At 48.2% G+C, this 288,358-nt stretch overlaps 1 protein-coding gene across 3 annotated transcripts; it reads right to left on the bottom strand.

The window, feature by feature from the left end:
- Positions 1 to 61,862: 61,862 nt before the first annotated feature.
- On the bottom strand, positions 61,863 to 267,430 carry HEATR6 (HEAT repeat containing 6). 3 transcript variants are annotated; one of them, XM_063954808.1, is made up of 21 exons: positions 266,737 to 267,430; positions 257,606 to 257,692; positions 190,898 to 191,005; positions 167,163 to 167,303; positions 165,017 to 165,132; positions 139,435 to 139,549; positions 136,939 to 137,040; positions 129,509 to 129,646; positions 127,749 to 128,032; positions 99,587 to 99,764; positions 98,027 to 98,233; positions 89,192 to 89,291; positions 84,832 to 85,094; positions 83,725 to 83,847; positions 83,464 to 83,550; positions 82,481 to 82,615; positions 67,496 to 67,618; positions 66,170 to 66,294; positions 65,976 to 66,072; positions 63,899 to 64,103; positions 61,863 to 62,897 (listed from the first exon to the last, which is right to left on the bottom strand). In XM_063954808.1, the coding sequence occupies exons 1-21, from the start codon at positions 266,998 to 267,000 to the stop codon at positions 62,362 to 62,364; spliced, it is 3,534 nt and encodes a 1,177-aa protein (XP_063810878.1). In that variant the 5' UTR covers positions 267,001 to 267,430; the 3' UTR covers positions 61,863 to 62,361. The 3 variants fall into 3 exon arrangements, with proteins under 3 accessions (XP_063810878.1, XP_063810876.1, XP_063810877.1); XM_063954806.1 differs by having other exon boundaries at positions 84,733 to 85,094; positions 266,737 to 267,429; XM_063954807.1 differs by lacking the exon at positions 257,606 to 257,692 and having other exon boundaries at positions 84,733 to 85,094; positions 266,737 to 267,428.
- Between the last annotated feature and the right edge of the window lie 20,928 nt (positions 267,431 to 288,358).

Here is a 288,358-nt window from a genome sequence, read left to right as displayed (position 1 = left end):
ATGTCAGCAAGTATGGTAAGTTTAAAACTTATTGGACAAAGAGATTCCTCTTTGCATGCTGGGAGGGCTCAGACAAAGGTTGGAGGGTAGTGTTTGGTGTCCAGCTGTGGGGTATTGAAGGGGTGTTGTGCCTATGATAGTTGGGAGGGATTCGCATATTCCTACGCATAGTTAAACGCAGAAGTAGAAAATAAGATTAATTGTATTCCGAATAAATTACACATAAGTGCAGAGTAGGTGAATGGAATTCAGTAATTTCTTTCCCACAGACTGAATACAATAGCCTTATTTACACTAAGCTTTGAGATTCTATGAAGAGGGCTTACACCTTTGTTTATGAATAGAACCAGGTTTCTCTCCAGAATAATGAATGCTGAGTAGTCAATTGTCTCAACTGAAGGTGGGGTAAACAAAGCCCAGAGACAGAGTTTGTTTGGAAGATCCAAAACAATAGCTTTCCTCAATATAATCAGACAAAGAGGAATTTAGAATACTAACAAGTCCTAGCCATCGCCCACTTCTTGAACTAACCAATGATCCCAGGTGCAGTACATGTCCCACGCCCTAACCAATGGAAAGAGAGCCCACAGAATCTATTGTAGTATATCTTGAGTTAGTAAATAAATATAGCTTGCAATAGGCTTGGTTACACAAGACTCTCCACAAGGTTTTCATCACTGATTAACTGAGAGCTGGATTTCCAGATAGCGCAGGCAATTCATTCCCACGTGTGTAAGTTTTTCTCTGTGACCAACTTAATCTCTGTCTGTATTTGCCATACTCTCTCTCTCTCTCTCTCTGTTGTTAGCGATTGTGCCACTATTGTATATTTACGTATAGTTATCCTGTTTAGGTATTAATGTTAGTTTTGTAGTGTATAAGCTGTACTGTGTATTCTTTGCATTGAACGTCTCTCTCTTAAAGGTTTTGGAACCTTACAAGGTATTGTGTGTTTATCATTACATTGCTAAGGGTATTCGGAGCGTCTCAATCGCTCAAGCAGCTTTTATATTAACAAGGTTAAGAAGCGTTATATCATTACAGTATTTCAGTATTAAGGTTTACAGTATAAGTATATCCCTTCAGTGTGTTGCTAACAAGGTTTACTGAGTGTCATCCCGTGAGCGTCTGCGCCGCTCGTGTTCCACACGTGGGCACAGCGTCCGCTACGCTAGTAACGTAGCATTACGGTAGTCGGCCGCCTATAGCGTGCTCGATACCCAGCGTAAGCCGCGAGCGAACGTGCCGCTCGTGCGTCTCGACCACGGCCTAGCGTCTGCTACACTAAGTGCGTACCATTACGGTACCCCGTACGCCCATTGCGTACTGAGTTTCTTACCAATATATAGTGAATGTTATAAGATAAATAATTAGCTTTATCAATTGGGGCCTCGTCCTTCCTCCACATATCCGCTCTAGCGAAACTAAGCAGACTTTATCTGTCAGCAAAGGGCAGGAAGGTAGTATCCCTTCGTATCCGTTTTGGTGGTTGGGGATACGGTAGTGCTGACTAGATAAGCGTCTGCATCGCTACGTTGTAGAAGTGCTGGTGGAATCCGGAACCGGAAGGTAAGAACAGTACGCTATTGTGTTTTTTTTTTTAAATTGTTTCATTTCTGTTTGGTACACATTGCATACGCAACACAAGCACACACCTGCATTTTTCATTTGTGTATTTTCACATCTCGCCTTCCTGTTTGCCATTTATCATTGATAACGTGCTGAGAAAGATTTGTTGCTATTGGTAGTTAAAAGTAAAATTAATACGTAAGGAAGTAATTTGTAAAACACGCACACGGCTTTGCCTACGATACAAGGAAGTTCTGTGTGGTGCTCGGTAAATGATTACAGTTAAAAATCATTTGCATTGATAGAAACGTGTTACTTGTGTTACTGTGGACGTGTCTGGCCTGTGTACACTTGTCCCTAACAAAGGGCGGGACAAGCGTACGTGACGCAAGGGCTTACGTAGCGTATATTACGCAACGGAGCGTATGGGTACGCCCACATAATACAAATCACACGATAGTATTGTTTTAGTAGGCGATACGGAAGCAACGCGATCATAGCGCAAGTTAATCTCAGTGTCCAAAAATTTAAAATCCTTCTCTAGTTGCAACTCCTCTGGGACTAGACTGCGATACTGAATGAAAGGGATTTCTGTACAGAAACGAAAGTAAAGAGTATATGAGGTGAAAGAGTGTGTGCATATATATATAAGTTTCTCATTTTGGTTGAAACCTAGAAATCGAGTTCTCGTAGAGGTACATCCGTGAAAGTGACAGCGCGGTGGCTTGGGAGGCATCCCTTGTTAAAGTATCGAAATAAGAGCATTAGAGTATAGCAGATTAGGAGGTCTACTGTACACAAACCAGGAGGTCACGGACCAGGAGGTCCAGAGAGACAGACCAGGAGGTCTAGGTACAGCAGACTAGGAAGTCCGCTATAGATAGAGTATACCCATATAGGCCATTAAGCTCTGGCTGAAGGAATTCGCAGCCGTAATTTTCGATTCCGTTGGTCGTTCCGCACATAAGATTAGTTGCTTATGTGCAGTACGATTGTACCGCATGTAATTGTGTGCATTAGTTTGTAACTTGACCCAGTACCGTTTGCGTACGCTAGAGGGGTCATAAACGCTATTTGTACATTCTAACGTGATTTGTGTAATTTTTTTATTTTAAGGGAGGTTTGCTGGTCACTCAGGAACTCTCCAGCAACTGATATTTACTGGGAAGGGTAAGTGCTCTTCGGATCACACCCACACGTTCCAGTAAATAGAGGTTCAGGTCGCAGGGGCCCTAGGTTGAGTACGCCAGCGCTAAGGCAGTGTGTGGGCGTATTGGTCGACATGGGCGAGTGTGTGAAGGTACTCGGTAAACTTTCACCGTCGGCCTACCCCGGACATCTTGGTTTTTGTAAGGGTTCGCTGAAGACCCTGATTTTGAAGGTCAGAGGTAGTGAAAGCAACTCCTACAAAGATGGGGGCCAGTTGTTCAGGTAGGGGGCGATCAACCCTGGTTCAGGTTGATTTAGTAAACCGGCCCATAAGGTCGGCAAGGTATATAACGTGTGATACAGACCAAGAAGTCCAAGATGAATCACACACAAAGGTTTTCAATGAATGGGAAAGAATGACTGTGCATGACGGGTAGGCAGTTTTAGTCCCAAGGTGTTACAAAATTTAAAGAAAAGGATATGTCTAATTAAGTCCGCGAAGAGGCGGATCCAACATTATGATTGTTTACAGTTATGGCAACGGGAAAGTGAAATACAAGGAGGATTAGCTTACACAGCTGACTCTCACTTTGGTAAGAAAAATATGGCAACAAGAAAGAAAGTGGTTACAGAGAATGGCACACTGGTATATGATAATTGTGCACTTAGCAACTGTATTATTGATGATAAGAATAATTGTAACAAATGTAACAATGATAAAAGTAAAACTGTTAAATGTACAACTGTTAACCCGTGCAAGTTGCACCCCATGTTAAACTTCCCTCAGGATTACAAGCAAGAAAGTGAGCCCAGCACGATGTCGGCACCTTTTCCAGCAGCCATCATACAAGACATCCAGGTGGACGCGACCCAATCGGTAAAGGCAGTAGTCAAACCCCCTAACGGAGGGTCAGGTGAGGTCGTGTCCACAGGTACGTACGGTGTTCTATATCACGCACAAACAAATGTATCTCATATTGTAGAACCAACACAAGATGATGTGGTTGAATTTAATCCTGTCAGGGTGATCACAGTCCCCAATGGGAAGACTGACACTCAGGGAATCATTCCCGCCAGGGACAGTGCAATGCGCCGTCCCTGGTCCCGGACAGAATTAGGAGCAATTATGTCTGAATTCCCTGATCCTAGGAAAGATCTAGTTGCATGTTAAAGGTTTATTAAAGAACTAGGAAACTCCACAGAACCCACCAACAAAGGTTGGCGGACAGTGCTGAGGGCATGTTTGCCCTCCAGTGTTGACCCTGCGAAATTTATTACTGATTGTAAATTAGACACAGAAGTACCTCGTACGGAGGAACACAATCAGGAATGTATTAAGCAGATCAACCGACAGTTAGGAGTATATTTCCCAGCCGTTGTCGAGTGGAACAAAATCTTCTCCATAAGACAAAGTGAGGGGGAAAGTACTTCTAATTATTTCAATCGAGCACTGCGAGTAATGGCTAGAGATACTGGGATCACGGACATTGAGAAAAATGCACAGCATAGAGATATAGCGGTTAAGGTATTAATGGATGGTTTAAAGGAAGTGTTGAGAACAAAGGTACAAACCTCTCTACCTAACTGGAGAGGTATCTCGTGGCTGTTTTGAGAGAGTCTGCTATTGACCATGAATGGAACATCAAAAGACACCTGGAGTCACAGGGCAGTAAGCAAATGACAATCAGTAGACAAGCCCTGACAACGAAGCCAGACCAGCTTAAGCCCCAAACCCCTGTGAGAAATTCAAATGTGATAGTTTGTTATCATTGTCACAAAGAGGGACATTTTGCAAGAGATTGTAGATCAAGAAATATACAAAAGTCATATCAACCCCCTAGACAACGACATGACCATGATATCCAAAGAAACAGGGAAGCACAGGGAGGTAAGAAGCCTCAGATCCCTGTGGGTAAGTCAAAGGTGATAAGATGTTATAATTGCCAGAAGGAAGGTCATTTTGCACAAAATTGTAGGTTTTGAAGATACACACAAGGTAGATAAACCCCCTAGACAAAAACATGAGCAAAGTCATGATACACGAAATTGTAATCAGGAATCACCTAGGAAGAAGTTTGGGCCGCACCTGTAATTTGCAGTCAGGAAAGTTGATCATTAGGACTGGTAGTAAGCCTGAGGTTACAGGTAAGGATATTGGGAGGTCAGTTCCTTGTAGACACAGGAACGGCCGGGTAAACTTTGTAATTTATCTGTAAATGTTTCTTTTTCCCCATCTCTGACGTTCATCGGCAGAACTCAAACATCACATAGCTACTTGGTCTTTGCAGAAGTCTACCTAACCCCAGTGTGACCTACCGACATCGGTGTGTCCTGGCCAGGCACAAAAGGGTGGAGTGTGGAAATACTGGTGGGAGAGACTGCGCAAAGATACCAATGGATGTGATGGTGTGACAGCCTGATGGTGAACGGAAGATCTGACGATGTTATTTTTGTTTGTTGTTTTATGTAACATATATATGAATTGTTCTCTCTCTCGTTTTTTTTTCTTTCTTTTGTCTCTTCTCTCTCATGTTCTCATGCTTTACAGATGGTATGTCACACATCAGTTAGACAAATGGTAATGCAAGATTTTTGCTCCTTACAGAAAGATCGCAGATTTGGAAGGAATATTGTATCACCGGAATGTTCGTTTGGAAGATTGAGAGACAGCACCTTTAAGATGACAACAGAGCAAGAGAACTGCATCTGTAGGCATTGTGACAATATAGTTGAGGATGGGTGCATCAAGAAATGTCAGTCCAGTTTTAATGTCCACATGGACCGGCATCCATTGAGTGACTATCACTCCTTAGTGGGCAAAGTGTTAAACCAGACAGACTGTTGGGTATGCTCTCAAGTACCTCAAGGTCATAGCAAATCAGGACTAGTACCATTCCCTTTAACTGTAGGAGAGGTACTTGAGTTAAGTGGTGGGAGGCCGGTGGACAAGAGGTTTAATATCTCTAGTCCTCCTAGTTTGAAGCTCCACCAATATCATGTGGATAGGTCCTTAGTATGCTTTAACATTTCCAATCCCCGAAAGCCGGGAAATTGGGAAGTGTCATGGAGTAATCAAACCATGACATTTTCACATAGAGCCGATAGAATGCCCATAGATTCAAAGCTTATACGCCAGATAGCCGACAGTGGAAAATTTTTCCGGTATAGATATACTCTAGGAAGTAGAACCATGCGAGTTGGAGAAGTATCACCAGGATACTGTGCACATATCGTACAACCAGATACGTGTACTAGATGGGAGAATTAGGGTTAGGAGGTTTCACATGGAAAGTTTGTAACATGGTTATGTCATACTCCGTCCCATATGTTCTCCCCGATGATGCATATTTCATATGCGGGAGGAAGGCGTATAAGTGGCTTGCCCCAAACTCAGAGGGATTGTGTTACATTGGAAAAGTACTGCCTGAAGTAATGACTGTATCCCATATCAAAATGAAGGACATTCACCGCGGTGCCCAAGCTCCTTATACTCACACTCATTACGAGCACGTCGTTAAAAGGCACCTGATAGAAAGGACAGAGCATCCAGCCTCTGATTTGATCCATGAATCCACCGGGATTCAATTCCTACTCGCGTTAGATATCACTCGTACCGCCAGAGGAGTGATAAATTATAGATATATATCTGCGCTAGCAAACTTGTTAGACAATATCACCGAAATGTATGACGACACGTTCAGGTATACTGGGAGAGAGTTACAAGCCTACAAAACATAGCTGGTTCAGCATAGGATGATTCTCAATTATCTCACAGCAGTGACAGGCGGGTATTGTGTCACCCTAGCAACTCAGTATGGTGTAAAGTGCTGCACGTACATTACAAACAGCACTGAGGACCCGGTCGAGGTCATAGACCAAAAGATAGATGACATTTTACAATTAAAGTGGGAGTTCCGAAGGAGGCACAATCTCACACTCGCTGCTGTGAGTAATGAGCTGACCGGTTGGGTGTCATGGTTGAACCCACGAAATTGGTTCTCTGGTTTAGGAGAATGGGCTCAAGGTATTATAATGGATGTAGGGAAATTTCTCTTGTGTATTCTGGGAGTCGTCATATTGGTTGGTCTGATATTTAGATGCGTTCGGACTTTAACGAAGTGTAAGGGTAGTACCAGAGTGATGAGTCTGAGGAGCGAGGACACTGTAATAACAACAACTAATTTGATTTATGACCCAACGATGTGATGAAAATGTGATTCCACGGTCCGTTTCTTTCACCCGTTTCTCCTTTGTTTTCCTCCAAGGCACAAAGGCATCCACTTGGAAGAAGAATTTGACAACCTCTTTTATACAGACCATTGATGAACTGTGTCACAGACACCCAATACTTTTAGTGACTTTAACTATCTACGGCAAACCCAGTACTTTAGAGACTGTAATTTTATGGACACTGGAACAGCTTTTGTTCGCCATTTACAACAATAGCACCGAGAGACATCAGACAACATGTACATCAAGACAAGACATCAGACAAGACCTCAATCGGCGACTGTCTATTAAAACTCACATAGTTTTACGACTGCATTTATAACGATTGTTTCTTATCTTCATCTCTACAACCTCCAGGTAGTATCTCACATAGTCGACAGGTGATTCTCACATATTAGCATCCACATATTCTCCCCCTTCATGTATCATCAACTAATGTGCACCCCATTTGTTGCAACCAAAAGCCGAAAAGAGCTCGGTAGAGTTTGACAGCCCATCCACAGACCCTTAATACGGGATAAGAAGGATTCAAATGTATACTTCGCAATACCTCGAAGCTTGATTTAGAACACGTACGGCACGATGATACATGACCCCTCAGACATGGATTCATACACACATGCTTTTACTATCTCACTATGTCATATCTTTCCCACCTTCTCCTCTCCTCCCTTTACCCAATCATAAAAAGGTATTTACATGATGACATATATTTTTCTGTTTTGTTTAGGAAGTTATTGGTGACTGCCAAAGGCTGGACTGTCAGAGTCGAAAAATATCATGATTCACCATTGCTTGTACTAACCCCAATGCACGTGCGCGCTGCTCGTGCACGGACTCCCCTGTGCGTACGCATCCCCCCAGGTTGCGTAAGGGACGCTCGGACGTCGCCTGCGCATGGAGATGGGTATTTACGGCGGTGTTTGTGTGTGACTAGCGAGCGACTCAATCGCTACATATTTAACCAATATAATGCGTTTTATAGTTAATATTCCCCTTAACAATGTCAGCAAGTATGGTAAGTTTAAAACTTCTTGGACAGAGAGATTCCTCTTTGCATGCTGGGAGGGCTCAGACAAAGGTTGGAGGGTAGTGTTTGGTGTCCAGCTGTGGGGTATTGAAGGGGTGTTGTGCCTATGATAGTTGGGAGGGATTCGCATATTCCTACGCATAGTTAAACGCAGAAGTAGAAAATAAGATTAATTGTATTCCGAATAAATTACACATAAGTGCAGAGTAGGTGAATGGAATTCAGTCATTTCTTTCCCACAGACTGAATACAATAGCCTTATTTACACTAAGCTTTGAGATTCTATGAAGAGGGCTTACACCTTTGTTTATGAATAGAGCCAGGTTTCTCTCCAGAATAATGGCCCTCATTCCGAGTCGTTCGCTCGGTATTTTTCATCGCATCGCAGTGAAATTCCGCTTAGTACGCATGCGCAATATTCGCACTGCGACTGCGCCAAGTAATTTTACAATGGAGATAGTATTTTTACTCACGGCTTTTTCATCGCTCCGGCGATCGTAGTGTGATTGACAGGAAATGGGTGTTACTGGGCGAAAACACTGCGTTTTCGGGGCGTGTGGATAAAAACGCTACCGTTTCCGGAAAAAACGCAGGAGTGGCCGGAGAAACGGGGGAGTGTCTGGGCGAACGCTGGGTGTGTTTATGACGTCAAACCAGGAACGACAAGCACTGAACTGATCGCAGATGCCGAGTAAGTCTGAAGCTACTCTGAAACTGCTAAGTAGTTTGTAATCGCAATATTGCGAATACATCGGTCGCAATTTTAAGAAGCTAAGATACACTCCCAATAGGCGTAGGCTTAGCCTGAGCAACTCTGCTAAATTCGCCTTGCGAGCGATCAACTCGGAATGAGGGCCAATGAGTGCTGAGTAGTCAATTGTCTCAACTGAAGGTGGGGTAAACAAAGCCCAGAGACAGAGTTTGTTTGGAAGATCCAAAACAATAGCTTTCCTCAATATAATCAGACAAAGAGGAATTTAGAATACTAACAAGTCCTAGCCATCGCCCACTTCTTGAACTAACCAATGATCCCAGGTGCAGTACATGTCCCATGCCCTAACCAATGGAAAGAGAGCCCACAGAATCTATTGTAGTATATCTTGAGTTAGTAAATAAATATAGCTTGCAATAGGCTTGGTTACACAAGACTCTCCACAAGGTTTTCATCACTGATTAACTGAGAGCTGGATTTCCAGATAGCGCAGGCGATTCATTCCCACGTGTGTAAGTTTTTCTCTGTGACCAACTTAATCTCTGTCTGTATTTGCCATACTCTCTCTCTCTGTTATTGTTAGCGATTGTGCCACTATTGTATATTTACATATAGCTATCCTGTTTAGGTATTAACGTTAGTTTTGTAGTGTATAAGCTGTACTGTGTATTCTTTGCATTGAACGTCTCTCTCTTAAAGGTTTTGGAACCTTACAAGGTATTGTGTGTTTATCATTACATTTCTAAGGGTATTCGGAGCGTCTCAATCGCTCAAGCAGCTTTTATATTAACAAGGTTAAGAAGCGTTATATCATTACAGTATTTCAGTATTAAGGTTTACAGTATAAGTATATCCCTTCAGTGTGTTGCTAACAAGGTTTACTGAGTGTCATCCCGTGAGCGTCTGCGCCGCTCGTGTTCCACTCGTGGGCACAGAGTCCGCTACGCTAGTAACGTAGCATTACGGTAGTCGGCCGCCTATAGCGTGCTCGATACCCAGCGTAAGCCGTGAGCGAATGTGCCGCTCGCGCGTCTCGACCACGGCCTAGCGTCTGCTACACTAAGTGCGTACCATTACGGTACCCCGTACGCCCATTGCGTACTGAGTTTCTTACCAATATATAGTGAATGTTATAAGATAAATAATTAGCTTTATCAACTTGTAGCCCCAAGAACTGTATTTGTCAAAGTGGATTTAACTTACTTTTCTCCCAGTTTATTATCAAATCGTAAGACTGACTGCATCGCATCATATCCAAGCAGGTAAAACCTGCCATGGATTGCATGAACAAGTTGTTGAACACACTAAACTGTTTTACTTAACACATCTCCTACCAGATCTCTGAGACTGCTCCAATATTGAAATTAACTAGCTCAGATTATAAGTACTACTTCTGATTGCACTTTTTGAGAAAGGAGAGGTAGTCAAAGTTGTTCAACTGTGAGCTAGCTGTAACAGACTAGCTGTGGTTCACTCACCAGAGGCCCTGACTTCATCAGATATGCAGATCACATTGCAGTTCTTCGGATTGGAAAAGCTGTAGTGCAAAAAAAAAAAGAAAAAAAAAAAAAGAGTACCCTCTATGAGGAAAGATGGTGGAAATGGAGCATGCATAGTAGGAGAGGGATTCACCCTACCAGTGATCTTGTGGCACTAATGCCAAGGGATGCCAACCTCTGAACTACGGTAGACTTGTTTTATATCTGAAAAAAGAACTTTGAGGAACACCACCTAAATCTTAAGGTGCATACACACAGTGAGATTTTGACTATCTTCGAAATTTTGACTTTGCGATTTCCCCTGAACTCCCCAGAGCCCTGAACCACCTATACTGACTACCTTCACTTAAGATTTTGACCACACTATGTATTAAATATAACACAATATAGTCAAGCTTGACTTGCCCGCACAGTCTATCTTTTCTTGCGATATTGACCCCCACGGGAGCATGCATCAGTATAGCAAGCTGAGTACACACGGTACGATTTGCACTAACTTTCCTTACGATTTTGACTATATAGTCAAAATAGTAAGGTTACATCACGTATGTGTACCTTTACAATCTTATATTTGAACAAAATTTAAATCTTTACTAAAAGTAACACCACCCTTTCAAAACATATGGGATGATTCTGAGATGGAAGCAAAGTAAAAACAAGCAAGTAACTTTGCACTTGGACAAACCATGGGGGTAATTCCAAGTTGATCGCAGCAGGAATTTTTTTTAGCAGTTGGGCAAAACCATGTGCACTGCAGGGGAGGCAGATATAACATGTGCAGAGAGAGTTAGATTTGGGTGTGGTGTGTTCAATCTGCAATCTAATTTGCAGTGTAAAAATAAAGCAGCCAGTATTTACCCTGCACAGAAATAAAATAACCCACCCAAATCTAACTCTCTGCACATGTTATATCTGCCTCCCCTGCAGTGCACATGGTTTTGCCCAACTGCTAAAAAATTTCCTGCTGCGATCAACTTGGAATTACCCCCCATGTTGCAATGCAGGATGTGCAAATATACCGTACTGTGCAAAAGTTTTAGGCATGTGTGGAAAAAATGTTGCAAAGTACAAATGCTTTCAAAAATAGAAGTGTTAATCGTTTATTTTTATCAATTAACAAAATGCAAAGTAAATGTTGAGTAATGTAAATCAAAACAATATTTTTTTTCTTCCAATAAATGTTTATTGATTTCTAAAGTAATAACAAATTATAGAATACTGCATATATAGTTCAATTGTTAGTACATCCGATAGGTATAAGCAATGACAGTAAACATAGTTAACATGGCCAGCTGTATATAAACTCTGTGATCAGGGCAGTACCTCGGATTCTAGGTCAAATCAGGCCTCTCTAGGATAAAGCTGTCGCAACAAAACAATTCTTAACACTAAAACAAATAAAGAAGAAGGGACAGAGAAGAGTATAGGGTGGAAGAAAAGGAGATTCAAGAAGAGGAAGGGGGGGGGGGGGAGGGGTAGACAGTGTGGACTTTCCAGGTCCGGTCAGATCAGGGATCTGACATAACAACCTCTATCTCCAATTATCAATGAGAAAATAGTGGGGAATCAGAGGCAGAAGGCAAGGCGAAGGGCCTAGGTCAATGCATCAATGTCGAGTAAGCTTGTGAGGACTTAAATTCCAGCCAAGGGGACCAAGTAGTCGTGAATCTTCGATTTGTCTCCGGTGTCACCCGCAACTCCTCCATAGACATGTACCAATCTACACTGGCAACCCATTCCCTCATAGTAGGAGGTTCAATAGATCGCCAGCGAACCGGAATAACCGCTTTGGCTGCGCTATTAAGAAACTTTAGTAAAGAGTTTTTGTATGTCGACAGGGGCCATGAAACAGTTGAAAAGCCAGAAGGCAGGCTCAGAGGGAACCTCCGAACCCACTATCAATTTTGAGGTTGCAATAATTTTATCCAAAAAGGGACAAAGTATGGAGCAATCCCACCAGATATGCATCGGGGAACCCGATTGAGTATTACATCTCCAACACGTATCTGGTACATTGGGGAACATTTTAGCCAATGTTTGGGGACATCTGTACCATCGAGATAAAACTTTAACATGCGTCTCGAGGACTGAGTAACTAGAGGAACTGACAAAGGTGGCTTGGAAACTCTTCTCCCAGTCCTCCTCTGACAAATCTATCTGCATGTCATGGCCCCAGTCCCTGGCATACTTAGGGAGATCTGGGAATTTGTTCACAATCAAAAGTCTATAACATTTTGATAGGAAGTGCAGTGGGCGAGTTGGTTCCAGGCATAAATTCTCGAAAACTGTTAATGGTCTAATCAGGCTTGGGCGAACAGTACTCCCCAGGGCAAAGTGTTTCAGTTGAAGGTACTTCCAAATCTCCGAAGGCGAGAGATTCCACTTAGATTGCATTAAGGGGAAGGGGATCATCTCTCCACGCTCCACCAGCTGGCCAACACGCATCACCCCCTCCAGTTTCCATGAATCAAATCCCCTGCCCGAGACCGCCGGCGGAAAATCTGGATTATAAAACAGTGGGGTCAGGGGAGAGTATTTAGATGAAATATAAGGGAGAGCCCTAAGTCTACTCCAGCGTAAAAGTGTAGGGCCAATAGTAGGATGATCTATGTGCGGTATCTTTGAGCACCAAGGGTAGTACGCAATGGGGACAGGTAGCGCTGCTTCCTCGATATGGACCCACTGTTTTGTGTCGTGTGGGCGAGACCATTCCAAGACTCTATGGAGAACAATAGCCTCATAGTACAATGTGAACTGCGGTAGCTGAAGGCCTCCCTTATGTTTAGAACGGAAAAGAATGGCGTGTTGAAAGCGGGGCCATTTGTCCCCCCATACAAAGTCCCTAACCAAGTTATGTAGATCTCTGAACCAAGTTTTGGGAATGGAAACTGGGAGCGCCTGGAGGAGATAGAGGACTCTCGGTAAGACGTTAATTTTAATGACACTGAGCCTCCCCAATCAGGATAACCTCCTGTTACTCCAGTCCCGGAACTCGGAACGAAGTGAGATAAGTAATTTTTTGAAGTTTTCCTCAAAAAGACGTGATAAATCTTTATGTAGGGTGACCCCCTAGTATTTAAAGCTAGAGGGATGCCAGTGAAAGGGGAAAGATTGTTTGAGGCCATCAAGAGCCTGGGAGTGCATAGATACAGTCACTGCCACTAACTTGGAGAGGTTAATCTTAAAATTTGACAGGGAGCCATATCTATCAAGTTCGGACATCAGATTGGGAACAGAAACCACCGGGTTCGATATAATAGCTAGCAGATCGTCCGCGAACAGCACAAGTTTGTACTCTTTGCCCCCACCCCAAGCCCCGAGATGTTCGGATTTAGCTTAATGGAACTCACCAAGGCCTCCATGCAAAGGACGAAGATGAGGGGCGAGAGAGGGCATCCCTGTCTAGTGCCGTTCCTAATCAGCACTGGGCGGGACAGGTTTCCATTAATTTTGATCCTTGCAGTTGGGAAATTATACAGCGCCAGGATGCGGTTCAAGCTGACAGGCCCCAGCCCCAAGTGATGCAGGACCCCCTCCATGAACATCCAATCAACTCGATCGAATGCCTTCTCGGCATCAGTAGAGAGCACTACTATGGAGTTATGGCTACGCGCAGCTAAGTGCATCAATCAATAATTTTAGTCGTATTATCACGGGCCTTCCTCCCAGGTACGAAACTCACCTGATCCGAGTGCACAATATTGGGGAGTAGTAGCTTCAATCTGTTTGCTATAAGTTTAGCAAACAACTTGATGTCTGTGTTGAGGAGGGAGATCGGGCGGTAACTGGCACATTGAGCCGTGTCTTTCCCTTCCTTCGGTATAACCGTGATGAAGGCCTCTAGTGATTGAGGTGAGACGCCCCGATTATCGGAGACCTCGTTGAACGCCAAAAACATTTTAGGCAAGAGAGAGTCTTTAAAAAATGTATAGTATGAGATGGTATAACCATTGGGGCCCGGACTCTTCCCAGAAGGAGCCTCCTTAAGAGCTTGTTCCAGTTCCGAGAGAGAGAAGGGGGAATCTAGCCAAGCGCTATCGTCTTCTGATATTCTAGGGAGTCCCGCGTCACGGAGGTATCCCGCCACCAATTCCCGGGTAGCCGATAATGACCCTGGGGTTCCAGGTTCCTGAAGATTATATAATTCAATGTAATAAGAGTGGAAAGCCTCTGCTATATCCTTGGTGAGGGTGCGGCGGGTCCCCGCTGCGTCCTTTACCGACTGGATGAACAGAGTGGCTCTCTGCGCGCGTAGCGCCCTAGCCAGAAGCTTCCCCGGTTTGTTACCTCATTGATAAAAACGATTTCTGCAAAGCCTATAATCCCTTTTGATGTCCGAAAATAACAGAGTATTGAGAGCTGCTCTCGTCTCGGTCAGTGCGTTCAGCACTGGTAAAGAGGGGCCCGCCTTATGTGATGTCTCTAAATCAGCCGCTGGAGTAAAGCATTCTTTTCCCCCAGTCTTTCCTTTTTCAGTATAGAACCTAGCTGGATAAGCTTTCCCCGCAAAACACACTTGTGGGCTTCCCACACCGTGACCCGGGAGACATCCGGCGTTGCGTTAGTGAGAAAATATTTTTCGATTGTCTCAAGTATCTAAGGTTGAAACCTCGAATCCATTAAAAGTTGTTCGTTCAATCGCCAGATACATTGTTTGGAGTGTGGGTGGGACGTCTCCAGGGTCAGGGCGATCGGAGCATGATCCGACCAGGTGATCAAGCCTATGTCAGTTTCCTTGACTAGGTGCAGAAATCTGTGGGGCAAGAGAAAGTAATCTAACCTAGAGTAGGTGTCGTGGGGTCTGGAGTAGAACGTGTAGTCCCTGTCCCTGGGGTGTTGGAGCCTCCATGTGTCAGCCAACTGATGATCATGGAGAGAGCGGCGCACTCTACGGTGCGATGCCAGAGAGGGTCTAGCTGGTGTCCCGGATATGTCCACCTCCGGCTGGAGAGTCCAATTAAGATCACCTCCAATAACTGGAATGCCCGTAACCAAGGGAGTAATACGATTAAGAACCTTCACCAGGAAACTAGGTTGTGATTGGTTGGGGATGTTATATGTTAATGAACGTATAGAGCTGATCAAACAGTTTACATTTCACCAGGAGTGTCCTGCCCTCCTCTAAAGACACGGATGTGATTTCCCGAAAAGGCAAGCGTTTGGACAGCAAAATAGCAACACACAAAGACTTGCCCTTGCTGTTATTGTTATAAAAGGAGTGTGGGTAATTACGGTCTTTAAGAACCGGGGCCGCTCCCACTTTGAAATGCGTTTCCTGTAAAAAGGCAACATCAGCCCAAAATGCGAAAAGGTCCCTAAGAACCCTGGAGCGTTTCTCCAGGACATTAAGGCCCTTCACATTAAGGGAAACCAATTTTACTGTCGTCGCCTTGGGGTCAACCGCCATCATCTAGATACCAGGGTGAAATGCCGAGTCCGGCAAGTAGGACAGAACGACTCCAGAAACGGAAGACCACACATCGGGGGATGGGAGAGAAAAGAGAGAAAGGATGAAACAGAAGCAGGAGATATATAAGGAGGGAAGTTCAAAGAACCTAACTCAAGCTAAAAAAAAACAGCAAATGAAATCAGGTACTTAGAAGAAGAATACACTACCGCCTCTCGGGAGCTCGGACGCGTTAGTCGCGTCGGAGACTGAGAATACTCGGGCGGTGCAGGGGTGAACTGGGGGTCAGTGCCGGTCCCAGCCCCAACAGGAATGTTGCTATCACAACCAGACATATAACTAACAGTCCGGTCACACAACTTATAGAACACTTTAGAAAAACATCATATAGCCAAAAACAATTTCCTCCAACCCAGGCTGGTCAGATGGGTATCCGTCGAGTCAAGTACGATCCCGATACTTCGATCACATCCCCAGAGGGAGTATGAACCATGGAGCAAGGAAATCCCTCGAATCGGCAAGAAACCTTTTAAACTAAATAAGGGACTCTCAGAATAACGAAAGTAAATGTTCTGAATCATGTGGAATCATGTGGAGACCCTCATTTCTTCATTGACTGTGCAGGGGAGCGTTGTACTCTAGGGGGTTTCGGGTTACTGTGAACAAGGTGCCAGTCATTATCAGGGTGAGAGAGTTCCGGGAGAACACCGCATGTCAGGGGCTCCAGCCAGTCAGGGAGAGAGATCTGCGGTACACCCAGGGCTTGGCAGAAAAGGGGCAAGTCGGAGAGGTCCTTAAAGGAGTGCAGTTTCCCGATTTGCGAGACCTGGAGTCCGAAAGGAAAACCCCATCTATATCTAATACCCAACTTCCGGAGCTCCGCGGTGAGCGGGTGTAGAGCTCTTCGCTTTTGAAGGGTCGACCATGATAGGTCCTGAAAGATCTGAATCCTATGAGATGCAGTCTCTATCACATCCATGCGGTGGGTCTTGCGGAGGATCTCCTCCTTCTCTGTGTAGTAATGTAGGCGGCAGATGATGTCGCGGGGGTGGTCAGTCGGTGTACCCCTGGGTCTCAGGGCTCGGTGGGCCCTATCGAACTCGATGACTGAGGCAGGATCGCGACCCAGGAGTTCGTTGAATACCGTTGTAAGAAAGTCAATAAGACAATCAGGCGTGATGTCTTCCAAGACCCCCCGGATCCTCAAGTTATTTCTCCTTCCGCGGTTATCAAAATCTTCTACACGGTCTTGGAGCTGTTGAAGGCACGATGCCTGCTTAAGAACTGTGGCTCTAAGAGCGTTGTGTGCCGCTGCCGTGTCTGAAGAGAAGCCTTCCAACGAAGACAGACGGGAACCGATATGCGTTATTTCTGCCTGAACCACTGCGTTCTCTGAGCGGACAGTTTCTCTGACCCTACCCTCCAGATGCTCAAAGTCTTGCTTCGTTGGGAAGGCCTGAAGAAGGTTCAGAATTTGTGAGAGGCTTCCCAGGTCCATCGTGGTATGTGGGTCTGCCACTTGAGAACCCCCTCGAGAGGCCGAATCTGAGGTCGGCGAGAGACGTGGGGTTGAAGGCAAAGAGGCTTCCAGCGCAGGGGTGGAGCCCTGGGGAAGGAGAAATTGTCTCATACCGGCCGAAGTCGGAGTATCCATTGCACGCGTCGGGGTGATCTTTTGCGACTTCCTTCCTCTCCCTTGCGATCCTTTCTTACCTCTCACCATGAGGCACCTTAGGTACTGCAGTAGAACATCAGGACTAGTGTTGTGTGATTAGAGCAACATCCCGTCAGGGCCAGCGCCCACACGCCACCCCAGAATCTAGGTGGCTAGCCGGGCATCAGTGTGGAAGTAAACTTGCAGAAAAGAAACAGTGAGCTTGCATAGCCACAGGATGTCGACACAGCAATACACTTTATGAGCGAGTGGTAAAATAACAAAAAGCACAAAAATCCAGGCTCCACTGTTTCACTAGTATGGCAGCAGAGTGGTTCGGTGGGGAGCTGGACATGGGGGCAATCGTGAGGCGGGTAAAGGCGGCCGCAGCACTCAGACCGGACCACAGGTCTATTGAAATACGGGAAGGAGAGATGTACAGGTTGCCTGTAAGAGAGCCGTGGGCAAGCAATGTCAGGAGAGAAAATCGCAGGAGGCTCTGTGCAATCCCACTTCAGAGGCTGCTCTGTCCTGAGGGGAATGAGGATGTCGCCAGTCACAAGATGGCCGCTGCCTTGTCGCCAGGTCGAGCCTCCCCACAGACTATCCAGCCCGCATCCGCCACTAGACAGGAGTATTCAGCCCAGGAAGGGGTGAGGGTCAGGGTCCTGGAGTTCAGGGGAGCTGCACTGTGCATGCCCCGGGGCACGGGCACCGAGCAGCGCCAACCGCAAGATGGCCACTGCCCGCCCGCCACACGCGTCCCCGCCGTTACCTCAAGCAAGTCCCGCTGTCCTCGGCCTCCGGGAGAAATCGCTGCTCGTCAAGTGCCAGCCGTGGGGATCGGCGCCCAGATCGAGGGTCCGCGGTGCAGGCGGGTCCAGCGGCGAACGTCTCCAGCAGCTCTCCTCCTTGCGGAGGTCCCGGCTCCCGTGTCGGAGGTAGGCCGCAATCCGCAGGGGGCAACGCCGGTCCCCCCCGATTCCGCAGCACTAACCCTCCAACGCAGGGCAGTTCAGCTGGCCCAGGCAGGTACAATTATGGCCAGCAGTCAGGTTATAACCCACTTTTAGGAAGGTGCAGGCCGGAGCTCCACTGATCCACAGCCTTCCTTGATGCCGGCCAAGCCACGCCCCAAATCAAAACAATATTTGATGTGACCACCCTTTGCCTTCAAAACAGCATCAACTCTTCTAGTTACACTTGCATGCAGTTTTTGAAGGAACGTGGCAGGGAGGTTGTTCCAAACATCTTGGAGAACTAACCAGGAATAATCTGTGGATGTAGGCTTTCTCAAATCCTTCGGTCTCTTCATGTAATCCCAGACAGACTCGATGTTGAGATGGGTTGGGATTGAAATGCCGGCGGTCAGAATACCGACCGCAGCATCCCGATGTGGAGAATCCAGACAGTGAAAGGTAAGTATAATCACCTTCCCCCAATGAACCCCTAACCCTCCATTACAACAGCCTAAACCTAACCCCCCATCCCCCGCAGCCTAACCCTAATCCCCCCCCCAATGGTGCTTAAACCTAAACCTCCATCCACAGCAGCCTATCCCTCCCCAGGTTTGCCTAAAACAACCCCCCAGTTGAAATCACAGCTCTATGGGGGCCATATCATCACTTCCAGGACTCCTTGTTCTTCTTTACACTAAAGATACAGCCAGTGTAATTGAGAACTATGTTTGGAGTCATTGTCCTGCTGAAGAATAAATTTGGAGCCAATAAGATGCCTCCCTGATGGTAATGCATGAAGCACAAAGAAATAGGCAAAGTTGAAAACCATAGATGCAGTGGTCGGACAAGGAAACTTAGTGCATCAGATGAAAGGCACATCATACTTAGTTCCCTTCAAAATCGGAAGATATCCAGCAGTGTCATCAGTTCAGAAATGGCAGAAACCAGTGGGACCCATGTATACCCATCTACTGTTCGGAGAAGTCTGGCCAAAAAGCCATACCTGTGACGTGAAAATAAGGCCAAGCAACTCAACTATGTACAAAAAATTGTATTTTAATACCTACTGGTAAATCCTTTTCTCTTAGTCCGTAGAGGATGCTGGGGATGCTTCAAGAACCATGAGGTATAGACGGAATCCGCAGGAGACGTGGGCACACTATAAGACTTTGAATGGGTGTGAACTGGCTCCTCCCTCTATGCCCCTCCTCCAGACTCCAGTTATAGGAACTGTGCCCAGGGAGACGGACATTTCGAGGAAAAGGATTTATTTATTTTAAACTAAGGTGAGATACATACCAGCTCACACCACTAACACGCCGTACAACATGGCATTCAACAACAACGCATGCAACGGCATGACCAACAACAGTCACAGATTGACTGAACTCAACGCAACACGAGCGTAACAATAACCAAACTGCAGATACAGCCCACACTGGGACGGGCGCCCAGCATCCTCTACGGACTAAGAGAAAAGGATTTACCGGTAGGTATTAACATCCTATTTTCTCATACGTTCTAGAGGATGCTGGGGACATTTCAAGAACCATGGGGTTTATACCAAAGCTCTAGAACGGGCGGGAGAGTGCGGATGACTCTGCAGCACCGATTGACCAAACAAGAGGTCCTCCTCAGCCAGGGTATCAAACTTGTAAAACTTCGCAATGGTGTTTGAACCCGACCAAGTAGCAGCTCGGCAAAGTTGTAACGCCGAGACTCCCCGGGCAGCCGCCCAGGATGAGCCCATTTTTCTGGTAGACTGGGCTTTCACCGATTTCGGTAACGGCAATCCTGCCGTAGAATGAGCCTGCTGAATCGTATTACAAATCCAGCACGCAATAGTCTGCTTAGAAGCAGGGCCCCAATCTTGTTGGGAGCCCACAGGATAAACAGAGCCTCTGTTTTCCTAATCTGCGCCGTTCTGGCGACATAGATCTTCAAAGCTCTGACCACATCGAGAGACTCTGACTCCGCCAAGGCGTCAGTAGCCACTGGCACCACAATTGGCTGGTTCACATGAAATGATGAAACCACTTTTGGCAGAAATTGCTGATGAGTTCTCAACTCCGCTCTATCAGCATGGAAAATCAAATATGGGCTTTTGTGAGACAAAGCCGCCAACTCAGACACTCGCCTTGCAGACGCCAAAGCCAACAACATGACCACTTTCCAAGTAAGGAATTTTAACCACATTAAGGTCCCATGGTGCCACTGGGGGCACAAAGGGAGGTTGGATATGCAGCACGCCTTTTACAAAGGTCTGAACTTCTGGAAGGGAGGCCAATTCTTTTTGCAAAAAGATCGACAAGACTGAAATCTGTACTTTAATAGAGCCTAGGTTTAGGCCCGCATCCACACCTGCTTGTAGGAAATGGAGCAAACGCCCCAGGTGAAATTCTTCCGTAGCAGCCTTCTTGGATTCACACTAAGACATATTTTCTCCAAATACAGTGGTAATGCTTTGCTGTTACCTCTTTTCTAGCCTGAAGAAGTGTAGGAATGACTTCACTGGGAATACCCTTTCGGGCTAGGATTTGGCGTTCAACTGCCACGCCGTCAAACGCAGCGATGGTAAGTCCTGATACACGCACGGCCCCTGTTGTAACAGGTCCTCCCGAAGAGGAAGAGGCCAGGGATCTTCTATGAGCAACTCCTGAAGATCTGGATACCAGGCCCTTTTTGGCCAATCCGGAACAATGAGGATCGCCTGAACCCTTGTTCTTCTTATAATTTTTATCACCTTTGGAATGAGTGGAATGGAGGTAACACATATACCGACAAACACCCACGGTGTCACTAGGGCGTCCACCGCTATCGCTTGAGGGTCCCTTGACCTGGAACAATATCTCTGAAGTTTCTTGTTGAGGCGGGACGCCATCATGTCCACTTGAGGAACTCCCCAACGACTTGTCACTTCTGCAAAGACCTCTTGATGAAGACCCCACTCTCCTGGATGGAGATCGTGTCTGCTGAGGAAGTCTGCTTCCCAGTTGTCCACTCCTGGAATGAAGACCGCTGACAGAGCGCTGGCATGTCTTTCCGCCCAGCGAAGAATCTTCGTGGCCTCGGCCATCGCCGCTCTGCTCTTTGTTCCGCCTTAGCGATTTATGTACGCCACTGCTGTCACATTGTCTGACTGAATCAAGACCGGCAGACCTCGAAGAAGATGTTCTGCTTGCAGTATGCCATGAAGATGGCTCTTAATTCCAGAATGTTTATGTGTAGACAAGCTTCCTGGCTTGACCACTTTCCCTGAAAGTTTCCTCCCTGGGGCGTGGCCTGACTGCTGAGAGCAACGGATACGTTTGTCCTGAGCTCCACTTCCCAAGAGGTCTAAATACCCTTATTTTCCCTACCTCAGCCCATAAAGTACCCCTACTTACAGCCTTCCCCTGTACCATCCAGTGGGGTGCCCGGACAGCGGCTGCGGAGTCGGGGAGCAACTTATAGGAGCTCCTGCAGACTGTGGCCTGTCCGCTCCCTCCAGACCGGGGCCTCGATTTTGGGCTGGATGCGGCGCGACTCCCTGGCGTCCCGCACGCAGCGGATAACACGTCCTGGCCGGCCACCGCGAGCCCCACTTACCGCAGGGCCCGCCAGACTTGCCACACCGGCCCCCACCGCTGCCTCCGCTCACCCGCTCTGCCGGCGCTGGGCGCCTCTTCCACTGCACGGATCGTCCGGCGGCCATCTTGGAGAGTGGCAGGCGCCCACAGCACGTTACACACCGCTGCCTGCGCAGCTGAGACAACTGCCCTGCTCTCTCTCCACGCTGCGGGACCCGCTCTGCCTGCCGCACTACTCATTAGTGGACCCCGCAGGACGTTTCCCGGGCTCTATAAACCTCCACTGGGCTGGTGAGTGGGTATTAGCTGTGACTTGCTCCCATTCTCCCACTGCTGACTGTTTCTGTGCCCTGTGCTCCGTTCTCTCCCTCACCAATTCTCTACTCTCCCCCACACTGGCCTGGCACATACCCCCTGTGGCCCATTACCTGAGAGCTGCTTTGTTGCCTGGAGGCACCAGGCCTATACAATAGGGCACCACTACTGTCTGCCAGGTGTACTGTGTCACTCAGTGTGGCTGAAGACTTACTTCTACTCCTATTTCACCCACAGTATATTATTGGGAGCGTACGCAGGAGACGCCTCACCTGATCGATTAGCTCTCAAGGCCCTGGCCGACATACCGATGGGTGTTCGCCGCAGCTGATTAGGGGTACTGTCGTGTGCTTCTCCGAGTAATGCTGCTCACCTGTGTACTCCATTTCTATACTTCAGTGGCTAGTTCCTCATTTCATGTGCTCTCTTCAACTCGCATGATGATGTTTTTCCTTTAACTCACGAGATGACCTGACCTGAACAAGGGCCCAACTGCACGTCTGTTACTAATGCCGACTGCTTCCATTGCAATTATCTTCATGATACCGTAACTGCCATTCTATTAAGGGAAGCCCAATAATATCTGTCTCACCCTGCAAAATTTTTGACTTTTTGCTCTGGTGTATGGTCTTTTGCACGGTATGCCACAGAAGCGCCGGAAGGCCCCTGCTCCATCCAAACCCAGTATCATTAGGGCGTGGGAAAAAGCCGGTTCTCTCCCGAAACAACTGCCTGTGGAAGAAGGTACTCTGACCATGGCCGGCGTATCTTCTGCTGATCCCCCTCTTTCAGCTAATGATGTGATCTCTATAGTTACCAAAACGATACAATCAGAGATGAGGTCAGCCCTTGCAGATTTTAAATCGGAAGAAAAAAATGTGTGCGAGTGCGCTGTCAATGGCAGCCAGTAAGGGGGAGGTCAGCCCCCAAGTAAATAGACAATAATAAAGAAAATGTGAACTGGCGCCGGCTGTAAAACCAAATAGGGACGATAGATTTTTTTAAAATTGAAAGATCACATAATTTTTAATATACATTAAAAAGAAATACTAAAAAATCACATAAACACACTTTCTTAATATAGTCCTAGATCAGGAAAAAAGTGGGTGATTTTGATTGGGGCCACTTGGATCGCAATAACAATAACTGGTATGCACACTCTCCGGTTAGGGCTCGCTCCTCAATATACTTTTTGGTTCACTTTAGATGTAAGTATTTACCCAGTCCTTAAGGAAACTGTCCCCATGGATCTCAGTATTGCTGATGAGGATCCAAATAGCAGCAGGGGTGATTCCAGGTTCCAGTGGGCTAAAGAGTGTCCAAATAGAGGCAGAGAGTCCAATCAGTACCGGGGAATTCAGATAGATCCAGTATTGGTGGTCCGTATCCTTAGCTCAACGCGTTTCGCTGGTCTAGCGTCTGCCAGCTTCCTCAGGAGCATGTATCACCCAGGTTGCCCTTTGAGATTTATATACTATCTTCATTAGCTGGGAGTGGGGCCACCTGATTCATATCACAATACAATCTATAAAACGTCCCATTGAAATCATGCAAATTTTATCCAGAAGGCAATCCTATTAAATAATATGCACAATGAAGGATTTGTATCCAAAAACGAGTGTTTTAAATACCTGTTTAATATGTATTTAATGTGTAATACATGGTGACACTTCCTGGTCACGTGACCGCAGCAAACCACATGATTCGGATGGCCTATCAGTCTTAAGTATTATTTTGAGTTCCTTGTTTATTCCGATCACGTGATCGCTTCTGGTCACGTGATCGGCGTCATATCGTTCATCATAGCCGCATCACAGAACTCCCCCGTCATGTGACTGCGCGTCACCTGGTCCAAAACGGACCTATCATGTCGCGCTCGTTGTACATTGCCAGCGGCGCTGCCTTCCACAGACTCTTTTTTGCGTTCCAGAACCGGCTCGAACCCAGGAAGTGTCATTCTGTTATACAGATATCAATTCATTATTATGATAAAAGTCCATATGATAAAAGTGTATCATATGGACTTTTATCATAATAATGAATAAGGATAAAGTACGTAATTCTCCCTGCTCTACCACTATCTCTATCTTCATCATTATGCATATGTCTGAACTATGCTTATTCTATTTTCAATGTTAGAGGTGATTAATTGTGGACAGTTTTTAATATATATATATATTTTAAAATCAAAACACGATAACATTATTATGACATTGATATCTGTATAACAGAATGACACTTCCTGGGTTCGAGCCGGTTCTGGAACGCAAAAAAGAGTCTGTGGAACGCAGCGCCGCTGGCAATGTACAACGAGCGCGACATGATAGGTCCGTTTTGGACCAGGTGACGCGCAGTCACATGACGGGGTGTTCTGTGATGTGGCTATGATGAACGATATGACGCCGATCACGTGACCAGAAGCGATCACGTGATCGGAATAAACAAGGAACTCGAAATAATACTTAATACTGATAGGCCATCCGAATCATGTGGTTTGCTGCGGTCACGTGACCAGGAAGTGTCACCATGTATTACACATTAAATACATATTAAACAGGTATTTAAAACACTCGTTTTTGGATACAAATCCTTCATTGTGCATATTATTTAATAGGATTGCCTTCTGGATAAAATTTGCATGATTTCAATGGGACGTTTTATAGATTGTATTGTGATATGAATCAGGTGGCCCCACTCCCAGCTAATGAAGATAGTATATAAATCTCAAAGGGCAACCTGGGTGATACATGCTTCTGAGGAAGCTGGCAGACGCTAGACCAGCGAAACGCGTTGACCTAAGGATACGGACCACCAATACTGGATCTATCTGAATTCCCCGGTACTGATTGGACTCTCTGCCTCTATTTGGACACTCTTTAGCCCACTGGAACCTGGAATCACCCCTGCTGCTATTTGGATCCTCATCAGAAATACTGAGATCCATGGGGACAGTTTCCTTAAGGACTGGGTAAATACTTACATCTAAAGTGAACCAAAAAGTATATTGAGGAGTGAGCCCTAACCGGAGAGTGTGCATACCAGTTATTGTTATTGCGATCCAAGTGGCCCCAATCAAAATCACCCACTTTTTTCCTGATCTAGGACTATATTAAGAAAGTGTGTTTATGTGATTTTTTTAGTATTTCTTTTTAATGTATATTAAAGATTTTAAATCGGAACTTGCTGACCTTGGTTCCAGAACGGACACTCTCGAACAGAAGGTAGATGAAATCTGTCAATATCAGAGCGTGATGGACCAAGAATTTACGGATCTACGGGCTGACTTGGAATCATACAAATACCATCTCGAGGACATTGAATGGTCTTCTACTCTGGGTCTCAACTCCAACTTTTTCAGGATTTGGCCCCGTCGACACTTAAGAAACGGAGAGATCTACTGAATGTCACCAAGACTTTGAGAACCCACTCTATCAAATATAAGTGGGGCTTCCCCTTTCAATTATTGGTTACCAGAAATGTTACGATTCACGCTGTTAAGACTCTAGCCCAAGGTTATGACCTTCTGAAGTTGTTTGGTCTCCTAGAAGACGTTCCAGAAATATGCCGACAACAATCTGTTTCATCACATAGACCCGTGGCACCGTCCCGGCACTGGTCCACGGCTTAATTGTATTTGTTCTGTTGTTATGGAAAGTTATGCTTTACATTTTATTAATGTTAATTCTCTATGCACTTTTGACGCTCCCTAGTCATGTGTTTGATATTTGCTCTTTAGACAGCTCTGATGCTTTTTTTTTATTTTTTATTGATACAAGTTAGGCTCCCCTAATGGAGCACTATTACCCCTACATTGAATGATAATTCTTTCTCTTCTATTGATTCCAGTTGCGCCAGCTCCCTGCTCTTGTTCTCTCTCTCATTACTATTGGTTATGGGGAAGTGTCTGCTCAACTGCACCTAACTGTCACACTTGCTCTTCTCTATTTCGATATTGTTTATTCTTTCAGTCCTGTCTTTTTTGGCTGTCAAATATATGCATAGGACTCACTTTTTTTTATTTTTTTATTATGTTTTCACCCGTTCTTATTTCATGCGTTATTGTGTCAATGCATGCCCTTTTTCTCCCTTGGGTCATCTCGTTCTCGTTGTTACCTAGTATGTTCACTATACTTCATCTGCTGCAAATTTTGTTGTTCTTATTCACCCATGTCTCCAGATGGATGTGTCTTAGCGACACTCTTTCCACCCTGGACCTGTCTCCACTATAGGAGTAGGTCGCCTTCTCTCTTCTCTAGTTCTTACTTCCTTTCTCATTATCTTTAACCCCCTTCTTGGTCTCCTTCCCTGCTCTTCCCGCCAGTCGAGGTGTAGATCCTGTTTACTACTGAGCTCATTTTCTTTTGATCCACCATGAAGTTGACAGTTTTGACTCTTAACGTAAACGGCCTCAACTCCCCAACCAAAAGAGCTATGGCCATTCAATATTTCCATAGACGTAACTCTAATATTATTATGTTGCAAGAGACCCATCTTAAAACACCCCATCCTTCCCTCACGACCAAACAATATCCCACGGTCTTTCACTCCTCAATGAACGCTAAACGTCGAGGCACTGCGATACTAATCCATCATAATACACCTATCACTATACATGATTCTATTTCTGATGCACTGGGCCGCTTCCTTATCCTCACGGGTACGTACAAACAAGCCCCAATTATATTAGCCTCAGTTTATGCCCCTAATGGCCAACAAGGTTCTCTCTACGCTATCTTCTTTAATCGACTTGCCCAAATACCCCGGGGATTCACCATTTATAGGAGGGGATTTCAATACTATCGTAGACCCCAAACTGGATAGATCTCACTCCTCTGATACTCCCCCCAGGCACGCCAAGACATCTAAGACGCTTCTGTCACGACTAGCTCTCCACGACCTATATGATGCTTGGAGAATACAATACCCCGCTGCGAGAGGGTTCACGCACTACTCTCCCCCCCATGACCTGCACACTCGCATGGATTATTTTTTTGTAGATCGTGCTACATCCCAAACTCTTCTCGGCGCTCAGGTCCTCCCTATCCCGTGGTCAGATCATTTAGCTATCGAATTGGAAATTTCTTCTCATATGGGTCCTCGCCCCGCTCGCCACTGGTGACTTAATGAATCCCTCCTCTTGAAACAATCCAATATTGAGGCTATTAACACAGCTCTCACGGATTTCTTTACCCTCAACACCACCCCTGGTATCCTCCCACCCACCCTATGGGAAGCTTATAAGGCTACTTTTCGGGGTACCCTTATCAGTTTAGCAGCTGCATCTAAGAAAGTAGAGATGGCACGTATATTAGAGCTTGAAAAGACACTAGCCTCCTTAACGGATCTTCACCATAAGCACCCTAAAAGATGCACTTATTTAAAGATTTTCGCTGTTAAGGGGCAATTGTCGCAAATTTTGTCTAAAAGGCAGCGCAGACTCTTTTGTGGGTTCGACAAAAAGTCTGACAAAGCTGACAAAGTTGAAAAGTCTTTTTTTTTAATGAAAAGTCTGACAAAGCTGACACCATCTTAGCCCGCAAGCTTCGCGCTAAACGCACTCGCAACCGTATCCTTACGCTGAAATGTCTTGACGGCACTGCTACTCACGATCCTCAAGTAATGACTAGGCAATTCCGTCAGTTCTTTGAATCGCTCTACAATCTTTCACATAGCCCTTCTACCTCGCTCCCAGATCTCACCTCTCTTACCCATTACCTGAATTCCTGCTCTTTGCCCACGTTATCCATGACTCAGCTTCAAACCCTTAATGCAGCGATCACTGACGAGGAGATTAGGATAGCTATTAAATAGCTACGCCGCTCTGCAGCACCAGGCCCTTATGGCTTCACCGCCCTTTACTACAAAAAATTTACAGACTCGCTGCTCCCTATGCTTCGCCCCCTTTTCAACTCATTACTGGAGGGCAGTTCGCTTGATGATGCCACCACCAGGGCCAACATTATAATTATCCCTAAACCACAGAGAGACCCTCTAGAGATAGGCAACTACAGGCCTATCTCTCTTCTAAACGTTGATTTAAAACTCTTTGCTAAGATTCTTGCCATGCGTTTAACCCCTATACTGGCGTCCTTGGTCCATCCGGATCAGGTGGGCTTCATCCCCAACAGACAAGCTTCCGATAATACGAGGCGTCTGATCAATCTTATTCATGTAGCGACAACCCGCTCGCTGTCGACCCTGGTGGTGGCGCTCGATGCTGAAAAAGCCTTTGACAGGGTTGCCTGGCCGTTTTTGACTCAAACCCTATGTCATATGGGATTTCGAGTCGCTTTTCTCAATTGTATTAATTCTCTCTATCATAACCCCTCCGCCTCCGTATTGGTAAATGGCCTCTCCTCCGAGCCCTTCCAAATTAAGAACGGTACCTGACAGGGTTGTCCCCTTTCTCCTCTGTTGTTTGCCCTTGTCATGGAGCCTCTCGCAGCGAGGATTAGACTTAATGACAATATCACGGGCATAAAGGTGGGACACTCGGACCATAAGATAGCACTATACGCGGACGATGTAATACTGACATTGACCAATCCTACTGTCTCCCTTCCGACCTTGTTCGCTGAAGCTCGCACTTACGGCTTTCACTCAAATTATAACATCAACACAGATAAAATAGAATTTTTAGATATCAATATCCCACACTCAGATCTAACACTGCTTTAAACTGACTTTCCTTTTCGGTGGCAACCCGAAAAACTCGAATATTTGGGGGTGTATCTAACGAAATCATATCCCAGGTTATACGCTGCCAATTTCCCGAGGTTGCTGGCCTCTATCAAATCGGACCTATCAACTTGGGACAAACAATATATATCACGGTTCGGTCGCACAGCGGCGGTTAAAATGAACGTTTTACCCCGCTTATTATACCTGTGGCAGACGCTACCAATTCATATCCCCACCTCAATTCTTAAGAACTTACAGCGAGACATATCAAATTTTATATGGGCAACCAAGAAACCAAGAGTTAAGATGCGAATACTGCAAAAACATCAATCCTCAGTGGGAGTAGGCATACCTGATCTTATTAAATACTATCGAGCTACCCATTTAGCCTCTTGTATTCATTGGCATGCCCCTCCAAACCAGAAAGTTTGGACACACATTGAAGCCCACACATTGTCGGTCTATTCCCCTTCTACCCTCTTATGGTGCTCCCGCGCACATCGTCCACCAACTTCCTCCTTTCTTCCTACGATACGGTTCACACTATCCACTTGGGATTTCTGTACACGTTTCTACATACTTCGCTCGCTTCATCCCCTTCTGGTCCCATTATGGAACAACCCTGCTTTCATTCATGGTATGGACCACTGTCAATTCCCACTGTGGACTGCCCATAATATTTTGTTCCCTCTGGATATAGCTCCCCTACACACTTTTCCGGACTTTGCTAACATACAATCTTTAATCTCCCCCACAAAGTCTTCTACCAATTTTTACAAATCCGTCATTTTTACCACTCACTTAACCGTCCCTCTCCGGGCACACCCCTTGCACCTACTTCAGCTATTGAATCCCTTTGTCGTTCACACCACTTATCTAAAGGCCTCATTTCGTCAATTTATCAAATTTTACTATCTTACAATCAACCCACTAAGGAAACTCATGAACTGGCCTGGGAGAATGACACGGGGGAGGTTCTTACTCCCAACGAATGGTCTCAAATTAAACTAGCAATATCGAAATGTTCAATCTCAGTGCGCATTAAAGAAAATGCTTATAACCTGTATACTCGCTGGTACCTAGTTCCGACCCGACTCCGTGTAATTTTCCCTGATGCCTCGGATCTCTGTTGGCGACAATGTGGCCAGAAGGGGTCTTTATTACACATTTGGTGGACGTGCCCTAGTATAAGCCAATATTGGCAGGAAATACACAAATTAATTAAAAATATCACTGACTTTGATATGCCCTCTTCACCTTTTTACTCTCTTTTAGCTAGACCGATCCCCAACCTTCCGCGACCCACACACAAATTGATTAATCATATACTTAACACCGCTAAATGTCAAATTGCAGCACATTAGAAATCTACCGCCCCCCCTCCCCTCCCTGCTACCATTAATGCCATATGGTCGACTTACAGATTGGAGCGAATCTCCCCCCCCCCCCAACTACTTTTATCTTACCGCTACATCTCTGACTCCGTTATTCCTAACCCTCGTCCTCCCTCCCCCTTTCTTCTTCTTCCCCCTTTTCTCTTTCTCTCCCTCTTTATACCCTTTCTACCCCCTTGTCTCTCTCTTTACATATTCCTTAAAGTTCTGTGTATTTTCTCTCACATTCTGTTACACATTGTTCAGAATGTTGACTAGTATATTCTTCTTCAAATAGACAAAATGTTATGTTTTATTACAGTACTATGATATGTTACACCTTTACTGATTTTTGATGATGTCTACTGGACCTCAAACTCAGTTTAAAGTTTACAATTGCTAACAATGTCTTGCTTGAGGTTCTCTAATAAGTCTACTGTTTATCCCACTTGATGTAACCTAATTCTGCATTACCTAATAAAATATTATTTAAAAAAAATAAGAAAGGAGACTTCCGGTGGGCGGAGCATCGAGATGGCCGCGTTTTAGTCCTCTCTCCGTCTCCCCTGTACAGAATCATCCACCATCCTTCCTTAAAACGGCTAATTAACAAAAATAATTCATACAGAGAGCCGTGGGAGGACTGGCTGTACGCAACAAGCCATATATCGGGGACAGCGGAGAAATATTTCCACCGGAATCTAGCCCACACAGTCGGGGCCTCTACGTGCCTCGTGGCGAGGAACAGCCATTGTTCAATGTGACTCTGAGCTGCCTTACGGGAGACTCTGGTTAAATATCGGGGAAAGCAGCGGAATCCTGTGACTACCTCCCGTTCAATAGCGGAGCCGAGTGAGCAGTGACCGGGACCTGGTTGGTTGGCGCGGTCTGGCGGGCACTGCCTGAGACGACTGCCCTTGGAGCCCACTCCCCGTAACTATAGTGGCGGCTATATGACCTACTACTGTCGGGCGGAGAGAGGGGACGGAGGATCACTCACCCCTGCATAAGACCTCAGAGACGCGTCGGATGAATGCCTCCTATTCCCCCGTATGAAGATAACGCAGTAGCGCTCCGGTAACAACGGGCATACCCCCCAGGAACACAGCTTTGCCCGGCTACCCGCTGAACTTACCTGCTGGTGTAGTGTGTGAAGTGCTGGCAGGGCTGCCTGCTGAACTGTTGATTGTGTCAACTGGGACTGATCGGCGTGCTGCCCACCCCTGCTGGTGCCCGGACCTCGGATGTGTTTCTGCCGCTGAGGACCCGGGAGATGACTTGTAGATGGATGGTGAGCCTGCAATCAATGCCAAACATCGAACCCTAGTTGCGGTGGACTCAGACCTCTATGCGAGGATCTCCTGTCTTGGCAATTAAGAATTCAGCCCTAAGAAGACGGATCCCACCTTTACTGCAGAGTCTCTCCTTAATCTTCTCTGCCCATCACTCATCCATCGGAACCCTCGATACCAGAATCGGTGACGGACGGAGCGATACTGCCTCTAATAACCACGTATTGATTAATCTGGTATTAATTACCCATCTCTCCCTTTCACTTTCTCTCTATTTCTAGCCCTCTTCTCTTCTATACTTCTGCTATATATTCTCATCTCCACTCTATACCTCAAGCCAGAACACAACCTGCTTTTACCCAAGGAGCTTATGGCTTAGTGTGACTGTAAAACTACTGTATATAATAATTATATTATTGCAAATATTTCCGAGACCCACTACAGCTCACTGTTCCATAAATTAATACTACGTCACTCAACCTTGTTACAGAAAGCAAACACTGCCATTTGGTGGTGTTCAGTCATAAAAGCCAGCATTATCCATCTACTCTGGCATGTATTAGAAAACATACTGTGATTGGTGATTGTGAGGAGGTTGTTTCCAAATAATTTATCATAACAAAGGTTAAAGTGGTGACAAACGCCTTTGACTAAAATTCTGCACTTAGTGACATATTCATATACTATATTGTTTCATATCTATACTTGTTTTGGTTACTGTTAATTTGTGAAGCAGTCATTACTGTAATTTCTAGTCATATGTGCTATATGCTATTCTCCCACTACGATAAATAGCACTGATCACAGAGGACAGACGTTACCATCGTATGTCGCTTAACTCTCCGCAAAAGTGACGTGGTTTATGGATAAATAATATACCCCACATTACTGGTATTTAATACAAATTACGCTGATTCTAGGATCATAATCCTCTATACACTACATCTACTTCCAATTATATATTGGTATAAGTCTCATTGGATATTGTTTTAGAGGTTTATTCCCCCCCTCACCCTTTTCCCTCCCCCTCCCTCTCCCCCCCCCCCCTTTTTTTTTTCCATTGGTTTTAAATCTTGCAGAACTGCTGCTGAATAACTGTGTTGCTATAAATGACCCACAGGTACTGATCCTGATAATTTGCGTACAATCCAATAAGTGCAGACTAATTTTTACAGATTCAGTGATTGAATTTAATCTTGATTCTAGATATATTTATAGTTATGTAGCTGCCTCAAAGATCTACATCCATAGGTGGTACAGAATCTCTAGCTAATCTGGTTATTGTCCCGTAGTATGGACAAGTTTGTAGACAAATATCCAACTGATACTATGGTCAGGAACGGGAAATCTCAATCCAAAACCCCTTCTGTTAGGGAAAAGGTAAATACACCCCAACCCAACCGCTCACCTCCCTCAGCCTCTCAAGATCTTTCCTCCTCACCCAACTCTGGAGAAAAAGTTGGATACAATCCAAACAAGTTTGAATACGGTCCTGTCCCATTTAGAATCACATACCAAACGATTAGTGGAAGTGGAACAACGTGTTAGTACGGCAGAGGATGCTATTGTATCTCTGCAAAATTCTGATGATTCCCACTATCAACAAATAGCTTTCCTGACCTCAAAGATTGATGAACTTGAAAACAGAGATAGGCGGAGCAATCTCAGATTTATAGGAATCCCAGAATCAATATCGGGTTCAGATCTTTTTGATTTACTCAGTGTTGATATAATTCAAATCCTTAATGTTCCTAGTACCTCGGGAACAGTGATTATTGAAAGGGCGCATCGAATTGGCCCTGATAGAGGTCCCCCCTCATCCCAAATACGCCCCCGTCCTGTTATTGCCAAATTTCTTAATTTTAGAGATAAAGAGAACATACTCATGGCGTACAGGAAAAAACGCACTCTTGAAGTACGAAACTTTAAAGTGCTGATATTTCAGGACTTTTCGGCCTCTGTGGCTCAGAGGAGAAAAGAATTCACCCCAATATGCAAACATTTGTTCACTGAGAATGTTAAATTCGCCCTTCTTTACCCAGCTAAACTGCGGGTCTTCACTGATGGGAGGACCCTTACTTTTGATAATCCTGACCAAGCTAGAGATCACCTAAAGATTCCATTGCAAGGTTCCTCTAAAAATCCACCTCCAAATGGATGAATCGATGGATTACCATCTTGGCTATTTATGCTTTACCCGGGTCTCCTGGCAAAATAGTAGTTTCTTACCCTCTTTGTGAAGGAGGGGTTGGTCTATTATTAATAAGTTGTCGGAATTATTGCAGTAGTTACATGCTTACTATTTTTATGATGCATTACAGTATGTTCATGTGTTATTTTTGGTGCTCTTTATTTTCTTTCTTATCTTCTTCTTTTTCCCTTTCTCCCATTCTCCTGAATCGCCTGTGGCCCCTTTCCATTCTCCCCATGCAGTTACCATCTTCAACTTACATTCAGAACGCCGGTCTCACTCGCTGGGATGTGACGGGCACCCTAATCAAAGATACACCGTTTACATTCTCCTTTGGTAGGTGTGGAATTGGATGACGGACCATGCTGACATTTCCAATTTAGCCCCCCAACTATCATCGACTTCTATCCGGTTTCTGTCATGGAATGTAGCTGGATTGAATTCCATATGCAAACGACGACGGGTATTATCTCATCTCAAACGATTAACCCCTGATATCACTTTATTACAGGAGACGCACTGGCTGCGTGGTCCCCATACGACCCTTAAAGCAACATGGATTCAGGAATGTGTCTCAGCCTCTTTCGATAAAAAGAAACGTGGTGTGGCGATTTTATTTAGTAAACATCTTCAATATACTATTGATAATGTAGTGGCTGATAGGGAGGGGCGGTTTTTGCTGGTACATCTTTCAGTTCATGGTGAGAAATTTACTATTTTAAATATTTATGCTCCCAACACGTCTAATTTAACCTTTTTTAAAAAACTATCAAATCTTCTTATGAAATATGATAACCCTAATCTAATAATTGGTGGCGATTTTAATTGCTTACATAATCCCCTATTGGATCACTCCGCCCATGCCTCCCCCATCCCTTCCAATCGTGTAAGTGGGATTGATTTTCTCTGTTCCAACCATGATGTGGTTGATCAATGGAGACTGCATAATCCTTCTTGCAAGGACTTCACATTTCATTCTAAGGTTCATGATGTATTTACCAGAATAGACTATATACTAGTAGCGGATACTCTATTCCAGCGAGTCTGTAATACTATAATAGATCCTATCATTATATCGGATCATGCCCCCATACTTTTTGACCTAACTAGACATACTCCTTGGCATTCCTCACGCTTTTGGCGCTTCCCATCTTTCCTCTCCCAGAATGACGATTTTCAATTGTATTTGAAAACCAAGTGGAGGGAATATGTAGACGATAACTTAGAACATTGGAACGATCCTGTTTTATTCTGGGAGGCCTCAAAGGTGGTGATGAGAGGGCACGTGATATCTTACATAGCCAAACGTAACCAGACCCACAGGGAGACATTACTTTCTTTGAAAAATAGACTGAAGGAAGCTTACCGTCACTATTTGCGATTTTCAACAGCAGATAATAAATCTAATTATTTACATCATAAACAAATTTTGGAATCTTTCCTTTTAAAGGAGGCTCAAATCAAATTGGATTATTCTAAAAATACTTATTACCGCTGGGGAGGTAAATCGGGAAAAATTTTGGCTTACATGGCAAGTCAACAACGGAAGAAACAATTCATTATAAAAATCCTAGATCCAAACTCTAATGTAATGGCTGCTAAACCTGCTGACATTAACAATATATTTCATTCATATTTTACTTCTCTTTATGAAGATGCACCAGTCGACCCCCTTTTGTCAGACTCCTTTTTTAAAGAAGCCAACTTACCATATTTAACAGCCCAACAGAAAGAATTCCTTTCTAGTGACATAACAGAGGAAGATGTTAGGTTTGCCATTGATAGCCTACATCTCAACAAGTCACCGGGTCCTGACGGATTTAATGGGAACTATTATAAGATACTAAAAGATGATATTATTCCTTCCCTGACTCATGTTTTCAAACAGATTCAGGAGGGAAAACTTAATTATCCTACATTTAATGATTCCTATACCATATTATTATTAAAACCCAATAAAAATCCTGATTTAGTAGCCTCATATAGACCCATTACTCTCCTGAATCAGGATTACAAAATTCTTTCTAAAATTCTGGCTTTTCGCTTGCAAACAATCCTTCCTTCTCTCCTGACATCCCACCAATCTGGATTTACTCATGGCAGGAACATGGTTCGCAATGTCCGCATGGCAATAGCGGCTTTATATTCTTCAACAACTCAAGGCCACTCCACTAATATATTGTTGAGTTTAGATGCCGAAAAAGCTTTTGATAAAGTTTTATGGCCACATTTATATGCTATATTACAACAACGAGGGTTTGGTTCTTCCTTTATTAATCTACTCAAATATCTATATAGCTCCCCCAAGACAAAATTATTAATCAATGGACTTTTAGGTGATCCTATTCAAATGTTTAGGGGAACTCGACAGGGATGCCCTTTATCCCCCTTACTTTTCAATCTTGCATTAGATCCTTTGTTAAGAGTTCTCCAATCCTGGCCCCTTTTCCGAGGTATGTCCTATGACAATACAGAAATCAAGATAGCTGCTTTTGCAGATGACCTTCTCCTGTTTATCTCTAATCCACACGAATGTTTAATGCCCCTTCTCTCTAAACTAGAAGATTTTGGTAGGATATCAGGTTTTACCATAAATCACTCCAAATCTACCATCATGGCCCTAAGCGCTTCCTTTCGTAGAAATACATTATCGGTTGGTGATCTGAAATGGGCAGATGCTTACATCTCTTACTTAGGGATTTGCCTCCCTAGAAATATTTATGATTTATATACCATTAATATTAAAAGTACTATTGATACAGTCCTTAAAGAATTGGACGGGTGGCAACATTTAAAGCTATCTTTTCTAGGAAGAGCCAACCTTATAAAGATAATTACCTTCCCGAAGCTGCTGTATCCTATTCAGGTTCTACCACTCGTGTTTACCAAGACGGATCTTAAACGAATTGATGCAGCTTTCAGACAATTTATTTGGAAAAAAAATGAAACCTCGCCTTAGTCTCCGATTGCTACAAAGAACTAAATCAGAAGGAGGTATTAATTTTCCAAATATGGAAATCTATAATTATGCTGCTGTATGCAGGCATATTCAGGATTGGATCTCACATTCTGAATTATATTCCGATTATTTAGTAGAACAGTCCTTCCTAACCAATATAGACTTAGTTTGTTTTTTACACCTCCATAAATCTGACGTCCCAGCAGGAGTACTAGACAACCCTCTCTTAATGTCAGCATGGTCAGTTTGGCATACAATTCGTAATAAATGGAGACTTAACGCCTCGTACTCTTTGTTTCTTCCTTGGCTTGGCAATGTAAACTTTCAACATGGTTTGGCATCTGGCCCCTTTTCTTTGTGGGCCCAACAGGGGCTTACCACAATTCATCAGCTTACTGATACAACCATACAACGTACTCTTACTTTTTCTCAGGCTCAATCTAAATTTTCTTTCTTAAAAATTCACAATTTAGCCTTTTTGCAAGCACAGCATTATGTTTCTAAAGTGACCTCTTATCTTTCTCCCATGGACTGGAGGAACCAGTTGGATATCTCCCTTCGATCTACATCTAACACTAAAGGAGCTATTTCAAGGTTCTATAAAATATTGCGGACACCATATTATGAAGGCCACTACGATACAGGCATCACCAGATGGCAGAGACACTTTCCTGATCTTAGTGAAGCAATCATTCTAAAAGCGCTTTTATATTCCAATCGTACCCTTCCAACCATTATGTACCAGGAAATGTTTTTTAAAATCGTTTATAGGGGATACCTATCACCTTCTCGTTGTCAGTTGGTGGGGATGTCTTCCACTTCGACATGTCCAAAATGCACTCGACCTGAAGCTACTCTTTTTCACTGTCTGTGGGATTGTACTTATATCAAAAAATTCTGGCTTCAAATAAAACAATTCGCTATTTCAGATTTGGTTAATGTTCTACCATTGTCCCCTGAATGGGCCGTTTTTGGCATATTGACAACCACTTCTAGAATATCTCCGGGTTGTCGCAAGCTACTGTTGATTTTATCAGCTGTGGCAAAAAAATGTATTTTACAACAATGGATACATCCATCTCCTCCCTCCTTACAAATGTTTAAAGATAAACTTTTTCATGTATTCAAAATGGATTGGATGGAAACTTCATTACATAAAGAACAACGCATAGAGAATTTTTTTGAGATTTGGGAATCTTTTATTGACACTTTAAACATTTCAACAAAAACTCAAATTCATAATTGTTTTCGTACAACTCTATGGTATGAAACTGCAGTATTTCTATCTGAACCTCCCATCCGATTGAGTTAACATCCATTTCCTTAGTGCCCATTCCCCCCCTACCCCCCCCTTTTTTTTTTTTACGGGGCTACAGGCGATCCCTTTCCCACCTTCCTCTCTTTACATCATACATACGTTCATTTGTCGTTTCCTACTCTTCTATTCCTTCTCCTCTTCTCTCTTCTTTCTCTCTACTCTTTCTCCTTGGAAGACTAAATTCTCCTTTACTCTTCTTTTCTTGATCGATTACAAAAGGTTTTGACTTTATATTTTGGATACGACAATTTGTATTACAATCATTTTCTACTGTATTGTTCTCTTAAGTATTATCCCACTTAATGCTTTGTTGGCATTGTATTGAAAATGTTTTCAAGGAAAAAATTTAAAATAAAAACATTTTGGGAAAAAAAGAAAAAAGAAAAAAAAGAAAGTTTCTTCCCTGTGTGACTGCTCCCCAGCCTCGGAGGCTTGCATCTGTGGTCACCAGGATCCAATCCTGAATCCCGAACCTGCTTCTCTCCAGAAGGTGAGAACTGTGCAGCCACCACAGAAGGGAAATTCTTGTCCTGGGAGAATTATTTTCCGGTGCATGTCCAGGTGAGACCCGGACCACTGGTCCAGCAGGTTCCATTGAAACACCCTGGCATGGAACCTGCCATTCGGAATGTCCTCGTAGGCCGCCCCCATCTTCCCCAGCAACCGAGTGCAGTGAAGAACTGACACCTTTGCCGGTTTCAGAATCTGTTTTACCATGTTCTGTATTTCCAGAGCTTTTCCCACTGGAAGAAAAACTCTCTGCAATTCTGTATCCACAATCATACCCAGGAACGACAGCCGTGTCGTTGGATCTAACTGTGATTTTGGCAAATTTAGGAGCCAACCGTGTTGTTGCAGAATGGTCAGTGAAAGGCCAACATTCCTCAACAATTGCTCCATGGACCTCTCCTTTATGAGGAGATCGTCCAAGTACGGGATAATTGTGATTCCCTGCTTGCGCAGGAGAACCATCATTTCCGCCATTACTTTGGTGAAAATCCTCGGAGCCGTGGACAGACCAAACGACAACGTCTGAAATTGGTAATGACAATCCTGCACAGCAAATCTCAGGTAAGCCTGATGTGGAGGATATATGGGGACATGTAAGTAGGCATCTTTTATGTCGACCGACACCATAAAATCCCCCTCCTCCAGACTGGAGATCACTGCTCGTAGAGACTCCATCTTGAACTTGATTTTTTTCAGAAAGAAATTGAGGGATTTTAGGTTTAGAATCGGTCTGACTGAGCCATCCGGCTTCGGGACCACGAACAGGCTCGAATAAAAACCTTCCCCCTGTTGAGACGGGGGTACCATGACAATCACTTGATTTTGACACAACTTTAGTATTGCAGCGCTTACTATCTCCCTTTCTGGAAGAGAAGCTGGCAAGGCCGATTTGAAAAATCGGTGAGGGGGCACGTCTTGAAACTCTAACTTGTACCCCTGGGTTACTATGTCTATTATCCAAGGATCCAGGTCCGAGTGCACCCAGACCTGACTGAAGAGTTTGAGACGTGCCCCCACTGGTATGGACTCCCGCAGAGGAGCCCCAGCGTCATGCGGTGGATTTGGTAGAAGCCGGAGAGGATTTCTGCTCTTGGGAACTTGCCACAGCCTGTGACCTTTTTCCCCTTCCTCTCCCCCTCGCAGCAAGGAAGGAGGACCCTCGTCCTTTTTTGAATTTATTGGCCAGAAAGGACTGCATCTGATAGTGAGGCGATTTCTTCTGCTGTGCAGGAACATAAGGTAAAAATGAAGACTTACCCCCGGTGGCCGTAGACACCAGGTCAGTGAGGCCGTCACCAAACAAGACCTTACCGTAAACGGTACAGACTCCATCGCCTTCTTCGAGTCAGCATCAGCATTCCATTGATGAATCCACAATGCTCTCCTTGCTGAGACTGCCATGGCATTGGCCCTTGATCCCAAAAGGCCAATATCCCTTACAGCTTCTTTTAAATATGCTGCAGCGTCCCTGATGTGACCCAAAGTCAAAAGCACGCTATATCTGTCTAGGGTATCTACCTCAGATGACAAGTTATCTGCCCACTTTTCAATAGCGCTACTCACCCATGCCGAGGCAACGGCAGGCCTGAGTAGCGAACCCGTAGTGACATAAATGGATTTTAGGGTATTTTCCTGCTTACGATCCGCAGGATCCTTTAGGGCTGCTGTGTCAGGGGACGGAAGCGCCACCTTTTTGGATAGACACGATAATGCTTTGTCTACCGTGGGGATTGACTCCCACCTTTCCCTGTCCCCAGAGGGGAACGGATATGCCACTGGAATTCTTTTAGAAACATGTATCTTTTTGTCAGGATTTTCCCAAGTTCAAAAACTGCGTTCAGTTCATGAGAGGGAGGAAACGTTACCTCAGGTTTCTTTCCTTTATACATACAGACCCTAGTATCAGGAACAGCAGTGTCCCAGTGATATGTAATATGTCTTTTATCGCCACAATCATGTACTGAATACTCTTAGCCAGTTTTGGATGTAATCTGGCATCACTATAGTCGACACTGGAATCAGAGTCTGTGTCGGTATCTGTATCGGCTATCTGGGTAAATGCACGTTTCTGTGACCCCGAAGGGGTCTGGGCCTGTGACAAAGCATCTTCCATGAATTTCCTCCATGTCTGGTTCTTAGACTCAGATTTATCAAATCTCTTAGTCAACTTAGTCACATTTGCGTTTAAAACACTCAACATATTCACCCAATCATCCGTCGGCGGTGCCGACACGGTCACACTCACAGTATTTTCTGTCCCCACTCCAGCCTCCTCCTGGGAAGAGCATTCAGCCTCAGACATGTCAACACACACGTACCGACACCCACAACCAGACTGGGGCTATAGGAGACAGACCCACAATAAAGCCTGCAAGAGAGACACAGAGAGTTCTGCCAGCTCACACCCAGCGCCTATCCCGGTACTGAGGCCAGTAAAATGACTGCCCAGACCTGTTAGCGCTTTATATATATATATATATATACACAAATCAGCACCAAATTATTTGTGCCTCCCTCCCCCCCGTTTTGCACCCTGTTACTTGTACAGCAGTGTGGAGGGCAGGGCCAGCGTCTCTGCAGCTTGTGAGAGAAAATGGCGATGGTCAGAGTTGTGTGGGCTAAGCCCCGCCCACTACATGGTGTGCTTCAGTCCCGCTTAAAAATGTTTATACTGGCGGGGGTCCCTTAACTAGTGCCCGGGACACTGTTATAACTCATGCCAGTCTGATTTGAGGTGTTCATGCTGCCCAGGGCACCCCCCCCTGCAGTGCTGTGTGTGTGGGAGCATGGCGCGCAGCGCAGCCGCTGCGTGGTACCTCTTCTGCCGTCACTGAAGCCTTCTGATCTTCTCATACTCACCCAGCTTCTATCTTCTGGCTTTGTGAGGGGGGTGACGGCGCGGCTTCGGGAACAAGCAGCTAGGTGTACCGTAGTGATCAAACCCTCTGGAGCTAATGGTGTCCAGTAGCCTAAGAAGCAGAGCCCTTGAACTCTTAAGAAGTAGGTCTGCTTCTCTCCTCTCAGTCCCACGATGCAGGGAGCCTGTAACCAGCAGGTCTCCCTGAAAATAACAAACCTAATAAAGTCTTTTTCAGAGAAACTCTGGAGAGCTCCTCAGTGTGCATCCAGTCTCACTAGGCACAGAATCTAACTAGAGTCTGGAGAAGGGGCATAGAGGGAGGAGCCAGTTCACACCCATTCAAAGTCTTAAAGTATGCCCATGTCTCCTGCTGATCCCGTCTATACCCCATTGGTTCTTGAAGCATCCCCAGCATCCTCTAGGACGTATGAGAAACAGGAAATGGGGGTGTAGAAAAAAAGAAGAATTTACTTACCGATAATTCTATTTCTCGTAGTCCGTAGTGGATGCTGGGGACTCCGTCAGGACCATGGGGATTAGCGGCTCCGCAGGAGACAGGGCACAAAAGTAAAAGCTTTAGGATCAGGTGGTGTGCACTGGCTCCTCCCCCTATGACCCTCCTCCAAGCCTCAGTTAGGATACTGTGCCCGGACGAGCGTACACAATAAGGAAGGATTTTGAATCCCGGGTAAGACTCATACCAGCCACACCAATCACACTGTACAACCTGTGATCTGAACCCAGTTAACAGCATGATAACAACGGAGCCTCTGAAAAGATGGCTCACAACAATAATAACCCGATTTTTGTAACAATAACTATGTACAAGTATTGCAGACAATCCGCACTTGGGATGGGCGCCCAGCATCCACTACGGACTACGAGAAATAGAATTATCGGTAAGTAAATTCTTATTTTCTCTGACGTCCTAAGTGGATGCTGGGGACTCCGTCAGGACCATGGGGATTATACCAAAGCTCCCAAACGGGCGGGAGAGTGCGGATGACTCTGCAGCACCGAATGAGAGAACTCCAGGTCCTCCTCAGTCAGGGTGTGCCCCTGACCAAGTATCAGCTCGGCAAAGTTGTAAAGCCGAGACCCCTCGGGCAGCCGCCCAAGATGAGCCCACCTTCCTTGTGGAATGGGCATTTACATATTTTGGCTGTGGCAGGCCTGCCACAGAAATGTGCAAGCTGAATTGTACTACACATCCAACTAGCAATCGTCTGCTTAGAAGCAAGAGCACCCAGTTTGTTGGGTGCATACAGGATAACAGCAAGTCAGTTTTCCGGACTCCAGCCGTCCTGGAAACTATATTTTCAGGGCCCTGACAACATCTAGCAACTTGGAGTCCTCCAAGTCCCTAGTAGCCGCAGGTACCACAATAAGCTGGTTCGGGTGAAACATTGACACCACCTTAGGGAGAAACTGGGGATGAGTCCGCAGCTCTGCCCCGTCCGAATGGACAATCAGATATGGGCTTTTTTGAGACAAACGCCGCCAATTCTGACACTCGCCTGGCCGAGGCCAGGGCCAACAGCATGGTCACTTTCCCTGTGAGATATTTCAAATCCACAGATTTGAGCGGTTTAAACCAATGTGATTTTAGGAATCCCAGAACTACGTTGAGATCCCACAGTGCCACTGGAGGCACAAAAGGGGGTTGTATATGCAGTACTCCCTTGACAAACTTCTGGACTTCAGGAACTGAAGCCAATTCTTTCTGGAAGAAAATCGACAGGGCCGAAATTTGAACCTTAATGGACCCCAATTTGAGGCCAATAGACACTCCTGTTTGCAGGAAATGCAGGAAACGACCGAGATGAATTTTCTTCATGGGGCCTTCCTGGCCTCACACCACGCAACATATTTTCGCCACATGTGGTGATAATGTTGTGCGGTCACCTCCTTCCTGGCTTTGACCAGGGTAGGAATGACCTCTTCCGGAATGCCTTTTTCCCTTAGGATCCGGCGTTCAACCGCCATGCCGTCAAACGCAGCCGCGGTAAGTCTTGGAACAGACATGGTACTTGCTGAAGCAAGTCCCTTCTTAGCGGCAGAGGCCATGAGTCCTCTGTGAGCATTTCTTGAAGTTCCGGGTACCAAGTCCTTCTTGGCCAATCCGGAGCCACGAGTATAGTTCTTACTCCTCTACGTCTTATAATTCTCAATACCTTGGGTATGAGAAGCAGAGGAGGGAAGACATACACCGACTGGTACACCCACGGTGTTACCAGAACGTCCACAGCTATTGCCTGAGGGTCTTTTGACCTGGCGCAATACTTGTCCAGTTTTTTGTTCAGGCGGGACGCCATCATGACCACCTTTGGTCTTTTCCAACGGTTCACAATCATGTGGAAGACTTCCCGATGAAGTCCCCACTCTCCCGGGTGGAGGTTGTGCCTGCTGAGGAAGTCTGCTTCCCAGTTGTCCACTCCCGGAATGAACACTGCTGACAGTGCTATCACATGATTTTCCGCCCAGCGAAAAATCCTTGCAGTTTCTGCCATTGCCCTCCTGCTTCTTGTGCCGCCCTGTCTGTTTACGTGGGCGACTGCCGTGATGTTGTCCCACTGGATCAATACCGGCTGACCTTGAAGCAGAGGTCTTGCTAAGCTTAGAGCATTGTAAATTGCCCTTAGCTCCAGTATATTTATGTGGAGAAAAATCTCCAGACTTGATCACACTCCCTGGAAATTTTTTCCCTGTGTGACTGCTCCCCAGCCTCTCAGGCTGGCCTCCGTGGTCACCAGCATCCAATCCTGAATGCCGAATCTGCGGCCCTCTAGAAGATGAGCACTCTGTAACCACCACAGGAGAGACACCCTTGTCCTTGGAGATAGGGTTATCCGCTGATGCATCTGAAAATGCGATCCGGACCATTTGTCCAGCAGATCCCACTGGAAAGTTCTTGCGTGGAATCTGCCGAATGGAATCGCTTCGTAATAAGCCACCATTTTTCCCAGGACTCTTGTGCAATGATGTACTGACACTTTTCCTGGTTTTAGGAGGTTCCTGACTAGCTCGGATAACTCCCTGGCTTTCTCCTCCGGGAGAAACACCTTTTTCTGGACTGTGTCCAGAACCATCCCTAGGAACAGCAGACATGTCGTCGGAAACGGCTGCGATTTTGGATATTTAGAATCCACCCGTGCTGTCGTAGAACTACTTGAGATAGTGCTACTCCGACTTCCAACTGTTCTCTGGACCTTGCCCTTATCAGGAGATCGTCCAAGTAAGGGATAATTAAGACGCCTTTTCTTTGAAGAAGAATCATCATTTCGGCCATTACTTTGGTAAAGACCCGGGGTGCCGTGGACAATCCAAACGGCAGCGTCTGAAACTGATAGTGACAGTTCCGTACCACGAACCTGAGGTACCCTTGGTGAGAAGGGCAATTTGGGACATGGAGGTAAGCATCCTTGATGTCCAGGGACACCATATAGTCCCCTTCTTCCTGGTTCGCTATCACTGCTCTGAGTGACTCCATCTTGATTTGAACCTTTGTATGTAAGTGTTCAAAGATTTCCCATTTAGAATAGGTCTCACCGAGCCGTCTGGCTTCAGTACCACAATATAGTGTGGAATAATACCCCTTTCCTTGTTGTAGGAGGGGTACTTTGATTATCACCTGCTGGGAATACAGCTTGTGAATTGTTTCCAATACTGCCTCCCTGTCTGAGGAAGACGTTGGTAAAGCAGACATCAGGAGCCTGCGAGGGGGAGACGTCTCGAATTTCCAGTCTGTACCCCTGGGATACTACTTGTAGGATCCAGGGGTCCACTTGCGAGTGAGCCCACTACGCGCTGAAACTCTTGAGACGACCCCCCACCGCACTTGAGTCCGCTTGTACGGCCCCAGCGTCATGCTGAGGACTTGGCAGAAGCTGTGGAGGGCTTCTGTTCCTGGGAATGGGCTGCCTGCTGCAGTCTTCTTCCCTTTCCTCTATCCCTGGGCAGATATGACTGGCCTTTTGCCCGCTTGCCCTTATGGGGACGAAAGGACTGAGGCTGAAAAGACGGTGTCTTTTCTTGCTGAGATGTGATTTGGGGTAAAAAAGGTGGATTTTCCAGCTGTTGCCGAGGCCACCAGGTCCGATGGACCGACCCCAAATAACTCCTCCCCTTGATACGGCAATACTTCCATGTGCCGTTTGGAATCTGCATCACCTGACCACTGTCGTGTCCATAACATCTTCTGGCAGATATGGACATCGCACTTACTCTTGATGCCAGAGTGCAAATATCCCTCTGTGCATCTCGCATATATAGAAATGCATCCTTTATAGTCAATAAAATACTGTCCCTGTCAAGGGTATCAATATTTTCAGTCAGGGAATCCGACCAAGCCACCCCAGCGCTGCACATCCAGGCTGAGGCGATCGCTGGTCGCAGTATAACACCAGTATGTGTGTATATACCTTTTTAGGATATTTTCCAGCCTCTCAGCTGGCTCCTTGAGGGCGGCCCTATCTGGAGACGGTACCGCCACTTGTTTTGATAAGCGTGTGAGCGCCTTATCCACCCTAAAGGGTGTTTCCCAACGCGCCCTAACTTCTGGCGGGAAAGGGTATACCGCCAATAATTTTCTATCGGGGGAAACCCACGCATCATCACACACTTCATTTAATTTATCTGATTCAGGAAAAACTACAGGTAGTTTTTTCACACCCCACATAATACCCTTCTTGTGGTACTTGTAGTATCAGAAATATGTAACACCTCCTTCATTGCCCTTAACATGTAACGTGTGGCCCTAAAGGAAAATACGTTTGTTTCTTCACCGTCGACACTGGAGTCAGTGTCCGTGTCTACCGACTGAGGTAATGAGCGTTTTACAGCCCCTGACGGTGTTTGAGACGCCTGGACAGGTACTAATTTGTTTGCCGGCCGTCTCATGTCGTCAACCGACCTTGCAGCGTGTTGACATTATCACGTAATTCCTTAAATAAGCCATCCATTCCGGTGTCGACTCCCTAGAGAGTGACATCACCATTTCAGGCAATTGCTCCGCCTCCTCACCAACATCGTCCTCATACATGTCGGCACACACGTACCGACACACAGCACACACACAGGGAATGCTCTGATAGAGGACAGGACCCCACTAGCCCTTTGGGGAGACAGAGGGAGAGTTTGCCAGCACACACCAAAAACGCTATAATTATACAGGGACAACCTTTATATAAGTGTTTTTCCCTTATAGCATTTTAATATATATATACATATCGCCAAATAAGTGCCCCCCCTCTCTGTGCAGTGCAGGGGAGAGCCTGGGAGCCTTCCCACCAGCATTTCTGTGAGGGAAAATGGCGCTGTGTGCTGAGGAGAATAGGCCCCGCCCCCTTTTTGGCGGGCTTCTTCTCCCGTTTTTCTGAGACCTGGCAGGGGTTAAATACATCCATATAGCCCCCAGGGGCTATATGTGATGTATTTTTAGCCAGAATAAGGTACTATCATTGCTGCCCAGGGCGCCCCCCCCCAGCGCCCTGCACCCTCAGTGACCGCTGCTATGAAGTGTGCTGACAACAATGGCGCACAGCTGCAGTGCTGTGCGCTACCTTATGAAGACTGGAGAGTCTTCTGCCGCCGTTTCTGGACCTCTTCACTTTTCGGCATCTGCAAGGGGGGTCGGCGGCGCGGCTCCGGGACGAACCCCAGGGTGAGACCTGTGTTCCGACTCCCTCTGGAGCTAATGGTGTCCAGTAGCCTAAGAAGCCAATCCATCCTGCACGCAGGTGAGTTCACTTCTCTCCCCTAAGTCCCTCGTAGCAGTGAGCCTGTTGCCAGCAGGACTCACTGAAAATAAAAAACCTAACAAACTTTTACTCTAAGCAGCTCTTTAGGAGAGCCACCTAGATTGCACCCTTCTCGGCCGGGCACAAAAATCTAACTGAGGCTTGGAGGAGGGTCATAGGGGGAGGAGCCAGTGCACACCACCTGATCCTAAAGCTTTTACTTTTGTGCCCTGTCTCCTGCGGAGCCGCTAATCCCCATGGTCCTGACGGAGTCCCCAGCATCCACTTAGGACGTCAGAGAAATAAGATTTTACTTACCGGTAAATCTATTTCTCGTAGTCCGTAGTGGATGCTGGGGACTCCGTAAGGACCATGGGGAATAGACGGGCTCCGCAGGAGACAGGGCACTTTAAGAAAGAATTAGGAATACTGGTGTGCACTGGCTCCTCCCTCTATGTCCCACCTCCAGACCTCAGTTAAGGAAACTGTGCCCGGAAGAGCTGAAAGTACAAGGAAAGGATTTTGGAATCCAGGGTAAGACTCATACCAGCCACACCAATCACACCGTATAACTCGTGATAAACTTACCCAGTTAACAGTATGAACAACAACAGAGCATCAGACCAACCTGATGCAACCATAACATAACCCTTATGTAAGCAATAACTATGTACAAGCATTGCAGAAGAAGTCCGCACTTGGGACGGCGCCCAGCATCCACTACGGACTACGAGAAATAGATTTACCGGTAAGTAAAATCTTATTTTCTCTAACGTCCTAGTGGATGCTGGGGACTCCGTAAGGACCATGGGGATTATACCAAAACTCCCAAACGGGCGGGAGAGTGCGGATGACTCTGCAGCACCGATTGAGCAAACACAAGGTCCTCCTCAGCCAGGGTATCAAACTTGTAGAATTTTGCAAAAGTGTTTGAACCTGACCAAGTAGCTGCTCGGCAAAGCTGTAATGCCGAGACCCCTCGGGCAGCCGCCCAAGAAAAGCCCACCTTCCTTGTGGAATGGGCTTTTACTGATTTTGGAGGCGGCAATCCAGCCGCAGAATGAGCCTGCTGAATCGTGTTACAGATCCAGCGAGCAATAGTTTGTTTTGAAGCAGGAGCACCCAGCTTGTTGGATGCATACAGGATAAACAGCGACTCAGTTTTCCTGACTCCAGCCGTTCTGGCTACATAAACCTTCAAAGCCCTGACTACCTCTAGTAACTTGTCATCCTCCAAGTCACGAGTAGCCGCAGGCACCACAATAGGTTGGTTCAAATGAAGAGATGACACCACTTTTGGCAGAAATTGCGGACGAGTCCGTAATTCTGCCCTGTCCATCTGGAAAACCAGATAGGGGCTTTTATGTGACAAAGCCGCCAATTCTGACACACGCCTAGCCATAGCTAAGGCCAACAGCATGACCACCTTCCACGTGAGATATTTTAACTCCACGGCTTTAAGTGGCTCAAACCAGTGTGATTTCAGGAAACTCAACACCACGTTAAGATCCCGAGGTGCCACTGGTGGCACAAAAGGGGCTGAATATGCAGCACTCCCTTTACAAACGTCTGAACTTCAGGAAGAGAAGCCAGTTCCTTTTGAAAGAAAATGGATAGGGCTGAAATCTGGACCTTAATGGACCCCAATTTTAAGCCCAAAGCCACTCCCGACTGTAGGAAGTGAAGGAAACGGCCCAGCTGGAATTCCTCTGTAGGGGCATTCCTGGCCTCACACCAAGCAACATATTTTCGCCATATACGGTGATAATGCTTAGCCGTCACATCCTTCCTAGCCTTTATTAGCGTAGGAATAACCTCATCCGGAATGCCTTTTTCTGCTAGGATCCGGCGTTCAACCGCCATGCCGTCAAACGCAGCCGCGGTAAGTCTAGGAACAGACAGGGCCCCTGTTGCAACAGATCCTGTCTGAGAGGCAGAGGCCATGGGTCCTCTGTGAGCATTTCTTGCAGTTCCGGATACCAAGTCCTTCTTGGCCAATCCGGAACAATGAGTATTGTTCTCACTCTTTTTCTTACGATTCTCAGCACCTTGGGTATGAGAGGAAGAGGAGGAAACACATAAACCGACTGGAACACCCACGGTGTCACTAGTGCGTCCACAGCTATCGCCTGAGGGTCTCTTGACCTGGCGCAATACATTTGTAGCTTTTTGTTGAGGCGGGATGCCATCATGTCCACCTATGGCAGTTCCCAACGACTTGTAATCTGTGTGAAGACTTCTTGATGAAGTCCCCACTCTCCCGGGTGGAGGTTGTGCCTGCTGAGGAAGACTGCTTCCCAGTTGTCCACTCCCGGAATGAACACTGCTGACAGCGCTTTTACGTGATTCTCCGCCCCGCGAAGAATTCTGGTGGCTTCCGCCATCGCCACCCTGCTCCTTGTGCCGCCTTGGCGGTTTACATGAGCCACTGCGGTGATGTTGTCTGCCTGAATCAGCACCGGTTGGTTGCGAAGCAGAGGCTCCGCTTGACTTAGGGCGTTGTATATAGCCCTTAGTTCCAGGATATTGATGTGCAGACAAGTCTCCTGACTTGACCACAGACCCTGGAAATTTCTTCCCTGTGTGACTGCCCCCCACCCTCGGAGGCTTGCATCCGTGGTCACCAGGACCCAGTCCTGAATGCCGAACCTGCGACCCTCGATAAGGTGAGCACTCTGCAGCCACCACAGAAGAGACACCCTGGCCCTGGGGGATAGGGTGATCAGCCGCTGCATCTGAAGATGCGATCCGGACCACATGTCCAACAGATCCCACTGAAAGGTCCTCGCATGGAACCTGCCGAAGGGAATGGCTTCGTATGACGCCACCATCTTTCCCAGGACTCGCGTGCATTGATGCACCGACACCTGTTTTGGTTTTAAGAGGCCTCTGACCAGAGTCACGAGCTCCTGAGCCTTCTCCGCCGGGAGAAAAACCTTCTTCTGGTCTGTGTCCAGAATCATGCCCAGGAAGGGCAGACGCGTCGTAGGAATCAGCTGCGACTTTGGAAAATTCAGAATCCAGCCGTGCTGTTGCAACACTTCCCGAGAGTGTGCTACGCTGATCAGCAACTGCTCTCTGGACCTCGCCTTTATGAGGAGATCGTCCAAGTATGGGATAATTGTGACTCCTTGCTTTCGCAGAAGCACCATCATTTCTGCCATTACCTTGGTAAATATTCTCGGTGCCGTGGACAGACCAAACGGCAACGTCTGGAATGGGTAATGACAATCCTGTACCACAAATCTGAGGTACGCCTGATGAGGTGGATAAATGGGGACATGAAGGTATGCATCCTTTATGTCCAGAGACACCATAAAATCCCCCCCTTCCAGGCTTGCGATGACCGCTCTGAGCGATTCCATCTTGAACTTGAACCTTTTCAGGTATATGTTCAGGGATTTTAAATTCAATATGGGTCGGACCGAACCGTCCGGTTTCGGTACTACAAACATGGTCGAATAATAACCCTTTCCTTGTTGAAGGAGGGGAACCTTGACCACCACCTGCTGAAGATACAATTTGTGAATTGCAGTTAACACTGTTTCCCTCTCGTGGGGGTAAGCCGGCAGGGCCGTCGGTGAGGGGGCATCTTCTCAAAGTCTAGCTTGCATCCCTGACACACAATATCTATTGCCCAGGGATCTAACAGGGAGTGAACCCACTTGTGGCTGAACTTACGCAGGCGTGCCCCCACTGGGCCTAGCTCCGCCTGTGGAGCCCCAGCGACATGCGGTGGATTTTTGTAGAGGCCGGGGAGGACTTCTATTCCTGGGACCTAGCTGTGTTGTGCAGCTTCTTTCCTCTGCCCCCGCCTCTGGCAAGAAAGGACGCACCTCGGACTTTCTTGTTTCTTTGTTCTAAAGGCTGCATTTGATAATGTCGTGCTTTCCTAGGCTGTGCAGGAATATAAGGCAAAATATCAGAATTACCAGCTATAGCTGTGGAGACCAGGTCCGAGAACCCTTCTCCACACAATCCTCAGCCTTCCATATGCCTCTTAAGTCGGCATCATCTGTCCATTGCATATTCTACAGGACACGTCAAGCAGAAATCGACATAGCTTTGTCTCTAGGACCCAGTATACTCATGTCTCTTTGGGCATGTTTTATATATATCTCTATATATCTCTATATATACATATATATCTACATACTAGGGTCTCGATCTCTGCTGATAAGGTACCTGTCCACGCTGCCCCAGCGCTATAAACCCATGCCGACACAATCGCCGGTCTGTGCAGGATCCCTGAGAATAGCTGTCACGACAGGTTACCTTTTGGGCAAACGTGACACCCTAGGGGAAGATTCCCATCGTATCCTGGCCCTAGTGGGGAAAGGATACTGCCTGAGAATTCTTTGTGGGAAACTGCAGTCTCTTGTCTGGAGATTCCCGCTCTTTTTCCTCATGAGAGGAGGGAAATTTACCTCCGCTTTCTTCCCCTTAAACATGTGTACCCTTGTGTCAGGGACAGATGAGTCATCAGTGATATACAAATCATCTTTTATTACAATAATCATATATTGAATACTTTTCTGCCATTTTGGCTGTAACTTTGCATTATCGTAGTCGACACTGGAGTCAATCTCCGTGTCGACATCAGTGTTTATTATTTTGGATAGTGAGCATTGAGAGACACTGAAGGTCGCTGCGACAGAGGGACAGACATGGGTAGATTCCCTGTCTGTTCTCTAATCTTTTGTGCAATAAATTCACCTTAGCACTTAATTACACATATCCAACAGGTGTCGGCGTGGTCGACGGAGACATCCTCACATATTTGCTCTATCTCCTCCTTAGGGGAGCCTTTTACCTCAGACATGTCGACACACACGTACCGACACACCACACACACAGGGGATGCTCTATTTGAAGACAGTTCCCCCACAAGGCCCCTTGGAGAGACAGAGAGAGAGTATGCCAGCACACACCCCAGCGCTATATGACCCAGGAATCACACAGTAACGTAGTGTTAACCCAGTAGCTGCTGTAGATATTGTTTTTACGCCAAATTTATGTGCCCCCCCCCTCTCTTTTCACCCTCTTCTATCAAGCTTCTGCAGGGGAGAGCCTGGGGAGCTTCCTCTCAGCGGAGCTGTGGAGAGAAAATGGCGCTGGTGAGTGCTGAGGAAGAAGCCCTGCCCCCTCAGCAGCGGGCTTCTGTCCCGCGATTTTGTGTAAAATAATGGCGGGGGCTCATGCATATATACAGTGCCCAACTGTATATATGCTGCTTTTGCCAAGAGGTACCTAATTGTTGCCCAGGGTGCCCCCCTCTGCGCCCTGCACCCTACAGTGACCGGAGTGTGTGGGTTTAATGTGGGAGCAATGGCGCACAGCTGCAGTGCTGTGCGCTACCTCATATGAAGACTGAAGTCTTCTTGCTTCTCACGCCGGCTTCTGGATCTGCGAGGGGGACGGCGGCGCGGCTCTGGGATCGGACGACCAAGGGTGCGTTCCTGTGTTCGATCCCTCTGGAGCTAATGGTGTCCAGTAGCCTAAGAAGCATGACCTATCCGCAGTTAGTAGGTCTGCTTCTCTCCCCTCAGTCCCACGTAGCAGAGAGTCTGTTGCCAGCAGATCTCTCTGAAAATAAAAAATCCTAACAAAATACTTTCTTATTAGCAAGCTCAGGAGAGCTCACTAAAGTGCACCCAGCTCTGTCCGGGCACAGATTCTAACTGAGGTCTGGAGGAGGGACATAGAGGGAGGAGCCAGTGCACACCAGTATTCCTAATTCTTTCTTAAAGTGCCCTGTCTCCTGCGGAGCCAGTCTATTCCCCATGGTCCTTACAGAGTCCCCAGCATCCACTAGGACGTTAGAGAAATGGCAGCAGTTGCTCTGTACTGATGAGTCAAAATTTAAAATATTTGGCTGTAAAAGAAAGAAAGTTTGTTTGCCGAAGGGCTGGAGTGCGGTACAATGAGTGTCTGCAGGCAACAGTGAAGCATGGTGGAGATTCCTTGTAAGTTTGGGACTGCATTTCAGCAAATGGAGTTGGGGATTTGGGGGGGGGGGTCAGTCAAACCCGATCACACGCTGCCTTTTTACGCAGCCGTGCAATCGGGTCTGAACAGCACATGCGCCGCAACGCACAGACGCTTCGTTCGCCGACGACGGCCGTCGCTACGGAGCGACCGAACTAACAAAGAAAGCATTCGCAGCAGCGAACGCAAGAAGATTGACAGGAAGAGGCCGTCTGGCGGTGTCAACTCACCGTTTTCAGGGAGTGTCCAGGAAAACGCAGTCGTGCCCGGCCTTTTCTAGGGAGGGTTCCTGACGTCAGCTTCTTCCAGGATCATCGCAGCGGCTGAGTAAGTCCTGGGCTGTGCAGAAACCGTGCAGCTGACAGCACAGCAGATCGCACCCCTGCACAGCGATTACCCCCTCCCCTGTACGTGGCGATTACCTGGTCGCAGAAGTGCAAAATATAGCCTGCGTGCAACCAGGTCTGAATTAGGCCCTTGGACAGGATTAATGGTAGCCTCAATGCTGAGAAACACAGTCAGGTACTTATCCATCATGCAATACCATCAGGGAGGCGTCTGACGGCCTCCAAATGTATTCTGCAGCAGGACATACACTGTCAATAGCATTAAGAACCATCTTCAATGTAAAGAAGAACAAGGCGTCCTGGAAGTGATAATATGGCCGACACAGAGTCCTGATCGCAACATCGAGTCTGTCTGGAATTACATGAAGCGACATAAGTATTTGAGCAAGCCTACATCCACAGAATATCTGTGGTTAGTTCTCCAAGAGGTTTGGCCCAACCTCCCTGCTGAGTTCCTTCAAAAACTGTGTGCAAGTGTACTTAGAAGAATTGATGCTGTTTTGAAATCAAAGGGTGGTCACACCAAATATTGATTTTATTTCAATTCTCCTTTGTTTACTCACTTTGCATTTTGTTAATTGATAAATATTAACTCTTCTATTTTTGAAAGCATTCTTACTTTGCAGCATTTTTTCCATACCTGCCTAAAACTTTTTGCACAGTACTGTATCATGCAAGGTTACTACAAGTTGCTTTTGAATGTAGTTCACAAATCATGGACAGCTTTATTTCTAAAGATGTGCTGTCATATCTACACCTGGCGCGGATCCCACGCTATGCAAAATTTACTCAAGTCTGCATCTTAGTTTGTATATAGTGTACTAGGTACTTGAGATTTGTTTTTTTGTTGCAAAGTAATTAGTATGCAGTCACAGATCACTTGTATTGGACCCAGTTTTTGCCTTTTTTTATACAGACTGCATAATTTTTTTCACCAGTTTTGCATCTTACTTTGCCTATAGTGTACTAGATACTTAAGATTAGTTTCTGCTGCGGGGTACACTGGGCTCCACAAGGATGGACAATGGGGTGCAGAGTAGGATCTTGATCCGAGGCACCAACAGGCTCAAAGCTTTGACTGTTCCCAGAATGCACAGCACCGCCTCCTCTATAACCCCGCCTCCCTGCACAGGAGCTCAGTTTTGTAGTTGGTGCTGCAGTAAGCAGGCACTTAACAGAGGGGCTGCTCCAGGCAGCCCTAAGAAGAGCTTTTTTATGAAGAAAAAGTGAAGACTTCAAGGGCAGCAGAGACATTCAGGAGACATTCACTGCTGCAGCTCCAGCTCTCCCCAGCGGTGCTGTACACTTCCGAGCCCTGGTTGCCGGGTAACTACAGCAGGAGGCTCCGGTTTTCTTCACGTCAGGCACACACGACGGAGGCTCTCTGGGATCGCGTGGCCGCGCTTCGGGAGATGGTGAGTGGGTCCCGCTTGCGGGACCCGGTCTTTGTCGCAATCCGGCGCGGTCAGTGGGAGGCGGCCACGCGCGCTGGCGGACACTGTGGCAGTACAGGCGATCCCACTAGATCACCAGGGCATGGGCGCAGGTCAGGTTTTCTCTCTAAACCAGTTTACTAAGAGCCTGCAGTACCTGGCGGTTTTGCCAGCAGGGGGATAAGGCTTAGACCTGAAGCCCCTCCCCCAGGGTGCCATTTCCCGCAAATGTTCCCGCCCTGAAGCTGCATATCTGTCTCTCCCTCACTCCCTGTCAGTGTCTGGGCGCCATTATCCCTCAGCTTCACTGTTCCTGGGAATGCTTGGGCAAATCCTCCTATGTAAAGCCACCAGGTTATCAGTGCTGTGACTTTACATGACACTTAAGTATTCTACCTGCCTTTTCAGTCAGTGCTAGTTAAGAAAGAGTGCATTTAGTCAGGGTTTACTAGTACAATTACCCTGTGATATACATCCAGTTCTTACTGTGTAGTGTTATATCTATTGCATATATATATATATATATATATATATATATATATATATATAAAAAAGCTAGTCCAGTGCAGTATTATTGTTAGTAATAACCTCTGCATTGTACAAACTGTGACTATCTGTGTGTGCATTTGATAGCTGAGTGGTGTCCATTTCGTGTCTTTCACTCAACCTGCTATCCCTATATTCTATAACCTGAGGGGGCTTGGTGCGTCAGGTTTTATATTGATATAGGTTTTTCACAAACATATACTCTAATACGTATTTTTCTCTGTGATTTAGTCACCATATCTCTCCTGTATCTCTGCTTGTGCTGACTACACTGCGCAGGGGTTTGGGATAAGAGGTATTGTGCTGCTACCAATTGTACTGTGTTACCTGATACAGCAAGTTATATCATGTCTGCTTCTGAGGGTAACGGTTCTGGGGCTGAACACACTGCCGGTGTTGCTGACGCCACAGATCACTATGAGGAGAATATAGCAGCTGTGGGCTCTGGTTCTGGGGGCTCCTTGACCCCCAGTGGGAATATGGCAACGGAGGCACATAATGACCCACCGTGGGCCGTTTTTTCCACGCTTCTGCATACGCTAGTTCATAAACTAACACCCCCTATGGGACCCCCGATACCGGTACAACCGTATGTGGTCCCTGCAGCTAACCCGCCGTGGGCGGACGATTTATCTGCTCAATTGAAGAATTTGAACCAGTCACTGACTACTAAAAAGTCTGACCATCGCTCGCCTAAGTCCAAGGGGTCCTCTAAGCGAGCGCTCGTCTCCTCACAATCCACTGCTGTCACTGACACCTCGTCTAATGAAGACGGCACTTACACTGACCCCACAGGTTCTGACTCGGATACGGCTGATGGGGAGGGTGGTTCACATGTGGATGTTCCTGATCTTTTGGAGGCTATTAAGTTAATTCTACAGATTACGGATGATACCAAGCCATCCGTCCCTCCTAAGAAACCTGATAGGTTCAAGCGTCAGAAGGTGGTTAAACAAGTTTTATCTCACTCTGATCACCTAGTGGATATACGTCAGGAACCCTGGGAAAACCCGGGTACGAAGTTTGTGCCTCAAAAGAAGATGCTGGCTCGCTATGCCGTCGCGCCAGAGCTGTCTAAGAATTGGGAAACGCCTCCTCCAGTGGACTCACATGTGGCTAGGATGGTGGTTTCCTCAGCTCTGCCTGTCACTACCGTCACGTCTCTAAAAGAGCCTACGGATAAACGTGTGGAGGGTTGTCTGAAAGCGATTTACACCCTCACGGGTGCTGCACAAAGGCCCACTATTGCAGCTACATGGGCTGCAGAGGCTATTGAAGCATGGGCCTTGGAGTTAGAAGCTGAAATCTCCTCTGACCATACTAGACAATGCTTGTCATATATTGTCATAGCTTCTCGCTATATTAAAGAGGCGGCTTCAGATGCCGGTATCCTAGCAGCCAAGGCCTCTACCATGTCAGTCCTGGCTCGCCAGATATTGTAGCTGAGATCCTGGTCTGTGGATCTGGACTCTAGAAAAACCCTGGAGGTACTCCCTTTCAAGAGAGATATTGTTTGCGGAGGACTTAAATAAGATAGTGGCTGACTTGGCTACTGCCAAAACTGCCTGTCTGCCAAGTACCGTAAAGGTACTTGCTTTCGCCCCTTTCGTCCTTCAGGAAAAGCAAAAGGTCAGGCGTACAACAAGCAGGCCCGCACTTCCAAACCTGGTAAGCCGAAGCCAAAAAGAGCCTGGGCGGCCCGTCAGCCAGCTTCCAAGACCGATAAGCCTGCCGCATGATGGGGCGGGCCTCCCCCTGGGGGATCCCAGGGTGGGGGGCCGGCTTCTAGGGTATACCCAGGAATGGTTGAAAACCACTTCAGATGCCTGGGTACAAGAAGTCGTCACTCGAGGTTACGCCATAGCCTTCAAAAACCGACCCCCTCATCGATTTTGCCAGACAGACGTCCCGTCGGACCAGACAAAGGCAAACACTCTACATTCGGTGGTACAGACCCTCCTGGATACAGGAGTCGTAGTACAGGTGCCTCTTACGCAGAGGGGCCGGGGGTACTATTCGCCGCTGTTTCTAGTCCCGAAACCAAATGGGTCCTCCCGGTCCATTCTCAACCTCAAGGCATTGAACAGGTTTGTGAAGGTTTCCATGTTCAGTATGGAAACCCTTCGCTCTATAGTTCTAGCCTTGGAACCGGGGGACTACATGGTCTCCCTGGACATACAGGATGCTTACCTGCATATTCCTATAGCAGCGTCACATCAGCAAAACCTGAGGTTTGCTATTGGCAACCTCCATTACCAGTTTCAAGCCTTACCTTTTGGTTTAACAACGGCTCCGCGAGTCTTCACCAAAGTAATGGCGGTGATGACGGTGGTACTCCGCAGTCAAGGGGGTCAGGATACTGCCGTATCTGGACGACTTACTAATCCTGGCAAATTCCCCAGAACTTCTCCTTCGTCATCTGGATATGACGGTCCGGTTTCTACAAGCCCACGGGTGGCTCATCAACTGGAAGAAATCCTCCCTGATTCCTGCTCAGAGCATGGTGCATCTGGGAGCGCTATTGGACACTCACAACCAGAGGTTGTTCTTGTGTCAGGAGAAGGTCCTGAAGCTTCAGGACAGGATTCGTTGCTTCCTTTCTCGTCCGCAAGTGTTGATACATTCGGCGATGCAGGTGCTGGACCTCATGGTATCAGCAGTCGACATGGTGGAGTATGCTCAATTCCATTCTCGCTCCCTCCAGAGGCCGATTTTAGCCAAGTGGGACGGCCTGCCTCACCGGATCAGGTCTCAAATGACCTCATTGACTCCGGAGGTCCGTCTGTCACTGCTCTGGTGGCTCCAGGACCAACAATTGTGCAGGGGCCGTCCCTTCTGGATATCCAACTGGGTCCTGTCGACGACAGATGCCAGTCTAAGGGGTTGGGGCGCGGTGCTGAAGCAACACTCCCTTCAGGGTCAGTGGACCAAGGAGGAATCTCTCCTCTCGATCAATATTCTGGAATTGCGGGCGGTCTTCAGTGCATTGAACCTGGCCCAGCATTTAATTCAGAACCGTCCTGTTCAAGTGCAGTCGGACAACGCCACCACAGTGGCTTACATAAATCATCAAGGCGGCACTCAAAGCTGTTTGGCAATGAAGGAAGTCTCACGGATTCTACATTGGGCGGAACGCCATCTACCGGCCATATCGGCAATCTTCATTCCGGGTGTCCTGAATTGGGAAGCGGACTTTCTCAGTTGTCAGGACGTGCATGCCAGCGAGTGGGGCCTCCATCCAGAAGTGTTTCAACTCCTAGTGGAAAAGTGGGGTCTTCCAGACGTAGATCTGATGGCGTCTCGACACAATCACAAGGTTCCGGTCTTCGGAGCAAGGACAAGGGATCCTCAAGCAGCATTCGTGGATGCGCTGGTGGTGCCGTGGAGGTTTCGGCTGCCGTACGTGTTCCCTCCGGTGTCACTCCTGCACAGGGTAATTCGGAAGTTCAAGCAAGAAAGAGGAATTCTGCTTCTCATAGCTCCAGCGTGGCCCAGACGGCACTGGTTCTCAGACCTGCAGGGACTATCGTCAGAGCGTCCAATTCTACTTCCACAACGCCCAGACCTCCTCGTTCAGGGCCCGTGTGTCTACCAGGACCTAGCCTGTCTTTGACGGCGTGGCTCTTGAAGCTTCCGTCTTGAGGGCTAAGGGTTTTTCTGAAGAGGTCATTAAAACTATGTTGCGGGCCCGGAAACCGGCTTCTGCTCGGATTTACCATAGGGTCTGGCATTCCTACTTTGTTTGGTGCGCATCTAACAATTATGACGCTTCCAAGTTTAGTACAGCCAAACTTTTGGCTTTTCTGCAACAGGGCCTGGGATTTAGGCCTGCGTCTGGCCTCCCTCAAGGTTCATATTTCTGCCTTGTCGGTGTGGTTTCAGAGAAAAATTGTGACTTTACCTGATGTTCACACTTTCACTCAGGGTGTGTTGCGTATCCAACCTCCCTATGTCCTGCCTGTGGCTCCTTGGGACTTGTCAGTGGTTTTGGAGGCGTTGCAGGAGCCTCCGTTTGAACCCCTTGGTACAGCTGACCTTAAGTGGCTTTCCCTTAAGGTGGTGTTCTTGCTGGCTACTGCCTCTGCTAGAAGAATGTCTGATTTGGGTGCCCTTTCCTGTAGTTCCCCATATCTGATTTTTCACCGTGACCGGGCGGTACTTCAGATTCGTCCCGGTTATTTACCGAAGGTGTTGTCCTCGTTTCACCTTAAATCAGGAGATTGTGGTTCCGGCCTTTGTCTCTCCTGATTTGTCTCCCAAAGAGCGGTCTTTGGATGTGGTACGGGCTCTCCGTATCTATGTGAAGAGAACTGCTTCTATTCGAAAGTCTGATTCTCTCTTTGTTTTGTTTGGATTTCACAAACGTGGCTGGCCTGCTCACAAGCAGACCCTGGACAGGTGGATTAGAATGGTGATTGCACATGCTTATGTGAAGGCTGGTCTGTCAGCTCCTGCTCACATTACGGCCCATTCTACTCGGTCTGTTGGACCTTCTTGGGCGGCCAAACGTGGTGCGACCCTTGACCAATTGTGCAAGGCGTCTACGTGGTCCTCCGGGAACACGTTCATAAGGTTCTATGCCAGTGATGGCTAACCTTGATACTCCAGCTGTTGTTGAACTACACATCATAGCATGCCCTGCATCAGTTTTAGAAAGGCCAAAAAACAAAACTGTAGCAGGGCATGCTGGGATATGTAGTTCAACAACAGCTGGAGTGTCAAGGTTAGCCATCACTGTTCTATGCCTTCGATACTGACGCTTCCCAGGATGCTTCCTTTGGACGCCGGGTTCTTGTGCCCGCTACAGTGCGTCCCCTCCCATAAGGAACTGCTTTTGGACATCCCCATTGTCCATCCTTATGGAGCCCAGTGTACCCCGCAGCAGAAAACGAGTTTTATGGTAAGAACTTACCGTTGTTAAAACGCTTTCTGCGAGGTACACTGGGCTCCACAAGGCGCCCACTCTGACGCACTTAGCTTCTTTGGGTTGGTATGGCATTAGCCGCTGACACTTCTCCTGTCATGAGAATGTGGTGTATGTGGCTACTAACCGTTGTCGTCTCTTTTCCTGCTACTGCATTGGGCTGGTTAACTAAAAACTGAGCTCCTGTGCAGAGAGGCGGGGTTATAGAGGAGGCAGCGCTGTGCATTCTGGGAACAGTCAAAGCTTTGAGCCTGTTGGTGCCTCGGATCAAGATCCTACTCTACACCCCATTGTCCATCCTTGTGGAGCCCAGTGTACCTCGCAGAAAGAGTTTTAACAATGGTAAGTTCTTACCATAAAACTCGTTTTTTTGTACCAAATAAAATAGTATTCAGTCACAAATTAAGCACAATGATGCATGGCGCGAGCCACTTTTATCGTTGCCTTTTTACCCCCGATTTTGCTTTTTCCTCAGTTTTGCTTCTTAGTTCGCTTATAGGGCCTAATTCACCTTGACATGCGGGGGGACGTCCAGCACAAGGCTAGTACGCCCCGCATGTCTGGCCCTCCCCCCGCCGCACAGGTACAAAAGCATCACACGGCGGTGATGCTTTTGCACCTGAAGAGTAGCTCCCTACCAGCTCAGCTCCTGTGCGCTGGCAGGTAGCTACCCATTGCTCTCCGGGTCACAGCCACTGTGTGTGATGTCACGCAGCCGCTGCGGCCCGCCCCCTGCACGGTCCAGGCACGCCTGCGTTGCCCAGACCGCGCCCCCAAAACGGCGGCCCAATGCCGCTGGCCTGCCACCTCCCGCCCAGCTAATGCCTCTGCCTGTTAATCCGGCAGAGGCAATCGCTGGGCAGAGATGCCGATCGCATCTCTGTCATGCGCAGTTCAGATCTGATTGTCTGCACAGTAGCGATCAGGTCTGAATTAGGCTCATAGTGTACTAGGCAATTAGGAATAGTGTTTTGAAGCAGCTAAGTCGCGAAGTGTGTGGCGCATGATAAGGGGCAATTTTTTATTGTGATAGAAGGATAATTTTATGTGGACACATCTCTACACTACAATTTAGAGGAGATTGGACATACCCCTCAGATCTAATCTCTCTGCACATTTTAAATCTCCCACAACTGCAGTGTAACACGGTTCTACCAAGGGGCATAGTTACTGACTTGCTGCTTTGTTCCTAAAGCAGCATCAAAATCTATTTACTGTAACTGCTAAAAAAAAAAAAGTAATACATTGATTGAATAGATCAACACCCACTATAAGGTAACACGGACAGTGTAATGGTTAGCATTAGTACCTCACAGTACTGAGGTCATGGGTTTCATTCCCAATATGGCCCTAACTGTGTGGAGTTTGTATATTCTCCCTGTACCTCCGTGGGTTTCCTCCCACAATCCAAAAACATGCTGGTAGATTAATTGGCTCCCAACAAAATTAACCCTAGTGTGAATGTGTGTGCGTGTACATGTAGTAGGGAATATAGATTGTAAGCCTCACTGTGGCAGGGACTGATGTGAATGGCCAAATATTCTCTGTACATAAATAACTGGTAATAAATAAACATGTTCAAAACATAGTGCATTCACAAGTAATAATATTAAGAAAATGCTCCACACAATTTATTGAATACAGTGAAGTTATAAAAGGAGAGCTTTAATAAATGTCTTGACAATTCATGAGGAAGACCAATCTAAAATCTGTTAAATTACACTAAAAAAATTCCAAAAACCAGATTCTTATGATAATCTTGTTTTGTAACAAAGGGGAAGATGTATCAAAGCTTGGAGAGAGAGAGAACTAACCAAACAGCTCCTGTAATTTGCCTATAAAGTGAAAGAAGCCGATTGGTTGGTACTTTATCTCACTCCACGGTTTGATACCTCTCCAGCCCAAATTCCATGTGTAAACTTCATAAAGTTGTACAAATTAATTGTGAAATTCACATATGAAATGTTACCTGTAAAGTGCAGCAGTTGGCTGTAATGCTGAAATGTTTAAAAACATATTCCTACAGAACATACCCCTGTATTTGTATTTCAGTATCATACATGGAGCCCGGTACATTAACGTCATTTTAGTCTATTGTCTGAGGTCTGCTAAGCTTTTATGTTTTTCTCACTACTCAGTAAAATGTCTTCTAAGAAAGCCACCTCGGGAATCACTTTTGCACCTACTGGAGCTTCCTGTATACTGCGTACTTGATCAATTGCCTTCTGAAGCATTTGATCCCTCTCTTCATGTTCTCCTTGTGTGTCATCTTTATCTACTCCCGACTCGACATACTGCAATATGTAATTCCTGATTGTGTCTCCTGTCTCCAGCAGGGTCTTCCGAATACAAGGTAGATCTCCTAGGCTTGCCATGCTCAACATGTGTATTAAAGCTTGGCAGATTTGTGCGCGTAAACTAGCACAATATTTGAATTCCAGAAAATCTTCAGTGTCCTCACTCTTTTGCAATGCCATAACCAAAGAATTCCAGATATTGCAGTATTGTTCAATAGTTCCATATTGTTCTCTTCTTGAAGGTGTGGAGAGAGCCATTGCCGATTTAATCCGGACTTTGAAATTCTTACATGACTTCACAACAGTGGTGAGAGCATTATAAGCGTCTGCAGTCCATACAGCTTTACCTAGAACACAGAGATTTATCAGTTTTCACAGTATCCGTGTGAGGTAACCTAATTATAGTTAAAAGGTACCACTAAATATTAAGTATTACCTACTTACTAAACTGTAGGTATTACCTACCCACTAAATCAGGCCTGGCCAACTGGTGGCTCTCCAGTTGTTGTTAAACTACACATCCCACAATGCACTGCCACAGTTTTAGCATTCCATATTAGCAAAACTGTGACAGGCCATCCTGGTACTTTTATTTTTTCACAACTGGAGAGCCACATGTTGGCCAGGTCTGCACTAAACCATAGGTATGATCTACATTCTACAGTATAATTGCTCACTCAGTAGAAAGTTGTCCAGGGCGACATCAGTGCATTTAAAATATGCCACCGTTTTTAGGACTATGGCAGCAGTTATTTATTTGCTACCTTTATTTTTTGTGTAAAACAACTTTTATTACTTGTAAACAGTAGGTTCAGTATGATTTCCTGATGGGCAGGATACCAGCGGTCAGAATACAGACAGTGGAATCCCGACAGCCCCCTGTAAAGTACCCTCACCCTCCCTTGTGAGTGCCTAAACCTAACCCTCCCTGGTGGTGCCTTATAATCCCTTCCCCTCTTTCTAAACGTAACCCTCCGCGCTTGATGCCTATCCCTAACCTCCCCTTCAAAGTGCCTAACTCTCCCTACCCGGTACCTAACCCTCCTGTCCCTGAACACTAACCCCCCTATCATGCCTAAACCTATCCCGCCCCCCCCCACACAAGCGCACGCGGTAGAACGCCAGTGTGTCTCGCTGGAAGGACATTAGAGATTCCAGCTGCCGGTATTTTGATGCCAGTATCCCGAGCGGTGTCGGTATCTAGGCGTCAGGCTTGTGGTGTCCTTTGGGATCCCCGCGTCAGTATTTTGACCGTCGGGATCCCGTTCAACGGGAATTTAACTGCATCCCATTACAATGGCTCACAACCCGCTAGAATAATTACATGAAGATAATCCCAGCTGCTCACCAAGAGGAAGGGCAGTGTTTTTAAACACATTTCCTAAAGCATAGCAAGCATTCCATTTCACTTTCATGGTGCCATCTCCAAGAACAGTTGCAATAAGGGCCTGAATTGAACTCTCAATGCTTTCACCAAACCTGGGTTTTACAATGTGGTATGGCTGCAAAAAGTGGAGCAGGTTTCCTAAAGCCCGAACAGCATTGCACTTCACCTGAAATAAAGATAGAAAATAAAGTATATTTATTAGCTGCTAAAAGTTGTCAAACACCATTCAAGAAGATGAAACACAAAATAGAAAAATGTTGCTTAGAAAAAAACCACCCAAAACACTGTATAATAACACAACCCCCAGCACCCATTACAATAAAATAAAACCATTTCCTAATGTTCAGATTCAAGAGTAAAAATTAAAAACATGCGTTTTATTTATTTCACATCTCCTATATAATAGCCCAGATCTGTCACTCTGTGTCTGTGTGGATAACGCTGGGCGTGGCTAGGAGCTCTCACTGGGTTAGCAGCAGGTCTATCACACCCAGTCCACAGCTGATTGGGCGACAAACGCCCTCCCACACAGGTTACATCCAATGGGAGCAGGATTAACAATGGGGCTGATGGAGCTGCAGCTCCAGGCCCACACCCCAAAATAGGCCAACTGCATCTGCAGCAACATACCCTCCAACAATTTACACATAAAAATCGTTACAAATTCGAAAAGGTGGCGTGGCCACAGGTAAAGCGTCGTGGCCACGCCCCTTTTCCTATACTTTCAATGGAAGTTTGGAGAGCCAGAAATCGGTACAGACCATAAAAAAAAAAAAAGGTACTGTACCTGGCACAAAGGTACAGCTGGAGGGTATGGATGGGGGGGGGGGTGAAACAAAAAACCTTTTACTGCAGCAACCTATGTCCTGCTGCCAGTCCGCCTGTCCCCTCCGGCATCAACAATCCCCACTCCCTAGTCGCGGCGCAGGTGTAACAAAAGCTGCTGCGCCCACCGGCTTAGATGTGTATGAAAGCGGTGCAGCGGAAGACTTTCATAGCCCACCCTGCGCCACATACTCTCTGAGCCCCGGAGCCTCCTCTGCGCATGATGTCACAGAAGTGCCTCCCCGTCACAGCCGTGCTCAGATCCCCAGAGGCCCTGACTCCGCAACACAGCACCTTGGCTGCCGGCCTGGAAGCCCAGAGATGGCTAATGTAACGGATAGAGTGAGTGATATCGCGGATGTAATGTCTGGACGCTGGATCAATGTAAAAGGTGACAGTGCTGTGCAGTGCAGTGGGTGTGCAGTGTCACTGACACTGCACAGCACTCTCACCTTTTACATTGATTCAGCGAGTCAGTCAGTTCTGCCAGCCAGTCACTATTGTTAGCACCGGTGTCCCAACGTGTCACATTACAGGGAAGTAGATGCACTAAATAAACGACAGCTCCCAGCAGCCCTTAGTGCATCTTCTTTCCTGTAATATGGCGCGCTGGGACACCAGAGCTAATAGTGACTGGCTGCTTGGCAGCTGTGCGAGTCTCCAGGAGAGCCACTGCCAAAAGGAGGACAGCAGCTTAGCTGCTTCCAGGAGGAGAAGCATAATACACCTCTCCCCCACTCGCAGTACCTCCAAGCCCCATCCATGGCACCTCCACACCCACTTTCCACCACTCGCGGTGGCTCCGGACCCCCACCCGCACCTCCCCCACCCGTGGCACCACCGCGACCGCCCCTCGCCCACCCTTGGTAGCTCCGGACCCACTCCCCCACCCACGGCACCCGCCCCTCCCCCACCCGCGGCACCCCCAGACCGCCTTCCCATCTGCACCTGCTAGGCGATTCATCAAGCCCCGCGTGTGCTGTCCACGCCATTGCAAGGGCTACGACCCCTTAACTATTGCACGCCCTTTGTCCATGCAATATTTAACCACTCACACAATTATGATTGGAGGTAATACTCCGTGCAAGGGTTAATGGGGCGTAGCCCCTTACAACTGTGTGAAGAGCGCCCGTATGGGCGCGATGAATCACCTAGTATATTATACTAATCCTTTTTGGATAATCAAATTGAAGAACAATTCGGAAGCATGTACCTTATCTTTGTCTTTGGATGCCTCTGTTGCTGACCTCAGCATTTTCAGGAGCAGCAGATCCGAGAATTCCTCCTGAAAACTCTGCCCCATAGATTCCCTGAGAGAATGGTCAGTAAAATAAAAACAATTCTTAGCCTGTTTTAGTGGTATTTTATTTTTATGGTTATTATAAATGTATATATGAGTGTACATACATATTAACGATTAATGTGTCCGTAAGATTACCCAGAGACCAGGCAGCCTTGGCCCGAACATTTGGAGATTTGTCATTAAGAGTCATCAAAATTGCATTAGCTGTGTCTGCCACAAACATGACATCCTACAACAGACAAGAGTCATCAATGTTAATTCACTAAAGACAAACAGCAATGATAAAAGAATTACAAGATGTAGCTGCTCTTATTAGCCCATGGATATAGCTCTAGCCTCAGATCCAATCAAGGCCCTAAGTGTACATTGCCTATTCTCCCTGTGTGTGTGTGGGTTTCCTCTGGGCATTCCAGTTTCCTCTCAGTGCAAAAGTCATACAGGTCGGCTAAATGACTTTTGAGAAAATGGTCTCTAATGTGTGTATTTGTGTGGAAGGCAACTTAGACTAAGTTCCTATGTGGTAAGGGTGATTACTTCATAGCCTTTGTACAGTGGTATTCAGTATGATATCCCAATGGACGGGATGCCGGCAGTCAGAATACAGACAGCGGCATCCCGACCACCAGAATCCCGACAGACCCCCAGTAAGTAGCCTAACCCTCCCTTGTGAGTGCCTAAACCTAACCCTCTCATGGTGCCTAAGTTTAACCCATCCTTCCCTGCGGCCTAACCCTAAACATCCCTTTCTAAGTGTCTAACCCGAACACTCCCTGGTACCTAAGCATAATTTTACTATCCCTGCCCCATAACCCCCCTTCTAGTGCCTGAAGCAACCCCCCCCCCCCCCCACCCTGCGCGCCACGTGGGAGGACGCGCTCTGTAAGAATGATCAGGGCTTCAACTGTCTGTATTTTGACACCAGCATTCGGGATTTAGACGCTGGGATTATGGCGTTCAGGATTCCGGCGTCTGTATTTCGACCGCCGGGATCCTGTCCATTGGGATATTTACTGCATCCCGTACAGTTCTATGTAATAGCAGGACACTATGTATGCAGCAGCATTCTATTTCGCTTGTGGAGGGGAGTCTTGACAAAGGTCTGCATCAGACCGAAACGTCACCTGACTGGTCTATCAATATGACTTCTGAGCAATAACCTCTACCCTACCTTAATGAAAAACCCTGTGTGTGGCTCATGCACTGGTAGTCACTGAGTTCTACACCCCAGTATTTAAGAACATTGATTTATGTGTAATAGTACTAGTCGTGAGCATGGTTTCCACTACTGATGAGACGTCACTTAAGTGGGGCATACACATTGCTAATATACAGCGTGCAAAGCCACAAAGCACTTTACAGTAACACCTGCTTTAGGACAGAAGAATGATTGGCACTATCCAGCTACAAGTGAAGCAAAGAGTATCACCAACCTGTCGGAGACACTGAAACAGGATATATACACCAAGTGCTCGTGCAGCTGCAGCCTTAACCAGTGGATTTTCACTGTGGTTCAGACCAAGCAACAATGTTATACAAAGTATCTGACGGTCATTCTGCAATTGTAAATATAAACATATTAAATATCACTGCTGAAATGCTTAGTAGTGTCTAGTTGCTAGTATATCTGCAAAAAAACCCGAACAAAAAACTCATGTGTTGTTTAAAATACACTAATTTAAAATATGCCAAAATAGTTTTTTTTACTCATCATATGTAATTCAACTAATGAAAACATTGCATTAAAAACATATCATTAATCCCTGTTCATGTGGCATGTCAAATCACCATTTTAAGGGGACCACCACCAAGGTAAATTTTATCTTCTGAACTTCTTACTGAATGTTTTATGATTGGCTGCCAACATTAACAGCCAATCACAAAATAGTTTCTCAGACGTCCTAGAGGATGCTGGGGACTCCGTAATGACCATGGGGTATAGACGGTCTCCGCAGGAGACATAGGCACACTATTAGACTTTGAATGGGTGTGCACTGGCTCCTCCCTCTATGCCCCTCCTCCAAACCTCAGTTAGACTTTGTGCCCAGAGGTGACTGGACACTCACTAGGGGAGCTCTACAGAGTTTCTCTAAAAGACTTTATGTTAGGTTTTTTATTTTCCGGTGAGACCTGCTGGCTACAGGCTCCCTGCAGCGTGGGAGTGAGGGGAGAGAAGTCAGACCTACTTCTTCTTAGTTTAAGGGCTCTGCTTCTTAGGCTACTGGACACCATTAGCTCCAGAGCATTCGATCACTTGGTGCGCCTAGCTGCTTGTTCCCGGAGCCGCGCCGTCACCCCCCTCACAGAAGCCAGAAGAAAGAAGCCGGGTGAGTATGAGAAGTACAGAAGACTTCAGGACGGCAGAAGACTTCAGTAACGGAGGTAACTCGCAGCGGTCATGCTGCGCTCCATGCTCCCACACACCAACAGCACTCACAGGGTGCAGGGCGCTGGGGGGGGAGCGCCCTGGGCAGCAAGTTACTAGAAGTTATTGACACTGCATACAGGCAGATTCTCTCCCTGGGCACCGTTCCGAACCCCCGCCAGACATTGCAGCGGTCACGCTGCGCGCCATGACTCCCACATGCCGGCGGTCGGTATGAGGGTGCAGGGCGCTAGGGAGGGAGCGCCCTGGGCAGCAGTATATAGATAATTTGGGGGTGTCAGTGCATCTATACAGTGTCTTAACACTGTACAGAGACCCCGTTGACATACTGAAATGTATATACTTTGCGGGCTGGAGCGCGCAGGGAGGGGGCGGAGCTTAGCCTTCTTTACAAGACACAGCGCCATTTTTCTGCTGGTCCCCGGCAAAAGTAAGGGGGCATGAGGTAGTGCTATTTAGAGGAAAATAACTATGTTTGCACAAATGGGCTGGTATACTGTGGGTTGTACATATGTGTTTATATACCTGTGTGTTCCCTGTCGGATGCCCACTATAGTTTAGTCGACATAGGTCGGTAGGTGAGTGCTCTGTCAGTTAGGCGGATCACAGTCGACTTCGCCGACTTTTCTGTGAGTTACCTGTCGGATATACCCTCTATAAGCCACTTGTGTCGACAAACACTTATGAGGTTCACTGTCGGCATCGCCGGAACCTGTTTGGTAGAGTCAACAGGCCAGTAGGGGTATGCTTGTTAAAAGAAAGCAAGATATGGGAGACACAGTAGTTTGTGGGTGACCCTGTCGGCACACACCGTTAATTCCGTGATAACTAACTTATTCCTGTATGTATACTTTTATGTATAGGTATGATACGGTTCCGTAGACTTGTAGCTCGTGCACAGCCGTGGTAGTATTTGTGAGGGAGCAATATTACTATTGAATGTATACTTCCCTCGGACCCCTCGGGGTCGCAAGAATGTTCTTCTACCTGATTACTAACGCCTACTGTCGACGAATACTAGTTTCCTGTCAACTATAATGTTTCCTGGTAGATCCTCATCTGGGGCATTCAGTACATGATCATACACATTCAGGACACGTTGAGGTCACTGGGGACCAGAAGGCTCCGGACGATCCGCTTATATGTATGAGATATATCTCTCTCTCTCATATATATATATATATATATATATATATATGTATATATATATATATATATATATATATATATATATATATATATATATATATATAGAGAGAGAGAGAGAGAGAGAGAGAGAGAGAGATGTAATTGTTTATTACATTTTATATATATATATTCATATTCGGATTTAGACTGAATGCTGAAGTAATAGTATTCCTTCTCATGTGCTGATCGCTCTGTTGATAAAGCTCTAGGTCGGCCGTGACAAGTTGGTCTCAGATCCTCGCAAGGAGTACGAACGTTTATTCTTTTCCCGCTGTGGATAGAATACTGTGACAGTCAACTCCTGGTCGCCGCGGAGTCCTGTCGTAAAGGATCATACACAGGAAGCTAAGTGATATTTTATTTCTATATTTTGGATTTATTTGCTTTGCATGCACATGGGGGAGTTTTCTGTTCGGTTAGGCATCCAATAGAATTACCCTACAGAGAGTGAGTAAGGTCTCTTATGTGGATTCTACTCTATAACATTGCAGCAGGTTGCCGCGTCTCGGCAGGAGGTGTGGCCGGGGAAATGCTGAGGTTGTCTCCGAAAGATACTAGTGGGATACCACTGATAGATCTAGCTTCGGAAGTTAGTCTCCTTCACGATGGTTGGTGACGCATTCTTTTGTGGCAGGGCTGGCCAAACCGGTCCTCGAGATCTACCAACAGTTCATGTTTTCCAGGCCTCCTGGATATCTGTAGAATTGTCAGTTAGGAATGAATGCAGCACATCTTATTAGTAATGACTACACCTGTGCACCAGTTAGGTGGTTTGGAAAATGTGAACTGTTGGTAGATCTCGAGGACTGGTTTGGCCAGCTCTGTTTTGTGGGATGCGGTCGTTTTAACCGGTTCGTTACCGCTCTTTTTTCCTTTTTGTGCAGACAATGGAAGGGGAAAGGTAAGAGTTCAGCAGCCTTGTTAGGTTCGCAGAAGCGGATGTCCTTTTTTGGTTCTACCACATCCACTACATATCGCTGAGTCTATCTGGCTGGAACTCACTTCGGTGGGAACTTGGCTACTACGTTTTAGTCGGCCTGGGAATAGACTAGGACCTGTGAGTTAATTATAGCATCCTAAGGGGGACATTCTGGCGTTACAGGTGTTTCCTCTCACTGAATTTTCTAATAGTTTCTACCGTTCCCCTCTGGAAGGGGCGGTAGTACGCAACGCCATACCTGAGGTGCGTCAGGTTCAGGGCATTGGCCTGCTGTCCCTGGTTTAAAAAAAAAAGAAAAGAAAAAAAAGAATAGAGGTTAAATGCGTTATTCTCCGCATTCAGATTACTTGGGTAAATATCCAAGATTGTCTTTGCTATTTCACCAGAGGGAGGGCAGTACGACCATTGTTAGGCTGTACTGGGACACTCTCCTATTTAAGGTGAGGTCAAGACACAAATAGTGCAAACCGTTGTTTTCTCTCGGACTGTTCTTCAACACAGGGGAAGACTGTTACTCCCAACGTCGCTGACGTCGGAGGTGGATATCAGGGTAGATACAAAACGCTTGAAATTCTCTGTGTTCCTGTGGAATGAGGTCTGAGGATCCGGACTGTTGGGCTTCATTTAAGTGCGGTTTGGGCCTTATAAATTTTCTTTCAAAAATTAATTGACAACCTTTCCGGAAGTTCGGACTTTCGTGAAAGGAGTACTGCACATCCAACCTCCAGTTGTGCACACGTTGGCACCGTGGGACCTTGACGTGGTGTTGCGTTTTCTTGTGTCACACTGTTTGGAGCCTTTGTGAAAGGTTGTGTTACAATTTCTCTTTTGGAAAGTGGTCATGATATTGGCTTTGATGTCCGCAAGGCGGGTGTCGGAAGTAGCGGGTTTGTCTTACAAGAGCCCTATTTGATCTTCCATGTGGATTGAGAGGAATTGAGAACTCGGGTAATAGTTCTGCCAAGAGTGGTTTCTGGGTTTCGCAGATATCAGCCTATTTTGATGCCGGTGGTTACTTAGGCGTTAGTTAATTCAAAGTCTCTCAGTGCAGTCAGAGCTTTGAATATTTAGGTCGCCAATTTGGCTCAGTTTGGGGAAACAGAGGCCCTGTTTGTCCAGTATGCTCCCAGCATTATTGGGGCGCCTCCGTCTATGCAGTCTGTTACATGCTGGATCTGTGATACGTTTCGGCGTGCTCGTTCTACGGCTGGATTGCCGTTACCGAAGTCGGTGGAGACCCGTTCTACTAGGAAGAGGGGCTCTTCTTGGGCGGATGCCGAGGAATCTCGGCGGTTCAACTTTGCCGTGGGGCTACTTGGTCGGGTTCAAACGCTTTTGCTATGCTCTACAAGTTTGATACCCTGGCTGATGGGGACCTTTTGTTTGCTCAATCGGTGCTGCAGAGTCGTCCGCACTCTCCCGCCCGGTCTGGAGCTTTGGTATTAACCCCATGGTCCATACAGAGTCCCCAGCATCCTCTAGGACGTCTGAGAAAATAGGATTTTGGTACCTACCGGGAAATCCTTTTCTCTTAGTCCACAGAGGATGCTGGGCGACCGTCCAAGTGCGTACTGTGTCTGCAGTTATTGGTTATGGTTACACTCTTGTGGTTTTTCTTTTCTGTCAGGCCATGGCAGGCGGTGTCTTATTATTGGTTGTGTTGACACACAGGTTGTGTTACATATTTTCTCAGCTTGTGGCTGTATATTGTTTTTCATGCCATTGGCTGGTATTCTATTGAAAGCCACGTTTTACGGTATGTTCGTGGTGTGCGCTGGTATGACACTCGCTGTGTTTACACAAATTCTTTCCTCGAAATGTCCGTCTCCTCTGGGCACAGTTTCTAACTGAGGTTTGGAGGAGGGGCATAGAGGGAGGAGCCAGTGCACACCCATTCAAAGTCTTATAGTGTGCCCATGTCTCCTGCAGAGCCAGTCTATACCCCATGGTCCTTACGGAGTCCCCAGTATCCTCTACGGACTAAGAGAAAAGGATTTACCGGTAGGTACCAAATCCTATTTTTGTCTCCATGGTGGTTGGTTATCCTTGTTTGGGGAGAGACGAAGAAGGAAGAGAAGAGGGAGGGGGTGGGCAGATAGGGCTTTCTACTAAATTGCATATTGGAATAAATAGCTTTGTTATTTTAAAATGGGCAAAAAGAAGAAAAACTACGGACTCTATTCAGGATGGATGAATCGTTTCTATCACATGCTGGGGGCCGCCCAGCTGCTGCGACCACAATGTAATTGCGATTGCGCCGCAATTACATTGTGGTCACAGCAACTGTGGATGCCCCCTGTCTGCACAGCCCGGCTGCGAAGGCAGACGACCCACCGCCATTTTGTCCATCACAGCGGTTGCGTGTGACATCACGCAGCCACCCTAAAAATGGTCCGCCAATTTTTTTTGTACTACTGTGATTCAACCTGAATGAGGGCCTAAAGCAGGGATGGGGAACCTCAGGCCCGCGAAGCCACTTGATCTGGCCCGGTCAGGCTCAGCTAACCAAGGGAGATGCTGGGCGCCCGCTGAGATTTTGTTACCACTCCTGAGCTCCGGCTTCCGGCTCAGGCAGTGTACATGTGCGGCGCTATGGGAGAGACATCATGACGTCTCTCCCATAGTTCTGTGAAGCGGGCGGCCAGGTAGAGGGCAGCGGTCCGGAAGCAGGAGCTTGGCTGGTGAGTAATGTGTTTGGGGATTTTTTTGAATGTGTGTGTGTAAGCGGCGATACTAGGGGGCACATCTAATGGGGCATAACAACTGACTGGGGTCATATATAATGGGGCATAACAACTGACTTGGGGAATATCTAATGGGGCATAGCAACTGACCGGGGGTATATCTACTGGGGCATACCAACTGACTGGTGGCATATCTAATGGGGCATAGCAACTGACTGGTGGCATATCTAATGGGGCATAACAACTGACTGGTGGCATATCTAATGGGGCATAACAAGTGACTGGGGGCATATGTACTGGGTACATACGTACTGGGGCATAACAACTGACTGGGGGCATATCTACTGGGGGCAGGCTAATTTTTAAGTTGATAATTTTTGTATGGCCCTCAAAGTATTTAATAAATATCCAAATGGCCCTTGGTAGAAAAAAGGTTCCCCACCCCTGGCCTAAAGCTAGAGCTATTCTAAAAATGTCCCTCACATTTTAACAAGCAATTTACCAGAACATGTATTCCAAAGAAAATTGCTAATGTGTGTACAGTACAGTTACTGTGCCCAGATACAAAGATATTATATACATATGGATTCCAAATAGGAGTACTAATGTGTGTACAGTTACTGTGCTCAGATACAAAGATATTATACATTTGCGTTTTAGAAATTTTTTTTCCAAAGCTACATTTTAGTTGTACAAAGCTGTGCACAAATCCTTGAAGTAACTGAGGGGCAGATTTATTAAGCCTGGTGAAGTGATAAAGTGGAAGGTGATAACGCATCAGCCAATCAGCTCCTAACTTCCATGTTACAGGCTGGGTTTGAAAAATTACCCAGTGTCTGTAATTCACAGATAAAATATCAAATGAGCAGCAAAACTCTCTGGCTGAAATGAACACGCTTATTATGTCCAATTTCCAGTTAACGCAGCTATACTTGCTCCTGATTCACATGTTATCTAATTAGAGAAAAACTTTTGCTGTCATTTTGGCTGTTAATTATGAAATCAGCTTGTACCAAAAAGAACTGCAAATACATTTTGGATGACTATAAATGTGTATTACTGGGCTTGGGGCTCTGAAAAGGTTTCAAATGGCTGATTTTTCTTTTCTTTTTTTTTTTATATATTTCTTTTATATATAACAAAAGTGAAAAAAATTATAGAACAAGATTTATTTTTCAAATAAAGCCTGTAAGCTAATTGAGTAATTTTAAGTCACTTTCAAAAATAAGATTTTACTTACCGGTAAATCTATTTCTCGTAGTCCGTAGTGGATGCTGGGAACTCCGTAAGGACCATGGGGAATAGACGGGCTCCGCAGGAGACAGGGCACTTTAAGAAAGAATTAGGATACTGGTGTGCACTGGCTCCTCCCTCTATGCCCCTCCTCCAGACCTCAGTTAAGGAAACTGTGCCCGGAAGAGCTGACAGTACAAGGAAAGGATTTTGGAATCCAGGGTAAGACTCATACCAGCCACACCGTATAACTCGTGATAAACTTACCCAGTTAACAGTATGAACAACAACAGAGCATCCGATAACCCTGATGCAACCATAACATAACCCTTATTTAAGCAATAACTATATACAAGTATTGCAGAAGAAGTCCGCACTTGGGACGGGCGCCCAGCATCCACTACGGACTACGAGAAATAGATTTACCGGTAAGTAAAATCTTATTTTCTCTAACGTCCTAGTGGATTCTGGGGACTCCGTAAGGACCATAGGGATTATACCAAAGCTCCCAAACGGGCGGGAGAGTGCGGATGACTCTGCAGCACCGAATGAGCAAGCACAAGGTCCTCCTCAGCCAGGGTATCAAACTTGTAGAACTTTGCAAAAGTGTTTGAACCTGACCAAGTAGCCGCTCGGCAAAGCTGTAATGCAGAGACCCCTCGGGCAGCCGCCCAAGAAGAGCCCACCTTCCTTGTGGAGTGGGCTTTTACCGATTTTGGAAGCAGCAATCCAGCCGCAGAATGAGCCTGCTGAATCGTGTTACAGATCCAGCGAGCAATAGTTTGCTTTGAAGCAGGAGCACCCAGCTTGTTGGATGCATACGGGATAAACAGCGACTCCGTTTTCCTGACTCTAGCCGTTCTGGCTACATAAACCTTCAAAGCCCTGACTACATCTAGTAACTCGGAATCCTCCAAGTCACGAGTAGTTACAGGCACCGCAATAGGTTGGTTCATATGAAAAGATACCACTTTTGGCAGAAATTGCGGACGAGTCCGCAATTCTGCCCTGTCCATATGGAAAACCAGATAGGGGCTTTTATGTGACAAAGCCGCCAATTCTGACACACGCCTAGCCGAAGCCAAGGCACGACCACCTTCCACGTGAGATATTTTAACTCCACGGTTTTAAGTGGCTCAAACCAGTGTGATTACAGGAAACTCAACACCACGTTAAGATCCCAAGGTGCCACTGGAGGCACAAACGGGGGCTGAATATGCAGCACTCCCTTTACAAACGTCTGAACTTCAGGAAGAGAAGCCAGTTCTTTTTGAAAGAAAATGGACAGGGCCGAAATCTGGACCTTAATGGACCCCAATTTTAGGCCCAAAGTCACTCCCGACTGTAGGAAGTGAAAGAAACGGCCCAGCTGGAATTCCTCTGTAGGGGCATTCCTGGCCTCACACCAAGCAACATATTTTCGCCATATACGGTGATAATGTTTAGCCGTCACGTCCTTCCTAGCCTTTATCAGCGTAGGAATAACCTCATCCGGAATGCCTTTTTCTGTTAGGATCCGGCGTTCAACCGCCATGCCGTCAAACGCAGCCGCAGTAAGTCTTGGAACAGACAGGGCCCCTGTTGCAACAGATCCTGTCTTAGAGGCAGAGGCCATGGGTCCTCCGTGAGCATTTCTTGCAGCTCTGGATACCAAGTCCTTCTTGGCCAATCCGGAACAATGAGTATTGTTCTCACTCCTCTTTTTCTTATGATTCTCAGCACCTTGGGTATGAGAGGAAGAGGAGGAAACACATAAACCGACTGGAACACCCACGGTGTCACTAGTGCGTCTACAGCTATCGCCTGAGGGTCTCTTGACCTGGCGCAATACCTCTGTAGCTTTTTGTTGAGGCGGGATGCCATCATGTCCACCTGTGGCAGTTCCCATCGCCTTGCAATCTGCGTGAAGACTTCCTGATGAAGTCCCCACTCTCCCGGGTGGAGGTCGTGCCTGCTGAGGAAGTCTGCTTCCCAGTTGTCCACTCCCGGAATGAACACTGCTTACAGTGCTCGTACGCGATTCTCCGCCCATCGAAGAATTCTGGTGGCTTCCGCCATCGCCACCCTGCTCCTTGTGCCGCCTTGGCGGTTTACATGAGCCACTGCGGTGATGTTGTCTGATTGAATCAGCACCGATTGGTTGCGAAGCAGGGTCTCCGCTTGACTTAGGGCGTTGTATATGGCCCTTAGTTCCAGGATATTGATGTGAAGGCAAGCCTCCTGACTTGACCACAGACCCTGGAAATTTCTTCCCTGTGTGACTGCCCCCCACCCTCGGAGGCTTGCATCCGTGGTCACCAGGACCCAGTCCTGAATGCCGAATCTGCGGCCCTCGATAAGGTGAGCACTCTGCAGCCACCACAGAAGAGACACCCGGGCCCTGGGGGATAGGGTGATCAGCCGTTGCATCTGTAGATGCGATCCGGACCACTTGTCCAACAGATCCCATTGAAAGGTCCTCGCATGGAACCTGCCGAAGGGAATGGCCTCGTATGACGCCACCATCTTTCCCAGGACTCGCGTGCAGTGATGCACCGACACCTGTTTTGGTTTTAAGAGGTCTCTGACCAGTGTCATGAGTTTCTGAGCCTTCTCCGTCGGGAGAAAAACCTACTTCTGGTCTGTGTCCAGAATCATGCCAGGAAGGGCAGACGCGTCGTAGGAATCAGCTGCGACTTTGGAATATTCAGAATCCAGCCGTGCTGTTGTAACACTTCCCGAGAGCGTGCTACGCTGATCAGCAACTGCTCTCTGGACCTCGCCTTTATGAGGAGATCGTCCAAGTATGGGATAATTGTGACTCCTTGCTTTCGCAGGAGCACCATCATTTCTGCCATTACCTTGGTAAATATTCTCGGTGCCGTGGACAGACCAAACGGCAACGTCTGGAATTGGTAATGACAATCCTGTGCCACAAATCTGAGGTACTCCTGATGAGGTGGATAAATGGGGACATGAAGGTAAGCATCCTTTATGTCCAGAGACACCATAAAATCCCCCTCCTCCAGGATTGCGATGACCGCTCTGAGCGATTCCATCTTGAACTTGAACCTTTTCAGGTATATGTTCAGGGATTTTAAATTCAATATGGGTCTGACCGAACCGTCCGGTTTCGGTACCACAAACATTGTCGAATAGTAACCCCTTCCCTGTTGAAGGAGGGGAACCTTTACCACCACCTGCTGGAGATACAATTTGTGAATTGCAGCTAACACTATTTCCCTCTCTATGGGGGAAGCTGGCAGGGCCGATTTGAGGTAACGGTGAGGGGGCATCACTTCGAATTCCAGCTTGTATCCCTGAGACACAATCTCTATAGCCCAGGGATCCACCTGTGAGTGAACCCACTTGTGGCTGAAATTTCGGAGACGCGCCCCCACCGGGCCTGGCTCCGCCTGTGGAGCCCCAGCGTCATGCGGTGGATTTAGTGGAAGCCGGGGAGGACTTCTGTTCCTGGGAACTAGCTGTATTGTGCAGCTTCTTTCCTCTACCCCTGCCTCTGGCAAGAAAGGACGCACCTCGGACTTTCTTGCCTTTTTGTGATCGAAAGGACTGCATTTGGTAATACGGTGCTTTCTTAGGTTGTGAGGGAATATATGGCAAAAAATTTGACTTTCCAGCCGTAGCTGTGGAGACCAGGTCCGAGAGACCGTCCCCAAACAATTCCTCACCCTTGTAAGGTAAAACCTCCATGTGCCTTTTTGAGTCGGCATCGCCTGTCCATTGCCGAGTCCACAGGACCCTTCTGGCAGAAATCGACATTGCATTTATTCTAGAGCCCAGTAGGCTAATGTCTCTTTGGGCATCTCTCATATATAGGACAGCGTCTTTTATATGCCCCAGGGTCAGTACTATAGTATCCTTGTCCAAGGTATCAAGTTCCTCAGATAAGGCATCTGTCCATGCTGCTACAGCACTACACATCCAGGCCGACGCAATTGCCGGCCTTAGTAGGGTACCTGAATGTGTATAAATGGACTTCAGGATACCCTCCTGCTTTCTATCCGAAACATCTTTTAGGGTGGCCGTGTCCTGTGACGGCAGGGCTACCCTCTTGGATAAGCGTGTTAAAGCTTTGTCTACCCTAGGGGAGGATTCCCAGCGTAACCTGTCCGTTGGTGGGAAAGGATACGCCATAAGCATCCGTTTGGAAATCTGCAGTTTTCTATCTGGAGATTCCCAAGCCTTTTCACATAACTCATTTAAAGGGGGAAAGGTCACCTCTTGCCTTTTTCCCCCATACATATAAACCCTCTTGTCAGGGACTGAGGTTTCCTCTGTGATGTGTAACACATCTTTCATTGCTATAATCATGTAGCGGATGGCTTTATCCATTTTAGGCTGCATCTTTGCATCATCGCCATCGACACTGGAGTCAGAATCCGTGTCGATATCTGTGTCAACAATTTGGGATAGTGGGCGCTTCTGAGACCCTGACGGCCTCTGCGCTGTAGGATCAGGCATGGGTTGAGACCCTGACTGTCCCAAGGCTTCAGCTTTATCCAACCTTTTATGCAAGGAATTAACATTATCATTTAAAACCTTCCACATATCCATCCATCGGGTGTCGGCGCCGTCGGCGTCGACCCCACATTCATTTGTACCCGCTCTGTTTCCACATAGCCTTCCTCGTCAAACATGCCGACACACCACACACACAGGGGATGCTCTATTTGAAGACAGTTCCCTCACAAGGCCTTTTGGAGAGACAGAGAGAGTATGCCAGCACACACCCCAGCGCTATATGACCCAGGAATCACACAGTAACTTAGTGTTAACCCAGTAGCTGCTGTATATACTGTTTTTGCGCCAAATTTATGTGCCCCCCCCCCCCCCCTCTCTTTTTACCCTCTTTCTACCGTGATTCTGCAGGGGAGAGCCCGGGGAGCTTCCTCTCGTGGAGCTGTGGAGAGAAAATGGCGCTGGTGAGTGCTGAGGAAGAAGCCCCGCCCCCTCAGCGGCGGGCTTCTGTCCCGCGTTTTGTGTGTAAAATAATGGCGGGGGCTCATGCATATATACAGTGCCCAACTGTATATATGCTGCTTTTTGCCAAGAGGTTCCCAATTGCTGCCCAGGGCGCCCCCCCCCCCCCCCCCCCTGCGCCCTGCACCCTACAGTGACCGGAGTGTGTGGGTTTAGTGTGGGAGCAATGGCGCACAGCTGCAGTGCTGTGCGCTACCTCATATGAAGACTGGAATCTTCTGCCGACGATTTTGAAGTCTTCTTGCTTCTCACGCCGGCATCTGTCTTCTGGCTCTGCGAGGGGGACGGCGGCGCGGCTCTGGGATCGGACGACCAAGGGTGCGTTCCTGTGTACGATCCCTCTGGAGCTAATGGTGTCCAGTAGCCTAAGAAGCAGGACCTATCTTCTAGTGAGTAGGGCTGCTTCTCTCCCCTCAGTCCCATGTAGCAGAGAGTCTGTTGCCAGCAGATCTCTCTGAAAATAAAAAATCCTAACAAAATACTTTCTTTTTAGCAAGCTCAGGAGAGCTCACTAAGGTGCACCCAGCTCGTCCAGGCACAGATTCAAACTGAGGTCTGGAGGAGGGACATAGAGGGAGGAGCCAGTGCACACCAGTATCCTAATTCTTTCTTAAAGTGCCCTGTCTCCTGCGGAGCCCGTCTATTCCCCATGGTCCTTACGGAGTCCCCAGCATCCACTAGGACGTTAGAGAAAAGGGATTACGAAAAACCCTGGAATTCCTACCTGCAATGTACACATTAGATGATCTATGCAACGATATATCATTCCTAGGTGGGTCGGAATGATATACAGGGCCTAATTCAGATTAGCGGCTACGATCAGGCACACTGACATGCGGGGAGACGCCCAGCACAAGGCTAGTCTGCCCCGCATGTCAGGCCCATCTCCCCCCGCAGAAGTACAAAAGCATTGCACAGATGCGATGCTTTTGAACTTAAGGAGTAGCTCCCGGCCAGCGCAGTTTTTGCCTGCTGGCCGGGAGCTACTCGTCGCTGTCCGGGACGCAGCGGCTGCGTGTGACGTCACGCAGCCGATGCGGCCTGCCCCCCGCACAGTCCAGCCACGCCTGTATTGGCCGTTCCGCGCCCACAAAACGGTGGCCAAATGCCGCCGTGCCGCCCCCTCCCACCTAACAACCGCCTCTGCCTGTCAATCAGGCAGATGTGATCGCTAGGCAACAACAGCCGTCGGCTGTCAGCCATGTGCCGGCGCATGCGCACTTCTGACCTGATCACTGCGCTGCCATGAACGGCAGCGTGCGATCAAGTCAGAATGACCCTCATTGTACGTATCATCTAATTTGAATGGACAATTGTGCATTCCCACTGGGCTTTGCCTTGGTCATCCCATAGACACCCTATGCATGCCCAATGGGACAATACAGGGAACGACAGCATGCACTTGAGCGCGGCCATGGAACCACATATTGTGTGGTCACATGCTATATTGTTTAGTGTGTGCAAGCGCCCAATATATTGTTCCATCGGTCATGCAGTCTGCCAGAAAACAAGTCGTCCTGATGTGTACCAGACCTTAAAAACACCTGTTTCATCAATACAAAATCCCCATATACCTGTTCCACATATTTTAACCCATTATTCTGCACTATGTAGAATATACATGTAATTATTAGCCAAATTAAGCTAATTAAAAACATCTAACTGCCTTTCAGACAAAGTGGTCGAAAACCCATCTTTAACACGGCATTTGAAGTTTTTTTCCCTGGTACCAGTCTGTACCCCCCTTCACACAAAAGAACAAATTGCTGGGTCAAGTATTTGGACCCACTCATTTGCTGGGTCAACGTGGAACCTTTTTTTGTGTGAAAAGGTCAATCTGGGTTTCAATTCCGAGGGTCGAAAGCCGTGTTGAAGTCCCGGTATTTTCGACCCGGGTTGACCCAGCAAATTTTTAGATAAAAAACTCTGAAAGGGGAATAATTATTTATTAGGGGGTGTCCCAGGGGTTCTGAACATACATATTTACATTTACCTTAAAATAGCAATTTTCCCAAACTTTACCTAAATTTCCAGCTGCTATCTGTATAGCAAAAAACCAGCGGCTGGCCGCGTTAAATCACAAATTGGGTTAACGTGGATAACTGGTAATGCCCCGAAATTGGGGTGAACTTTTTTTTTTTTTTTTGAGATGTAGGACTTGGGTGTAACATGCATGCATGGAGTGTGTTCGAGTATGCTAAATGCATCAAAGAGGATATTGCCCTAATTTTGGTGGAGTGTGGGATTATTATTTTTTATTATTGTACCGATTTTGTGACTTTTTTACTGTTCAACCTTTATATTCAGTTGGCAACATGAGAGAAGGTAATGTATATAATACAGAATGATAGAGCTGTAACCCGGTGCAGCACACAGCGGCGTATGTACTGGGCTGGGGATAGAGGCTGTTGTAGTAGCAGTCTCTCCCCGCCCTAAGTGCAGCAGTCTACAACGGGGAAGGAGGGGCAATGGACCCAGGCCCCGCCGCGCCCCTCCAACAGGCACGGGTAAAGAGTATCTGAACTCCCCTTAGCTCGGCGTCACTGACCATATTGTTCACATTGTATTAGCAATGTCATTGTGTGGGCTGTAGCCAAATGCAGATCACTTTGGCCAGGTACACACTAGGACATCTGGCAATCTTGACTATGGTCGGGAGACTTCCCTTCACCCTGGGAGATTGCTGATACACGATGTAATGAACGACGGAATACCACCTTGTTCCGTTCTTCATTACATTAAACCGAGTCACACATTATATCTTCAGAAAGGCCGTGCAACACGGCCGAGGGTACACACTAGACAAGGTAGACGATTTGTCATTCCAATATGTCAAATCGTCCCGATATTGTCCTACTGTGTACCTGACCTTACATGCCAAACACCAAATAAAACTCTGCTCATCAGTATACTTGTTTTTTTGTCAATTACAAACATTAAGATATTACTCATATCTTGGAAAACTAAAGATCATTATTTGCATATGAAATGGATATCTGCTTACTGGTAGTTTAGTGAAAGCTTCTGGCAAGACCGATGACAGAGCATCACAGGCACTTGTCTGCAGAGTAGGGTGCTGCTCATTCTGTAGGGCTCCAGGCAAAGGACCACTCAGGATCATGTTCCAAAATGCTGCAGCCTTGATTGCAGGAAAACAGTTCCGTACATATTAAATTGCTTTCTAGTCACTAATCCCTTCCGCCAAAAAGTGTTTAAATATATATATTTCTTCTCTACAGATATAAAGCCATTCATCATTGTACAAATCCAAGTTGTTTTTATGTGTTAGATATGGGTGACCGGCGGCCGGGATCCTGTCGGTCACCATACAGTTGCCAGGATCCCAGCCGCCAGAAGGCCGGCAGGGAAGCGAGTGCAACGAAGACCCTTGCGGGCTCGCCACAGATTCTATTCCCACTCTATGGGTGTCGTGGACACCCATGAGTGGGAATAGTCCATGGCCCCCTGCCGGCATTCTGGCGGCTGGGATCCCGAGCTCCGGGATGGTGACTACAGAAAGAACAACTACATGCAGATCTTGAAAATTTTGTTATTATTCCCTGCGCTCCAAAACAGGTGCTGCACTATTCTAAACGACTACCACCAATCGCGAGGAATAGAAATGTATAAAGAAAAAAGTAGAATAGGCGCTCCCTATTGGGATTCCAGCCAGGCGACAACCGCCTGATCTGCACAATACTGTCCACAAATAATCTTAAGTGAAACAGTTCCGTGACAAATAAAATCTTTTTTTTTTTTTAATTAGGAATATTCTTTTGTCCATTAAGGATCGGTCAGTAAATAAGTAAGAGAGATAGGTCACAGAACTGTACAAGAGACCATCCATCTAGTGATACTCGCATTTTAATAGGTAAGGCAGAAATATACAGCAGGTTTAATTTAGAGGTAAGCAATGCAAGAAACTGCTTTTCAGTAAAATAAAAATCTATTAAAACTGGAAAAGTAACGTCCACATGATACACTTACCTGACTGACCGTCACTCTCTCAGAAGCAGGAACCAAGGAATCAGGCTTCTGCTGCTGGACTATGCCTGTTCCCAACTCTTCTAAAAGCTTAAGTTGGAGAAACAGAAGTGGTATAATCCTTATGTATTGATTTAGCAAAGAATACTACACAGAAAATCAAGGTAGGCAAAATAAAATGTATAAGCACATCGTCAGAATTCATCTTTCCAACTTCAACTCCACATGTGTTTATGCAGAAGAAGGCTTAGTGTGTGTATTTACCTTGGCACCATGTAGCTGAATGGAGGCATCAGACTCCTGCATACACTTGCAGGCCACCTCTCCCAGCTCCATGAGGTAACTCTGCGCCATGGTGAAATATCCCTTTACAAGGCGTGCCAACACCTATATAGGAACTCAAAGAGTTAAAAAATACACATACTTTAAATATTCATAACAGTGCAATAGGTGTTATGCCATTAGGGGAGCCTTGTTGGTTCAACATATCCTATACTCCCACCAATACAGGTCCTGACAGATAAGGATAAGGAGATCACTGTGCAGCTTAAGCAGCCAAGACAAGAGGTGTGTAGTGGGGTGTAGTATGGTATGCCGGCGGCCGGGCTCCAGGCGACCAGCATACCGGCGCCGGGAGCCCGACCGCCGGCATACCGACAGCGTGGCGAGCGCAAATGAGCCCCTTGCGGGCTTGCCACGATACGTGCGCCACGCTATTTATTCTCCCTCCAGGGGGGTCGTGGAGCCCCACGAGGGAGAATATGTGTCGGTATGCCGGGTGTCGGGATTCCGGCGCCGGTATACTGTGCGCCGGAATCCCGACATTCGGCCACCAGAAGACCACCCGTGTAGTGTATGTGCCTCCTGCTTCTACTGTCAATTCTAGACATACAAAAGGTGCTAATTCTCAGTTGTGCGCACAGTGGCTGTAGTTGCAGGAAGCTTTATGCTAATACAAGAATCTGTAGGATTAATGTGCGAGTTCATACATCTGCTAGGGGTAGGCCGTGCTGCTGCAACAGTCCTAATTATACTCAGCACTTGTACTATCCCCATTATAGGTGCAAGAAATCCGTCACAAATAGGCTTCCCTTCCCCATATGCGTGACAGTTACATGTGATCGAGTTCCGTCTGACTCAGAATAAGACAAACATATGCAACAATGCTTAAATTTGCATTTGCCATACATATAGCTCCAGCAGACTTAGAGCCGGAATCAATTAACCATGGTAATTTTGTGTACAGGAAAAAGGGTGGTAGCCATACAGTACCTGCAATGCTTCTAGCCGTACAGGAGAGGGCTCATACTGAACAGTAGCTGCAGAGCTAACATCACTATCAGAATTGGAGTCTTCTCTCGGATTAATTACCAAAGAAATGCACAAACGTATTAGCCAACAGGACTCAGTATGTGACTGCTCAGCCTGTGATTGGTCAATTCTCCCTTCTGGTTCCAAAAAGGTTTCTTTTCTCCACCAATCTGGATCATTGAGTCGAGTAAGGGTGGCAGAACCACTATTGGACATCAGTGAAACAAGTGGTTGCCGCAAAAGTGTTTGCACCTCAGGTAAAGGTATCTGAGCAGATACAATAGCACCCAATAACGTAAGACTTGAGACCCGTACATTCACATCTATAAAAAAAAAAAAAATATATATATATATATTTTAGCAGGGTTAGCTTACAAAGGCCTATTCTGAAAACAAATGTTTCCTCATACTTTTTAAGATTAACAAACAGGAGTTTTGTTTTGATATTTACCACTTTTGTTATGCATTTTGGGAGCAACAAAAAAAACTACTTTATAATTTAACAATAGTTGGAGTAGTTTTAAATGATGTAATTTGCATGAAAGTTTTTGTTTATCTACAAAATTTAAAGTGGCAATTAGTTTTAAAAACCCCCAAAAACAACAACCTGGTTTTGCTTCAGAAATAATTGCCACTTTAAATCTGACCGATACCTTGCTGAAATCAAGTCAGGACCAGCAAACTGCAACCTATTACATATGGGCCAATAACATTCATTTAAAGAACACACAATATATATGCAGAGTAGAGGCAGCTATTTTGTCAGTTAAATCAATATAACAACAGAGCTTTCCATGTTTGAGTCCACATGGTTAAATCAAATTTACTAAGGAACTAATTAAGTCTCGCGCTCAAGCATATAGATCCTTAAAACCTGGACTGTAATGGCAGTGTTTGGAAAACTCTGATTTATGACATGCACAAATAACCAGAACATCCTGAACACTACTTATCAAGACCCTTACCCATGTCACAAGCTGATTTTAACCAACAACAAAGTACTTTTAAACCTAATTACTGAAATTCTGTATTTCTCTGCTTTTACAAAATAAACCTCTAAATCGGTTGTTCTCAATATCCACCATTCCCAACAAGTCCTGTTTTGAGGATGGACGGCTGTGGTAGCATGTGGGATAATTACTGACCCAGTAATATAGATTAACTCATCTGCGCATGATTAAAGAGATCCACAAAACATGACCTGCTGGTAGAACTAGAGTACTGGGTTCTTAATGAATTTTGTAGAATAATAGCTTGTAAACAATTTGAATCAATACCGTAACTAGGAATTATTAAATGGATAGGATTTATCAGAATTTATAATTGTAATAACAAATTAGCTGGTTTATTATCTTTTCATTCTGATACTCGTTGTTATACTACTGTCTGGTATCTACAACAATAGTGAAAGTAGCAATAAGAATAGGTTCAGTATGATTTACTGATGGACACAATACCGACGGTCATAATCCCGACAGCCATTGACAGACAGTCAAAATACAGACACAGTCAAAACACCTACATTCATTATGCCATGTTCAAAATGCCGACATAGAATACAGAATTTCAAAATAACGACATGAGTCTTCCAGGGGGTTGTGTGTGTGTGTGTGTGTCATGTCGACATGGACACCGTGTAAGTGTACTGTGTCCCCTCGCTGTGCTTCGGGCACACTATTATATCCCCCCTCCAGGTCCACTGGGATGGTAAAGTATGAACAACTCTGTTTTTGGGCAAAAATACCTTTAAAAACACATGCCGGCATTTTGACATGTCTGCATTTCAAACGTCGGTATTCTGACTATGTCAGCATTTTGAACATGTCTGTATAATGAATGTCGGTATTTTGACTGTCGGTCAATGGATATCAGGATTATGACAGTCGGTAAATCAACTGCTACCCATAAGTATATAGAACATGGTACCTGCCCACTGATTTCACTATAAATGCATGCAATTTATTTTTAAGGTTAGTCTCAAGCATTCAAGAGTGTCTTGTTACATCAAATACTACAAGGCAACAGCCTCTCCCATTAATATATACATATTTCTAATTCAGATAATAGCATACACACTGCAATACTAGCCCCCAGCCCTTTAATAAGTGTTTACAGTGCTGTAACTAATCATTTTAATACAATAAAAAATGATACAGAATATGCACAGATCAGCCATAACATTAAAACTACTGACAGGTGAAGTGAATAACATTGATTATCTCGTTACAATGCCACCTGTCAAGCGGAGGGAGTAAATTAGGCAGTAAGTGAACAGTCAGCTTTTGAAGTTGATGTGTTGGAAGCTGGATATATATTTTACAATTATCTGACTGTTTGGAATGAAAATACGGTAATGGAGATCAAATGACAAATTGACCATTTACTCCCAAACACTGGAAAATGGAAAAACCTGAAGTTCATACAAATTGGTTAAATCCATGATATAACAAATTCGTCTGAACGAGTTTTTGTCCGTTTTCTGGTGTTTGGGAGCAAATGGTCGATTGTCATTTGCTCTCACCCATTACCAGATTTTCATTCCAACCAGCCAGATCTGGCAGATAATCTGCCAGATAACTGTATAGAGTTTATGCCCAGTTTAAAGGCCCGTACACACTAGTCGATATAATTAATTTTGACCCTTCCTGAGCGACATTGTTTACTATAACTACAAGTGTGTACGCTGTAAATGGTGAGCAATGTGCAGCCCCGCGGGTCGTTAACGACCCCCAGTCTCGGCTGTGCATGCAATTTGGACTCATCGTCCAAAGCTGCATGCTCCAGCTGGCCGTGGCGTGATGTCACTGTGCGATATCACACAGTGTGTATGCCAATGTCGGGCGGCCCGGGCTGGGAGGGGGAGATACTAGGTGATGTCGCTCACCGAGCACATCGCCTAATGTGTACCCACCTTAAGTGTCAGAGTGACTTTGACAGGGGCCAAATTGTGATGGATAGACAAATGGGACAGAGAATCTCCAAAACAGCAGGTCTTGAGGGGCTGCAGTGATTAGTACCTACATAAAAGGTCCAAGGATGGACAATCAATGAACGAGTGACAAGGTCATAGGTGTCCAAGGCTTATTGGGGAGTGAAGGCCAGCTAGTTTGGTCTGATCCCACAAAATAGCTAATGTAGTACAAATTGATGCTAGCTATGGCAGAAAAATGTCAGAACACACAGTGCATCGCAGCTTGCTGATCCCATTCCACAGCCAAAAGCGCCTACAATTAGCACATTAGCGTCAGACCTCGACAATGGAAGAAGGTGGCCTGGTCTTATGAATCATGGCTTCTTTTACATCATGTGGATGGCCAGGTGCATGTGCGTAATTTTTCTGGAGAATAGATGGCACCAGGATGCATTACATGAAGAATGGAAGGCGGCAAGCCAGCGGAGGCAGTGTTATGCTCTGGGCAATGTTCTACTGGGAAACCTTGGGTCCTACAATTTATGTGGATGTTACTTTGACACATACCACTTACCTAAAAATTGTTACAGACCAAGTACACCCCTTCATGGCAGCGGTATTCCCTGATGGCAGTGGCCTCCCTCAGCAGGATAATGTGTCCTGCCACACAGCAAAAATTGTTCAGGAATGATCTGAGGAACATTGGAGACCAAGTCAACACCTTGAAATCTGATTGTCCAGATCTCACTCTGATCAAGCATCTGCGGGATGTGCTGGAAAAACCAAGTCCAAGCCATGGAGGCCCCACCTTGCAACTTACAGCCCTTAATGCAGGCATGTCCAAACTGCGGCCCTCCAGCTGTTGAGAAACTACACATCCCAGCATGCCCTGACACAGCTTTAGCATTCTCGGACAGCAAAACTGTGTCAGGGCATGCTGGGATATGTAGTTTCACAACAGCTGGAGGGCCGCAGTTTGGACATGCCTGCCTTAATGTGTCTGCTACTAAAGTCTTGGTGCCAAATAACAATACACTGCAGAATCCACAGGATAAATTTACTAAGGTGGGAGTTTTTTAGAACTGGGGATGTTGCCCATAGCAAAAAATCAGATTATATCTATTATCTTCTAGAAGCAACTAGATAAATGATTGGTTGTTCTGAGCAACATCCCCAGTTCTAAAAAACTCCCACCTTAGTACATTTACCACCATGACATGACTGTCCAGAACGGTTTTCGAGACATGCAGGGGACCTAAACAATATTAGGCAGGTGGTTTTAATGTTATGGCTGAGCAATGTATTATTGAAGCATCGACATCGACGCCTGCAGGAAAGCCAAACACAGGGAGAAAATGCAAACTCAGATAATGCCTTGGTCAGGAACACATCCATACAGTACCGTGCCATCTAGTAACAGCTTCAGAAGCAAGATAATAAAATAAATCAGGGTAAAAAAAATATAATAACACTCTAAGAAAATTTGTCAGAATAAAAAGCTTTACAAACCTTTATTGCGAATATAAGGTTTAATGTGGTTCCAAACTCTAGTAAGTAATCCTGCTTTCAACCGATGATAAGGTGCATTTGATACCAAATTTGCAAGGCACTATAATACAATGGGAGATGATACAATTTCAATGCATAAGCAACAACCTGATTATTATTATATTGTCAGAGTTTAAGAATGAAATGTATGCATTCCAAAACCAGAAAAGAATGTACAGAGTACTTTTCCTCTGTTGAGCGTATACTTTTTTTTACATTTTTTTATTTACAGCATTTGAGAAAAATAGTTTTAAAAAGAGGGGATGCATGACATTCTGTGTAACCCATTAAGTTTCCCAAAGTTGGGAGGATATGTATTACAGGTTGAGTATCCCTTATCCAAAATGCTTGGGACCAGAGGTATTTTGGATATGGGAATTTTCCGTATTTTGGAATAATTGCATACCATAATGAGATATCATGGTGATGGGACCTAAATCTAAGCACAGAATGCATTTATGTTTCATATACACCTTATACACACAGCCTGAAGGTAATTTTAGCCAATATTTTTAATAACTTTGTGTATTAAACAACGTGTGTGTACATTCACACAATTCATTTATGTTTCATATACACCTTATACACACAGCCTGAAGGTCATTTAATACAATATTTTTAATAACTTTGTGTATTAAACAACGTTTGTGTACATTGAGTCATCAGGAAACAAAGGTTTCACTATCTCACTCTCACTCAAAAAAGTCTGTATTTCGGAATATTTGGATATGGGATACTCAACCTGTATTGTGTCACTTATCCAGTGTATTAACATGGTGGCAACTAGAGTGGCGGACAGAAAACTGCCCACCTCCAGCAGTCCCTTCAGTGTTACCTGGTTGATGCCCTGGTATCACAATTGTCAAATTGCTTAATTCTCTGTTCCACAGTGAAAGAAATCTCAAGTCCTTGGTCCAATTCTACCTTTGTTACTCGCAATAGCGGTCATGCCTTTCAACATATGTTTTGTGACGCATTTACTAACCTTCCCATTTATTCTGGGTAAAGGACACTGGAGGCATTCATCTTAGGGGTGTATTCAATACCTGTCGGATCCTTTTCAACGGACAGGTCATTATTCAATACGAGTGTCCAAATCAGACTGTCGGATTTGTCAGCTCCCGACAACTGTACCTGATGAAGCAGACGCCGCTCAAACCTGTGCTGTCACGTCCGGCGGGCGGGTTCTCCGTGCTGCTGTTTCCTCTCCTCACCTCAGAAAAAGGGCTGCTTGCAGCCGCTACTCTCCCGTCCCCGCTCCTATCCGTCACATGCTCGCTGTCACGATGAGTCCCGCTCCTCCTTCTCATCCCCCGGTTCCAACAATGTCAATCCGACTTTTAAAAAAAAGTCAGATTAACATTGTCTGAACCGGGGCCAAAACCTGTCTGTAATCCGACAATTCACGTGGTTACCGACAAGTCAAAAATTCCCGACTTGTCGATAAAAATGGCCCGGCATTGAATAGGTCGGAACCCTTTCCGACCTAAACCTGTCTGAAACTGCAGTCTTTCCGACAAGACGGCAGTTTCCGACAGGTATTGAATACACCCCCGTGTCTCAGTTTTACTTCCCACATGGTCTCAGCTGCAGCTATATGTATATATGTGGCCCCCCTTCCACCTCCAGCATAGCATCCATGTTTTACCAATTTCCTCTACTATATAATACACACAATTCTTCAGATCAGCACATATGATTGGATTATTAGAAAGTAAAAGTGGTTATGCTGTCTGTCTAAATTTAATCAAAGGAGGGCGTGGCCTCGGCGGCAAGGGACTAGGCAGCAGGATTGAGGAGCTCCCTGGATATTAATCCTGCACAAATCCTGGGGCTCTCTTTGTGGCTTCCCCTTGGCTCCTCTCCTGTCTAGCGGCACTGGGGAGGCGGCGGGCATCGCTGGAGGACCCGTGCTGGCGCTCCCGGCTCGCGCCAGCGGCCGCCCGGACCTCGTGCTTAGGCCGCAAACAAGTCCCCGGCCTCAATTTACGGAGCTCCGCCGGGCGCGCGATCGCGCACCCGCGACGGCCACGCCAGCATGCGGCACCAGAGGAGAGCGGCACTCCACTCCTGCACCCCCAGGGCTCCACACTGGCACAATCCTGCTCCCCTGAAGGCAGGTACTGAGAGTGAAGAAGGGAGAGTCAGTGTGCCGGGTGGCCATTTTGTTTGCAGCTCCCTGTGTCCCTCATCACTGCATGGTGCAGTGTATATGAAGATAGAGTTGGGCTGGATGAATTGAGCTGGTCCCTGCTGCCCTGCCGCTGGACTATCTTACACTATCTATATATATATATATATATATATATATATATATATACATACATACATACATACATACATACATATATACACATACATACATACATACATACATACTACTGGATCCTTCTGGTCCCCCCTTCCCCCTTCAGTATTACAGCTGGATGTCCTGGTCCCTGGTGTGCTGTTGATATTGTATTCACCACCCACTGTTATACTTCTTGACACTGAATATTGGGACTTTGAGTACTGCTGGGCCTTGATACGATGGTGAGGGGCAGCCAGAGCGCGTCCGCGGCTAAATTGGAGAGGTTTGCTCGACAGCCTGCAACCCAGCCGACGCAGTCACCTCCTAAGCCCTCCCCTTCTGCCAGAATGGATCCCCCGGCCGGGGCCGACTCAGGGGTGAATGTACAGCCATCTGCCTCTTCCATCCAACAGGTCGTGGAGGCCATAGCGGCCAGCGAACAACGCCTGTCGGACAAAATGGAGAATGTGCAGTGCGATTTATCATTGCTGCGACAGGACGTCCAGCGGGTCCGGGAGAGGGTGGGCGAAACCGAGACGCGGGTCTCTAATCTGGAGGACCTCAGCAGCCCTCTGCAACGATCTGTGTCTGCAGTTACACAACAAGTCTCGACACTGCAAACTAAACTCCTGGATATGGAGGGCAGACCTTGCAGAAATAATGTGAGATTCGTGGGTCTACCTGAAAAGGAGGAGGGGGCACATCCTGAAGATTTCCTGGAGTCCTGGTTAAAAGAGGCATATGGCGCGGAATCCTGTACCTCCCATTTTCCAGTGGAGCGGGCTCACCGAGTACCCTTCCGGCCTTTGCCCCCAGGCGCCCCGCCACGAACTTTTATTGCAAAATTCCTGCACTATAAGGACCGGGACTCTGTCTTGCGCCTGGGACGCGTGAAGGGCCCCCTGCTTCGGAACAGAATCCGGGTGTCGGCTTTTCCGGACTTTGCAGCGGACGTTCAAAAAGACCGGGCCCAGTTTCTTCCCATTAAGCGACGTCTTCGTGACCTGAATCTATCCTACTCGATGCTGTTCCCCTCCAGGTTGCGTGTGGTGGCTGATGGGGAGACCAAGTTCTTCAGCTCGCCGAGGGAGGCGGCTGCCTGGTTTGACAGATAAGCTCCAGGGGTCCGCCAGCTGGCTCCAGACTGACACCGGGTCGCCCTCTTCCATGGGCCTACAGTCCGCAAGTATAAGTCCGGGGAGCTTCCTCTTGTTCAGTGGTTCTGGACTTTGCTGAAAAGTGATATAAACGTATAAGTGTTTCTGTGTTGGGGTTGTTTTTGATCTGTACGCCTAGTACAGTGTTGCCGTAGGCTTTGGGATCTCCAGGGCTAGAGTTCTGTTAGGAATATGTGTATGCCACAGTTCGGGGAGGTATACAGGGTGGGTGTTGTTCTGGGGCCGCTGTTGGCTTCTCAGCAGTTTTTTTGTTCTGTTTTTTTAGATTTCTGGTGTCTATATATTTGTCAGACAGTGAGGTGAGGTTGTACTGTTTTATGGGGTTTGGCTTGGGGACCAGGGCCTGCGGACGAAATGATTGCGGGAGTGAAGCACCGTACAGGCGGGCAGACGCCCGGATAGCATTGATGATGGTATTTCCTCTTTGCCTTCTGGTATCTAGGAGTGCTGTGTCCCTGTTGGTACATTGGCTGACATGTCTCCCTTAAAATTCTTGGCGTGGAATGTCCGGGGCATTAATAACAAAGTAAAGCGATCCTTAGTATTTAAAATTATCAAGAAATATGGCCCGGACATTATTTGCCTGAGCGAAACCCATTTGGAGGGTACTAGGCTGTTGTCGCTCCGCAGGCCTTGGGTGGGTTGGGCGTATCATTCCTCGCACTCCTCCTATTCCCGAGGGGTGTCGGTAATGATAAAGAGGACTGTACAGTTAGAGTTGATCACGGTAAATACAGATCCATATGGTAGATACGTGTTTCTAGAATGTAAATTGTATTCCCGTACTTTTTTCCTATTGTCTGTGTATGTTCCTCCCCCGTTTCGTATGATGTCCTGCAGAAGGCCGCCTCATTTGTTGCTTCCTCCCCCCACACTCCTGTCATCTGTCTGGGGGACTTCAACAATGTGTTGGATGTCTCTTTGGACAGATGGAGGACTCCTCGGGATCCAGGGGCGGTGGGCGACCCGAATTCATCTAGATCTAAGTTTGCGGATTTTCTAGATAGTATGCAGTGGGTGGATGTCTGGAGGTCCCGGTATCCTACGCTTCGGCAATACTCCTGCTTCTCTAGTACGCACGGCTCCTTCTCCAGAATCGACCTGGCCCTGGTCTCACCTGAGCTCTTACCTAGTGTAATGGATGTCCATTACGAGGCACGGGGGGTGTCTGACCACTCGCCCCTGATGCTGTCGCTGGATGGGGACTGCCAGAGGGGACAGTCGTATTGGAGGTTGCATCCGTCTTGGTTGGCCCAGATGGGCGACTGCCCGGACTTAGCGTCCATGTGGGATGGGTTTTTTGCGGATAATGTGGGCACGGCCCCAGCCCCGGTTATTTGGGATGCATTCAAGGCTTATTTACGTGGTACATTGATTGGCAAAATTGCTGCCTGCAAGGTAGCTCGTAGGGCGATGGAGAGACAGCTCGAGTCTGAGTGTAGGGACATGGAGACACGTTATCTGACCGAGGGTACCCCTGCGCTAAAGGCCTGTTGGCTGATGGCTCAGGAGGCCTGGCTGGCTCACCTTTCAGACAAAAATGCACGCTCCCTCTTGTTTAGGGCTACTAATATATATATGCAGGCGGACAGACCAGGTAGTTTGCTGGCCCATTTGGTGCATTATGACCGACCTGGGACTACGATAGCGCAGTTGCTTGGCCCTGACGGCTCCACGGTAGATAACACCCCTGACATTGCACGGATGTTCCTCCTTTACTTTAGGGGGGTTTATGATACTCAGCTGACATGCTCCATGGAGGACTTAGACCTGTTCCTGACAAATATACCCCTTTCTAAACTTTCCCCCGAGGCTAGGGCTGCTTTAGACGCGCCTTTGACTCTGGAGGAGGTGACGGCGGCGGTGGAGATGTCTCCTAGGGGCAAATCCCCGGGTAGTGACGGTATTCCCACGGAACTGTATAAACAGTACATAAAGTTCTTTGGTCCTAAGCTGCATGACATGTTTACCACTAACCGCCTTCCTCCCTCAATGTCCGAGGCTGTCCTTATAGTGCTCCCAAAACCTGGTAAGGACCCTAAACTTTTGGAATCCTACAGGCCGATCTCCCTCATCCCCACCGATGCCAAGATCCTGGTGAAAATTCTCGCGGTCCGGCTCAACTTAGTTGTTGATTCTATAATTCACCCGGATCAATCCGGCTTCATGCCCGGGAAATCCACGTCCATCAATTTGCGTAGGCTATACACTATTTTGCAGGCTCCTCATGACTTCCCCTCGGACGCGGTTGTGGTCTCATTGGCATTCGACAGCGTTGAGTGGCCCTACCTGTGGGGAGTCATGAGGAACATGGGCTTTGGCCCTAATTTTATACAATGGATCAAATTGTTATATCAAAATCCACGCGCCAGGGTCCTGGTAAACGGCTACATCTCCTCCTCCTTTCCTTTGACACGGGGCACCAGACAGGGTTGCCCCCCTCTCCTGCCTTGTTTGCCATAGCCATTGAGCCCCTGGCTTGTTTGATTAGGTCACACCCGGACATTGGGGGAATTGATACGGGTTCATGCACTGACAAAATAGCCCTTTATGTGGATGACTTGCTGTTATTCCTCCGAGACTACGTGGTGGATATGCCTACTGTGTTGCAGGTCATAGAGACCTTTGGTGGGTTTTCTGGTCTCCGCATAAACTGGTCCAAATCATTTATTATGCCCATTATGGGCTTTTCCCCCCCAAGTTCCGAGGCTATCCCTGCCGCTATGTTGGACAGACCAGTTTAAGTACCTTGGGATCCTAGTCACTAACGATCCATCAGACTTTGTGCCCTTGAACCTTGATCCTCTTGTACAGTCAGTGGTGCGCAAGTCGAGAGCTTGGTGTAAGCTTCCGCTGACAGTGACGGGCAGGGTTGGCCTCATTAAAATGGTAGTTTTGCCCAGACTACTGTATGTCCTCTTGCAGTCCAGCCTTCTTCAGGAAATTAAATAGTGTCATAACGTCCTTGATCTGGGCCAATAAAAGGCCTAGAATAAAATTAACTACCCTTACCAGACAAAAAACGGATGGCGGCTTGGCCTTGCCTCACTTCCAATTGTATTACTACGCTGCTCAGTTGTCACATATCGGTATTTGGCTCCGAGGAGGGGAGGAGGCTGGTTTATGCTGGGCGATCCTTAGGTGTTATTACCCGGATCTCTCCCCGGCGCTGGTCCTGGTGAGGATGGGGGGGAAAGTTCTTCTAGATTCTCACCTCTTATTGTCTTTCAGGCCATGAAGATATGGCTAGCTTTGAAGGGTCTGCTCGGGTATGATGGCATGGACCCAGATACTCCCCTTTGGCACTCCACATCGCTCAGTGAACTGGGGTCTCTCGAGGGTGGGAAGGTGTGGGCTCCGTATTCGATAATTTCAGTGTCTCAGCTATATAGCGATGGTTCACTGAAATCGTTTCAGCAATTAAAGGAGGAGTTTGGGCTTCCGAACTCTCACTTTTACAGATTCTTACAGCTCAGGCATGCCTTGCAGGCACAGTTCGGAGATTCTCCCCCGGCGCTCCTCCCCTTCCCCATAAAGACCTTTCTACACTCAGTGGGTCGAGTCAAGGTGATCTCCTTCACCTACTCGTACCTTCTTAAAACAATTCATGCAGACCCGCTCTCGAATCTTCGGGAGCGCTGGGAGTGTGACTTGGGCCCCATAGACGGGGAAGATTGGGAGGGTGCTCTGGGTAATTCGAGCCAGGTCACCAAATCACTGCGGTTCCAACAGATACAGCTCTTCATTTTGCACAGAACATATATGACGCCGAGCAGGCTGGCCAGATTTAGGGTCGATAGTGTTGATATTTGTCCTAAGTGCGGGGCTACCGGAGTTACCTTCTGGCACCTTACATGGGAATGTCCGTTGCTGCAGGCGTTCTGGGCTGGGGTCGGGTCGATTCTGGAACATACGGGGATATCGAGAGGCTTGCTGACTCCGAGATTTTGTATTTTGGGGGTGGGCGACCCTGACTCTGGGTCTCGGTGGGAGGGCATATATGCCCGCAGTATGTGCGCCCTTGCTAAGGTGTGTAGTGCGCGGGCGTGGATGGCTCCGCATCCCCCCACGATACCTGCATTCAAGGGTTTGGTAAATGATACTCTATTGAAAGACCGCTATGTATATATGAAATATAATGCCCTTACCAAATACGAGAAAATATGGTCTCCTTGGATCAATTCCACATACTCATCCCTTGCCCTTCGGATTTAGGAGGCACTGGCCGTAACTGTGGTGCGTTCTTTGGGCCCTGAGGCGCTGAGCCGGACCTCGCTCTCTCCTTTATCGTATTTTGTTTAATTATTTTGCTACTGTACCTCACCTCACACACTTTAAGGGGGTTTTGTTTTGGGTTAGGGGGGTTGTGGGCTATATCTGGCCTACTAGATGGGGTATTTACAATAATGGTTCGGGGGGAAATTTTTAAAATGTTAAGTATGTGGATCATGATATGTTTACGGACTTCAGAAAATATTTATTATATGGGACGGATGCTCTGGAACAGCAATACTGGGAACGTCCTTTGTATATGTGCATCCTTGGGGAGGTGTATGGTTTAAAATACTGTACAATGTCAAATGTGCTTCCCAGTGTACACTGAAATGTCTGTATCATTAATTATGTTGTTGAATAAAAACACTATTAAAAAAAAAAATGTAATCAAAGGAGATTTTAGTAAGGAACAGCTCTTATGGCTGAGGGGAATCCTATGCTGGAACAGGTGAATACAGCAAGTTACCATTGAATTTCTTGTTTTTTGGTTGGCATGGTGCCAAGAGACAGGACAACTTGATAGCAGGATGTCATGGAATTTATAGTAAAAAGGTCAAGGCTGGATGATGGTAAATCATAATCCGCTAATGGCACAGCACAATGGGTGGCATAAACTCCAATTTTAAAAAAAGGACCAGACCACGTGTTGTTAGCTCCCTGAAATAGGTGATCAGGTGGGTAAGCAATATAAAATACTTGGGGAGTTATTATCTGTGTTGATATGTAAGTGAATTGCGGCAGTGATCAGACTGAATACTGATAAGTGATACTCTTACGTAGCCTGGTAAAATCTAGTAAATGGTGACTGTAGGGAAAAGATCATTAGCGTAGCAGTGAGAGTCAAAATTCTAAAGTATAAGCTGGGTCAAAGTCTAACAGAGAGCAGGCAAATAGGTAGCATGTACAATCCTTTGGGTTTGCTCTACACAACTGTACAGAGATAAAATATAACACTGTCTAGTATATTCACTTCCCTGTGGGGCTCAAGTTCTTTTCAGTTGACATCATTTTCATACATGAATCACAGTGCTATTTACACAAATATCTACATACCTTAATTATTTGTGTTAGTGTTTGTGCTGAAGATTCAGCAGCCACTGCAAGTAGCAGACATCTATGAAGCTCCCTTATACTTGAAGCAAGGGTGACAGAAAAGGGAGTGAAGGCTCTTTTATGATCACTCACATCATCAGCAACATAGAGAAATAGTTTTGATCCATCCAATATGGCAGACAGAGCTTGTAGGGCACATGCACGCGTCTAAAAAACAACAATGTATGACTCCACAGGTAACAGCTAAAAATAAGGACATTTTAAAAAAAATATTACTTTTAAATGTTATAACCAGGGCCGTTTCAAGACAATTTGGCTCTCAGTGCAAACGCCCCCCACCACCACCCCATAGGCCCACCCCCCCATAGGCATTTTAAAAATTAAACATTTGCGCACAACAAAAGAGTGTGTGGCCTCACTGCAGTGGGTGTGGCCTTGCCGGGAAAGACTACATTATACCCCAGTTTTTGACCCTGCACTCCCAGACATTCGCCACCACAGGGGGGAAAAAAATCCAGATTCATGCACCACATTATTTGTAATTTTTCATTTGTCCTCCTTAAAGTAATGCCCCTTCTACATTATGCACCACCCCGTAACGCCACTTAAACATTATGCCACACACTGAAATGCCCCTTACACATTATGCCCCTTATAACAGTAAGTGCCTCTTGCACCACATTATGCTCCACACAGTAATGCCCCTTTTTACCATATTATGCCTCACACAGTAAGGCCCCTTGCACTATATTATGCTCCACAGTTATGTCCCTGACACCATACGCTTGCTTCACATAGTAATGCATCGGACACCATATTATGCCCCACACAGTAATGCATCGGACACCATATTATGAACCTCATCGTAATGCCCCGGACACCATATTATGCTCCACCCAGTAATGGCCCTTGCATCATGTTATGCCCCACAGAGTAATGCTCCAAAACCATATTATTCCCCACACAGTAATGCCCGACACCATATTATGCCCCACACAGCAACGCCCCTGACACCATATTATGCCCCACACAGTAACGCCCCTGGCACCATATTATGCCTCGCATAGTAATGCCCATGCTTCTTACAAATTTTGTCCCACCACCTGCTTGTTGTCAGGGGTTTCAATGAGACCATTCCATGCCACTGCTGTCGCCTCTAGTTGCAGTATCCCCCCCCCCCCCCCCCCCTGCCCACTCCCCCACCCATTTCCCATGCAGGTCAGCATCCCAGCACTTCTGGGGATGCTGGTAGCACCTGACTCTTTACCCTTGGCCTCTTGTAAATATCCCTCCCAAAATGTCCGCCTCCTCTAGCATCCTTCAGAATTGTCTCCTCTGAGGCAGCGGCCATTTTGGGAGGAACATTTTCAAGAGTACTCCATGTGGACAGGCAGACCACATGGAATACTGTGCAAACACTGGCCGCAGGCGCCTCGTGCAACTGCACAGCTCACCCGACCCTAGAAACAGCCCTGGTTATGATGAATATATGAGAGTCCTGTATGATTTTAATTTACTATTGAAATACAACAAGTTCATATTCCTTAAGACAACTCATACCTTTGGCGAATAGTCCTTAAGTACTACAGTCATCAGAGACACAGACTGTGGGCTCCCTATTCCAGGCATATCTGAAATGAAGGCTGACCAATAACCATAAAGAACTTTCTTTTCAATTGACTTTATTGTAGACAGAAAACAGCATAATGCCCCTTGTCGAACTTTGGCTTGGAAAAACCTTAAATAAAACAAGAAATATGTTAAGTAAAGCAAGAATATTAACTCCCATAAATGTTTAAGTTAATGTTTAATGTTGTGCGTGGGTTAAAAACGTTTTGGTTTAGTGCATTATGGGTGTCTTTGCTTTAGAACACTGTAGCTGAGTGTTGACTGCAGATAGAAATTATTTTAATGATCCTTTTTTATATATTTCTGTGCTTAGAATTATGCATAGCATGTTACATTGGAGTCAACTTCATAGATAAATAGCAGAAAGTTATATTATGTGTGAAAAAATACCCCGACTTTGGTGGCCCAAACTAAAATTGGATTTTTAACTCATCGTAAAATCCCTTCCTCGCAGTCCATCTGGGGTACCCCTCCTACCTTCCTCAGTCTACATTTAGCAAAGTCACCTGGAGGAAGAAAGAAAAATACTAAAACACACAATCCACAATGATAATGTGCATACAAACTGGTACAAACCAGACAAATGGAGGGGGGGGGGGGGGGGGGGGGGAGGGGGATCTAGGTGTCTCCCAGATGGACTTTGAATAAGGGATTTTACGGTAAGTAAAAAACTGAATTCCATCTGGTCAATCTGGATGGCGCAATTACTCTGGGATCTCCCGAAGCAAGCTAATCAGCGGAGGTAATATCAGAAGAAACTGCTGGCAGAATCTGACGCCCAGCATTGGCGTCACTTGCTCCAAAAGTATGGAAGCAATAAAATTTTGTAAAAAAGTGTGTACAGATGACCAGGTAGCTGCCCTGCACAACTGTTCGACAGATGCACCATGTCGCACCGCCCAGGATGCCCCAACAGAGTTGAGAGAGCTTAAATGGCGTCAGGTACCATCACATTTGATGACACACAGGCCTGACGAATGGCTGAAGTGACCCATCTAGCAATAGATGTCTTAGAGGCTGGCCATCCACGTTTTGGTGCATCTACCAATACCAACAAGGAATTTGTACGTCGAAGAGACACCGTACGTTCCAAATAAATGCGTAAAGCACGGACCACATATAAGAGAGATGATGGTAAACCATCTTCAGAGATTGAGGCCTGCTTAAATGCTGGAAGGACAATGTCCTGGCTCATGTGAAATTTGGACTCTGTCGTAAGAAAAGATGGTTTTGTGCACAAAACCACCTTATCCGAATGGAAAATAATCAGTGGAGGTTTACAAGAAGCCACCACCTCTGACACTCTTCTGGCTGAGGAAATAGCCAAAAGCAAAACAAACTTCAACATAAGGTAACATAATTCCACTGACTCAAGAGGCTCCAAAAGGAACCTTCTGTAAAGCCTCCAAGACTAAACTTAAGTCCCACGGGGAAACTGGGGGAACGTAAGAAGGTTCAATACGTAAACACCTTGGAGGAAAGTATGAACCTCCGCAATGTAAGCCAACCTCCTCTGAAAAAGGATAGATAAGGCTGATAACTGTCCCTTAAGAGATGACAAGCGAAGGCCCTTGTGATATATGAGAGTCCTGTATGATTTTAATTTACTATTGAAATACAACAAGTTCATATTCCTTAAGACAACTCATACCTTTGGCGAATAGTCCTTAAGTACTACAGTCATCAGAGACACAGACTGTGGGCTCCCTATTCCAGGCATATCTGAAATGAAGGCTGACCAATAACCATAAAGAACTTTCTTTTCAATTGACTTTATTGTAGACAGAAAACAGCATAATGCCCCTTTTCAGATCAAAAGGTAGAGCCTGGAATTGAAAGCACCAGTTCCGTACCACAAATCATAGTAAATGTTGAATATGGAGATAGGCATCCTTGATATCTATGGAAGCCAAATATTATCCTTCTTCCATGGAGCTGATCAGAGATTGTATTGACTCCATATTGAATTTTCCCAAATGAAGGAATGAATTTAACCACTTTAAGTTGAGAACTGGATGGAATGATCTGCCCGTAAACCTTTGTCTTCATGATGTACCGGAACGCTAACTATTACCACAGACTCTACCAGAGAACTGACCTTTTGGACGATGGCCCATCTCTTGACCTGATCCTGTGGGGGAGAAGTGATAAAAAATGGTCCATAACTGGACTTTCCAGATGTAGAATGTAACCTCTGGAAACAATTCTGCTCACCCATCAGTCCGGGTTGGATTGAATCCAAACATCCCAAAAGTTGAGCAAACAGGCACATACCACTTGCATGTGGACTAGAGCCCCCAACCCGTCACACAGATCTGGTGTTCTGACCGCAGAACCTGTGGCACCAGGGATAACCCCATCCTCTAAATGTTCCTCTACGAGAAACACTTTCTGTATCCTTGAAAGTCTGGAACCTAGCTCTCCCTTGTGGCTGAAAAGTCCTAAATCTGGGGGATTGATTTTTGGGGATGGAGACTGGCAGGTAAGTGCTCTTACCTCCTGTAGCCTAGGAAATAATCATTGTGAGTTCTGGACCAAACAAGAACTTGCCTTAAAAAGGCACTGCCTCTAAAGTATATTTAGACTCGGCATCCTCATTCCATGATCGGAGGCATAAAGACCTCCTGGTGGAAACTGCCAAGGCTGAAATAAAGGACTGTACCTGAATGGCATCTAATAGGGCATCTCCCACATAAGCCAAAGCCTCAGTAATACACTAAGCTGAAGTGTTAGCTGCAGAAGAGTCCCCTGACTGGACTCCCTCAACCAACTGAGCTATCCAGGGTTCAACAGCCCTAATCATCCAGGCACTAGCCAAAACAGGTCGCAAGGAGATCCCAGGTGTCGAAAAATATATATATTTAATAACAGATTTGCACTTCCTTCCTCTTTACGAGAAACAGATTGCACGGTAGGAATGACTGTAGCCCTAGCTAATCTAGTTATAGAAGCATCCACCTTGGGTGGGATCTCCCAAGGCTTAGTGTCCTCCTATTTAAAGGGATAAAGGTCCTTGAATTTCCTTGACACCTGAAATTAGGTGTCATGTTTCAGCCAGGCCTCTGTCAAAACTTCACCAAAATGGGAAAATTCTAGAAAACCAGATACCTTCTTATGCTTATAAAATGAAGCTAAACTGGTTACAGGAGTATTATCATCCTGTAATTGTAAAGTCTGATGGACTGCATCAATAAGCAGATCTATTCCTGAACTGGGTAGCAAATCCCCCTCCCAAGCAGAATTATCTTTCCATTCAGGGTCTATTTCTCCCTCTTCCTGGGACGAACCACCAGAATCTGAATTACCACCAGGTAAAAAAACAAAACAAAAAAAATAAGATTTTACTCACCGGTAAATCTATTTGTCGTAGTCCGTAGTGGATGCTGGGTACTCTGTAAGGACCATGGGGAATAGACGGACTCCGCAGGAGACTGGGCACTTCTTTAAAGAAAAGATTAGGTACTACATCTGGTGTGCACTGGCTCCTCCCTCTATGCCCCTCCTCCAGACCTCAGTTAGGGAAACTGTGCCCGGAAGAGCTGACATTACAAGGAAAGGATTTGGAATCCAGGGTAAGACTCATACCAGCCACACCAATCACACCGTACAACTCGTGATAACTTTACCCAGTTAACAGTATGAACAACAACTGAGCCTCATTAAACTGATGGCTCAGAACACAAAAACCCTATAGTTAAGCAATAACTATATACAAGTATTGCAGAATTCCGCACTTGGGACGGGCTCCCAGCATCCACTACGGACTACGAGAAATAGATTTACCGGTGAGTAAAATCTTATTTTCTCTGACGTCCTAGTGGATGCTGGGTACTCCGTAAGGACCATGGGGATTATACCAAAGCTCCCAAACGGGCGGGAGAGTGCAGATGACTCTGCAGCACCGAATGAGCAAACTCAAGGTCCTCCTCAGCCAGGGTATCAAACTTGTAGAATTTTGCAAACGTGTTTGATCCCGACCAGGTAGCAGCTCTGCAAAGTTGTAAAGCCGAGACCCCTCGGGCAGCCGCCCAAGAAGAGCCCACCTACCTCGTGGAATGGGCTTTGACTGATTTAGGATGCGGCAGTCCAGCCGCAGAATGTGCAAGTTGAATCTTGCTACAGATCCAGCGAGCAATAGTCTGCTTAGAAGCAGGAGCACCCAGCTTGTTGGGTGCATGCAGGATAAACAGCGAGTCAGTTTTTCTGACTCTAGCCGTCCTGGAAACATAGATTTTCAGGGCCCGGACTACATCCAGCAACTTGGAAGCCTCCAAGTCCCGAGTAGCCGCAGGCACCACAATAGGTTGGTTCAAATGAAACGCTGATACCACCTTAGGGAGAAATTGGGGACGAGTCCTCAATTCTGCCCTGTCCATATGGAAGATCAGATAGGGGCTTTTACATGACAAAGCCGCCAATTCTGACACACGCCTAGCCGAAGCCAAGGCCAAAAGCATGACCACTTTCCACGTGAGATATTTCAACTCCACGGTCTGAAGTGGCTCAAACCAATGTGATTTTAGGAAATCCAACACAACGTTGAGATCCCAAGGTGCCACTGGAGGCTGAATATGCAGCACTCCCTTAACAAACGTCTGAACCTCAGGCAGTGAAGCCAGTTTTTTTTTTAAAGAAAATAGACGGGGCTGAAATCTGGACTTTAATGGATCCCAATTTTAGGCCCATAGTCACTCCTGACTGTAGGAAGTGCAGAAATCGACCCAGCTGAAATTCTTCTGTTGGGGCCTTCATAGCCTCACACCAAGCAACATATTTTCGCCATATGCGGTGATAATGTTTTGCTGTCACATCCTTCCTAGCTTTTATCAGCGTAGGAATGACTTCAACCGGAATGCCCTTTTCCATCAGGATCCGGCGTTCAACCGCCATGCCGTCAAACGCAGCCGCGGTAAGTCTTGGAACAGACAGGGCCCCTGCTGTAGCAGGTCCTGTCGGAGCGGCAGAGGCCAAGGGTCCTCTGAGATCATTTCTTGTAGTTCCGTGTACCAAGTCCTTCTTGGCCAATCCGGAACGATGAGTATAGTTCTTACTCCTCTCTTTCTTATTATCCTCAGTACCTTTGGTATGAGAGGAAGAGGAGGGAACACATAAACCGACTGGTACACCCACGGTGTCACTAGAGCGTCCACAGCTATCGCCTGAGGGTCCCTTGACCTGGCGCAATATCTTTTTAGCTTTTTGTTGAGGCGGGACGCCATCATGTCCACCTGTGGCCTTTCCCAACGATTTACAATCAGCTGGAAGACTTCTGGATGAAGTCCCCACTCTCCCGGGTGGAGGTCGTGCCTGCTGAGGAAGTCTGCTTCCCAGTTGTCCACTCCCGGAATGAACACTGCTGACAGTGCTATCACGTGATAATCCGCCCATCGGAGAATCCTTGTGGCTTCTGCCATCGCCATCCTGCTTCTTGTGCCGCCCTGTCGGTTTACATGGGCGACCGCCGTGATGTTGTCTGACTGAATCAGCGCCGGCTGGTTTTGAAGCAGGGGTTTTGCCTGACTTAGGGCATTGTAAAAGGCCCTTAGTTCCAGAATATTTATGTGTAGGGAAGCCTCCTGACTCGACCATTGTCCTTGGAAGTTTCTTCCCTGAGTGACTGCCCCCCAACCTCGGAGGCTTGCATCCGTGGCCACAAGGACCCAGTCCTGTATGCCGAATCTGCGGCCCTCGAGAAGATGAGCACTCTGCAGCCACCACAGCAGAGACACCCTGGCCCTCGGGGACAGGGTGATCAGCCGATGCATCTGAAGATGCGATCCGGACCACTTGTCTAACAGATCCCACTGAAAGATCCTTGCATGGAACCTGCCGAAGGGAATTGCTTCGTAAGAAGCTACCATCTTTCCCAGGACTCGCGTGCAGTGATACACCGACACCTGTTTTGGTTTCAGGAGGTCTCTGATCAGAGATGACAACTCCTTGGCCTTCTCCTCCGGAAGAAACACCTTCTTCTGTTCTGTGTCCAGAATCATAGCCAGGAACAGCAGACGCGTCGTAGGAACCAGCTGCGACTTTGGGATATTCAGAATCCAGCCGTGCTGTTGTAGCACTTCCTGAGATAGTGCTACTCCGACCAACAACTGCTCCATGGACCTCGCCTTTATAAGGAGATCGTCCAAGTACGGGATAATTATAACTCCCTTCTTTCGAAGGAGTATCATAATTTCGGCCATTACTTTGGTAAACACCCTCGGTGCCGTGGACAGACCAAACGGCAACGTCTGGAATTGGTAATGGCAGTCCTGTACCACAAAACGGAGGTACACCTGGTGAGGTGGGTAAATGGGGACATGTAGGTAAGCATCCTTGATGTCCAGTGATACCATGTAATCCCCCTCTTCCAGGCTTGCAATAACCGCCCTGAGCGATTCCATTTTGAACTTGAACTTCCTTATATAAGTATTCAAGGATTTCAAATTTAGAATGGGTCTCACCGAACCGTCTGGTTTCGGTACCACAAACATTGTGGAATAGTAACCCTGTCCCTGTTGAAGGAGGGGAACTTTGATTATCACCTGCTGGAGGTACAGCTTGTGAATTGCCGCCAGTACTACCTCCCTGTCCTGGGGAGTAGCTGGCAAGGCTGATTTGAGGTAACGGCGAGGGGGAGACGTCTCGAACTCCAGCTTGTATCCCTGAGATACCACTTGTAGAACCCAGAGATCCACCTGTGAGCGAACCCACTGGTCGCTGAAGTTCCGGAGATGGGCCCCCACCGCACCTAGCTCCACATGTGGAGCCCCAGCGTCATGCGGTGGACTTAGTGGAAGCAGGGGAGGATTTTTGTTCCTGGGAACTGGCTGTATGGTGCAGCTTTTTCCCTCTACCCCTGCCTCTGGGCAGAAAGGACGCGCCTCTAACCCGCTTGCCTTTCTGAGGCCGAAAGGACTGTACTTGATAATACGGTGCTTTCTTAGGCTGTGAGGGAACCTGAGGTAAAAAAGTCGACTTCCCAGCTGTTGCTGTGGATACGAGGTCCGAAAGACCGTCCCCAAACAATTCCTCACCCTTATAAGGCAAAATTTCCATGTGCCTTTTAGAATCAGCATCACCTGTCCACTGCCGAGTCCATAATACTCTCCGGGCAGAAATGGACATTGCATTATTTCTAGATGCCAGCCGGCAAATGTCCCACTGTACATCTCTCATATATAAGACTACGTCTTTAATATGCTCTAGGGTTAGCAATATAGTGTCCCTGTCAAGGGAATCAATGTTATCAGACAGGGAATCAGACCACGCTGCTGCAGCACTACACATCCATGCTGAAGCAATAGCAGGTCTCAGTATAGTACCCGAGTGTGTATACACAGACTTCAGGATAGCCTCCTGCTTTCTATCTGCAGGCTCCTTTAAGGCGGCCGTATCCTGAGAAGGCAGTGCCACCTTTTTTGATAAGCGCGTGAGCGCCTTGTCCACCTTAGGGGATGTCTCCCAGCGTAACCTATCCGTTGGCGGGAAAGGGTACGCCATTAGTAACCGCTTAGAAATTACTAGTTTCTTATCTGGGGAACCCCACGCTTCTTCACACAATTCATTTAACTCATCAGATGGGGGAAAAGTCACTGGCTGCTTTTTCTCCCCAAACATAATACCCTTTTTTGTGGTAACCGGGTTAATGTCAGAAATGTGCAACACATTTTTCATTGCCGTAATCATGCATCGGATGGCCCTAGTGGATTGTACATTTGTCTCATCCTCGTCGACACTGGAGTCAGACTCTGTGTCGACATCTGTGTCTGCCATCTGAGGTAGCGGGCGTTTTTGAGCTCCTGACGGCCTCTGAGATGCCTGGGCAGGCGCGGGCTGAGATGCCGGCTGTCCCAAAGCTGCGTCATCGAACCTTTTATGCAAGGAGTTGACACTGTCGGTTAATACCTTCCACATATCCATCCACTCAGGTGTCGGCCCCGCAGGTGGCGACATCACACTTATCGGCACCTGCTCCGCCTCCACGTAAGCGTCCTCATCAAACATGTCGACACAGCCATACCGACACACCGCACACACAGGGAATGCTCTGACTGAGGACAGGACCCCACAAAGTCCTTTGGGGAGACAGAGAGAGAGTATGCCAGCACACACCAGAGCGCTATATAACAGAGGGATATACACTATACACAAAGTGAATTTTCCCCCTATAGCTGCTTATATCACAACTTGCGCCTAAATTTATGTGCCCCCCCCCTCTCTTTTTTACCCTTTCTGTAGTGTATACTGCAGGGGAGAGCCTGGGGAGCGTCCTTCCAGCCGAGCTGTGAAGAGAAAATGGCGCTGGCTGTGCTGAGGAAGATAGCCCGTCCCTTCAGCAGCGGGCTTCTCCCGCTTTTTATAATGTTAATGGAGGGGGTTTTTGCACATATACAGTGTTATACACTGTATTATGTGCTTTTTTGTGCCAAAAGGTATACTAATTGCAGCCCAGGGCGCCCCCCCCCCCCAGCGCCCTGCACCCACCAGTGACCGAAGCGTGTGGTGTGCTGTGGGAGCAATGGCGCACAGCTGCAGTGCTGTGCGCTACCTTATTGAAGACCGGAGTCTTCAGCCGCCGATTTTCTCCGGTTTCTTCCGTCTTCTGGCTCTGCAAGGGGGATGGCGGCGCGGCTCTGGGAACGGACGATCGAGGTCGGGCCCTGTGTTCGATCTCTCTGGAGCTAATGGTGTCCAGTACCCTTAGAAGCACAAGCTAGCTGCAAGCAGGTAGGTTTGCTTCTCTCCCCTAAGTCCCACGTAGCAGTGAGTCTGTTGCCAGCAGATCTCACTGAAAATAAAAAACCTAACAAATACTTTTCTTTATAGTGAACTCAGGAGAGCCCACTAAGTGCATCCAGCTCAGGCCGGGCACAGATTCTAACTGAGGTCTGGAGGAGGGGCATAGAGGGAGGAGCCAGTGCACACCAGATGTAGTACCTAATCTTTTCTTTAAAGAAGTGCCCAGTCTCCTGCGGAGCCCGTCTATTCCCCATGGTCCTTACGGAGTACCCAGCATCCACTAGGACGTCAGAGAAATAAGATTTTAAACCTACCAGTAAATCTTTTTCTCGTAGTCCGTAGAGGATGCTGGGGACTCCGTAAGGACCATGGGGATAGACGGGCTCCGCAGGAGACATGGGCACTTTAAGAAAGACTTTAGGTCTGAGTGTGCACTGGCTCCTCCCTCTATGCCCCTCCTCTAGACCTCAGTTAGAGAAACTGTGCCCAGAGGAGATGGACAGTACGAGGAAAGGATTTTTGTTAATCCAAGGGCAAGATTCATACCAGCGACACCAATCACACCGTATAACTTGTGTATCTATTAAACAGTTAACAGTATGAAAAAACAACATAGCATCAGTCCAACCTGATGAAACTATAACATAACATAACCCTTATGTAAGCAAAACTATATACAAGTCTCGCAGAAGTAGTCCGCACTTGGGACGGGCGCCCAGCATCCTCTACGGACTACAAGATAAAGATTTACCGGTAGGTTTAAAATCTTATTTTCTCTAATGTCCTAGAGGATGCTGGGGACTCCGTAAGGACCATGGGGATTATACCAAAGCTCCCAAACGGGCGGGAGAGTGCGGATGACTCTGTAGCACTGATTGAGCAAACAGGAGGTCCTCCTCAGCCAGGGTATCAAACTTATAGAACTTTGCAAAGGTGTTTGAACCCGACCAAGTAGCAGCTCGGCACAGTTGTAGTGCCGAGACCCCTTGGGCAGCCGCCCAAGGCGAGCCCACCTTCCTAGTGGAATGGGCCTTGACCGATTTTGGTAACGGCAATCCAGCCGTAGAATGCGCCTGCTGAATCGTGTTACAGATCCAGCGAGCAATAGTCTGCTTCGAAGCAGGGGCGCCAACTTTGTTGGCTGCATATAGGACAAACAGTGCTTCTGTTTTCCTGACTCTAGCCGTTCTGGCCACATAAATTTTCAAAGCCCTGACTACATCAAGGGGGACTCGAAATCCTCCAAATCTCGTGTAGCCACAGGCACCACAATAGGTTGGTTCATATGAAAAGATGACACCGCCTTCGGCAAGAATTGAGGACGGGTCTGCAATTCCGCCCTATCCATATGGAAAACCAGATATGGTCTTCTAGGAGACAAAGCCGCCAGTTCCGACACTCGCCTAGCCGAAGCCAAGGCTAATAACATGACCACCTTCCAAGTGAGATATTTTAACTCCACCGTTTGAAGTGGTTCAAACCAGTGCGACTTAAGGAAACTCAACACCACGTTAAGGTCCCAAGGCGCCACCGGAGGTATAAAAGGAGGCTGAATATGCAGCATTCCCTTCACAAAAGTCTGTACTTCTGGGAGAGAAGCCAATTAGTTTTGAAAGAAAATGTATAAGGTCGAAATCTGAACCTTAATGGAGCCTAATTTTAGGCCCAAATTCACTCCAGTCTGTAGGAAATTAAGGAAACGGCCCAGATGGAATTCTTCCATAGGAGCATTCCTGGCCTCACACCAAGAAACATATTTTCGCCATATCCGGTGATAATGTTTCGCTGTCACGTCTTTTCTAGCCTTTATCAGAGTAGGAATGACCTCATCCGGAATTCCCTTTTCCGCTAGGATCCGGCGTTCAACCGCCATGCCGTCAAACGCAGCCGCGGTAAGTCTTGGAACAGACATGGCCCCTGTTGTAACAGGTCCTGTCTTAGAGGAAGAGGCCACGGATCTTCTGTGAGCATTTCCAGCAGATCCGGATACCAGGTCCTTCGTGGCCAATCTGGAACAATGAGAATTGTTCTCACTCCTCTTTTTCTTATTATTCTCAACACCTTGGGTATGAGAGGAAGAGGAGGAAACACATAGACCGACTGGAACACCCACGGCGTCACTAGGGCGTCTACTGCTACCGCCTGAGAATCTTTTGATTTGGCGCAATGCCTCTGTAGCTTTTTATTGAGGCGGGACGCCATCATGTCTATCTGGGGCAGTCCCCACTGACTTGCAATCTGTGCAAAGACTTCCCGATAAAGTCCCCACTCCCCTGGATGCAGGTCGTGTCTGCTGAGGAAGTCTGCTTCCCAGTTGTCCACTCCCGGAATGAACACTGCTGACAATGCGCTTACATGATTTTCCGCCCAGCAAAGAATCCTGGTGGCTTCCGCCATTGCCACTCTGCTCCTTGTGCCGGCTTGGCGGTTTACATGAGCCACTGCGGTGATGTTGTCTGACTTGATCAGAACTGGTTGGTCGCGAAGTAAGTTCTCCGCTTGACGTAGGGCGTTGTATATGGCCCTCAGTTCCAGGATATTGATGTGAAGACAAGTCTCTTGACTTGTCCAAAGTCCTTGGAAGTTTCTTCCCTGTGTGACTGCTCCCCACCCTCTGAGGCTCGCGTCCGTGGTCACCAGGATCCAATCCTGAATGCCGAACCTGCGGCCTTCCAAAAGGTGAGCACTCTGCAGCCACCACAGGAGAGATACCCTGGCCCTGGGGGACAGGGTGATCAGCTGATGAATTTGTAGATGTGACCCGGACCACTTGTCCAATAGGTCCCATTGGAAAGTCCTTGCATGGAACCTGCCGAAGGGAATGGCTTCGTATGTTGCCACCATTTTTCCCAGGACTTGAGTGCAATGATGCACAGACACTTGTTTTGGCTTCAATAGGTTCTTGACTAGAGTCATGAGTTCCTAAGCTTTTTCTATCGGAAGAAAAACCCTTTTCTGGTCTGTGTTCAGAATCATGCCCAAGGAGGACAGACGAGTCGTAGGAACCAGCTGTGACTTCGGGATATTGAGAATCCAGCCGTGTTGCTGTAACACCTTCAATGAAAGTGACACGCTGTTCAGTAACTTCTCTCGTGATCTCGCTTTTATGAGGAGATTGTCCAAGTATGGGATAATTGTGAAACCCTGCTTGCGCAGGAGCACCATCATTTCTGCCATTACCTTGGTGAAAATCCTCGGGGCCGTGGAAAGCCCAAACGGCAACGTCTGAAATTGGTAATGACAATCCTGTACCGCAAATCTCAGGTACGCCTGGTGAGGTGGATAAATGGGGACATGAAGGTATGCATCCTTTATGTCCAGAGATACCATAAAATCCCCCCCTTCCAGGCTGGCGATGACCGCTCTGAGCGATTCCATCTTGAACCTGAACCGTTTTAAGTATAGGTTCAGGGATTTTAAATTCAATATGGGTCTGACCGAACCGTCCGATTTCGGAACTACAAACAGGGTTGAGTAGTATCCCTTCCCTCTCTGAAGCAGGGGAACTTCGACCACCACTTGTTGAAGGCACAATTTGTGAATAGCATTTAACACTATCTCCCTTTCTAGGGGAGAAGTCGGTAGAGCCGATTTGAAAAACCGGCGAGGAGGCACCTCTTCGAATTCCAGCTTGTATCCCTGATAAACAATTTCTATTTCCCAGGGATCCACCTGTGAGTGAACCCAGGTGTGGCGGAAAAGGCGAAGACGTGCCCCCACTGGGGCGGACTCCCTCAGCGGAGCCCCAGCGTCATGCGGTGGATTTTGCAGAGGCCGGGGAGGACTTTTGTTCCTGTGAACTAGCTGTGCAGCTTTTTACCTCTGCCCTTACCTCTGATTTACCTGCCGTAGCTGTGGATACCGGGTCCGAGAGCCCTTCCCCAAACAATTCCTCACCCTTGTAAGGTAAAACTTCCATATGTTTTTTTGAGTTGGCGTCACCTGTCCACTGCCGGGTCCAGAGGACTCGTCTAGCAGAAATTGACATAGCGTTTATTCTGGAACCCAGTAAACTAATGTCTCTTTGAGAATCCCTCATATATAAGACAGCATCCTTTATATGGCCTAGGGTCAATAAAATGGTATCCTTATCTAGGGTCTCAATTTCCACTGATAAGGATAAGCAATTGCCGGTCTGAGTAATGTACCAGAATGTGTGTAAATGGATTTCAAGGTAACCTCCTGCTTGCGGTCAGCAGGATCCTTGAGGGTAGCCGTATCTTGGGATGGCAGCGCTATCTTTTTTGACAAGCGTGTCAACGCTTTGTCCACCTTAGGGGAGGATTCCCAACGTATCCTGTCCGTTGGCGGGAAAGGATACGCCATAAGAATCCTTTTGGGAATCTGCAGTTTTTTGTCTGGAGATTCCCACGCTTTTTCACATAATTCGTTCAACTCATGTGAGGAGGGAAAAGTTACCTCAGGCTTCTTTCCCTTATACATGTGTACCCTCGTGTCAGGGACAGGGGGGTTCCTCTGTGATATGCACCACTTCTTTTATTGCAATAATCATATATCGAATACATTTAGCCACTTTTGGCTGTAACTTTGCATCATCGTAGTCGACACTGGAGTCCGAATCCGTGTCTCCTATCTGGGATAGTGGGCGCTTCTGAGACCCTGCAGAACAATTAGTGAGTGCGCTGTCAACGGCAGCCTGTATAGGGATGGTTAGTCCCAAAAGGTAAAATACAAGACAGAAAGAAATACTGGCGCCGGCTGGATCTCAAGATAAAGAACGGAAACAATTATATCAGTTAAAATATTAACCATACATTTATTAAGACAAATCTAAAAAATATATATAACATATAAAATGTCAAGAGGTTAGTCAGTGATAAGGGTTGAGAGTCTCTCAACTTATCTTAGATAATCTTCTACCTCAGACATGTCGACACACGCGTACAGACACCACACACACACAGGGAACCTCTTATCTGAAGACAGTTTCCCCACCAGGCCCTTTGGAGAGACAGAGAGAGAGTATGCCAGCACACACCCCAGCGCTATATGACCCTGGAAAAAAAACACTATATGCTTATCCAGTAGCGCTGTTTATGCTTTATATCCGCCAAAATTGAGCCCCCCCCCCCCCCCCCCCGTCTTAAAACCCCTCTATCACCGTGTATTAGCAGGGGAGAGTCCGGGGAGCTTCCTCTCAGCGCTGTGCTGTAGAGAAAAATGGCGCCGGTGAGTGCTGAGGGAGAAGCCCCGCCCCCTCTGCGGCGGGCTTCTGTCCCGCTCAAAATTCCTGAAAACTGGCGGGGGCTCTGTTATATACATGTACAGTGCCCATCTGTACATGTATATACTTATTTTGCCAATGGAGAGGTTTTATTGCTGCCCAGGGCGCCCCCCCTGCGCCCTACACCCTTACAGTGACTGCGGTGTGTGAGGTGTATGGGAGCAATGGCGCACAGCTTTACTGCTGTGCGTTACCTCAGTGAAGATCATGAAGTCTTCTGCTGCCTCTGAAGTCTTCTTTTCTTCTCATACTCACCCGGCTTCTATCTTCCGGCTCTGCGAGAAGGACGGCGGCGCGGCTCTGGGACGGACGGCGAGGGTGAGACCTGCGTACCAATCCCTCTGGAGCTAATGGTGTCCAGTAGCCTAAGAAACAGAGCCTTGAAACTCACAGAAGTAGGTCTGTTTCTCTCTCTGTTGCCAGCAGGCTCCCTGAAAATAAAAAACCTAACAAATATACTTTCTGACAGGAAGCTCAGGAGAGCTCCCTGTAGTGCACCCATCTCCTCTGGACACAGTATCAAACTGAGGTCTAGAGGAGGGGCATAGAGGGAGGAGCCAGTGCACACCCAGACCTAAAGTCTTTCTTAAAGTGCCCATGTCTCCTGCGGAGCCCGTCTATCCCCATGGTCCTTACGGAGTCCCCAGCATCCTCTAGGACGTTAGAGAAAAAGGAATGAATAGGCCGCTTTCTAGTGGCAGAGGCCCCAACAGATGCCACCATCCTATTTAAAGATGTGGCCATCCCTGGGATGTCCAAATTACGGGCCCAAGGGGGCTCTATGTATGAATCAGCTACAGTTAGTGACTGAACTGAGACTGCTTTAACATAGCAATGTCTTCTATCAAGGCCCTGGCCCAATCAGGTAAAACCAACTGTTACTTAGAACACCCAGGCAGCCCGGAGCATGCTACACATAGCGAGCCCATATCTGTACTATCCTTAGGTCATTTTTTTGTTACTATTAACACAAGTGAAAATTCTAGCCGTCTTGCCAATGGGATTTTTGTCGGGTATATCACTGTGATACAGAAAAACACAAACTGCCTAGAACCAACAGGAAATAGTGCAGACTGAAACACAATATCATTAAAATACAAGCAATTACATACTAAATGTATGGACAAATAACTGCCTAAATCCCTAGCAGGGAATAGTGCAGAGAAAATAGAGGTTATACCAGTGGTTCCCAAACTTCGGTGAGTCACGGCACCCTGGAGTGTCAGATTTTTTTTTCACGGCACCCCTAGGCCACAAGTTTCTTATTGAGAAATTTAGAAAAAAATATTAGATTAAGTAAATTATGTTTATATGTCATCCTTAGGGTCAGTTATGTGTTGAGGGACAAGATTTGCTTCTGTTTGTCCACATATTTTATAACTGGAAGCCATCAGCACTGGTTTTGCCTATTAAATTGACAATAAATAGTTTGAATTGGTCCTTGACCACCAACCTGAGGCACCCCTGCAAGTGTCCCGCGGCACCCCAGGGTGCCACGGCACACAGTTTGGGAACCACTGGGTTATACTAAACAATTTGTGGAAGGTTTGAAACAAAAAGCAACAAATCGCAGCCCTGCTTATCTGTATCTCCTTCCAACAAGCAGCCCCCAACAGTAGCTACAGTCTGAACAGGCTGTCCAGGCCTTAAAGTGTGAGGGCAGGGCTAAAAAAAAAAGCGCAAAAAAAGGCCCTAGAAGTGGGTGAAGCGAAGCTAGAAGTGGGCAGGGCAAAAGCCTCTAAATAGTCCCAAAAGTGGGCAGGGCTTAAAAATGGCACCAAAATCACCCAGTCTTAAGACCTCCTTGTTTGGGGTGAGGCTAAAAACATACCTAGAAGTGCTAGCCCTCAAAACTACTGTGGATCAGAGACCTCTGTAACATTTGTTAGAAAGTGACTCTGGAAGGCTGCAGGAATCGCTGCCGAATTGACTGACACAGAGTGCATCCAAATAGTAAGTGCTTACAGACAAACCTCTTACTTTCCATCTTTCCTGCTCCTCAGAATGTTGGTAAAAGAAACTGTGGAGCAGTTAGAGGCAGCTAGTAAAAAGAGGCTGACCCGGCCACGGCCCCATCAGTACGCCTGTGTGATAGGTATAGCAGGGAAATGGGGAATATTTGCTCATAGTGCCTTACCTTCCATCATAGATGCTTCCTCAGACTAGCCGGTGTACAGAGCCTCAGTGACTGCACAGTTTGGTGACTAACTGCAGTAGATTAGAAGAGTGGGGTTTCCGGCTCTAGCCTCTAACTGACTCTTCCTACTCTTAATGCTTGCTGCCTGTTACCACTAAGTACCCAATAAAGAAATGAAACATAAATAAATAAGGTAAACAAAAACCTAACAAAAACCTAAGCTGTTATAGCGTGCCTTTCTCCTAAGGCACTAAAACAGGACTGAGGAAGGTAGGAGGGGTTATGTAGGGGAGGGAGTCAGCTGATTGTTTAGTGCCAGACTCCGATAGGTCAGATACATAACCCAGAGTAATAGCGTCCCCCATACTGATGAAAGAGGATATTAGCTGAATAATCCTGTCATATAGAATCTAGACAAAGCTCCGGTGGGGCAGGGCCTGATGTAAATGACTGAAATGTTTTCTGTAAATTGCTGTGAAATATGCATGAGCTAAACATACATAACGGTTTATAAATAAATTCAGGTGACCCTAGTATATACATAGACTATATATGCAATCTTCGCAAATTAGACACTATGCATTGGTAATTAATAACAGATACAAACCCTACTCTCTGGTGGAGGCCTCAATACTGGATTCCAGTACCTGTATTCATCTAACATTACATTTGCCAGCTCACATCTTATCTCAGGGACTGAAGCATCTACTAATTCTGAACTACAGGCTGACAGATCTTCACCCTTTCTCCTGCTTTAAATATTTCTTTGCCATATATTTCCACTATGAAATTTAGCAGCAATCTTAAATCACTGTAATAGAACCTTCAAATGTGTAGATAGCAGACGATTCATTACTTTGTAATATTCTGAAGACAAAAATGTGCGTGTAGTACATTTTATTACCTGTAGGTGTCTGCATTTTAGTGCAATGTATGTATATTTGTTTTGTAGCAATGTGTATTTAAAACAGTATTTTTGGTGTAAGACATAAAAGGAAATTTGGAATCTACAGGATCTATGTAGCAAGCAAAAAATCTTTTACATCACGTGGAAACTAAAGCTATAATGTGGTTATAGAAGGAAAATTCTTATTTCAGATGAAAACTGCAATTAAACAACTACCCTGCCAGTGTTCCAGACAGTGTAATTACAAGGCTTTCTAAAAGTGCATACAAGCGGTGTGTGTGTGTGTGTATTCTATTATGAGAGAGAGAGAGAGAGAGAGAGAGAGAGACACAGAGAGAGAGAGACTACTCTATACTTATTCTACTTGATCTCTCAGCTGCTTTTGACACTGTGGACCATCCTCTCCTACTGCAAATTCTTCACTCCATTGGTCTGCGCGACACTGCTCTCCTCCTACCTTTCTGACCGTTCTCTCTCTGTCTCCTCTCATGACTCCACCTCCCCCTCACTTCCACTAACTGTAGGGGTACCCCAAGGTTCTGTCCTTGGTCCTCTTCTCTCCTCTCTCTATACGTCCTCACTTGGTAAGCTCATTAGTTCTTTTGGTTTCCAATATCATCTCGATGCTGATGACACCCAAATCTATCTTTCCTCTCCAGACCTCTCCCCTGCTCTCCTCACTCGTATCTCCAACTGTCTCTCTGCTACCTCTTCCTGGATGTCCCAGCGCTTTCTTAAACTTAACATGTCTAAGACCGAGCTGATCATCTTCCCTCCCTCCCGAATAACCTCACCTCCTACAATCTCATTATCTATTGATGGCACTACTATCTCCTCTAGCCCCCAAGTGCGCTGTCTTGGAGTAATCCTTGACTCCTCCCTCTCCTTCAAACCACACATTCAGCACCTCTCACAAACCTGCCATTTTCATCTAAACAATATTTCCAGGATCAGACCCTTTCTGACCCAGGATGCTTCTAAGACTCTTATCCACTCACTGGTCATCTCCAGACTACTGTAATCTGCTCCTGACTGGCATTCCTGACAAATACCTCTCTCCACTCCAATCTATCCTTAATGCTGCTGCCCAGCTCATCTTCCTCACCAAACGCACTACGTCCACCTCTCCTCTTTTACAAGACCTTCAATGGCTCCCCTTCCCTTTCAGAATCAATTTCAAGCTTTTCACACTCGCTTACAAAGCCCTCACCCACTCCTCTCCCATCTACATCTCTGACCTTATCTCTCTTTACACTCCCACCCGTCCTCTTCGCTCTGCTAATGCACGCCGACTCTCCTGCCTACGGATTACTTCCTCCCACTCCTACCTCCAAGATTTTTCACGTGCTGCACCACTTCTTTGGAATTCCCTACCTCTCCCCCTCAGACTCTCCACCTCTCTACAAAACTTCAAACGGGCTCTCAAGACCCACTTCTTCACCAAACCCAGCCAAATCTCATCCTAACCCTCTGTTCTACCATCTCTATGTACCCCATCTGTGTCACCCCTGTCTGTCTACCCCTCCCCTTTAGAATGTAAGCTCTCATGAGCAGGGCCCTCCTACCTCATGTGCTTATCCTTTCTTACTTTAATAATCTTCAACTGCACCAAATCCATCAGTCTTCTGCCACCTGATACTTATTCCAGTGTCATCTGCTGATGTAACTATGTTTATTTACCCTATACTGTCATCAACTGTAAATTGCTGTTTTCATGTTTGATTATTTGTTTATGTTCTCTGTAATTGTGCGCTGCGGAACCCTTGTGGCGCCATATAAATAAAGGATAATAATAATAATAATAATAATAATAATAATATGGGGCATGACCGGTACAAGACAAAGCAGTACAGTCTTTTCGGATACAAACCCCCCCCCCCAAAAAAAAACTGCACATGGGAATGTCACAGAGACAGAGTTAACGCCAGGGGCGTTTTAAGAGAGGAGGAGTCCCGTGTTCAGCCTCCTCCGTTCGGGCCCCCTCCTCTCTGCCCGGAGCGTTGTAGAGTCTGAGCACTAGAGGGCTCAGACTCTACTGCGCATGCACAGATCTCCGGGAAAATGGCACGGTGGCCATTTTCCCTGAGATTTCTCTACTGCGCATGTGCAGAACTCCGTGAAAATGGCCGCTGAGCCATTTTCACTGTGTTCTCACAGCGCTGCGGATGCAAGCGCTGGACTTCGGAGGGGTGAGTATTTTAAAAATGAGTGCAGTGTGCGCGGTGAAGGCCCCCTCTGGACTCAGGGGCCCGTGTGTACCACACACACTGCACCCATTATAGAAACGCCAGTGGTTAACGTACCTGCTGTCAAAAAGTAAGGAATAATTGGTTGAAAATATTCTAGCCAACATCGAGATTGTTGCTAAACAGACAGCTATGTGAGAACATCAACTAAAATGGAACAACCTAATTTCAGCAGTTAGATAGGAGGCCTATGTCACGCTCTCATTTACAGTCTCTGGTTCTCTAGTGAAGGTTATACTATGTATCATTTCCTTTATGAGTATGTCTGTTACACACCACAGGGTTTGGCTAGGTACACAATATAGGTGGTCATTCCGAGTTGTTCGCTTGCTAGCAGTTTTTAGCAGCCGTGCAAACGCTAAGCCGCCTCCCTCTGGGAGTGTATTTAAGCTTAGCGAAAGGATCGCAGAGCGGCTACAAAAAAAAAAAAAAGTGCAGTTTCAGAGTAGCTCCAGACCTACTCCTAGTTTGCGATGACTTCAGACTGTTCAGTTCCTGTTTTGACGTCACAAACACGCCCTGCGTTCTCCCAACCACGCCCGTGTTTTTCTTGGCACGCCTGCGTTTTTTCTAACACTCCCTGAAAACGGTCAGTTGACACCCAGAAACGCCCTCTTCCTGTCAATCACTCTGCGGCCAGCAGTGCGATTGAAAAGCTTCACTAGACCTTGTGTAAAACTGCATCGGCCGTTGCGAAAGTACGTCACGCGCGTGCGCATTGCGCCGCATGCGCAGAAGTGCCGGATTTTTCCTTCTTCGCTGCGCAGCGAACATTTATAGCTAGCGATCAACTCGGAATGACCCCCATAGAGTACAATATTGTGTATTAATACTTTCAAACAATCTGCATGACCATTGTACAGTGTGTATGCTCAATCTGTTGTTCACTGCACTGGACGTGCTGATTCCCCGGCCGATGTGGTGATGTGTGCGGCATGTAACGATACATTGCGAGTCGTATGATGGATCGTGTAGTGTAGTGTGTGCAGCTGTGCCATGTATCAGTACATTGTATCACTGGGCCGCACTGACATCAGGTGTACTATTATAGAACAATGTTACATTTATCTATACCTATGTATTGACGAGAACCGTCTGCTCAAACAAACCGTAAAAAAAGGGTGTTTAAAGAGCACTGCCAACAATACAAGCACACTGAGGTTAAACAAGCATTTCTATGATGGATATTAAATTGCTGGAAAAAATATCTTACAGTAATCAGCACAACATATTTCAATGTTCAGCACAGCTGAAGCTATTCCCATGTTGAGATCAATGACTGAAATTGTTGTACAATTAAAAAATACAAAGAAACAAAAAAAAAGGATTAGAAGCGATAATGGATTCTGATTTTGACTAAACAGTACTCTCATTAGTCACTGATCATTAGAGCAGGGAGATTATTCAAATAATCTGGGTCCCTTTGCTTTGCAGATGCAGGAATAATGCCTGTCATTGCTGCAATTATTCATGGCATAACCAAGTGTGTACAAAGGAAATCTGCATTCTAATAGGTTTTTAAACACACGTTATTTCTGATCATCCACTTGGCACGTACTTATGCTAAAGATGAAGATACAGAAACAACAGTACAATACACGTTTTACACTTTCCGATGAGGTGAAGAGAAAGAGCATCTATCTATGATTGGGTTTTACAAAAGAAGATATAAAGTTCTATGAAAGGAGTTTTTCAAAAAAGTCATGTTTTGTCTGATAGAAGACTTCTTATTAGTGGTCTTAAATATACTGCCCAAGAACAAATTCTCTAACCTAATTAATACAATTTAATATCAAGAAATGCATATCGAGGAATGACTAAATGTTATTGCCCAACCACTTCTAAATTTTATAGTTACATTTTTACTTTAATATATATGTTATGGTAAGAACTTACCGTTGATAACGGTATTTCTCCTAAGTCCACAGGATAACAATGGGATATGATGAAGCGACAGCGGATTTGCACCAAATCGGTCAAAGCTTTCCGGACTCCCTGCATGCAACGGGTCCGTCCATATATTCCTGCCTCCTGGCTCAGGCAAATCAGTTGTATTCCAAGGCTCAAGGCAGGAGCATTATGTAGAGCCCTAATCAGGCGATAAGAACACACATGCACACCCTTCAGTACAAGAAGAGGTTAGTGAGTAAAAGGATCCTCAAATCAGGTGCGTCAGGATGGGATCCCTGTGGATCCTGTGGACTTAGGAGAAATACCGTAATCAACGGTAAGTTCTTACCATAACGTATATTTCTCCGGCAGGGTCCACAGGTTATCCACAGGATAGCAAATTAGTGGTTGGGACGCTCCTGATTGGACAGGAGAATACTTCGCCTGAATTCAGCAGCATGAGAGGCAAAGGTATCCAATGCATAATGTCTAATGAATGTGTTAATGGAAGACCATGTGGCTGCCTTACATATCTGTTCTGCTGAAGCACCACATTGCGCTGCCCATGATGGACCTACCTTACGAGTAGAGTGAGCAGAGACATTAGCCAGAACAGGGAGATCAGCTTGAGAATATGCTTCTGAAATCATCATCCGAAGCCATCTTGCCAGTGTCTGCTTATCAGCAGGTCATCCTCTCTTGTGAAATCCGTAGAGAATGAAAAGAAAATCTGTCTTTCTGATGGCACTGGTACAATCCACATAGATCCTCAATCCACGGACCACGTCCAGCGATGCATCTCCCGCAGATAGGCCCGGTACCTGGAAAGCCGGGACTACAATTTCTTCAATTTCTACAATTTAGACACCACCTTCGGAAGATACCCAAATATAGTTCCGAGAACCGCTTTATCTGGATAAAAAAATCAGAAATGGAGAACGACATGAGAATGCCCCTAAATCTGATACTCGTCTAGCCGACGCCATAGCGAGTAGAAAAAGAACTTTAGCTGTCAAGCATTTAAGATCCACTTTACCAAGTGATTCAATGGGGCAACTTGAAGGGCTTTCAGGACTAGACTTAAGTCCCAAGGCAATGTAGGAGGAACAAAAGGAGGTTGAATGCGCAGCATTCCCTGAAAAAAAGTACGCACATGTTTTAAGTTGGCAATTTTCTTTTGGAACCATACAGTCAATGCTGAAACTTGCACTCTCAAGGAAGCCACCTTCAAACCTTTATCCATTCCTGCCTGAAGGAATGCCAAGACCCTGGAAACTCTGAAAGACTTAGGGTCCATTTTCCTTTCACTGCACCAAAATGAATATATATTTGCCAAATTCGGTGATCAATGCGAGCTGAGGAAGGTTTCCTTGCTCTGAGCATAGTTTTAATTACCTGTTGTGAGAATCCTTCAGGATAGAGGTTTCAAGAGCCACGCCATCAAAGACAGTTGATCCAGATGTCTGTGATAACAAGGACCCTGCATCAGTATATCTGGACGTTGAGGGAGCAGAAGTGGTGCATCGACATTCTCTGCAGATCTGTGAAGCTATTAGTATCACGGCACCTTTCCCTTGCTTTATCTTTCTCACCACCCTGGGTAATAGGGTGATTGGAGGAAACACATAAACCAGATGAAAGTCCCATCTTATCGACAGGGCATCCACAAAGATCGCTCTGGGATCCTTTGTTCTTGACCCGTATGCGAGAACTTTGTTGTTCATACGGGACGCCATGAGATCTATCTCTGGCAACCCCCACTTGTCTACTAGAGTCTGGAAGACCTCCGGGTGTAGAGCTCTTTCGCTTGCCTGAATGTGTCGACTGAGAAAGTCCGCTTCCCAGTTTAGGACTCCCGTAACGAACACTGCGGACAAGGCTGGATGATGATCTGCCCACTTTAGTATGTGACTTACCTCCTTCATTGCTTTTCGGCTGCGAGATCCTCCATGATGGTTGAGGTACGCTACTGCCGTCGCATTGTCCGAGTGGATCTGGACTGGTTTTCCCTGAAGAATGTCCTTTGCCTAAATAAGTGCCATGTATATGGCCCGAAGTTCCAATATACTTATTGGCAGGCAACCTTCTTCCTTGGTCCATTGCCCGTTGTCCCTGGAAACACAACCTGCCTGACACTGCTCCTCAGCCCTGGATACTGGCATCTGTCGTCAGAATTTCCCAATCTGATATCCAAAAGGGTCTCCCCTTGTCCAGATGGGATGTCTGTAGCCACCAGGCTAATAACCTTCTTACATCTATCGTAAGAACCATAGTCTGTGCTTTTATCATCTGATGCAACCCATTCCATTTGGCAAGAATCAGACGCTGCAGAGGCCTCGAGTGGAATTGTGCATACTACACCATGTTGAATGTTGACACCATCAAACCCATCACACGCATTGCTGCGTGAATGGATACCTTTTGACTGTGTAGCAAGTCCTGAATCCTTGATTGAACCTTGGATATCTTGTTCAGAGGTAACATTACTCTCTGAAGACTTGAATCCAGTACAGCCCCCAAGTGAGTCATCCGCTGTGACGGAACCAGAGACGATTTTGCCCAATTTATGAGCCATCCGTGGTTCTGCAGACACGTTATTGTCTGTTGCAGATGACATAGGAGCAATTCCTGCGATTGTGCCAGGATTAAAAGATAGTCGAGGTATGGAAAAATTCTTATCCCCTGCTGGCGCAGATAAGTTGCCATTACCACCATAATCTTGGTAAATACTCTGGAGGCTGTGGCTAACCCAAAAGGTAGGGCCTGGAACTGAAAATGCTGTTGGAGGATAGCAAACCTGAGATAGCACTGATGGGACAGTGCTATAGGAACATGTAGGTAAGCATCCTGTATATTGACGGATACCATATAATCCCCTGGCTCCATGGCCATAATGATGGAACGTAAAGTCTCCATGTGAAACCGAGGTACCCAAATGTATTTGTTCAGTACTTTGAGATGGAGAATGGGCCGAAATTACCCATTTGGCTTCTGAACTAAAAATAGGTTGGAGTAAAACCCCTGTCCTCGTTGTGCATGAGGAACTGGAATGACTACTCCTGACTGAAGCAATTTCTGAACTGCCTCTAACAAAGTCCTGGCCTTCCTCTCTACCCGAGACGGGCTGGTACAAAAAAACCTTTGAGGAGGGTGCTTCTTGAAGGCAAAAGCATAACCTATAGATTGTAAGCTTGCGAGCAGGGCCTTCCTACCTCTATGTCTGTCTGTTTTTACCCAGTTTTGTTCTATTACTGTTGTTCTAATTGAAAAGCGCAATGGAATATGCTGCGCTATATAATAAACTGTTAATAAATAACCTAGAGATACCGCTTCCTGCACCCAGGCATCTGTTGTAGACTGCTGCCAGATCTGTGCAAACTGAAGTCGGTCCCCCACCCTGGGATCCCCCAGGTGGAGGCTGCACCATCAGGCTAATGGCTTATCTGTCTTACCAACCGGTCCTCTGGTAGCCCAATGCTTTTTAGTCTTACCAGACTTCTTGTATTGGGACTGCCTGCTATCACTTTTACCTTTAGCTTTTCCTTTAGGCCGAAAAGCCGGAACTTTAGGTTTGAAATTGTATGTAAGGAAACTTTACTTTCTTGGAGTCTGATTCTGACTCCAAAATTTGACAATTCTTTACCAAAAAGACTATCTCCAGAAAAGGGCAAAGATTCCAAAACCTTCTCAGATTCTGAATCAGCTTTCCACGTACGTAGCCAAACTGCTCTACGATCAGCTATTGTTGAAGCTGATGCCCTGTAGACAATAGAACCCATATCCAATGCTGCTTCTTCCAAGAACATTTCAGCCTGTTTTATATGTGCTATATGGGATTTTTGCTCTCTAGAATCCCCCTCCAATGCATCACCCCTGACAACCACTGCCTTTGCCATCCAAGCTGAAGCCATGGCTGGCCTTATGACTGCCCCAGACAGGGAAAAAATGATTTTTAGAAAACCATCCACTCTGCTATCCGTGACATAATTTAATGATGTTGAAGGCAAAGGTAATGTAGATTATGGCACTAATCAAATCTCATGTGTATCTACTTTAGGAGCTACCTCCCTGGAAGAGGATAATTATAATTCCATTCCTTAGGAATTCTAAACTTATTGGGCGCAGCCCAAGACTCTTCCATGATTTCCAGCAGCTGATCTGACCCTGGAAACTCAGTCTTAACTGTTTTGGGACTTTGAAACACAGGTGCCTTGGTCTTTAACACAGGCTCCGCTGAATCCTCTAAGGATAGAATGGCTTTCATTGCTTTAATTTACTCAGTTATATCCACTGAGCCGAGACCTTCCTCCTCCTCTTCGTATGCCGAAGCAGAATTAATTGAGTTTTCATCCTCCGATGAATCCTCATCTGAACCATGTGTAGCCTGTGAGGATGAAGATTTACTTACCACTGGCTTATCAGACTGTTTCTTTTGAGAGGCAGCTGCTGGAAGCGATACACCACAGGTGGGAAGCTGCATGTAAGGGTTAATTGTGTAACCTATCCCTGGTACAGGAGTTGGAGGAATTATCCTTTCAGCTATACTGGATAAAGTCTGTGCAAACATAGCCCAAGGTGGATCAACCTTGTATTTTTCAAGAACCCCTGGTGAAAGCTAAAACAATCTGAACACAAACCATCCTGAACCAGATCCTGAGAGTATAACACAGCTTTGCAATACAAACATGATATGAGTGTTTGTGTTGCTGTGAGTGTATCTTCCTCACCTTTGCCGCTCTTAGACATGATAAATAATCAACACTTCCACAGTGTACTACACAATTTGTGACTGTAATCACTTTAAGCTTTTTAAAGTGACATACAATCTGACCCTACCCATGCACCAGAATAGAACAAAACTGACAGAATACAGTAAAGTCAGCAATCACACTAGCAGTCAGTCACATGTTATACATTAGTATAATAAGCAATATGAGCACATCATCAACTACAACTACATCTCAAGTATGTAGGAGAACATATTACTGAATCATGTTTAAACAGATTTACTGTATTCAGACGCATTGCGAAAGAAACAGTAAATGTATATTATCTAACTATTCATACTCAAAAAGGTAGATAGAGACTTAGGGGGTCATTCCGACCCGATCGCTCGCTGCAGTTTGTCGCAGCGCAGCGGTCGGGTCGGAACTGCGCATGCGCCGGAGTGCACCGGCACATGGCAGCTTTCCGGCGCCGCAGTGCGCCGGCACATGGCAGCTTTCGTTACCTAGCGATCGCCTCTGAGACAGAAGCGGTCGCTAGGCGGGAGGGGGCTGAACTGCGGCGTTATGCCGCCGTTTAGGGGGAGCGGTTCGGCCAACACAGGCATGGCCGGACCATTGGGAGCGACGAGCAACTCCCGCCCAGCCGAAGGAGCTGCGCTGGCCGGGAGTTACTCCTCAAATACAAAGGCATCGCCTCTGTGCGATGCTTTGTATTTGTGCAGGTGGGGGGGGGGGGGGCGGCACTGACATGCGGGGCGGACTAGCCCTGTGCTGGGCGTCCCCATGTCTGAGTTTACGATCGTAGCTGTGCTGAATTTAGCACAGCTATGATCAACTCGGAATGGCCCCCTTAGTGCTGTATTACCCATACTCAGTAGAGCGGGATACAGGTAGACTCACCTCGCTTCCATGACCGATCAATATGTTAGTGAACGTTGAGTGGATCCAGACGCTCCGTGAACACAGATGAACCAGCATTTCTGCTTGCTGTCCTCGCCTATGCTGCGACTGGGTCCCCTTCGTGTACAGCATCTGAGACGGAAGCGGGAAACAGTTCATCTCTGCGGGAGACTCAGAGGAAACGGGTCATGAATCAAGGGGAGTGGCGACCAGGAGAGCGTCTGACCCCCCACTGCTGACATCAACCCTAGGCATCGCAGCCTCATGCTATTCCTGGAGCCTATGATCCCTAAGGCCTAGCGCTGGTGCACCCGAGGTGGCAGCCGCGCAGAGACTGTTTGGTAGTCTCCTCCCAAAACAGTGCGGCTGTGTCCGTATTTCCCTTCTAAGCGGAACCGATGCCTTACCTTCTCCCCGTGCTCCGGCCACAGCCTGATCACATCTGCTGGACCTGCTAGTATATTCGACACAGACGCCTGCCGAAAAAGCACTGTACACGTGGGTAAGCGTTGTCGCAACCCGGCGGAGAGTTGTTGGAACCACTGTTTCTAAAGGTACGTATAAGACGTTGTTTAGAAAGATTGTTCAGAAAAATAGTAAGACTATAAAATTAAGAAAGCTTAGGGCTGGTAAAAACCAGCTGCCCACTGATCATGGTCCGGCTCCTGCCGCACCAAACAAAAAACTGATTTGCCTGAGCCAGGGATATATGGACGGGCCCGTTGCATGCTGGGAGTTGGGAAAGCTTTGACCGATTGGTGCAAATCCGCTGTCTCTTCATCATATCCCATTGTTATCCTGTGGATAACCTGTGGACCCTGCCAGAGAAAAGGACAAGTGTATTTTATATAGCAAAATAGATTTAAGGACTTTCTGAACTTTGGGGGGAATTCAACTGTTTGAGCCAGCAGCTGTCAGTGCCATCGCTGAAAGGAGCAATTCAATTGCTGCTCCATTCAGGCTCGAACAGCTGCTAGCACCAGCATTTCTGCTTGCTGTCCTCCCCTTCCCCTCACCCCATGCTGGCGTTCAGAAATGTGTTAAAAACTACCCGTTTGGCCTCCCAAACTGCATTTTCATGTTGTGCCCAGCACTTCAGTTAGGTTTAACCATTTTACGCAGCTTAACTCGGCACTGCAGGGGGCAATTAGTGCAAAAAATCAATGGGCGTCCAAAATAATTACATATCACCCCGCCAAAAGTTACGCGTGATATGCAATTATGGGCGCCCATTAACCAACTGGATAGCCTCCTTTGAAACTAGAAAGTTTAATAAGATTTCCACCAAAACACAGGTAAAATTCTGACCTTATTTTACTTTGCAAACCACCTTCTGCATCAGAATATTCAGAGTCACTGCTGTTCAGTTTCTTAAATCTTGAAGAAGGTGAAGCTGCGGGCTCCTTCCCATTAGTTCTGCCTATTGCTTTTTGTGGCCCTAAATAGGGACTGTAATTTGCATCTGATGCACCCATCTTCAGTTTTTCTAGTGCAGGTGTCAGTCCATCTGTCAAGTCAATCTCAGTTTCATCCTTCTTCTCTTCTTCCTGCTGGCCTCTCTTTTGTTTACCCCGGAATTTCTTCTTTTTATTCTGTATGCAATACAAAAAAGGCCACAGCATCCCATAATTACACATTATAGCACTATTATCAGTGACTGGAAGAAAATTATTTTCCCTGCCACAGCATTATTTCACAGTGGATTTTATATATTAATGCATTAGGACTACTGCAGCTCTTATAATCACAGTACAGTTAAATAAGGTAATTACCGCCAATAGTATAAAAATGTATACTTCTAGCTTTGCTTATGATCTACTAACTTATTTGTCTGTGGTAAAGTAACATAGTAACATAGTTTCTGAGGCTGAAAAAAAGACAATTTGTCCATCGAGTTCAACCTGTTAGTGTGTTAGTGGTCTCCTACACTGGATTATTACGAAGACTAGTTTTAACTGTGGTGAGTCTTTAGCCGTAAACTAAAATTCTCCGTTTTTTTATTACTATAGTACATGATTTAACCAACATAACCCTGTATATCCTTATCCATTAGGAATTTATCAAGCACATTTTTTAAAGTAGTGACCGAGTACGCCATCACTACGCTCTCAGGCAGGGAATTCCATATATGTATTGTCCTTACTGTGAAGAAACCTTTCCGTCTCTTTGTGCGAAATCTCTGTTCCTCCAACTTAAGCGGGTGTCTACGTGTCCTTTTTGATGATCTTACCAAAAAACAATTCCCCCGCTAACTCTGTGTATTGACCCCTTATACAGTATATTTGTAAATGTTAATCATGTCCCCTCTTAATCTCCTTTTTTCCAATGTAAACATGGCTAGCCTAGCAAGCATTTCCTTGTATTCTAGATTCTCCATCCCCTTTATCAATTTGATCGCTCGTCTCTGAACCTTTTCTAGCTCCAGGATATCCTTTTTGTAGTATGGGGTCCATAATTCTACACAGTATTCAAGATGTGGCCTCACTAGTGATTTATATAGGTGTAGTATAACATTCTCATCCCTTGAATCAATTCCCTGCTTAATGCATACTAATACCTTCTTTGCCTCTTTTGCTGCACTCTTACTATGGGTACTGCTGTTAAGTTTGTTATCTATGTGAATACCTACATCTTTTTCCAGTACAGAATTCTCTAGTTTCTCTTTGTTTAGTATGTTCTTAGTTTTGCTACCAAAGTGCATTACCTTACATTTTTCTATATTGAACCTCATTTTCCATTTTGAAGCCCATGCTTCCAGTTTAAATAAGTCATTCTGAGGAGACTGTGCATCCTCCACCGAATTTATAACCTTACACAATTTGGTATCATCTGCAGTAGACTGGATACATACAAACACCCATAAAAGAACTCATGAGGGTGACAAAATTGCAGATACTGCTGTTCAGCATTCAGGATAGAGTACACGGATGTTTCTTCATGAAGACACAAAACATCAGCACACAGACCAATTCCTGTTACCGGTATATGGTCAATAATGATCAGGCATAAAGCTGTATATCAGGGATTGCAGCAGCTGTCACAAAGGTCCCTCAAACAGTGGTATTTACCCAAGTTGGTCGAACAGTATTTGCATCAGTTTGCTCTGTTTTTGTAAGAGATCTCCCATCATACTGAGGTAGAGGAGCTGGATACAGAACTGAAGGCATTTCTATATTGAGTCCAGGAAGTCCATGAAACATATATTTCTAGAATTAGATAATACTAATAATTACTATAATCAGATTGATACTTTATTACTGAGGCAAAGTGCAGGATAGAGAGACTATATACTATAAAAACAAATTACTTAATACTTATCCTACAGCACCATTTTACAGAAATGAACCACCAAGAGAACATTTTTATCTCAGAAAACATTAGTCAAAATACAACAGTGCGCTCAGGTGATAATCCAATGTTCTGACAAGCAGATTACAGAAAGATTCCTAAAGTGGCTCCCTTATGCTCCCGTCACTAGTAACTGTAGTTAGTTGTAGCAAGCACACACAGCTACATAGATTAAAAAATAAGAATTTACTTACCGGTAATTCTATTTCTCGTAGTCCGTAGTGGATGCTGGGTACTCTGCAAGGACCATGGGGTATAGACGGGCTCCGCAGGAGACTGGGCACTCTTAAAAGAAAGATTAGGTACTATATCTGGTGTGCACTGGCTCCTCCCTCTATGCCCCTCCTCCAGACCTCAGTTAGGGAAACTGTGCCCGGAAGAGCTGACATTACTAGGAAAGGATTTGGAATCCAGGGTAAGACTCATACCAGCCACACCAATCACACCGTACAACTCGTGATAACTATACCCAGTTAACAGTATGAACAATAACTGAGCCTCTCTCAACAGATGGCTCATACAATAACCCTTTAGTTAAGCAATAACTATATACATGTATTGCAGAGAGTCCGCACTTGGGACGGGCTCCCAGCATCCACTACGGACTACGAGAAATAGAATTACCGGTGAGTAAATTCTTATTTTCTCTGACGTCCTAGTGGATGCTGGGTACTCCGCAAGGACCATGGGGATTATACCAAAGCTCCCAAACGGGCGGGAGAGTGCGGATGACTCTGCAGCACCGAATGAGCAAACTCAAGGTCCTCCTCAGCCAGGGTATCAAACTTGTAGAATTTTGCAAAAGTGTTTGAACCCGACCAAGTAGCAGCTCGGCAAAGTTGTAAAGCCGAGACCCCTCGGGCAGCCGCCCAAGAAGAGCCCACCTTCCTCGTAGAATGGTCTTTTACTAATTTAGGATGCGGCAGTCCAGCCGCAGAATGTGCAAGCTGAATCGTGCTACAGATCCAGCGAGCAATTGTCTGCTTTGAAGCAGGAGCACCCAGCTTGTTGGGTGCATGCAGGATAAATAGCGAGTCAGTTTTTCTGACTCTAGCCGTCCTGGAAACATAAAGTTTCAGGGCCCGGACTACGTCCAGCAACTTGGAATCCTCCAAGTCCCTAGTAGCCGCAGGCACCACAATAGGTTGGTTCAAATGAAACGATGATACCACCTTAGGGAGAAATTGGGGACGAGTCCTCCATTCTGCCCTTTCCATATGGAAGATCAGATATGGGCTTTTACATGACAAAGCCGCCAATTCTGACACACGCCTAGTCCAAGCTAAGGCCAAAAGCATGACCACTTTCCACGTGAGATTTTTTAGCTCCACGGTCTTAAGTGGCTCAAACCAGTGGGATTTTAGGAATCCAACACACGTTAAGATCCCAAGGTGCCACTGGAGGCACAAAAGGGGCTGAATATGCAGCACCCCTGTAACAACGTCCGAACTTCAGGCAGTGAAGCCAGTTCTGTTTGAGAGAAAAAGGGATAGGGCCGAAATCTTGGCCTTTATGGATCCTAATTTTAGGCCCATAGTCACTCCTGACTGTAGGAAGTGCAGGAATCGACCCCCCTGGAATTCCTCTGTAGGGCCTTCCCGGCCACACACCAAGCAACCTATTTTCGCCATATACAGTGAAAAAGTCTTGCTGTCACGTCTTTCCTAGCCTTTATCAGCGTAGGAATAACTGCATCCGGAATGCCCTTTTCCGCTAGGATCCGGCGTTCAACCGCCATGCCGTCCAACGCAGCCGCGGTAAGTCTTGGATCAGACAGGGTCCCTGTTGCAACATGTCCTGACTGAGAGGCAGAGGCTATGTGTCCTCTGAGAGCATTTCTTGCAGTTCCGGGTACCGAGTCCTTCTTGGCCAATCCGGAGCAAAGAATATTGTTCACACTCCTCCGTTTATTACAATTCTCAGCCCTTGGGTCTGAGAGGAAGAGGAGGGAATATATAGACCGACTGGAACACCCACGGTGTTACTAGTGCGACCACAGCTATCGCCTGAGAGTCCCTTGACCCAGCGTAAAACCTTTTTTATCTTTTTATTGAGGTGGGACGCCATGTAGTCCACCTGAGGCAGTTTCCATCAATTTGCAAAACTGCGTGAAGACTTCCTGATGAAGTCACCACTTTCCCGGGTGGAGGTCGTGTCCACTCCCGGAATGAACACTGCTGACAGTGCTCTTACTTGATTCGCCACCCTGCTCCTTGTGCCGCCCTGGCGGTTTACATGAGCCCCTGCGGTCTGACTGGATCAGAACCGGTTGGTCGCGAAGCAGGAACTCCGCTTGACTTAGGGCGTTGTATATGGCCCTTAGTTCCAGGATATTGATGTGAAGGCAAGTCTGTTGGCTTGACCACAAACCTTGGAATTTTCTTCCCTGTGTAACTGCCCCCCACCCTCGGAGGCTTGCATCCATGGTCACCAGGAACCAGTCCTGAATGCAGAATCTGCGGCCCTCGAGAAGGTGAGCACTCCGCAGCCACCACAGGAGAGACACCCTGCCCCTGGGGGATAGGGTGATTAACCGATGCATCTGAAGATGTGATCCGGACCACTTGTCCAGTAAATTCCATTGTCCTTGCATGGAACCAGCCGAAGGGGATGGCCTCGTATGATGCCATCATCCTTCCCAGGACTCGAGTGCAGTGATGCACTGACACCTGTTTTGGTTTTCAATGGATTCCTGACCAGTGTCATGAGCTCCTGAGCTCTCTCTATCGGGAGATAAACCCTCTTCTGGTCTGTGTCTAGGATCATGCCTAGGCGAGGCAGATGAGCTGTAGGAACCAACTGCGACTTCGGAATATATAGAATCCAGTCGTGTTGCCGTTTCACTTCCAGAGAAGGTGATACGCTGTCCAGCAACTGCTCTCTTGATCTCGCTTTTATGAGGAGATCATCCAAGTATGTGATAATAGTGACACCTTGCTTCCGCAGGAGCACCATCATATCCGCCATTACCTTGGTGAAATTGGTAATGACAATCCCGTACCGCAATTCTGAGGTACGCCTCATGAGGTGGATAAATGGGGACACGAAGGTATGCATCCCTTATGTCCCGATTCATTTCAGGCTTGCAATGACCACTCTTAGCGATTTCATCTTGAACCTGAACCTTTTCAGGTATATGTTCAGGGATTTTAATACAATATGGGTCTAACCGAACCGTCTGGTTTCGGGATTATAACATGGTCGAATAATAACACCCTCTTGTTGAAGGAGGGGACCCTTGACCACCACCTGTTGAAGATACAATTTACGAATTGCAGTTAACACTGGCTCCCTCTCTTGGGGGGAAGCCCGCCGGGTCCTCGGTGAGGGGGGCATCTTCTCACAGTCCAGCCTGTATCCCTGCGATACAATTTCTATTGCCCAGGGATCTAACAGGGAGTGAACCCACTTGTGGCTGAACTTACGAAGGCGTGTCCCCACCGGGCCTAGCTCCGCCAGTGGAGCCCCAGCGACATACGGTGGATTTTTGTAGAGGCCGGGGAGGACTTCTGTTCCTGGGGACTAGCTGTGTTGTACAGCTTCTTTCCTCTGCCCCCGGCTCTGACAAGAAAGGACGCACCTCAGACTTTCTTGTTTCTTTATTCGAAAAGCTGCATTTAATAATGTCGTGCTTTCCTAGGCTGTGCAGGAATATAAGGCAAAATATCAGAATTACCAGCTATAGCTGTGGAGACCAGGCTCGAGAACCTTTCTCCACACAATCCTCAGCCTTCCATATGCCTCTTAAGTCGGCATCATCTGTCCAATGTATATTCTACAGGACACGTCAAGCAGAAATCGACATAGCTTTTGTCTCTAGGACCCAGTATACTCATGTCCCTTTGGGCATGCTTTATAATTATATATCTATCACTTAAGACAGCATCCTAAAATATTTATATGCATACTAGGGTCTCAATCTCTGCTGATAAGGTACCTGTCCACGCTGCCACAGCGCTATAAACCCATGCCGACACAATCGCCGGTCTGGGTAGTATACTAGAATGTGCACACTATCTGCAGGATCCCTGAGAATAGCTAGTGCAAACAGGACACCCAAGGGGAAGATTCTCAACACATCCTGGCCCTAGTGGGGAAAGGATACAGCCTGAGAATTCTCTTGTGGGAAGCTGCCGTCTCTTGTCTGGAGATTCCCGCTCTTTTTCCTCATGAGAGGAGGGAAATTTACCTCAGCATTCTTCCCCTTAACATGTGTACTCTCGTGTCAGGGACAGATGAGTCATCAGTGATATGCAAATCATCTTTTATTCCAATAATCATATATTGAATATCTTTTAGCCCTCTTGGCTGTAACTTTGCATTATCGTAGTCGACAGTGGAGTTAAACTCCGTGTCGATACTTTGTTATTTTGGATAGTGAACATAGAGAGACTCTGAAGGACTCTGTGACATAGGGACAGAACAGGGTAGATTTCCTTTCTGTTCCCTAACCTTTTGTGCAATAATTTTACCTCAGCACTTACACATATCCATACAGGTGTCGGCGTTGTCGACGGAGACACCCTCCCACACACATATCCGCTCTATCACCTCCTTAGAGGAGCCTTTTACCTCAGACATGTCGACACACGCGTACAGACACACCACACACACAGGGGATGCTCTATTTGAAGACAGTTCCCCCACCAGGCCCTTTGGAGAGACAGAGAGAGAGTATGCCAGCACACACCACAACGCTATATAATACAGGGATGTACACTATACTGAGTGATTTTTCCCCTATAGCAGCTTATATACACAGTTTTTGCGCCTAAATTTATGTGCCCCCCCCCCTCTTTTTTACCCTTTGTGTACCAGGATACTGCAGGGGAGAGCCTGGGGAGTTTCCTTCCAGCTGAGCTGTGAAGAGAAAATGGCGCCGGTGTGCTGAGGAAGAAGGCCCGGCCCCCTCAGAGGCGGGCTTCTGTCCTTTTATGTACTTTAATGGCGGGGGTTAATGCACATATACAGTTTATCAGACTGTATTATGTGCTTTTCGCCAAGTAAGGTAATCTAATTGCTGCCCAGGGCGCCCCCCCCCCAGCGCCCTGCACCCATCAGTGACCGGAGTGTGTGGTGTGCTAAGGGAGCAATGGCGCACAGCTGCAGTGCTGTGCGCTACCTTAATGAAGACCGGAGTCTTCAGCCGCCGATTTTCAACTTCTCTTCGTTCTTCTGGCTCTGCAAGGGGGACGGCGGCGCGGCTCCGGGACCGGACGACCGAGGACTGGGCCTGTGTTCGATCCCTCTGGAGCTAATGGTGTCCAGTAGCCTTAGAAGCCCAAGCTAGCTGCAAGCAGGTAGGTTCGCTTCTCTCCCCTCAGTCCCACGTAGCAGTGAGTCTGTTGCCAGCAGATCTCACTGAAAATAAAAAACCTAACAAATACTTTCTTTTCTAGGAAGCTCAGGAGAGCCCCTAGGGTGCATCCAGCTCTGGCCGGGCACAGATACTAACTGCGGTCTGGAGGAGGGGCATAGAGGGAGGAGCCAGTGCACACCAGATATAGTACCTAATCTTTCTTTTAAGAGTGCCCAGTCTCCTGCGGAGCCCGTCTATACCCCATGGTCCTTGCGGAGTACCCAGCATCCACTAGGACGTCAGAGAAAAGAAAGTGTGTGTGTGTGTGTGTGTGTGTGTGTGTGTGGGGGGGCACACACACTTGGGAACTCCACCACGTGGAGCGACTACTTCAGACACCCTTCTTGGCAAGCTGTCCACAAGTTCCTGGATAACAGCAGGTGGTATATTTTGCCATTCTGCCTCAAGTACAGTAACCAACTGCAACACAGAAGAAGGTCGAGTCAGTTTAGAACGCACCATTCGCTCCATTTGTCCCAGAGGTTCTCAGCGGGGTTAAGATCCGGTCTTTAGCTGGTCAGTCCACCCAGTTTACTGAATTGTCTGTATACCAGCCCAGCATAGACCTGGAAACATGACATTGTGCAGCCTACGATGATCTCCTTCTCAAACTCCGTTAGCTCCTTCCGGCAAGCCATTTAGTTAGCAAATGGTCTAATCAGTGAACCCTCTAACTGTATTATACCTTCACAAACACATTTCTGCTGCAGGAGCACACCATTTCACTTGCGCAGGGGGCACCCAATCACTTCTGTCTACATAGTATACTTCTTTATATAAGCATGTGTGCCTCAATGTGTTCCCAACATATTTCAAAGTGCAAGCCATTTTACAGACTTTGGAAACAGAACATAGTGAGGAATGTAATAGGGTGTGAGAATCAGAAAGTGAGAGATTTTGGGAGAGTTCTCGTTGTTTTTAAGTGGCAATCATTTACATGCAAAATCAAGCTGGTTTTTGCATGCTGCGAGGCCTTGCCCTTTGCTGGGCGTCCCCCAGCATGCGATCGCAGCCAGTTGCAGTTTTGCTAAAATAGCACAACTGCAACTGAAACTGACTGAGGGCCTATATTCACTATAGAGTCTACTAGACACCGGTCAGATTAGCAAACTTGGAAGAGGTGAGGCATCCACTTGCCTGCAGCTGATTTTTGGCATTTGCTATGGACCTGCCCTTCCTTATCTGAATTCTGGTCTGTTGTCACTACTTGCATTATTCGTACTAGTATTCATCTTCCATTAATACATCTGGGGATATGTATCTTTGGTCTCCGTCTTCAGCAGCTCCTGAATAATGCATTGGAAACTTATGTCAACAGCCTGTGTATATAGGTCTCCATGTTTGGTGGTGGACTGGCCTGGTCAATTCTACTTTAGCACACAAGTGGTACATTTATCAGAGTAGACCATGTCCCCTTAATTTCAATAGGATTTGGTCTAGGTGGTGGACTTCCCTTATGCATTGGAACTGCAGCCCTCCTCCAATCTACCTTCATTGTCTGCTCGTGGGTGCTCTAGTCGGGATACAAGGAGCTAATCTACTTTTGGTTACCAGAACATTAGGTTAGAGCCCTTTTTTCCTGGTTGAGTAAAGGTTTGTTTCTCTCTACTGCGCTGGAAGAGGTATTATTTTTCATTATGTAAGCTATTTATGTATATGTACAGTATATATCCTCATTCTTGTTATATGTGCTTTGCATTTGTTTCTTGTATGGTTAGTTTTGTTTGTGTCAAAAATCAATAAACAATTAAAAAAATACTTGATTTAAAAACAATAAATATACTAGATTACCTTGAGTACAGCGAGTAGAGATCCAAGTTGATCAGTTTCCACTAATGACATTTTGCTACCATTTAAAATAGACTGTATACCTTTTAAAGCATTCTGCAGCAGCTGAAAAAGAGACCAACAAATGCTTCTAATAACTGCACAAATCCATAATAATCATTCACCTAAACCAGTAGTACCCAAACTTTTTTGAATCACGGTGCCCTAGAGTATCAGAATTTTTGACGGCAGCCCTAGGTCAAAATGTTCTTATTGAGAAGTTTAGGAAGAAATATTAAATGAAGTAAATTGTGTTTATATGTCATCCTTAGGGTCAGTTATGTGGGGAGGGACAAGATTTGCTTCTATTTGTCACATATTTTATGATTGGCAGCCGCCAGCACTGGTTTTGTCTCTTACATTTGACCATAAATAAATTCGAATTGGTCTTGGACAACCAACCCAGGGCACCCCTGCAAGTGTCCAGAGGAACCCCAGGGTGCCACACCACAAAGTTTGAGAACCACTGACCTAAACTATTTTTTTACAATAAAATTGTTACTTAATAATTGGAAAATTATGGAATTCAACATTACTAATTTTATAAAGCTATTTTGAACCTTCTGAACAGCTGTACTGCTCCCAAGACTTGTCAAAAACAAAACCTCAAAAGTTGAAGAATAGGTCCTCAAACCATTATCCTCACATATGAATGCTGAAAAATAGTGTCAAAAGAAAACTAAAATATTATCATTGTCTGCTTTATTTTAAGTAAACCATGATCTACACATGGTGGAGGCGTCCATATTGTGGGTCAAGCAAGTATGTAGCAGATCAATTTACCAGGAACTAGTGACATCAGTGAGACACTGCCTGACTTGCAGTATATTCAGGAGGTATTGGTTCAGAGTAGTGAATGGCTATGGAATGCTCACACTTCCAGAAACTAGAGTTCATTGTAAGCTCTCCCACAGAGCTCTTTTGAAGAGTTATGGATGGCTGTGCAGTATACTGGTAGAGACTCAGCACAAGACACTTCGAGGCTTAGGTAATTGAGTTGGAACCTCTGTTTGCTTTACAGGGGTAAGGGAAACATTTGATTAAAAAAGGTCCACTGAAGGCGTCCCCGTTACAGACTTGTATAATTCTTTACAATAACTAGGAGCTTTGGTGAAATGACTTTAATGCGTCATTAACCCCATTAATACTAAGTATTAATGCCAAAATTACACACACACACACACACACATTATTTATATATATATATATATATATATATATATATATTTATATTTAACCAAATTGCATTCTGAGTGAAATTAGCTCAGGTGTCTATTTAATGCCTTAACTGAAATACCACAGGCTTGGATATCAGATAGCCAAGCTTTTATAAAAGAGCATGTATAAAACATTGGGGTCCTTACTGAGATCACCCTCTTCAAAGCGCAAAGTAAAAGGATCATTGCACCAGATCTCCTATCTGTCACAGTGGGACATATGCACAATAAATCATCTACATGAGAGGAATGTCCATGGCTCACTAAAATTTTTAGCTATGGCCAGCTCGGGTCTGGGACTAAAGGTCGACACCACTTAGGTCGACAGCAACTGCTCGACACAGACAAAGTCGACATGGGAAGAGATCGACAAGAGTTTGCTGTTTTTGGTATCATTTTCGTCGTAAAGTGACGGGGAACCCCAATTGGTGCACCGTGTCCCCTCGCTCCGCTACAGCTGCGCTCGGCACAGGTTACCTTCCCAATTGTAGTCCACGTGGATCATTAAGTATGAAAAACTTTTCAAAAAATAAAAAAAATGTGGAAAAACTCATGTCGACCTTTTCCATGTCGACATTGTTCATGTCGACCGTTTGTCTGTGTCACCCTATTTCTGTTGTCGACCTAAGGTGTGTCGATCTGGAGTCAGGATACCGGCCAGCTCTACGGTAAAGACACAGAATCTGTATTGGTGGCATCCTAAGTTTGGGAAAAGGGACTAATGAAGAGCCCACGACAGTGGCAGTAAAACTAATTCAGATTTGAAACAAAAATAAATTGGTACAAAATTGTTAGTTCATGTTTTCATTTTTCTTTTTCACCTATGTTGATACATTGAAATGTGATAAAATGTAATCCTGCTAATCAGACCATTGTCTTGATGCTGCTGGTTGTATTCCATGTGCATCTTTACAGAGGGAGTACAGTATTTGGATACCTAATCCAGAGGTTCCCAAACGCAGTCCTCAAGGCACCCCAACAGTCCAGGTTTTAGGTATATCCATGGCTCAGCACAGATGGTTAAATCAAATTGACTTAGGTGCTAATTAAGTCACCTGTGGGCAAGCATGGATACATTTAAAACCAGGACCATTGGGGTGCCTTGAGGACCGAATTTGGGAACATCTGACCTAATCAATCTCTATTCTGTACTTTCTCCTTATTTATTTTTATTTTTTTGACAGATGTATATTTTCATTTCAGTGTCTATTTCTAATATAAACACGCATGCAGACTCACTTACATTGCATATTGCTATTTCATCCGTGGAATTAATTCTTGGGGTCTGAAGCATTGTAAGAAATATTTTAAAGCAGGTCACTCGGTATGGTTCATCCAAGTATGGTTGCCCGGGCACACTGGATGGAAAAGAAAACCATGACTTAGAACAAACCGTTTTCTGACCTCTGACAAACATTCTGACAATTCATTATACAAGCTAAGTTCCCATTAATTACTTTCACTTTTTCCTAATGTAAGTATAGCAAGTACGCATATAACACTCTGGTTCCAATGAACCCATTTACCTGCCAGAGATTGGGAATATTTGCGGAGTGGTGAGGTCTTTCGTTTGAAAATAGCCTGTTCTATTTCTTCCATTCACTGCAAGCAAACTTATTGGGCTGAATGGAGAGTGCTAAAGCAGGGGAGTGAAAACTCCCTCCCCCCCTCCCCTCTGGCGATGCCCCCCTGAGCACACAGCGCTTCAGCTTAGTGCTGAAGTGCTGTGTCTCCCTACCCAGCCGACTACACTGCACATGCGCGGGATCTTTCTACTCACGTGAGATCCCCTGCACAGTCCGGAGCCGGCACCCGCCACAGGCAGGCACAGCTCTGTCCCTGCTGTGAAGATAAGGCATTGACACCATGCTGCTGTCGATATATCGCTACTGACCGTTCATACATTGCCCTCATATATCGGTGTGCTATCTTATAGCTAGCAGCGCTCCTGTCACTGGGAACACGCCACTGACATCATACATGGGGAAGAAGTGGTGCGCTGATGCCACTTCCCTCCCATAACGTCAGATGATACATTTACCCACAAATAAGTTCAAATTCTTAGGGGTCTTTTTACTAAGCAGAGATAAAGTACTATATCAGCCAATCAGCTCCTAACTGCCATGTTACAGGCTGTGTTTGAAAAATGACAGAAGCCGATTGGCTAGTACATTATCTCCATCCACTACTTAGTAAATAGACCAAAGAGTTCCTTATATGTTCAACACAGAAAAATCACTCACTCCTAAGTACTGGAAATGAATATCTGTGCCATTAGACAAAGCAGTAGACAAGCAGGGCCCAGCATTAAAAGTGAGGAGAGGAGAGACAGAGCGACTGGAAAGCAGGGAAAATAGTTTCAGGGGTGGACTGGGCCACTGGGAAAACGTCCCAATTCCCGCTGGTCCTGCCCCCTCTATGCCTGGTAGAGGAAGCAGGCAAGAATTGGGGGCACGTCAGTGAGGAGGAGCGGATGCAACAACACAGTGCAGACCACCTCTCTCCAACACTTATGAAGCGCAACAACTGCAAACAGAGTACAAAATTATGAAGGGCTGCGGTCTCGATTAGCTTCCCTTTCCACAACACTGCAATAATGCACACTGAGTTGTCAGTGTCAGTCTCAGCAGATGCCGGCAGTGTGGTGGCTGGCCCTACTAACCTTGCCTTGGAGTCCCAACCTGTCAATCATAAGAAGCTCCGACCCCTATAGACTACACATATTGACTGACGAGCTGCTGTTGAATGGCTTCTCTTGGTGGGAATAGAGGTATGTTGAAGTGTGTGTGTGTGTGTGTGTGTGTGTGTGTGTGGGTGTGGGTGTGGGTGTGGGGGGGGGCGCGCAGGGGTGATAATCAGTACTGGCTGTGGAGAAGTTAATACACAGGTGCTGAGGGTTAAGGTGTTAATGGGTGTTGCAGGTGAACAGGAAGAGAGCAACTCTGATGTAAGGAGGAGGCTCGAGGAAGAGAGCAGCTCCAGTGTTACATTATAGATAGAGCCGCTCCAATATAAGGACTATGGTACGGTTCCGGTCAGTTGTTAGGAGTATAAATGGAGAATAGTCTTGTACCTTTGAAAAGGCAGATATTATACTACCACTCACAAATGATGTAGAACAAAGGTAACCTGTATAATTTTACGGTAACCTGAGCTGTTTATTGGGGGTTTGTATTAATAACTTTAATATCTAACCAGCCACTATTCATAGAAGTCTGCTTGAAATTTTGTGAATTTTTTTTTTTTTATACAAAACATCTGGTTTTGAGAACCGTACATCTAAATATTATGGTGAAGGATTATATTTGGACAGCTGTGTACCTGGTTCTTTTGTCAGGACTGTTAGTGGTATTTAGCGGTGCTGAATTCCTCGTTAGGAACAGTATAATTTAACAGGGTAGAGTATTTTGTGGACTGATTACTAGGTTTAGTATGAATTGGGGGGGGAGCAGCTGTGTGGCATAATTATTTATTGAGGACACTGATGTGTGGCATATTACTGTCTACTGACCACACACAAATGTTGTTCCCAAGGATTGGTCAATAGAATGTGGGTAAAGGTTTAGTGTAGATGGCTGAGAGCGCGTACATTGTTTTGCATTACATACATTGTTTGCATTGTTTGGATATCAGGCATTAAAAGTTTAAATAAATGTTGTATTATATTTGCATTGTGTTTTTGTGTTTCTTTTTAATGTTTGTAATGTCTGTAATGTTTAAAGCTTTAAAAAGTTGAATATAAGGAGGAAAAAATAGGATTTTTATACCTACCGGTAAATCCTGTTCGCTTAGTCCGTAGAGGATGCTGGGGTCTCAAAGGACCATGTATAGACGGGATCCGCAGGAGACATGGGCACACTATAAGACTTTGAATGGGTGTGAACTGGCTCCTCCCTCTATGCCCCTCCTCCAGACTCCAGTTAGAGAACTGTGCCCAGGGAGACGGACATTTCGAGGAAAGAATTTATTGTTTAAACACGGTGAGTGTCATACCAGCTCACACTTCGAACACGCCACAGAACGTGGCATTCAATAGAACACCAGCCAACGGCATGAAAAATAGACAGCATTATGCTGACCGAAAAAGTAACACGACCTGTGTGTAAACACGACCAACTATAACATACCGCATGCCATGGCATGAAGAACGTCAGCAACCAACTTGACTGAAAGAAACACCACATGAGTGTAACCACAACCAATAGATGCAGATCCAGTACGCACTGGGACAGGCGCCCAGCATCCTCTACTGACTAAGAGAAAAGGATTTACCGGTAGGTATTAAAATCCTATTTTCTCATACGTCCTAGAGCAGAGGTTCTCAAACTCGGTCCTCGGGAGCCCACACAGTGCATGTTTTGCAGGTCTCCTCACAGAATCGCAAGTGAAATAATTAGCTCCACCTGTGGACCTTTTAAAATGTGTCAGTGAGTAATTAATACACCTGTACACCTGCTGGGTTACCTGCAAAACATGCACTGTGTGGGCTCCCGAGGACCGAGATTGAGAACCTCTGCTCTAGTTGGTAACCCTGGGACACTATTTCCAAAACCCATGGGTCTAGGGCCGAACGAGCCCAGAATTGACTGAAGAGTTTGAGACGTGCCCCCACCGGTGCTGACTCTCTCAGAGGAGCCCCAGCGTCATGCGGTGGATTTGGCAGCAGCCGGGGAGGACTTCTGCTCTTGGGAACTTGCCACAGCCGGTGACATTTTTCCCTTTCCTCTTCCTCTAGAAGTAAGGAAGGAAGTCCCTCTGCCTTTTTTGTATTTATTGGGACGAAAGGACTGCATCTGATAGTGGTGCGTTTTCTTCTGTTGTGCAGGAACATAAGGTAAAAATGACGACTTACCCGCGGTAGCCGTAGATACCAGGTCAGTGAGGCCGTCACCAAACAAGACACCACCTTTATACGGCAGAGACTCCATACCCTTCTTAGAGTCCGCATCAGCATTCCATTGATGAATCCACAATGCTCTCCTGGCTGAGACTGCCACGGCATTGGCCCTTGATCCCAAAAGGCCAATATCCCTCACAGCTTCCTTTAGATAGGCTGCAGTGTCCCTGATATGACGCAGTGTCAAAAGAACGCTATCCCTGTCCAGGGTATCTATATCAGATGACAAGTTATCTGCCCATTTTTCAATAGCGCTACTTACCCATGCCGAAGCCACGGCAGGTCTGAGCAGCGTACCCGTAGTGACATAAATGGATTTCAAAGTATTTTCCTGCTTACGATCCGCAGGTTCCTTTAGGGCTGCCGTTTCAGGGGACGGCAGCGCCACCTTTTTGGACAGCCGTGATAAAGCTTTGTCCACAGTGGGGGGTGACTCCCACTTTTCCCTATCCCCCGAGGGGAACAGATATGCCACCGGAATTCTCTTGGTAATCTGAAACTTCTTGTCAGGATTTTCCCAGACCTGTTCAAAAAGCGTGTTCAGTTCATGAGACGGAGGAAACGTTACCTCAGGTTTATTTCCTTTAAACATACAGACCCTTGTATCAGGAACAGCAGGGTCCTCCGTGATATGTAACACGTCTTTTATCGCCACAATCATGTACTGAATGCTCTTAGCCAGTTTTGGATTTAATCTGGCATCACTATAGTCGACACTGGAGTCAGAGTCCGTGTCGGTATCTGTATCTGCTATCTGGGTAAATGAACGCTTTTGTGACCCCGAGCGGGTCTGAACCTGGGACAACACATCCTCTAAGGATTTTTTCCATGTCTGGTTTTGAGACTCAGATTTATCCAATCTTTTATTCAACCGAGCCACATTCGCATTCAAAGCACTCAGAACATTTACCCAATCAGGAGTCGGCGGTGCCGACAGGGTCACTCCCACAGCCGTTTCTTTCCCTAATCCAGTCTCCTCCTGGGAAGAGCACTCTGCCTCAGACATGTCGACACACGTGCACCGACACACATAAACACACTGGGCATATAGGGGACAGACCCACAGTAAAGCTTGTCAGAAAAACACAGAGGGAGTTTACCAGCTCACAACCCAGCGCCTATCCCGGTTCTGAACACTTTTATATAAAGTCCCAGACCTGTTAGCGCTTTATATTACATTAAATAGCACCAAACATACTGTGCTCCCCCTTTTTTGCACCCTGTTACTTGTACAGCAGCGGAAAGGAAGGCCAGCGTCTCTGCAGCTCTGTGTAGAGAAAATGGCGCTGGTGAGAGCTGTGAGGGCTAAGCCACGCCCCCTCAATGGCGCGCTTCAGCCCCGCTATTTTTTAAAATACTTATATTGGCGGGGGACCGGAATCAGTTCCTAGGCACTTAAAAACCACTTCTGCCAGGTCATATTGAGGATTTACATGCTGCCCAGGGCGCCCCCCCCCCCCCCCTGCAGTGCCGCTGTGTGTGGGAGCATGGCGCGCAGCGCGGCCGCTGTGCGGTACCTCAAAGCAGTCACTGAAGTCTTCTGATCTTCTTCTACTCACCCCTGTCTTCTGACTTCTGGCTCTGCAAGGGGGGTGACGGCGGGCTCCGGGAACGAGCATCTAGGCGTACCTAGCGTTCAGACCCTCAGGAGCTAATGGTGTCCTGTAGCCTAAGAAGCATAGCCTTGAAACTCACAGAAGTAGGTCTGCTTCTCTCCCATAAGTCCCACGATGCAGGGAGACTGTTGCCAGCAGTTCTCCCTGAAAATAATAAATCTAACATAAAAGTATCACTGGGCACAGATTCTAAACTGGAGTCTGGAGGAGGGGCATAGAGGGAGGAGCCAGTTCACACCCCTTTTAAAGTCTTAAAGTGCCCATGTCTCCTGCTGATCCCGTCTATACCCCATGGTTCTTGAAGCGTCCCCAGCATCCTCTAGGACGTATGAGAAAATAAGATTTTACTTACCGGTAAATCTATTTCTCGTAGTCCGTAGTGGATGCTGGGGACTCCGTAAAGACCATGGGGAATAGACGGGCTCCGCAGGAGAAATGGGCACTTTAAGAAAGAATTTAGATTCTGGTGTGCTCTGGCTCCTCCCTCTATGTCCCTCCTCCAGGCCTCAGTTAGAGAAACTGTGCCCGGAAGAGCTGACAGTACAAGGAAAGGATTTTGGGAATCCAGTGTAAGACTCATACCAGCCACACCAATCACACCGTATAACTTGTGATAACTTTACCCAGTTAACAGTATGAACAATCACAGAGCATCAGATAAACTCTGATGCAACAATAACATAACCCTTATTTAAGCAATAACTATATACAAGCATTGCAGAAGAAGTCCGCACTTGGGACGGGCACCCAGCATCCACTACGGACTACGAGAAATAGATTTACCGGTAAGTAAAATCTTATTTTCTCTAACGTCCTAGTGGATGCTGGGGACTCCGTAAGGACCATGGGGATTATACCAAAGCTCCCAAACGGGCGGGAGAGTGCGGATGACTCTGCAGCACCGAATGAGCAAACACAAGGTCCTCCTCAGCCAGGGTATCAAACTTCTAGAACTTTGCAAAGGTGTTTGAACCTGACCAAGTAGCCGCTCGGCAAAGCTGTAATGCCGAGACCCCTCGGGCAGCCGCCCAAGAAGAGCCCACCTTCCTTGTGGAATGGGCCTTAACTGATTTAGGCAGCGGCAAGCCAGCCGCAGAATGAGCCTGCTGAATCGTGTTACAGATCCAGCGAGCAATAGTTTGCTTTGAAGCAGGCGCCCCAAGCTTGTTGGAAGCATACAGGATAAACAAAGATTCTGTTTTCCTGACCTTAGCCGTTCTGGCTACATAAACCTTCAAAGCCCCGACTACATCCAGTGACTCGGAATCCTCCAAGTCAGTAGTAGCCACAGGCACCACAATAGGTTGGTTTATATGAAAGGATGAAACCACTTTCGGCAGAAATTGTGGGCGGTCCGCAATTCTGCTCTATCCGCATGGAAAAATAGATCAGGGCTTTTATGTGACAAAGCCGCCAATTCTGACACACGCCTAGCCGAATCCAAGGCTAATAGCATGACCACCTTCCACGTGAGATATTTTACTTCCATCGTTTTGAGTGGTTCAAACAAGTGTGATTTCAGGAAACTCAACACCACGTTAAGATCCCAAGGTGCCACTGGAGGCACAAAAGGGGGCTGAATATGCAGCACTCCCTTTACAAACGTCTGAACTTCAGGCAGAGAAGCCAGTTCTTTTTGAAAGAAAATGGATAAGACCGAAATCTGAACCTTAATGGAACCCAATTTAAGGCCCAAAGTCACTCCCGACTGTAGGAAGTGAAGGAAAAGGCCCAGCTGGAATTCCTCCGTAGGGGCATTCCTGGCCTCACACCAAGCCACATATTTTCGCCATATACGGTGATAATGTTGAGCCGTCACATCCTTCCTAGCCTCTATCAGCGTAGGAATGACCTCATCCGGAATGCCTTTTTCTGCTAGGATCCGGCGTTCAACCGCCATGCCGTCAAACGCAGCCGCGGTAAGTCTTGGAACAGACAGGGCCCCTGTTGCACAAGTCCTGTCCTAGAGGCAGAGGCCACGGGTCTTCTGTGAGCATTTCTTGCAGATCTGGATACCAAGTCCTTCTTGGCCAATCCAGAACAAAGAGTATTGTTCTCACTCCTCGTTTCCTTATGATTCTCAGCACCTTGGGTATGAGAGGAAGAGGAGGAAATACATAGACCGACGGGAACACCCACGGTGTCACCAGTGCGTCCACAGTTATCGCCTGAGGGTCTCTTGACCTGGCGCAATATCTCTGCAGCTTCTTGTTGAGGCGGGATGCCATCATGTCCACCTGTGGCAGTTCCCACCGACTTGCAATCTGCGTGAAGACTTCTTGATGAAGTCCCCACTCTCCCGGGTGGAGGTCGTGCCTGCTGAGGAAGTCTGCTTCCCAGTTGTCCACTCCCGGAATGAACACTGCTGACAGTGCGCTTACGTGATTCTCCGCCCAGCGAAGAATTCTGGTGGCTTCTACCATCGCCACCCTGCTCCTTGTGCCGCCTTGGCGGTTTACATGAGCCACTGCGGTGATGTTGTCTGACTGAATCAGAACCGGTTGGTCGCGAAGCAGGGACTCCGCTAGACGTAGGGCGTTGTATATGGCCCTTAGTTCCAGGATGTTGATGTGAAGGCAAGTCTCCTGACTTGACAACAGCCCTTGGAAATTTCTTCCCTGTGTGACTGCCCCCCACCCTCGGTGGCTTGCATCCGTGGTCACCAGGACCCAGTCCTGAATGCCGAATCTGCGACCTTCGAGAAGGTGAGCACTCTGCAGCCACCACAGGAGAGACACCATGGCCCTGGGGGATAGGGTGATTAACCGATGCATCTGAAGATGTGATCCGGACCACTTGTCCAGTAAGTCCCATTGGAAGGTCCTCGCATGGAACCTGCCGAAGGGAATGGCCTCGTATGATGCCACCATCCTTCCCAGGACTCGAGTGCAGTGATGCACTGACACCTGTTTTGGTTTTAATAGATTCCTGACCAGTGTCACGAGCTCCTGAGCTCTCTCTATCGGGAGATAAACCCTTTTCTGGTCTGTGTCTAGGATCATGCCTAGGAGAGGCAGATGAGCTGTAGGAACCAACTGCGACTTTGGAATATATAGAATCCAGCCGTGTTGCCGTTACACTTCCAGAGAAAGTGATACGCTGTTCAGCAACTGCTCTTTTGATCTCGCTTTTATGAGGAGATCGTCCAAGTACGTGATAATAGTGACACCTCGCTTCCGCAGGAGCACCCTCATTTCCGCCATTACCTTGGTGAATATTCTCGGGGCCGTGGAGAGACCAAACGGCAACGTCTGAAATTGGTAATGACAATCCCGTACCGCAATTCTGAGGTACGCCTGATGAGGTGGATAAATGGGGACATGAAGGTATGCATCCTTTATGTCCAGAGTCACCATAAAATCTCCCCCTTTCAGGCTTGCAATGACCGCTCTTAGCGATTCCATCTTGAAGTTGAACCTTTTCAGGTATATGTTCAGGGATTTTAAATTCAATATGGGTCTGACCGAACCGTCTGGTTTCGGGACTACAATATGGTCGAATAATAACCCCCTCCCTGCTGAAGGAGGGGAACCTTGACCACCACCTGTTGAAGATACAATTTGTGAATTGCAGTTAACACTGTTTCCCTCTCGTGGGGGGAAGCCGGCAGGGCCGTCGGTGAGGGGGCATCTCCTCAAAGTCCAGCTTGTATCCCTGAGACACAATATCTACTTCCCAGGGATCTAACAGGGAGTGAACCCACTTGTGGCTGAACTTACGAAGGCGTGCCCCCACCGGGCCTAGCTACGCCTGTGGAGCCCCAGCGACATGCGGTGGATTTTGTAGAGGCCGGGTAGGACTTCTGTTCCTGGGAACTAGCTGTGTTGTGCAGCTTCTTTCCTCTGCCCCCGCCTCTGGCAAGAAAGGACGCACCTCGGACTTTCTTGTTTCTTTGTTCGAAAGGCTGCATTTGATAATGTCGTGTTTTCCTAGGCTGTGCAGGAATATAAGGCAAAATATCAGAATTACCAGCTATAGCTGTGGAGACCAGGTCCGAGAACCCTTCTCCACACAATCCTCAGCCTTCCATATGCCTCTTAAGTCGGCATCATCTATCCATTGCATATTCTACAGGACACGTCAAGCAGAAATCAACATAACTTTGACTCTAGGACCCAGTAGACTCATGTCTCTTTGGGCATGTTTTATATCTATATATCTCTTAAGACAGCATCTTTAATATACACTGCTCAAAAAAATAAAGGGAACACTAAAATAACACATCCTAGATCTGAATGAATGAAATATTCTTATTAAATACTTTGTTCTTTACATAGTTGAATGTGCTGACAACAAAATCACACAAAAATTATCAATGGAAATCAAATTTATTAACCCATGGAAGTCTGGATTTGGAGTCACCCTCAAAATTAAAGTGGAAAAACACACTACAGGCTGATTAAGCTTTGATGTAATGTCCTTAAAACAAGTCAAAATGAGGCTCAGTAGTGTGTGTGGCCTCCACGTGCCTGTATGACCTCCCTACAACCCACACAAGTGGCTCAGGTAGAGCAGCTCATCCAGGATGGCACATCAATGCGAGCTGTGGCAAGAAGGTTTGCTGTGTCTGTCAGCGTAGTGTCCAGAGCATGGAGGCGCTACCAGGAGACAGGCCAGTACATCAGGAGACGTGAAGGAGGCCGTAGGAGGGCAACAACCCAGCAGCAGGACCGCTACCTCCGCCTTTGTGCAAGGAGGAACAGGAGGAGCACTGCCAGAGCCCTGCAAAATGACCTCTAGCAAGCCACAAATGTGCATGTGTCTACTCAAACGATCAGAAACAGACTCCATGAGGGTGGTATGAGGGCCCGACGTCCACAGGTGGGGGTTGTGCTTACAGCCCAACACCGTGCAGGACGTTTGGCATTTGCCAGAGAACACAAAGATTGGCAAATTCGCCACTGGCGCCCTGTGCTCTTCACAGATGAAAGCAGGTTCTCACTGAGCACATGTGAGAAGTGACAGAGTCTGGAGACGCCAAGGAAAACGTTCTGCTGCCTGCAACATCCTCCAGCAGGATCGGTTTGGCAGTGGGTCAGTAATGGTGTGGGGTGGCATTTCTTTGGGGGGCCGCACAGTCCTCCATGTGCTCGCCAGAGGTAGCCTGACTGCCATTAGGTACCGAGATGAGATCCTCAGACCCCTTGTGAGACCATATGCTAGTGCGGTTGGCCCTGGGTTCCTCCTAATGCAAGACAATGCTAGACCTCATGTGGCTAGAGTGTGTCAGCAGTTCCTGCAAGACGAAGGCATTGATGCTATGGACTGGCCCGCCCGTTCCGCAGACCTGAATCCAATTGAGCACATCTGGGACATCAAGTCTCGCTCCATCCACCAACGCTACGTTGCACCACAGACTGTCCAGGAGTTGGCGGATGCTTTAGTCCAGGTCTGGGAGGAGATCCCTCAGGAGACCATCCGCCACCTCATCAGGAGCATGCCCAGGCATTGTAGGGAGGTCATACAGGCACGTGGAGGCCACACACACTACTAAGCCTCATTTTGACTTGTTTTAAGGACATTACATCAAAGTTGGATCAGCCTGTAGTGTGTTTTTCCACTTTAATTTTGAGTGTAACTCCAAATCCAGACCTCCATGGGTTAATAAATTTGATTTCCATTGATAATTTTTGTGTGATTTTGTTGTCAGCACATTCAACTATGTAAAGAACAAAGTATTTAATAAGAATATTTCATTCATTCAGATCTAGGATGTGTTATTTTAGTGTTCCCTTTATTTTTTTGAGCAGTGTATATATCTCTATCTATCTATATCTCTCTCTATATCTATCTATCTATCTATCTCTATATATATATATATATATATATATATATATATATATATATATATATATATATACACATACATACACACACACATACATACTAGGGTCTCGATCTCTGCTGATAAGGTACCTGTCCACGCTGCCACAGCGCTATAAACCCATGCCGACACAATCGCCGGTCTGAGTAGTGTACCAGAATGTGCACGCTATCTGAAGGATCCCTGAGAATAGCTGTTACGTCAGGGCTACCTTTTGGGCAAACGTGACACCCTAGGGGAAGATTCCCATCGTATCCTGGCCCTAGTGGGGAAAGGATACTCCCTGAGAATTCTTTGTGGGAAACTGCAGTCTCTTGTCTGGAGATTCCCGCTCTTTTTCATCATGAGAGGAGGGAAATTTACCTCAGCTTTCTTCCCCTTAAACAGATGAGTCATCAGTGATATGCAAATCATCTTTTATTACAATAATCATATATTGAATACTTTGCTGCCATTTTGGCTGTAACTTTGCATTATCGTAGTCGACACTTGAGTCAGACTCCGTGTCGATATCAGTGTCTATTATTTTGGATAGTGATCATTGAGAGACTCTGAAGGTCTCTGCGACATAGGGACAGACATGGGTAGATTTCCTGTCTGTTCGCTAATCTTTTGTGCCATAAATTCACCTTAGCACTTAATTACACATATCCAAACAGGTGTCGGCGTTGTCGACGGAGACACCCTCTCACACACATATTTGCTCCATCTCCTCCTTAGGGGAGCCTTTTACCTCAGACATGTCGACACACACGTACCGACACACCACACACTCAGGGAATGCTCATCTGAAGACAATTCCCCCATAAGGCCCTTTGGAGAGACAGAGAGAGAGTATGCAAGCACACACCCCAGCGCTATTAACCCAGGAATAACACAGTAACTTAATGTTAACCCAGTAGCTGCTGTTTATATTGATTTTTGCGCCTAATTATGTGCCCCCCCTCTCTTTTTACCCTCTTCTACCGTGTAACTGCAGGGGAGAGGCTGGGGAGCTTCCTCTCAGCGGTGCTGTGGAGAAAAAACATGGCGCTGGTGAGTTCTGAGGAAGGAGCCCCGCCCCCTCGACGGCGGGCTTCTGTCCCGCTTTCATATACAATTTTTGGTGGGGGCTCATACATATATACAGTGCCCAACTGTATATATGCAAACTTTTGCCAAAGAGGTCTCTAATTGCTGCCCAGGGCGCCCCCCCCTGCGCCCTGCACCCTTACAGTGACCGGAGTATGTGGGTGTAGTGTGGGAGCAATGGCGCACAGCTGCAGTGCTGTGCGCTACCTCAGTGAAGACTGGAGTCTTCTGCCGCCGATTTCGAAGTCTTCTTGCTTCTGTCTTCCGGCTCTGCGAGGGGGACGGCGGCGCGGCTCCGGGATCGGACGACGAGGGTGAGATCCCTCTGGAGCTAATGGTGTCCAGTAGCCTAAGAAGCAGGACCTATCTGCAGAGAGTAGGGCTGCTTCTCTCCCCTCAGTCCCACGATGCAGGGAGTCTGTTGCCAGCAGAGCTCCCTGAAAATAAAAAAACCTAACAAAATACTTTCTTATAGCAAGCTCAGGAGAGCTCACTGAACAGCACCCAGCTCGTCCGGGCACAGATTCAAACTGAGGTCTGGAGGAGGGACATAGAGGGAGGAGCCAGAGCACACCAGAATCTAAATTCTTTCTTAAAGTGCCCATGTCTCCTGCGGAGCCCGTCTATTCCCCATGGTCCTTACGGAGTCCCCAGCATCCACTAGGACGTTAGAGAAAATAAGAATTTACTTACCGATAATTCTATTTCTCGGAGTCCGTAGTGGATGCTGGGGTTCCTGAAAGGACCATGGGGAATAGCGGCTCCGCAGGAGACAGGGCACAAAAAGTAAAGCTTTTCCAGATCAGGTGGTGTGCACTGGCTCCTCCCCCTATGACCCTCCTCCAGACTCCAGTTAGGTACTGTGCCCGGACGAGCGTACACAATAAGGGAGGATTTTGAATCCCGGGTAAGACTCATACCAGCCACACCAATCACACCGTACAACTTGTGATCTAAACCCAGTTAACAGTATGATAACAGAGGAGCCTCTGAAAGATGGCTCCCTAAACAATAACCCGAATTAGTTAACAATAACTATGTACAAGTATTGCAGATAATCCGCACTTGGGATGGGCGCCCAGCATCCACTACGGACTCCGAGAAATAGAATTATCGGTAAGTAAATTCTTATTTTCTCTATCGTCCTAGTGGATGCTGGGGTTCCTGAAAGGACCATGGGGATTATACCAAAGCTCCCAAACGGGCGGGAGAGTGCGGATGACTCTGCAGCACCGAATGAGAGAACTCCAGGTCCTCCTTTGCCAGGGTATCAAATTTGTAGAATTTTACAAACGTGTTCTCCCCTGACCACGTAGCTGCTCGGCAGAGTTGTAATGCCGAGACCCCTCGGGCAGCCGCCCAAGATGAGCCCACCTTCCTTGTGGAATGGGCCTTAACAGATTTAGGCTGTGGCAGGCCTGCCACAGAATGTGCAAGTTGAATTGTGTTACAAATCCAACGAGCAATCGACTGCTTAGAAGCAGGCGCACCCAACTTGTTGGGTGCATACAGTATAAACAGCGAGTCAGATTTTCTGACTCCAGCCGTCCTTGAAATGTATATTTTTAAAGCTCTGACAACGTCCAACAACTTGGAGTCCTCCAAGTCGCTTGTAGCCGCAGGCACTACAATAGGCTGGTTCAGGTGAAACGCTGATACCACCTTAGGGAGAAAATGCGGACGCGTCCGCAGCTCTGCCCTATCCGAATGGAAAATTAAATAAGGGCTTTTATAAGATAAAGCCGCCAGTTCAGATACTCTCCTGGCGGACGCCAGGGCCAGTAACATAGTCACTTTCCATGTGAGATATTTCAAATCCACATCTTTTAGTGGTTCAAACCAATGGGATTTGAGGAAATCTAAAACTACATTTAGATCCCACGGTGCCACCGGAGGCACCACAGGAGGCTGTATATGCAGTACTCCCTTTACAAAAGTCTGGACCTCAGGAACTGAGGCCAATTCTTTTTGGAAGAATATTGACAGGGCCGAAATTTGAACCTTAATAGATCCCAATTTGAGACCCATAGACAATCCTGATTGCAGGAAATGTAGGAAACGACCCAGTTGAAATTCCTCCGTCGGAGCACTCCGATCCTCGCACCACGCAACATATTTCCGCCAAATGCGGTGATAATGCTTCGCGGTGACTTCCTTTCTTGCCTTAATCAAGGTAGGAATGACTTCTTCTGGAATGCCTTTCCCTTTTAGGATCTGGCGTTCAACCGCCATGCCGTCAAACGCAGCCGCGGTAAGTCTTGGAATAGACACGGTCCCTGCTGAAGCAGGTCCTGTCTTAGAGGTAGAGGCCACGGATCGTCCGTGACCATCTCTTGAAGTTCCGGGTACCAAGACCGTCTTGGCCAATCCGGAGCCACTAGTATCGTTCTTACTCCGCTTTGCCTTATGATTCTCAATACCTTTGGTATGAGAGGCAGAGGAGGAAACACATACACCGACTGGTACACCCAAGGTGTTACCAGCGCGTCCACAGCTATTGCCTGCGGATCTCTTGACCTGGCGCAATACCTGTCCAGTTTTTTGTTGAGGCGAGACGCCATCATGTCCACCATTGGTCTTTCCCAACGGTTTATTAGCATGTGGAAAACTTCTGGATGAAGTCCCCACTCTCCCGGGTGAAGATCGTGTCTGCTGAGGAAGTCTGCTTCCCAGTTGTCCACTCCCGGGATGAACACTGCTGACAGTGCTATCACGTGATTCTCCGCCCAGCGAAGGATCCTGGCAGCTTCTGCCATTGCACTCCTGCTTCTTGTGCCGCCCTGTCTGTTTACATGGGCGACTGCCGTGATGTTGTCCGACTGGATCAACACCGGTCTTCCTTGAAGCAGAGGTTCCGCCTGGCTTAGAGCATTGTAGATTGCTCTTAGTTCCAGAATGTTTATGTGAAGAGACTTTTCCAGGCTCGACCACACTCCCTGGAAGTTTCTTCCTTGTGTGACTGCTCCCCAGCCTCTCAGGCTGGCGTCCGTGGTCACCAGGATCCAATCCTGTATGCCGAATCTGCGGCCCTCCAATAGATGAGCCCTCTGCAACCACCACAGAAGAGATACCCTTGTCCTTGGAGACAGGGTTATCCGCAGGTGCATCTGAAGATGCGACCCTGACCATTTGTCCAACAGATCCCTTTGGAAAATTCTTGCATGGAATCTGCCGAATGGAATTGCTTCGTAAGAAGCCACCATTTTTCCCAGGACTCTTGTGCATTGATGTACAGACACCTTTCCTGGTTTTAGGAGATTCCTGACCAGGTCGGATAACTCCTTGGCTTTTTCCTCGGGAAGAAAAACCTTTTTCTGAACCGTGTCCAGAATCATCCCTAGGAACAGCAGACGAGTTGTCGGCATTAATTGGGATTTTGGAATATTCAGAATCCATCCGTGCTGCTTTAGCACCTCTTGAGATATTGCTAATCCCATCTCTAGCTGTTCTCTGGACCTTGCCCTTATTAGGAGATCGTCCAAGTATGGGATAATTAATACGCCTTTTCTTCGAAGAAGAATCATCATCTCGGCCATTACCTTTGTAAAGATCCGAGGTGCCGTGGACAAACCAAACGGCAGCGTCTGAAACTGATAGTGACAGTTTTGTACAACGAACCTGAGGTACCCCTGGTGTGAGGGGTAAATTGGAACGTGGAGATACGCATCCTTGATGTCCAAGGATACCATAAAGTCCCCTTCTTCCAGGTTCGCTATCACTGCTCTGAGTGACTCCATCTTGAACTTGAACTTCTTTATGTACAGGTTCAAGGACTTCAGATTTAGAATAGGCCTTACCGAGCCATCCGGCTTCGGTACCACAAATAGAGTGGAATAATACCCCTTCCCTTGTTGTAGAAGAGGTACCTTGACTATCACCTGCTGAGAGTACAGCTTGTGAATGGCTTCCAAAACCGTCTCCCTTTCGGAAGGGGACGTTGGTAAAGCAGACTTCAGGAAACGGCGAGGTGGATCTGTCTCTAATTCCAACCTGTACCCCTGAGATATTATCTGCAGGATCCAGGGATCTACCTGCGAGTGAGCCCACTGCGCGCTGTAATTTTTGAGACGACCTCCCACCGTCCCCGAGTCCGCTTGAGAAGCCCCAGCGTCATGCTGAGGCTTTTGTAGAAGCCGGGGAGGGCTTCTGTTCCTGGGAAGGAGCTGCCTGTTGCTGTTTCTTCCCTCGACCTCTGCCTCGTGGCAGATATGAATAGCCCTTTGCTCTCTTATTTTTAAAGGAACGAAAGGGCTGCGGTTGAAAAGTCGGTGCCTTTTTCTGTTGGGGAGTGACTTGAGGTAGAAAGGTGGATTTCCCGGCTGTAGCCGTGGCCACCAAATCTGATAGACCGACTCCAAATAACTCCTCCCCTTTATACGGCAAAACTTCCATATGCCGTTTTGAATCCGCATCGCCTGTCCACTGTCGCATCCATAAAGCTCTTCTGGCCGAAATGGACATAGCACTTACCCGTGATGCCAGTGTGCAGATATCCCTCTGTGCATCACGCATATAAAGAAATGCATCCTTTATTTGTTCTAACGACAGTAAAATATTGTCCCTGTCCAGGGTATCAATATTTTCAATCAGGGACTCTGACCAAACTACCCCAGCACTGCACATCCAGGCAGACGCTATAGCTGGTCGTAGTATAACACCTGCATGTGTGTATATACTTTTTTGGATATTTTCCATCCTCCTATCTGATGGATCTTTAAGTGCGGCCGTCTCAGGAGAAGGTAACGCCACTTGTTTTGATAAGCGTGTTAGCGCCTTGTCCACCCTAGGAGGTGTTTCCCAGCGCTCCCTAACCTCTGGCGGGAAAGGGTATAATGCCAATAATTTCTTTGAAATTATCAGCTTTTTATCAGGGGCAACCCACGCTTCATCACACACGTCATTTAATTCTTCTGATTCAGGAAAAACTATAGGTAGTTTTTTCACACCCCACATAATACCCTGTTTAGTGGTACCTGTAGTATCAGCTAAATGTAACGCCTCCTTCATTGCCAAAATCATATAACGTGTGGCCCTACTGGAAAATACGGTTGATTGGTCACCGTCACCACTGGAATCAGTGCCTGTGTCTGGGTCTGTGTCGACCGACTGAGGCAAAGGGCGTTTTACAGCCCCTGACGGTGTTTGAGGCGCCTGGACAGGCACTAATTGATTGTCCGGCCGCCTCATGTCGTCAAACGACTGCTTAAGCGAGTTGACGCTATCCCGTAATTCCACAAATAAAGGCATCCATTCTGGTGTCGACCCCCTAGGAGGTGACATCCCCATATTTGGCAATTGCTCCGCCTCCACACCAATATCGTCCTCATACATGTCGACACACACGTACCGACACACAGCAGACACACAGGGAATGCTCTAAACGAAGACAGGACCCACTAGCCCTTTGGGGAGACAGAGGGAGAGTCTGCCAGCACACACCAAAAAGCGCTATATATGACAGGGATAGCCTTATAATAAGTGCTCCCTTATAGCTGCTTTATATATATCAAGATATTGCCATTAAATTTGCCCCCCCCCTCTCTGTTTTACCCTGTTTCTGTAGTGCAGTGCAGGGGAGAGACCTGGGAGCCGTCCTGACCAGCGGAACTGTGAGAGGAAATGGCGCCGTGTGCTGAGGAGATAGGCCCGCCCCTTTTTCGGCGGGCTCGTCTCCCGCTATTTTGTGAATACAGGCAGGGGTTAAATATCTCCATATAGCCTCTGGGGGCTATATGTGAGGTATTTTTAGCCTTTTAATAGGTTTTCATTTGCCTCCCAGGGCGCCCCCCCCCAGCGCCCTGCACCCTCAGTGACTGCGTGTGAAGTGTGCTGAGAGGAAAATGGCGCACAGCTGCAGTGCTGTGCGCTACCTTTAGAAGACTGCAGGAGTCTTCAGCCGCCGATTCTGGACCTCTTCTTACTTCAGCATCTGCAAGGGGGCCGGCGGCGCGGCTCCGGTGACCATCCAGGCTGTACCTGTGATCGTCCCTCTGGAGCTGATGTCCAGTAGCCAAGAAGCCAATCCATCCTGCACGCAGGTGAGTTCACTTCTTCTCCCCTCTGTCCCTCGTTGCAGTGATCCTGTTGCCAGCAGGAATCACTGTAAAATAAAAAACCTAAGCTAAACTTTCTCTAAGCAGCTCTTTATGAGAGCCACCTAGAATTGCACCCTTCTCGGCCGGGCACAAAAATCTAACTGGAGTCTGGAGGAGGGTCATAGGGGGAGGAGCCAGTGCACACCACCTGATCTGGAAAAGCTTTACTTTTTGTGCCCTGTCTCCTGCGGAGCCGCTATTCCCCATGGTCCTTTCAGGAACCCCAGCATCCACTAGGACGATAGAGAAATACTGGCTGCTTTATTTTTACACTGCAATTTAGATTTCAATTTGAATACACCCCACCCAAATCTAACTCTCTCTGCACATGTTATATCTGCCCCCCTGCAGTGCACATGGTTTTGCCCAACTGCTAACAAATTTGCTGCTGCGATCAACTTTGAATTAGGCCCAAAGTCCCGTGCATCACACACTTTAAAAAATGTTTTCCTTTTAAACTGGTCTGTTCAGAAATTGTTCTTATATGAAAACGTAATTGTTTAGTAGCAATGCATTACCCTATAACTTAATACCCCCTAAAATCTTTGTATTTTGGGGAAGTATGTAGTTTGAATTTGTGTAGCTGTCCCGTGCATCACTGAGAATCACCCAATTCCGTTGTTGGATTGTCGCAGCAGCCACACTAACTGACACATGGCACAGAGCACATCCAATTGTGGGGGTAATTCGTACCTGATCGCTGATGCGCGTTTTCGCACAGCGGGCGATCAGGTCTGAACTGCGCATGCATATGCACAGCAATGCGCAGACACGACGGTCCGCAGCGACGGGGTGCGCCGGTCAGTGACTGGATGGTGTGAGAAATCCGGCGAACGCAAGAAGATTGACAGGAAGTGGGTGTTTGTGGGTGGCAACTGATCGTTTCTAGGGAGTGTGTGGAAAAACGCAGGAGGGACCTGGCGTTTTGTGGGAGGATTCATGACGTCAGCACCGGCCCCGATCATCGCAGCGGGTGAGTAAGTCCTGGGCTGTGCAGAGACTGCACAAACTGCTGTTTGTGCAGCTCTCCAGCACATGCGATCACACACAAGCATACACAAAAAACCCTCCCCCTCTAGGCGGCGACTAACTGATCGCAGGACAGCAAAAATTGCTGCCCAGCGATCAGGTCTGAATTAGGCCCTGTGTCAGCAGCCATTTAGACTACACATAATACTGAACATGCAATGGTATGAAAGAGAATAAAGCAGGTTGCTGGGGCTGAATGAGCTTTAGAAGAGCATTGATGCTTTCAAGATCTTTACAGAAGCAGAAGGTAGTTTGGTGGGTTTCATCTCCGCTCCCTAATTAATGGCTGGGGAAAAATACAAGTACAGCAGTCCTTCATGTCCTGTTGGAGTGCGGGCCAGACTTTAGAGTAAAGCCCCCATTAAACATCTCTTCCAGAGATCACAGTGCAGCAGCAACTGACACTACCAGGGGGAAGACTGCTACATGCTGTCAGAAGTGCAGCTTTTCACCTTAATGAGACAGGAAACTGCCTCACCAAGCCCACAAACACGAACAACCTCTAGTTACAGGAGGGTGGAATACTTCAATCATTTGCTAATCTCCAATTTAGGTTTGAGATACTTTTGTCATAATTCTACAGATATTTACAACTTAGACAAGCATTAAATGTTCAGTTCTCTGATGATTCTCTGCCTATTCTCTGTCCCCGCTTAAGAAATTGGTTTACACGGTGAGCCCCCACCAACCCCCTGTAGATTGTATTCATGCTGTAGGGCAAGTCACCACTCCTATACCTGCCATCTCGGGAGGCTGATGTGGGCTCCTTCGGGATAAGTAATAGGCTATGGCTCTATAGTGTTCTCGTTTATCTCCAGCCTATGTGAGGTTTCAACAAATTCATTTTCCACCGAACATACCTCACCCCAGAACAGCTCTATAAATTTGAAGGTCACTCCTCAGATATGCCCTCAATGCTGGGCCTCTGGGGAACTTTATGGCATTTGATGTGGGAGTGTCCTACAATTGGGGTCTTCCGGACAAAGCTCATTTGTGCTGTGTTGTCCACCGAGTTACCTCTCTCGATACGGACGCCTGCTGTGTGTTCTCTGGTGATCTTAGCAGATGACGTGCTGGATAGAAACACTAGGTTATTTGTTTTCAATTTACTTGGTTTGCATAGCTTGTTCCTGGCTTGCCCTCTCGCGTCTGACCTTTAATGCCTGGAGGTCCCTGTTTAATGTTACAGCGGGACATGACAAATATACATATGTTTAATTGAAGTATGACCAAGTGTGCCACAGGTGAACATAATTTAGGTACGCTACCTATCATGTGGCCTCTGTGTGGTCGCCCACCCCCCTCCTTGATATATCCCCATGCTCTTGCCTTACTATTCTGTTCCTACCATCAGGTTCAGCTGCTGCAGAGTCTGGCCTGATATCACTAATGGGAGATTTAGTGGGTTGCTGCCTGGGATATGTCTTGTCTGAATGCCTATGTGCTGTTATTTCTGGATACTTCCACCACTTGTGTATAAAGTGTCGTCAGGGTACCCAACTGACACTTTTTGTTCCCTAGCTTGCTTTATGCTAGTTTTTCTTTTGGTTTTCTGTTTTTCTGTAGATTTGCAAAATCTTATACAAATAAAAAAATACTTAATTTAAAAAACAAACAACCCTGATTTCCTATGGCCTCATGGGAAGTAATGGGGGACGAGAAAGCTTTCAAACAAGTTTAGTTTGATATTTTGTGCCTGCTCCTGATTAGGTGCCCTCTAACATCCCAAGGTATACCAGTGTCCCCCAGATTGGACGAAAGAAACAAACATTAAAAGACCTTTCCAAAATCACTTCTAGAAGCATATCGATCTGATTATCCTTTTATTTATAAACTGCAGACATATTATGTAGTGCAGTACAGAGAACATCATGACATTACATACAAATTACATCCAATGCAGTGAAAATAAGATTTTACTCACCGGTAAATCTATTTCTCGTAGTCCGTAGTGGATGCTGGGACTCCGTAAGGGAATAGCGGCTCCGCAGGAGACTGGGCACAACTAAAGAAAGCTTTAGGACTACCTGGTGTGCACTGGCTCCTCCCACCATGACCCTCCTCCAGACCTCAGTTAGGATACTGTGCCCGGAAGAGCTGACACAATAAGGAAGGATTTTGAATCCCGGGTAAGACTCATACCAGCAACACCAATCATACCGTATAACTTGTGATACTATACCCAGTTAACAGTATGAAATATAACTGAGCCTCTCAACAGATGGCTCAACAATAACCCTTTAGTTAGGCAATAACTATATACAAGTATTGCAGACAATCCGCACTTGGGATGGGCGCCCAGCATCCACTACGAACTACGAGAAATAGATTTACCGGTGAGTAAAATCTTATTTTCTCTGACGTCCTAGTGGATGCTGGGACTCCGTAAGGACCATGGGGATTATACCAAAGCTCCCAAACGGGCGGGAGAGTGCGGATGACTCTGCAGCACCGAATGAGCAAACTCTAGGTCCTCCTCAGCCAGGGTATCAAACTTGTAGACTCTTGCAAAAGTGTTTGAACCCGACCAAGTAACAGCTCGGCAAATTTGTAAAGCCGAGACCCCTCGGGCAGCCGCACAAGAGCAGCCCACTTTCCTCGTGGAATGGACTTTTACAGATTTAGGGTGCGGCAGTCCAGCTGCAGAATGTGCAAGTTGAATCGTGCTACAGATCCAGCGAGCAATAGTCTGCTTAGAAGCAGGAGCACCTAGCTTGTTGGGTGCATACAGGATAAATAGCGAGTCAGTTTTCCTGACTCCAGCCGTCCTGGAAACATATTTTTCAGGGCCCTGACTACGTCCAGTAACTTGGAATCCTCCAAGTCCCAAGTAGCCGCAGGCACCACAATAGGTTGGTTCACATGAAAAACTGATACCACCTTAGGAAGGAATTGGGAACAAGTCCTCAATTCCGCCCTATCCATATAAAAACATTAGATAAGGGCTTTTGCATGATAAAGCCGCTAATTCTGATACACGCCTGGCCGACGCCAAGGCCAACAGCATGACCACTTTCCACGTGAGGTATTTTAGCTCCACGGATTTAAGTGGCTCAACCCAATGCGACTTCAGGAAATCCAACACCACGTTGAGATCCCACGGTGCCACTGGAGGCACAAACGGGGGCTGACTATGCAGCACTCCCTTAACAAAAGTCTGAACTTCAGGCAGTGAAGTCAGTTCTATTTTTGAAGAAAATCGATAGAGCCGAAATCTGGACCTTAATGGAACCCAATTTTAGGCCCATAGTCACCCCTGACTGTAGGAAGTGCAGAAATCGACCTAGCTGAAATTCCTCCGTTGGGGCCTTCCTTGCCTCATAGCACGCAACATGTTTCCGCCACATGCGGTGATAATGGTTTGCGTTCACTTCTTTCCTAGCTTTAATTAGCGTAGGAATAACTTCCTCCGGAATGCCCTTTTCCTTCAGGATCCGGCGTTCAACCGCCATGCCGTCAAACGCAGCCGCGGTACGTCTTGGAACAGGTCCTGTCTGAGCGGCAGAGGCCATGGGTCCTCTGAGATCATTTCTTGGAGTTCTGGGTACCAAGCTCTTCTTGGCCAATCCGGAACAATGAGTATAGTTCTTACTCCTCTCCTTCTTATTATTCTCATTACCCTGGGTATGAGAGGCAGAGAAGGGAACACATACACCGACTGGAATACCCACGGTGTTACCAGAGCGTCCACAGCTATCGCCTGAGGGTCCCTTGACCTGGCGCAATATCTTTTTAGCTTTTTGTTGAGGCGGGACGCCATCATGTCCACCTGTGGCCTTTCCCAACGGTGTACAATCATTTGGAAGACTTCTGGATGAAGTCCCCACTCTCCCGGGTGGAGTCGCCTCGAACTCCAGCTTGTATCACTGTGATACTACTTGCAGAACCTAGGGATCCACCTGTGGGCAAGCCCACTGGTCGCTGAAGTTCCCGAGACGCGCCCCCACCGCACCTGTCTCCACCTGTGGAGCCCCAACGTCATGCGGTGGACTCAGAGGAAGCGGGGGAAGATTTTTTTGATCCTGGGAACTGGCTGTCTGGTGCAGCTTTTTCCTTCTTCCCTTGTCTCTGTGCAGAAAGGAAGCGCCTTTGACCCGCTTGCTTTTCTGAAGCCGAAAGGACTGTACCTGAAAATACGGTGCTTTCTTAGGCTGTGAGGAAACCTGGAGGTAAAATTTTTTCTTACCAGCTGTTGCTGTGGATACGAGGTCCCAGAGACCATCCCCAAACAATTCCTCACCCTTATAAGGCAGAATCTCCATGTGCCTTTTAAAGTCAGCATCACCTGTCCACTGCCGGGTCTCTAATACCCTCCTGGCAGAATGGACATTGCATTAATTCTGGATGCCAGCCGGCAAATATCCCTCTGTGCATCCCTCATATATAAGACGACGTCTTTAAAATGCTCTATGCTAGCAAAATATTTTCCCTGTCTAGGGTTTATCTGACAGGGTATCAGACCATGCTGCAGCAGCACTATTCATGCTGAGGCAATTGCAGGTCTCAGTATAGTACCCGAGTGTGTATATACAGACTTCAGGATAGCCTCCTGCTTTTATCAGCAGGCTCCTTCAAAGTGGCCGTATCCTAAGACGGCAGTGCCACCTTTTTTGACAAACGTGTGAGCGCCTTATCCACCCTAGGGGATATCTCCCAACGTGACCTATCCTCTGGCGGGAAAGGGTACGCCAGCAGTAACTTTTTAGAAATTACCAGTTTCTTATCGGGGGAACCCACGCTTCTTTACACACTTCATTCACTCATCTGATGGGGGAACAAAACACTGGCTGCTTTTTCTCCCCAAACATAAAACCCCTTTTATGTGGTACTTGGGTTAATGTCAGAAATGTGTAACACATTTTTCATTGCCGAGATCATGCAACGGATGTTCCTAGTGGATTGTGTATATGTCTCAACCTCGTCGACACTGGAGTCAGACTCCGTGTCGACATCTGTGTCTGCCATCTGAGGTAACGGGCGTTTTTTTTTTTTTTTTTTTTTTAGCCCCTGATGGCCTTTGAGACGCCTGGGCAGGCGCGGGCTGAGAAGCCGGCTGTCCCACAGCTGTTACGTCATCCAGCCTTTTATGTAAGGAGTTGACATTGTCGGTTAATACCTTCCACCTATCCATCCACTCTGGTGTCGGCCCCACAGGGGGCGACATCCCATTTATCGGCCTCTGCTCCGCCTCCACGTAACCTTCCTCATCCAACATGTCGACACAGCCGTACCGACACACCGCACACACACAGGGAATGCTCTGACTGAGGACAGGACCCCACAAAGTCCTTTGGGGAGACAGAGAGAGAGTATGCCAGCACACACCAGAGCGCTATATAATGCAGGGATTAACACTATAACTGAGTGATTTTCCCCCCAATAGCTGCTTGTATACACATATTGCGCCTAAATTTGGTGCCCCCTCCTCTCTTTTTAACCCTTTGAGCCTGAAAACTACAGGGGAGAGCCTGGGGAGCTGTCTTCCAGCTGCACTGTGAAGAAAAAATGGCGCCAGTGTGCTGAGGGAGATAGCCCCGCCCCTTTTTCGGCTGACTTTTCTCCCGCTTTTTTCATGGATTCTGGCAGGGGTAATTTATCACATATATAGCCCTGGGACTATATATTGTGATGATTTGCCAGCCAAGGTGTTTATATTGCCCTCAGGGCGCCGCCCCCCCCCCCCAGCGCCCTGCACCCATCAGTGACCGGAGTGTGAGGTGTGCATGAGGAGCAATGGCGCACAGCTGCAGTGCTGTGCGCTACCTTGTTGAAGACAGAAGTCTTCTGCCGCCGATTTTCCGGAACACTTCTTGCTTCTGGCTCTGTAAGGGGGCCGGCGGCGCGGCTCCGGGACCGAACATCGAGGTCGGGTCCTGTGGTCGATCCCTCTGGAGCTAATGGTGTCCAGTAGCCTAAGAAGCCCAAGCTACCACCAGTTAGGTAGGTTCGCTTCTTCTCCCCTTAGTCCCTCGCTGCAGTGAGTCTGTTGCCAGCAGATCTCACTGTAAAATAAAAAACCTAAAATATACTTTCTTTCTAGGAGCTCAGGAGAGCCCCTAGTGTGCATCCAGCTCAGCCGGGCACAAGATTCTAACTGAGGTCTGGAGGAGGGTCATGGTGGGAGGAGCCAGTGCACACCAGGTAGTCCTAAAGCTTTCTTTAGTTGTGCCCAGTCTCCTGCGGAGCCGCTATTCCCCATGGTCCTTACGGAGTCCCAGCATCCACTTAGGACGTCAGAGAAACATAAGATAAAGAAGTAGGGCATTACACGGCCAATAAGAAATCTTGCTTACCAAAGGCATAGATTGGCCATGCTGTGAACTGCAGCTCTCAACAACTCAGGATCTGACTTGCTGGCATCACATAGCCTTACAAGGATCCCAGTCGGCCCCAGCAAATCTGGAAGATACTGATATGGAGAAATTATAAAAACTCAAGTGTTCGTCTAAATGCAGGAAACATTTATAACTTCATGCAATTAAAAACATTTTTTTTTATTTTTATACAGAAACACAGGCCAGTTTTTTTCTAAAACCTGCCACACAAAATTATTTTATGCGGATAGTGCTGCTTAGTCTGTCTGGAATGACCAGATACAGGGGTTGTGCAGTGTCCATTGTGAACAATTAAACGTCAGGCAGAGATGAATTTAATGGAGAAATAGTGAAATAAAGCCAGGGAGCTGTAAAGGGTGAATGGTAAGAACAAATGTGATATCCCTGTCAGGTATGGACACTTTGGGGGGTATCCAATTAGGGGCGATGAAACATTGGGAGCAAAATGAGTTTTTCGCAATTTTTCCCGATATTTCACCAATATTTTTTTACAGGGTATCCAATTAAATCTCCCGTAAAAAGAAATATATACCGTATTTTTCGGACCATAAGACGCACCTGACCATAAGACGCACCTAGTTTTTAGAGTAGGAAAACTGGGAAAAAAATATTCTGACCTCTAAGAGATATTTCTGTGATTTTTCAGACTCAAGAATACAGTGCAGCCTTCTGTCAGAGCCAGCATACACAGACACACACACACATCAGAGCGAGCATACACACACACACACACACACACACTGACAGTACCAGTGGTTCCCTGCGTCTCCTGAGAAGGGAGGAGGTGGGGGGGAGCGGGGGAGTCACATGACGCCGGCTCTGCTGCTGAGATGTGGCCGCTCTGCGCTCTGATGATGACGGCACAGCAGCAGCAGCAGCATCCAGGACCCGCCGCTACCCGACGGCCGCCGCTACCCGACAGTACCAGTGGTTCCCTGCTCTCCTGAGGAGGGAGGAGGTATGGGGGAGCGGGGGGAGTTACATGACGCCGGATCTGCTGCTGAGTTGTGGCCGCTCTGCTGATGACGGCGCAGCAGTAGCATCCAGGACCCGCCGCTACCCGCCAGCCTCCGCTACCCGCCGGCCGCCGCCACTACCCGCTACCCGCAAACGTCTTATTCGCTCCATAAGACGCACATACTTTTCCCCCCACATTTTTGGGGAGAAAAGGTGCGTCTTATGGTCCGAAAAATACGGTATATATTTTTAGTGCAAAAACACACAGGTTAAGTGAAACCTGTGTGATTCCGTTGCCACAGCATTTGTTAGGGTATGATAAGCCGTGGCGACCCCTCCAGTGAGTGACCCGCACCAGCTGCAGCAGCAGTCGGGGGCAGCAGGGAGGGTGCCCGCGATCTGGCACTCAGCCCCATAACCCACAGTCAATCACCAATCTTCCCCTGCTCCGGACGCCTTGGCCAGGCAGGGGTCATGTGAAGGGATAGTGGGAGCAGGAGCTGCTGGGGAGCTGTACGAGACGGGGAGCAGGAACTGCCAGGAAGCGGATGCCCAGTGAATGCAGGTGACAATCCCCGATAAACCACGTTCGTGCCAGCTTATTGGTTGTAATAGAAGAGCCCCGCAGTAATGTACCGCGTGTAATCGGATATCCCCCTTTATATTCTACAGAGGACTCTGTAGGGAAAGATACTATCTTTGATGCCTACTAAAGTCAGTAACAAAGAGTCACAAAGATAGGGACATCTTACAGAATTCTTTACTCACAAAATTTATAACATTCAAAATATCAGCAGAAAGACATTATATTATTCTTACATTTCTAATGCATAAATTCACATAGATACAGAATTTGTGTGAGCACAATTCTGGAAAGAAAAAGGAGAAAGGATGCTCACATGTGGCTGCCCTCTATGGGGGATATTGGTGGACAATGAAGAGAAGACTGCAGAACTAGGAGGAGGGGTGGTAAGGAGTGAGCACATTGGAGTTCACTTGGTGCATCATTTTACATTATAAAACACATACTAGATACACAAAAACTTATCATCTCGCCACTTATACATTAGATATTGCTTTTCAATTTGGTGTTATTAGTGGTAAAGGAAATATTCTAAACAATATCAATTCACCAAGAAATGCTTACCTTCTGGCAATTAGGCCCATTGCTGTAAACTAGTGCTGCTACTGCATGCAGAATTTCAACATGGGCCCAGGAGCTACATTGTTTCAAGGCAGAAGTAGAAAATCCAAGGAGAAAATCCAAATTCTTCTCATCAACAATAACCTGTCACCGAAGGCAAAAATCATCAAAGGCTTTATAAGATCAAACAGGCACTGCTGAATATTTATATAATTATGCATTTGATAAAAGGGGCAAAGTATTCAATTATGAATGTAGTTGGAAAAGCAGAATGGCATTTTTCATTTATTAATTTATAATTTATTAGGCATGTTCTGCATACCACAACGTTATACAAGGATTAATATATTAGTTCATAGGGACACAAATGGTAACATCAGGAGGAAGGATGGACTTAGAGCAGGCATGTCCAAACTGGCTCCAGCTGTTGTGAAACTACATATCCCAGCATGCACTGACACAGTTTTGCTGTCAGAGAATGCTAAAGCTGTGTCAGGGCATGCTGGGATGTGTAGTTTCTCAACAGCTGGAGGGCCGCAGTTTGGATATGCCTGACTTAGAGTAAAGTAAACCAGCAGTTATTCTCCTCATGTGTTGGTATGCAACTGTAATTCTGCATTTTGTGGGTCATAATTATCTAGGTCAATCTGTTTATTGTCAAGAGACCCAATTTTTCTGCAAGTCCTACTCTATCACTCAGCATTATAAACATGGCAATTGCCATCACATTAGAATTAAACGTAAGATATGCTTGCTGGTATAGAGCTCACCTGCACACTGGATGTTACAGGTGAGACAGTCACCAAGCATATCTGCTGTAAAATACCTAGGAAAACAGCTGACACAAGTTGCATTACATAAAAACTTGAGGTGCCCATACACTAGACGACCTGTAAACGATGCATTCTCGTTAACGATTTCCCTTGAACTCCCCCCGGCAGTCATGGGCAAACTATATAGTACAATACACATAAGATATATCTTATGATCTGGGAGTGGCTACATCCAGGAGCATGAAGTCGTTGACGATAGCTTCAGATCTTCCCTGCAGCAGGGAAGATCAGAAGCTCCGACCAATGACCAGCGGGACCGCGCATCGTGATCGTTCACAGACACTGAATGATCTGCACTGTTATGAACGATTTATAGTTCCGATCCGTCGGAAATGGCCAAATAGCTCATAATATCGTCTAGTGTATGGGCACCTTAACACTGGGGTGCATGAGAAGATGTGATCACAAAAAGATCAAATAAGCAAAAGGCATTGATCCACTCCACTTGCCACTCCTAGATTAAAATAGGACCTAAAACCCCATTGTTTATTACATTGCTATTAATGTGTGTGTAACAACTTAGATGTATGGGGACTATAGCTCCACCAGTAAAAGTTCTGACATAGAGTGCCAGGATTGAAATAACAGCGAGCAGCATATTTTCAGTACCAGGGCCGTAACTACGTGTGTGCCAAGTGGGCTTGGCACACAGCGCAGTTGCCCTGAGGGCGCACAGCCAGCGACATGTAATGAGTCAAATTGACTCATTACATGCCGCCTGTTCTGTGCTGTGCGCCGCCGCGCTGTGGAGGGAGAAGAGCAGCGCCGGGCAGGGGGGAAGGAGGAGGAGGGAGGGGGACTGGAGCTGCAGCAGCGCTATGTAATTGGTAGTAAGCGCCGCTGCAGCAGGGACGTGCAGTCAGGGGAGGCAGTGCCTCCCCTGTCATAATGATTAAAATAATAAAAAGAAGATATTTATAACACAGTCTGTTATAAATATCTTTTTTTATTATTTTAATAATCCCCCCCCCCCCCCCCGTGGCTGCGAGTGAGGCAGCGGGAGAGGTGCCTCCCGCTGCTAACACTAAAAGTCCGGGCAGCGGGGGGCGGGCCGCAGCAATGGGCTATGAAAGCCCATAGAAAATGAATGGGGAAGCGGCACCTATACTGGTGCCGCAATGACAGGGGCGTGCTATGAATGCACGCCCCTGTCAGTGCCCCAGATGTGATTGGCCCAGCTGATCCAGTGCTGGATCCGCTGTCCAATCACCCCCTTCCCGGCTGCAGCAGGCGCCGTGGCCTGTGTGGGCGCCCGCTGCAGCCAGCACCGCTAATATGGGAGAGACGTCATGAGTCATGATGTCTCTCCCATAGTACAGCAGAGACGAGCCGGCGGACGGAGACGGAGTTCAGCGCTGCAGGAGCGGTAAGTATGTGTGTGTGTGTTTTTTTTGATGTGTTTGTGTTGGAGGCAGCAACAGGGGCACAACAACAAGGGGCACAGCAACAGGGGCACCGCAACTGGGGGGCACAACAACAAGGGGCACAGCAACTGGGGGCACAACAACAAGGGGCACAGCAACAGGGGGGCACAGCAACAAGGGGCACAGCAACAGGGGGGCACAACTATAAAGGGCACAGCAACAGGGGCACAACTATAAGGGGCACAGCAAAAGGGGCACAACTATAAGGGGCACAGCAAATGGGGGGCACAACTACAAGGGGCACAGCAACTGGGGGCACAGCAACTGGGGGCACAACTACAAGGGACACAACTACAAGGGGCACAGCAACTGGGGGGCACAACTACAAGGGGCACAGCAACTGGGGGGGCTCAACTACAAAGGGCACAGCAACAGGGGCACAGCAACTGGAGGGCACAGCAACAAGGGGCACAACAACTGGGGGGCACAACAACAAGGGGCACAACAACAAGGGGCACAACTGTAAGGGGCACAACTATAAGGGGCACAGCAACTGGGGGGGGAACAACTACAAGGGGCACAACTACAAGGGGCACAGCAACTGGGGGGCACAACAAGGGGCACAGCAACAGGGGCACAACTATAAGGGGCACAGCAACAGGGGCAGGGCAAAAGGGGCACAACTATAAGGGGCACAACTACAAGGGGCACAGCAACTGGGGGGCACAACTACAAGGGGCACAGCAACTGGGGGCACAACTACAAGGGGCACAGCAACTGGGGGCATAACTACAAGGGGCACAACTACAAGGGGCACAGCAACTGGGGGGCACAACTACAAGGGGCACAGCAACTGGGGGGCTCAACTACAAGGGGCACAGCAACTGGGGGGCACAACTACAAGGGGCACAGCAACTGGGGGCACAATTACAGGGGTCACAGCTACTGGGGGCAAAGCTACAGGGGGCACAGCGACTGGGGGCAAAGCTACAAGGGGCACAGCGACTGGGGGAACAACTACTGGGGGCACAACTACAGGGGCCACAGCGACTGGGGGCAAAGCTACAAGGGGCACTGCTACAAGGGGCACAGCTACAACGGGCACAGCTACAGGGGTCACAACTACTGGGGGCACAGCCACAAGGGGCAAAGCTACAGGGGGCACAGCTACAAGGGGCACAGCTACAAGGGGCACAACTACAGGGGTCACAACTACTCGGGGCACTGCTACAGGGGGCAAAGCTACTAGGGGTACAGCTACTAGGCTCACAACTATTGGGGGAGCCTGCTCCATCATCCCAGTTAGCAGCAGCACTCTCCCCTGTCTGCGTCAGCGAGTGTATAATATTCATTAATTTCTCTCTCTCCTCCTGTGGATTACTTTGTTTGTAAGTATAATTTTCATTTTTACAGGTCCTGGCCCTATTGGATTCTACTGGACAAGTGGACGTGACCGGCGTGGGATGTAGGTAAGTAATCTCTCTCATTTTTACAGGAACCACCTATTGGATTCTACATGGACAAGTGGACGTGACCGGCGTGGGATGTAGGTAAGTATGTGTGAGTGTGTTTTAATAAATTTTAACTTTCACGGTGTGTGTGGTGTGTTTTTATTTGGGTATTTTTGTTGTTGTAGAACTACAGGTACCAGCGGGCCCGTTATTTCCCCGCATGCTGGCACTTGAGGTTCTCCAAGTACCAGCAAGCGACGGAGGCTTGCTGGGCCTTGTAGTTCCACAACAAAAACCAATATTCAATATTCTTTTTTATACACACTTATGGCTATCAGCCCGGCACCCACCACCCAGGGGTGCTGGGGACAGCCTCGGGCTTCACCCCTGGCCCTTGGGTGCCTGGAGGGGGGGGGGACCTCTTGATTTAAGGGGTCCCCAGTCCTCCAGGGAACCCCGGCCAGGGGTGACTAGTTGGGGGGGTAATGCCACGGCCGCAGGGACCTACATAAATGTGTCCCCCGGCTGTGGCATTATGTCCCTGGCTAGTGGAGCCCGGTGCTGGTTTTAAAAATACGGGGGACCCCTACATCTTTTGTCCCCCCATATTTTTGGAACCAGGACCGGTCTAAGAGCCCGGTGCGGGTTGTCTAAATACGGGGAACCCCTGTCCCATTTTTCCCCAGTATTTAAACAACCAGGACCGGCTCAAAGAGCCCGAGGCTGGTTATACTTAGGAAGGGGGACCTCACACATTTTTTTTTTTTTAACCCATTCAGACCCTTCTCCATTAAGTTAATGGAAGCCCTGGACAACAAAATTGCATTCATGTCCTCCTCCCACTCCCTTCCCAAACACTAATTTTTATTTTTTTTCTATAAAAATGTACAATATATCACAAGTATGATGAGCAGGCAGGCAGCGGGCATTGGCGGCATCGGACTGAGGTGCAAATTAGTGGCGGAGGGCTGGGTCAGTTGATGGTGGGCGAGTTTGTAAGCCATTGGCGGTGGCAGCAGGCATCGGTTCAGTGGCAGTAGCGGGCATTGGCTTGGCGGCGGTAGGGGTCATCGGCAGGATTCGGCGGACATTATGGCTGTAGTGCCTCACCAGCCTCTGACCTCACCGCACGCCACTGCGCTGCAGCAGTCCCCTCTCCTTCCGTATTGGCTGCCTGGCGCTGCTGTGGATGCTGGGATGTGGTTCCTCCATCCCAGCATCCACAGCAGCGCCGGGCAGCCAATACGGAAGAGGGGACTGCTGCAGCGGCGCTTACTACCAATTACATAGCGCTGCTGCGGCTCCAGTCCCCCTCCCTCATCCTCCTTCTCACCTGCCTGCACAGAGGAAGCTGCACGAGGAGCCTGTCAGCGGGGAGATGGGAAGTATCTCTCTCTCTCGGACACCATCTGGCATAATGTGTAAAAAGGGGGACTGGCTGCTGCAATGTGTAAAAAGGGGGCCTGGCTGCCGCAATGTGTAAAAAGGGGGCCTGGCTGCCGCAATGTGTAAAAAGGGGGCCTGGCTGCCGCAATGTGTAAAAAGGGGGCCTGGCTGCCGCAATGTGTAAAAAGGGGGACTGGCTGCCGCAATGTGTAAAAAGGGGGACTGGCTGCCGCAATGTGTAAAAAGGGGGACACTGGCTGCTGCAATGTGTATAAAGGGGGACACTGGCTGCTGCAATGTGTATAAAGGGGGACACCATCTGCCGTAATGTGTAAAAGGGGGACGCTGTCTGCCGTAATGTGTAAAAAGGGGGACACTGTCTGCTGTAATGTATAAAAGGGTCTCTACCTGGTGTAGTGGCGCTACTGTGCAATGTAATTTGAATAATGGAGACTACCGTGCACCGTAGTATGAATTGCTATTATTTTGTGGCCACGCCCCTTCCCCATAAAGCCACGCCTTTATGTATTTTTTGCGCGCCTATGGCGCGCACTGCCCCTGTCTTACATGGGGGGGCGCCAATGTCGTTTCTTGCACACAGCGCTAAAATGCCTAGTTACGGCACTGCTCAGTACAAATTCTGATATAGAGCGTCAGTGATTAATGTAACAAGTGAGTGGCACACCACTAGTTAAATCTCCCATACAGAACACTTGAGTGGACTATAACAATAGTGAGCGGCACAATTCTAATAATAACTCCGATACGGAGTGCGGAGGATTAATGTAACACTGTGATTCATACGGTTCCAAATAATCCTGTGATAAAGAGCACTGAGGGTTACTGTAACTACAGTGAATGGCATACAGTCTATTGTAACACCTGTGCATGGCAAACCATGTTCTAAGTCTAATACAGAGTGCCAGGGTTTAATGCAAATATAGTGAATAGTACATCTTGGATAGTGCGCACTGAGATTACGTGCCATGAAGGACACTTACAAAATGATCAACTTAGAGTTACTCAGTACTCTCTGGTAAAATACCTATTTCTATAATATATGTGAAGTTGTTGCCTAGCAGACTACCTGCATGGGGAACACTAACACAAAAATGTTGCATTTAAAATCTGAACTGTTCATCGGCATCATAGAAACTAGTGTGATGGGAAAGGACGAAGCACCTCCTTTACTGGTACGCAGTTATATTCCCGACTGTCGGGATCCCGGCGGTCAAAATCCCGACAGCCATTGAAATGCAGACGGTTGGAATCCCAACCTCTAGCCTGAAACCCCACTTAGGTGGTGGTCCACGCCACCACCCGAGGGGGAATAGAAGTCCCTACCGAGCCTAAAGCGTGACGAGCACAGCTAGCCCATGAGGGGACATGCTGAGCTCGAAGTCGGGATTCTGGCTGTCTGTATTCCTGCGTCGGTATATTCTAGTACATATGGGAAGTGGATCACCCTTATGGGGAAATACAGTTGAAATTGCGTGATCATTAACAATTTTATTACCCTGGTCGGCATACCCCCAACCTAAAGTATCAGAGCATCACATTAGTGAATCTGTTGTGAACAGTTACATTAATCACCCGCAAAGGAGCTCAGCATCTTCTAAGAAGCAATTATAATTACACTATGTAGACAAGTGACAGGACACTGACAGTAAATAGATCAATGAGATTTAATGGTGCCAGTACTCTGTAGGGCCACCACATGCAGCGATTACTGCAGACATCGTTCTTGGCAAACGCTTGATTTCCTTGCAATCAGGAAATTGCGGTGATACGACCACACTAATACCTTTTGTTTTCTTAAATTGGGCTCTAAGGATCACAAGAACTTTTGTGAATTTTCCTGATGTTGCCAGGCCGAACAGGTGACATAAACGCAAAGGCTATTCTGTTTGTTCACTGCTCACTGTATCATTACACAATGGGGGTCATTCTGACCCGATCGCACGCTGCACTTCCTTGCAGCGGTGCGATTGGGTCGGAATTGCGCACGCACGTCGCCGGGAACGAGGAAAACGGTCGCAGCAGCAACCGCAAGAAGATTGACAGGCAGAAGGTGTGTCGGGGCGTCAACTTACCATTTTCCGGGAGTTGGCCAGCGAACGCAGGCGTGTCCAGGCGTTTTGAGGGCGGATGTCTGACATCAAATCCGGGACCTGCATCACTGGATCCGTCGCAAAGGGTAAGTAGGTATAGGGCTAGTCTTGTTTTGCTTGAAACTTTTTTAGCATAGCAAGGCTGCACAAGCGATCGCTGCCCTGCTATGCTAAAATACACTCCCCCTTAGGCGGCGTCAAGTTGATCGCACGACCAGCAAAAAGTTGCTACGTGCGATTAACACGGAATGACCACCAGTGTTTCTACATGTATTGCTTATTCGCACATTTTTACCAATATAGCGCGCCCAACATGGCTGTCTCGCAAGGTGCTCTGTGTAAAATGAAAAAATGCAAGGCACTGATTATCTTTACCTTACCTAGATCCTTTGTGGGTAGGCATATAAATTTGTATAAATGAAAAGAGCACACTAGCATGTGCGGTAATATAAGTTTGAATGTTTCCATTGCAGTATGACAAAGGGTCAGTGAATACCAAAAATGTTTAAGTTAAACTGCTGGGATGGGATTTGAACACCAGTTTTTGTGTTTGCTGTGGTCTGGTTGCAGCCCACTATACTACAGACTATAGCTTCTGCATTTGCATACTTTCTCTCCCATTTCATCCTTATATTAAAATGTCTGTCATAAGGCACAAACTTAAACTTTGTATATATGTATTTTGTGTGTCCAACCTTGGATGATATTCAAAATGTGAGTTAATGGTCTAGTGAGACACTGAAAATAAAACATCTTGTGAGAATTCTCCTATTATATGAAAAATTTGAACTGGGATTTGAACCTGGGTACTTATGTTTACTGGGATTGAGCTCCAGCCCACTTATACCCCTTTCACACCGCAAATATATCCCGGGATATTGCAGAGCTGAGCTGGCTCGACCAGGGTCGAGGTGTAGTCTAAAAGCACCACTTTTGAATATCCCGGGTCGAGTAACCCTGCATTTCAACCCGATGTAAAAATAAAATTTTAAACCTACCAGTAAATCTTTTTCTCCTAGTCCGTAGAGGATGCTGGGGACTCCGTAAGGACCATGGGGAATAGACAGGCTCCGCAGGAGACATGGTCACTAAAAAATAACTTTAGGTATGGGTGTGCACTGGCTCCTCCCTCTATGCCCCTCCTCCAGACCTCAGTTAGAGAAACTGTGCCCAGAGGAGACGGGCAGTACAAGGAAAGGATTTTGGAAATCCAACGGCAAGATTCATACCAGCCACACCAATCACACCGTATAACATGGAATATACGAACCAGTCAACAGTATGAAACAAAATAGTATCAGTCCGAGACTGATCCAAACTGAAACATAACCCTTATGTAAGCAACAACTATATACAAGTCTTGCAGGATGTTGTCCGCACTGGGACGGGCGCCCAGCATCCTCTACGGACTAGGAGAAAAAGATTTACCGGTAGGTTTAAAATCTTATTTTCTCTTACGTCCTAGAGGATGCTGGGGACTCCGTAAGGACCATGGGGATTATACCAAAGCTCCCAAACGGGCGGGAGAGTGCGGATGACTCTGCAGCACCGATTGAGCAAACATGAGGTCCTCCTCAGCCAGGGTATCAAACTTATAGAATTTTGCAAAAGTGTTTGAACCCGACCAAGTCGCCGCTCGACAAAGCTGTAATGCCAAGACACCTCGGGCAGCCGCCCATGAAGAGCCCACCATCCTAGTGGAATGGGCCTTTACCAAATTTGGTAACGGCAATCCAGTCGTAGAATGAGCCTGCTGAATCGTGTTACAGATCCAGCGAGCAATAGTCTGCTTAGAAGCAGGAGCGCCAACCTTGTTGGCTGCATACAGGATAAACAGGGCCTCTGTTATCCTAACCCGAGCCGTTCTGGCCACATAAATTTTCAATGCCCTGACCACATCCAGGGACTCGGAATCCTCCACGTCCCTCGTAGCCACAGGCACCACAATAGGTTGGTTCATATGAAAAGAAGAAACCACCTTAGGCAAAAATTGAGGACGAGTCCGCAACTCCGCTCTATCCACATGGAAAATCAGATAAGGGCTTTTGTGAGACAAAACCGCCAACTCCGACACTCGCCGCGCCGAAGCCAAGGCCAATAACATGACCACTTTCCAAGTGAGATACTTCAATTCAACTGTTTGAAGAGGTTCAAACCAGTGAGACTTAAGAAACCGTAACAACACGTTAAGGTCCCATGGTGCCACCGGAGGCACAAAAGGAGGCTGGATATGCAGCACCCCTTTCACAAAAGTCTGGACTTCTGGAAGAGAAGCCAATTCCTTTTGAAAGAAAATGGATAGGGCCGAAATTTGAACCTTAATGGAGCCTAATTTTAGGCCCAAATTCACTCCAGTTTGCAGGAAGTGGAGAAAACGGCCCAGATGGAAATCTTCCGGGGGAGCATTTTAGGTTTCACACCAAGAGACATACTTCCTCCAGATACGGTGATAATGCTTTGCTGTCACCTCCTTCCTAGCCTTTATCAGAGTAGGAATGACCTCATCCGGAATGCACTTCTCCGCTAGGATCCTGCGTTCAACCGCCATGCCATCAAACGCAGTCACGGTAAGTCCTGGAACAGACAGGGCCCTTGTTGTAACAGGTCTTCCCTGAGAGGAAGAGGCCACGGATCTTCTGTGAGCATTTCCTGCAGATCCGGATACCATGCCCTTCGAGGCCAATCTGGAACAATGAGAACTGTCTGAACCCCTCTTCGTCTTATGATTCTCAGTATCTTTGAGATGAGAGGAAGAGGAGGGAACACATACACCGACTGAAACACCCACGGTGTCACCAGTGCGTCCACTGCATCCGCCTGAGGGTCCCTTGACCTGGCGCAATATCTCGGAAGTTTCTTGTTGAGGCGTGAAGCCATCATGTCTATTTGAGGCAGTCCCCACTGACTTGCAATCTCTGCGAAGACTTCCTGATGAAGTCCCCACTCTCCTGGATGTAGATCGTGTCTGCTAAGGAAGTCTGCTTCCCAGTTGTCCACTCCCGGAATGAAGACTGCTGTCAGAGCGCTTACATGACTCTCCGCCCATCGAAGAATCCTTGAGGCTTCTGCCATTGCCACTCTGCTCATTGTGCCGCCTTGGCGGTTTACACGAGTCACTGCTGTGATGTTGTCTGCCTGAATCAGAACCGGTAAACCTCGAAGTAAGGTCTCCGCTTGACAAAGGCCGTTGTAAATGGCCCTTAATTCCAGCACATTGATGTGCAGACAAGCTTCCTGGCTTGACCACAGACCCTGGAAGTTTCTTCCCTGCGTGACTGCTCCCCAACCTCGGGGGCTCGCGTCCGTGGTTACCAGAACCCAGTCCTGAATGCCGAACCTGCGACCCTCTAGAAGGTGAGCACTCTGCAGCCACCACAGGAGAGATACCCTGGCCCTGGGGGACAGGCGGATCATTTGATGAATCTGTAGATGTGACCCGGAGCACTTGTCCAGAAGGTCCCACTGAAAAGTCCTTGCATGGAACCTGCCGAATGGAATGGCCTCGTAAGGCGCCACCATTTTTCCCAGAACTCGAGTGCAGTGATGTACCGACACCCTGTCTGGCTTCAACAGGTCCCTGACCAAGCTCTGAAGTTCCTGGGCCTTTTCCATCGGGAGAAAAACCCTCTTTTGTTCCGTGTGCAGAATCATGCCTAAGAAAGGCAATCGGGTCGTTGAAACTAACTGTGACTTCGGTAGATTGAGAATCCAACCGTGCTGCTGCAACACCCTCAGGGAGAGTGAAACGCTGCCCAGCAACTGTTCTCTCGATCTCGCTTTTATCAGGAGATCGTCCAAGTATGGGATAATTGTGACACCCTGCTTGCGCAGGAGCACCATCATTTCTGCCATAAATTTGGTAAAAATCCTCGGGGCAGTGGAAAGCCCAAACGGCAACGTCTGAAATTGGTAATGACAATCCTGCACAACAAATCTCAGGAACGCCTGATGAGGTTGATATATGGGGACATGAAGGTATGCATCCTTTATGTCTAGGGACACCATATAATCTCCCCCTTCCAGGCTTGCGATGACCGCTCTGAGCGATTCCATCTTGAACTTGAACCTCTTTAAGTATAGGTTTAAGGATTTTAAATTCAGAATGGGTCTGACCAAACCGTCCGGTTTCGGGACCACAAACAGGGTTGAGTAATAGCCCATCCCCTGTTGAAGCAGGGGAACTTTGACCACCACTTGTTGAAGGCACAACTTTTGAATCGCTGCCAAAACTACCTCCCTCTCTGGGGAAGAAGCCAGCAGTGCCGATTTGAAAAACCGGCGAGGAGGCACCTCTTCGAATTCCAGCTTGTACCCCTGGGAAACAATGTCTATTGCCCAGGGATCCACCTGAGAGTGAGCTCAGATTTGGCTGAAAAGTCGAAGACGTGCCCCCAACGGAGCGGACTCCCTCAGCGGAGCCCCAGCGTCATGCGGTGGATTTAGTAGAAGCCGGGGAGGACTTCTGTTCCTGGGAACTGGCTGTAGCTGGCAGCTTTTTCCCCTTGCCCTTACCTCTGGCAAGAAAGGAAGATCCCCGAGCTCTCTTGGATTTATGCGACCGAAAGGACTGCATCTGATAATGTGGCGCTTTCTTAGGCTGTGAGGAAACATAAGGTAAAAAAGTTGATTTACTTGCAGTAGCCGTGGAAACTAGGTCCGTGAGACCTTCCCCAAACAATTCCTCACCCTTGTAAGGCAATACCTCCATATGCCGTTTCGAGTCGGCATCACCCGTCCACTGTCGGGTCCACAGTGCTCGCCTGGCAGAAATCGCCATAGCGTTCGCTCTGGAACCCAGTATGCCAACATCCCTCTGAGCCTCTCTCATATAAAGGGCCGCATCCTTAATATGGCCCAGGGTCAATAAAATAGTTTCCTTATCCATCGTATCAATATCAGCAGATAAGGTATCGGTCCACGCTATTACAGCGCTACAAACCCAAGCCGACGCTATTGCCGGCCTGAGTAATGTACCAGTATGTGTGTAAATTGACTTCAAGGTAGTCTCCTGCTTGCGATCAGCAGGATCCCTGAGGGTTGCGGTATCCTGAGACGGCAGCGCCACCTTTTTGGAAAGGCGCGTCAACGCTTTGTCCACCCTTGGGGAGGATTCCCACCGTATCCTGTCCTTGATCGGGAAAGGATACGCCATAAGAATCCTTTTGGGAATCTGCAGTTTCTTGTCTGGAGTTTCCCAAGCACTTTCAAATAACTCATTTAATTCATAAGAAGGGGGAAAAGTAACCTCGGGCTTCTTTTCTTTAAACATGTGGACCCTTGGATTAGGTACAGCGGGGTCATCTGTAATATGCAGCACATCCTTTATAGCAATAATCATATAATGAATACTCTTTGCCAATTTTGTCTGCAACCTCGCATCATCATAGTCGACACTGGATTCAGAATCCGTGTCGGTATCAGTGTCTACTACTGGAGAAAGTGGGCGTTTTTGAGACCCAGAAGGCCCCTGTGACATAGGGAAAGGCAGGGCATGACCCCCTGTACATTCCCTGGACTCTGCTTTGCCAAACGTTTCTGCAATAAATTTACATTTGCATTTAAAACATTCCACATATCCAACAAGTCATGTGTCGGCGTTGCCGACGGAGACACCACACTCATGCGCTCCACCTCATCCCTAGGAGAGCCTTCCGCTTCAGACATGCCGACACGCACTTACGACACTAAACACACTCAGGGAAATCTCTAATCTGGAGATAGATCCCCCACAAGGCCCTTTGGAGAGACAGAGAGAGAGTATGCCAGCACACACCCCGTGCCAATAACCCTGGAAAAAATTACCCAGATATAGCGCTCTTTATATTCTATATGTACTGCACCAAATATGTGCCCCCCCCCTTCTTTAAAACCCTCCGTCACCGGTGATCAGCAGGGGAGAGTCCGGGGAGCCAGCTTCTCAGCGTGTGCTGTAGAGAAAATGGCGCTGGTGAGTGCTGAGGGACAAGCTCCGCCCCCTCAGTGGCGGGCTTCGGTCCCGCTCTTTTAAACAAACTGGCGGGGATTCTCTTAAATAACACAAAATATAGTGTATACATATATAGCCAGTCCTAGAGGTAGAACATTGCTGCCTAGGGCGCCCCCCCTGCGCCCTGCACCCAACAGTGTGCGCTGTGTGTGTGAGCAATGGCGCGCAGCATTACCTCGGTGAAGCTCTGAAGTCTTCTGCCTTCCTATACTCACCCGGCTTCTATCTTCCGGCTCTGCGAGGACGACGGCGGCGCGGCTCCGGGACGAACCGCAAGGGGAGACCTGCGTTCTGACTCCCTCTGGAGCTAATGGTGTCCAGTAGCGTAAGAAGCAGGACCTAGCAGTTAAGTAGGTCTGCTTCTCTCTCCTCAGTCCCACGATTCAGGGAGCCTGTTGCCAGCAGTGCTCCCTGAAAATAAAAAACCTAACAAAATACTTTTCTTCAGGAAACTCAGGAGAGCTCCCTGTAGTGCACCCAGTCTCCTCTGGGCACAGTATCAAACTGAGGTCTGGAGGAGGGGAATAGAGGGAGGAGCCAGTGCACATCCATACCTAAAGTTCTTTTTTAGTGCCCATGTCTCCTGCGGAGCCAGTCTATTCCCCATGGTCCTTACGGAGTCCCCAGCATCCTCTAGGACGTAAGAGAAAGCAGGTTGGATCCGGGTCAATGTGCACTCTAAAGTGTCTAACCCGAGTTAGTCAACCCTCCATTCATGTAAATGTGCTGATTGGCTGTTTTTTGTGTGCCTTGATGATGTCAGCAGCCTGAGTCCTGCTACACAGGAGAGAACAGAGAGCATTAGAGCTATTAAGAATTAGGGGTGAGGCAGAGATTGCAAGGCAGCTTACTGCAGTGCATAACTCCCAACTTATTAAAAGTACAAAGAGAGACCTTGGCGCGCGCTAAGTGCACCCAAAAAGGCTGTGTGACCTATATGAAAGGGGTGTGGCCTCATGGCAGAGCCTCAATCGCGAGTGACACCCCCTGTACCGTCACTGAGGGGGCATGCCCCTTCTTCCTCTGTCACCTGTGCATGCGCACAGCATCTATCCGCCGCTGCTCTGCTAAGCAAAGCAGCAGTGACAGGAGCCTCCCAACTACCCCCCGGTATCCGTTTACATGGTCTACCATGTTATGGTCGACAGTCATTAGGTCAACCGCTATTGGTCGACATTGACATGGTCGACACGGACACATGGTCGACACGTGAAAATGGTCGACACATGAAAGGTCGACACATGAAAAGGTCGACATGAGTTTAACTTTTTTTTCTTTTGGGGAACTTTTCCATACTTTACGATCCATGTGGACTACGATTGGAACGGTAATCTGTGCCGAGCGAAGCGGTAGCGGAGCAAAGGCACCATGCGAGGGGACGCGGTGCACTAATTGGGGTTCCCAGTCACTTTACGAAAAAACGACACCAAAAAAAGTTTAAAAAACTCATGTCGACCTTTTCATCTGTCGACCATTTTCATGTGTCGACCATGTGTTTATGTCGACCATGTCAATGTCGACCAATAGTGGTCGACCTAATGACTGTCGACCATAACATGGTCGACCATTCATACCGGAACCCTACCCCCCACCCCCACCACGGGACACTGCAGCCTGAGGGTGGGACACCGGGACAGTCCCCCCAAAAATCGGGACAGTTGGGAGGTTAGTTACTGGAACAGTTACAGATGCAATTGTATATAAAAACATAGCTCTATCTGCCATGATTCCTGCAATGCTGTGAGCTGTCCCCAACCTCTCCTTTTGTCCCCTTCTGACACCCATCTTTCTGAGCCAAAAAGTGTCCATTGAAAATGACATCCATGGTGTTTTAATTGCTGACCCGGGTTGAGTTAAAAGGAGCCAACCCTGCAATAACCCGGGTTGAAAGTGTAGTGTGAAAGGGTCTGACCCGGGTCGGACCCAGGTTCAAAATACCGGGTCGGACCCGGGTTTGCGGTGTGAAAGTGGTATTAGCAGCGCTGTGATGTGTTGATGGTTTTAACTTGTGTTTAACTTTGTTCCATGCAAATCTGAAATGCTCTAAATTTTATTAGCGATGCCCGATGTATGTATGTATGTATGTATGTATGTATGTATGTATGTATGTATGTATGTATGTATGTATGTATGTAAATACATAATAAAAAAAACTTTAGACTTCTGAGGTCTTTGAATTTATATGATAACACCTGTGCTGATCACTTTTTTCAAAGCTGCCTTGTACACAGGTGTATTTTGATGGATTCTAGCAATTGGTCATATTAACCTCACACATAATACAACCTGAATATATCTTCTGAGGAAACCGTTACTATTGACAACGGAGAAACTAGTCAAGGATCACGGTCATTGTGTCTGCCGAGACTGGAGCCCTGGAGAGAACATTACACTGTGGATCACACCTGCTGCATGTAGCTCTACAAGAGCCGCGTTCTCCCTTCCCTTGCAAAGGACAGACCCACACCTCCCACTGAAACCACAGATGGAGATTGATCTGAACATGTGAAACGACAGGACTGCAATCAATAGTGGTGAGAGCTGGTGTGTGGTGAGGAGGTTGAGAGTAGCGATATCCGGATTCTGGGTCAACACCACTTAGGTCTACACCCATTAGGTCGACAACCATTGGTCAACAGCGAATAGGTTGACATGAACAAGGTCGACATGCAGGTCGACATGAGGTTTTTTTTTTTAAATTCCTTTTTTAAAACGTTTTCATACTTTACGATCCACGTGGACTACGATTGGGAACGGTAATCTGCTACACAAAATTATTACAAATATTGTATAAAATGACCTTCAGGCTATGTGTATAGAGCTGGGTACGCACTAGGCGATATGTCTTCCGATCCAGCGTATTGGACAGACACATCTAGTGTGTACCCACTACTGCGCACTTCCGCAGGTCATTTGCCAGATCATCATGTCAGGCATATTGCACGCCTGATGGGACGACCTGGTTAACAATGGGATACAGTGAGTGCGGCCGTGAACAATATATCACGCAATATTGTAGTGTGTAGGGCAGAGCCGCTAGATCGTTCATATCGCCTGTGCCGTTGGCTAGGTACACTCAGCAATAAGTGTTTACCTGGCTTAAGGTGAATATACATGGATTTTGTGTTTAGACTTGGGACCCATCCCCAAGATATCTCATTATTGCAGTGGTTCTCAAACTGTGTGCCGTGGCTCCCTGGGGTGCCTCAGGTTGGTGGTCCAGGACCAATTCAAATTATTTATGATCACTTTAATAGGCCAAACCAGTGCTGGTGACTGCCAATCACAGAATATGCGGACAAACAGAAGCAAATCTTTTCCTTCACCATATAATTCAACATAAGGATGACATATAAACACAATTTACTTCATTTAATATTTATATATAATACTCCAGTTCACCGTGATTCAAAAAATGTTTGGTATGCAAACTGCATTAGGGTATGCACATATTCCAAAACACAGAAAAATCAAATATCAGAAATATCTCTGGTCCCAAGCATTTTAGATATGGGAGACTCGCATGCACTCTACTAGAGTTTAATCACCTTATTATGCGTGTCATTCCGAGTTGATCGCACGTAGCAACTTTTCACTGCCCGTGCGATCAACTAGACGCCGCCTGAGGGAGGGGGGGGAGTGTTTTTTTGCATAGCAGGGCTGCGATCGCTTGTGCAGCTCTGCGATGCAAAAAAAAAAAAGATTTTACTTACCGATAAATCTATTTCTCATAGTCCGTAGTGGATGCTGGGGACTCCGTCAGGACCATGGGGAATAGCGGCTCCGCAGGAGACAGGGCACAAAAAGTAAGCTTTTAGGATCACATGGTGTGTACTGGCTCCTCCCCCTATGACCCTCCTCCAAGCCTCAGTTAGGTACTGTGCCCGGACGAGCGTACACAATAAGGAAGGATCTTGAATCCCGGGTAAGACTCATACCAGCCACACCAATCACACCGTACAACCTGTGATTTGAACCCAGTTAACAGTATGATAACAACGAAGGAGCCTCTGAAAAGATGGCCCACAACAATAATAACCCGATTTTTGTAACAATAATTATGTACAAGTAATGCAGACAATCCGCACTTGGGATGGGCGCCCAGCATCCACTACGGACTATGAGAAATAGATTTATCGGTAAGTAAAATCTTATTTTCTCTAACGTCCTAGTGGATGCTGGGGACTCCGTCAGGACCATGGGGATTATACCAAAGCTCCCAAACGGGCGGGAGAGTGCGGATGACTCTGCAGCACCGAATGAGAGAACTCCAGGTCCTCCTCAGCCAGGGTATCAAATTTGTAGAATTTTACAAACGTGTTCCCGCCTGACCACGTAGCTGCTCGGCAAAGTTGTAAAGCCGAGACCCCTCGGGCAGCCGCCCAAGATGAGCCCACCTTCCTTGTGGAATGGGCATTTACAGATTTTGGCTGTGGCAGGCTTGCCACAGAATGTGCAAGTTGAATTGTACTACAAATCCAACGAGCAATAGTCTGCTTAGAAGCAGGAGCACCCAGCTTTTTGGGTGCATACAATATAAACAGCAAGTCAGACTTTCTGACTCCAGCTGTCCTGGAGTTATATATATATATATATATATATATATATATATATATATATATATATATATATATATATATATATATATATATATATATATATTTCAGGGCCCTGACAACGTCTAGCAACTTGGAGTCCTCCAAGTCGCTAGTAGCCGCAGGCACCACAATAGGTTGTTTCAGGTGAAACGCTGACACCACCTTAGGAAGAAACTGGGGACGAGTCCCAGTTCTGCCCCGTCCGAATGGAAAATCAAATATGGGCTTTTGTAAGACAAAGCCGCCAATTCTGACAATCGCCTGGCCGAGGCCAGGGCCAACAGCATGGTCACTTACCATGTGAGATATTTCAAATCCACAGATTTGAGCGATTCAAACCAATATGATTTGAGGAATCCCAACACTACTTTGAGATCCCACGGTGCCACTGGAGGCACAAAAGGGGCTGTATATGCAATACTCCCTTGACAAATGTCTGGACTTCAGGAACTGAAGCCAATTCTTTCTGGAAGAAAATCTACAGGGCCGAAACTTGAACCTTAATGGACCCCAATTTGAGGCTCATAGACACTCCTGTTTTCAGGAAGTGCAGAAATCTACCTAGTTGAAATTTCTTCGTGGGGCCTTCCTGGCCTCACCCACGCAACATATTTTCACCACATGTGGTGATAACGTTGTGCGGTCACCTCCTTCCTGGCTTTGACCAGGGTAGGTATGACCTCTTCCGGAATGCCTTTTCCCTTAGAATCCGGCGTTCAACCGCCATGCCGTCAAACGCAGCCGCGGTAAGTCTTGGAACAGACATGGTACTTGCTGAAGCAAGTCCCTTCTTAGCTCCTGAGGCCATTAGTCCTCTATGAGCATCTCTTGAAGTTCCGGGTACCAAGTCCCTCTTGGCCAATCCGGAGCCACGAGTATAGTTCTTACTCCTCTACGTCTTATAATTCTCAATACCTTGGTTATGAGAAGCAGAGGAGGGAACACATACACAGACTGTTACACCCACGGTGTTACCAGGACATCCACAGCTATCGCCTGAAGGTCTCGTGACCTGGCGCAATACCTGTCCCGTTTTTTGTTCGGGCGGGACGCCATCATGTCCACCTTTGGTCTTTCCCAACGGTTCACAATCATGCGGAAAACTTCCCTATGAAGTTCCCACTCTCCCGGGTGGAGGTCGTGCCTGCTGAGGAAGTCTGCTTCCCAGTCGTCCACTCCCGGAATGAACACTGCTGACAGTGCTATCACATGATTTTCCGCCTAGCGAAAAATCCTTGCAGTTTTGCCACTGCCCTCCTGCTTCTTGTGCCGCCCTTTCTGTTTACGTGGGCGACTGCCGTGATGTTATCCCACTGGATCAATACCGGCTGACCTTGAAGCAGAGGTCTTGCTAAGTTTAGAGCATTATAAATTTGCTCTTAGCTCCAGTATATTTATGTGGAAAGAATTCTCCAGACTTGATCACACTCCCTGGAAATTTTTTCCCTGTGTGACTGCTCCCCAGCCTCTCAGGCTGGCCTCCGTGGTCACCAGCATCCAATCCTGAATGCCGAATCTACGGCCCTCTAGAAGATGAGCACTCTGTAATCACCACAGGAGAGACACCCTTGTCCTTGGATATAGGGTTATCCGCTGATGCATCTGAAGATGCGATCCGGACCATTTGTCCAGCAGATCCCACTGAAGAGTTCTTGCGTGAAATCTGCCGAATGGAATCGCTTCGTAATAAGCCACCATTTTTACCAGGACTCTTGTGCAATGATGCACTGACACTTTTCCTGGTTTTAGGAGGATCCCGATTAACTCTGATAACTCCCTGGCTTTCTCCTCTGGGAGAAACACCTTTTTCTAGACTGTGTCCAGAATCATCCCTAGGACCAGCAGACGTGTCGTCGGAACAACTGCGGTTTTGGAATATTTAGAATCCACCCGTGTTGTCGTAGAACTACTTGAGATAGTGCTACTCCGACCTCCAACTGTTCTCTGGACCTTGTTCTTATCAGGAGGTAGTCCATTTTCTTTGAAGACGAATCCTCATTTCGGTCATTACCTTGGTAAGGACCCGGGGTGCCTTGGACAATCCAACGGCATCGTCTGAAACTGATAGTGACAGTTTTGTACCACGAACCTGAGATACCCTTGGTGAGAAAGGCAAATTTTGGGACATGGAGGTAAGCATCCCTGATGTCCCGGGACACCATATAGTCCCCTTCTTCCCGGTTCGCTATCACTGCTCTGAGTGACTCCATCTGGATTTGAACCTTTGTAAGTGTTCAAATATTTCAGATTTAGAATAGGTCTCACCTAGCCTTCTGGCTTCAGTACCACAATATAGTGTGGAATAATACCCCTTTCCCTGTTGTAGGAGGGGTAATTTTATTATCACCTGCTGGGAATACAGCTTGTGAATTGTTTTCAATACTGCCTCCCTGTCGGAGGGAGACATTGGTACAGCAGACTACAGGAACCTGCGAGGGGGAAACGTCTCGACATTCCAATCTGTACCCCTTGGATACTACTTGTAGGATCCAGGGGTCCTGTACGGTCCTAGCGTCATGCTGAGAACTTGGTAGAAGCGGTGGAGGGCTTCTGTTCCTGGGAATGGGCTGCCTGCTGCAGTCTTCTTCCCTTTCCTCTATCCCTGGGCAGATATGACTCTTATAGGGACGAAAGGACTGAGGCTGAAAAGACGGTGTCTTTTTCTGCAGAGATGTGACTTAGGGTAAAAAACGGTGGATTTTCCAGCAGTTGTCGTGGCCACCAGGTCCCATGGACCGACCCCAAATAACTCCTCCCCTTTATACGGCAATACATCTTTGTGCCGTTTGGAATCTGCATCACCTGACCACTGTCGTGTCCATAAACATCTTCTTGCAGATATGGACATCGCATTTACTCTTGATGCCAGAGTGCAAATATCCCTCTGCGCATCTCGCATATATAGAAATGCATCCTTTAAATGCTCTATAGTCAATAAAATACTGTCCCTGTCAAGGGTATCAATATTTTTAGTCAGGGAATCCGACCAAGCCACCTCAGCTCTGCACATCCAGGCTGAGGCGATCGCTGGTCGCAGTATAACACCAGCATGTGTGTGTATACTTTTTAGGATATTTTCCAGCCTCCTATCAGCTGGCTCCTTAAGTACGGCCCTATCTGTAGATGGTACCGCCACTTGTTCTGATAAGCATGTGAGCGCCTTATCCACCCTAAGGGGTGTTTCCCAACGCGCCCTAACTTCTGGCGGGAAAGGGTATACCGCCAATAATTTTCTATCGGGGGAAACCCACGCATCATCACACACTTCATTTAATTTATCTGATGCAGGAAAAACTACAGGTAGTTTTTTCACATCCCACATAATACCCTTTTTTGTGGTACTTGTAGTATCAGAAATATGTAACACCTCCTTCATTGCCCTTAACGTGTGGCCCTAAAGGAAAATACGTTTGTTTCTTCACCGTCGACACTGAAATCAGTGTCCGTGTCTGGGTCTGTGTCGACCGACTGAGGTAAATGGGCGTTTTACAGCCCCTGACGGTGTTTGAGACGCCTGGACAGGTACTAATTTGATCGCCGGCCGTCTCATGTCGTCAACCGGCTTGCAGCGTGTTGACATTATCACGTAATTCCATAAATAAGCCATCCATTCCGGTGTCGACTCCCTAGAGAGTGACATCACCATTACAGGCAATTTGCTCCGCCTCCTCACCAACATTTTCCTCATACATGTCGACACGCACGTACCGACATACAGCACACACATAGGGAATGCTCTGATAGAGGACAGGACCCACTAGCCCTTTGGGGAGACAGAGGGAGAGTTTGCCAGCACACACCAAAACGCTGTAATTATACAGGGACAACCTTTATATAAGTGTTCCTCCCTTATAGCATTTAATATATATTCATATCGCCAAATCAGTGCCCCCCCTCTCTGTTTTAACCCTGTTTCTGTAGTGCAGTGCAGGGGAGAGCATGGGAGCCTTCCCACCAGCATTTCTGTGAGGGAAAATGGCGCTGTGTGCTGAGGAGAATAGGCCCCGCCCCCTTTTCGGCGGGCTTCTTCTCCAGAGTTTGTGATATCTGGCAGGGGTTAAATACATCCATATAGCCTCAAGGGCTATATGTGATGTATTTTTCGCCATACAGGTATTATACATTGCTGCCCAGGGCGCCCCCCCCCCCGCGCCCTGCACCCTCCGTGACCGCTGTGTGAAGTGTGATGACAACAATGGCGCACAGCTGCAGTGCTGTGCGCTACCTGATGAAGACTGAAAGTCTTCTGCCGCCTGGTTCCGGACCTCTTCAATCTTCAGCATCTGCAAGGGGGGTCGGCGGCGCGGCTCCGGGACGAACCCCAGGGCGAGACCTGTGTTCCGACTCCCTCTGGAGCTAATGGTGTCCAGTAGCCTAAGAAGCCAATCCATCCTGCACGCAGGTGAGTTCACTTCTCTCCCCTAAGTCCCTCGTAGCAGTGAGCCTGTTGCCAGCAGGACTCACTGAAAATAAAGAACCTAAAAACTTTTTCTAAGCAACTCTTTAAGAGAGCCACCTAGATTGCACCCTGCTCGGACGGGCACAAAAACCTAACTGAGGCTTGGAGGAGGGACATAGGGGGAGGAGCCAGTACACACCATGTGATCCTAAAAGCTTACTTTTTGTGCCCTGTCTCCTGCGGAGCCGCTATTCCCCATGGTCCTGACGGAGTCCCCAGCATCCACTAGGACGTTAGAGAAATGTGTGTGTAAAACAAGACCAGGGTAAGACTTACTTACCCTCTGCGATGAATCCAGCGTTGCAGGTGCCGGAATTGACGTCAACATCCGCCCTCCAAACGCCTCGACACGCCTGCGTTCGGATCTTCACGGCCAGAAACCAGTGTGTTGACGCCCCAGAATGCCTTCCTCCTGTCAATCTTCTTGCGGTCGCCGCTGCAACCGCTTTCTTTGCTAGCGACGTCGCTGCGGGCAACGACGCGCCTGCACAATGCGGGTGCAGCGCATGCGCAGTTCTGACTCGATTGCAGAGCTGCGACGAAGCGCTACGTGCGATCGGGTAGAAATTATCCCCTATATTCCATGCTTATCTCCCATTGTCAATTATGCACACAATTTATAAGCCAATGTAAGCAATGACATGTTCACAGCAGCACAGATATTTCAGGAGAGGAGTGTCCTAATCTTGTGGGGTCTTGTGTAAGGCAAGGTCTGCAGGTGACAGCTGCCCAAACATTGGGGCAGATGTATTAAGCCTGGAGAAGGCATATAAGTGCAAGGTGATAAATGCACCAGTCAATCAGCTCATAATGGTCAATTTACATATTGGATCAGATCACCTTGCACTTACTGCATCACTGCTTTAACACTTCTTTATGCCTTCTCCGATTGGGTGGTGCATGATCACCTTGCACTTACTGCATCACTTCTTTATGCCTTCTCCAGGCTTAAAACACCTGTCCTAGAGTGTGAAGGTGTGAATGCTATCAGTAGGACTTTACTGTCTGTCAGTTACTTAAAGGAAGCAGGCTCCCCAAATGCCTAATGATGCCTTCAGACCTGTTGCAATGTAAAATTAATTGTACATCCAACCTGTTTAATGGCGGACCATCATGGATAAACACAAAAGCTTTACCAAAGACTATGGAACAGGACTATATGAACATGGAATATTGTCTATCTTTTTTCATTGCTGCTTATCATTGATTTGTGTGCACAGGCCTGATGCAGAAGTGTATGATAATGAGATCCCATACGCAACAGATATTCAAAAATATGCTAATGCTGCATGGAAAATGGATTTAGACATCCAACTGAGATGCATGCACCGTTGGATGATAATCACCTCCATAAATATCAGCAGTACATAGTTACTGTACTAATGTCACAGAATGGTGATCATTGATTTCCGTTTCAGTATACCTTTCTGCAATTCAACTGTCAAACAGAACATGGCAGGGATAAATATAATACAGCATTATAAATCACATACATTTCAGAGTTTTAAATTGAGCTATAGGTTAGATACTGTACAAATACAGTTTCCTACCTGAAGTCTGTTCAGCAAAAAGTGTATAAGTTGGCAAACTTTACTGACGAGATGTTCTTGGCTGAGTTGAACGAGGCGACAAGCTTGAACGAGTAAGGCACAAACCTCCTGGGGTAAAAAAAATGAAAAAATGGAGTGACAGACAAAAATGAGTTAAGAATCTGTACTGTATACTGATCTATACTGTAGTATAAAAAAAAAATTGTGAAACACTAATGGATGCAGTTGATTTTTATACCTTTTGATTGGCAATCTTTTAGAGCTGAGGGTACAACTGTGAAAGTATATATATGCACATTTGATAAAGACACATAAGTCTACATTTAATTGACTCCAGCAAAACTGTACTTGAATCCTTTGCTTCCCTGCTCCTTCCAACCCACTAGGTTCAGAGGGGTGGTCTTCAGGTTGCCGAATGTCGGTATCCCGGCGCACAATATACCGGCGCTGGAATCCCGACACCCGGCATACCGACCGATATTCACCCTCGTGGGGGTCCACAACCCCCCTGGAGGGAGAACAAATAGTGTGGCGCGCGCCACCGTGCCCGCAGCGTGGTGAGCGCAGCAAACCCACAAGGGGCTCATTTGCGCTCGCCACGCTGTCGGTATGCCGGTGGTCGGGCTCCCGGCATACCATACCAAACCCGTTCAGAGTACTACAATGCAGAGAACTAGTTATTTAAAGAACAATATTCTCAAGTTATATAAAATACAATACATTCTATAAACCTACAGTTTGTTTCTATATACTGTCTTGCTTTACCGCTCTAGTCACAACTATCAGTGCCAGATTAAGGTTCATATGAGCCTGGAGCTGAAAATCAGAAAGGGGCAGGGCCTATTGTGTGCCGCTACAGGGGGTATGACAAGCGCTGCGGCAGTATGTGGTATATATAGGGGGTGTGGTCTGTGTCGTGGTTTCTCCATATTTCTGTTAGTGTTCATTCTGCATACCTAGCCACTGCAATAAATTAAATTAATAATGCAGAGATCATTACAGTGACCACCATATAATATAGAGAGCATTACAGTGGCAGCTATATAATACAGAGAACATTGAAGTGAATGATATATAATACAGTGCAAGATGCAACTCCTTTGCAAACTCCTTTGCAGATAAAATATCCACCATCCGGGCTGGAATCTCCACAGTGCCATCAAAGGAGTGCCAAACTACAAAGCCTGCCAATATAAGCTACCTGCCTTCATGGACCAGCTTTGACCCAGTGGATGTAAAGGACACTGCTGAAATTGCTCGGATTTTGCGTCCCACCACCTGTGATCTGGACCCAGCCTCAACCAAGCTTCTAATAGGTTTGTATGGATATAATTGGTCCTGTCTTTACAAAAATTGTTCAATGCTCTTTGCAGACAGGCATTTTTCCTGGACACCTAAAGGAAGCAATTGTTAGACCGCTTCTTAAAAAACATAATTTAGATCCCGACTGCATGACCAACTACAGACCGGTATCAAACCTTCCTTTCCTAGGAAAGGTTATTGAGAAAGTCGTTGCAAATCAACTGGAAACCCGCCTGACAACCCATGATATTTATGATCCATTTCAATCAGGATTCAGGAGAAGACATAGCACTGAAACAGCCCTGGTGTGTGTGTTAAATGATCTTCTGATGGCAAAAGACAGAGGTGACTGTTCAATATTAATCCTTCTCGATCTCTCGGCAGCATTTGATACCGTGGACCATGGGCTTCTGATTGAGCGACTGATACATTTCTGTGGTCTGGATGGCACAGTCCTAAGCTGGTTCAAATCATTTCTCACAGGCAGGTCACAGAGAGTATCATCTGGATTATACTCATCACCACCAGTGCCATTGCCATGTGGTGTCCCACAAGGTTCTATACTATCCCCCATGCTTTTTGCAGTATACATGCTCCCATTGGGCGAAATAATCAGGCGCCATGGCCTGGTCTACCACTGCTATGCAGATGATATACAACTGTACTTGTCCTTTGCTCCGGGCACTGATAACCCAATAGCAACCCTAAATGGCTGTCTAGCTGAACTATAGGAGTGGATGAGCGCCAGTTGGCTGCGACTGCACCCGGATAAAACAGAGGTCCTTATGATATGACCGCAACATCAAAGGACAAGACTGCAGCATAGCCATCCAACTGGACTTACACTCTGGGATTCAGAATTACAGACCAGTGATCGTGTGCGGAATCTTGGCGTTGTCCTGGATGGTAGCTTGACACTTAAACATCAGATATCAGCCACAATCAAATCCGCATTCTTTCACCTGAGGAAAATAGCCAGAATCAAGCACTTAATTCCCTCAGATGATATGCCAAAAGTCATACATGCATTTGTATCATCTCGTTTAGACTACTGTAATGCCCTCTACCTTGGTCTACCAGCAAAAGAATTGCAGCGCTTACAGCTGGTGCAAAACACAGCTGCCAGGCTATTAACCAACCAGCCCCGTTCTAGCCACATAACACCCATCCTCTACTCCCTTCACTGGCTGCCTGTAAGATGGCGAATCATCTTCAAAGATTGGCTTAGAGTTTCAAAGCATTACATGAACCTGAAACAGCTTCTGACCCCATACTGCCCCACTCGATTACTGCGATCTGTAGATGAAGTACTTTTAGCAGTACCTAGAATCTACAGTAATTCATCTGGGGGTCGAGCTTTTAGTCATGCGGCTCCGACTCTATGGAACTCACTTCCACGCACAGTGCGAGAGGCCCCAACTATAGAATCCTTCAAAAGTAGACTCAAGACTTTTCTGTTTACTCAAGCATTTCCATAATGTCCTTTTTAGTATCTTCATGCTTCTGTATTTTATGAAAATGTACTTCATTATTTTCTGTACTATATTATGCTATGTATCTGTTAAGCGCCTTGAGTCCTATTGGAGAAATGCGCTATATAAATAAAAATAAGATTTTACTCACCGGTAAATCTATTTCTCGTAGTCCGTAGTGGATGCTGGGGACTCCGTAAGGACCATGGGGAATAGACGGGCTCCGCAGGAGACTGGGCACTCTAAAGAAAGATTTAGTACTACCTGGTGTGCACTGGCTCCTCCCTCTATGCCCCTCCTCCAGACTTCAGTTAAGGAAACTGTGCCCGGAAGAGCTGACAGTACAAGGAAAGGATTTTTGGAATCCAGGGTAAGACTCATACCAGCCACACCAATCACACTGTACAACTTGTGATAACATACCCAGTTAACAGCATGAACAACAAACGAGCATCACTCAACGGATGCAACATAACATAACCCTTTAGTAAGCAATAACTATAAACACGTATTGCAGAAAGTCCGCACTTGGGACGGGCGGCCAGCATCCACTACGGACTACGAGAAATAGATTTACCGGTGAGTAAAATCTTATTTTCTCTAACGTCCTAGTAGATGCTGGGGACTCCGTAAGGACCATGGGGATTATACCAAAGCTCCCAAACGGGCGGGAGAGTGCGGGTGACTCTGCAGCACCGAATGGGCAAACACAAGGTCCTCCTCAGCCAGGGTATCAAACTTGTAGAATTTTGCAAATGTGTTTGAACCCGACCAAGTAGCAGCTCGGCAAAGCTGTAATGCCGAGACCCCTCGGGCAGCCGCCCAAGAAGAGCCCACCTTCCATGTGGAATGGGCTTTTACTGATTTTGGATGCGGCAATCCAGCCGCAGAATGAGCCTGCTGAATCGTGTTACAGATCCAGCGAGCAATAGTTTGCTTTGAAGCAGGAGCACCCAGCTTGTTGGATGCTTACAGGATAAACAGCGAGTCCGTCTTCCTGACTCCAGCCGTCCTGGTTACATAAATCTTCAAAGCCCGGACTACGTCAAGCAACTTGGAATCCTCCAAGTCACGAGTAGCCGCAGGCACCACAATAGGTTGGTTCAAATGAAAAGCTGACACCACCTTTGGCTGAAATTGCGGACGAGTCCGCAATTCTGCCCTGTCCATATGGAAAACCAGATAGGGGCTTTTACATGACAAAGCCGCCAATTCAGACGCACGCCTAGCCGAAGCTAAGGCCAACAGCATGACCACTTTCCACGTGAGATACTTTAGCTCCACGGTTTTAAGTGGCTCAAACCAGTGGGATTTCAGGTAACCGAACACCACGTTAAGATCCCAAGGTGCCACTGGTGGCACGAAAGGGGGCTGAATATGCAGCACTCCCTTAACAAACGTCTGAACCTCAGGCAGTGAAGCCAGTTCTTTTTGAAAGAAAATGGATAGGGCCGAAATCTGGACCTTTATGGACCCTAATTTTAGGCCCATAGACACTCCCGACTGTAGGAAGTGCTGGAATCGACCCAGCTGGAATTCCTCTGTAGGGGCCGTCCTGGCCTCATACCAAGCAACATATTTTCGCCATATACGGTGATAATGCTTTGCTGTCACGTCCTTCCTTTCCTTTATCAGCGTAGGAATAACTTCATCCGGAATGCCTTTTTTCGCTAGGATCCGGCGTTCAACCGCCATGCCGTCAAACGCAGCCGCGGTAAGTCTTGGAACAGACAGGGCCCTTGTTGCAGCAGGTCCTGTCTGAGGGGCAGAGGCCATGGGTCCTCTGTGAGCATTTCTTGCAGTTCCGGGTACCAAGTCCTTCTTGGCCAATTCCGGAACAATGAGTATTGTTCTCACTCCTCTTTTTCTTACAATTCTCAGCACCTTTGGTATGAGAGGAAGAGGAGGAAACACAGACCGACTTGAACACCCACGGTGTTACTAGTGCGTCCACAGCTATCGCCTGAGGGTCCCTTGACCTGGCGCAATACCTTTTTAGCTTTTTGTTGAGGCGGGACGCCATCATGTCCACCTGTGGCAGTTCCCATCGATTTGCAATCTGCGTGAAGACTTCTTGATGAAGTCCCCACTCTCCCGGGTGGAGGTCGTGCCTGCTGAGGAAGTCTGCTTCCCAGTTGTCCACTCCCGGAATGAACACTGCTGACAGTGCTTGTACGTGATTCTCCGCCCAACGAAGAATCCTGGTGGCTTCTGCCATTGCCACCCTGCTTCTTGTGCCGCCCTGGCGGTTTACATGCGCCACTGCAGTGATGTTGTCTGACTGAATCAGCACTGGTTGGTTTCGAAGCAGAGGCTCCGCTTGACTCAGGGCGTTGTATATGGCCCTTAGTTCCAGGATATTTATGTGCAGACAAGTCTCCCGACTTGACCACAGCCCTTGGAAGTTTCTTCCCTGAGTGACTGCCCCCCATCCTCGGAGGCTTGCATCCGTGGTCACCAGGACCCAGTCCTGTATGCCGAACCTGCGGCCTTCGAGGAGGTGAGCACTTTGCAGCCACCACAGAAGAGACACCCTGGCCCTGGGGGACAGGGTGATCAGCCGATGCATCTGAAGATGCGATCCGGACCACTTGTCCAACAGATCCCACTGAAAAATCATCGCATGGAACCTGCCGAAGGGAATGGCTTCGTATGAGTCCACCATCTTTCCCAGGACTCGCGTGCAGTGATGCACCGACACCTGTTTCGGTTTTAGGAGGTCTCCGACCAGAGTCACGAGCTCCTGAGCCTTCTCCGCCGGGAGAAACACCTTCTTCTGGTCTGTGTCCAGAATCATGCCCAGGAAGGGCAGACGCGTTGTAGGGATCAGCTGCGACTTTGGAATATTCAGGATCCACCCGTGTTGTTGCAACACTTCCTGAGAGTGTGCTAGGCCGATCAGCAACTGCTCCCTGGACCTCGCCTTTATGAGGAGATCGTCCAAATATGGGATAATTGTAACTCCTTGCTTTCGAAGGAGTACCATCATCTCCACCATTACCTTGGTAAATATTCTCGGTGCCGTGGACAGGCCAAACGGCAACGTCTGGAATTGGTAATGACAGTCCTGTACCACAAACCTGAGGTACTCCTGATGAGGTGGATAAATGGGGACATGCAAGTAAGCATCCTTGATGTCCAGCGACACCATAAAATCCCCCTCTTCCAGGCTTGCAATGACCGCTCTGAGCGATTCCATTTTGAACTTGAATTTCTTCAGATAAATGTTCAGGGATTTTAAATTCAAAATGGGTCTGACCGAACCGTCCGGTTTCGGCACCACAAACATTGTGGAATAGTAGCCGCTTCCCTGTTGAAGAAGGGGAACCTTCACCACCACCTGCTGGAGATATAACTTGTGAATTGCCGCCAACACTACCTCCCTTTCCATGTGAGAAGCCGGCAGGGCCGATTTTAGGTAACGGTGAGGGGGCGTCACTTCGAATTCCAGCTTGTATCCCTGAGACACAATTTGTATAGCCCAAGGATCCACCCGTGAGCGAACCCACTGGTGGCTGAAATTTCGGAGACGCGCCCCCACCGCACCTGGCTCCGCCTGTGGAGCCCCAGCGTCATGCGGTGGATTTAGTGGAGGCCGGGGAGGACTTTTGTTCCTGGGAACTAGCTGCATGGTGCAGCTTCTTTCCTCTACCCCTGCCTCTGGCAAGAAAAGATGCACCTCTGACTTTCTTGCTTTTTTGTGAACGAAAGGACTGCATTTGGTAATACGGTGCTTTCTTTGGCTGTGAGGGAACATATGGCAAAAAATTCAACTTCCCAGCCGTTGCTGTGGAAACCAGGTCCGAGAGACCGTCCCCAAACAATTCCTCACCTTTGTAAGGTAAAACCTCCATGTGTTTTTTTAGAGTCGGCATCACCAGTCCACTGCCGAGTCCACAGGACCCTTCTGGCAGAAATCGACATTGCGTTTACTCTAGAGCCCAGTAGGCAAATATCCCTCTGGGCATCCCTCATATATAAGACAGTGTCTTTGATATGTCCCAGGGTCAGTAAAATACTCTCCCTGTCCAGGGTATCTATCCCCTCAGACAGAGTATCTGTCCATGCTGCTACAGCACTACACATCCAGGCCGAAGCAATTGCTGGCCTCAGTAGAGTACCAGAATGTGTATAAACAGACTTCAGGATACCTTCCTGCTTCCTATCCGCAGGATCCTTTAGGGCGGCCGTATCCTGTGACGGCAGGGCCACCTTCTTAGATAAGCGTGTCAACGCCTTATCTACCCTAGGGGAGGATTCCCAGCGTAACCTGTCCGTTGGCGGGAAAGGGTACGCCATAAGCAATCTTTTGGAAATCAGTACTTTCCTATCAGGAGAATCCCAAGCTTTTTCACATAATTCATTTAATTCATGTGAAGGGGGAAAAGTCACTTTTTGCTTTTTCTCCCCATACATATAAACCCTCTTGTCAGGGACAGGGTTTTCCTCCGATATGTGCAATACATCCTTCATTGCTATAATCATGTAGCGGATGGCCTTAATCATTTTAGGCTGCAACTTAGCCTCATCGTCATCGACACTGGAGTCAGAATCCGTGTCGATATCTGTGTCAACAATCTGGGATAGTGGGCGCTTTTGAGACCCTGACGGCCTCTGAGCTGTACGATCAGACATGGGTTGAGACCCTGACTGTCCCAAGGCTTCAGCTTTATCCAACTTCTTATGCAAGGAGCTTACGTTATCATTTAACACCTTCCACATATCCATCCAATCAGGTGTCGGCGCCGTCGGCGGCGACCCCACATTCATCTGCACTTGTTCTGCCTCCACATATCCTTCCTCGTCAAACATGTCGACACAAACGTACCGACACACCGCACACACTCAGGGAATGCTCACTTGAGGACAGGACCCCCACAAAGGCTTTTGGGGAGACAGAGAGAGAGTATGCCAGCACACACCGCAGCGCTATATAACCCAGGGATTACACAGTAACTTAGTGTTTACCCAGTAGCTGCTGTTTATGACAATTTGCGCCTAAATTTATGTGCCCCCCCTCTCTTTTTCCCCCCATTTTTCTACCTGGATACTGCAGGGGAGAGCCTGGGGAGCTTCCTCTCAGCGGAGCTGTGGAGAGAAAATGGCGCTGGTGAGTGCTGAGGAAGAAGGCCACGCCCCCTCAGCGGCGGGCTTCTGTCCCGGGTCTGTGTAAATAAAATGGCGGGGGCTCGTACATATATACAGTGCCCGGCTGTATATATGTGTCTTTTTGCCAAGAGGTATCCTAATTGCTGCCCAGGAAGCCCCCCCCTTCGCCCTGCACCCTACAGTGACCGGAGGTTGTGGGTAGTGTGGGCGCAATGGCGCACAGCTGCAGTGCTGTGCATTACCTCATGTGAAGACAGGAGTCTTCTGCAGCCAATTTCGATGTCTTCTTGCTTCTGCCGGCTTCTGACTTCTGGCTCTGCGAGGGGGACGGCGGCGCGGCTCCGGGAACGGACGACCAAGGTTAAGATCCTGTGTTCGAACCCTCTGGAGCTAATGGTGTCCAGTAGCCTAAGAAGCGCAACCTAGCCGCAGTTAGTAGGTTTGCTTCTCTCCCCTCAGTCCCTCGTAGCAGAGAGTCTGTTGCCAGCAGAAGCTCTCTGAAAATAAAATACTTTCTTATTAGCAAGCTCAGGAGAGCTCACTAAAAGCACCCAGCTCTGGCCGGGCACAGATTCTAACTGAGGTCTGGAGGAGGGGCATAGAGGGAGGAGCCAGTGCACACCAGGTAGTACTAAATCTTTTAGAGTGCCCAGTCTCCTGTGGAGCCCGTCTACTCCCCATGGTCCTTACGGAGTCCCCAGCATCCACTAGGACGTTAGAGAAATTATTATTATATTATTATTAATACAGAGAGCAGAGCATCAGTGGCCGTTCATAAAACAGAGAGCACCGTAGTGCCCGTCATGTTATACACCAAGCATCCAAGTTACCTCCATACAATACAAAATAATATTGTAATAAGTCCCATATAAAATAGAGAACGTCAACTACCACCATAAAATACAGAAGACATTAAAGCCACTCACCATGGCCTGTGGAATGAAATAAATCAGACAGCAAGTATACCCATGGTACTGTATCTATCTATAACCAGTACTTAATGGAATTCACACTTTTCAGTGTTGGGTTCTGACATAGGCTCTGGTCAGGCACCTTACTGGAAGAATACCTGGGTAAACACAAGGCACAGTGCACCTCCCGCCTCCCTTCTCTGTTCTTTAAACCCGCCTCTGTCCGCCAGGTTCCCTTTATACTGTGTGAACCAGCGACAGTGGAAAAGATGCCCTATCCACGGCACTGCTGCAGAGTGATTATTCCTGACCATCCTTACCATTCACTCATAATAGCGCCGCAGCTCATTCCCAGCCAGCCTATCCTCCGTCACCCAGGTTACATGCTCCACCCACCCCCTGCATCCCAGCACAGTGCCATAACTAGATATTTTGGTGCCCTGTCCCAAAAGAGAATTGGTGCTAGTACTGTGCAGCGTGAGAAGCCAGACTACATACACCCCATATACTGAAGGGGGAGCACCCACATCCTGTTTCCTTAACGTATGGTCCCTCTTTGGTTGTAATATTTAGATCAGTATGAAAAAACTCCTCCATTGGCTTCTACTGGCACTTTGGGGTGGTTGTCACCGAGATGTGTGCATGTTTGTGAGAACATAAGGAAAGTTTATATAAATGTATAAACTGTTTTCCACCTATTTTTAGCTGGGATATATTTAAATCTGTTCTTGATAGCCGTGACGGACAGATGTAATATACATAAACCAGTGCTATTTTTCTAGGATAACAGTTTCAGGAACTGTGGACAGGGCAGAGGTGGAGCTACCAAAGGGACAGGGCATCAATTGGTGCATTAAAGTCTTTTTTTTTTCTTTTGAAAACACATGCCATATATACACACACTGCCCCCAGCAGTGCCAGATACACACTGCCCCCAGCAGTGCCAGATACACACTGCCCCCAGCAGTGCCAGATACACACTGCCCCCAGCATAGTGCTCACCTCCACTGCTGCTGTCACAGATTCCCATGTCGGAGGGGAAATATGGAGCCAGTTGGTGAGCCAATCAAAACTTGTGGGCCGGCAGCCAGCAGGAGCCCCGCTGCCGGTTAGCAAGCTCTGATTGGCTGACAGACGAGCAACATTTTAAATGGCCGCCAGAGACCTGGACACAGTGAGGGCCAGGAGAGATTCATGCTGCACTCTCCTCCCCTCAGACACGGAAAGCTGTGGCAGCAGCAGCGACTGCAGGACAGGCCGCAGAAAGATCTGGAACACCGGTCCTGATTATGTCATTTTAGAAAATTTTCTGACCTAAAAATAGCCCTGGATGACAAAAAAAAATAAAAAAAATAAGAATTTACTTACCGATAATTCTATTTCTCATAGTCCGTAGTGGATGCTGGGGACTCCGAAAGGACCATGGGAAATAGCGGCTCCGCAGGAGACTGGGCACAAAAGTAAAAAGCTTTAGGACTACCTGGTGTGCACTGGCTCCTCCTCCTATGACCCTCCTCCAAGCCTCAGTTAGGATACTGTGCCCGGACGAGCGTACACAATAAGGAAGGATTTTGAATCCCGGGTAAGACTCATACCAGCCACACCAATCACACTGTACAACCTGTGATCTGAACCCAGTTAACAGCATGATAACAGAGGAGCCTCTGAAAAGATGGCTCACAACAACAATAACCCGATTTTTGTAACAATAAACTATGTACAAGTATTGCAGACAATCCGCACTTGGGATGGGCGCCCAGCATCCACTACGGACTATGAGAAATAGAATTATCGGTAAGTAAATTCTTATTTTCTCTAACGTCCTAGTGGATGCTGGGGACTCCGAAAGGACCATGGGGATTATACCAAAGCTCCCAAACGGGCGGGAGAGTGCGGATGACTCTGCAGCACCGAATGAGAGAACTCCAGGTCCTCCTCAGCCAGGGTATCAAATTTGTAGAATTTTGCAAACGTATTTGCCCCTGACCAAGTAGCTGCTCGGCAAAGTTGTAAAGCCGAGACCCCTCGGGCAGCCGCCCAAGATGAGCCCACTTTCCGTGTGGAATGGGCTTTTACAGATTTTGGCTGTAACAGGCCTGCCACAGAATGTGCAAGCTGAATTGTACTACAAATCCAACGAGCAATCGTCTGCTTAGAAGCAGGGGCACCCAGCTTGTTGGGTGCATACAGGATAAACAGCGAGTCAGATTTTCTGACTCCAGCCGTCCTGGAAACATATATTTTCAGGGCCCTGACTACGTCCAGCAACTTGGAATCCTCCAAGTCCCTAGTAGCCGCAGGCACCACAATAGGCTGGTTTAAGTGAAATGCTGAAACCACCTTAGGGAGAAATTGAGGACGAGTCCTCAATTCTGCCCTGTCCGTATGAAAAATCAGGTAAGGGCTTTTATAGGATAAAGCCGCCAATTCTGATACACACCTGGCTGAAGCCAGGGCTAACAGCATTACCACTTTCCATGTGAGATATTTTAAGTCCACAGTGGTGAGTGGTTCAAACCAATGTGATTTTAGGAATCCCAAAACTACATTGAGATCCCAAGGTGCCACTGGAGGCACAAAAGGAGGCTGTATATGCAGTACCCCCTTGACAAACGTCTGAACTTCAGGAACTGAAGCTAGTTCTTTTTGGAAGAATATTGACAGGGCCGAAATTTGAACCTTAATGGACCCTAATTTGAGGCCCATAGACAGTCCTGTTTGCAGGAAATGCAGGAATCAACCCAGTTGAAATTCCTCTGTAGGGGCCTTCCTGGCCTCACACCACGCAACATATTTACGCCAAATACGGTGATAATGTTGCACAGTTACATCCTTCCTGGCTTTGATCAGGGTAGGGATAACTTCATCCGGAATGCCTTTTTCCTTCAGGATCCGGCGTTCAACCGCCATGCCGTCAAACGCAGCCGCGGTAAGTCTTGGAACAGACATGGTCCCTGCTGGAGCAGGTCCTTTCTTAGAGGTAGAGGCCACGGGTCTTCCGTGAGCATCTCTTGAATTTCCGGGTACCAAGTCCTTCTTGGCCAATCCGGAGCCACGAGTATAGTCTTTACACCTCTCCTTCTTATGATTCTCAGTACCTTGGGTATGAGAGGCAGAGGAGGGAACACATATACTGACTGGTACACTCACGGTGTTACCAGAGCGTCCACAGCTATTGCCTGAGGGTCCCTTGACCTGGCGCAATATCTGTCCAGTTTTTTTGTTGAGGCGGGACGCCATCATGTCCACCTTTGGATTTTCCCAACGGTTCACAATCATGTGGAAGACTTCTGGGTGAAGTCCCCACTCCCCCGGGTGAAGATCGTGTCTGCTGAGGAAGTCTGCTTCCCAGTTGTCCACTCCCGGAATGAACACTGCTGACAGTGCTATCACATGATTTTCCGCCCAGCGAAGAATCCTTGCAACTTCCGTCATTGCCCTCCTGCTTCTTGTGCCGCCCTGTCTGTTTACGTGGGCGACTGCCGTGATGTTGTCCGACTGGATCAACACCGGCTGACCCTGAAGCAGAGGCCTTGCCTGACTTAGGGCATTGTAAATGGCCCTTAGTTCCAGGATATTTATGTGAAGTGACGTTTCCATGCTTGACCACAAGCCCTGGAAATTTTTTCCCTGTGTGACTGCTCCCCAGCCTCTCAGGCTGGCATCCGTGGTCACCAGGACCCAATCCTGAATGCCGAATCTGCGGCCTTCTAGGAGATGAGCACTCTGTAACCACCACAGGAGAGACACCCTTGTCCTTGGAGACAGGGTTATCCGCTGATGCATTTGAAGATGCGATCCGGACCATTTGTCCAGCAGATCCCACTGAAAAGTTCTTGCGTGGAATCTGCCGAATGGAATCGCTTCGTAAGAAGCCACCATCTTTCCCAGGACCCTTGTGCATTGATGCACTGACACTTGGCCTGGTCTTAGGAGGTTCCTGACTAGGTCGGATAACTCCCTGGCTTTCTCCTCCGGGAGAAACACCTTTTTCTGTACTGTGTCCAGAATCATCCCTAGGAACAGCAGACGTGTCGTCGGAATCAGCTGCGATTTTGGAATATTTAGAATCCATCCGTGCTGTCGTAGTACTACTTGAGATAGTGCTACTCCGACCTCTAACTGTTCTCTGGACCTTGCCCTTATCAGGAGATCGTCCAAGTAAGGGATAATTAAGACGCCTTTTCTTCGAAGAAGAATCATCATTTCGGCCATTACCTTGGTAAAGACCCGGGGTGCCGTGGACAATCCAAACGGCAGCGTCTGAAACTGATAGTGACAGTTCTGTACCACAAACCTGAGGTACCCTTGGTGAGAAGGGCAAATTGGGACATGGAGGTAAGCATCCTTGATGTCCAGAGACACCATATAGTCCCCTTCTTCCAGGTTCGCTATCACTGCTCTGAGTGACTCCATCTTGAACTTGAACCTTTTTATGTAAGTGTTCAAGGATTTCAGATTTAAAATGGGTCTCACCGAGCCGTCCGGCTTCGGTACCACAAACAGCGTGGAATAATACCCCTTTCCCTGTTGTAGGAGGGGTACCTTGATTATCACCTGCTGGGAATACAGCTTGTGAATGGCTTCCAATACCGCCTCCCTGTCGGGGGGAGACGTTGGTAAAGCAGACTTCAGGAACCGGCGAGGGGGAGACGTCTCGAATTCCAATTTGTACCCCTGAGATACTACCTGCAGGATCCAGGGGTCCACTTGCGAGTGAGCCCACTGCGCGCTGAAATTCTTGAGACGGGCCCCCACCGTGCCTGAGTCCGCTTGTAAGGCCCCAGCGTCATGCTGAGGACTTGGCAGAAGCGGGGGAGGGCTTCTGTTCGTGGGAAGAGGCTGTCTGCTGCAGTCTTTTTCCCCTTCCTCTGCCCCGGGGCAGATATGAGTGGCCTTTTGCCCGCTTGCCCTTATGGGGACGAAAGGACTGAGCCTGAAAAGACGGTATCTTTTTCTGCTGAGAGGTGGCCTGGGGTAAAAAGGTGGATTTCCCAGCCGTTGCCGTGGCCACCAGGTCCGATAGACCGACCCCAAATAACTCCTCCCCTTTATACGGCAATACTTCCATATGCCGTTTGGAATCCGCATCACCTGACCACTGTCGCGTCCATAACCCTCTTCTGGCAGAAATGGACATCGCACTTACTCTTGATGCCAGAGTGCAAATATCCCTCTGTGCATCTCGCATATATAGAAATGCATCCTTTAAATGCTCTATAGTCAATAATATATTGTCCCTGTCCAGGGTATCAATATTTTCAGTCAGGGAATCCGACCAAGCCACCCCAGCACTGCACATCCAGGCTGAGGCGATTGCTGGTCGCAGTATAATACCAGTATGTGTGTATATACTTTTTAGGATATTTTCCAGCTTCCTATCAGCTGGTTCCTTGAGGGCGGCCGTATCAGGAGACGGTAACGCCACTTGTTTTGATAAGCGTGTGAGCGCCTTATCTACCCTAGGGGGTGTTTCCCAACGTGCCCTAACCTCTGGCGGGAAAGGGTATAATGCCAATAATTTTTTAGAAATTAGCAGTTTTTTATCGGGGGAAACCCACGCTTCATCACACACCTCATTTAATTCATCTGATTCAGGAAAAACTACGGGTAGTTTTTTCACACCCCACATAATACCCTTTTTTGTGGTACTTGTAGTATCAGAAATGTTCAAAACCTCCTTCATTGCCGTGATCATGTAACGTGTGGCCCTACTGGAAAATACGTTTGTTTCCTCACCGTCGACACTGGAGTCAGTGTCCGTGTCTGTATCGACCTGAGGTAACGGGCGTTTTAGAGCCCCTGACGGTGTTTGAGACGCCTGTACAGGTATCAACTGATTTGCCAGCTGTCTCATGTCGTCAACAGTCTTTTGTAAAGTGCTGACACTATCACGTAATTCTTTCCATAAGACCATCCAGTCAGGTGTCGACTCCCTAGGGGGTGACATCACTAACACAGGCAATTGCTCCGCCTCCACACCATTTTCCTCCTCATACATGTCGACACAACGTACCGACACACAGCACACACACAGGGAATGCTCTGACAGAGGACAGGACCCCACTAGCCCTTTGGGGAGACGGAGGGAGAGCTTGCCAGCACACACCAGAGCGCTATATATATATATATATATATATATATATATATATAGGGATAACCTTATATAAGTGTTTTTCCCTGATATAGCTGCTGTATATATTTATCTGCCAAATTAGTGCCCCCCCTCTCTTGTTTTACCCTGTTTCTGTAGTTCAGGACTGCAGGGGAGAGTCAGGGAGCCTTCCTCCAACGGAGCTGTGAGGAAAAAATGGCGCCAGTGTGCTGAGGAGATAGGCTCCGCCCCCTTCTCGGCGGCCTTTCTCCCGCTTTTTTATGGAAAAATTGGCAGGGGTTAAATGCATCCATATAGCCCAGGAGCTATATGTGATGTATTTTTTTGCCAAAAAAGGTGTTTTTATTGCGTCTCAGGGCGCCCCCCCCCAGCGCCCTGCACCCTCAGTGACCGGAGTGTGAAGTGTGCTGAGAGCAATGGCGCACAGCTGCGGTGCTGTGCGCTATCTTATTGAAGACAGGACGTCTTCTGCTGCCGATTTTCCGGACCTCTTCAGTCTTCTGGCTCTGTAAGGGGGCCGGCGGCGCGGCTCTGGGACCCATCCATGGCTGGGCCTGTGATCGTCCCTCTGGAGCTAATGTCCAGTAGCCTAAGAAGCCCAATCCACTCTGCACGCAGGTGAGTTCGCTTCTTCTCCCCTTAGTCCCTCGGTGCAGTGAGCCTGTTGCCAGCAGGTCTCACTGAAAATAAAAAACCTACTTTAAACTTTTACTCTAAGCAGCTCAGGAGAGCCACCTAGATTGCACCCTTCTCGTTCGGGCACAAAAATCTAACTGAGGCTTGGAGGAGGGTCATAGGGGGAGGAGCCAGTGCACACCAGGTAGTCCTAAAGCTTTTTACTTTTGTGCCCAGTCTCCTGCGGAGCCGCTATTCCCCATGGTCCTTTCGGAGACCCCAGCATCCACTAGGACGTTAGAGAAAAGAGAGAGTGGGGAGGGAAAGAGGGAAGGAGAGAGAGAGAGAGAGAGAGAGAGAGAGAGAGAGAGAGAGAGAGAGGGGGGGGGGGAGGGGGAGAGGGGAGAGAGAGGGGGGGGGAGAGGGAGAGGGGGGGAGGGAGAGAGAGAGGGAGAAGGGAGAGGGAGAGAGAGGGGGGAGAGAGGGAGAGAGAAAGAGGGGAGGGGAAGGAGAGAGAGCGAGAGAGGGGGGGAGGGAAAGAGAGGGAGGGAGAGAGCGAGCGAGAGGGGAGGGGGAGAGAGAGGAGAGGGGGAGAGAGAGGAGAGAGGGAGAGAGGGAGAGAGAGGAGAGAGAGAGAGAGAGAGAGAGAGAGAGAGGGGTAATGAGAGTGGGAGAGAGAGAAAGAGAAAGAGGGAGGGAGAGAGAGGGGGAGGGAGAGGGAGAGAAGACACAAAACACACAAACTTGCAGTGGGGGGTGTAAGTGGTGGTGGGATAAAGGAAAGGTACACTGCTCAAAAAAATAAAGAGAACACTAAAATAACACATCCTAGATCTGAATGAATGAAATATTCTTATTAAATACGTTGTTCTTTACATAGTTGAATGTGCTGACAACAAAATCACACAAAAATTATCAATGGAAATCAAATTTATTAACCCATGGAGGTCTGGATTTGGAGTCACACTCAAAATTAAAGTGGAAAAACACACTACAGGCTGATTAAGCTTTGATGTAATGTCCTTAAAACAAGTCAAAATGAGGCTCAGTAGTGTGTGTGGCCTCCACGTGCCTGTTTGACCTCCCTACAATGCCTGGGCATGCTCCTGATGAGGTGGCGGATGGTCTCCTGAGGGATCTCCTCCCAGACCTGGACTAAAGCATCCGCCAACTCCTGGACAGTCTGTTGGTGGATGGAGCGAGGCATGATGTCCCAGATGTGCTCAACTGGATTCAGGTCTGGGGAACGGGCGGGCCAGTCCATCGCATCAATGCCTTCGTCTTGCAGGAACTGCTGACACACTCCAGCCACATGAGGTCTAGCATTGTCTTGCATTAGGAGGAACCCAGGGCCAACCGCACCAGCATATGGTCTCACAAGGGGTCTGAGGATCTCATCTCGGTACCTAATGGCAGTCAGGCTACCTCTAGCGAGCACATGGAGGGCTGTGCGGCCCCCCAAAGAAATGTCACCCCACACCATTACTGACCCACTGCCAAACCAGTCATGCTGGAGGATGTTGCAGGCAGCAGAACATTCTCCTTGGCGTCTCCAGACTCTGTCATGTCTGTCACATGTGCTCAGTGAGAACCTGCTTTCATCTGTGAAGAGCACAGGGCGCCAGTGGCGAATTTGCCAATCTTGGTGTTCTCTGGCAAATGCCAAACGTCCTGCACGGTGTTGGGCTGTAAGCACAACCCCTACCTGTGGACGTCGGGCCCTCATGGAGTCTGTTTCTGATCATTTGAGTAGACACATGCACATTTGTGGCTTGCTGGAGGTCATTTTGCAGGGCTCTGGCAGTGCTCCTCCTGTTCCTCCTTGCACAAAGGCGGAGGTAGCGGTCCTGCTGCTGGGTTGTTGCCCTCCTACGGCCTCCTCCACGTCTCCTGATGTACTGGCCTGTCTCCTGGTAGCGCCTCCATGCTCTGGACACTACGCTGACAGACACAGCAAACCTTCTTGCCACAGCTCACATCGATGTGCCATCCTGGATGAGCTGCACTACCTGAGCCACTTGTGTGGGTTGTAGACTCCGTCTCATGCTAGCACTAGAGTGAAAGCAAAGCCAGCTTTCAAAAGTGACCAAAACATCAGCCAGAAAGCATAGGAGCTGAGAAGTGGTCTGTGGTCACCACCTGCAGAACAACTCCTTTATTGGGGGTGTCTTGCTAATTGCTTATAATTTCCACCTGTTGTCTACTCCATTTGCACAACAGCATGTGAAATTGATTGTCAATCAGTGTTGCTTCCTAATTGGACAGTTTGATTTCACAGAAGTGTGACTTGACTTGGAGTTACATTGTGTTAAACGTTTAAGTGTTCCCTTTATTTTTTTGAGCAGTGTATAAGCCAGTGGGGTACTCAAACTGTGTGCCTCAGGACACTTGCAGGGGTGCTTTGGATTGGTGGTCCAGAACCAATTGCCACCCTTCTCCCACATCTTCCATGGCCGTGGCTCTACGCAGCAGGCGTGGCTTACGGAAAAGGGGCTTGGCTTCACAGGAGTACCGTGATTGCAAGCCACGCCCCCATATTTCGGAACTGTGGGGGCATGGCCAGCACTCTATGAGCTGCTGGCATGCCCCCTCTCCCTCTGTCTCTCGTGAATAGACGCACATCACTGCTGCTCTGCTAAGCAGGGCAGCGAGTGAAAGGAGCCTCCCAACTGCATTCCCCCACCCCCCACACGTGACACTACGGCCCGTGGGTGGGAAAGCAGGAGTGTCCCAAAAAACAGAACTGTCCCTTGAAAATCTGGACAGTTGGGGTGTATGAAAACCCGTAATATAGATTAGGAACAGAGAAGGCTATAGGTAACATGGTACGCAATACAAATCAGTGACCCTATATACACAGAAAAAATGCATGTAAATATCTTTTCAAAAAAATTCATACAGTGTGGTTTTTTATTGATTTTTCTCATCAGAAAAAAAAAATAGCATTTTAATTACCTACTGGTAAATTATTTTCTCGTAGTCCATAAGGGATATTGGGGAGACTTAGTACGATGGGGTACAGACGGGGTCCAAAGGAGCCGGTGCACTTTCATTTTCTTCACTGGGTGTGCTGGCTCCTCCCCTCTATGACCCCTCCCACAGGCTGTTACAGGTAAAACAGTGCCCGAAGGAGAAAGGACATATACTGTATGAGAGAAGGAACATAACAATAAGGAGTGGAGAGATTTACACACCACGAACATACAACAATCAGCAACAGCTGGTAACAATAACAGCAACAGCTGAACAGGTAACCACAGAAAAGAGAACCTGCAGAAAAGTCAACACACTGAGGAGGGCGCCCAATATCCCTTATGGACTGTGAGAAAAGAATTTACCAGTAGATAATTAAAATCCTATTTTCTCTAGCATCCATAAGGGATACTGGGGAGACTTAGTACGATGGGGACGTCCCAAAGCTTCCAGAACGAGCGGGAATGTGCGGAGACTGCTGCAGCACCGCCTGCCCAAACTGGGAATCCTCTTTGGCCAGGGTATCAAACTTGTAGAACGTCACAAAAATGTTCTACACCAACCAGGTAGCAGCTCGGCACAGCTGAAAGGCAGACTCTCCTCGGGCAGCTGCCCAGGAAGAGCCCACTCTGTGGGCCTTCAGAGTCTTAGGAACAGACAAGGCTGCCAACACATAGGCCTGTTGGATAGTAAGCCTAAGTCAACGAGCAATGGACTGCTTCGAAGCAGAACAACCCTTTTTCTGCGCATCATAGAGCACAAACAAGGAATCAGGCTTTCTGATCCGAGCCGTTCGCTTGACATAGATCTTCAAGGGCTCGCATAGCATCCAATGCCTCCGGAGGAGCAGACGTGCCAGAACCACAATAGGTTGATTCAGGTGAAACGCAAAGACAACCTTCAGTACTGCTGCCTAGTCTTGAGCACCACTCTGTCTTCGTAAAAGACCAAGTATGGACTTTTACACGATAAGGCCCCCAATTCTGAGACACGCCTAGCAGAAGCCAGGGCCAGTAACATCACCGTCATCCACGTGAGGTACTTGTCTTCTACCGTCGTCAGAGGTTCAAACCAGGAGGACTGTAGAAATTCCAACACCACACTCAAATCCCAGGGTGCTGTAGGTGGCACAAAAGGAGGTTGTATGTGGAGTACCCCTTGCAAGAAGGTCTGAACTTCTGGCAACACTGCCAATTTCTCCTAAAAGAAAATTGAGAGAGCTGAAATCTGGACCTTAAATGGAACTAGACGTGAGCCCTTATCTACACCAGCCGGCAGGAAACAAACGTCCCAAGTGGAACTCTGCAGGAGGATACGTGCGTTCCTCGCACCAAGAGACATATCTTCTCCAGATATGACGACAGCTTTTTGACGTCACAGGTTTCCTGGCCTGAACCATGGTAGCAATAACCTTTTAGGAAAGGCGCTTGTGAGCTAGGATGTTCCGCTTAACCGACATGCCGTCAAATGAAGTCGCTGTAAGTCCGGGTAGATGAACGGTCCTTGTTGAAGATCACTTCTTAGTGGTAGAGGCCAAGGGTCTTCGACGGACATGTTCAGAAGATCCGCGTATCATGCCCTCCAAGGCCACTCCAGGGCAATCAGAATTGCCTGGACTCCTTGATTTCTGATTCGCTTGAGCACCCTTGGGAGCAACGGAATCGGAGGAAACAGGTAGACCAGCCAGCAAGGCCAAGGCGACGTCAGTGCATCCACTGCCCTCGCCTGAGGGTCCCTGGTACGTGAGCAATACCAGTGAAGCTTCTTGTTGAGTCGAGAAGCCATCATGTCTATCTGTGGGCGGCCTCACCGGTGGATGATCTGCTGGGACACCTGATGGTGGAGTCCCCACTCCTCCGGGTGGAGATCGTGACGACTTCTGTAAATTAAGAATCCACCCATGGTGTGACAGAAATTGGATAGTGCGATCGATATGGAGTAATAAAAGCTCCCTGGATCTCGCTTTTATCAGAAGATCCTCCAGGTAAGGGACAACATTGACCCCCTGGACCAGGAGCTGGAACATCATCTCCGCCATTACCTTTGTGAACAACCTCGGAGCCGTGGACAAGCCGAAGGGTAGTGCCTCAAACTGGTAGTGATTGTCCAGTAGGGCAAACCCTGATGAGGTGGCCAAATCTGAATATAAAGGTAGGAATCCTTGATAGCTAAGGAAACCATGAATTCCTGTTCTTCCAGGCCCGCAATCCCTGCTCTCAAGGATTCCATTTTGAACTTGAAAACCTTTAGGTAAGGGTTCAAGGACTTTAGATTCAAAATGGGCCTTACCGAACCGTCTGGCTTTGGTACCACAAACAGATTGGAGTAATAACCCCTGCCTCGTTGTGGTATTGGTACTGGAACAATGATGTCGGACTGGACCAACTTTTGGATGGCCTGTTGCAAAGTAACTTGCATATCCTCCAAAGCTGGCAAGCTTGATTTGAAAAATCATTGGGGAGGAGCACCGTCGAACTCCAGCTTGTAGCCCTGAGAAATGAGGTCCCTTACCCAAGTATTCTGGCAGGAGCTTTCCCAGATGCGGCTGAAGTGACGCAGTCAAGCTCCCACCTCGACATCTCCTCAGGGTGGGTGGGCACAGTCATGCTGAGGACTTAGTGGAAGCAGAACTGGTGCCCTGTTCCTGAGAACCGGTGGGTGCAGGTCTTTTTGACTTACCTCTGGTGCCTCTATTCGAATTAGAGGCACCTCTGGCCCTAGATCAAAATCTGAAGGATAGAAAGGACTGAACAAATGGCCCCGGGTAGGAATGCCTAGCCAGCGGGGCCCCAGAGGGGAGAAACATGGATTTCCCAGCAGTGACTTTGGAAATCCACGTACCCAACTCAACCCCAAAGAGCCATTCCCCAGAAAAGGGGAAGGATTCCACACTGCGCTTGGATTCTGCATCCGCTATCCACAGACGCAACCACAAGGCCCTGCGCGCCGACACTGCCATGGCAGAAGTCCTAGCATTAAAATTGCCCATCTCCTTGTGCGAGTCACATAGGACGCGTGCAGTGTCCTGAACGTGCTTCAGGAGAGACACCATAGTGCCCAGAGGAATATCCCCAGAGAGGCCCTCCTGAATCTGAGTAGCCGATGTATGAATGGCACGGGTCATCCAGCAACCCGCTATGACCGGCCTTTGCGATACACCTGCTGCTGTGTACATAGAATTTAGTGTAGTCTCTATTTTTCTGTCCCCATGGTCCTTTATGGTAAAGGAGCCCGGGGCAGGCAGCACCGAGAGACTGATACGTCAACCCCCGGGGGTTCTTCCCAGAATTTCCTACCTTCAGGAGCAAATGGGAAAGTGTGTAAAAATCTTTTTGACACTTAGGGCCAAATGTAATAGAGTGAGAGTTTCAGAAAGGGAGAGATTTGTTAAGGTTTTTTAGTTTTTTTTTTAAAGTGGCAATCATTTACACTGCAAAACCAGGTTGATCTTGCTGTGTAAATGAGTGCCACTTTAAAAAAACTACAAAACCTTACCAAATGAAACTCTCACTCTATTACATTTGGCCCCTGGTATTTTTTGTCTGGATTTTTCCAGGCTAATTTAAATAGGTCATCTAACTCTGCAGAATCAGGGAAAGTGACATTAGGCTTGTTTTGTGGTCCTGAGCTAGAGAGTAGGGGCTGTGTAACATCTGCCCTAGCAGCTAAATCTGCAACAGCCTGTTGCAGTAGCTGAGTTTTCTGAATATTAGCAGTGAGTTGTGATGACATATCAGACATCATAGTCTTAAGAGCCCCTAACCAGGAGGGCTCTGGACCCTCTCCCCCAGCCGCCTCACTGAGTTGTGAAGATTGGCTGCATTGTTCACATGAAACAGAATCAGATGATAAGGGAGAGAATCTGCTGTGGCAGACACTGCAGTGTTTGTGTTTACCCATGTTTACAGTAATCACAATTACATACACACAGACAATACTGATCAAGCCTGCCCTTACTGTATGTGAGAGGAGACACAGAGAGAGAGAGAGAGAGAGAGAGAGAGAGAGAGAGAGAGAGAGAGAGAGAGAGAGACTAGAACACCCCAGCTATACAGCCCCAGTGAGGCTGTCAGCTTATCATATCACAGTGAAACACTAATGATTTTTAAAGGGCCCCATACACTACAACGATATGTCTGAGGCTGAAGTCAGATGTAATTTCCCTTGAACTCTCCCGGGAGTGATTCCATACGATTTGGTACTTTTGTGCTATTTTTGCATAAGATATATTGCATGCGATTGATGAAGCCGCTATACATCGCATGCAATATATCGTACGGCATACAATTGTACCATGAGATATATCTGATGGGCTGGATAGAGGGCTACGGGGGCTGGGAGTGTCCTAAGAATGCAAGTCAAACTTCCCTGTGATACAGCACATGCGATAAATCACATGCACAAAAAAATAAGAATTTACTTACCGATAATTCTATTTCTCGTAGTCCGTAGTGGATGCTGGGGACTCCGTCAGGACCATGGGGATTAGCGGCTCCGCAGGAGACAGGGCACAAAAGTAAAAGCTTTAGGACTAGGTGGTGTGCACTGGCTCCTCCCCCTATGACCCTCCTCCAAGCCTCAGTTAGGATACTGTGCACGGACGAGCGAACACAATAAGGAAAGATTTTGAATCCCGGGTAAGACTCATACCAGCCACACCAATCACACTGTACAACTTGTGATCTGAACCCAGTTAACAGCATGATAACAGAGGAGCCTCTGAAAAGATGGTTCACAACAATAATAACCCGATTTTTGTAACAATAACTATGTACAAGTATTGCAGACAATCCGCACTTGGGATGGGCGCCCAGCATCCACTACGGACTACGAGAAATAGAATTAATCGGTAAGTAAATTCTTATTTTCTCTGACGTCCTAAGTGGATGCTGGGGACTCCGTCAGGACCATGGGGATTATACCAAAGCTCCCAAACGGGCGGGAGAGTGCGGATGACTCTGCAGCACCGAATGAGAGAACTCCAGGTCCTCCTCAGCCAGGGTATCAAATTTGTAGAATTTTGCAAACGTGTTTGCCCCTGACCACGTAGCAGCTCGGCAAAGTTGTAAAGCCGAGACCCCTCGGGCAGCCGCCCAAGATGAGCCCACCTTCCTTGTGGAATGGGCATTTACAGATTTTGGCTGTGGCAGGCCTGCCACAGAATGTGCAAGCTGAATTGTACTACAAATCCAACGAGCAATCGTCTGCTTAGAAGCAGGAGCACCCAGCTTGTTGGGTGCATACAGGATAAACAGCGAGTCAGTTTTCCTGACTCCAGCCGTCCTGGAAATAAATATTTTCAGGGCCCTGACAACGTCTAGCAACTTGGAGTCCTCCAAGTCCCTAGTAGCCGCAGGCACCACAATAGGTTGGTTCAGGTGAAACGCTGACACCACTTTAGGGAGAAACTGGGGACGAGTCCGCAGTTCTGCCCTGTCCGAATGGAAAATCAGATATGGGCTTTTGTGAGACAAAGCCGCAAATTCTTACACTCGCCTGGCCGAGGCCAGGGCCAACAGCATGGTCACGTTCCATGTGAGATATTTCAAATCCACAGATTTGAGCGGTTCAAACCAATGTGATTTGAGGAATCCCAGAACTACGTTGAGATCCCACGGTGCCACTGGAGGCACAAAAGGGGGTTGTATATGCAGTACTCCCTTGAAGAATGTCTGGACTTTAGGAACTGAAGCCAATTCTTTCTGGAAGAAAATCGACAGGGCCGAAATTTGAACCTTAATGGACCCCAATTTGAGGCCCATAGACACTCCTGTTTGCAGGAAATGCAGGAATCGACCGAGTTGAAATTCCTCCGTGGGGGCCTTCCTGGCCTCACACCACGCAACATATTTTCGCCAAATGCGGTGATAATGTTGTGCGGTCACCTCCTTCCTGGCTTTGACCAGGGTAGGTATGACCTCTTCCGGAATGCCTTTTTCCCTTAGGATCCGGCGTTCAACCGTCATGCCGTCAAACGCAGCCGCGGTAAGTCTTGGAACAGACAGGGTCCTTGCTGAAGCAAGTCCCTTCTTAACGGCAGAGGCCATGGGTCCTCTGTGAGCATCTCTTGAAGTTCCGGGTACCAAGTCCTCCTTGGCCAATCCGGAGCCACGAGTATAGTTCTTACTCCTCTCCGTCTTATAATTCTCAGTACCTTGGGTATGAGAGGAAGAGGAGGGAACACATACACTGACTGGTACACCCACGGTGTTACCAGAGCGTCCACAGCTATTGCCTGAGGGTCCCTTGACCTGGCGCAATACCTGTCCAGTTTTTTGTTGAGGCGGGACGCCATCATGTCCACCTTTGGTTTTTCCCAATGGTTCACAATCATGTGGAAGACTTCCGTGTGAAGTCCCCACTCTCCCGGGTGGAGGTCGTGCCTGCTGAGGAAGTCTGCTTCCCAGTTGTCCACTCCCGGAATGAACACTGCTGACAGTGCTATCACATGATTTTCCGCCCAGCGAAGAATCCTTGCAGCTTCTGCCATTGCCCTCCTGCTTCTTGTGCCGCCCTGTCTGTTTACGTGGGCGACTGCCGTGATGTTGTCCGACTGGATCAGCACCGGCTGACCTTGAAGCAGAGGTCTTGCTAGGCATAGAGCATTGTAAATTGCCCTTAGCTCCAGTATATTTATGTGGAGAGAAGTCTCTAGACTTGACCACGTTCCCTGGAAATTTCTTCCCTGTGTGACTGCTCCCCAGCCTCTCAGGCTGGCATCCGTGGTCACCAGGATCCAATCCTGAATGCCGAATCTGCGGCCCTCTAGTAGATGAGCACTCTGTAGCCACCACAGAAGAGACACCCTTGTCCTCGGAGACAGGGTTATCCGCTGATGCATCTGAAGATGCGATCCGGACCATTTGTCCAGCAGATCCCACTGAAAAGTTCTTGCGTGAAATCTGCCAAATGGAATCGCTTCGTAAGAAGCCACCATTTTTCCCAGGACCCTTGTGCAATGATGCACTGACACTTTTCCTGGTTTTAGGAGGTTCCTGACTAGCTCGGATAACTCCCTGGCTTTCTCTTCCGGGAGAAACACCTTTTTCTGGACTGTGTCCAGAATCATCCCTAGGAACAGCAGACGTGTCGTCGGGATCAGCTGCGATTTTGGAATATTTAGAATCCACCCGTGCTGTTGTAGCAGTACCCGAGATAGTGCTACTCCGACCTCCAACTGTTCCCTGGACTTTGCCCTTATCAGGAGATCGTCCAAGTAAGGGATAATTAAGACGCCTTTTCTTCAAAGAAGAAGAATCATTTCGGCCATTACCTTGGTAAAGACCCGGGGTGCCGTGGACAATCCAAACGGCAGCGTCTGAAACTGATAATGACAGTTCTGTACTACGAACCTGAGGTACCCCTGGTGAGAAGGGCAAATTGGGACATGAAGGTAAGCATCCTTGATGTCCAGGGACACCATATAGTCCCCTTCTTCCAGGTTCGCTATCACTGCTCTGAGTGACTCCATCTTGAATTTGAACCTTTGTATGTAAGTGTTCAAAGATTTCAGATTTAGAATAGGTCTCACCGAGCCGTCTGGCTTCGGTACCACAAATAGTGTGGAATAATACCCCTTTCCCTGTTGTAGGAGGGGTACTTTGATTATCACCTGCTGGGAATACAGCTTGTGAATTGCTTCCAATACTGCCTCCCTGTCGGAGGGAGACGTTGGTAAAGCAGACTTCAGGAACCTGCGAGGGGGAGACGTCTCGAATTCCAATCTGTACCCCTGGGATACTACCTGTAGGATCCAGGGGGTCCACTTGCGAGTGAGCCCACTGCGCGCTGAAACTCTTGAGACGACCCCCCACCGCACCTGAGTCCGCTTGTAAGGCCCCAGCGTCATGCTGAGGACTTGGCAGAAGCGGTGGAGGGCTTCTGTTCCTGGGAAGAGGCTGTCTGCTGCAGTCTTTTTCCCTTTCCTCTACCCCGGGGCAGATATGACTGGCCTTTTGCCCGCTTGCCCTTATGGGGACGAAAGGACTGAGGCTGAAAAGACGGTGTCTTTTTCTGCTGAGAGGTGAGTTGGGGTAAAAAGGTGGATTTTCCAGCTGTTGCCGTGGCCACCAGGTCCGAAAGACCGACCCCAAATAACTCCTCCCCTTTATACGGCAATACTTCCATGTGCCGTTTGGAATCCGCATCACCTGACCACTGTCGTGTCCATAAACTTCTTCTGGCAGAAATGGACATCGCACTTACTCTTGATGCCAGGGTGCAAATATCCCTCTGTGCATCACGCATATATAGAAACGCATCTTTTAAACGCTCTATAGTCAATAAAATACTGTCCCTGTCAAGGGTATCAATATTTTCAGTCAGGGACTCTGACCACGCCACCCCAGCGCTGCACATCCAGGCTGAGGCAATCGCTGGTCGCAGTATAACACCAGTATGTGTGTATATACTTTTTAGGACAATTTCCAGCTTCCTATCAACTGGCTCCTTGAGGGCGGCCGTATCAGGAGACGGTAACGCCACTTGTTTTGATAAGCGTGTGAGTGCCTTATCCACCCTAGGGGGTGTTTCCCAACGCGCCCTAACTTCTGGCGGGAAAGGGTATAATGCCAATAATTTCTTAGATATCAGCAATTTTTTATCGGGGGAGACCCACGCATCATCACACACTTCATTTAATTCTTCTGATTCAGGAAAAACTACGGGTAGTTTTTTCACACCCCACATAATACCCTTTTTTGTGGTACTTGTAGTATCAGAAATATGCAAAGCCTCCTTCATTGCCGTGATCATGTAACGTGTGGCCCTACTGGAAAATAAGAATTTACTTACCGATAATTCTATTTCTCATAGTCCGTAGTGGATGCTGGGACTCCGTCAGGACCATGGGGAATAGCGGGCTCCGCAGGAGACAGGGCACATCTAAAAAAGCTTTTAGGTCACATGGTGCGTACTGGCTCCTCCCCCTATGACCCTCCTCCAAGCCTCAGTTAGGTACTGTGCCCGGACGAGCGTACACAATAAGGAAGGATCTTGAATCCCGGGTAAGACTCATACCAGCCACACCAATCACACCGTACAACTTGTGATCTGAACCCAGTTAACAGTATGATAACACAAACGAAGTAGCCTCTGAACAGATGGCTCACAACAACAGTAATAACCCGATTTTTGTAACAATAACTATGTACAAGCATTGCAGACAATCCGCACTTGGGATGGGCGCCCAGCATCCACTACGGACTATGAGAAATAGAATTATCGGTAAGTAAATTCTTATTTTCTCTAACGTCCTAGTGGATGCTGGGACTCCGTCAGGACCATGGGGATTATACCAAAGCTCCCAAACGGGCGGGAGAGTGCGGATGACTCTGCAGCACCGAATGAGAGAACTCCAGGTCCTCTTTAGCCAGAGTATCAAATTTGTAAAATTTTACAAACGTGTTCTCCCCTGACCACGTAGCTGCTCGGCAAAGTTGTAATGCCGAGACTCCTCGGGCAGCCGCCCAGGATGAGCCCACTTTCCTTGTGGAATGGGCCTTTACAGATTTAGGCTGTGGCAGGCCTGCCACAGAATGTGCAAGTTGGATTGTACTACATATCCAACGTGCAATCGTCTGTTTAGACGCAGGAGCACCCAACTTGTTGGGTGCATACAATGTAAACAACGAGTCAGATTTTCTGACTCCAGCTGTCCTTGAAATATATATTTTTAATGCTCTGACAACGTCCAGTAACTTGGAGTCCTCCAAGTCGCTAGTAGCCGCAGGCACCACAATAGGCTGGTTCAAGTGAAATGCCGAAACCACCTTAGGGAGAAATTGAGGACGTGTCCTCAATTCTGCCCTGTCCGAATGGAATATCAGATATGGGCTTTTGTATGACAAAGCTGCCAACTCCGAAACTCTCCTGGCTGAAGCCAGGGCCAACAGCATGGTTACCTTCCATGTAAGGTATTTTAAATCTACCGATTTTAAAGGCTCAAACCAATGAGATTTGAGAAAATTTAGAACCACGTTCAAATCCCACGGTGCCACTGGAGGCACTATTGGGGGTTGTATATGTAGTACACCTTTGACAAAAGTTTGTACTTCAGGCACTGACGCCAATTCCTTCTGGAAGAAAATTGATAAGGCCGAAATTTGAACTTTAATGGACCCCAATTTGAGGCCCATAGACAATCCTGCTTGCAGGAAATGTAAGAATCGACCCAATTGAAATTCTTCCGTTGGAGCCTTCTTGGCCTCACACCACGCAACATATTTTCTCCAAATGCGGTGATAATGTTGTGCGGTCACTTCTTTCCTGGCTTTAATTAAAGTAGGAATAACTTCCTCAGGAATGCCCTTCTCTTTTAGAATCCGGCGTTCAACCGCCATGCCGTCAAACGCAGCCGCGGTAAGTCTTGGAACATACAAGGTCCCTGCTGAAGCAGATCCCTTCTTAGAGGTAGAGGCCACGGATCCTCCGTGAGCATCTCTTGAAGTTCCGGATACCAAGTTCTTCTTGGCCAGTCCGGAGCTACCAGTATTGTTCTTACTCCTCTTTTCCGTATAATTCTCAGTACCTTTGGTATGAGAGGCAGAGGAGGGAACACATACACTGACTGGTACACCCACGGTGTTACCAGAGCGTCCACAGCTATTGCCTGAGGGTCTCTTGACCTGGCGCAATACCTGTCCAATTTTTTGTTGAGGCGAGACGCCATCATGTCCACCTTTGGTTTTTCCCAACGGTTCACAATCATGTGGAAAACTTCTGGATGAAGTCCCCACTCTCCCGGGTGAAGGTCGTGTCTGCTGAGGAAATCTGCTTCCCAGTTGTCCACTCCCGGGATGAACACTGCTGACAGTGCTACGACATGATTCTCCGCCCAGCGCAGAATCCTTGCAGCTTCTGCCATTGCACTCCTGCTTCTCGAGCCGCCTTGTCGGTTTACGTGGGCGACTGCCGTGATGTTGTCGGACTGGATCAACACCGGCTGACCCTGAAGCAGCGATTTTGCCAGGCTTAGAGCATTGTAGATCGCTCTTAGCTCCAGTATATTTATGTGAAGAGACGTCTCCAGGTTTGACCACACGCCCTGGAAGTTTCTTCCCTTTGTGACTGCTCCCCAACCTCGTAGGCTGGCATCCGTAGTCACCAGGACCCAGTCCTGTATGCCGAATCTGCGGCCCACTAACAGATGGGCAGTCTGCAACCACCACAGGAGAGACAACCTTGTTCTCGGTGACAGTGTTATCCGCTGATGCATGTGCAGATGCGATCCGGACCATTTGTCCAGCAGATCCCACTGAAATGTTCGTGCATGGAATCTGCCGAATGGAATCGCTTCGTACGAAGCCACCATCTTTCCCAGGACTCTTGTGCATTGATGTACTGACACAGTTCCTGGTTTTAGGAGGTTCTTGACAAGTTCGGATAACTCCCTTGCTTTCTCTTCCGGGAGAAATACCTTTTTCTGAACCGTGTCCAGAATCATGCCCAGGAACAGCAGATGTGTTGTCGGGGTCAATTGAGATTTTGGAAGATTTAGAATCCACCCGTGTTGCTGAAGCACTACTTGTGTTAGCGCTACACCGACTTCCAGCTGTTCTCTGGACTTTGCCCTTATCAGGAGATCGTCCAAGTAAGGGATAATTAATACGCCTTTTCTTCGTAGAAGAACCATCATTTCGGTCATTACCTTGGTAAAGACCCGAGGGGCCGTGGACAACCCAAACGGCAGCGTTTGAAACTGATAATGACAGTCTTGTATCACGAACCTGAGATACCCTTGGTGTGAGGGGTAAATCGGGACATGTAGATAAGCATCTTTTATGTCCAAGGACACCATGAAGTCTCCTTCTTCCAGATTCGCTATCACTGCTCTGAGTGACTCCATCTTGAACTTGAATTTCTTTATGTACAGGTTCAAGGATTTCAGATTTAGAATAGGCCTTACCGAACCGTCCGGTTTCGGTACCACAAATAGTGTGGAATAATACCCCTTTCCCTGTTGTAGGAGGGGTACCTTGACTATCACCTGCTGAGAATACAGCTTGTGAATGGCTTCCAAAACCGACGTCCTTTCTGAGGGAGACGTTGGTAAAGCAGACTTTAGGAACCGGCGAGGGGGAGACCTTTCGAACTCCAGCATGTAACCCTGAGATACTATCTGCAGGACCCACGGGTCCACTTGTGAGTGAACCCATTGATTGCTGAAAATCTTGAGTCGACCCCCCACCTTTCCTGAGTCCGCTTGTAAAGCCCCAGCGTCATGCTGATGGCTTTGTAGAAGCCGGGGCGGGCTTCTGTTCCTGGGCAGGGGCTGCTTGCTGCCCTTTCTTACCCTTTCCTCTGCCTCGCGGCAGATAAGACTGTCCTTTTGGTCGCTTTTTATAGGAGCGAAAGGACTGCGGCTGAAAAGACGGTGTCTTTTTCTGTTGGGAGGGGGTCTGAGGTAAAAAAGTGGATTTGCCGGCAGTTGCCGTGGCCACCAGGTCCGAAAGACCGACCCCAAACAATTCCTCTCCTTTATATGGCAATACTTCCATATGCCTCTTGGAATCCGCATCACCTGACCACTGTCGCGTCCATAAACTTCTTCTGGCAGATATGGACATCGCGCTTACTCTTGATGCTAGAGTACAAACATCCCTCTGAGCATCTCGCATATAAAGGAAAGCATCCTTTAATTGCTCTAGAGTCAATAAAATACTGTCCCTATCCAGGGTATCAATATTTTCAGTCAGAGAATCCAACCACACTACCCCAGCACTGCACATCCAGGCTGAGGCTATTGCCGGTCGCAGTATAACACCAGTATGTGTGTATATACTCTTCAGTGTAGTTTCCAGCCTCCTATCTGCTGGATCCTTGAGGGCGGCCGTATCAGGAGACGGCAACGCCACTTGCTTTGATAAACGTGTGAGCGCCTTATCCACCCTAGGGGGTGTTTCCCAGCGCGCCCTAACCTCTGGTGGGAAAGGGTATAATGCCAATAACTTCTTGGAAATTAGCAGTTTTCTATCGGGGTTAACCCACGCTTCATCACACACGTCATTCAATTCCTCTGATTCTGGAAAAAATACAGGTAGTTTTTTCACCCCCCACATAATACCCCTTTTTGAGGTACCAGCAGTATCAGAGATCTGCAAAGCCTCCTTCATTGCCGTGATCATATAACGTGTGGCCCTATTGGAAAATACGTTTGTTTCTTCACCGTCGACACTAGATTCATCTGTGTCGGTACCCGTGTCGACTGACTGAGGTAAAGGACGTTTTACAGCCCCTGACGGTGTCTGAGACGCCTGAACCGGTACTAACTGGTTTGCCGGGCGTCTTATTTCGTCAACTGACTTTTGTAATGTGCTGACATTATCACGTAATTCCATAACTAAAGCCATCCATTCCGGTGTCGACTCCCTAGGGGGTGACATTACCATCATCGGCAATTGCTCTGCCTCCACACCATCATCGTCCTCATACATGTCGACACACACGTACCGACACACAGCAGCCACACAGGGAATGCTCTAATCGAAGACAGGACCCCCTAGCCCTTTGGGGAGACAGAGGGAGAGTTTGCCAGCACACACCAAAAGCGCTATAAATGTATATAAACAACCCTAGAAGGTGTTGTTTACTATATATGCGCTCTTAATATATAAATATCGCCAATTTATGCCCCCCTTCTCTTTGTTACCCTGTTTCTGTAGTGCAGTGCAGGGGGAGAGACCTGGGAGCCTTCCTCACCAGCGGAGCTGAGCAGGAAAATGGCGCTGAGTGCTGAGGAGAATAAGCTCCGCCCCTTTTTCGGCGGGCTTTTCCCCGGTTTTTAAGAAACTGGCCTGGGTTAAAATACATACATATAGCCTTAATGGCTATATGTGATGTATTTATTTTGCCACTAAAGGTAATTATATTGCTGCCCAGGGCGCCCCCAGCAGCGCCCTGCACCCTCCGTGACTGAGTCAGTGAGCCGTGTGACAACAATGGCGCACAGCTGCCGTGCTGTGCGCTACCTTCAAGAAGACTGAGGAGTCTTCTGCCGCCTGCTTTCCGGACCTCCGTTCTGCCGTCTCTTCAGCGTCTGTAAGGGGGATCGGCGGCGCGGCTCCGGGACGAACCCCAGGCTGACCTGTGTTCCGACTCCCTCTGGAGCTAAGTGTCCAGTAGCCTAAGACTCCAATCCATCCTGCACGCAGGTGAGTTGGAAATCTCTCCCCTAAGTCCCTCGATGCAGTGATCCTGTTGCCAGCAGGAATCACTGAGATTGAAACCTAAAAAAAAACTTTTCTAAACAGCTCTTTAGGAGAGCCACCTAGATTGCACCCTCTCGGACGGGCACAAAAACCTAACTGAGGCTTGGAGGAGGGTCATAGGGGGAGGAGCCAGTACGCACCATGTGACCTAAAAGCTTTTTTAGATGTGCCCTGTCTCCTGCGGAGCCCGCTATTCCCCATGGTCCTGACGGAGTCCCAGCATCCACTAGGACGTTAGAGAAAATACGTTTGTTTCTTCACCGTCGACACTGGAGTCAGTGTCCGTGTCTGTGTCTGTGTCGACCGACTGAGGTAATGGGCGCTTTAGAGCCCCTGACGGTGTTTGAGACGCCTGGACAAGCACTAACTGACTTGCCGGCTGTCTCATGACGTCAACAGTTTTTTGTAAAGTGCTGACACTATCACGTAATTCCTTAAATAAGACCATCCAGTCAGGTGTCGACTCCCTAGGGGGTGACATCACTAATACAGGCAATTGCTCCGCCTCCACACCATTTTCCTCCTCATACATGTCGACACACGCGTACCGACACACAGCACACACACAGGGAATGCTCTGATAGAGGACAGGACCCCACTAGCCCTTTGGGGAGACAGAGGGAGAGTTTGCCAGCACACACCAGAGCGCTATATATGTATAGGGACAACCTTATAAATAAGTGTTTCTCCCTTATAGCTGCTATATATGTTTTTATATGCCAAATTAGTGCCCCCCCCTCTCTTTTTTACCCTGTTTCTGTAGTGCAGGACTGCAGGGGAGAGTCAGGGAGACGTCCTTCCAGCGGAGCTGTGAGGGAAAATGGCGCTTGTGTGCTGAGGAGATAGGCTCCGCCCCCTTCACGGCGGCCTTTCTCCCGCTTTTTATGAGGTAAAATGGCAGGGGTTAAATACATCCATATAGCCCAGGAGCTATATGTGATGTATTTTTTACCATAAATAGTGTTTTCATTGCGTCTCAGGGCGCCCCCCCCCCAGCGCCCTGCACCCTCAGTGACCGGAGTGTGAAGTGTGCTGAGAGCAATGGCGCACAGCTGCAGTGCTGTGCGCTACCTTTCTTGAAGACAAGATGCCTTCTGCCGCCGATTTCTGGACCTCTTCAGTCTTCTGGCTCTGTAAGGGGGCCGGCGGCACGGCTCCGGGACCCATCCATGGCTGGGCCTGTGATCGTCCCTCTGGAGCTAATGTCCAGTAGCCAAGAAGCCCAATCCACTCTGCACGCAGGTGAGTTCGCTTCTTCTCCCCTTAGTCCCTCGATGCAGTGAGCCTGTTGCCAGCAGGACTCACTGAAAATAAAAAAACCTAAGTCTATACTTTTATTCTAAGCAGCTCAGGAGAGCTACCTAGATTGCACCCTTCTCGGCCGGGCACAAAAACCTAACTGAGGCTTGGAGGAGGGTCATAGGGGGAGGAGCCAGTGCACACCACCTAGTCCTAAAGCTTTTACTTTTGTGCCCTGTCTCCTGCGGAGCCGCTAATCCCCATGGTCCTGACGGAGTCCCCAGCATCCACTTAGGACGTCAGAGAAAACACACTTTTTTCATACGATTCCATCCAATTACGATATATCATTAGTTCAGCACCAACGACCTAGGGCATAGGTCTGCAAACTCGGTCCTCATTACCCCACACAGTGCATGTTTTGCAGGTAACCCAGCAGGTGCACAGGTGTATTAATTACTCACAGACACATTTTAAAAGGTCCGCACGTGGAGTTATTTATTTCACTTGTGATTCTGTGGGGAGACCTGCAAAACATGCACCGTGTGGGGTAATGAGTACCGAGTTTGCAGACCTATGATCGAGGGGATCCTATCAGACAGCCACGGGGACACACATCAGATTGGATACAATCTAAAACACATACGATTGTACACAATTTCATACAATATATATATATCAGACGGATATATCGGAATTGTATGAAATCGTGTACAATCGTCCTAGTGTATGGGGCCCTTTAGAGGACACCAATTGTGTACAATAGCATCTCTCCCCCTTTTGATACACCCTGTACCAGTTTTCCAGCATGTCCTGTGAGTCAGGAGGAGCTGTGTGTGCTTGCTGCTGCATTAAGCAGAGGAAGGCGCCAAAATGCAGCTGGTCCCGCTCTGAGGTAGCTCCGCTCCCCCCCCCCCCTCCCTCCAATGACACCGGAGCTACATAGATTTTTATACTAGCAATGTCTCCTATTTAGCTTAAAAACATCACACAAGTGTTAGTTTAAGCCACCGCTAGCCAGTTTACACGGGGGGGGGGGGGGGGGGGGGGCTCTAGCAGGTCCCCCCCCAGGAGGGTCCAGTATGCCACACCCGCGTTTTGACGTACCGTGAACTGGGGGACCCCCCTAGCGGGGCCCCCGATTTGTACACACCACAGACTTCACCTTCAGGCATATGTTAGGGGTGTGTGGCGTGCTGCGATTGCGACAGCTAAGGCGCAGTGCCCCGCTGAACAACCAGCCTCTCAGGACGGTGGTCCTGCAGCGGGGAAGCGTCTCTGACACCTCGCAAGGCCGGTGACCGTGTCCCCCCCTAACTCCCACAGTGCAGGTATGCTGTTGCCCAAACAGCATACCGGAAATAATAAAAGTTTAAAAGAAACTGAAGAAAACTCTCTGGAGCTGCAGAGTGTGCATCCTCTCCTGAGGGTACTTTTTACTAAAACTGCCTGTGGGAGGGGGCATAGAGGGGAGGAGCCAGCACACCCAGTGAAGAAATTTTAAGTGCACTGGCTTCTTTGGACCCCGTCTATACCCCATCGTACTAAGGTGGTCATTCAGAGTTGTTCGCTCGCTAGCAGTTTTTAGCAGCCGTGCAAACGCTATGCCGCCTCCCACTGGGAGTGTATTTTAGCTTAGCAGTGCGAACGAAAGGATCGCAGAGTGGCTACAAAATAATTTTGTGCAGTTTCAGAGTAGCTTCAGACCTACTCAGCGCTTGCGATCACTTCAGACTATTCAGTTCCTGTTTTGACGTCACAAACATGCCCTGCTTTCGCCCAGCCATGCCTGCGTTTTTTTCGAACACTCCCCGAAAACGGTCAGTTGACACCCAGAAACGCCCACTTCCTGTCACTCTGCGGCCAGCAGTGCGACTGAAAAGCTTTGCTAGACCTTGTGTGAAACTACATCGTTCGTTGCAATAGTACGACGTGCGTGCGCAGTGCGCCGCATACGCAGAAGTGACTTTTTTTGCCTAATCGCTGCGCAGCGAACGAAAGAAGCTAGCGATCAACTCGGAATGACCCCCTAAATCTCCCCAATATCCCTTATGGATGCTAGAGAAAACTTTGATTCAATTAACTACAAGCCCTGAGATATACTGTACCACTGCAATGTGGTGCTAATGCCAGCAACAACACATCAACTCTCTCCCACTACACCCCAAAATCGTGAGTTGGCCTACGAACAAAAAACTGTAATCTCATCCGTAAACCTAAGCATGCACTTACTTGCAGTTAATTGAGTTCCAAGTACAATGTCTTGCGCTAAGTACAATGAAATATAGTTGAACATTACCAATTACATCAAATGGTACTATTACTACAGCTATTAATGGAGTGGTTAGTAAATTACTGCATAGATATTGAGGAAAGGAAGTACAGTAACAAATAAAACTCCAAAATACAATTACCCTCGACATTTACATTACATAAAATGAACTGATTGTCTCATATTTTGACAATTCCAAGATTTTTTCTTATGTATATATATTTGGCGATGTCACAGAAACAAGTTTGGTGCACTGTGTAAGATAACGGCAGGACACACGTTTCTGTGACACGACATTATTACCGTACACCGCGACAAATTTGCAAAGAATTTCAGCTGCAGAAATCTGATCACACCACACACCCTGATGTTTGACCATGTTTCTGCCAGCCCCGCCATCTTACAACTGATGTTTGTACACTAGGGGCCTAATTCAGACCTGATCGCTAGGCTGCGGTTTCGTACAGCCTGCGATCAGGTCTGAACTGCGCATGCACCGCAATGCGAAGACGCATCGGTCTGCAGCGACGGGATGGTGCGAGAAAAGCAATCGCAAGGTGACTGACAGAAAGAGGCCGTTTGTGGGTGGCAACTTATTCTTAAGGAGTGTCCAGAGAAACGCAGGAGGGACCAGGCGTTTGAAGGAAGGGTTTCTTATGTCAGCTCCGGCCCCGATCATCGCACTGGAAGATTAAGTCCTGGACTGTGCAGAGACTGCATAAACTTCTGTTTGTGCAGCTCTCCTGCACATGCGATCGCACCCCTGCACAGCGATTTCCCTCTCCCCTGTAGGCGGCGACTACCTGATCGCAGGGATGCAAAAAACGCACCCTAGCAATCAAGTCTGAATTAGGCCCTATGACTGATATGAGGTGCAGTCTAAAGGCCATGATGGGAAGCAGTGCTCTGCCTGCTCTGACCTGGCAGGGAATTAGAATGAAATAGAGAACATTACATACGTGAGAGCTCTTAGTTTTAGATGTGATGATTGGTTTATGTAGCATAGTGTTCACGCTAGGCTGTTTTTATAGGGCACTGCGTCCTGCACGATTTTAAAATAGAACCTACCCTCCTGGCGGCACCCAAGTGGAACAACCTGCCCTCTTTTGTCCCCACCTGTGGACCACAGTGTCCCATGGGTGGGTAAAGCTGCAGTGTAGCAATCGCCGCCGGTGAATAGATGCTGAGTGCATGCACACGGCATTAATTCACAGTGAGGGGAGAGCTTGGGGACAGCTCAGTATATCCACTCAACTTTTTTGGAAGCATGCAGATACAACCGCGGTCGCACACATAATATAGTCATGCCGCTTATTTTAATCAGCATAAGGTGTGCAGGGCCGTAACTGGGTTGGTGCCGAGGGTGCCTCGCACATAGCACAGGTTGCACGGGGGCGGAACTGGCCACTAATGCTATGTTTATTCTGCTGGGCGCCCGTTTTAATTAGCAGTGCACCCGGCTCCTTCTGATATAAAGTGGTGTTCATAGAGTGTCACCCTATGGTAGCAGGATGGGAGCTGTACTGGCGCAGCGCTTCAGTCAGGCTCAGCAGAGAGAGCCTGTCAGCTCTGCACTAATATTATGGAGGCGCACAGCCTGGAGCACACCACTCAGGATGGATGGACGTACCTGGCTGTGACCTTCAGTACACCTCTACATCCCAGGGAGGACCCACGGGACAGGAGCAGCTTACAGGTACTCTTTATCATGTGCGCACTCCCCCCTCCACCGATCGCGAGTGCAAACAACCACCTAAAACCACGACACCCCCCACCCCCTCCACACATGATCGCAAGTGCACCCCTGCACTTATATATCTCCTTATCATTCACACACTAAGCCCCCTTCCGCCAATCGCAGGTTTCATGTCCAAGTGATATTATTTGTTTGTGGTTTGAATCTCATTCAAATAGTATTGCCCATTTGGAAGCCATCTACTGCACTTGAGCAAGCTCTGGTGACAGTACACAATGCTGTACGTACGTGCTTCCGTCTCAGCAGCAATTTCTAGTTCGAAAAAGTGAAGTTGTTAGTATACCATTTCCCGGAGCAACAAAATAAGGCAAACAAAAAATATTTTTTTCAGAAAAATGTAATTCTATGGTATTCTATATTTTTATTTTCAAAGTACAGGTACACTATGGAAATAATTAATGCCTGTGTAAAGAAGGTATATGACACATTGATTGTGAATGGCTCCACACCCTCTACCTGTCTCCCCTCATCACCCTCCCCCTTCACTCTCTCTTCTGTCTCCCACTGCTTGTCACCCACTCCCAATCACCTATCTTCTAACACCCTCTCTCTGTCACCCTCTGCCTTTTCTCATCACTTGCTCCCTCTAACTCTCCCCTGTGTCAACCACTGCCTGTCACCCACTGCCTCTCCCCAGCATCACCTACTGCCTGCCACCCACTACAGCCCCGTACACTCGGGGGAGATGTGCGCTGAGCGAGGGGTGGGGAGGCTGCTCATTTCACCCAGCGAATGAGGGATCTCTCTAGATTTGGGATGCATACCAAATCTAGAGCCGGCGATAGCGATGAGCGGGTCACACATCGATGTCGCCGGCACCCTACACATGGAGAGATGCGTCCTTAATTTCTAAGCAATCTAGTCAGATTGTACCCCCCACAACTTTCCCCAGCATCACCAACCTTCACTGCCTTCCACGTCACCTTCTCTCTGTCATCCTCTACCTCTCCCTGGCAACATCCACTGTCTCTGTCACCATTTCCTGTCACACACTGCTTCTCTGTCTCCCACTGTCTTTCCCTGTCACCCACTGCCTCTCTGTATCCCACTATCTCTCCCAGTCACCTCTCCTGTCAATCATTGCATCTCCGTCACCATTTCCTGTCACACACAGCCTGTGTCCCACTATCTCTCCCTGTCACCGCTCCTGTCACCTGCTGCATCCCCCAGCATCATCCAGTGCCCCCTCTTTCACCATTTCCTGTCACACACTGCTTCTCTGAGTCCCACGACCTCTCCCAGTCATCTCTCTTGGCATCCACTGCCACTCTCAGACATCCTCTACGTCACCCTGTCCTTGTTACCTACTGCCTCTCCCTGTCATCCACGCCCCATCACCTATCATTTAACACCCTCTCTCTGTCACCCTTTGCCTTATGTCATCACTTGCTCCCTTTCCCTAGCTCCCTCTAACTCTCCCGTCATCCATTGCCTCTCCCCAGCATCACCTACTGCCTGCCATCCACTACCTTTCCCCAGCATCACCAGCCTTCTGTCTTCCACTGCCACTCCCCGTCACCTTCTCTCCGTCATCCTCTGCCTCTCCCTGGCAACATCCACTGCTTCTCTGTCTTCCACTATCTTTCCCCGTCACCTCTTCTGTCACCCTCTTCCTGTCATCGACTGCCGCTCTATCTTCCACTCTCTCTCTGTCTCCCATTATCTCTCCCCATCACATCTGTCAATCACTGCCTCTCTCTGTCACACACTGCCTCTCTGTGTCCCACTATCTCTCCCCGTCATCCTCTATAGCACCCACTGCCTCCCTCGGCATCATCCAGTGTCTTCCCTGTTACCCATTCCTTGGCATCACCCACTGCCTCTCCCGTTCATCATTTCCTGTAACACAGTGCTTCTCTGTGTCCCATTATCTCTCCCAGTCACCTCTCCTGTCACCCACTGTCTCTCCCATTCATCCCTTTCGTCACCCACTGCCTCCCCATGTCTCTCATTCCCTGGTGTCACCCACTGCTTCCCACTATCACCCATTCCCTGGCGTCAGCAACTGCATCTCCCTGTCCTGCAGAAAAGCAGTCTGAGGTGAGGAGCTGAGCAGTGCTGTGTGTGGGAAGAGGGTCCAGGAGGTGGCAGAGAGGACTCACTCGGAGACCAGAGCCTGGGAAGAGTAGCCTAGCTGTGAATACTGAAGGGAGTGTGTGAGGACTGAGGAGGCAAAGGTTGGCATAAGTGGAGTGGGTGAGGAAGCATGATGAAAACCAGGGCATGGCTTGTCAATACAGTATGTCAATGCCTTGCAGCCATGTCCCTTGCTGAAAGACCACACCGAATTGTACTGGTACATCAGGGCCGTGCCTGGCACACAGCGAAGATGCACTGTGGGCACAGGACCACTGGCAACACCTGCATGGCCGTTCCACCGCCGCACTGTGGGGTCCGACAAGCCACCTGTCCGCCGTCACCGCATAGCTAGAGGTAGCACTGCCTGGCTATCTCTTCTCACATAGGTAGCCGGGCGGAGCTGCAGCTCCCCCTCCTCGCCATCCCGTGCTCTGGGAGAGACTCCCAGGCCACACCCAGCCCACCCACAGTGCCCTGGCGTAATGTGTGGTAGAGGCTCTACCTGGAGTAATGTGTAAAATTGGTCTCTACCTGGCGCAATGTGACAAGGGCTCTACCTGACGTAGTGTGTGACAGGGGCTCTACATGGCGTAATGTGTGGCGCTATAGCGTGGCGTTATTTGAATAATGGAGACTACTGAACAGCATAATATGAAATGGTATTATTTTGTGGCCATGCCCCTTCCCATGAAGCCACACCCCTTTATTTTTGTCACTGCCCTATTTTAAATGTGGGGGGAGCACAGATGCAGTTTCTTGCACACAGCGCTAACATGTATAGTTACGGCACTGGTGGTGTGATTTGAATGCTATGGAGGAGAATGAAATGGCTGATTTAAGAAGGAGCGATATTAATTTATTTTTTTACCTCACACTGTTCGCCACCAAATAGACCAGGCTTAGTCATGTAAAGCAGCAAGAATTTTCACTGATTTTGCTCACCACCTCAGGAGGCAGCCGCTGGCAGAAAAAAATTTGCCTCCTCCACCCATGAAGACTAACCAGAAAAATAATGAGTTTTCATAGTGCTCATCTGATACCTGAACAGTGATTTTAAATAAGTATTGGCAAAAAGAATGAAAACATGATCACCACATGGAAACTATTATCTGAAAAATAGGATTTTAATTACCTACCGGTAAATCCTTTTCTCGTAGTCCGTAGAGGATGCTGGGGTCCATATTAGTACCATGGGGTATAGACGGGTCCACCAGGAGCCATTGGCACTTTAAGAGTTTAACTGTGGTCTGGCTCCTCCCTCTATGCCCTCCTACCAGACTCAGTTTAGATAATGTGCCCGGAGGAGCTGGTCACAGCTAGGGGAGCTCTACAGAGCTTTCCTGAAAAAGATTTATTTTAGAGTTTATTTCTCTGACATCCTAGTGGATGCTGGGAACTCCGTAAGGACCAAGAGAAGGAATTACACAGATAGTGGCGAGATTCATACCAGCTCACACAACAGACAAACTGGCTAACATACCGGAAAGTTCAGCAACAGCTGAAACAGTACTGAAACAGTAAGGCAGAACTTACCTAGGAACCAGGAAGAACTGAACTATAAAACCAATGCAGGAAAACAAAGTGCTGGGCGGGCGCCCAGCATCCTCTACGGACTACGAGAAAAGGTTTTGCCTGTAGGTATTTAAGATCCTATTTTCTCTTACGTCCTAGAGGATGCTGGGGTCCATATTAGTACCATGGGGATGTACCAAAGCTCCCAGTATGGGAGGGAGAGCGCGGAGGCTCCTGCAAGACTGCTTGCCCAAACTTGAGGTCATCAGAGGCCAAGGTATCGAACTTGTAAAACTTAGCAAACGTGTTTGAACCAGACCAAGTTGCAGCTTGGCAAAGCTGTAAAGCAGACTCACCCCGGACAGCCTGCCAGGAAGAACCCACCTTACGAGTAGAGTGGGCCTTAACCGATTTCGGACACGGCAGTCCTGCCGTAGAATATGCATGCTGGATAGTGAACCTGATCCAGCGAGAAATCGACTGCTTAGAAGCAGGACACCCAATTTTCTTGGGATCGTAGAGGACAAACAGAGTCAGTTTTTCTATGACGAGCAGTCCTCTTCACATAGATCTTCAAAGCCCTCACAACATCCAAGGCCCTTGAAGCAATTGAGGAGACAGTAGCCACTGGCAACACAATAGGTTGGTTGATATGGAAAGCCGATACAACCTTAGGCAGGAACTGTGGACGAGTCCTAAGTTCCGCCCTGTCTTCATGGAAGATCAGATAGGGACTTTTACAAGACAAAGCCCCCAATTCCGACACGCGTCGGGCAGAAGCTAAGGCCAACAAAGTGACCGCCTTCCACGTGAGAAACTTGGTGTCAGCCTTTAGTAGAGGCTCAAACCAAGCTGATTGAAGGAACTGCAACACCACATACAAATCCCAGGGTGCCGTTGGCGCCACAAAGGAAGGTTGGATGTGCAGAACCCCTTTCAAAAAGGTCTGAACCTCAGGGAGGACAGCCAGCTGTTTTTGAAAGAAGATGGATAAAGCAGAGATCTGGACCTTGATGGATCCCAATCTCAAGCCCATATTCACACCTGCTTGCAGGAATAGGAGAAAACGTCCAAGTTGGAAGTCCACCGCAGGAAATTTCTTGGATTCACACCAAGAAACATATTTCTTCCAAATATGGTGGTAATGTTTAGACGTTACCCCTTTCCTAGCTTGAACCAGGGTAGGAATAACCTCACTCGGGTTACCCATACGAGCTAAGATCTGGCGTTCAACCGCCATGCCGTCAAACGTAGCCGTGGTAAGTCTTGATAGGCGAACGGCCCCTGCAGTAGCAGATCCTCTCGAGGAGGTAAGGGCCTTGGATCCTCCAGCAGAAGATCCAGCAGATCTGCATACCAAGCCCTCCTTGGCCAGTCCGGAGCAATGAGAATTGCCAGAAAATTTGTTCTTCTTACCAGCTAAAGAACCTTTGGTATCAGAGGAAGTGGAGGGAACACATACACTGACGTGAACAACCACGGTGTTACCAGTGCGTCCACCGCCACTGCCTGAGGGTCCCTTGACCTGGAACAGTACCTCCGTAGCTTCTTGTTGAGGTGGGAGGCCATCATGTCTATGTCAGGAACCCCCCACCAACAGGTTACCTCCTCAAACACCTCCGGGTGGAGGCTCCACTCTCCTGATGGAGATTATGTCTGCTGAGGAAGTCTGCTTCCCAGTTGTCTACTCCCAGAATGAAGATTGCGGACATCGCTACGGCGTGCCTTTCTGCCCAGAGGAGAATTCTTGACACCTCTGACATTGCAGCCCTGCTCTTCGTGCCGCCCTGTCGGTTTATATAGACCACTGTGGTCACGTTGTCCGACTGCACCTGAACAGCCCGATCCTGTAGAAGGTGTGCTGCTTGCCGAAGGGCATTGTACACGGCCCTTAGCTCCAGGATGTTTATTGGGAGAAGGGATTCTTGATTCAACCACCTTTCTTGGAAGGTTTCCCCCTGAGCAACTGCTCCCCAACCTCTTAGACTTGCATCTGTGGTTAGAAGGATCCAGTCCTGAACTCCGAACCTTCGGCCTTCCAGATGGTGTGGAAGTTGCAGCCACCAGAGCAGCGAAATCCTGGCTCTCGGTGACAGACGTATCCTCTGGTGCATGTGTAGGTGAGACCCCGAACACTGGTCCAAGAGATGCAGCTGAAAGGGTCGAGCATGAAACCTTCCGTACTGCAGAGCCCAGTAGGAGGCAACCATCTTCCCCAGAAGGCGGATGCACTGATGAACCGATACACGGGTAGGCTTTAAGACATCCCGGACCATTGATAGAACCACCAATGCTTTCTCCACCGGCAGAAATACCCTCTGCACTTCCGTGTCGAGGATCATTCCTAGGAAAGACAGCCTCCTTGTCGGCTCCAGATGAGACTTTGGAAGGTTCAGGATCCAACCGTGCTTCTTGAGCAGCTGTGTCGTGAGCGTCATGGATCGTAACAACCTCTCCCTGGACGATGCCTTGATCAGGAGATCGTCCAGATACGGAATTATGTTCACCCCCTGCTTGCGGAGGAGAACCATCATCTCCGCCATCACCTTGGTGAAGATCCTTGGTGCTGTGGAGACGCCAAACGGCAGCGCCTGAAACTGATAGTGATCGCGTAACAGTGCAAACCTGAGGTATGTCTGATGCGGCGGCCAAACGGGAATGTGGAGGTACGCATCCTTGATGTCGAGAGACACCAGGAACTCCCCCCTCTGTCAGTCCTGAGATGACAGCTCTCAGAGATTCCATCTTGAACTTGAACTCCTTGAGATTATGGGTTCAGAGACTAAGTTCAGAATTAGCCGTACCGAACCATCCGGTTTCGGTACCACGAAAAGGTTCGAATAATAACCTTTGTTCCACTGCTGAGTTTTGGATGGCCTCCAGAAGAATTAATCTCTGTCCGCCAGCGGAGATGGCAAGCCTGACTTGAAGAAACGGTGAGGTGGGAGATTTTGAAACTCCAGTCTGTACCCCCTGGACACAATATCCAGCACCCAGGGGTCTAGACGACACCCAGACATGGGTCTCGGCCCCACCTGACCTTCCTCCAGGCCTAGCTGTCCACAGTCATGCAGAGGACTTAGGGGTATCAGAAGCAGGCTTCTGGTTCTGGGAACCTGCAGGAGCAGGTTTCTTTCCTTTTGCACGACCGCCTCTAAAGAAGGTGTTCGAAGGCTTGTTCTTTCTAGACCTCGCGGGCCGAAAGGACTGTGACGTTGCTCATGTACAAGGCTTCTTCGTAGCCGAAGCAACTGAGGGGAGAAAAGGAGACTTACCCACAGTAGCCGTGGCAATCCACGCATCCGGCGCCTCCCCAAAGAGAGCCTGACCTGTATATGCGAGGCCCTCCACACACTTCCTGGATTCCGCGTCCGCAGACCATTGGCACAGCCAGAGACCCCTGCGAGCCGAGACGGACATGGAGGAGATCCCCGCAGCCATGGAACCCAGGTCCTTCATGGAATCTACCAGGAATTCTGCCGAATCCTGAATATTACGTAAAAACAAATCAACGTCACCTCTATCCAGCATAGCCGATTCCTCCTGTAGAGCGATTGACCACCTGGCAATAGCTTTTGCAATCCAAGCACAGGCTATAGTGGGCCGCAATATAGCCCCCAAAGCCATGTAAATGGATTTTAGCGTAGAATCCACCTTGCGATCTGCCGGGTACTTCAACGCTGTAGATCCCGAGACTGGCAGTACCACCTGTTTTGACAGCCTAGAGACAGAGGCTTCAACTATCGGCGGGGACTTTCATTTTTTCCTATCTTTCTCTGGGAAGGGAAAAGCAACCAAAACCCTCTTAGGGATTTGGAATTTCTTCTCCTGTGTTTCCCAGGCTTTTTCAAAGATAGCATTTAATTCTTTGGAAGCCGGGAAGGTGAGAGGGGGGTTTTCTATTGTCTGCGAATAAAACCTCCTCTACCTGTTCAGGAGCAGCGTCAGAAATGTGTAACACATCCCTAACAGCTTCAATCGTCAACTGCACCCCCTTAGCAAGTGACACTGTCCCCCTCAACACATCCCCGTCACCGTCTGCAGTGTCAGAATCGGTGTCCGTGTCATCCTGCATAAGACTTGCAAGTGCACGTTTGTGAGAATGTACCGCAGGAGACCCCGAGGAAGCAGTATCAGACCATACGACCATAGAGGATTGCAGAACCTGAGTGGCATGCTCAGTTCTAGCAACCCTATCAGAAATCTGAGAAATAGTCCCCCTCAGAGACTAACCATTCTGGCTTTCTAGCTGGAATATGCGCTACAACAGTGCAATCCTGATTACAGGGTATGGAGTCTTCCTGGGAAGATAAATCCTCTGCAGCATATGAAAGAGTGTCCCTAGACATGTTGCACATACACACCAAATACCCCACAAACACACAGGGTACTGGGTAGACAGAGTTTACCCCCAAGAATGGCAGAGACACATAGAGATTGGAGCCAACCCACACACAGCGCTATTATAGGTATAGGGAGACCCCAGACCAGCGCTGACTGTGTCCCTTATTAGGTGACACAGTCTTCACACAGCCTCCCCCCTTCTACAACCCCCTGTTACCGTACAGATAGCTGGAGGTGCTCTGGAGGGACCTGTTCTTCCACTGGCAGTGGGCTGCAGGCAGGAAAATAGCGCTGAACGCTGCTGGGTCCACTCTGAGAAGCTCCGCCCCCTTAATGGCCCCGTCTTCCCGCTCTGAAGATTATACTGGCCTGAGGAATTTTGGTGCTGGCTGAGATCCGCAGACCCCGACAGTCTGGATTTGGTCAGTTTTAGGGTCAGGCACCGGCTCAGGGGGCCCCTCACCGCAGTACCGCTGAGCCTCCGGGAGCGCAGTTAATACCGCGCTCCTACCCTTAAGCCGCCCTCTTCACACTGACCCCCCGCTTGTAAGGGGGGACAGTGACTCACTTGCCACACTTCAGCTCTGCAAGGGGGTGGCGGCTGGCTGACGGGGTGAGCGTTCCCGTGGCGGGGCGCGATTTGTCCCCTCTGAAGCTCAATGTCCAGTCAGAGGAGTCAGTGGCTCAAAACCCCGCAGGGCGGACACTGCTCCCCCCCCTCAGTCCCTCGATGCAGGCAGGCTGTTGCCAGCAGCCGCCTGTAAAAAAATAAATAAGAATTTACTCACCGGTAATTCTATTTCTCGTAGTCCGTAGTGGATGCTGGGAACTCCGTAAGGACCATGGGGAATAGACGGGCTCCGCAGGAGACTGGGCACTCTAAAAGAAAGATTAGGTACTATCTGGTGTGCACTGGCTCCTCCCTCTATGCCCCTCCTCCAGACCTCAGTTAGGGAAACTGTGCCCGGAAGAGCTGACATTACAAGGAAAGGAAATTTTGAATCCAGGGTAAGACTCATACCAGCCACACCAATCAACTTGTGATACCTTACCCAGTTAACAGTATGAACAACAACTGAGCCTCACTCAACGGATGGCTCATAACAATAACCCTTAGTTAAGCAATAACTATATACATGTATTGCAGAAAGTCCGCACCTGGGACGGGCGCCCAGCATCCACTACGGACTACGAGAAATAGAATTACCGGTGAATAAATTCTTATTTTCTCTGACGTCCTAGTGGATGCTGGGAACTCCGTAAGGACCATGGGGATTATACCAAAGCACCCAAACGGGCGGGAGAGTGCGGATGACTCTGCAGCACCGAATGAGCAAACACAAGGTCCTCCTCAGCCAGGGTATCAAACTTTTAGAACTTTGCAAATGTGTTTGAACCTGACCAAGTAGCCGCTCGGCAAAGCTGTAAAGCCGAGACCCCTCGGGCAGCCGCCCAAGAAGAGCCCACCTTCCTTGTGGAATGGGCTTTTACTGATTTTGGATGCGGCAATCCAGCCGCAGAATGAGCCAGCTGAATCGTGCTACAGATCCAGCGAGCAATAGTTTGCTTTGAAGCAGGAGCACCCAGCTTGTTGGGGTCATGCAAGATAAACAGCGAGTCAGTCTTCCTGACTCCAGCCGTTCTGGAAACATATATTTTCAAAGCCCTGACTACGTCCAGCAACTTGGAGTCCTCCAAGTCCCGAGTAGCCGCAGGCACCACAATAGGTTGGTTCAAATGAAACGAGGACACCACCTTTGGGAGAAATTGGGGACGAGTCCTCAATTCTGCCCTGTCCATATGGAAGATCAGAAATGGGCTTTTACATGACAAAGCCGCCAATTCCGACACACGCCTAGCCGATGCGAAGGCCAATAGTATGACCACTTTCCACGTGAGATATTTTAGCTCCACGGTCTTAAGTGGCTCAAACCAGTGGGATTTCAGGAAATCCAACACAACGTTAAGATCCCAAGATGCCACCGGTGGCACAAAATAAGAATTTACTCACCGGTAATTCTATTTCTCGTAGTCCGTAGTGGATGCTGGGACTCCGTAAGGACCATGGGGAATAGCGGCTCCGCAGGAGACTGGGCACAACTATAAAGAAAGCTTTAGACTACTGGTGTGCACTGGCTCCTCCCACTATGACCCTCCTCCAGACTTCAGTTAGGATACTGTGCCCGGAAGAGCTGACACAATAAGGAAGGATTTTGAATCCCGGGTAAGACTCATACCAGCCACACCAATCACACCGTACAACTCGTGATACAATACCCAGTTAACAGTATGATAACAACTGAGCCTCTCAACAGATGGCTCAACAATAACTATATACAAGTATTGCAGACAATCCGCACTTGGGATGGGCGCCCAGCATCCACTACGGACTACGAGAAATAGAATTACCGGTGAGTAAATTCTTATTTTCTCTGACGTCCTAAGTGGATGCTGGGGACTCCGTAAGGACCATGGGGATTATACCAGAGCTCCCAAACGGGCGGGAGAGTGCGGATGACTCTGCAGCACCGAATGGGCAAACTCTAGGTCCTCCTCAGCCAGGGTGTCAAACTTGTAGAATTTAGCAAACGTGTTTGACCCCGACCAAGTAGCTGCTCGGCAAAGTTGTAGAGCCGAGACCCCTCGGGCAGCCGCCCAAGAAGAGCCCACCTTCCTCGTGGAATGACCACTTTCCACGTGAGATACTTCAGTTCCACGGTCTTAAGTGGCTCAAACCAGTGGGATTTCAGGAAATCTAACACAACGTTAAGATCCCAGGGTGCCACTGGTGGCACAAAAGGGGGCTGAATATGCAGCACTCCCTTAACAAATGTCTGAACCTCAGGCAGTGTAGCCAGTTCTTTTTGAAAGAAAATGGATAGGGCCGAAATCTGGACCTTTATGGACCCCAATTTTAGGCCCATAGTCACCCCTGACTGTAGGAAGTGCAGGAAACGACCCAGCTGGAATTCCTCTGTAGGGGCCTTCCTGGCCTCACACCAAGCAACATATTTTCGCCATATACGGTGATAATGCTTTGCTGTCACGTCTTTCCTAGCCTTGATCAGCGTAGGAATAACTTCATCCGGAATGCCTTTTTCCGCTAGGATCCGGCGTTCAACCGCCATGCCGTCAAACGCAGACGCGGTAAGTCTTGGAACAGACAGGGCCCTTGTTGCAGCAGGTCCTGTCTGAGAGGCAGAGGCCAAGGGTCCTCTGTGCGCATTTCTTGCAGTTCCGGGTACCAAGTCCTTCTTGGCCAGTCCGGAACAATGAGTATTGTTCTTATTCCTCTCTTTCTTACTATTCTCAGTACTTTTGGTATGAGAGGAAGAGGAGGAAACACATATACCGACTGGTACACCCGCGGTGTCACTAGGGCGTCCACAGCTACCGCCTGAGGGTCCCTTGACCTGGCGCAATATCTTTTTAGCTTTTTGTTGAGGTGGGACGCCATCATGTCCACCTGTGGCAGTTCCCATCGGTTTGCAATGAGTTGGAAGACTTCTTGATGAAGTCCCCACTCTCCCGGGTGGAGGTCGTGTCTGCGGAGGAAGTCTGCTTCCCAGTTGTCCACTCCCGGAATGAACACTGCTGACAGTGCTTGCACGTGATTCTCCGCCCATCGAAGAATCTTTGTGGCTTCCGCCATTGCCATCCTGCTTCTTGTGCCGCCCTGGCGGTTTACATGGGCGACCGCCGTGATGTTGTCTGACTGAATCAGCACTAGCCGGTTTCGAAGCAGGGGCTCTGCCTGACTCAGGGCGTTGTAAATGGCCCTTAATTCCAGTATATTTATGTCTCCAGACTTGACCACAGCCCTTGGAAGTTTCTTCCCTGAGTGACTGCCCCCCATCCTCGGAGGCTTGCATCCGTGGTCACCAGGACCCAGTCCTGTATGCCGAACCAGCGGCCATCGAGAAGGTGAGCCCTCTGCAGCCACCACAGAAGAGACACCCTGGCCCTTGGGGACAGGGTGATCAGCCGATGCATCTGAAGATGCGATCCGGACCACTTGTCCAACAGATCCCACTGAAAGATCCTCGCATGGAACCTGCCGAAGGGAATGGCTTCGTATGAAGCCACCATCTTTCCCAGGGCTCGCGTGCAGTGATGCACCGATACTTGTTTTGGTTTCAGGAGGTCCCTGACCAGAGATGCTAATTCCTGGGCCTTCTCCACCGGGAGAAACACCTTCTTCTGTTCTGTGTCCAGAATCATGCCCAGGAAAAGCAGACGCGTCGTAGGAATCAGCTGCGACTTTGGAACATTCAGAATCCAGCCGTGCTGTTGCAACACTTCCTGAGAGAGTGCTACGCTGATCAACAACTGCTCCCTGGACCTCGCCTTTATGAGGAGATCGTCCAAGTACGGGATAATTATAACTCCCTTCTGCCGAAGGAGTATCATCATTTCGGCCATTACCTTGGTAAATATTCTCGGTGCCGTGGACAGGCCAAACGGCAACGTCTGGAACTGGTAATGACAGTCCTGTACCAAAAATCTGAGGTACTCCTGGTGAGGTGGGTAAATGGGGACATGCAAGTAAGCATCTTTGATGTCCAGCGACACCATAAAATCCCCCTCTTCCAGGCTTGCAATAACCGCTCTGAGCGATTCCATTTTGAACTTGAATTTCTTTATATAAGTGTTCAAGGACTTTAAATTCAGAATGGGTCTCACCGAACCGTCCGGTTTCGGTACCACAAACATTGTGGAATAGTAACCCCTGCCCTGTTGAAGGAGGGGGACCCTGACAATCACTTGCTGGAGGTACAGCTTGTGAATTGCCGCCAGCACTACCTCCCTTTCCATGGGGGAAGCTGGCAAGGCTGATTTGAGGTAACGGCGGGGGGGGGAGTCGCTTCGAATTCCAGCTTGTATCCCTGAGATACAATTTGTATAGCCCAGAAATCCACCTGTGAGCGAACCCACTGGCTGCTGAAGTTTCGGAGACGCGCCCCCACCGCACCTGGCTCCGCCTGTGGAGCCCCAACGTCATGCGGTGGACTTAGTGGAAGCAGGGGAGGACTTTTGTTCCTGGGAACTGGCTGCATGGTGCAGCTTCTTACCTCTACCCCTGCCTCTGGCAAGAAAGGATGCACCCCTGACCCTCTTGCCTTTTTGGGAACGAAAGGACTGCATTTGATAATACGGTGCTTTCTTAGGCTGTGAGGAAACCTGAGGCAAGAAAGTGGACTTTCCAGCTGTCGCTGTAGACACGAGGTCCGACAGACCGTCCCCAAACAATTCCTCACCCTTATAAGGCAAAACCTCCATGTGTTTTTTAGAATCAGCATCTCCTGTCCATTGCCGAGTCCATAAGACCCTCCTGGCAGAAATGGACATAGCATTAATTCTAGAGCCCAGCAGGCAAATGTCCCTCTGAGCATCTCGCATATATAAGACGACGTCTTTGATATGGCCCAGGGTTAGCAAAACAGTATCTCTGTCGAGGGAATCTAAGTCGTCTAACAGAGTATCTGTCCACGCTGCTACAGCACTACACATCCAGGCTGAAGCAATAACAGGTCTCAGTAGAGTACCAGAGTGTGTATACACTGACTTCAGGATCGCTTCCTGCTTTCTATCCGCAGGTTCCTTTAGGGCGGCCGTATCCTGAGACGGCAGGGCCACCTTTTTATACAAGCGTGTCAGCGCCTTGTCCACCCTAGGGGATGTTTCCCAACGTAACCTGTCCGTTGGCGGGAAAGGGTACGCCATCAGTAACCTCTTAGAAATCACTAATTTCTTATCAGGGGAACTCCACGCTTCTTCACACAATTCATTTAATTCATTAGATGGGGGAAAAGTCACTGGCTGCTTTTTCTCCCCAAACATATAAACCCTCTTGGTATTAACCGGGTTACTCTCAGAAATGTGTAATACATCCTTCATTGCAATAATCATGTATCGGATGGCCTTAGTCATTTTAGACTGTAAATGTGCCTCATCATCGTCGACACTGAAGTCGGACTCCGTGTCGACATCTGTGTCAACCATCTGAGATAGAGGGCGTTTATGAGCCCCTGACGGTTTCTGAGTCGCCTGGGCAGGCGCGGGCTGAGACCCCGGCTGTCCCAAGGCTGCAGCGTCATCAAACCTTTTATATAAGGAGTTTACATTGTCATTTAAGACCTTCCACATATCCATCCAATCAGGTGTCGGCCCCGACGGGGGCGATACGAAACTTATCTGCCCTTGCTCCGCCTCCACGTAACCTTCCTCATCAAACATGTCGACACAGCCGTACCGACACACCGCACACACACAGGGAATGCTCAGACTGAGGACAGGACCCCACAAAGTCCTTTGGGGAGACAGAGAGAGAGTTTGCCAGCACACACCACAGCGCTATGTAACACAGGGATTTTCACTGCTAATAAGTGATATACCCAATAGCTGCTTTTTTAGTATTCTTTGCGCCTAAATTTATGTGCCCCCCCTCTCTTTTTAACCCGTCTTGTACCTGGATACTGCAGGGGAGAGCCTGTGGAGCTGCTTCCAGCGGAGCTGTGAAGAAAAAATGGCGCTGGTGTGCTGAGGAAGAAGGCCCCGCCCCCTCAGTGGCGGGCTTCTGTCCCGCTTTCAGTGTAAAATAATGGCGGGGGTTTTTACATATATACAGTGCTAGACTGTATATATGTATTTTTATGCCAAAGGTACTTCAATTGCAGCCCAGGGCGCCCCCCCCCCCCCCCCAGCGCCCTGCACCCTACAGTGACCGGAGTGTGTAAGTGTGCTGGGAGCAATGGCGCACAGCTGCGGTGCTGTGCGCTACCTTAATGAAGACAGGAGTCTTCAGCCGCCGATTTCGTCATCTTCTAGCTTCTGTTCTTCTGGCTCTGCAAGGAGGACGGCGGCGCGGCTCCGGGAACGGACGATCGAGGACAGGTGCCTGTGTTCGAACCCTCTGGAGCTAATGGTGTCCAGTAGCCTAAGAAGCACAAGCTAGCTGCAAACAGGTAGGTTTGCTTCTCTCCCCTTAGTCCCACGTAGCAGTGAGTCTGTTGCCAGCAGAAGCTCACTGAAAATAAAAAACCTAATAAATACTTTCTTTACTAGTAAGCTCAGGAGAGCCCACTAGGAGCACCCAGCTCTGGCCGGGCACAGATTCTAACTGAGGTCTGGAGGAGGGGCATAGAGGGAGGAGCCAGTGCACACCAGATAGTACCTAATCTTTTCTTTAGAGTGCCCAGTCTCCTGCGGAGCCCGTCTATTCCCCATGGTCCTTACGGAGTTCCCAGCATCCACTAGGACGTCAGAGAAATAAACTCTAAAATAAAACTTTTCCAGGAAAGCTCTGTAGAGCTCCCCTAGCTGTGACCAGCTCCTCCGGGCACATTATCTAAACTGAGTCTGGTAGGAGGGCATAGAGGGAGGAGCCAGCCCACACTGTTAAACTCTTTAAGTGCCAATGGCTCCTGGTGGACCCGTCTATACCCCATGGTACTAATATGGACCCCAGCATCCTCTAGGACGTAAGAGAAAAATAAGCTTTGACAATATATATGCGAGTGTGTATATTACATAATAGATGAGAGATAGAGAGATAGAGATACACACACACTCTCAGGTTGAGTATCCCTTATCCAAAATGCTTGGGACCAGAAGTATTTTGGATATTGGATTTTTCCGTATTTTGGAATAATTGCACACCATAATGAGATGTTATGGCACCAAAGTCTAAGCACAGAATGCATTTATGTCATACTTGCCTATCTGACCCTCTCCATGAGGGAGAAAATGCTCTGTTCCTGGACTTTCCTGGTAATGTATGATTGCCATCACTTGTGGTGAAACACCTTTCTTATCACTTAACTAGCTCACCACAGGTGATGGCAATCATTCATTACCAGGAAAGTCCAGGAACAGAGCATTTTCTCCCTCATGGACAGGGTCAGGTAGGCAAGTATGATTTATGTTTCATATAGACTTTATACACAGCCTGAAGGTAATTTTAGCCAATATTTTTAATAACTTTGTGCATTAAACAAAGTGTGCATACATTCACACAATTCATTTATGTTTCATATACACCTTATGCACATAGCCTGAAGGTCATTTAATACAATATTTTGAATAACTTTGTGTATTAAACAAAGTTTGTGTACACTGAGCCATCAGAAAACAAAGGTTACTATCTCACTCAAAAAATTCCGTATTTTGGAATATTTGGATATGGGATACTCAATATTACATATACACACACACACAAACAGAGTTTTAGGCAGGTGTGGAAAAATGCTGCAAAGCAAGAAGGCTTTCAAAAATAGAAGTGTTACTAGTGACTTCCGGTGGGCAGGGCACATCGTGTGGCTGCATTTTAATATCTCTCCAGACGTGGATCACCTGAATCCGCCTCCATCTACCGCTATTACTCTACTTATGGCGATTCTGATTGTATCCTCGGATAGCTGAGGAGTGGAGGATTCCTTAGATACCTATCTCACGTCTGGAGCTTCTATATATCCCCCGGAGTCCGGCCTGTGATAGTGGCCTGTATGAGCGCCTCTCCTTTGGCGCGAAAGCTGGCGTGCCGGAGTGCTCACCCTTACTACAGTTTGCTACTCTTCCCACCCGATTTCACTGAGATCTGGAGTGGACCCGCTGACGACTACCCGACCGGGATGCGCCCCTGCCCGCGGGTTTCTATATGCCTGATGGCCTGACCCTCTCTCCCGGCTGTGAGTGATCGAGCTGGAGTGGGTGCCCCCCCTCACCGCGGGACACGCTGTGACACTCGGTCCGTCCCCATCCACTTGGCCGCTAAGGATTGCCCGGCGGGAGCCGACATCGTGACTACGGGAGACTCTGGGCCCGCTTACCTGACCCTCTCCTTTCGACTGCTGGTGGCTGACATCGGGCTGCGGGAGGTCCCGCTGTGGAGTGCCTGCCGGGCGGAGTTGCTGCGCTGCCCGGGATGGAGGGGCGCACCTGGCTGGTGTCTTCTGCCTTGGACCGCCTGTTTCTTTCCTCCCTGCGTTGGGCTTTCATCCTGCTGCGCCTGGCGGCGCTGGGCTGGGGGCCCCGTCTGGCTTCCACCGTGGTGCTCCGGCTCGCCGCTTCACCACCGATGCGGGACACGAGTGGACTCACTGCTACCCGGACGCGCTCTTTCCCTGCGAGCCGAGACAGCTGGGACACTGTGGCCTAAGGGGCGGACGTCGCCTGAAGTGATCCTGGCTGGCGGGGTTTGTTGCTGCGGAGGAGTCCTCCATCCTTACTGCAGGGATCCTTCCAGTCTACAACGTTCCCCCTGGATTTCATCTCCTGTTTACCTGGTATTTGTCATTTACCCTTACTAACAACCTTTTCCCTCCCTACCTTGTGTTTTACCCTTCCCCTCAGACCCCTTCTGCCCGCTCCCCCTTCCCTTTTTTCCTACCCCGTCCTTCCTATACCTCTGGTGGCCACAATAACTGTATCCAGCTGGGAACTTTACATAGGCTGCTTACCTTTATTTTAGTTTGCAGCTGCGAAGGGCTCACTGAGATTTTTATTTAAAGTGGGACTGACCTACTGTTGTCATATATTTGTGACTGTTATTCCATTTTTCGTTTTATTTAATTTACGTTTGTGTGTCAAAACCTGCCCCTGCTGCTCCCTCATTACTCCTGCTGGGAGGCCTCCCGTGTCATCGGTTACTACGTGGCCCCGGCTGGTACTGCCCAGACGAACCTCTCTCTCAGAAGAGGACTTTCCATCTGGCCTATTTGACTGCCGGCCACAGGCTTTAATTGCAGTATCTGACTCATAGCGCACCCTAATTTTCTCTCACTATCCGCTGATTCCTTTTGGAATTTCTTTGTGCGGTTTGTTATTTTTCATATTTTATTGAATGTTTTCTTTTATTTTTTATTTTTTCCCTGCTGAGAATCATATGTGATGTGTTATTTTGCCAGATACTCTATTCTGTATTGCTTGACATAACATTTTGTTTCTGGATACATAGTAGTTGTTTCTAGATATATGTTTTCACTCTAGTTGAGAACTGCCGTAGCTTGTTGCCGAGGCTGTTTTATGGGCTCTCATGCAGGTTGCGGTATGCTCTAAATAATGGGCTTGGCTTAGCACCTCCGCCCGAGTTTTATATGTAACTGCCTCTGTACTTCTGCCGTTGTCTACATCGGGGGAGGCACTAATTGTAGGTGACGTTGACTGTTTCATATTTCATTCTCTGGGGTATGGACAGATACCTCGACAAGAACATGCCCCCGAAACAGTCCAATACCTCTTATAAAGCAGGGAAGGGGAAAGAGCCCCTCCCTAAATCAGGCCCACCCTCCCCGGTTGGACATGGGCTGGAAATCACCTAGCTTACCTAGTGACAAAACCCCTCCCCTCACGGCTAGAGATTTATGATTTCCTCATGCCCTTGCTTGATACGCGATTTGACGACCTACAGGCCCGATTAGAAACGTGCTTGGCGCGCATAGACTCTCATGCGACGCGTCTTACTGCGTTGGAAACGAGACTGGGTGATCATATCTTTCTGTAGATCTCCCAGACTCATTGGGAATTGCTGATGATATGGAAATCCCACATCTTGAAAGAGTCCATAGGTTGGGGGCGATACAGTTTGGGGGCGATACAGGACGAGGCGCGAAAGCGCTCACGCCCGGTCATTGCTCGATACCTTGACTATAGGGCCAAAGAACAGGTTCTCACGGCTTATCATAAAACTAGAGAATTGTTAGTGAAGGGTCACAAGATCTTGATATTCCAAGATTTCTCAGCTGCAGTGGCTCAGAAAAGAAAGGAATTCTCTGAAGTTTGTTCTCATTTACACAGTAAAAATATCAGGTTTGCTCTGTTGTACCCAGCCAAACTACGGGTCACAGAGAATGGTAATCAAGTGTTTTACACAGACCCGGAGGTAGCGAGATCTCACTTTCTGACTCATAAATCCCCATCAAGGTCACCTGTTAAATAGGGTATCTGTCGGGGAGAAGCTATGGGTTGATCACGTCGGGTACTTCCGCCTCGGGCGGATGTGTGTTAGCCAATTATTGGTTTATTCTTCTTTCTACAGTTAATATAGTACTTTACTAAGAGTGTCTACTTTTATTAATTTAGTAATAACTTTGTTGGTATTTTGTGTGCGCACCACTAGACCTAGTTGGTGCCCACTATGGTTTTGGATGTTAAGAAAATGTTGGAAAAAAGAGTTATGAGTCATTATGGTTCACTATTGTTATTTCACATATTAAGTCTGTGCCATATATTCCATGTCATGCTGATGTTTATGCTGTTGAAACCGCTGATGTTCTGGCGGCCTTGGGTTGGGAGGGGGGCCGCCGCTGTCCGCTTGAGTTTATGGCTTGCCAGTCAAGTTTCTCATGGCTCTGGGGGGATTGGGTAGCCATGCCGTCTGTAGTTTCTTCCTTAGATGAGGTACTACCCCCAAAGCCGATACAATTTATTTCTTGGAATGTGGGAGGACTTAATTTCCCAGTCAAGTGACGACGTGTGGTCACGCACCTCAAACGTTTCCATCCCGATGTGATTTTCTTACAGGAAACTCACTGGCTGGCGGGTGAGGAAAATGTATTGAGCACCATGGCTTGGTCCCTGTATCGCTGCTCCCTTTCGCACAAAAGCCAGAGGGGTAGCCATACTTTTTCAGAAAAACCTTCCTGTTACTGTCCTGACAGAAATCATTGATCTCGAGGGCAGATATATTATTATGGACGTAGAACTTTTTCATACAAAATATACCCTTGTCAACTTATATGCCCCGAATGTCAATACACATACATTTATTTAGGACATTGCCCATATTCTTCTAAGTAGAACTAACTACTCCCTAATAGTAGGTGGGGATTATAACATGGTGGACGATCCTACAGTTGACAGATCACCAAGTGTGCCGAGAACCACTGATCCCCAGAGCAGATACCTATTGGCATTTCGAGACTCCTTGGACCTGTCTGACCCATGGAGATTGCTGCACCCGACTGATAAGACGCACACCCATTTATCGTTGGCACATGGAACTTTGTCTCGTATTGACAGGTTTTTCATTGCCGATGACTTAATGTCCCAGATTGCTGGGGTAGATATATCAGACATATTGATCTCAGATAATGCAACGTCACATTAGCGCTGGCTCATCCCCACATGCATTCGACAGATCGTATCTGGCGATTTCCACAATACCTGGCAAATTCGGAGGACTTTAAACTATAACTAACATATCATTGGACTAATTACGTTGATGACAACATAGAATATTGGGACAAAACCTGAAATTTTTTGGAAAGCCTCAAAGGCAGTGATGCGGGGTCATATTATTAGTTATGTCACCCGGAAAAAATAAGAAATTTACTTACCGATAATTCTATTTCTCATAGTCCGTAGTGGATGCTGGGAACTCCGTAAGGACCATGGGGAATAGCGGCTCCGCAGGAGACTGGGCACAAAAGTAAAAGCTTTAGGACTAGCTGGTGTGCACTGGCTCCTCCCCCTATGACCCTCCTCCAAGCCTCAGTTAGGATACTGTGCCCGGACGAGCGTACACAATAAGGAAGGATTTTGAATCCCGGGTAAGACTCATACCAGCCACACCAATCACACTGTACAACCTGTGATCTGAACCCAGTTAACAGCATGATAACAGAGGAGCCTCTGAAAAGATGGCTCACAACAATAATAACCCGATTTTTGTAACAATAACTATGTACAAGTATTGCAGACAATCCGCACTTGGGATGGGCGCCCAGCATCCACTACGGACTATGAGAAATAGAATTATCGGTAAGTAAATTCTTATTTTCTCTGACGTCCTAGTGGATGCTGGGAACTCCGTAAGGACCATGGGGATTATACCAAAGCTCCCAAACGGGCGGGAGAGTGCGGATGACTCTGCAGCACCGAATGAGAGAACTCCAGGTCCTCCTCAGCCAGGGTATCGAATTTGTAAAATTTAGCAAACGTGTTTGCCCCTGACCAAGTAGCTGCTCGGCAAAGTTGTAAAGCCGAGACCCCTCGGGCAGCCGCCCAAGATGAGCCCACCTTCCTTGTGGAATGGGCTTTTACAGATTTTGGCTGTGGCAGGCCTGCCACAGAATGTGCAAGCTGAATCGTACTACAAATCCAACGAGCAATCGTCTGCTTAGAAGCAGGAGCACCCAGCTTGTTGGGTGCATACAGGATAAACAGCGAGTCAGATTTTCTGACTCCAGCCGTCCTGGAACATATATTTTCAGGGCCCCGACTACGTCCAGCAACTTGGAGTCCTCCAAGTCCCTAGTAGCCGCAGGCACCACAATAGGCTGGTTCATGTGAAACGCTGAAACCACCTTAGGGAGAAGTTGAGAGCGAGTCCTCAGTTCTGCCCTGTCTGAATGAAAAATTAGGTAAGGGCTTTTATATGATAAAGCCGCCAATTCTGAGACACGCCTGGCTGAAGCCAGTGCTAACAGCATGACCACTTTCCATGTGAGATATTTTAATTCCACAGTGGTGAGTGGTTCAAACCAATGTGACTTTAGGAGACTCAACACTACATTGAGATCCCAAGGTGCCACTGGAGGCACAAAAGGAGGCTGTATATGCAGTACCCCTTTGACAAACGTCTGAACTTCAGGCACTGAAGCCAGTTCTTTTTGGAAGAATATTGACAGGGCCGAAATTTGAACCTTAATGGACCCTAATTTTAGACCCATAGATAGTCCTGTTTGCAGGAAATGCAGGAAACGACCCAGTTGAAATTCCTCTGTAGGGGCCTTCTTGGCCTCACACCACGCAACATATTTTCGCCAAATGCGGTAATAATGTTTCGCGGTTACATCCTTCCTGGCCTTGATCAGGGTAGGGATGACTTCATCTGGAATGCCTTTTTCCTTCAGGATCCGGCGTTCAACCTCCATGCCGTCAAACGCAGCCGCGGTAAGTCTTGGAACAGACAAGGTCCCTGCTGGAGCAGGTCCTTTCTTAGAGGTAGAGGCCACGGGTCCTCCGTGAGCATCTCTTGAAGTTCCGGGTACCAAGTCCTCCTTGGCCAATCCGGAGCCACGAGTATAGTTCTTACTCCTCTCCTTCTTATGATTCTCAATACTTTGGGTATGAGAGGCAGAGGAGGGAACACATACCAGAGCGTCCACCGCTATCGCCTGAGGGTCCCTTGACCTGATGCAATATCTGTCTAGTTTCTTGTTGAGGCGAGACGCCATCATGTCCACCTTTGGTTTTTCCCAACGGTTTACAATCACGTGGAAGACTTCTGGGTGAAGTCCCCACTCCCCCGGGTGGAGGTCGTGTCTGCTGAGGAAGTCTGCTTCCCAGTTGTCCACTCCCGGAATGAACACCGCTGACAGTGCTGTCACATAATTTTCCGCCCAGCGAAGAATTCTTGCAGCTTCTGCCATTGCCCTCCTGCTTCTTGTGCCGCCCTGTCTGTTTACGTGGGCGACTGCCGTGATGTTGTCCGATTGGATCAATACCGACTGACCCTGAAGCAGAGGCCTTGCTTGACTTAGGGCATTGTAAATTGCCCTTAGTTCCAGGATATTTATGTGAAGAGACGTTTCCATGCTTGACCACAAGCCCTGGAAATTTCTTCCCTGTGTGACTGCTCCCCAGCCTCTCAGGCTGGCATCCGTGGTCACCAGAATCCAGTCCTGAATGCCGAATCTGCGGCCCTCTAGAAGATGAGCACTCTGCAACCACCACAGGAGAGACACCCTTGTCCTTGGAGATAGGGTTATCCGCGGATGCATCTGAAGATGCGATCCGGACCATTTGTCCAGCAGATCCCACTGAAAAGTTCTTGCATGGAATCTTCCGAATGGAATCGCTTCGTAAGAAGCCACCATCTTTCCCAGGACCCTTGTGCATTGATGCACTGACACTTGTCCTGGTTTCAGGAGGTTCCTGACTAGCTCGGATAACTCCCTGGCCTTCTCTTCCGGGAGAAACACCTTTTTCTGGACTGTGTCCAGAATCATCCCTAGGAACAGTAGACGTGTTGTTGGAATCAGCTGCGATTTTGGAATATTTAGAATCCACCCGTGCTGACGTAGCACTACCTGAGATAGTGCTACTCCGACCTCTAACTGTTCCCTGGACCTTGCCCTTATCAGGAGATCGTCCAAGTAAGGGATAATTAAGACGCCTTTTCTTCGAAGAAGAATCATCATTTCGGCCATTACCTTGGTAAAGACCCGTGGTGCCGTGGACAATCCAAACGGCAGCATCTGAAACTGATAATGACAGTTTTGTACCTGAGGTACCCTTGGTGAGAAGGGTTCCAGGTTCGCTATCACTGCTCTGAGTGACTCCATCTTGAATTTGAACCTTTTTATGTAAGTGTTCAATGATTTCAGATTTAAAATCGGTCTCACCGAGCCGTCCGGCTTCGGTACCACAAACAGCGTGGAGTAATACCCCTTTCCCTGTTGTAGGAGGGGTACCTTGATTATCACCTGCTGGGAATACAGCTTGTGAATAGCTTCCAATACTGCCTCCTTGTCGGAGGGAGACGTTGGTAGAGCAGACTTCAGGAACCGGCGAGGGGGAGACGTCTCGAATTCCAATTTGTACCCCTGTGATACTACCTGCAGGATCCAGGGGTCCACTTGCGAGTGAGCCCACTGCGCGTTGAAATTTTTGAGACGGGCCCCCACTGTGCCTGAGTCCGCTTGTAAAGCCCCAGCGTCATGCTGAAGACTTGGCAGAAGCGGGGGAGGGCTTCTGATCCTGGGAAGAGGCTGTCTGCTGCAGTCTTTTTCCCCTTCCTCTGCCCCGGGGCAGAAATGAGTGGCCTTTTGCCCGCTTGCCCTTATGGGGACGAAAGGACTGAGTTTGAAAAGACGGTGTCTTTTTCTGCTGAGAGGTGACCTGGGGTAAAAAGGTGGATTTCCCAGCCGTCGCCGTGGCCACCAGGTCCGATAGACCGACCCCAAATAACTCCTCCCCTTTATACGGCAATACTTCCATATGCCGTTTGGAATCCGCATCACCTGACCACTGTCGTGTCCATAAACTTCTTCTGGCAGAAATGGACAGCGCACTTACTCTTGATGCCAGGGTGCAAATATCCCTCTGTGCATCTCGCATATATAGTAATGCATCCTTTAAATGCTTTATAGTCAATAATATACTGTCCCTATCCAGGGTATCAATATTTTCAGTCAGGGAATCCGACCAAGCCACTCCAGCGCTGCACATCCAGGCTGAGGCGATTGCTGGTCGTAGTATAACACCAGTATGTGTGTATATACCCTTTAGGATATTTTCCAGCTTTCTATCAGCTGGTTCCTTGAGGGCGGCCGTATCAGGAGACGGCAACGCCACTTGTTTTGATAAGCGTGTGAGCGCCTTATCTACCCTAGGGGGTGTTTCCCAACGCGCCCTAACCTCTGGCGGGAAAGGGTATAATGCCAATAATTTATTAGAAATCAGCAGTTTTTTATCGGGGGAAACCCACGCTTTGTCACACACCTCATTTAATTCATCTGATTCAGGAAAAACTATGGGTAGCTTTTTCACACCCCACATAATACCCCTTTTTGTGGTACTTGTAGTATCAGAAATGTTCAAAGCCTCCTTCATTGCCGTGATCATGTAACGTGTGGCCCTACTGGACATTACGTTTGTCTCGTCACCGTCGACGCTGGAGTCAGTATCCGTGTCTGGGTCTGTGTCGACCATCTGAGGTAACGGGCGCTTTAGAGCCCCTGACGGTGTTTGAGACGCCTGGACAGGCACTAACCGATTTGCCGGCTGTCTCATGTCGTCAACAGTTTTTTGCAAAGTGCTGACACTGTCACGTAATTCCTTCCATACGACCATCCAGTCAGGTGTCGACTCCCTAGGGGGTGACATCACTATTACAGGCAATTGCTCCGCCTCCACATAATTTTCCTCCTCATACATGTCGACACAATCGTACCGACACACAGCACACACACAGGGAATGCTCTGATAGAGGACAGGACCCCACGAGCCCTTTGGGGAGACAGAGGGAGAGTTTGCCAGCACACACCAGAGCGCTATATATATACAGGGATAACCTTATATAAGTGTTTCTCCCTTCTATAGCTGCTGTATTTGTATTATCTGCCAATTAGTGCCCCCCCTCTCTTGTTTTACCCCGATTCTGTAGCAGGACTGCAGGGGAGAGTCAGGGAGCCGTCCTTCCAGCAGAGCTGTGAGGGAAAATGGCGCTTGTGTGCTGAGGAGATAGGCTCCGCCCCCTTTTCGGCAGCCTTTTCTCCCGCTTTTTTTAGGAAAACTGGCAGGGGTTAAATGCATCCATATAGCCCAGGAGCTATATGTGATGCATTTCTTTAGCCATATAAGGTTTAAAACGGGTTTTATTGCGTCTCAGGGCGCTCCCCCCCAGCGCCCTGCACCCTCAGTGACCGGAGTGTGAAGTGTGCTGAGAGCAATGGCGCACAGCTGCAGTGCTGTGCGCTACCTTATTGAAGACAGGAACGTCTTCTGCCGCCGATTTTTCCGGACCTCTTCGCTCTTCTGGCTCTGTAAGGGGGCCGGCGGCGCGGCTCCGGGACCCATCCAAGCTGAGCCTGTGATCGTCCCTCTGGAGCTAATGTCCAGTAGCCAAGAAGCCCAATCCACTCTGCATGCAGGTGAGTTCGCTTCTTCTCCCCTTAGTCCCACGATGCAGTGAGCCTGTTGCCAGCAGGTCTCACTGAAAATAAAAAACCTATTTAAACTTTTACTCTAAGCAGCTCAGGAGAGCTACCTAGCATGCACCCTTCTCGGCCGGGCACAAAAATCTAACTGAGGCTTGGAGGAGGGTCATAGGGGGAGGAGCCAGTGCACACCAGCTAGTCCTAAAGCTTTTACTTTTGTGCCCAGTCTCCTGCGGAGCCGCTATTCCCCATGGTCCTTACGGAGTTCCCAGCATCCACTAGGACGTCAGAGAAAAAGAGATTCCAAATTGGAATACACTATGTTAAAAGCAACTTTGTCCAGAACCTTCCGAATGCATACCTCTAATCCGACAGAGACTACCCTTGATGAATACAAACAGGCTAGACGCCTACTTGAAACCTACTTAGCTACCCAAGCGAAACATTCCTTAGATTTCACCAAAAATAAATTTTATAGGTGGGGCAATAAGGCTGGTAGGTTATTGGCGGTCATTTCTAGACCCCCCCCCCAAAAAAAACGACATGTTATAACCACCATACACCACCCAAGGTCCGGCCGGGTTATCACAAAGTCTCAAGAAATAGTAGAACAATTTCAGTCATACTTTCAGTCCTTGTTTCAATCGACACAAATAGATACTGATATACAAACACAGTTGCTCACAGATGTAATATTGCCCCCCCTGACCAGAGACCAGAGAGAGGCTCTTGTGGGTCCTATCACGGCGGAGGAAATTAACATCGCCATTTCCAATTTGGCCCATGGTAAGTCCCCAGGCCCAGATGACTTGTCGGGCGATTATTACCGCATGTTGCAGGCCCAAATTGTCCCTTCATTACTGGAATTATTTCACGCAATACATGAACGGAGTTCCCCATCCCCGCTTTTTAATGAAGCTTTTATTACCCTTATCCCCAAACCTGGTAGGGACACTAATATCCTTTCCTCCTACAGACCAATTAGTCTGCTAAATGTAGACTACAAACTACTGGCCAAGATAATGGCGCCGCGGCTCCAATCCATTCTTCCTGATATTCTCACCACGACACAAATGGGTTTTGTAACTGGCAGACACGCGGTTAAGGCAATCCGCATGGCATTAGCAGCGTCCCAGTCTCCCTGCACAGACTCAAACATGCTTCTTAGCCTCGATGCCAATAAGGCTTTTGATATGGTACTATGGCCACATTTGTTTGCTGTGTTGGAGAGAAGGGGGTTTGACACGAGCTTTATTAACTATATACGATATATCTACACCGCTCCATCTGCCTCCCTATTAATTAACGGGATCAGAGGCCAACGATTCTTATTGGAAAGGGGAACCCGTCAAGGATGTCCTCTATCGCCTCTGCTATTTAACTTTGCCCTCGACCCGCTACTTAGGACATTGCAGGATTGGTCTGTTTTTAGAGGTATAAAAGTGGGTGGTCAGGAAATTAAACTTTCAGCTATCGCTGACGATATCCTTCTTTATATATCGGACCCCGAGCATTCCCTTACTCAAATTTTGGACAAGATTCAATTATTTGGCCTTATTTCTGGTTTTAGTATTAATATGGACAAATCTAAAGCCTGGTTATTGTGTGGCAATGTGACATGTCCGACTTGGGCCAGACGTTTTCCCTTACATTGGGTTTCCACATATATTATATACTTGGGTGTTAAGGTACCACGTTATATTTCAGAACTCTACACACTTAACATACATAAGGTAATACACACTGTAACCGATGATATTAAGAGATGGGAGCGTCTTCCATTGTCATATCTTGGTAGGGCTAGCCTCTTAAAAATGGTGGCTATACCACGCATACTGTACCCCTTGCAAACGCTTCCCATACTGCTGACGAAGCAAGACTCACAACAAATTAATAAACTTATTAGAACCTTCATATGGAAGGGGGGCCGAGCACGTATCGCTCTGCGCAAGCTTGCTCAACCTAAATCCAATGGGGGTATCAATTTTCCAGATGTAGTGGTTTATAATCATGCTGCTCTTCTGAGACACTTAAGGGACTGGTTGCAGAACAGCTCTATCTACACGAATACATTCCTCGAACAGTGCTTCTTACCGACTGTAGCCTTGACATGTTTCCTCCACCAGCATGATTCGGAAGTACCTGATCATATTCGGTCTAATCCTCTTCTATGGTCTACCAGGAAGATGTGGCACATACTGCGACATGACGCAAAATTGTATCCGTATCATTCCTTACACCTGCCCTTAATTAAAAACCCAGACTTCTTAGACGGCGTGGCTGACCATCCCTTCAGGGTGTGGGGGGAGGCTGGTATAACGTCAATTCGCTCCATGGAGGACCATAGTCTACTCACCTTTTCAGAAGTCTCAGCGAAGCATGATGCGATTGCTTCGTCTCCCCTCCCATTTCTACAGACGCAATTCTATGTCAGGCATGTCCTTGCACGTTTGGTGGATGGGGACTGGACCAACCCTCTGGACGGCCTCTTAACACACCCTGTACCGAGTCGTAAGGCCATTTCCATCCATTACACTTTAAGAAAAATATTAGATCACGCTACTGTGAGGGGTGGTATGTCCACATGGTTGGTTCACTTTCCTGGTCTGACCATACCAATTATGGAAAAATCGTTAGTTTATTCCCGAAAAGTCCTCCCAGCAAGCATGTACACTGAATTGTTTCTTAATGTGTATCACAATACTTACTTATCCCCATTGCGGCGCTTCCATATGGGAGCGACTGACTCACATTCCTGCCCAAAATGCCACCAGAGTGAAGCGGACACCTTTCATTGTTTGTGGACATGTCCGATTGTGCAATACTTTTGGCATCTAGTTAGGTTATTAGGTTTGCCTCTGCATATCTCCTATGTACCCTTTACCCCCGAATGGGCAGTATTGGGTATCATCGACCCTGCCCTCCGCATGCCGTCGGAATGTAGAAAACTATTGATAGCCTTAAGTGCAGCGGCGGGAAAAAGACAATATCACAGGGGTGGATAGATAGTACACCACCACAGATACCACTATTTTTAAATAAACTTCATCATATATTTAGGATGGATTGGGTGGAGGCTATTGTAGATAAAGGTAAACAAGTGGAACGTTTTTTCCACCTGTGGGAATCCTACATCTCCACTTTGCCTCTCACTACACGTCTAAACATTCATAACAGCCTTAAAAACACCACATGGTACCTGACTAGATTGGCTGCACAGGAACAACCTATATCGTTGGTCTAGGTGTGGGCAGATATGGCGGTCTCTCCCTCTGGGTCGATCATACTGTGTACAATAACATTAGCATGATAACAGACAAAAAAAAAATTAAATTAATGTTTTTATTATTCGATAAAGTAGAAGAAATTGTTGTATACTTTCTGACTTTAATGTCTATGTTATTCTACTTTGTGATATTTATACGATATGTGATTTCCATGATGTCTTAAAAAAAAAAAAAAAAAAAAAAAAAAAAAGTGTTACTAGTTTATTTTTATCAATTAACAAAATGCAAAGTGACAAGAGTAGAAAAGGAGATTTATGGTAGACTAACCATTGCTAAATCTCTTTCTGTGAAGTACACTGGATTCCACAGGGAACAACAACGGGGTGTAGAGCTGGATCTTGATCCGAGGCACCAACAAGCTAAAGCTTTGATTGTTCCCAGGATGCACTGCAACTCCTCTATAGCCCCGCCTCCAGGCACTGGAGCTCAGTTTTGTTAACCAGTTCAATGCAGTAGCAGGTAAGAGAGACGGTAGATGTTAGTCACATAGAACCACATTCTCACGACAGGAGAAGGGACTAGCGGCTAATGCCGTAAAAACCCAAAAGAAGCTAAGTGCGTCAGGGTGGGCGCCCTGTGGAATCCAGTGTACCTCGCAGAAAGAGAATTAACAATGATAAGTCTACCATAAATCTCCTTTTCTGCAGCGGGGTACACTGGTATTACACAGGGAATAACTTCAGGGATGTCCTAAAGCAGTTCCTCATGGGAGGGGATGCACTGTAGTGGGCACAAGAACCCGGCGTCCAAAAGGTAGCATCCTGGGAGGCGGAAGTATCAAAGGCATAGTACCTAATGAAAACGTTCACTGAGGACCATGTAGCCGCCTTACACAATTGTTCTGCGGACGTGTCTCGGCGGGCCGCCCAAGAAGGTCTAACACACGGAGTAGAATGGGCTTTGATAGCAGCAGGAGCTGGGAGCCCAGCCTGCGCATAGGCTTGTGCAATCTCTATTCTAATCCATCTGGCCAAAGTTTGCTTATTCGCAGGCCAGCCACGTTTGTGAAAACCAAAAAGTACAAAAAGGGAATCTGACCTCCAGATAGAGGCAGTACTTTCCACATAAATACGGAGAGCCCGTACAACATCCAAAGACCTTTCTTTGGAGGACAAACCAGAAGAGATTAAGGCCGGAACCACAATCTCCTGGTTAAGGTGAAAAGATGATACCACCTTAGGCAAATAACCTGGGCGAGTTCGAAGTACTGCCTGGTCATGGTGAATAATAAGAAAGGGTGGACGGCAGGACAAAGCGCCTAAGTCCGACACCCTCCTAGCAGAAGCAATAGCCAACAGAAACACGTCCTTAAGCGTAAGGCATTTAAGGTCCAAAGACTCATGAGGTTCAAATGGAGACTCTTGCAGGGCATTTAAGACGACAGACAGATCCCATGGAGCCACAGGAGGGACATAGGGAGGCTGAATCCGTAGAACACCTTGAGTGAAAGTGTGAATGTCAGGAAGAGACGCAATTTTTCTCTGAAACCACACTGACAAGGCAGAAATATGAACCTTGAGGGAGGCCAGACGAAGGCCCAAGTCTATGCCTTGTTGTAGAAAAGCCAAAAGTCTGGAAGTTCTAAAAGTATATGTATCATACTTCTTAGCCGCACACCATGTGAAGTAAGAAGTCCAGACCCTGTAATAAATCCAAGCCGAAGCCAGTTTACGGGCTTTCAACATAGTTTGAATAACTGCCTCAGAGAATCCTTCTGCTCTCAGAAGTGATGCTTCAAGAGCCACACCGTCAAAACCAGTCTGGCCAGGTCCGGGTTGACACAAGGGCCCTGATCGAGGAGGTCGGGGGATTGAGGAAGTGGAAGAGGACGCTCGATCAATAGACCCTGCAGGTCTGAGAACCAATACCATGTGGGCCATGCTGGAGAGACTAGAAGTAGTATTCCTCCTTCTTGCTTGAACTTCCGTATTACCCTGGGCAGGAGTGACACTGGAAGGAACATGTATGACAGCTGAAAGTTCCATGGAATTGCCAGTGCGTCCACGAATGCTGCTTGAGGATCCCTTGCTCCGAAGACCGGAACCTTGTGATTGTGTCGAGACGCCATCAGGTCTACATGTGGTAGGCCCCACTTGTCCACTAGGAGTTGAAAGACTTCGGGATTAAGACTCCTCTCCGGTGTGCACATCCTGACGACTGAGGAAGTCCGCTTCCCAGTTGAGGACCCCCGGAATGAACACTGCCGATATGGCTGGCAGACGGCGTTCCGCCCATTAGAGGATTTTTGACACTTCCATCATTGCCATGCGGCTTCAAATGCCACCTTGATGATTTATGTACGCCTGTTGGTTCTGTAGCCACCAGCTCAGTGACAGATGAACCTCCGGAGCCAAGGAGATCATTACAGATCTGATCCGATGAGGCAGGCCGTCCCATTTGCAAAGGAGTAACCTCTGCAGAGGGCGGGAATGAAATTGAGTGTACTCTACCATGTCGAAAGCAGACACCATGAAGCCTAGTACTTGCATCGCCGAGTGTATCGATACTCTCTGGCGAGAAAGGAAGCATCTGATCTTGTCCTGAAGTTTCAGGACCTTCTCCGGAGACAGAAACAGTCTTTGGTGGTGTGTGTCCAACAGCGCCCCCAGGTGCTTCATACTCCAAGCAGGGACCAGCGAGGACTTCTTCCAATTGATGAGCCACCCGTGGGCTTGAAGGAATTGGACCGACATCTCCAGTTGACTGAGGACGACATCTTGGGAGTTCGCCAGAATCAGCAAGTCGTCCAGATATGGCAGGATTCCGATTCCCTGACAACAGAGAAAAGCAGTCATCACGGCCATTACGTTGTTGAAAATCTGAGGTGCCGTGGCCAGCCTGGAATTGATAATGTAGGTTGCCAATAGCAAACCGCAGATATTGCTGATGCTAAATGGCAATAGGTATGTGCAGGTAAGCATCCTGTATGTCCAGGGATACCATGTAGTCCTCGGGTTCCATGGTCAGCACAATAGAGCGCATAGTTTCCATAAGGAATTTGGACATTCTCTCAAACTTGTTCAATGATTTGAGGTTGAGGATAAGCCAGAAAGACCCATTCGGTTTCGGAACTAGAAACAGGGTCGAATAGTATCCCCTGCCTCTCTGTGACAGATACCAGGCCAGGGCGAACTGCAGAAGTCGGCCTCCCACCCTGGGTCCCCCAGGGGGAGGCCCGCCCCATCATGCAGCAGGCTTGTCTTGTTTGGAAGCAGGCTGACAGGCAGCCCAGGATTGTTTAGATTTGGGCTTAGTGGTTTTGGAAGTACGAGCCTGTCTCAATTGCCTGAACCTATGCTTCAATTCCTTTTGCCGCACAAGAGGCAGCCATAGTGGGGTCTATGTACCGCACCTATAAGAGTGTAAATAAGACTTCAGGCATCCCTCCACACGCTTATCTATCGGTTCCTTCAGTGAGGTGACAGTGGTGACAGGCAGAGTAGAGGACACCACAAGACGGCCGACATAAGAGTCCACCGGCGGTGGAGTTTACCACTTGTTGCTCAACTTCACAGGGATAGGATAACGAGCTAGCATCTTTTTAGACAGGAAAAACTTCTTACCTTCTGACCAGGATTCCGGACATATGTCAATTAAGAGATCAGAGTGAGATAAAACTACTTTAGCAACTTTCTGATGTATAAACTTATCAGGTTTCTTAGCTGTAACAGGAGGCTCAATGTCATCATCAGTTTGGAGAATCAGCTTGATAGCCTCCACTAGGTCAGGAACATCAACCTGGGTTGCAGATTCCTCATCAGAAGCAACTGAATCAATCAGTATATTCCCCATCTTCATCGGAAGAATTATCCGAAATATTAGTGGATTGTGAGGAAGAAATGGCCCGCTTATATGACCCCTTGGCCCCAGAGGGACGAGGGATGGACTTTTGTCTAACCAAAGTCTGATTTGATTGCTGTAACTGGGTAAACAAAGTATCCGCCCATTGCGGATTAACTACAGGGAAAATATGTGGCTGCAATGGCACAGAAGGCACCACAGGGGGTGTGAGACACGTTACAAGCATAGTCAGCATATTTGAAAAAGCTGCCCAAGGTGGGTCCTGATTGGCCACAGGCGGACTGGGAGATGTATGACTCCCAGTGCCTGAACCAACAGCTAACACTTCCCCCACTGGTGAATCCATGACGACAGTACTGTAAGATGCAGGAGCGTCCGCGGATGTCCCACCCTGTGAAGCAGACATCATGTGGGATGTAGCCTTAGGATGTAATAGTACAATATAGCCAGACAAACACCAAAAAAAAAACCCAGCAAATAATCCCCTGTGTTTTGTGACAGTAAATACAGAGCACAAACAGAGGATATAAGTGGTGTGGGGTGACTGAAACACACAGTGAGAAATACAAACAGTATACCCTGTGTAGCACTATATATTATATGAGACCCTGACGCACCTAGTCCCCAAGGGTACAGAATATAGTGATAACAAACGTGTGACACACAAGAGTGGAATCCACACAGCAGCTATAGGCACACTCAGTCACAGGTACAATGCAGGAATTATCACATATAACAATAAAACTGCACTGGACTAGTAATTACATATAGATATGTATGTATGTATGTATGTATGTAAGTATGTATACAGATATAACAATGCACAGTAAACACTGGATGTATATCACAGAATACCTGTACTAAATATGCAGACAGCAGTACACTTGTTCTTAACTAACACTGTCTATAATGACATGTATAATACTTAAGTGTCTGTAAATGCACAGCACTGATTATACAGGCGGATTTACAGAGAAGCTAGTGCCCAGCAGTCCCGGAGATCAGCCCAGCTATGTAGTGGGGGGGGGGGGGGGGGGGGGGAGAGAAGAGAGAGAGAGAGAGAGAGAGAGAGAGAGAGAGAGAGAGAGAGAGAGAGAGAGAGAGAGAGAGAGAGAGAGAGAGAGAGAGAGAGAGAGAGAGATCCAGGGCGGGAACCCTAGCAGTAAATGGCGCCCGGAGCTGGGGCTACAGGTCAGCGCTTTATTTCCTCTGCTGGACTTCACCACCGGTTACTGTGGAGACTTTTGCACATGTATTTTAATAAATCCGACTTGTGCTCCTTGCCCTGGTGGATATAGTGGGATCCCTGTGCAACACAGTGTCCACGTCAGCGGCACGGTCCGTCTCCTGGGACCGCGACCGGATTGCGATTTACCTTACCTCCCTCCTTTAAGTGCAGCCACATGATCCTGGAGAATAACAGCAGTGGTGTGCCTGAATAAAAACGGTGTGTCCCCGCTGCAAGTTCCCGGGAACCAGGCCGCGAGAGTATGCAGCGCCGCTGAGGGAGGTGATGGAGCCGAAGCACAGCATGTCATAAAGACATAGAAAGTGTTCAATTTGAAGTCTTCTAAAAAAAGGTCTTTTCAGGGCTGCCTAGCGCAGCCCCACCTGTTAGTGACCTGCACTGTAGGCACCAACTTACAAACTGAGCTCCAGTGCCTGGAGGCGGGGCTATAGAGGAGGAGGTGCAGTGCATCCTGGGCACAGTCAAAGCTTTAGCCTGTTGGTGCCTTGGATCAAGATCCAACTCTACACCCCGATGTTATTCCCTGTGGAATTCCAGCGTACCCCGATGCAGAAATGTAAATTAAATCATTAGTTGGCGTGACCACCCTTTGTATGCTGTTTTGAAGGCATTTTTCTAGGTACACAAGTCAGGGATTTTGTAGGATTATAGCCAGGTATATGACTAACCAGTGATATCAAACAGGTGATAATTAGCATAAATTTTCATACGTAGGTTGAAACATTTTAATTACCTGAAACAGAAACAGCTGTGTAGGTGGCTTTTAAACTGGGTGGAGAACAGCCAAACTCTGCAACCAAGGTGAGGTTGTGGAAGACAGTTTCATGTGACAGGTCATACACAATGGCAAGACTGAGCACAGCAACAATTCAAAAGGTAGTTATACTGCATCAGCAAGTTCTCTCCCAGACAAAGATGTCAAGGTAGACTGGGTTTTCAAGATGTGCTATTCAAGCTATTTTGAAGAAGCATAAAGAAACGTTGAGGACTGAAAAAGCAGTGGCCGGTCAAGGAAACTTAGAGAATCAGATGAAAGACTCATCATGCTTACTTCACTTCAAAATCAGAACATGTCCAGCAGTGGCATCATCTCTGAACTGGCAGAAGGTAGTGGGTTCACCGAACGGTGGAGAGCGGTACAATGAGTGTCTGCAGGCAACAGTGAAGCATGGTGGAGGTTCCTTGTAAGTTTGGGGCTGCATTTCAGCAAATGAAGTTGAGGATTTAATCAGGCAAGTACTACTACTTATGCATCATGCAATACCATCAGGGAGGAGTCTTATTATTTATTTATTCTGCAGCAGAACAATGAACACAGACATACAGCCAATGCCATTAAGAACTATCTTCAGCATAAAGAACAAGGAGTCCTGGAAGTGATGATATGGCCCCCACAGAGCCCTGATCTCAACATCGAGTCTGTCTGGGATTACATGAAGAGACAGAAGGATTTGAGCAAGCCTACATCCACAGAAGATCTATGGTTAGATGTCTGGAACAACGTCCTGCCGAGTTCCTTTAAAAACTGTGTGCAAGTGTACCTAGAAGAATTGATGCTGTTTTGAAGCAAATATTGAATTAATTTAGATTTCTCTTCTGTTCACTCACTTTGCATTTTGTTAATTGACAAACTATTAATACTTCTATTTTTTTAAAGCATTCTTACTTTATAGCATTTTGCCACACCTGCCTAAACTTTTGCACAGTACTGTCCGTATACACAGAACTAAAGACTACAATATTACAGATTGTGTTTAAAATGTACAAAATGATGCAAATCATAATTTCTATCAATCAAGGCGCAATGAAACTAAGGGCTCTATTTAAGGACAAGCCATTACCCCATTTAGCACTCGCTACAGGGGTTATGAGATCTGTTCAGTATCTAGCAAACTGTGGTAAGTTTAACTTACTGTTTGTGGTTGTACCTGCTGGATGAAAGTGCAATGCGCATTACTCAATACCACGTCACTGACTGCCAGCAACACAGCAGAGGAGTCTGCATATCTTCATTGTACAGGTAAGGAAAGTTAAATACCAAAGGCATAAGCATTACTGTGATACTAAAGAAAATATGTAGCCAGTATTTAGTATTGTTGCTAAATGGAGACCTAAATGTAAAAAAAAAAAAAAAAAAAAAAAAAAAGGTGACTGATTTTTATTTTTTTTTAATTTATTTTTTGATAATCATAGTTTTTTATATATTTTTTTCCCCCCCCAATATTACATTTTTATTGCTTTTTTTAAAGACAAGAGTCAAGGGGAGGGATACAGAAAAGGGATTTAGGCTTTTAATGCAGATTTTAGAATCCTAGCGCTGTCCCAGAGTCTACAGCGCATGCGCAGATCTCCAGGAAAAAGAAACGGCGGACATTTTCCCAGTGATTGCTGCTGCACCGCAGGACTCCGGAGGGTATTAAAAATAATGGGTGCAGGGTGCACACACTGCACCCATTATAAATAGGCCAGTGGCTCTATTCATGTAGAACAGGCATTCCCAACCGCGGTCCTCAAGGCACACCAACAGTGCAGGTTTTAGTGATATCCAGGCATCAGCACATATGGTTAAATCAAGATAACTGAGGTACTAATGAAGTCACCTGTGTTCAAGCATGGATATCACTAAAACCAGGACTGTTAGTGTGCCTTGAGGACCGTGGTTGGGAAACACTGATGTAGAATATGAACTGGCTAAAGTAAATATTACTATATAGCGCATCATATCTATGCGATACATAGTAATATTGTGTAGCCTACTAGCCATTCATAAAAACGTATCTGTCCAGCAACATACTTCAATAAATGGACCCTCCGCAATCTTGGCAAACAGTGCTAACACAGACATATTGGAACGCCGATAAGTCTTCTACACACTGCACATGCATCGGCAGGGATTCAGCATGATTTATCGGCAGACGGGATGCCGGCTGTCAATATCCTGACAGCAGCATCCCACCTGCCAGAATGCCGGTAGCAGGGCGAATGGAAAGAGTCTCCTTGCAGCCTCGCTGTGCTCGACGCGATGCAAGCTTGGTGTCTCGCTGCACTCGCCACAGGATCTATTTCCACTTTATGGGTGTCGTTGACACCCACGAGTCGGAATAGTCCTAATACGCCAGGATTACAACTGGCAGCATTGACAGCTGGCGGGATTCCAGCGTCGGTATCCTGACTGCCGTGATCTCGACAGCCGGCAAAATAAACGCATTCCGCCAGCAGTGCCATGCACTCCAGTGTCTGCCCACTTCCCAGGGCGACGCAGTACACTAAGGGAAGGAGTGATGGAGGAGCAGTGGACCTAACTGCTCCTGTCCGCTCAGTGAGGGACGTTTCTTCTCATTTTACCATCTCCAGGTAGAGGAGAGACGAAATTGAAAGGAAAAGGAAACATGATGTCTCCATCATGTATTTTCATGCACACCCCTATGATGTTACAGAGCATAACGCAAGTCATAGGGGCAATGATGGGTGCTGCCGTCTACACTGAAGTGATGTCTTAACTGTCAAGGGAGGCATTTGATATGCCGGCTGTCGGGATCCAGGCGCCCACCATACCGAAGCCAGACTCCCGACAGCCAGCATACCGACAGCTATTCTCCCTCTTGGGTAGTCCACGACACCCCTGGAGGGAGAATAAATAGCCCACCGTGCCCGCAGTGAGGCAAGCGCAGCGAACCCGCAAGGGGCTATTTTGCGCTCACCCCATTGCCTGCATGCTGGCGGTCGGGATCCCGGCGCCGGCATCCCAAGCGCCGACATAACATACTACACCCACTGTCAATAGCCTTACCTCTAATTGAATCGCCCCCTTGCACTTTTACTTGTGGTTAAGACTTGTTAAGGTTAGACACTCTTTCAAACCCTGACCGTAAGAAGTTTGTGTCAAAATATTTTTACTGTTATTATAGCAAGCACCCAGCCACCCCTGCTGTACTAGGCATAGGAGAGGCAGCATGTGTTAGTATTGTACAGCGCTGTGTGCGCGGCACTCACCTCCTCTCCTATCCCCGGGGCTCCCTGCGAATAATCCTGGGAAATGAGCTGATCTAGCAACAGGTTGATTTCCGTGCGGAAAGCCTCAGTGTCGGAGGGCTGCAGACTGTTCAGCTTGCTGAGATGCCTGCGGAAGTCCCGCACAGGATCCGGCTGACTGTAGGGCTCCGGTGACACATTGGGAGCAGCAGCAGAAGCGGCCAGCGGGACCAGTCTGCCATGCGACATTTCTCCCAAGTCTTCAATACCTTCCTCGGACGCCATTTTCCGGTTTCACGGCCCGTTGTTATGACAACCAACAGTCACTTCCGAACTCGTTGAGGTCAACATTCATTGCGTCATCATTGTGCGCATTTCAACGTGCATAAAAACATATATTACGCCGTGTACAGCGGGTAAGGTTCTTCCCAGTTCTGCTGTAGGAAAACGGCGCAGGAAGGATAAACGTGTTGTTGCTGACAGCCCGTAGCTGAATGGACCCCAAAAGTTTTTTAGGCGGGACTGTACCAAATATAGAGGTCTGCACTGTGCAGGTATCCCAACAGTCAGACCTCTAAAATGTGTTTTCCAGCTGTCAGTAAAAGCACTTGGCATTGCAGGGGTATTTGTTGACAAGCGAAAAAGGGTTGATGAACAGTTTAGATGTGCTGGGTAAACACCAACAGGGAGAGGACATTTATGTTATCTGTTCATATGTTCTCTCCACACCTGGAATGATAACTAAATTGGGGGTAATTCCATTTGATCGCAGCAGGAAATTTTTTAGCAGTTGGGCAAAACCATGTGCACTGCAGGGGAGGCAGTTATAACATGTGCAGAGAGAGTTAAGGTGGGTACACACTAGTAGATAATATATCTGCAGATCAGTTGATCTGCAGATATATCTATGGACGGATCGGGCAGTGTGCTGTGCATACACACTGCCCGATCCGTCGGGACTGACGTCATGTACATGCCCGCCCAGTTCAGCTGTCAATCACCACCGGCCGCCGCAGCATGTGTACGGGTGGTCAGCCGACCGCCCCGTACACACACAGCGACGCGCCAATATATCGGCCGACGCGATACGTCTGTGAACGACGGAGTTCACAGACGTATCGGCCGTACACACTGGCCGACGGTCCCGCGATATATCTGCCGTTCAAGAGAACGGCCGATATATCGACCAGTGTGTACGGGCCTTTAGATTTGGGTGGGTTATTTTGTTTCTGTGCAGGGTAAATACTGGCTGCTTTATTTTTACACTGCAATTTAGATTGCAGATTGAACTCACCACACCCAAATCTAACTCTCTCTGCACATGTTATATCTGCCTCTCCTGCAGTGCACATGGGCCCTCATTCCGAGTTGTTCGCTCGCAAGCTGCTTTTAGCAGCTTTGCACACGCTAAGCCGCCGCCTACTGGGAGTGAATCTTAGCTTATCAAAATAGCGAACGAAAGATTCGCAATATTGCGAAAAGACTTCTCTGTGCAGTTTCTGAGTAGCTCGAGACTTACTCTTCCAGTGCGATCAGTTCAGTGCTTGTCATTCCTGGTTTGACGTCACAAACACACCCAGCGTTCGCCCAGACACTCCTCCGTTTCTCCAGCCACTCCCGCGTTTTTCCCAGAAACGGTAGCGTTTTCTCAAACACTCCCATAAAACGGCCTGTTTCCGCCCAGAAACACCCACTTCCTGTCAATCACATTACGATCACCAGAACGAAGCAAAAACCTCTTAATGCCGTGAGTAAAATACCTAACTGCATAGCAAATTTACTTGGCGCAGTCGCACTGCGGACATTGCGCATGCGCATTAGCGACTAATCGCTCCATTGCGAGAAAAATATAACGAGCGAACAACTCGGAATGACCACCATGGTTTTGCCCAACTGCTAAAAACTTTCCTGCTGCGATCAACTCAGAATTACCCCCATTATACGATCTATCATGTTAATTTGGGCCCTCATTCCGAGTCGTTCGCTCGGTAATTTTCTTCGCATCGCAGCGTTTTTCAGCTTAGTGCGCATGCGCAATGTTCGCACTGCGACTGCGCCAAGTAATTTTGCTATGAAGATAGTTTTTTTACTCACGGCTTTTTCTTCGCTCCGGCGATCATAGTGTGATTGACAGGAAATGGGTGTTACTGGGCGGAAACACGGCGTTTTATGGGCGTGTGGATAAAAACGCTACCGTTTCCGGAAAAAACGCGGGAGTGGCTGGAGAAACGGAGGAGTGTCTGGGCGAATGCTGGGTGTGTTTATGACGTCAAACCAGGAACGACAAGCACTGAACTGATCGCAGATGCCGAGTAAGTCAGAAGCTACTCTGAAACTGCTAAGTAGTTTGTAATCGCAATATTGCGAATACATCGTTCGCAATTTTAAGAAGCTAAGATTCACTCCCAGTAGGCGGCGGCTTAGCGTGTGTAACTCTGCTAAAATCGCCTTGCGAGCGAACAACTCGGAATGAGGGCCTTGGTATGTACCTTTAGTTTGAATCACGCTATCTCTGTTGTAAAAGAAAACTGGTATTGAAAGCCAGGATACCAGGGAGTTTTGTCACTGGTTTTGCATATCCTCCAACATTTGACACTAACAAACCGCTACAAATTAGGGAAAGCCGCCCCCTTTCCTATTTCAATGTAAATTTGGGGAGTCAAAAATCGGTACAAAGCCCTTTTTGGCCGTTACAGACCATTAAAAAAAAAAAAAGTTACTGTACCGGCCAGAAGTACAGTTGGAGGGTATGGTTTTGCATTGCTATGGAACAAGGCTGTGCAGTCAGAGATAGTAGAGCCTCCCCTTTCAAACTCCTGAAAGTTTATATAAGGACAATTAGAATAATACAAAGAAGATATTTATAACAAACCTCTTATTTGTTTTATGTAATCATTTTTTATAGCTAACACTTCAGAAGCTTTGTGGAGAGATCCTTGGAGCTGAAGGGAGACAAGATGAGGAAACAACAGCCCTGCCTCAGTTCTACAGTCAGACACAGCTTTGCAGAGCTGGTGGCGAGGCCACAGCATGGACAGTAAAGCTGCACAGAAAGGAAGCTAATAGAGGCATGCCTGTAAGTGTGTGGGTGGGCCTTGTGCACAGGGCCGGATCTAGGGGGGGGCGACCGCCCCCCCCTAACACAGTCATAGCCACGCCCACTTTTGAGCAGAAGAGAGCTCTCCGGGGAGAGCATGAGGCAGAACGATGTGCTGCAGCTTATACCACAGCAGCACAGAGGAGCCAGGAGAGCAAGGGTTACAGAGCATTTGCCCCTCACTTGCTGGTGTGTGGGTACTAGGGCTAATAAATACAATTACCCCATAGCACAATCACATGTACATAGAACAATCACAAAGCTCTATCTCAGTCTCACTCAAAAAGTTCAGTCAGAATTGAGAGAGGAGGAGTTAGGATTGCAGATGGGAGGAGTTGAGACTGTAGAGGGAGGAGTCAAGATTAAACAGTAAACCGCCCCCCCTAAAGAAAAGTCTAGATCCGTCCCTGCTTGTGCACTGATGGACAATTGCGGCCCGTGCTCATATTTCCACCGGCCCACAGCCTCTGTGAAAGCTATATCAGGGGCGTGGCCTGGCGTCTGAAAGCTAGAGAGTCGTGTCTCTGCTGAGCTCCTACAAGGACTACCCATAAACAGCTAAAGCAGACATCTTCTCCCTGCTAAGTCCACTCTACTGCTCATCTGATATTGAGGAGACCGGAGGGAACTGAGCAGCGGAGCCGAGGAGTGTATAAACAGTGATCGCACTGAGACGGAAAAAAAAGTGGGTCCCAGGGACCCCTCACTTTTAAAAATTGGGGTCATACCTATCCTTTTCTGGGTCCCATTAGAATGAAGGTTCTTATTAATCTTATTACTGTTTCAAATATAAAAACACAGACTTGATTTGGACATTACAAAAGTGTAGCAGAAGGGGGGGAAGTGACAATGCTGCTGGGATGTGTAGCATACAGGACACTGCAGCAGAGCTGTAAATAGACATTTTGGTGCCCTTGTGGCAGAAAGTGAATTGGTGCTCCCCCTCCCACATTGTAAAGCATGGACAGTGTGCGCAGAAGGAGCGCAGCAAAAATGTAGGGGCGTGGCCACAATAGTGCCAATTCACATTACACCACACAGTAGTGACGCTTATACACACTGCACCAGGTAGAGCGCGTTCTACACATTGCACCAGGTAGAGCACTTATACACACTGCAGCCACCTCCTCAGACCCCCCCAGACACAGTGATCGCAGGTGTCAGTGGAGGTGGGGTCTACAGTGATCATCTGTGTCAGCGAGGGAAGGGGGTGCCCACAGTAATCACAGGTGTCAGTGGGGATGCCTAGAGGAGGAGTGATGACTGACATGTAGTGCAGCAGCTCTGGTCTTCCTTCTGCTCTGGTGTTGCAGCGATGGCCACTGACAGGGTCAGTCCATCTAAGCCCAGTGTGACAGATGTAGGAGCCTGCTCACATCTAAAAACCCACCCCCCAGCACATACAAAGCAACCAGCTCTCACCTCTCCCCCCACACAACACATACACAGTCACCGGCGCTCACGCCCCACATTCCCCGCAGCACATACACACCTGACTTCCCATGCTGGAACAGCACATACACTCACCAGCGCCCCTTCTCCCCGCAGCACATATAGTCTCCAGCGCAACTTCCCCCCTCCCCGCACATAGTCACCAGTGCAATCCCCCCCTGCACATACAGTTACGAGCACAATCCCTTCCGCACATACAGTCACCAGTGCAATCCCCCCTGCACATACAGTTATCAGCACAATCCCTCCCGCACATACAGTTACCAGCGCAATACCCCCCGCACAGTTACCAGCGCAATCCCCCCCGCACATACAGTTACCAGCGCAAACCCCCCGCACATACAGTTACCAGCGCAATCCCCCCGCACATACAGTTACCAGCGCAATCCCCCCCGCACATACAGTTACCAGCGCAATCCCCCCCGCACATACAGTCACCAGCACAATCCCCCCCCCCCCGCACATACAGTTACCAGCGCAATCCCCACCCGCACATACACTTACCAGCGCAATCCCCCCCGCACATACAGTTACCAGCGCAATCCCCCCCGCACATACAGTTACCAGCGCAATCCCCCCCGCACATACAGTTACCAGCGCAATCCCCACCCGCACATTTAGTTACCAGCGCAATCCCCCCCAGCACATACAGTTACCAGCGCAATCCCCCCCAGCACATACAGTTACCAGCGCAATCCCCCCGCACATAGTTACCTGCGCAATCCCCCCCGCACATAGTTACCAGCGCAATCCCCCCCGCACATACAGTTACCAGCGCAAACCCCCCGCACATACACTTACCAGCGCAATCCCCCCCGCACATACAGTTACCAGCGCAAGCCCCCCGCACATAGTTACCAGCGCAATCCCCCCGCACATACAGTTACCAGCGCAATCCCCACCCGCACATTCAGTTACCAGCGCAATCCCCCCCGCACATAGTTACCAGCGCAATCCCCCCCCGCACATACAGTTACCAGCGCAAACCCCCTGCACATACACTTACCAGCGCAATCCCCCCCGCACATACAGTTACCAGCGCAATCCCCCCCGCACGTACAGTTACCAGCGCAATCACCCACTCACATGCAGGTACCAGCGCAATCCCCCCCCGCACATACAGTTACCAGAGCAAACCCCCCCACACATACAGTTACCAGCGCAATCCCCCCCGCACATACAGTTACCAGCGCAATCCCCCCCGCACATAGTTACCAGCGCAATCCCCCCCGCACATACAGTTACCAGCGCAATCCCCCCCCAGCACGTACATTTACCAGCGCAATCCCCCCCGCACATACAGTTACCAGCGCAATCCCCCCCGCACGTACAGTTACCAGCGCAATCACCCACTCACATGCAGGTACCAGCGCAATCCCCCCCCGCACATACAGTTACCAGAGCAAACCCCCCCACACATACAGTTACCAGAGCAATTCCCCCCGCACATACAGTTACCAGCGCAATCCCCCCCGCACATACAGTTACCAGCGCGCAATCCCCCCCCGCACATACAGTTACCAGAGCAATCCCTCCCGCACATACAGTTACCAGAGCAATCCCTCCCGCACATACAGTTACCAGCGCAATCACCCACTCACATGCAGGTACCAGCGCAATCCCCCCCCCGCACATACAGTTACCAGAGCAATCCCCCCCACACATACAGTTACCAGAGCAATTCCCCCCGCACATACAGTTACCAGCGCAATCCCCCCCGCACATACAGTTACCAGCGCGCAATCCCCCCCGCACTTACAGTTACCAGAGCAATCCCTCCCGCACATACAGTTACCAGCGCAATCACCCACTCACATGCAGTTACCAGCGCAATCCCCCCCCCGCACATACAGTTACCAGAGCAATCCCCCCCGCACATAGTTACCAGCGCAATCCCCCCCGCACATAGTTACCAGCGCAAACCCCCCCGGACATACAGTTACCAGCGCAATCCCCCCCCCGCACATACAGTTACCAGCGCAATCCCCCCCGCACATACAGTTACCAGCGCAATCCCCCCGCACATACAGTTACCAGCGCAATCCCCCCGCACATAGTTACCAGCGCAATCCCCCCCACACATACTGTTACCAGCGCAATCCCCCCCGCACATAGTTACCAGCGCAATCTCCCCCTCCGCACATACAGTTACTAGCGCAATCCCCCCCGCAAATACAGTTACCAGCGCAATCCCCCCCGCACATACAGTTACCAGCGCAATCCCCCCGCACATACAGTTACCAGCGCAATCCCCCCCTGCACATACAGTTACCAGCGCAATCCCCCCGCACATAGTTACCAGCGCAATCCCCCCCCACACATACCGTTACCAGCGCAATCCCCACCCGCACATACACTTACCAGCGCAATCCCCCCCGCACATACAGTTACCAGCGCAATCCCCCCCGCACATACAGTTACCAGCGCAATCCCCCCCGCACATACAGTTACCAGCGCAATCCCCACCCGCACATTTAGTTACCAGCGCAATCCCCCCCAGCACATACAGTTACCAGCGCAATCCCCCCCAGCACATACAGTTACCAGCGCAATCCCCCCGCACATAGTTACCTGCGCAATCCCCCCCGCACATAGTTACCAGCGCAATCCCCCCCGCACATACAGTTACCAGCGCAAACCCCCCGCACATACACTTACCAGCGCAATCCCCCCCGCACATACAGTTACCAGCGCAATCCCCCCCCGCACATAGTTACCAGCGCAATCCCCCCGCACATACAGTTACCAGCGCAATCCCCCCCGCACATACAGTTACCAGCACAATCCCCCCCGCACATACAGTTACCAGCGCAATCCCCACCCGCACATTCAGTTACCAGCGCAATCCCCCCCGCACATAGTTACCAGCGCAATCCCCCCCCGCACATACAGTTACCAGCGCAAACCCCCTGCACATACACTTACCAGCGCAATCCCCCCCGCACATACAGTTACCAGCGCAATCCCCCCCGCCCATACAGTTACCAGCGCAATCCCCCCCGCACATACAGTTACCAGCGCAATCCCCCCCGCACATAGTTACCAGCGCAATCCCCCCCGCACATACAGTTACCAGCGCAACCCCCCCCCCAGCACGTACATTTACCAGCGCAATCCCCCCCGCACATACAGTTACCAGCGCAATCCCCCCCGCACGTACAGTTACCAGCGCAATCACCCACTCACATGCAGGTACCAGCGCAATCCCCCCCCGCACATACAGTTACCAGAGCAAACCCCCCCACACATACAGTTACCAGCGCAATCCCCCCCCGCACATACAGTTACCAGCGCAATCCCCCCCGCACATAGTTACCAGCGCAATCCCCCCCGCACATACAGTTACCAGCGCAATCCCCCCCCAGCACGTACATTTACCAGCGCAATCCCCCCCGCACATACAGTTACCAGCGCAATCCCCCCCGCACGTACAGTTACCAGCGCAATCACCCACTCACATGCAGGTACCAGCGCAATCCCCCCCCGCACATACAGTTACCAGAGCAAACCCCCCCACACATACAGTTACCAGAGCAATTCCCCCCGCACATACAGTTACCAGCGCAATCCCCCCCGCACATACAGTTACCAGCGCGCAATCCCCCCCGCACATACAGTCACCAGAGCAATCCCTCCCGCACATACAGTTACCAGAGCAATCCCTCCCGCACATACAGTTACCAGCGCAATCACCCACTCACATGCAGGTACCAGCGCAATCCCCCCCCCCCGCACATACAGTTACCAGAGCAATCCCCCCCACACATACAGTTACCAGAGCAATTCCCCCCGCACATACAGTTACCAGCGCAATCCCCCCGCACATACAGTTACCAGCGCGCAATCCCCCCCGCACTTACAGTTACCAGAGCAATCCCTCCCGCACATACAGTTACCAGCGCAATCACCCACTCACATGCAGTTACCAGCGCAATCCCCCCCCCGCACATACAGTTACCAGAGCAATCCCCCCCGCACATAGTTACCAGCGCAATCCCCCCCGCACATAGTTACCAGCGCAAACCCCCCCGGACATACAGTTACCAGCGCAATCCCCCCCCCGCACATACAGTTACCAGCGCAATCCCCCCCGCACATACAGTTACCAGCGCAATCCCCCCGCACATACAGTTACCAGCGCAATCCCCCCGCACATAGTTACCAGCGCAATCCCCCCCACACATACTGTTACCAGCGCAATCCCCCCCGCACATAGTTACCAGCGCAATCTCCCCCTCCGCACATACAGTTACTAGCGCAATCCCCCCCGCAAATACAGTTACCAGCGCAATCCCCCCCGCACATACAGTTACCAGCGCAATCCCCCCGCACATACAGTTACCAGCGCAATCCCCCCCTGCACATACAGTTACCAGCGCAATCCCCCCGCACATAGTTACCAGCGCAATCCCCCCCCACACATACCGTTACCAGCGCAATCCCCCCCAGCACATACAGTTACCAGCACAATCCCCCCCGCACATACAGTTACCAGCGCAATCCCCCCCGCACATAGTTACCAGCGCAATCCCCCCCACACATACCGTTACTAGCGCAATCCCCCCCAGCACATACAGTTACCAGCGCAATCCCCCCCGCACATACAGTTACCAGCGCAATCCCCCCCGCACGTACAGTTACCAGCACAATCACCCACTCACATGCAGTTACCAGCGCAATCCCCCCCCCCGCGCATACGGTTACCAGAGCAATCCCCCCCCCCCCCGCACATACAGTTACCAGAGCAATTCCCCCCTCACATACAGTTACCAGCGCAATCCCTCCCGCACATACAGTTACCAGCGCAATCCCCCACGCACATACAGTTACCAGCGCAATCCCCCCCCCGCACATACAGTTACCAGAGCAATCCTCCCCGCACATAGTTACCAGCGCAATCCCCCCCCCGCACATACAGTTACCAGCGCAATCCCTCACGCACATACAATTACCAGCGCAATCACCCACTCACAGTTACCAGCGCAATCCCCCCCGCACATACAGTTACCAGCGCAATCCCCCCCGCACATACAGTTACCAGCGCAATCCCCCCCGCACATAAAGTTACCAGCGCAATCCCCCCCCGCACATACAGTTACCAGCGCAATCCCCCCCGCACATACAGTTACCAGCGCAATCACCCACTCACATGCAGTTACCAGCGCAATCCCCCCCCGCACATACAGTTACCAGAGCAATCCCCCCCACACATACAGTTACCAGAGCAATTCCCCCCGCACATACAGTTACCAGCGCAATCCCCCCCGCACATACAGTTACCAGCGCAATCCCCCCCGCACATACAGTTACCAGAGCAATCCCTCCCGCACATACAGTTACCAGCCCAATCACCCACTCACATGCAGTTACCAGCGCAAACCCCCCCGCACATACAGTTACCAGCGCAATCCCCCCCCGCACATACAGTTACCAGCGCAATCCCCCCCCCGCACATACAGTTACCAGCGCAATCCCCCCCCGCATATACAGTTACCAGCGCAATCCCCCCGCACATACAGTTACCAGCGCAATCTCCCCCCGCACATACAGTTACCAGCGCAATCCCCCCGCACATAGTTACCAGCGCAATCCCCCACACACATACCGTTACCAGCGCAATCCCCCCCGCACATACAGTTACCAGCGCAATCTTCCCCCCCTCCCTCCGCACATACAGCTACTAGCGCAATCCCCCCCCCGCACATACAGTTACTAGCGCAATCCCCCCTGCAAATACAGATACTAGCGCAATCCCCCCTGCACATACAATTGCCAGCGCAATCCCCCCCACACATACCGTTACCAGCGCAATCCCCCCCGCACATACAGTTACCAGCGCAATCCCCCCCGCACGTACAGTTACCAGCACAATCACCCACTCACATGCAGTTACCAGCGCAATCCCCCCCCGCACATACAGTTACCAGAGCAATCCCGCCCCCCCACACATACAGTTACCAGAGCAATTCCCCCCTCACATACAGTTACCAGCGCAATCCCTCCTGCACATACAGTTACCAGCGCAATCCCCCCCGCACATACAGTTACCAGCGCAATCCCCCCCGCACATACAGTTACCAGAGCAATCCTCCCCGCACATAGTTACAAGCGCAATCCCCCCCCGCACATACAGTTACCAGCGCAATCACCCACTCACATGCAGGTACCAGCGCAATCCCCCCCGCACATACAGTTACCAGAGCAATCCCCCCCACACATACAGTTACCAGAGCAATTCCCCCCGCACATACAGTTACCAGCGCAATCCCCCCCGCACATACAGTTACCAGCGCGCAATCCCCCCCGCACATACAGTTACCAGAGCAATCCCTCCCGCACATACAGTTACCAGCGCAATCACCCACTCACATGCAGTTACCAGCGCAATCCCCCCCCGCACATACAGTTACCAGAGCAATCCCCCCCGCACATAGTTACCGGCGCAATCCCCCCCGCACATAGTTACCAGCGCAAACCCCCCCGGACATACAGTTACCAGCGCAATCCCCCCCCCCGCACATACAGTTACCAGCGCAATCCCCCCCGCACATACAGTTACCAGCGCAATCCCCCCGCACATACAGTTACCAGCGCAATCCCCCCGCACATAGTTACCAGCGCAATCCCCCCCACACATACTGTTACCAGCGCAATCCCCCCCGCACATAGTTACCAGCGCAATCTCCCCCTCCGCACATACAGTTACTAGCGCAATCCCCCCCGCAAATACAGTTACCAGCGCAATCCCCCCCGCACATACAGTTACCAGCGCAATCCCCCCGCACATACAGTTACCAGCGCAATCCCCCCCTGCACATACAGTTACCAGCGCAATCCCCCCGCACATACAGTTACCAGCGCAATCCCCCCCTGCACATACAGTTACCAGCGCAATCCCCCCGCACATAGTTACCAGCGCAATCCCCCCCCCCACACATACCGTTACCAGCGCAATCCCCCCCAGCACATACAGTTACCAGCACAATCCCCCCCGCACATACAGTTACCAGCGCAATCCCCCCCGCACATAGTTACCAGCGCAATCCCCCCCACACATACCGTTACTAGCGCAATCCCCCCCAGCACATACAGTTACCAGCGCAATCCCCCCCGCACATACAGTTACCAGCGCAATCCCCCCCGCACGTACAGTTACCAGCACAATCACCCACTCACATGCAGTTACCAGCGCAATACCCCCCCCCGCACATACAGTTACCAGAGCAATCCCCCCCCCCCGCACATACAGTTACCAGAGCAATTCCCCCCTCACATACAGTTACCAGCGCAATCCCTCCCGCACATACAGTTACCAGCGCAATCCCCCCCGCACATACAGTTACCAGCGCAATCCCCCCCCGCACATACAGTTACCAGAGCAATCCTCCCCGCACATAGTTACCAGCGCAGTCCCCCCCCCGCACATACAGTTACCAGCGCAATCCCTCACGCACATACAATTACCAGCGCAATCACCCACTCACAGTTACCAGCGCAATCCCCCCCGCACATACAGTTACCAGCGCAATCCCCCCCGCACATACAGTTACCAGCGCAATCCCCCCCGCACATAAAGTTACCAGCGCAATCCCCCCCCGCACATACAGTTACCAGCGCAATCCCCCCCGCACATACAGTTACCAGCGCAATCACCCACTCACATGCAGTTACCAGCGCAATCCCCCCCCCGCACATACAGTTACCAGAGCAATCCCCCCCACACATACAGTTACCAGAGCAATTCCCCCCGCACATACAGTTACCAGCGCAATCCCCCCCGCACATACAGTTACCAGCGCAATCCCCCCCGCACATACAGTTACCAGAGCAATCCCTCCCGCACATACAGTTACCAGCCCAATCACCCACTCACATGCAGTTACCAGCGCAAACCCCCCCGCACATACAGTTACCAGCGCAATCCCCCCCCGCACATACAGTTACCAGCGCAATCCCCCCCCCCCCGCACATACAGTTACCAGCGCAATCCCCCCCCGCACATACAGTTACCAGCGCAATCCCCCCGCACATACAGTTACCAGCGCAATCTCCCCCCGCACATACAGTTACCAGCGCAATCCCCCCGCACATAGTTACCAGCGCAATCCCCCACACACATACCGTTACCAGCGCAATCCCCCCCGCACATACAGTTACCAGCGCAATCTTCCCCCCCTCCGTCCGCACATACAGCTACTAGCGCAATCCCCCCCCCGCACATACAGTTACTAGCGCAATCCCCCCTGCAAATACAGTTACCAGCGCAATCCCCCCTGCACATACAATTGCCAGCGCAATCCCCCCCACACATACCGTTACCAGCGCAATCCCCCCCGCACATACAGTTACCAGCGCAATCCCCCCCGCACGTACAGTTACCAGCACAATCACCCACTCACATGCAGTTACCAGCGCAATCCCCCCCCGCACATACAGTTACCAGAGCAATCCCGCCCCCCCGCACATACAGTTACCAGAGCAATTCCCCCCTCACATACAGTTACCAGCGCAATCCCTCCTGCACATACAGTTACCAGCGCAATCCCCCCCGCACATACAGTTACCAGCGCAATCCCCCCCGCACATACAGTTACCAGAGCAATCCTCCCCGCACATAGTTACAAGCGCAATCCCCCCCCGCACATACAGTTACCAGCGCAATCACCCACTCACATACAGTTACCAGAGCAATCCCCCCCACACATACAGTTACCAGAGCAATTCCCCCCGCACATACAGTTACCAGCGCAATCCCCCCCGCACATACAGTTACCAGCGCGCAATCCCCCCCGCACATACAGTTACCAGAGCAATCCCTCCCGCACATACAGTTACCAGCGCAATCACCCACTCACATGCAGTTACCAGCGCAATCCCCCCCCCGCACATACAGTTACCAGAGCAATCCCCCCCGCACATAGTTACCAGCGCAATCCCCCCCGCACATAGTTACCAGCGCAAACCCCCCCGGACATACAGTTACCAGCGCAATCCCCCCCCCCGCACATACAGTTACCAGCGCAATCCCCCCCGCACATACAGTTACCAGCGCAATCCCCCCGCACATACAGTTACCAGCGCAATCCCCCCGCACATAGTTACCAGCGCAATCCCCCCCACACATACTGTTACCAGCGCAATCCCCCCCGCACATAGTTACCAGCGCAATCTCCCCCTCCGCACATACAGTTACTAGCGCAATCCCCCCCGCAAATACAGTTACCAGCGCAATCCCCCCCGCACATACAGTTACCAGCGCAATCCCCCCGCACATACAGTTACCAGCGCAATCCCCCCCCGCACATACAGTTACCAGCGCAATCCCCCCCGCACATACAGTTACCAGAGCAATCCTCCCCGCACATAGTTACAAGCGCAATCCCCCCCCGCACATACAGTTACCAGCGCAATCACCCACTCACATGCAGGTACCAGCGCAATCCCCCCCGCACATACAGTTACCAGAGCAATCCCCCCCACACATACAGTTACCAGAGCAATTCCCCCCGCACATACAGTTACCAGCGCAATCCCCCCCGCACATACAGTTACCAGCGCGCAATCCCCCCCGCACATACAGTTACCAGAGCAATCCCTCCCGCACATACAGTTACCAGCGCAATCACCCACTCACATGCAGTTACCAGCGCAATCCCCCCCCCGCACATACAGTTACCAGAGCAATCCCCCCCGCACATAGTTACCAGCGCAATCCCCCCGCACATAGTTACCAGCGCAAACCCCCCCGGACATACAGTTACCAGCGCAATCCCCCCCCGCACATACAGTTACCAGCGCAATCCCCCCCGCACATACAGTTACCAGCGCAATCCCCCCGCACATACAGTTACCAGCGCAATCCCCCCGCACATAGTTACCAGCGCAATCCCCCCCACACATACTGTTACCAGCGCAATCCCCCCCGCACATAGTTACCAGCGCAATCTCCCCCTCCGCACATACAGTTACTAGCGCAATCCCCCCCGCAAATACAGTTACCAGCGCAATCCCCCCCGCACATACAGTTACCAGCGCAATCCCCCCGCACATACAGTTACCAGCGCAATCCCCCCCTGCACATACAGTTACCAGCGCAATCCCCCCGCACATAGTTACCAGCGCAATCCCCCCCCACACATACCGTTACCAGCGCAATCCCCCCCAGCACATACAGTTACCAGCACAATCCCCCCCGCACATACAGTTACCAGCGCAATCCCCCCCGCACATAGTTACCAGCGCAATCCCCCCCACACATACCGTTACTAGCGCAATCCCCCCCCAGCACATACAGTTACCAGCGCAATCCCCCCCGCACATACAGTTACCAGCGCAATCCCCCCCGCACGTACAGTTACCAGCACAATCACCCACTCACATGCAGTTACCAGCGCAATCCCCCCCCCCCGCACATAGTTACCAGAGCAATCCCCCCCCCCGCACATACAGTTACCAGAGCAATTCCCCCCTCACATACAGTTACCAGCGCAATCCCTCCCGCACATACAGTTACCAGCGCAATCCCCCCCGCACATACAGTTACCAGCGCAATCCCCCCCCGCACATACAGTTACCAGAGCAATCCTCCCCGCACATAGTTACCAGCGCAATCCCCCCCCCGCACATACAGTTACCAGCGCAATCCCTCACGCACATACAATTACCAGCGCAATCACCCACTAACAGTTACCAGCGCAATCCCCCCCGCACATACAGTTACCAGCGCAATCCCCCCCGCACATACAGTTACCAGCGCAATCCCCCCCGCACATAAAGTTACCAGCGCAATCCCCCCCCCGCACATACAGTTACCAGCGCAATCCCCCCCGCACATACAGTTACCAGCGCAATCACCCACTCACATGCAGTTACCAGCGTAATCCCCCCCCGCACATACAGTTACCAGAGCAATCCCCCCCACACATACAGTTACCAGAGCAATTCCCCCCGCACATACAGTTACCAGCGCAATCCCCCCCGCACATACAGTTACCAGCCCAATCACCCACTCACATGCAGTTACCAGCGCAAACCCCCCCGCACATACAGTTACCAGCGCAATCCCCCCCCCGCACATACAGTTACCAGCGCAATCCCCCCCCCGCACATACAGTTACCAGCGCAATCCCCCCCCGCACATACAGTTACCAGCGCAATCCCCCCGCACATACAGTTACCAGCGCAATCTCCCCCCGCACATACAGTTACCAGCGCAATCCCCCCGCACATAGTTACCAGCGCAATCCCCCACACACATACCGTTACCAGCGCAATCCCCCCCGCACATACAGTTACCAGCGCAATCTTCCCCCCCTCCCTCCGCACATACAGCTACTAGCGCAATCCCCCCCCCCGCACATACAGTTACTAGCGCAATCCCCCCTGCAAATACAGTTACCAGCGCAATCCCCCCTGCACATACAATTGCCAGCGCAATCCCCCCCACACATACCGTTACCAGCGCAATCCCCCCCGCACATACAGTTACCAGCGCAATCCCCCCCGCACGTACAGTTACCAGCACAATCACCCACTCACATGCAGTTACCAGCGCAATCCCCCCCCCGCACATACAGTTACCAGAGCAATCCCGCCCCCCCGCACATACAGTTACCAGAGCAATTCCCCCCTCACATACAGTTACCAGCGCAATCCCTCCTGCACATACAGTTACCAGCGCAATCCCCCCCGCACATACAGTTACCAGCGCAATCCCCCCCGCACATAGTTACCAGAGCAATCCCCCCCGCACATACAGTTACCAGCGCAATCCCCCCCGCACATACAGTTACCAGCGCAATCACCCACTCACATGCAGTTACCAGCGCAATCCCCCCCCGCACATACAGTTACCAGAGCAATCCCCCCCACACATGCAGTTACCAGAGCAATTCCCCCCGCACATACAGTTACCAGCGCAATCCCCCCCGCACATACAGTTACCAGCGCAATCCCCCCCTGCACATACAGTTACCAGCGCAATCCCCCCGCACATAGTTACCAGCGCAATCCCCCCCCACACATACCGTTACCAGCGCAATCCCCCCCAGCACATACAGTTACCAGCACAATCCCCCCCGCACATACAGTTACCAGCGCAATCCCCCCCGCACATAGTTACCAGCGCAATCCCCCCCACACATACCGTTACTAGCGCAATCCCCCCCAGCACATACAGTTACCAGCGCGCAATCCCCCCCGCACATACAGTTACCAGAGCAATCCCTCCCGCACATACAGTTACCAGCGCAATCACCCACTCACATGCAGTTACCAGCGCAATCCCCCCCCGCACATACAGTTACCAGAGCAATCCCCCCCGCACATAGTTACCGGCGCAATCCCCCCCGCACATAGTTACCAGCGCAAACCCCCCCGGACATACAGTTACCAGCGCAATCCCCCCCCCCGCACATACAGTTACCAGCGCAATCCCCCCCGCACATACAGTTACCAGCGCAATCCCCCTGCACATACAGTTACCAGCGCAATCCCCCCGCACATAGTTACCAGCGCAATCCCCCCCACACATACTGTTACCAGCGCAATCCCCCCCGCACATAGTTACCAGCGCAATCTCCCCCTCCGCACATACAGTTACTAGCGCAATCCCCCCCGCAAATACAGTTACCAGCGCAATCCCCCCCGCACATACAGTTACCAGCGCAATCCCCCCGCACATACAGTTACCAGCGCAATCCCCCCCTGCACATACAGTTACCAGCGCAATCCCCCCGCACATACAGTTACCAGCGCAATCCCCCCCTGCACATACAGTTACCAGCGCAATCCCCCCGCACATAGTTACCAGCGCAATCCCCCCCCCACACATACCGTTACCAGCGCAATCCCCCCCAGCACATACAGTTACCAGCACAATCCCCCCGCACATACAGTTACCAGCGCAATCCCCCCCCGCACATAGTTACCAGCGCAATCCCCCCCACACATACCGTTACTAGCGCAATCCCCCCCAGCACATACAGTTACCAGCGCAATCCCCCCCGCACATACAGTTACCAGCGCAATCCCCCCCGCACGTACAGTTACCAGCACAATCACCCACTCACATGCAGTTACCAGCGCAATCCCCCCCCCCCGCACATACAGTTACCAGAGCAATCCCCCCCCCCCCCGCACATACAGTTACCAGAGCAATTCCCCCCTCACATACAGTTACCAGCGCAATCCCTCCCGCACATACAGTTACCAGCGCAATCCCCCCCGCACATACAGTTACCAGCGCAATCCCCCCCCGCACATACAGTTACCAGAGCAATCCTCCCCGCACATAGTTACCAGCGCAGTCCCCCCCCCCCGCACATACAGTTACCAGCGCAATCCCTCACGCACATACAATTACCAGCGCAATCACCCACTCACAGTTACCAGCGCAATCCCCCCCGCACATACAGTTACCAGCGCAATCCCCCCCGCACATAAAGTTACCAGCGCAATCCCCCCCCGCACATACAGTTACCAGCGCAATCCCCCCCGCACATACAGTTACCAGCGCAATCACCCACTCACATGCAGTTACCAGCGCAATCCCCCCCCCGCACATACAGTTACCAGAGCAATCCCCCCCACACATACAGTTACCAGAGCAATTCCCCCCGCACATACAGTTACCAGCGCAATCCCCCCCGCACATACAGTTACCAGCGCAATCCCCCCCGCACATACAGTTACCAGAGCAATCCCTCCCGCACATACAGTTACCAGCCCAATCACCCACTCACATGCAGTTACCAGCGCAAACCCCCCCGCACATACAGTTACCAGCGCAATCCCCCCCCGCACATACAGTTACCAGCGCAATCCCCCCCCCCCGCACATACAGTTACCAGCGCAATCCCCCCCCGCACATACAGTTACCAGCGCAATCCCCCCGCACATACAGTTACCAGCGCAATCTCCCCCCGCACATACAGTTACCAGCGCAATCCCCCCGCACATAGTTACCAGCGCAATCCCCCACACACATACCGTTACCAGCGCAATCCCCCCCGCACATACAGTTACCAGCGCAATCTTCCCCCCCTCCGTCCGCACATACAGCTACTAGCGCAATCCCCCCCCCGCACATACAGTTACTAGCGCAATCCCCCCTGCAAATACAGTTACCAGCGCAATCCCCCCTGCACATACAATTGCCAGCGCAATCCCCCCCACACATACCGTTACCAGCGCAATCCCCCCCGCACATACAGTTACCAGCGCAATCCCCCCCGCACGTACAGTTACCAGCACAATCACCCACTCACATGCAGTTACCAGCGCAATCCCCCCCCGCACATACAGTTACCAGAGCAATCCCGCCCCCCCGCACATACAGTTACCAGAGCAATTCCCCCCTCACATACAGTTACCAGCGCAATCCCTCCTGCACATACAGTTACCAGCGCAATCCCCCCCGCACATACAGTTACCAGCGCAATCCCCCCCGCACATACAGTTACCAGAGCAATCCTCCCCGCACATAGTTACAAGCGCAATCCCCCCCCGCACATACAGTTACCAGCGCAATCACCCACTCACATACAGTTACCAGAGCAATCCCCCCCACACATACAGTTACCAGAGCAATTCCCCCCGCACATACAGTTACCAGCGCAATCCCCCCCGCACATACAGTTACCAGCGCGCAATCCCCCCCGCACATACAGTTACCAGAGCAATCCCTCCCGCACATACAGTTACCAGCGCAATCACCCCCGCACATACAGTTACCAGCGCAATCCCCCCCCCGCACATACAGTTACCAGAGCAATCCCCCCCGCACATAGTTACCAGCGCAATCCCCCCCGCACATAGTTACCAGCGCAAACCCCCCCGGACATACAGTTACCAGCGCAATCCCCCCCCCCGCACATACAGTTACCAGCGCAATCCCCCCCGCACATACAGTTACCAGCGCAATCCCCCCGCACATACAGTTACCAGCGCAATCCCCCCGCACATAGTTACCAGCGCAATCCCCCCCACACATACTGTTACCAGCGCAATCCCCCCCGCACATAGTTACCAGCGCAATCTCCCCCTCCGCACATACAGTTACTAGCGCAATCCCCCCCGCAAATACAGTTACCAGCGCAATCCCCCCCGCACATACAGTTACCAGCGCAATCCCCCCGCACATACAGTTACCAGCGCAATCCCCCCCCGCACATACAGTTACCAGCGCAATCCCCCCCGCACATACAGTTACCAGAGCAATCCTCCCCGCACATAGTTACAAGCGCAATCCCCCCCCGCACATACAGTTACCAGCGCAATCACCCACTCACATGCAGGTACCAGCGCAATCCCCCCCGCACATACAGTTACCAGAGCAATCCCCCCCACACATACAGTTACCAGAGCAATTCCCCCCGCACATACAGTTACCAGCGCAATCCCCCCCGCACATACAGTTACCAGCGCGCAATCCCCCCCGCACATACAGTTACCAGAGCAATCCCTCCCGCACATACAGTTACCAGCGCAATCACCCACTCACATGCAGTTACCAGCGCAATCCCCCCCCCGCACATACAGTTACCAGAGCAATCCCCCCCGCACATAGTTACCAGCGCAATCCCCCCGCACATAGTTACCAGCGCAAACCCCCCCGGACATACAGTTACCAGCGCAATCCCCCCCCCGCACATACAGTTACCAGCGCAATCCCCCCCGCACATACAGTTACCAGCGCAATCCCCCCGCACATACAGTTACCAGCGCAATCCCCCCGCACATAGTTACCAGCGCAATCCCCCCCCACACATACTGTTACCAGCGCAATCCCCCCCGCACATAGTTACCAGCGCAATCTCCCCCTCCGCACATACAGTTACTAGCGCAATCCCCCCCGCAAATACAGTTACCAGCGCAATCCCCCCCGCACATACAGTTACCAGCGCAATCCCCCCGCACATACAGTTACCAGCGCAATCCCCCCCTGCACATACAGTTACCAGCGCAATCCCCCCGCACATAGTTACCAGCGCAATCCCCCCCCACACATACCGTTACCAGCGCAATCCCCCCCAGCACATACAGTTACCAGCACAATCCCCCCCGCACATACAGTTACCAGCGCAATCCCCCCCGCACATAGTTACCAGCGCAATCCCCCCCACACATACCGTTACTAGCGCAATCCCCCCCAGCACATACAGTTACCAGCGCAATCCCCCCCGCACATACAGTTACCAGCGCAATCCCCCCCGCACGTACAGTTACCAGCACAATCACCCACTCACATGCAGTTACCAGCGCAATCCCCCCCCCCCGCACATAGTTACCAGAGCAATCCCCCCCCCGCACATACAGTTACCAGAGCAATTCCCCCCTCACATACAGTTACCAGCGCAATCCCTCCCGCACATACAGTTACCAGCGCAATCCCCCCCGCACATACAGTTACCAGCGCAATCCCCCCCCGCACATACAGTTACCAGAGCAATCCTCCCCGCACATAGTTACCAGCGCAATCCCCCCCCCGCACATACAGTTACCAGCGCAATCCCTCACGCACATACAATTACCAGCGCAATCACCCACTAACAGTTACCAGCGCAATCCCCCCCCGCACATACAGTTACCAGCGCAATCCCCCCCGCACATACAGTTACCAGCGCAATCCCCCCCGCACATAAAGTTACCAGCGCAATCCCCCCCCGCACATACAGTTACCAGCGCAATCCCCCCCGCACATACAGTTACCAGCGCAATCACCCACTCACATGCAGTTACCAGCGTAATCCCCCCCCGCACATACAGTTACCAGAGCAATCCCCCCCACACATACAGTTACCAGAGCAATTCCCCCCGCACATACAGTTACCAGCGCAATCCCCCCCCGCACATACAGTTACCAGCCCAATCACCCACTCACATGCAGTTACCAGCGCAAACCCCCCCGCACATACAGTTACCAGCGCAATCCCCCCCCCCCGCACATACAGTTACCAGCGCAATCCCCCCCCCGCACATACAGTTACCAGCGCAATCCCCCCCCCGCACATACAGTTACCAGCGCAATCCCCCCGCACATACAGTTACCAGCGCAATCTCCCCCCGCACATACAGTTACCAGCGCAATCCCCC

Source organism: Pseudophryne corroboree, chromosome 2 (genome assembly GCF_028390025.1).
Source record: "Pseudophryne corroboree isolate aPseCor3 chromosome 2, aPseCor3.hap2, whole genome shotgun sequence".
NCBI lineage: Eukaryota > Metazoa > Chordata > Amphibia > Anura > Myobatrachidae > Pseudophryne > Pseudophryne corroboree.
Note: the sequence above shows the minus strand (reverse complement) of the source record. Positions and strands in the feature narration are given on the sequence as shown.

What these genes read in the sequence shown, in the direction of transcription:
- HEATR6 (XM_063954806.1), bottom strand. Translation starts at nt 267,000, where the DNA reads ATGGCGTCCGAGGAAGGTATTGAAGACTTGGGAGAAATGTCGCATGGC. An exon ending in TGTGCAGCCAATCTAGTCAG is followed by an intron (nt 191,006 to 257,605) that starts GTACCATGTGGT and finishes TTTTTACCCCAG; the next exon opens with GAGGTTTGTGCCTTACTCGT. An exon ending in ATACTGTTCGACCAACTTGG is followed by an intron (nt 128,033 to 129,508) that starts GTAAATACCACT and finishes TATTGCATACAG; the next exon opens with AATAAAAAGAAGAAATTCCG.